The sequence below is a fragment of the Bombyx mori genome, chromosome 5 (assembly GCF_030269925.1).
Source record: "Bombyx mori chromosome 5, ASM3026992v2".
NCBI classification, from domain to species: Eukaryota; Metazoa; Arthropoda; class Insecta; order Lepidoptera; family Bombycidae; genus Bombyx; species Bombyx mori.
Window position 1 is genome coordinate 17,235,308 of NC_085111.1, and position 287,679 is coordinate 17,522,986.

At 38.3% G+C, this 287,679-nt stretch overlaps 3 protein-coding genes and 2 long non-coding RNA genes across 5 annotated transcripts; 2 read left to right on the forward strand and 3 right to left on the reverse strand.

Moving 5' to 3' along the window:
* Positions 1–36,106: 36,106 nt before the first annotated feature.
* Positions 36,107–166,706, forward strand: LOC101745948 (metabotropic glycine receptor). Its single transcript, XM_012688423.4, has 12 exons — positions 36,107–36,327; positions 92,810–93,583; positions 98,597–98,780; positions 123,795–123,918; positions 138,294–138,437; positions 139,528–139,728; positions 141,785–141,963; positions 144,341–144,555; positions 152,681–152,819; positions 158,378–158,483; positions 162,662–162,805; positions 163,257–166,706. Exons 1-12 carry the CDS (start codon positions 36,162–36,164, stop codon positions 163,872–163,874), a joined length of 2,994 nt encoding a protein of 997 aa, XP_012543877.2. The 5' UTR covers positions 36,107–36,161; the 3' UTR covers positions 163,875–166,706.
* Positions 96,504–98,171, reverse strand: LOC134198852 (uncharacterized). Its single transcript, XR_009973101.1, has 2 exons — positions 97,664–98,171; positions 96,504–97,571 (listed from the first exon to the last, which is right to left on the reverse strand). It is a non-coding gene; the product is annotated as an uncharacterized LOC134198852 (long non-coding RNA).
* A 28,455-nt stretch (positions 166,707–195,161) lies between the features above and the next one.
* LOC134198991 (uncharacterized) lies at positions 195,162–198,916 on the reverse strand. The gene is made up of 3 exons (XR_009973301.1): positions 198,801–198,916; positions 196,379–196,627; positions 195,162–195,627 (listed from the first exon to the last, which is right to left on the reverse strand). It is a non-coding gene; the product is annotated as an uncharacterized LOC134198991 (long non-coding RNA).
* A 15,453-nt stretch (positions 198,917–214,369) lies between these two features.
* On the reverse strand, positions 214,370–218,822 carry LOC101742245 (uncharacterized). The gene is made up of 5 exons (XM_004923842.4): positions 218,671–218,822; positions 216,975–217,099; positions 215,640–215,732; positions 215,075–215,185; positions 214,370–214,564 (listed from the first exon to the last, which is right to left on the reverse strand). The coding sequence occupies exons 1-5, from the start codon at positions 218,687–218,689 to the stop codon at positions 214,457–214,459; spliced, it is 456 nt and encodes a 151-aa protein (XP_004923899.1). The 5' UTR covers positions 218,690–218,822; the 3' UTR covers positions 214,370–214,456.
* Positions 218,823–285,256: 66,434 nt separating this feature from the next.
* On the forward strand, positions 285,257–286,331 carry LOC101744296 (uncharacterized). The gene has a single exon (XM_004933785.5). The coding sequence runs from the start codon at positions 285,378–285,380 to the stop codon at positions 286,113–286,115; it is 738 nt and encodes a 245-aa protein (XP_004933842.1). The 5' UTR covers positions 285,257–285,377; the 3' UTR covers positions 286,116–286,331.
* Positions 286,332–287,679: the final 1,348 nt, after the last annotated feature.

Sequence of the window (287,679 nt, forward strand, 5' to 3'; positions counted from 1 at the left end):
GATTCAAGTTGGCTGACTTGCATTTTTGTATTTTTACTAATATTTTAACTTATAAAATGGATAAGTCACGTTTTGATACATTTCTATAGAGCCTTCGTGAATGCCATTAAGATATTCATAGTTTGTTTGATAATTTTTTTGGCAAATTCAAGTAAATTGTGATATCTAAGACAGTAATTGGTGTCGAGGAGAGAATAAAATGATGATTTTAAGCAATCAGATGCTAGCTGATAGCTTCTTGTATGGTAAAAGATTGTAGATCGATGAGAATAAATATGAGACTCTCGTTTGATCTAAAACCTTTGGCATGAGACGTTCACGTGTGAGTGAACTTTACCTGATATAATGATTCTTTCTTAAACGTTATCTGCAGCTACTATTGTAGAGAGTACTGAGAAAGTACTGAGTTTAATATGTTATTTTTTTAATGTCCTTGACATTTTTTATTACCATTCTAGGCAGACGAGCATACGGCCCACGTCATCACCATCATCAGCCTTTATCTGCCCACTGCTGGACATAGGCCTTCCCCAGTGTCTCCCACAGAATGCGGTCCTCCGCTTTCCGAATCCAACGACTTCCCGCCGTGCGCACTAAGTCGTCGGTCCACCTGGCTGGAGGATGCCCCACGCTCCTGGTACCCATCCGTGGCCTCCATTCGAGGACTTGAATTTCGGCCCACGTGATGGTATGTAATGACCGTCCCTCATGAAGGTTAGCAATGTCAGGGGCCCAGCCAAGTCCTACTGTTGGGGATTCTCCGAAAATCTCGTTTGAAGGAGGGCATATTATAACGCTCAGGAAATACCGAGGCCGGTTCATACTAGAGCCGGATGGTACGTGGCAAAAAAGACCTTTGGAAACGCAGTATAAAAAAGTGTTAATTATAAAAAAAATGTGCACAGAATAATTCTTAAACGTAATATTTTTCTTGTATTAAGGATTGCTTTAGGTTAGAAAACTGATTTTTAAGTCTAAGTATTAAAAACAAATCATCAAACAAATTCATTCGATTTTGATCTTCAAAGAAATGAACAGAAAAATATATTACACATACAGAACTTATTATTTAGTATAAATTTTTACAATTTTACAATAGCATAAATCAAAGTTGAACTTGACACATTTGAACGAAAAAATAATAATAAACACATTTAATAAAAACTTTACTTGTACCTACCTACAAGATAGATTATTTTATAACGTAGGCTTCAAAATACGTACCTAAGGGACTCTTTTTGTGTCCTATTATTGTGTGAATCCGAAAGATTTCCCTCAGGGCCGCACTCCAATTACAACACCCTCTTTTCACTCACTAATTGAGTGAGTCAGATACCGACCTGTACCTAATTAACTCGTTCGTTGACGCAGATATTTTGATTTTTCAATAATTGAATCGTAACTCAATTGATTTACTTATTGTAAATTGTTTAAGATATTCATTTTTGGAACGAAGTTCCTGATGGGACGATGCGGAGCGGAACCGTAACCGGGAAAAAACTTCCGTAACGTAAGATTTTTATTAGCAATGTACACAGTGTACGACTTAACTTTGTAATAACGTACAAATTAGTAATGCACACAGTGTGCGACTTAACTTTGTAATAACGTACAAATTAGTAATGCACACAGTGTGCGACTTAACTTTGTAATAACGTACAAATTAGTAATGCACACAGTGTATGACTTAACTTTGTAATAACGTACAAATTAGTAATACACACACACAGTGTACAACTTAACTTTGTAATAACGTACAAATTAGTAATGCACACAAACAGTGTACAACTTAACTTTGTAATAACGTACAAATTAGTAATGCACACAGTGTGCGACTTAACTTTGTAATAACGTACAAATTAGTAATGCACACACACAGTGTACAACTTAACTTTGTAATAACGTACAAATTAGTAATGCACACACACAGTGTACAACTTAACTTTGTAATAACGTACAAATTAGTAATGCACACAGTGTACGACTTAACTTTGTAATAACGTACAAATTAGTACTGCATACAGTGTACGACTTAACTTTGTAATAACGTACAAATTAGTAATACACACAGTGTACAACCTAACTTTGTAATAACGTACAAAAATAACATATTTTTTTATCATTCACGATCACGATCTCAGAGCGTTCATTTGCGCAATACACTAACTCTTATGCAAACGACCGTGAAGGAAGTGTACCACAATAAGTTCGCACGTTACCGAATGACCGTGAGTTGTTGCGAAACCTCCAGTTTTATTTTCTTTATACCTCGAATAGAATATAAAATTAATATTTTTATAATACGGAACTTCGTTCCTATCCGGTGTCCCACGACACCACACATCTTTTTATTTATTTATTATTAACTCGTGTTTAGATACGAAGATGGTTTGATAGACAGTGTGATAGTCAGTTTAGAATTCTGCAGTCACCTTTAGATCTACGGTCGAGAATCAGCTACATTGGATTAACGGCTGGCTAAATAATTGTTAGAGCGCATTAAAAGACCCTACAGATATATTATATTATATACTTATATATCTTACTTGTTTCTGTCACAAAGTCTCCATGCATACTATTTGAGAATCAAATAGCTGTTGAGGTCCAATTGAGATATCGACCTCAAATCTCAAAGTGAAGCACGGTATTCAAGTTGTGTTATTTATGAGCGACTGTAGCCGCTTAACACAAGGTTAGCCGTGAGCACGTTTATCCATCTAGAGTAATATAGAATAATAATAAATGATCATAATATCTGTATAAGATCAGTACTTAATAGTAGGTAGCGGCTTGGCTCTGCCCCTGGTATTGCTGAAGTCCATGGGCGACGAAACCACTCACCATTAGGTGGGCCGTATCATCGTCTGCCTAGAAGGGCATTAAAAATAAATAAAATAACGGTAACCCAAATCAAACGATGCAAGACTTGTGAAGTCCAATTACATAGTACCAACACTCCAAGAACACTGGAGAGTTTGTGAAAATTCATGTTCTCGACCAAGTCACGCCGCCGTGCTCGCTGTGAGCAGTCAAATTGGCACTCCACAGCGTTCCGGCATCGTTTCAAAAGCCCGAGAACACCTGAGTATTTTGACCCCCTTCTGTTTTGCAGCCTCTTAGTTAGGAAGAGCTCTGCAAATGGCTTTAGCGTGTGTTATAGTCAACTTGGTTTTTGTTGTAGATTTGCAGAGCATTACGGCCAAATGGACGTTGGATCTTGGTTAATAAATAATTCGACCAGTGATATAAAGGAAATAAACCATCCACCAAGAATTGGATTGGAAAGATTTTCTCACCTCTTTTAAGTATATAGTATGGGTCTATGTGAGCATTCCGTACCCGCCGAATGACGCATTCAAGACAAGTCAAATTCAAATTCAAAATCATTTATTTCAACTTGGATGTCATCAAAAACACACTTGTTGAATGTCAAAATGTAAAAGAAAATGTTAACTCTACCACCGGTTCCAAAAAAGCCACAGTCCTGAGAAGAACCGGCGAAACAAACTCAGCGGGCATTTTTTTTTTTTGTATTTTCTCAACTATTTTCTTTTTTTTTTTAAACAGTATACAAAAAAACAACTCAAAAAAATACAATTCAAATAAATAATAATAATAATGAAAAATGAAAAGGCCAGGAGCGAACGCCTCATTCCCACGTAGTGCCATCTAGTAAAAAATCCTTAACTTTATAATATGCCTTGTTGCACAAACGTTCCTTGACAGTTTTCTTAAATCTATGAACAGGTAGTAGTTGAACGTTTTGTGGGATCTTGTTGAAAAGTTGTACACCCAGCCCCCTGAAAGAGTTGCTTATTTTCTTAATTCGAGCCGCCGGCAACGCAAGCCTATGTTTGTTCCTAGTGTTCACATTATGCAAATCACAGACTCTGGGGAATTCTACAATGTTTTTACGCACGTACAATAAATTTTCAAAAATGTATTGGGACGCTAAAGTTAGAATTTTGATTTCCTTAAACTTGTCCCTCAAGGATTCCCTCGGGTGCATATTATAAATAGCACGAATAGCCCTCTTCTGCAGGATGAAAATCGTTTCGACATCGGCAGCGTTGCCCCATAGCAAAATGCCATAGGACATAACACTATGAAAATAACTGAAATAAACTAGACGTGCCGTATCTTCATCAGTATACGTTCGTATTTTTTTTACCGCAAACGCTGCAAAACTAAGTCTATTCGCTAACTTGCATATGTGAGGACCCCACTGCAGCCTGGAATCAACTGTTATACCAAGAAAAACTGTCGAATCAACAAGCTCCAGTGTCTCTCCACTTACAATGATATTAGTGTCTACTTGTCTAACATTAGGTGTGGTAAATTTTATACATTTTGTTTTTTTGTTATTTAATAACAGATTATTAACACTAAACCAATGTACCACGCGCGAGATAGCATCATTCACAAGAACAAGTTTACTTCGAATACCAAACTTTTTCAACAAAGCAATATGCCTTCGATCGGGACTGGAGCATGTCTTAGTATTACTGTAACATAGGTAGGTCACTAAATATTATTATGTACATAGTTTCAATATTTCTACGTCTTAAGCCGGACCGTATGAATGTTTTTCAGTGAACATATTACGTGGCAATTTATTTTATTTTCTTAAATTAATAACAGTTTTTGGTAATTGTTTTAAATCCCACAAAACGTATTTCGGTTTAACTGCGGACCAGTTCAGTTTCGTTTTGATCGCTTTTTTAATTTTCTGTAACTAATATAAAAGTTCATAATAATGAAGTGATTTTTAAAGCAATCTTTAGTATTTCCTTAGTTTTCGTTTAAACATTTTGTGTATCATCCTCTTGTCTAATTTCTATTGGTAGACCGTTTTGTAAATATGGTAGCCTTAATTTAAGCTTCTGTTATCGTTTAATCTAACGTTCTTTACTATCAATATATGATTTGCGATGTTTCTATTTTTTCACCGTTTTCGTAGTCACAGGCTATGAATGCTAGGTAGCCTATTTTCTCACTATACCCTTATACCTTGCTCTTCAATATGTCTTCTTCAACTTTGTCACCAGCAATTACCTTTTTAATATTTGCAAGTTATTCTTTTTATTAAATAACTAGGTGACCCGGCAGACTTTGTTGTGCCTCAATCGATAAATAAAAGACCTAAACTTTTGTATAAAATAAACTTAAAATAAACAAAAGTAATCCGACGGGGGGACATCAAAGGAAAAACAAAATTTGTTATTTTTATTAAATTCCGAGCATTTTCATATTTCTCTACCTTTTAAACCTTCTCTGGACTTCCACAAATAATTCAAGACCAAAATTAGCCAAATCGGTTCAGCCGTTCTCGAGTTTTAGCGAGACTAACGAACAGCAATTCATTTATATATATAGATTATAGATATTATGCCTTCATGTTACAGCAGCAACGATTTCGTTATTGGCTTTGAAACAAAATATTCATTTGAAAAAAGGCCTGCAGAAATTCGTGGATGGGCAATCGAGAACAAAGCGCGCTCTGTATGGTTAGTTGTATTTGGAAAGTTCCTAGTACTGTGCCGATATTTATTTGTTCGTTGTTTCGTTTTTCAGCTAGTGAGTTCGACGTTTCGCGGATGTGTATTTAATTCTTTCATTTACCGAGCAACGGGTTTTGATTTAATTATTTAAAACCCACTTTGTTATATTATGCGGAATTTTTGTATGCATTGGTAGAGTAGGGAAACTAAGGAGTATCTGGTGTTAGGCAATTAGCTAATACAATTATTTTGCGGCAATAATAAGCAGAATGGTGGTATCACAAATAATACTGCTACACCGGTAATAAGTAACGCCATCTATCGCCGAATAGTCGAACGAATATCGAAGGACCTAGTACCTAGAACGCTCGAGAAGTACAACGCCATCTATTGTCAGATAGCGGAAAAACAATACTAGAAATTTTTTTTATTGCTTAGATGGGTGGACAAGCTCACAGCCCACCTGATGTTAAGTGGTTACTGGAACCCATAGACATCTACAACGTAAATGCGCCACACACCTTGAGATAGAAGTTGTAAGGTCTCAGTATAGTTACAACGGCTGCCCCACCCTTCAAACCGAAACGCATTACTGCTTCACGGCAGAAATAGGCAGGACGGTGGTACCTACCCGCGCGGACTCACAACAGGTTCTACCACCAGTAATTACGCAAATTATAATTTTGCGGGTTTCACTTTTATTACACGATGTTATTCCTTCACCGTGGAAGTCAATCGTGAACATTAAAATTTGTTGAGTACGTATTTCATTAGAAAATTTGGTACCCGCCTGCGGGATTCGAACACCGTTGCATCGCTTCAACACAAATGCACTGGACGTCTTATCTTTTAGGCCACGACGACTTCAAATATTCTCGATAATTCTAGGGATGTGGTATCAGCTATAAAAGCGTTGAAGAGATGACACGCATTTGTAGTCTGGCGTCAACTCAACGTTCTGTACAAAACAACCACAATCTCTGATGTTGAGATAGTGGTTTCATAAATTTTAAGGTCATACGATTTTACCAAGGACCTACTTATCATGTCAATTATTCTTAGAAACTTTGTATTGAAACGTACTCTTGACGAATGCTGAATTGCTCTTGACTGAAGTCGTCGTGGCCTAATAAGATGCCTGATGTATTCGTGTCGAAGGATGCGAATGTGCCGGTGTTCAAATCCAACAATTCAAACCAATTTTTTCTAATGAATTTCTTACTTAACACATATTCATGATTGATTTTCACAATGAAGAAGTAGAACATCTATATATATAAAAATGAATTGCTGTTCGTTAGTCTCGCTAAAACTCGAGAACGGCTGGACCGATTTGGCTAATTTTGGTCTTCAATTATTTGTGGAAGTCCAGAGAAGGTTTAAAAGGTAGATAAATATGAAAATACTCGGAATTAAATAAAAATAACAATATTGATTTTCCTTTGATGTGTCCCCCGTCGAACGGATTCTTTTTGTTTGTTTTAAGTTTATTTTATACAAAAGTTTACATACATTGGCGCGTTGCTCTGGATTTGACGAGCAACGCGCCGCCCTCGTCGCCGTCATAGGAGAGGACCTCTCGCTGCCGCGCGTCGTGGCTACGATGCTCGGCAGCGACGCGTCCTGGAAGGCGATGCTCGACTTCTGCGAGGCCACCATCTCGCAGAAGGAGGCGGCGGAGCGAGAGAGGGAGAGCTCTTCCCTTTCCGCACCGATCCGTCGTCGTCGAGCTGGGGGCCGGAGGCGGGAATACGCCCGTACGTCCCGGCCCCTGTAGGTAGCGGCCTCCCCCCGGTGAAGGTCAAGGGGCGACCTGAGGGGGTGAGGCCGCGCGGCGCGCTACCAGCACTCTAGCGCGCTGCCGTGGAGTGAATAGAGCGACCGGTCGACGGTGTATCGCGTCCCGACCCGGCAGGCTGATTCTGGTCCAGCGGGGTATTCCGGGACACCAGCGGCACCGTCTGGGCGGCCCGACGGGCTGCCGTACCGAGACGGCCGACGTTTCAGAGCCTTCGATTCGCCTCGAAGGCTCCGTCGGCTGGGCGTCCTTGGGGTGAGCCGCGCCGTCTGGTTGTAGTGTTGACCGCGGTAGCCCCCCTACCTCATCCGGGTTCTGACCTCGGAGGGGATCGGACGTCGGGTGTAAGAGTGCAGGGGAGTCGTTTAGTGGGTGGGTCCTAAAATCCTTGGGCCCGCGGTCTGCTCACAACACCATGCAGATCGTTGAGTCTCACATACCCCGCGCGCCCCTTTTGCGCGGGGACCTCGTAGGAGGTTCGGCCCTCTACCCGAAAAAAAAAAAAAAAGGTTTTTTTATTTATCGATTATGGCACTGCAAAGTCTGCCGAGTCAGCTGGCTGTGTAATAAAAATCAAACCCGTAAAGATTGTTACAACTAAACGATTAAGAATAAACAAAAAATAAACCCCTAGTATCAAGCTGAGTGGCATGCCCGATGTCATTTCTATGAGTTTGGGTAACCACTTAACACTGGTCGAGAGGGGAGATCGTTCACCTGTTTACACAAAAAAGGACAAAATATATTGCCAAAGCGGAACAAAAGTGGTGCACTTTATAAATTGGCCTAACATTTTTTCTATCGAAATATGAAATACCTACTTTTATCAAGACGAAAATACAATTTCTTTGAAATTCAATGAGAAAACACTAAGAATTATAAACGGTATGTTCGTGTTCTGATTAGTTATAAGTCCGGTGTTATCGTTTAGTCAATGCGGTTCGATTATGGGACAGATACTGTAGATTAATCTAACTAATGACTTTTTGGGTGAGAAGATACTTCGGGAGCAATATCTAAATCGAACCTGATCTAATACGCCAATATCTCTCATGGCTTACTTTTACAGCATCCAATACCAAACAATAAAAATAATACAAAACGTATGTAACGAAGAACCAGCTGCAAAATGCAAATCGAACTACGGAAAATCTCATCCCTATGCAAATCAGCGCGTACCAGATATTTCGCTGAAAGTATTGCACTTTTTGTGGAAATGAGCAAGTAAGTAAAGTAGGAGATTGAATAATATTGAAATAGAAAAGAAAGATAGTTAGAAAGATAGAAAAGATAGTCATTTCCTAAGTTTATTACACGCATTTTGACCCAGAGGGGCATTCCCTGGGAAAACCTATTCTAACCGGCGCCATCTAGGTGAATTTCGGATAGCTTGCTGACCGGGAGGGCTGGTGGTCGTGACGTTGACGACTGCCGGTCCGGCGTCCCAAAGGGGAGGGTGACGGGAGAGATGTACTCCGCACTATACGCTTCACTTTCCCCCTTTGCCTTTTCACGAGTTCTGTCTCATGTGAGGTTCGGTCGTGGTTGTTGAGCGACCGGAGGTTTTTAGTTGATTCAACTCCGACATGCCCCGCCCGCCATCCCCAGTGGAGGGCGGAAGGCAGGCGATATCCTCTTGACCAAAAAAATAAATTATGATTTTTTTATTTACTAACGATACGCTATTAAATTTGTTGTGTGACTTTTTAGACTGACATTTACCGGCGACCCCGTATTCGTGTGCATTTTTACCCTGTCATTTCTATATGATTGCGTTCGCGATCCGACATAAATCTATACTAATATCATAAAGCTGAATAGTTTGTTTGTTTGATTGAACGTACTAATCTCAGGAACTACCGGCCCACTTTGAAAAATTCTTTCTTAGGTAGCCCATTTATTGAGGAAGACTATTGACTATATATAACATCACGCTAAGACCAATATGAGCGGAGCACCAATAAAGAATGTTTCAAAATGTTTTTTTTTTCTTTTATGAGCTTCCGCTGCGTGCGCGGAAACGGTTAAAGTTTTGCTAAAATAATGTATGACAAAATTGGTCCCCTTTAAAAGTATAAAAAAAAGTCCGCGATAGCAATATGTCTATATTTTAAGGGGTCACTATAACCTTTTTTGTGCCAACCAAATATTTTGTTCTAAAATAATACATTATTTGTGAAGAGGTTTTTATAAAAATGATATTAATCCTTATCTAAATAAATAGGTTATTCATTACCAGTATTTAATTTAAAATAAATTTGCCCTTTACATCATTTGATTTCAATGAGCATCTTAGTATCGAAGTTTTAAAATGACATCGCAGCAACATAATGATCATGTGCGTAATAATGATGACAAGGCACCTGCCAACCGGTGCGCGGCGGCATACAATAAGAAGAATAACAAGAAACACCCAAATCACTTCAAGGTAGGTTTTAAATATTGTAGATGTTTCTCGATTTCTCCAGGATCCCATTATCAGTTCCCGATGAGTACAGGACCGTTCGGGAAGACTACCCTTTCGAACAAAAAAATATAAAGAATTATCAGCATTGAAGCATTCTCGAGAAATCGGTGAACATACATATATCAAAAAATTGTGGTCGAATTGATAACCTCCTTTTTTGAAGTCAGTTAGAAAGCGTGATTTTTGGTCCTTAAAATAGCTCCTTAACATTCTATTATAATATTCAAAAATATTTTCACATTCTACGTAAATGAAGTCGTGGGTAAAATTTAACGTTATCCCAAAGTAACTATTTCACTCGAACGAATTCGCAGGCCAGAGCTAGTAGTTTATAATTTATAATTATAATTTACGTAATATTATTAATTTGAAGCTCAGGCGACGACAAAATCGTCCTGGTTTTTAATAGTCACGTTAGCAGGTTTGTAAACCGCAGCTACGCCCTTGTCGCACCACACTAGCTTGCGTGTTAGATTCGTGCTCAGTAGGAGGAAAAAAGTAGCCTTTATTGTTTTTTTAGGTTTCAGACTATTTCCACACCTTCCGGACCTTACGCCGACAGATCTTTACTCTTTCCAAAGCTTGGACAGCTTCTCGTTAGGAAAATTTCAATACCCGACAGGTAGTACAAAATGTCATTAAAGTGTTTTGGCTCCCGTACACCTGACTTCTACAGAAAGGGTGTTGAAAAAATATCACTGTGCTGGCCGAGAAGCATGGATAGCATGTGTGAATATTTTATTATAAAAATAGAAAATTATAGAATTAAAAAAACGTTTATTTTATTTACTAAATGGCAATTTTTTAGAAGTTTTTTTTTTCATTTAGTTATTCGCAGTATTTGATGAAGATCTTTCGATATTAGTAATGGCTTTCATCGGATTGAATTTTTACGATTTTCACGGTGCATGAAAATCGGTTTCACCGGATTGCCCAGCTCATCTGCCTATTGAATTGTGCACGAACAATTTTTATTGCTTGTTCGCTAATAAAAACGATTCGATTTCAGTAAGCGGCGTTCTAAACACAAAGTGTATTCAACAAAGATGATTGACATCGGAATATTAATAATAAAATTTCAGTGAACTTTACACAAACTGTACACACAAAGTAATTATGATTAAAATGTCAATTTGCAGACGTTTGCACTGGGTTCAATGTATTTTGCATCAACGAATAGTTCGATGAAATTTAATTTTCAACTTCATTCTCATAGGAAAACTGTAATTAAAGTGTCAATAGGGTTGGAGGTAAAAGTCGTGACTTTTTGCTATATATTTTGGTATAATTGTATCCATAATAATGAACTCGAGTTTTTTTTACCACGGTGTTAAAGGTCACATGCGTAATTGTATTGTATGGCGGATGTTACGCTCTTCAACGCGAAACCTTGACAGCTTCGCACAGAAATATGCAGAATGATACCTCCCAAGTGGGTTCGCTCTAAGTCCTGTATCCAATATTATATTCTATAATGTCTACCTAGTGTATCAAATACGGCTAATTTATTCCAATAAACGTAGCTATTAACTAGCCTAGTTGCCACAATGGCGACCAGAGAATGATAACTATCCATCAGAAATGTAACAAAATTTTAGTAAAATTACTGAACAAACAGAGCGTTATCGTGCAGATGTCGTTATTGTTTTGCCTCGGTTCTAACTGTTGTACAGTGCGTGTATATAGTGAACCTTATGTGTGGAGCTATGAAATGGGCGACTGGGCACCGTGATATTTGAATTTCATGCGAGTGTATGTAGTTATGTTGGAGCATCATTGGAAATAGCTTTGATTTATTAGATTAGAAACCTCGGGTTGATTCTGGGTGGAATCGGAGATGGCGCTGCGATCGCATTTTTTTATAACTTAGATGTGCTTAGATGTGTGGCTCGTCGACACATTTAAGAAATAAAAAAAAGCTGCAATAAACTGGAGCAATAAAAAGATTGTCTAACCATCCCACTGTCATAGATTAACTTGTCAAATGTCACAGATTAACTGACACTTACCATACGTCAATGTCTAATGAAGGAGTCAATAACAAGTCTACCAATAATCAATTGCAATCTACCAATTATTTCTGTCGTGAAGCAGTAATGTGTTTCGGTTTGAGGGGTGGGGCAGCCGTTGTAACTATACTGAGACCTTAGAGCTCATATCTCAAGTAGGTTGCCGGCATTTTCGTTGTAGATGTCTATGGGCCCCAGTAGCCACTTAACACCAGGTGAACTGTGAGCTCGTCTAACCATCTTAGCAATCCGTTAAATACTCTCCACAAGCCTCGTTTGAAGAAGGACATGTCATAACACTCGGGAAACACCGTAGAGGGGAGCTCATTCCATAGCCGGATGGTACGTGGCAAAAAAGACCTCTGGAAACGCACTGTGGATGACCGCAGTGGCTCCAGGTAGTATGGATGAACTCTACGGTGGCGGGCGGTGCGATGGTAAAAACGAGATGCTGGTATCATCTCGAACAATTCCTCAGAGCACTCTCCATGGAACATACGGTACAAAATGCAGAGGGAACCGAAGTCCCTCCGCAGACCCAGAGGCTCCAAATAAATGTTTACTCGTGGCTTATGTCTGAATGGTAGAATATTACAACTGTCGCAACTCTTCAAAACAACATTACCTTCTACGTTCTAAGCCAAATTGAATATAGTTTGCAATAAAATATGTATTGAAATTGGCTCAGAAATTTCAATTCAACAAAAATAATAATATTTTCTGTATGTATGCTGTAAATGCACACTATTTATTTCAATTACTGATCTGTTTTAGAGACTGTACTGAAAGACTAATTAATTCACCTTGACAGTATTAAGATGAATTAATTAGTTTTTTATTAATCCTCAAGTTTAATGGCTAAACGGCTATAATTAAAATGTGCATTGTACGACTATTAATGTGTGACAAAGCGACCACACACATCCTGCTGTCAACTGTTACTAAAATTTATTGGATTGTTCTTATTTTAGGTCTAGACCAAACATTTTGATGCAACCAACAGCCAAAATCTTTAAAATATACAGATTCGATAATTCTGGATTTTCTGGAATTCTGAATTTGGAACCTCTGGGTCTGCGGAGGGACTTCGGTTCCCTCTGTTTTCTGTACCGTATGTTCCATGGGGAGTGCTCTGAGGAATTGTTCGAGATGATACCGGCATCTCGTTTTTACCATCGCACCGCCCGCCACCGGAGTAGAGTTCATCCATACTACCTGGAGCCACTGCGGTCATCCACAGTGCGTTTCCAGAGGTCTTTTTTGCCACGTACCATCCGGCTATGGAATGAGCTCCCCTCCACGGTGTTTCCCGAGCGCTATGACATGTCCTTCTTCAAACGAGGCTTGTGGAGAGTATTAAGTGGTAGGCAGCGGCTTGGCTCTGCCCCTGGCATTGCTGAAGTCCATGGGCGACGGTAACCACTCACCATCAGGTGGGCCGTATGCTCGTCTGCCTACAAGGGCAATAAAGTCAAACATTTTTGATTCGAGATGGGTACAAGTATATTGTGAGCCCTCGCGGGTAGGCATTATCTTCCTCCGATTGCTGCCGTGAAGCAGGTACCTTTTAGGTTTGTATAGTGGAAGAATTTTATAATACAGTAGCCATGTTCCAATATTTGCGACATTTTTATTTATTTATTGCTTAGATGCGTGGACGAGCTGACAGCTCACCTGGTGCTAAGGGGTTACTGGAGCCCATAGACATTTACAACGTAAATGCGCCACCCACCTTGAGATATAAGTTATAGTATAGTTACAACGGCGGCCCCACCCTTCAAACCGAAACGCATTACTGCTTCAGGGCAGAAATAAGCAGGGTGGAGGTACCTACCCGCGCGGACTACCAGAGGTCCTACCACCAGTAAAAAACATCTGTTGGTTAACCAATAAACTGAAACTATATTATGTGCTGAACAATCCACAAGCTATTCATGAGGAATGATCTTGAGATGTCGAGACGCGAGGAGCCTCGGATCGGAGCGGACCGCAAACTTTATCGATAGCTTCTTGAGCACGATCGTCGACATGAAAACCCCTTCAGTGTCGCTTACTTTGGAATATTTTAATTCTTGTTTACGTCTTTATTATAGATCGTTCCGTTATGAATTTTATACGATAATACGGCAGTGAGTATACTTTACGTAATATATAGGGAATAACCTAAAGTTTATGCTGACGTAGAAAAAAAACATATTTTTTTTAAATTGACCCTTTTATTACGTCGTCCCAAACTTTTTCGTCTGTGTGTTGCATGTCGCGTGACGGTCGGCCGCGGAGTAGGGATAAAGTGAAAGGCGCTCGTCAGAGCAGCCAAGGCCAATATGGCGGCGTCTATAGTTCGTAGCAGCTGACCGTGTAGTGTATAGACTATTACTCATTTGTGCCAGTGCTTCACGCAATTTTGTTTGTTTTTGTCAGTGTTTAATGTAAATGTTGTTTGTCAGAGTTAAATGTCTATAATGTGAAAAAAAGTTTCACTTTTGAAGTGGTTTCATAAAACCATACAATCCTTTTTTTATTGTGACGTAGAACAAAATATAATTTTATTTATTTATTGCTTAGATGGGTAGACGAGCTCACAGCCCACCTGGTGTTAAGTGTTTACTGGAGTCCATAAACATTTACAACGTAAATGCGCCACCCACCTTGAGATATAAGTTCTAAGGTATCAGTATAGTTACAGTATAGTTATATTACCAAATATATCAATCACATTGAGCGACCAAATACTCAAGAAAATGTAAAAACAAACAGAAATTAGTTATTATAATATAATTGAAAATATTTTTACGATTTAAGCTCAGTTTTCGCGGTCGTAGCCGCCCGTCTCGGGAAAATTTGAGAAAACACAATGTAAATATAGTTTAATAATTTTAAACAAGTCTTGAACAATAAGCTGAATAAATAAAGTCTTTGTTTTTATGCCCGTGGCTCTGGTCAAAACATTAATATAAAAATAATCAAGTTATCGTATTTTCAGCAGCTCACGAAACCTATGCAAATATCAAATTGAACGGACGTCTGCGTGTTCATGAAAATAAAGTTGAATTAATGTTGTGTAAATAGATACGGGTTAGGTAATAAGAGGGTATTAATAGGAAAACGTCTTATCTGTTTTTATTGTCTGATTCTGCGCAAACATTTTCATATATACATACCATTTTTCTTTTTTTATATTACTTAGATGATTGCCGGAGGCCATAGACATCTACGCCGCCATCCATCTTGAGAGAAAATTCTAATGTCTCATTTAAAAGCAGCACGACGTCTGCTCCACTCTTCAAACCGAAACGAATTACTGTTTCACGGCAGAAATAGGCAGGGTGGTAGTACCTACTCGTACAGACTCAAGACGTCCTACTACCGTTAAAATACGTCATACCACAACTAAGACTTGCACTGCAATTATGGCAAAGTCAACGAAAACATAATAGTCTGGTAAAATATATATCCCGTATGCTAAAGACTTGAAGAATCGTCCCACCGTTAGAGTGATCCCGCGGGAGCTCTCAGCACCGGATTAGATGGGACTCAAACAAATGCTCTTAACTTAGTCGGCGCTCGAGTGAGGTGAAAAACAAAAGGGGGTTCCGCTTTTAATGCAAATACACTTTTATTTCGTTCGTCGTAGCGAAGAGTCGAAAGTAATGTTTAGAGTTGAAGTCGTGTAATCCTTTAGTGATTTTGAATAGTCGTTACTGGTAGCTATAAGGCTTATTATGAGCCCACACAGGCCGATATAAATGATATTTTGTCGCGCGGTATATTCTGTGCATCCATGTTATATTATATAATTTAAATTACTTTTTTTTTTAATACGGCAATGCTTAAGGTTTAAAAACGCTATAACTACTTTTTTTTATTGCCCTTCTAGACAGACGAGCATACGGCCCACCTGATGGTGAGTGGTTACCATCGCCCATGGACTACAGCAATGCCAGGGGCAGAGCCAAGCCGCTGCCGCAAAATAATAATATAAAGCAAATCATAGTATTTTATGAGCGCTAAGATAAGTAAATTTTCAAATGCCATGGTTGCTGCACTATTGACACCCATGGGTGTATGCCTGAATGGTAACCACTAATCATATAGGCTATATAGTCATCTTGGAAGGGAACACCGGTTCTTCGCAGTTGTTTGCACTCTTGGCAGAATTATCGTGGTCATCAGTTCGGGTGGTGGTGCGCTTCAGTAGACTTCGCCATTCCTCGCGTACCACGCCCATTTTGTTCACTCGCTGATGGGATCGTTTAGAGCTGCCATTATTTGGTCGGTCCATAGGAATATAACCGACACGCCAATTTAAAATTTCAATTGCATTGTTCTATCCATAATTTGAACTGTCATTCTTGCTTATGAAGTATATTACAATATTCATTCATATAATATAACTCATCTCTGGGGGCGTCTTATTATGTGGCCCACGACGACGTGAACGCCGAAACACGCGATACAATTCCGTATAAATAAATGGTCCCTTGCGTGTAGTAATTCAGTTTCTCTGGACTCTTAAAATATTGCATAAGCTTCTATTAAATTTCCAAGCTTCCTCCTATTGCTACACTTTTGTTAATCAAAATACAACTAATTTATTATACTAAGCAATAATATGAAATATTATTAAGAATTTTATTGATGCGAATACAGAATAATAATAATAAAGCTTTCTTTATTCCATACAAAAATAATTAACACATAATTGCAAACAATTTGAACTTACAATAATGGATTAAAAAGATAGTTTCATATATTAATTTATTATTTACATTATTTCTGTACGGACCCCCTTCGGGTAAAAGTTTCCTCTAAGGTACACAACTTCTTCTTATCCTTGGTGGTGTTAAGCCAATCTTTACCAGCCACTGTTACAATTTCGTCTACCCACCTGACATACGGGCGGCCTTTAGTTTTCTTTTCTCGTGGACCTGTCCATACGACCGCTCTTTTTGTCAATCTGTTGTCGTTGTATCTAGCCAGATGGAATGCCTATCTGTTATTTTCGTTTTCTGGCGGATATTCGAACGATAGGTAAGAACATATATATCTACATTACTACAACTACTGGTCTAGATTCCGCCGATCCAAAACAAAATGTAAGTTCATAGAAAAATAGTTAAATTTCCTGATTTAGGAAACGAAACGCAAATCGCGAATGCGCAGCGTCTCCACAATGACTCATTTGGAGATTTATAAACTTTAAAATCGCATGGAATCGCTCGAACACGGCGTGAATTAATTCGTTATGAAGACAGAACTCTGCGGTGTTATCTCGCACAGACACGCCGACGCAGATAATCGGGGTTGGCAATTGCGCAAATTTGCCGCGACTCTCATAATCTGCCAATGTACATTACGTACTACGGTCGGATGTTACTCGGTTAGCTGGCATATCTGGTACAGTTTAGATGGCTGAAGCAACATCTGTCTGAAGAGAGAGAGAGAATACTCTGGAAACTGTTTCGGCATGACCAGTTTTTTTGTTGCCCACTGCTGAACAATCTAGCGATGAAGGCAATTTGCCTTAGATGCTAATGCTTTACATTATCTGATAATCAAAAATATACGAGCATTGGTATATTTATAATATATGTAAGTAACATTATTTAAAAAGTTTCAAAACGATTTTTAGTTTAACAATATCGAAATTTCGGAAGCGCACTAAAATTAAAGGTCATAGTGATAGCCCGTTAAATTAATAATAATAAATAATATTTATAATGTAAATAACCAGGACGATTTAAAATAATTACCTTTAAGTACTACTATTACCATAGATAGATGGACGCTAAATTGATAAGTGAACGATAACGTTAAGTTGGCACAGCTTTAAAGTGTATTTTTGAAGTTATTTATGTATCTGAGTAGCCATAAATTCAGTTCAAAGCTCGTCAAAAAATCTCAATGGATGACAAAAATTATTAGAAATACAATACAAATATGAGGATATTTAAAACTGTTTCATTACATGAAGTGGAAGATGCCATATCATGTTAAGTTTAAGTTGTTAGGATAATGCAGTAAAAAAAGAGAAAGCAAGAAGCTTATCCTTTATAAATCGAAAGATATAGGGATTCGGAATGAATCATTAAAGATCTCATTTGTTATTAGGTACCTGGTGCTAAGTGGTTGTTGAAGCTCATAAGCATTTCACCTGGATTCATGAGGCTTAAATGGTCTAGAACAACTGCTACCCCACTCTTCGAACTAGGCACGTAACTGCTACGTGCCAGAAATAGCAGGATGAATGTTTTGGTCTACCGGCAAATATTGTTACGCCGGTAAGAGTAACGCCATCTATCTTCGGATAGCAGAAACGAATATCAAAAGAACTAGTAATATCGAGAACGTTCGAGAAGTGTAACGCCATCTATTATCAAATAGCGGAAACACGTATCGAAACGACTCGTCCTGTCGAGAATGTTCTCGATAGTTGTAGAGTTGTCGTGACGACTATAAAAGCGTTGCAGAGACAACAATATTAGTTTGTTCGATTTTAATTTGATAATATGATGAGGTTTTGAGTATTATCGGTGACGTAATTTATTAAAATGTTTTAATTATGTAGGTACAATTCATGACAAAAATTGGTATCCATACGCGGGCTTTCACAGTCGCTCGACATGAGTACAATGAGCGATTTATCCTTTAGGCCACGACGACTTTCTAACATCGACTTTGAGCTGTTACTGTGGCGGTATCTATCACAGAATACAAGATATTTGACAAATACCTGAATGTCGCTTACGACATTTTCAAGATAAGTTTGCATATATACAAAGTTCCGAACAACAACATTCGAACCGTCGGTCTGCCGAGTAAATATCACCAGCTCGGTGGAAGATCTTCTCTGCGTCGTATACCTATATTACTAATCTTAGTTGGTCCTGATAACGCAATAATGGATTATAGAAGTACCTCTTCCTGTCTGTATGTATAAACTACATAGGATCATCAATTAAGATCAAAAATTTAAAAAGCCTTCATGTAAACTACTTATATTACAATCAATTTACAACAACTTAGTCGTAAAAATAAAATATAAACAACACTAGAATAATTGAAATGTTCAGTAACATGAAACTTTCGAATCAAAAACACATGAAAATCTCATTAAGTATTGGTTCTTTGATCTCCGTTTGAAATTAAAGTTTCTGAATAGCAGTCACTCTGTGTGGTCTCTTCGAGTTCAATGTACGAGATGCGAAGTTTGAATAATAATGAAGACAAAGCTTATTTTCGACGTCCTAATAGGAAAGATGCAATTCTTTATTGTATGGATAATAATAATAACAAATAACTGGGAAAAAAATCACGCACAGTCATCCGATCCCAATAAAACATACTTACCGTCTGCTGGTAGGATCTCTTGTGAGTCCGCACTGGTAGGTACCACCGCCCTGCCTATTTATGCCGTGAAGCAGTAATGCGTTTCGGTTTGAAGGGTGGGACAGCCGTTGTAACTATACTAAGACCTTAGAACTTATATCTCAAGGTGGGTGGCGCATTTACGTTGTAGATGTCTATGAGCTCTAGTAACCACTTAACACCAGGTGAGCTGTGACCTCGTCCACCCATCTAAGCAATAAAAAATAAATATACTTATTTATATATATAGACTAGCTGACCCGGCAAACGTTGTGTTGCCTTAAATAAGATTTCTAGAGAAATTCTACTGTAGAAAAAAAAACCTCATTTAACCACATAATAAATACCTCATTATAAACAAAAAAAATATTACAAAAAATAAAAATAAAAAATGTTTGGGGTGGAGAACCCTTTTCACTTAGGGGTATGAAAAATAGATAGTAGCCAATACTCAGACCTACTGAACATACTATTGATACACAAATAAAACCAAAAAAACTTGGCGGAAAAATGTATAGTATTGTATAGCTCTCAAATATAATAAGTGTATATAATCTATGATGTATAGTGAGTGAGTAAGACAGGAGACCGGCTTCGTCCTCATCCCTACTACGTGATGTTTGCTGGATGAGTGGTGACACCTGGCGGGGATAGCTGATCGATTGATAGTTGATCAGTAGTCGACCGGTGAGGGCGGGAGATCTAATTCAATTTAAAAAAAATCATAATTAAAGGAACTTGAAATTATAAACTTTAAATAAGAATTTATCGTACTACAATTATAATATTTGATTGCCATCTTGCAACCTTATTGCGGATCTGTGCATAGAATAAAAAATATATTAATTGGGATAGAAAATAGGGGTTGATCGTATAAGAGTGAAAATTGAGAGTAATATGATTTTTTTAATTTTAAGTCATGACAAAACAAAATAAAAAACTTGCCAAAAAAATTTAAGTTTATGATCAACAAATAAAAAATAGGGGTTGATCATAGAGGGATGAAAAATTGAGAGTAACGTCAGATTTTTTATTTTAATTCATGACAAAATAAAAATAAAAATCAAAATCTTGCCAAAAAAATTAAAGTTTATAATTAACAAATAAAAAATAGGGGTTGATCGTAGAGGGGTGAAAATTTCAGAGTAATATGAAATTTTTTAATTCTACGTCATGACAAAATAAAAACAAAATTCTCGCAAAAAAATTTAAAGTTTTAATTAGCAAATAAAAAATAAGGGTTGATCGTAGAAGGGTGAAAATTGAGGATTGTATGTATTTTTGTATGTTGTATCATAAAAAAATAGAAATTAAAAATTTTGTCTAAAAAATAAAAAATAAAATTTAGGGGTGGACTACCCCTAACATTTAGGGGGATGAAAAATAGATGTTGGCCGATTCTCATAGATACCGGATAAGCACAAAAAATTTCATCAAAATCGGTCAAGCCGTTTCGGAGGAGTGTGGCAACGAAAACTGTGACACGAGAATTTTATATATTAGATTAGATAATAAGCTAATAAGCACCCCGATAAATAGCAAACAAACTCGCGGGAGCAAACAAATCGGGCAAAACTGTTCGTCACACATTGCTTGCCCGATCTGGGAATCAAATCCGTATTGTGAGATCGTCTGAGTTCATACCGCCCAACCCGCTTATATCAGAAAAAGCAGAAATACTATACCAATTTAATTGAGAATTCAATCTTCAACCATTCTATCGAGTTTCCTTAACAATGCACGAAAAAAATAAAAAAATATAGTAAGGACTCCATTACTTTTGTGTTCAAAATTTAGTACGCTAACAGATGGTGTGTAGAAATACGAAACTACAATTAAGCTATGTGTGTATATCAAGTCGAATTTCCATTCATGAGCTTTTATCCGCAGAAAGCATAGCATCTCCGCTATTGGAAAGACAATCATCGCAAATGGTCTTATCCACGCCAAAATCGCACATACGTCTAAGGGTTTAAAGTTGATATTCGAGTATGCGCATTCCAATTCGATTCAATATTTTACAATAGGAAATGCATTGTGAATTCCCATCGCTGAATATCGGAGCTCTGAAGTTTAGTGCAAATTGCATTTTGGTATTTGATATGGATCATTCTCGAACAATATGTACAAACATTTCAATTTGTATCGTGAAATAGGCAATCCGACACCAAGAATAAGTTGTAGGTGACGTCTCAATAGCGCTATGAGATATTCTTCTTGCAACTAGATACAACAAGAGTCTTAAGTGGTGCGCAGCGGCCCGGCTGTGCCTCTGGTATTGCTGTTCATGGACATCATTCATCAATTTTTTTTTTAAGGTGAACCTATTTTAATTAAATTATTAACTGAATCACATTTTGGTGAAACGTTAAAGATTTCGATCACTAATTAAAATGGAATTTATTTCTCAATATTGCTTTTGCAAAATCGGAATAAGCTCATTACCTATAAGGTGATAAGTGGTAACCAGAGCCCAACGAAATCATCGTCACCATGTCGCCATATTAAGGAATGACGCCTACTTCTTAATTGTATTGTATTAAGGGCTGTCTTCCTTTCAACTACTCAAATTGATGAGTTAAAACACACGCTTCGCGATAGAAATGAGCAGAACAGTGCTATCTACCCGCGCGGGCTCAGAAAGCACCCGACCATCAGCGTAGCATTTTTAATTCTTTAGTTTTAGTTAAGTTAAGCACCTCGAAAAATACTTGTGTATTTTTATATACTAGTAGTCCCCCAGTAGTCAAAATTCGACTATAATTAATTGAAATTATAAGTTTGAACATTAGTATGGTTCTATTGTCAATGACTATAATTATACTTCTATAATCACAGATTTCGCCAAGACTATTACACTATAGACAAATAATATTAAAGACAAACAATATTAATCTATTCTCTATTAAAAGTTTGACAATAAACAAAGAATACGAGCATATATTATTTTAATATACTGTATGTATATATTTTTCCCTACCTATGCTGATAGCCTTGAGAGGCTATTTCAGCTTTGCCCTAACATGTAGGTGAGCTCACGGGGCTCAAACCGGAGTGTTGCTAACACTGGCCCTAGCAAGAGCAGTGCTTCGCAGAATCTACCACCGGATCGGAAACGCTCTTTCTTTATATTCTCTATAAGTGTGGGAAATTTTATACTCCTCCGTCCGCGCAATTTTCATAAAAAGGGGTACCAAGTTTTTGCTTCACTTATTAATATATAGATGAGTGATGCTTAGCTGATCCTTAGTTTTGGCCCTATTTGAGTCACAACCCTTTATGTAGTGTAGACGAAGACAGTCGAGGGAGCTAAGTTATTAATAGCGAAACATTGAATATGCTTCATATCATGTAAATATCACAGAAAGTCCAACAACACAGGACTTATTTAGTCTCAGTATACGATATCATAATACATAATTATGTATATATCAGGATTTTTTATTTTTGCATATATGGGTGGACGAGCTCACAGCCCACCTGATGTTAAGTGGTTAGCGGGGCCCATAGACGTCTATAACGCAAATGCCGCCACCCACCTTGAGATATGGGTTCTGAGGTCTCAGTATAGTTACAACGGCTGCACCACCGCTCAAACACATTACTGCTTCACGGCTGAAATAGGCAGGGTGGTGGTACCTATATGTGCGGACTTACAAGAGGTCCCACCACCGGCACAATAATTTTTTCATAGGTCCCTAAGGGCGAAGCAGTTTATTTTACTACAAATATCTCATCCAACACGTGCTCCGCTTGCGCCTTTAATATCACAGGCCATACTTAATAAGCACGTCCTAAATATTAATTTCGGTATTCAAGTTTCCGAGAAAACAGTCTTTGGTAACGCTTACTGTGAAGCGCTCTCATGAATTTTCCGGGTGAAATTGTGATAAAATATTTTTCTTATTACGGGTCAAATTAATAATAGGTATTTTCAGATGGCATAATAGAATTCTTAATTTTTTTTGTTAGTTGTCATTTGATCACTAAAGTTGCTTAGCAACACCGAACAATCTGCGTAGTTGGGAGCTGTGCTTTTAATATGCTTTTATTAGCTTCAGACGTATGTATGTATGTTTTTAACGGAATCTTTGAACAATATGATTTTGACCCTCTTCAAAACGTTGGATTAACTCAAAATTTGGTATACTTATTAAGGACCGATGACAATTCAATATTTAAAAAAAAATGAAAAAAATGAAATTCAACCAAAAAATGAAAAATAAAAAATTGTTTAAAAAAACTACCCCCCCCCCCCCACGCTTTTTTATAATAAAATTATTTGGTCTTACACTATTTTTAATTCAAATTTATTAAAATTTATTTTCTATTTTTTAGTTGGATTTTCTATAAAAGCGTATTATGTTAGTTTTTTTAAACTATTATTTTAATATTATCGAACGGAGACTGTTGTACGCTCTTACCAATAGTACGTAAGGGGTGATTATAGCAGTCACTACCTAACTTATAGCTATTAAGAAGTCGGATTCTTTTTTAGAAATTTACGTGAAGCCCTTAACACGTTTATCCTTAGCGGTTTGTATAGACTAACTTAAGGGTATTGTGAGCACACCTGGGTAAGTAGTCCGGTCCTATTTATCTCTGTCGCAATGTAATAAGCTGTGCAATGCAATACGCCTTGCTTTTCGGTTTGAATAGTAAGGCAGACAATATACAACAGAATGAAGATTCTGATCTCAGGGTGGGTAGCGGCATTTTTTATTTATTGCTAAGATACACCTATCGAGCTCACAGTAAGCCGGTAGGGTTAAGTGATCACTGGCACCCATAGACACATATAGACAGTAACAAGATAAATGCTGCCACCCATCTTGAGACATGAGTTCTAAATCTCAGTTTTTCACGGCTTACGTGTTGTGGTTTTCATGAACTCTGCAGACGCGAAATAAGCGATAACTACTAAATATTGCGAAATTTTCGAAATTTGGTCGTTGCAAATGAAAGACACAGACTGCGGACAAAACGATAAGAAGCGGCAGTTCTGTGATAAAGGAAGGATCCACAATACCTTACGTAGTCCTTACTGCAGGCATGTACTGCTACGCTATGAAAAACATCAACAATTTCACCTATTTACGAATACTAGAGGTCCCGCAGTAGTCGAAATTCTACTATAATAATTGGAATTGTATGTTTGTACACTATTATGATTGTATTTTATACTTCTATAATCACAAATTTCGCCAACGCTATACTATAAAAAAATATTAATAAAGACAAACAATATTTAATCTATTCTCAATTTGACAACAGATGTCAAGAACAAAAGTTTGACAATAAATAGTATGCATGCGTGTGTGCGTCAAATACGTGTGGTATGTAGTGTGTGTAATGTTTTCTTTATTGATTTAAAGTATCTTTTATGCATTATTTAAAAAAAATATTAGCATTGTGCACTTCCTCTCTATATTCTCTATAAGTGTGGAAAATTTCATACTCCTCCGTCCGCGCAATTTTCGTAAAAAGGGATACAAAGTTTTTGCTTCAAGTATTAATATATAGATATTACAACAGAGACACGAAACGCGCGCGCGGTAGTTCAGCCATTACATTTCTTCTCGAGTCGATGTCGTCACACGATCTCGCTCGCACGCGTCTTTAGGTAAAGTGCGGGACAGGGATGGGACAGGATTTGCAAAACCCAATGAAATGTTGCTATTTTTCGAAACTAAAAACTAACAGTTTTAAACCAGCGCAACCAGACTCTGATGATCATTTAATATTACCTAGAGCATGAGCTCCTCTTATTACTGCAGCAATAAAAAAACCAGAGCCTATAAAATCCTTATCAAATTCATGGCTCATTCAAATGGCTAAGCCATCTAGATTTATATCAAAGTATTTTCTGCGTTTCAAATGATTTTCTTAATGTCCGATTCTATTGCCAGAGTTTTCCAAGTAATTATGAAGTAACGGCTTAATAGCCAGCTTAAAATATTGGTTCGCGTGACTCCCGTAAGCCACGGGTACCGATTTACTAACATCGCGATAGAGATTGTTTGTAATTAGCTTTGTTCTTGCGTTTGTAAAATGAATTTTATGATTTGTAGGTTTTAAGGAAATCACGGCGGGTTACAAAAACCATTGGTTATGCTAGTAAAGTAAATGGAAAAAGGCCTCGTCACCGATCGCTTGGCTGATGGTATGACCAATTAATAACACAAGGATTTTGTTTGGATCGTATACATATAATATGCACATGACAACTTGAAATTCCCGTTAGCTTGACGGAAGTTTCTAAGAATTTAAGATACCATTGCTGTCATGTTTTTAATGTGAAAGTTTGTGGAGATGGATCGATGTTTGGTAATTTTTCACACAAAAACTACTGGATGTATTTTGACGAAAGTTCACGATAGAATAGCATCTACAATATAGTGTGATCCAATCAGTGTAGTACGTATGTAAGTGAAAATTTTAAGATTTAAATGATCTTTTCGATACGCTGCAGTGTAACCAACTTTCAATAGCTTTGAAATAACGAATTTGTGTTTTGAATTTACATGTATAGAAGTCAGATCAGATCACATTAGTAATGTGTTCGGTAGAATTATTCAATAACTTATAAACAGCTTATAAAATCGTTTATTTTTTATTACCCGTGTAGGCAGACGAGCATACGGCCCACCTGGTGGTGAGTGGTCACCACCGCTCATGGACGTCAGCAATGCCAGGGGTATAGCCAAGTCGTTGCTTACCGCTGAGTCTTGTGGAGACAAAAGAGTCGTTTAATGAAGGACAGTTTTCAAAAGCATTCTAAAATATTATTAATAGGTATGTCTGATAAACTTTACAAGTTAATGTTAAAATAGATGAAGCAAGAACCAATTAAGGTGTTTGTTTGGTGGTAGGACCTCTTGGGAGTCCGCACGGGTAGGTACCACCACCCCGCCTATTTCCGCCGTGAAGCAATAATGCGTTTCGGTTCGAAGGGTGGGGTAGCCGTTGTAACTATACTGAGACCTTAGAACTTATATCTCGAGGTGGGTGGCGCATTTACGTTGTAGATGTCTATGGGCTCCGGTAACCACTTAACACCAGGTAGGCTCTAAGCTCGTCCATCCATCTAAGCAATAAAAAAAATGATAAACTTTTAACATTTTGATAACAATTAAGCCTATGACTTTATAACGTAAGTTTCAAACACTAAAGACGTTTTAAGCCGGTTCATTATTGTGAACGTTGTAAGTATGAAATTGGTGGTATATTCGCGATTTTCAATAAATTGTTTTCATTCGAATTCTAAGGTTCCAGCAAGCAATGGAAAGGTATTCGGACATGGTAGTCTGTGGATAAAACTGGTGTTAGGACCTCTTGTGAGTCCGCACGGGTAGGTACCACCGCCCCGCCTATTTCTGCCGTGAAGCAGTAACGCGTGTGCGGCGCATTTACGTTATAGATGTCTATGGGTTCCAGTAACCACTTAACATCAGGTGGGCTGTGAGCTAGTCCACACATCTAAGCAAAAAAAAAAAAAAAATTAGGCTGATCGTGTGATAACCGGACTCATTGTCATCTGTCGTATACAACACCATTAAACCAATATCAATAGAAACAAATTCAGTTTTTTTTTTTTTAAATAAAAACAATCTTAATTTTATACATTGATAAATGTAATCTTGGCACTGGGTTCGTACAAAATTAAAATATCAAATATACACGGAACCCTTTCAGGTAGCGGCCTCCGGTCCCTTATAACCGTTTCGGTCCCCAGTCGTTCCCTGCTTAGGATAAGAATTATATAAACATTTGTTTATCATATTATATACCTAGTCTTGCCATAAATACTGAGACAAAGGAAAAAAAAATCTATTGCAAATAACATTTATTACTTTTAAAGTGTGCTAGTTTAATACATAAATATAAAACAATTTAAAGTATAAAAAGCTTATTCGAAGTGGTCTCCATTGGCTGCAATACAGTCCTTTAAACGTTGAAGCCAGTTATCAATAGAAGCACGCACTCTTTCCATGGGAAAAATTTTCACTCCCAATCGTACGGATTGTTTTAGGGACTCCAAATTATCATGGCGTTTAGAGCAAGCCGTACTCTCTAAAACTGACCATAAATCATAATCCAGCGGATTAAGATCGGGACTAGACGACGGCCAGTCTTCAGCTCTGATAAAGTCCGAAACCTTCGTTTTCAACCAAGACTGCGTAGACCGAGCTTTATGACCTGGCGCCGAGTCTTGCTGGAAGGACCATTCTTGATTATTGAACATGGTGTTGTTAAGGGGCTTCACTACCTTCTCAAGAATGGTATCTTGATACACTTGTGCCGATGTTTTGACACCTTTTTCACAAAAGTATGGCTCAGTCACTCCTTCATGGCTAATACCCCACCAAACCATCACTGAAGTCGGATAGTGCCCACGTTGCACTCTGTCGACTAATTGGGAAGCTTCCTTAGAGCTTTGAGCATAAATACGGTCATTTTGTTTGTTAAAATGTTGCTCAATTGTAAAAAAATTCTCATCCGTAAACAAAATTTTTCTATGACCTCCCTTTGCGTACCGCTTCAGTAGTTGTTTCGATTTTACCACCCTATTCTCTTTTAAATTATCAGTTAAGAAATGACCAGTACGTCTCTTATAGGTTGCAATTCCTAAGTCATCTTTTAAAATACGCGACATGGTTCTAGGTGCTATCTTCATCTCCCGAGATAAAATCTTTTGCTTTCGGACAGGATTTCTTCGAATTCTTTCCCTTACTGCTTTGACCACCTTTTTCGTACGAGCACTAGGTGGACAGTCAGATCTTTTTCTGTCACAAACAGAGAAGGTCTCATTGCACCTATTAATAGCCCGGTACACAAGCATTTTACTAATACCAAGCGCATGGCGAGTTTTAAAAATTGCATTTGGCTCCATACCTACTTTGTGTAATGCAATCACAGCGATTCGGTCCTCTTTATCACCCCACTCCATTTTACTATCACAAAATATTGTACAATGTATTGGCGCCAAAATGAGAAAACTCAATGAGCAATCATATAAAAATGACCGCTTCCAAATTCAAATGTAATATTTTATTTATTTTTAATTGTAACAGTATTTATGGCCAGACTAAGTATATTAATAGTGAAGTAAAATTTAATATTAGGCAGCGCTCTCGGTTCGTAAGCATCCAAAACCATTTAACATCAACTCTACCTGAATTAATAATAGTAAAAAAGGTGTCTATTCAAAATTTTCGTCTGACCATCTAGCTTTACACTTTTTGCTAAAACTAATTTAAAATATGTTATATACGAATGTGCTAAGACTGTAACACTCGATTACAATTCTTATACCAAAGGGCACAGAGCCTAGAATGCTAAAAATGTAGATGTTGTTCGTTTCGGTGTAGAGTGACCAACATTTTTGGAATTGTTCGACAAATTTTGATTTTTACTACGTCTTGTCTTTTTAAGGGTTCATTCGTTACTGGAAACTGGCAGTCAGGTTCTAAAGCTCTGTAGCTGTTCAAGACAAATTGCTTGACTACGTTGATAAGTAGTAATTTTCCTAGCAAAAGTCTTCTCACTCATCCTATTTTTGTATTGAACAATGTGTGTGTTTGGGTTTACATTTTAATTAATGATGATTACATTGCAATTACGGAAGCGTTCTTATATTACGTCGTGATAAACATGCTGATATTGGCAGTGATGAAGTCACACTATTACATATAATTTAAATGTTTTGATTTTCGAAATATCGTTGAATGACGTGAAGCAAATCATTCATTTTATTCTACGTCATGCTATTTAAAAAATAATAATTATCACACAAACTCCGCTGACAGCATTATTTAAATTCGAATCACTGCTATAGAAAATAGTTCATTTTCAAATATTCATTACTTTGGCCCTTTTTATATGGATATGTAAAAGGCGACATCATACTGGGATCTACACCTAATAACTATAGATATTCCAATCTCGCTCATTTTCGCTGCAAAGCAGTCATTCATTCACCTCCAAAATAGTGCACGTCAATCTTTTCTAACAAAAATATGTTTTATCCTGATTGTTTTAAGAGTCATGGTCATCGCAGTGACGCCGTAACGTGCCATGTAGTCGCCGAGCCATGAAACACCTTTGATATGTAACGTTTGACATCCTATTCAAAGTCAGAATGCTGTTTTATTTTTATTTATTTTTCCTCTTCAAATACCGCTTTTTTTATTGTTAAAGTACTACTGACGGACGAGTATATGATCAAAGTAATGATTAGTGGTTACCATCGGTATAGGGAAGACACTGTTTATTGCTGTTACAATGTTGTAACAAAATATGATTAAGTGTAATATAATATATAATTGGAACGAAGTTCCTTACGGCAGACTTGGAGGGGACAGGGATTTTGCTGCGCGACCGAACTAAAAAAAATGTGATAGTAAAACCGTAAGAAAAAATCCGTGGAAAAAAGTGCGTGGAATAAAACCGTTAAATGAGACGTGCGCAGGCGCGACAGTCGCATACACAAGCAAGTAGTGTATAATACCTTTCTCTTTCTCCCTCTTTCTTTTCGTTCTCTCATCCATTCTCTTTCTATTACCACTCCACCCCGCCAATGCATAGTATATACTCATGAATTCATGGACAAGCACGTGGCGAATACTCGCATTATAGATACATTTTACTCGTGATAGCCAGGTTTTTTTTTTTTTTTTTTTTTTATATGGAACTTCGTTCCTATACGGTGTCCCACGACACCACATATATTTTTTAATATATTTAACGGCCGTCTGGTGTAGTGGTAAGTGACATGGTCACTACATACGGGGGTCGCGGGTTCGAATCCCGCCAAGGGAAGATATTTGTATGATAAATATAAATGTCTTTTCCAGGGTTATGGATGTATATTAAATATATGTATGTGTATAATAAAAATCTTACATTTATTTCCGTTATCTGGTACTTGTAACACAAGTTCTTTACGAACTTAGCACGGGACCAGTTAATGTGGCGTGATTGTTGGTAAATATTTATTTATTTATTTATTTATATAGCATTGGTCTATTCGTTTGTAAGTCTATGAAGACAAACACAGGTCCATCTATAACGTTAATTAATCAGAAGAATGTTGATCATCTCTTTAGGGATGTTGTAAGTCTGGGTCTTGATGGATGGCTAGATTCTAAGCTAACAGTTCAATCTTATGATTTTATCAACATAAGAATATTGAATGTCAGATTGCAATCTTTTGGGCCGTTCTTGGTCTACTGACATGTCTTAAAAATGTTCTTATCTTAAAATAAATGTACAAACGTATTCACAAAATTTTTCCCTGGATAATCACGATGAAGCAGGTACTGTTGGTCGTCGACAGTTGCCTCAACGACCCATCGATAGGGCATTTTTGGGGTGTAGCCACGAGTCTGGTTGTAGTGTTGTCTTCAGGAACCTCCCTACTCTGCCCGGATCTGACCCCGGGTGGTGATCGGACGTCGGGTGATAGAGTGCAAAAGGAGTCGCTTGGTGAATACGGCCCTAATACATCCATGGGCCTGCAGTCCGCTCCAAGCATCTGCGAACTGTCAAGAGCCACACACCGCGCGAGCCCTGTCGCTTGGACGCTCTGCCTGAAAAAAAGAGTTGAGTTCCGGGCCATCAAACATTCTAGGTTTTTTTAAATATATTTACTTCTTTGTCTTAATGCTTTCTCTTTATGAGACATCTATGTGACCAACTAATTTTTTTTAAATTCATTTTTCATGCAGCTAATCGAGATTTTTTGCGTCTTCAAACTAGACCATTGAGATTTATATTTTAAGTCCCCAGCGATGGAAATAAGGCAATTTTGTCCAAGTTTGTTTACCGCCCTTTAAAACAAGCCTTTCATAACTTTGTACCATAATTATTTGCTGGTGCAATGGAGCTTTGGGAACTGTAAAGCTCCACAGTTTTGGAACTTTTAATTTATATTCTGGCGCTATGCCATTTAACCGGCTCACATAAATCTCTTTTTATATTATTCACGTATTTTTTATTTGCTAACACGATTGCATATTGTTTATGGCTTGTATCAATTTAATGTGAACTTTTATATATATGGGATATTATTGAATGATTTTTGAAGGTTAAACTGTAAGTTTTTACATCTGATAGACAAATTTTTGGTCATTAAATATGGAAACGGACTTTGGTTTCTTTGTTGAATATCCCGACAGGCCAGTATCATTTTAAAATGTGACCTTAAATGAGCTTCGATATCACTCACCAGGTGAGATGTCAAATGGAAAACAACTGTTGAAATGGTGATTGAAAACTGAACTGCTCGAGAATGAGGACGTACTTGCAAACCGGATTTGCCTAATTTGTATGTTGTATATAAATGAACTGAATATTAAGTGGAGGTAACTGGAATCAGCTATCTCTTGTGGGCTTGGAAGCCTTGGGCAGGCTTAGAGGAGGATTAGGAAGTTTATAGGATACACTCATGGTTCCTCATATACCCAGTGTTTCGTAAAATACTACCTAGTATATCCCACAGGCAAGTATCATTTGTTCCTAATAAAGACTCATAAACTATTTTAGCTAACAGATGTCCATAAACACGACCTACGATGAGAGATAGAATCGTGTTATAAAAAAATTTACATTAAATGCTTTTCCTCAAACGTTTGGCTGATGTTCATAAGTATCGGCACATTTCAGCCTATTTAAAATGCAATACAATTTAGATGACAACTTCTTTTCTCAAGGAGGGAGTTCGAAACTATTCTATGACGTCTAAAGTACACCATTTTGACTGGTGGTAGAACCTCTTGAGAGTCTGCGCGGGTAGGTACCACTACCCTGCCTATTTCTACCGTGAAGTAGCAATGCGTTTCGGTTTGAAGGGTGGGGCAGCCACTGTAACTATACTTGAGACCTTAGAACTTATATCTCAAGGTGGGTGGTGCATTTACGTTCTAGATGTCTATGGACTCGAGTAACCACTTAACACCAGGTGGGCTGTAAGCTCGTCCACCCACCTAAGCTATAAAAAAAAGAAAAATATATATATGTTTACTTCTATATTTACATAGTTTTACAGCCTTCAATTTTACAGGAGGTTCGTAGTAATAAGCTTCCTCCAGTTAATTGAATCCAAAATCTCTTGGTTACAAGGCGTAGCGTCCAATTATCGCGTAGCTTCGTAGACGCGCTACGCCGTAACGTCACCTACGGAAGCGATAACGATATTTGGAAAGCGGCTTGAGAAGTTAAGATCGAATTTTAAGTTGCTGAAATATGTCTCGTTGATGATGATTTTTTATTGTTATTGAGAAGAAGTGCACAATGCTAAAAATTTTTTAAAATAATGCATAAAAGATACATAAAATCAATAAAGAAAACATTACACATACTACCATGTATTTGATACACACACGTATGCATACTATTTATTTATTGTCAATCTTTTGTTCTTGACGTGTGTGGTCAAACTGAGAATAGATTAAATATTGTTTGTCTTTATTAATATTTTTCTATAGTGTCGTCTTAGCGTTGAAAATACAATCATAATAGTGTACAAACTTACAATTCCTATTAATTATAGTCCAATTTCGACTTCTGCGGGACCTCTAGTAACATTTATTTCACAATCTGGCAAGTTTTACGCGTATGGATGTCGCTAACGAAATGAGCTGTTATTTCTATTAAAGATGCTATGAATGAACAAAAATGCTGACCGTGTGTGTATATGATTAGGATCGATGGGTGCCATTAGGTATGAGGCTAGGCTAACAATATCTATGCAGATTTGTGAATTAAATGATTTATGAATTAAATGTTTAAATGTTTTAATAATTTTGCTGATTTTCATTTCAATTTTAATTTTACTAACTTAAAACTATGTATTACTCTACTAACAACATATGGACTTATAATGGTCTGAATTAAATGATTTTTATTTTATTTATTTATTTTTATATGTCAATGATCTATTTACTGGATTAACTAAATTGTTTAAATCGGTATAATTGGCGCGCGACTGTTTGTAAGCATTTAGGAACATAGTCGTGTATTTACATAGAAACGTAGCTGAGATAAAAATTAAGTAGACGATGACCGTGATTTACTCGTTTTTTTTGATAACGCCATCTTGTTGTGCCTTTAAAGCGGTTAGTTGCAAAAATAGTATTGTTAGCCAATAGATATCGATAAAGTTGATTATTGAAAACACGAATAAAACAACATTTTCTGAAAATAAACCGTAGCTAGATCGATTTATCGCCCCCGAAATCCCCTGTATACTAAATTTTATGAAAATCGCTGGAGCCGTTTCCGAGATTCAGATTATATACATATATATTAATATACAAGAATTGCTCGTTTAAAGGTATAAGATTAGTTGCGATCTGAATATTTTCAGAACAAATACAAACGTCTCTATGACGAATTTTCTATTACTAATAGTAATTGAAAATAGTACAATACAAATAGTATATTGTTTATTTATCTGTACTATTTGGAACTCCTGTATGATTCAATCGTATTAGGCTTTTTAATATAACTATACAAGTCTTTAGTATTTGTTATGTAAAGGTATAATTTATTTCTGAGAATGCTAGCTTTTTCTTTTTCCGTTTCACCATATTGTGTCTTTCCTCGGTGATGTTGTCAGATACTTGTCTTTTCCCGTTCGATTTTAGCGAACGATTTTAGGGACATTTCAAGATATTTTGTGTAGTTTCTTTCTGTGTCCCTGGCGTTAACTGATGCCTATTTCGGCCGATAAAAATACGCAAGGGCAATCGAAATTCTTTGATATAAGATGTATGAAGTCGGACCACTGCATTTGATTACTGGATTTCATAGACCCTGCCTATTTCTGCCGTGAAGCAGTAATGCGTTTCGGTTTGAAGGGCGAGGCAGCCGTCGTAACTATACTGAGACCTTAGAACTTATATCTCAAGGTAGGTGGCGGCATTTACGTTGTAGATGTCTTTGGGCTCCGGTAACCGCTTAACGCCAGGTGGGCCATGAGCTCGTCCACCAAGCTAACCAAGAAAAAAATAAAAAATAAAAACGTCTCAACACGTCGAGATCTTAATTGTATATTGCATAACAGCTATCTCATTCTACAAACTATGTAGAACGCACACCTGATTTATCGTAGAATGACGGTAAGCACTGGCTGAGCTTGTCATAAGCCCTACCACCAGTTAAGGTGAATGACGTCACACTAAATGATTTGAGGATTTCTTTAAAACAATCCCGTCATCATCATTGTACCATTCGGCAACCGGTCAGAATTCATCTGCACTTATTCATAGTGCGTTTTAAGATATATTTGTGTCGGTCACTATCCCCTCTGGAATGAAGTCTCTTCCATGATGTACTCGAAGTATTTTTTTTATTGCTTAGATGGTTGGACGAGCTCACAGCCCACCTGGTTTTAAGTGGTTACTGGAGCCCATAGACATCCACAACGTAATTGCGCCACCCACCTTGAGATATAAGTTCTAAGGTCTCCATATATTTACAACGGCTGCCCCACCCTTTAAACCGAAACGCATTACTGCTTCACGGCAGAAATAGGCAGGGTAGTGGTACCCACCCGCGCGAACTCACAAGAGATCCTACCACCAGTAAGATGTCCTTCTCAAACGAAACTGAAAAGAAGGACTCTATGTTTTATTCGATAATAATCACAGTGGAGCGTCGACCGGTCTTTACTAGAACAGTAATAAAAATCTTATCGAAAAACAATCTTTCTGAAAATTTCCATAAAATTTCACAAATTAATTAAAGCAATTCAAGTTTAAGAAGCGTTAAATCAAATTTCATTTTTACGTATAAAGCAGACATCAAATTTGCAATTCAATATTAATTTTTACATTCAAGAGTTACTCTAATGAAATTTGATTTTTAAAGTTGATATTAAAAGCTTGGGCCACTTTTAACGTCAAATTTTGTATTCCGGCACGGATGAGTTCAATCAATCTGATTATTTTTGCCGTGATTTATTCATGCTTTTGTATGACGGGAAAATCTTTATACATTACACAAATTGGGCCGTGTTCTCGTTCACTAAATATGTATTACAATAAAATAAAAATGATACTCAAACGCAGGCGTAATGAGTGTGAATGAGATGCTCAGTATTTTAGTGTCGAGAACCACATTTTAGTATTTAGTATTTTTACTATGCTAACTATTGGTTGCACTAAACGCTAATAGCTTAAGCAGTTTACAGGTTGTTAGCTAGTAGCAGCTTAATAGCAAAAACAGCTTGTAAGTACCCTCCCGCGTCACGCGACATAGCTGTTTTTATTATGTTTTTAACTTTCGAGGCTATGTTCATTATCAAAGCTATCATTTAACGATTCTCACTAAGATTTTTGCATTATATAAATTCTCGATATTTCGGCGCTGTTATAAGCGCCGTGATCACCGGTAGATTTTTAGACATTAATTTTACCCAGAATGAACTAACAGTAACATTTTGAAGTCGACAGTTTGTCGGTAAACTGTTCAAAACATCAGAAATAATATAATGATAATAATAAACGCGAAATTAATTCGTAAAAATGGTTACAATTAAGATTTATTTATTGAAGAACTAAAGCTCGTCCACCCATATAAGCAATAAAAAAATACTGGGTTCGACTGAACGCGATTGGTCTGCACTTTTCAATTGAAAACCTATTCCCATAGAATCAAACAGAAACATTTTTTTAATATTTTTAATGGCTTAGACCGGTTACATTGAAAATTCGAATAACAAAAAAAAAACCAAACAAATTCCATTAACAAATTCCTTGAATTTCTATTAAGCTTCAAAGCAGTATTGAAATCAGCCACGGCTTACAAAAGCGGAGCTCATTATTTTCTTTTCTTTGGTTTAAAAATGGAAAAATACAAAAGAAAAAACAAACAAAAAAAAATGCATTCCGATTTCAAAAGTTTCGAACCTATTGAAATTCAGGAACCCAAGATCCTGCCGAGAGGTCGGGTCAGTACGCGAGTCGCGCTCGGCGGGTCCGCACGCGCCAACATGCCGTGAACAGAGCGTTAAGATGCGGACGATAGTGCTGGTGTACATCGCGTTGCAGTGTATGTGCGAGTGCGATGTGAGGAAACATGGGCACGCTCTGATAAGACACGGGCGGTCCCGCGTGCATTTCACGCGCCTACACTCGCGACCAAAGGACCTCATCGCTAACTCAGACAGAAATGATTTCGGTATGTGCTTTTTTTTTAGATCACTCAAAGTAGCAGAGCTGCTGTTGTAATATTAAAGTTTTTTAAAAGTTTAATAACAGAAATCTACGACATCTGGTATATAGGAGAGAAACATATTAATTAGTTCGGAAAACTTTGAGCTCGTTTTGAGCAAAAACATAAAATTGATCGTCTTAATAGAAAATTAATAGAATGAATAGATAATAGATCTTAATAGAAAAAACCCACTAAGCGGATTTTTTTTCTTTTTACGAATTATAATCACTAAAAAAGACAAGAATCTATAGCAATTGTTAGGATTGAATCGTACTGTATTCCGTTTTGTTAGAACGCTGTGTGGTGACATTAATTATAAAAACTTTGATTTTTATATTATCATTATTATTTTGAAATTCCGAGAAAAAAAATGTACGAACGGTACAAATAAAAGTAATGGTTCTAAACCCTAAATAAATAAAGAATATATATTTTAAATTGCTCGTAATATTTTACATTTAAGTTTCTAAGAAAAAACTTAATGTGTTTAATTGGAACTAATAAGGTTTTAATAAAACACCCTTGAATTCTAATACCTTTCGACACTACGAGGCAGAAAATTGTTTTGCAAATAATTCGAAAGATGTAAATTTGGTTTCGGCGAATCGAGATCTGAAGTTTGTAAAGATTAATTTAAATTTTAATTTTAATTTCGACTCTTGTTTTTGAAATGCAATATTTTATTGAAAGTTAAATTAATAAGTCTTTTAGTGCTCTTTGTATTGTTTGTTGATATAAGTCGTCATCTAAAGTAGAGAAATCCACAGAAAAAAAATATTGCTAAGATGCGTGGACTAGCTTACAACTCATCTGGTCTCTCAAAATAGGCAGGGTGGTGGTACCAAATCAAATCAAATCAAATCAAATATCCAATCATGCGGTCTCATAAGACGCATAATTTGCAGGCGGCGGCTGGGCTCTGCCCCTGGCATAGCTGAAGTCCATAGGCGACGGTAACAACTCATCATCAGCTGGGCCATACGGCCTTATAAAAATTTTAAAATATAAAATTTAAAATAATAAATAAAACGCCCTACCAGTCATTTTATGTTATTTTATTCTCATAGGTAGAGAAATTCAGATCTAATATATGATTTAATATATTATATTTACTTTACGTTACGACTTTATTTTGTACATACTGAGCTGATAAATCTGCATATAAAATTTAGATAATGACAACAAATAGCTGGGTAAAATTTTCTCATCTGTTCTTGAGTCGATTTTGTTTGTTTGTTTGTAGGTATGTATAAGCCCTAGTTCTAGTCTTTAAAATATAAAAAAAATTGTTAGTTTTACAAACAAAAAAATCAAACGGAAAGAAAAATTGTAATACAGAAAATAAATCGAAAACTCGAGGTGTCCCGTGAGTGTGGAATGGAGAAGTGCAGTCAGTATACGAGACAAGCTTGTGAACATGCGTTAGGTACGTGTTTGATTAGAAAAATGCCTGACTGCGGAATTTGAATACTGGCATAGACGCATCTCACATTACGAGTGCACCGGGCGCCCTATCTTTTAGGCCACAGCCACATCACAAGCATTAGTAATCACGCATTTTTGTTTTATTTTGACGGGTTTTGAATGGTCGGTTCGCTCTTTGTCGTCTATTTAGTTTCTTTAAAAAGACCATTGAAAAATGACCACTGTCATCCTTCTTTTATTTTTTCTATGTTCTTTCTTTCATGTTCGTGTCATCCTCTTTTCCTTCTTTCTATGTTCCTCTTTCATGTTTTTGTCATCCTTCTTTTCTTCTTGCTGTTCCTTTTTTCATGTTCTTGTCATCCTTCTTTTCTTCTTTCTATGTTCCTTCTTTCATGTTCGTGTCATCCTCTTTTCCTTCTTTCTATGTTCCTCTTTCATGTTTTTGTCATCCTTCTTTTCTTCTTGCTATTTTCCTTTTTTCATGTTCTTGTCATCCTTCTTTTCTTCTTTCTGTGTTCCTTCTTTCATTTTCTTGTCATCCTTATTTTCTTCTTTCTATGTTCCTTTTTTAATGTTCTTGTCATCCTTCTTTTCTTCTTTCTATTTTCCTTTTTTCATGTTCTTGTCATCCTTCTTTTCTTCTTTCTATTTTCCTTTTTTCATGTTCTTGTCATCCTTCTTTTCTTCTTTCTATGTTCCTTCTTTCATTTTCTTGTCATCCTTCTTTTTTTCTTTCTATGTTCCTTTTTTAATGTTCTTGTCATCCTTCTTTTCTTCTTTCTATTTTCCTTTTTTCATGTTCTTGTCATCCTTCTTTTCTTCTTTCTATGTTCCTTTTTTCATTTTCTTGTCATCCTTCTTTTCTTCTTTCTATGTTCCTTTTTTAATGTTCTTGTCATCCTTCTTTTCTTCTTTCTATTTTCCTTTTTTCATGTTCTTGTCATCCTCCTTTCCTTCTTTCTATGTTCCTTCTTTCATTTTCTTGTCATCCTTCTTTTCTTCTTTCTATTTTCCTTTTTTCATGTTCTTGTCATCCTTTTTTTCTTCTTTCTATTTTCCTTTTTTCATGTTCTTGTCATCCTTCTTTTCTTCTTTCTATGTTCCTTCTTTCATTTTCTTGTCATCCTTCTTTTTTTCTTTCTATGTTCCTTTTTTAATGTTCTTGTCATCCTTCTTTTCTTCTTTCTATTTTCCTTTTTTCGTGTTCTTGTCATCCTTCTTTTCTTCTTTCTATGTTCCTTTTTTCATTTTCTTGTCATCCTTCTTTTCTTCTTTCTATGTTCCTTTTTTAATGTTCTTGTCATCCTTCTTTTCTTCTTTCTATTTTCCTTTTTTCATGTTCTTGTCATCCTTCTTTCCTTCTTTCTATGTTCCTTCTTTCATTTTCTTGTCATCCTTCTTTTCTTCTTTCTATGTTCCTTTTTTCATGTTCTTGTCATCCTTCTTTTCATCTTTCTGCGTTCCTTTTGTTTTTTTCCAATCTCTTCTCGAATCACACATGTCAAATCCCTCTCTTAGTCTATGTCCGGTCATTGTAGGTTGTATGTCCTGTCAAAGGAGTTACACGCTACGACAGATTTTGTTTCGTGAATATGATACTATTTCGTAATGAATACCTTGAACGCTAGGCATAAACGGCACATTAGTTTAAACTTACCTAGTTTATTTTGTCAAAATTTAACAAGGCCTCCTGGGACGCGCGTAGATTGCCTAAAGTCGAGACTCACCAAATATTACTTCTCGACGCGTTCGTATTTGTTTTCAAGTTGTATGGTTCTTGTTCGTGCTAGTTGCTTGTAATTTTCAGTCATTACGCTGAGACAGTGTTGTTCCACCAGCACTTAAGATAAAGATTATTACAATTTTGAGAGTCAGACATTAAATTAGAGTAGAATACTAATAACAAATACACAAGATAATAGTTTAGAAATTTTCGTCATTAATATTAGGACGTCATTAAGGTTCTCTGACCAAATACTTAAAGCATCTTAAAATTTGATGCTATTCAAGAGCTATTAACATAATCAAACCGGCCCATTAATATAATATGTCTTCCCACTTACGTTTCAGCTTTGAAGTGCTAGAGTGTCTTTTAGCTATCGATGTCTCAATTCTGAGTATACAATTTTCGGTGAACACAACAATTTTCGGTGAAGCCTACCCAAACAATCGAATGTCGATATTAAATTTGTTGGATGCTTGGGTTCCTTGAATAAAACTTCCAAATCGTACCTGAGCTTGTATTTTCTTTATACAGGTTTTTCTTAATTTATATGTTGCGAGCAAGTTCAGGGCTCTAAAACTGCGATACTTTAAGACAAATATTTTGTTTGTATGGAAACTAGCGACATCTTGTAGCGGATGCCCCTCAACTGATATGCTGTTAAAGTTAAGGCGTTCAATTATTGTATAACTAAACACAGAAAATAAAAAAAAATCATACAAGTCTGATATTAAAAATTTACAAAATCCTTCATTAAAAATAAAATAGATAGGTAATATGTTACTGCCATCTACAGGAGCAATGAGAAACTAATCGAAGCGAAGCCATCTAGTGACCGAAGCCCGTAAACATTTTTGTTGAGTGCTTGAGTTGCTTATCTATAACTAATTTATGTGTATTATCTATGAGCAAGTTAGCTTGGCACGGCGATTAATTGAAGTGTAATTAAACATAAATAATACTTTCAAAATTGCTTCTTAAAATGTAGTAGTCGTTAACAATATCATTAATTTAAAAAAATTGTTGTTTAAAGATGTGGAATAAGTCACCTTCCGGAATTTTATTCTCCGTCTGACCTACTATTAAAACAAGAAAACGTCCATCGCGGTTAAAAAGGACCGAATATTACAGTTCTGTAAGAGGTGCCATAAATATATACTAAAGGCAGAGAGCGTGCTAGCTCTGGGGAGTCGTTTAGTTAGCAGGGTCCTAAATTCCATCCCTTAGGCCCGCGGTCTGCTCCCAACATCTGCAGACCGTTCTGTCCCACATAACCCGCGCATCCCCTAGGTGCGGAGACCTTGTAGGAGGTTAGCCACGGAGCGAAAAAAAAGGATTGTCACACAAAAATTGCGATAATCTTTATGTTAAAGTACAATTCTAATATCGTGTTTTAAGGTGAGTCCACATCCTATTTGCAGTGTCTATGTGTTAACCCTTTGACTTTCATGTAGGTCACCGGTGCCCTACGCGGCGCACTGAAGTGATTACGCCAATGTCAGTTATGAAACTCCTGGATTACGTAGAATATGCTTTAATCTTTTAAGTCTCTTAGAAATAGATTCATTCTCAATATTTTCGGATTCGACTTTCCCAGTCTATTAGATTTTTTTTTATTCCTTATATGGGTGAACGATCTCACAGCCCACCTGGTGTTAAGTGGTTACTGGAGCCCATAGACATCCACAACATAAATGCACCACTCACCTTGACATATATAATAAGTTCTAAGGTCTCGAGTATAGTTACAACGGCTGCCCCACCCTTCAAACCGAAACGCATTACTGCTTCACGGCAGAAATAGGCATGGTGGTGGTACCCACCCGTGCGGATTCACAAGAGGTCCTACCACCAGTAATTATGCAAATTAAAATTTTGCGGGTTTCATTTTTATTAGACGACGATATGTCGGTGCTTTGGCAACAAAAAACGACATAGTTACTTCAGTGCGCCACGTAGGGTCACCAGTGACATTCATGACAGTCAAAGGGTTAATAAACAAATAACAGCAGGATCACTCTTTTGTGTTACTAAAAAACGACTCCAACATTTGGCCTAAATTAGCACATCTCTTCCCACAGTCGCATAAGGGATTTATCGAAGAATAGGCAAAAACGTTATTTGAAACCTAAGTATCATAACCGTGCGATACGATTGCTAGTCTGTAGATAGCACAGTCTTGACTATATTTCCACAAAGCAATCATGCGATCCTACAATTAAAACTTAGACTTTATATCTCCAATTGCGTAACAGTAAACAGTTAAACGGCCGTCTGGTGTAGTGGTAAGTGACATGGTCACTACACAAGGGGGTCGCGGCTTCAAATCCCGCCAAGGGAAGATATTTGTATGATAAATATAAATGTATTTTCCAAGGTTATGGATGTAAATTAAATATATGTATGTGTATAATAAAAATCTTACATTTACTTCCGTTATCTGGTACCTGTAACACAAGTTCTTTACCAACTTATCACGAGACCAGTTAACGTGGCGTGATTGTTAGTAAATATTTATTTATTTATTTATAGTATTCATGCTATAATATCTGTGAGCTCTCGTCATTAATATCCGTTGGGTTGTGAGCTCATTTACACTTTTTAAGCAAATAAAAAAAGAAAATTCACTGTTAAACTTATCTGCTTAGTGCTGTTTGTTTGAATCATCAGTTATTATTTCCATACTGTTGATTTATTATGTGTATGTAAGTATATTAGTATGTATTGTATGTAAGTATGTATATTGGTATATAAATCAGTTAGTTATATATTTCATATTATATGTAAACGGTATATATTTTGTTTATGGTATGTATATATTTTCTATAATAATTTATTATCTATAGTACATCGCAACATACCTGCTATATTTTTATATTTTCCAGATTTTTTTAAATTAACCGGTTTTCTGGAAGAGACCGCTTTTAGCGATAAGACCGCCTATTGTACAAAATTTTATCTGCTTTTTTGATTGTTTTTTGAATGTAAATTGTGTTTTGGTGTGCAATAAAGTGTATTCTCTCTTTCTCTCTCTGTCTCTCTCTCTGTTAAAACCCGACCCCAAAACTCACTCATTTAATAAGGAGAAACCGTTTTTCGGATGAAACCGTGTCATCAGCTATCTACTACACCTGTGCGCATTCCTTTTACGATTTCATTCGACCTTTTACGTTCCATACAGTTAGATAAGAGTCGTTGCTGAGTGAAACGCGGATTGGTTCGCTGGGCGAATCGTTAGGTTATCTGATGTGTCGCGCCCAAATTCAACTCGAATTTAACAGGAAAATAAGAACTTTTAGTAAGGCCTAAAGAGTCAATACGCGTATTTTTTAAGCAACTGTATTTAATGCAGTCTTTTTTATTTTTATTTCAGTCAAAGCAAAAGTTATATGTTTCATTTTATTGATGATCAAAATTTTGTGTTCTGTGATTAAATTAGTAGTAATGTTATGTATTTTTTATTTATATTTAAATTTTATGTTTTTGATTAAATTAGTAGTACAGTATACAGCATGTATTTTTTTTTATTGCTAGATGAGTGGACGAGCTCACAGCCCACCTGGTGTTAAGTGGTTACTGGACCCCATAGACATCCACAACGTAAATGCGCCACCCACCTTGAGATATAAGTTCTAAGGTCTCAAGTATAGTTACAACGGCTGCCCCACCCTTCAAACTGAAACGCATTACTGCTTCACGGCAGAAATAGGCAGGGTGGTGGTACCCACCCGCGCGGACTCTCAAGAGGTCCTACCACCTGTAAATGAATCCGAATCCGCGAATATCGAATGCCGATCAACTTGAAAACTAACACCGTAGTCTTGATTGTATGGTTTATATACATTAATATTTTCACACCTTACTTCTACTTTTTATTACTATTTTTAGTCGAATTAATTATTTTTACCTTTGTACATAGTTTTTTTAATAATAATAATAATTGAGAACAAATCACGCACGTTCATTGGGCCTACATTTAGTATTCCTTGTGTTATGTGTACTAGAGACTAATAAACATACTTATATATATTTAAATATAACATATAAATCTACAGTGGTTTTTACGGATGTTCCGTTATAACTACTGAATCATGCATCCGATTGACTTGAAACTTGGTATCCATGTTGAAAATACATGTAGGTACTTAATGGATAGGCTAATATTTATATGACTGTTGGGCTTCATAATAATAATGACAATAAATAATAATGTTAATTTTAAAGGTCCAGCGAAGCGAGCGAGTACGGCTAGCATTTAAATATATACATACATATATAGACAATATATGTATGTATGTATGTATGTATATACAGACAATAAACACTCATACGACTAGTAAAAAAAACCTGAGGTGGGCCTAAAAGCCTCTACGCTGGTGCTATTTGATATAGAAGTCTCATAATAATCAATAGCTCTGTAAAAGCGTAGTATCGAAGCTGAACTTTTAACTACCAACTGACTAGGTAATAAAAGTTTGAGACGCCACTTATTAGTGTAGCCTTCGTTTCAAGCACAGACTGACAAGTGTTTGAAAGCTGTGGTTTTGTTTTTGAAAGTTAACGTTTGGAACTTTTGTTATTACCAAAGTTATGTAGGTGCACGTTATTAATGTTGTTAGAGCTTTGTTCAATCTAACTCGGATTGGTAACTTCACTCAATCTATTTCCTCCAGCTGTGGAAATACTTTATGGGCATTTCTTTTTTTTGTGAAGGAAGGATTACTAGTGACCTGGAAGCCTTTCCAATGTCACCAGGACAGGTGGACTACTATCGGATCGGCGAAAAAACTGGGTACATAAAAAATCTCGATTATGGACACTTTACAAGCTCACTGAAAGATACCTAATGAACCGTGTACTCAATTGTGATTCTTTATTAAGACGCAATGAAACCGAACCATTTTTGAAGAAGCTGATAACTCGTGATGAAAAGTGGATCACGTACGACAAGAACGTGCGAAAAAGGTCGTGGTCAAAGGCCGGTCAGGCTTCACAGACTGTGAAACCCGGGTGAACTCGCAACAAAGTGATGCTGTGTGTGTGTGAATCGCGACCCGCTGTGAAGATCCGGCGAGAAACTCAGAGGGCTGATGTTTAGGTCGGGTTGCACGTTGAAATCTCTGCCGAGTTCGACGAGCAATTTGTCATTTCTTTCACTCGAGGAATGAAAGTAATGAAAACAGTTACCAATTATTTTAGGTTTATCAAATGAATAATTGTATCTTTATTAACATAGATAAGTTGAGTCAGATCCTATAGACATCACGGCGTGAGTGCTACAACCCACCTCGCGACATGAGGTCGAAGCCTCAAGTATTTTTTAACAAATTTCCTACGTTTTACACGTTATTTACCCCAGAAATAGGTAGGAAGGAGGTAGCTAGCTACCCATAGCCATATTACGTCTTATCACTAGTAATTACGCAAATTTATAAATTCTGTGGGAAAATGATATCTACAAATCATTTATTTAGTGAAAATTAATCATTATTTGAAGAATGTTTTAAAGCGTTTTCAGCAAAGATTAAACATTATCTTCATCTTTACCATGAAATAACTTAGCTTTCAATAAGCTCTATCAATATTGAAGTAGACTATCAATTCTATTCATAATATTAACATTTAATATCTAGAATATTTACATTAGATTAGCTTCCTTATTCAGAAATAAATTTTAGTGAGTCGAAAGTTCCAAAACTCAGTGAAATGTAAATAAAGTACGTAGTTAATCAAATTTTAATTAGTCCTCGGAATATATTTATTTTAACGGCTCATACTTTTCATTGGCTGCTGGCATAATTGTGTGAATCGAAAATTACATAAACCATTCATGAAAAATAATAAGTTGAGAAAACAAAATGAGTTATTTTGGTCTCTATATTATTTAAGGTAAATAATATACATAATATGTACAAAGATGAGTTGCTTTTGGTAAAACAATGCAACAAAACAATTTGGTTCTACACTATAAAAACCGCCGCAGCGGCTTAAATGAATGTAACTTGATTCGAAGAACTTTCAGGTAATAATCATTATAACAATTTACCTGCAATCGTATTAGATATACAGATTTTTAATAGATTAAATTATTTATTAGATTAAATTCTGATGAGGTTATTGATTCAATCTCAATAACCTCATTTATTCATTAAATGAGGTTAGGAGATTGAGGTAGGTGAACTCACGGGCTCGACCTGCAAGAATTTGCTAACACTAGCCCCAGCAACAGCAGTGCTTCGCAGAATCTATTGCCGGATCGGAATCGCGACCCACTAAATGTTTTCAAGGTTAATAAATAAATTATTATTATTATATTTATTATTACCCACTGAGAAGATCCGACGAGAAGCCCAGTGGGCGTGATACCTTACATTTCTAATTTACGTATCAATCATTGATTGCAAAAAATGGAGTATAATAACATAAGATTTAGCTATAGCAATTACCTGAACTTCCGTAATAAATGTATCCTTGCCTGCGAATTTTCAAGGTCGGAAATAGACAGGGAATACGAAGGCCTTGCTCTTGGGACCTTTGCAGTGATTTACTGAGACAAGCTTCCCGAAGGCTGTCCATAGGGATCGGTTAATATCCAAAAAGCTTGTGGGTCTAAGCAATTGGCCACTTAGAACTGCGTATCGTGAGTACCAATTTTTCTAATGAAATACGTATTTTACAAATGCTCACGATTAACTACCACGGTGAAGGAATAATACCGTGCTCTAAAAATGAAACCGTAATTACTTGTAGTAGAAGTCTTGTGAATCGACATGGGTAGGTATCACCACCCTGCCTATTTCTACCGTGAAGCAGTAATGCGTTTCGAATCTCAGAGTAGGGCAGCCGCTGAATTGTTAAAACTGAGACTTTAGAACTCATGTTTCAAGGTGGTTGGTGACTCCGGTAGTCACTTAACACTAGTTGGGACGTAATCACCACCTGGTGTTAAATGATTACTACTCATCTAAGCAATAAAAGAAAAAAAAAAACAAATTCAGGTAAATTGCTGTTTCATGGCCAAAGAAAAATCGTGCTTTCTGATTAGATAGATGGAACAGCCGACCCCAGTAAATCTCGTAACCGCTGATACGAAATCGCCAAACAAATGATCACGGATCAATCGGCAGATCGTCTGCGGCGGTAGCTAACATAGAACACGAGATATTTGACATATCCTCGAATCACGTTAACGAGAATTTCAAGATAAGTTTGTATAAATACAAGTTCCGAACAGTAAAATTCGAGTCGTCGTTCTACCAGTGAATTTCAAAAGCTCGGTGAAACATTCTCATTTCCCCCAAAGTTCTAATTTTTTTTTTTTTGTTGCCCTTGTTTTTTTTGTGATACGACCATACGGCCCACCTTATGGTGAGTGGTTACCGTCGCCCATGGACTTCAGCAATGCCAGGGGCAGAGCCAAGCCGCTGCCGTCCGCTTAATGCTCTCCACAAGCCTCGTTTGAAGAAGGACATGTCATAGCGCTCGGGAAACACTGTGGAGGGGAGCTCATTCCATAGCCGGATGGTACATGGCAAAAAAGACCTCTGGAAACGCACTGTGGATGACCGCAGTAGCTCCAGGTAGTATGTAGTAAAAACGAGATGCCGGTATCATCTCGAACAATTCCTCAGAGCACTCCCCGTGGAACATACGCTACAAAATACAGAGGGAACCGAAGTCCCTCCGCAGACCCAGAGGTTCCAAACGATCCGTGAGATAATACGGCTTTTGCTCTGAATACACAATGCTATTAAATAAATCAGAAACATTTTTCCGTCACTTGATAAGTTCAAACATGCCTATCAAATACTGGAAACACGTACACTGTAAGCCTCTTGACAAATATGGCAAATTGCCTGAAAAATATTTACTGGCATGCATCGTATTTCACAGACACCGTACCTAACTTTATGAACACTAAATCATTTCACGAATAAAACCGTCCTTAGGATTACTTCAATCACATTTGACAAGATTCGTTTTACGATCAACTACTCGTGATAGGAAAGATGACCGACCAAAGTCGAAGGCTGTAAAATGTTTTCCTGGTTTGGATATCCGGGAAGAGTGCATATATATACCTAGTCAGGTCATAAATTCTGTCACAAGTTTAATGTAAAATAATTGAAACAAGTTTATTCATTATGTAACCATTCATATACCAAAATGAACTTAACAAAACATAGATTCTTATGACACTAAAGTTTATTCAAAATGACCTCCGTGATTTTGAATACAGGCCTTCAATCTGCGCGGCCAGTCGTCTATCGCAGCACGAACGAGGTCTATGTCAATATCGGCGGCTGCCTTAATCAAGGATGTCTTGAGTGACTCCAAATTGGGATGAGGCTTTGAGCACGCCTTTTCCTCCAAGTGTTACCATATCTTGTAATCTAACGGATTCAAATCTGGACTGGAGGAGGGCCAGTCTTCGTGCCGGATGAAGTCGATTTCACGCGCCGCCAGCCAGTCTTGTGTGCTCTTCGCTCTATGAGCTGGCGCCGAATCTTTTTGGAATACCCAGTGCCTGTTATTGAACATGGTATGAGAAACAGGTTTCACAAGGTTCGTCAGGACTGTATTTTGATACACAACTGCATTCGTTTTTACACCTTTCTCACAAAAATGTACCTCTGTTAAGCCCCAATAAGAAACTCCCAACCATATCATGAGCGAGGATGGAAAATGACCTCGTTGGACACGCGGAATACGGTTGCTCGCTTTTTCACTACTGTGTGCGTACACCTTATCATTTTGTTTGTTGTAGCTCTCTTCTACGGTAAAAATTTTTTCATCCGAAAAAAGAATTTCCCGATATTTTTTTCCCGCGTACCGCTTCAACAAAGCGCGGCTTCTCTTCAGTCTCAGGTCCATTAGACGAGCATTCAAACGATGTCCTGTTTTTCTTCGATATGCCCGAAGCCCTAAGTCTTCATTTAACACCCTTTTCACCGTGGTTCTGCTTAACCCCATCTGAAGGGCCAACAGTTTCTGCTTACGTTTGGGATTTCTTTGAATTCGCGCCTTTACAGCTTTTATCACTGCTGGAGTCCTAACAGACCGAGGGCGACCACTTCTTGACCTGTCATCTACACTAGAGTCTTCATTGTATCGTTTGATGGTACGATAAACGAATCTTTTGGTTATATTCAAATTTTTCAGTATATTAAAAATTTGAATTGGCGCGTAACCGCAACGATGCAACGCAATAACTGCAACACGGTCTTCTTTAAGCGTCCACTCCATATTTAAAAATGAGTAAAATTCTAAAAGTATACATTTTTATTTTCATGAACAATTCGAAATACGAATTCAATAAACTTTTTTGTGGCCAGCATTCTAAAAGAAAAGTTTTTACTGTGTGACAATACTTATGACCTGACTAGTTATATATGCGGGCTATCGAGATTATATAAAGTTTATTTAATTGCCAAGCGATCCTACGATTCACGTTAATGCCAAGTTGTTAGATGTTAATGCTCAATATATGCTGTGCAGAATAGTTTACCAAAGCACATTTCGATGCTTGTGCCACCATATCGAAAAGTGGAGTGGAATACCTTAATAACTCTGCAATATTGCTTCAAGTTAGAACATTCGGTTGCTACGCGGTCGAAATAGGCAGCTTGGTGCTATTTTCATATAAGGATTCATACGTACTACCTACCACCAGCATTCAACATTAGGTAGGTCCATTTAGTACATACAGTAAAACTGAACTCTTCTGTAATGTAATTTTAATACTTTTATTTTTAACAAGCGGGCCGCTCCGGCTCCGCTCGGGTCTTTAACAAAAATTTCAACGATATATGACGTTGTTTTATTTTTTTAAATAAAAGAACACTTATTGCGGCGTAACTATAATAGTTACACATATTATGCTGTTGCGACACTTTTGCTACATAATATAGTGTTTTACAAAGTCTTAGTACATTATATGGCACGCGATGTTAACAATATTTTAGGTAATTTTCTTACACCTTGGTTTATATTATTGGACTTTTAGTAAGGATCCCCAATTTTTTTTTAAAAAGATTATAGCCCATGTCACTCGGGAGTAGTGTAGCTTCCAAACAGTGAAAGAATTTTTCAAATCGGTTCAGTAGATTCGGAGCCTATTCAATACAAACAAACAAACAAATCTTTCCTCTTTATAATATTAGTATAGAAGTATAGATTACTTTGCATTCTCACTTCCACTGCACACATGAAGTGCTTTTGCCTTTTAAGTTTTCAGGTACACTGAAATGTCTTGAGCGAGAAATATTTCCTCGTTTTCCACAACACGTTTTCAGCTTAAGACATTTTCTAGTAATGGAATTCGCAAAGTGCTTTGAATGCGAACAGAAGTAAGCGTGTATTTTTAATTTTATTAGGGATGCTCATTATTAATTGCTTAAAAAACAATTCGTTGTAGTCAAAGTTGTACAAAGTTTTATATTCACCGCGGAACTTTGGCTGGGTCAGCGGGCGGGGTCTGAGCGTCAGGCGAGAATACAAGGAAGTCGTTTAATGGGTGGGCTATTAACATCTTCGGTGGCCTGGTCTTTCACATGGACGGTACCAGGACCAATAAAAAATGATGTGTGGTATCGTAGGACACCGGATAGGAACGAAGTTCCTTATTATAAAAATATTAATTTTAAGTTCTATTCGAGGTATAAAGAAAATAAAACTGGAGGTTTCGCAACAATCCACGGTCATTCGGTAACGTGCGAACTTATTGTGGTATACTTCATTCACGGTTGTTTCCATAAGAGTTAGTGTATTGCGCAAACGAACGCTCTGAGATCGTGGCCAATGAATAATAAAAAAATATGTTACTTTTTGTACGCTATTACTAAGTTAAGTCGTACACTGTGTGCATTACTAATTTGTACGTTATTATAAAGTTAAGTCGCACACTGTGTGCATTACTAATAAAAATCTTACGTTACGGACGTTTTTTCCCGGTTAGGGTACCCCTCCGCGTCGTTAAATAAGGATGTGATATGTACTTAACAAATATTTACATATGATTCGATTTACACAATCAAGAAAAAAAAATCTATATTAAAAATCCAACTCGCGTATAATTTGCGTAATTAATGATAGGAAGGCGTCTTGAGAGTCCGCATATGCCTTGCCTTGCCTTCTTCTGCCGCCGAGGAGTAGTGCATTGGAATCGTTCACTTCTCTATGTAATAGAAAAATAAAAATAAAAACAACATTTTGCGTTCACGAAACATCAAATAATTGTTTTACTGCTTAAATGACAATTGGCCATTGGCATTAGTGTTAGGGACAAATGATACTCAAGACGGCCAGTGACACACTAACATTTATTTTAAATATAAAATTTCCTCCCTTATAAGTTCAAGGCACATTAACTATTAAGACACATTAACACTATTAAGACAAACAAAATTACAAGCTACACATTTAATAAAACTAATATTAACCCTAGGACGGTTACGTTTAGGAAACCTGGGCTCCCTAATATTTTGGGGCTCCAAGCTCGCCTCCTCTGCCTCGAAGAACAGATCCGCTTCTTCAGAGTCTTCAGACTGCGCGGGTCGACGCACTCCTCGCGTGACAGTTACGTGGCTCAGTTTCGGTGACTCCCGATTCGGCTGGTTATCACATGCACTAGAGATTCCTGTGCGGCCGCTCTCCTCTTCCCTCTCCTCAGTCGCACTCTCTTCGTCACGTGTGTGAGGTCCGATGCCGCTACTATCATCACAAGGCGACGACATCATCCCCGTTGCCGGACTAGCAACGGTTGGAGCAATAGAACCGCTAAAGTCATCCGCCCAGGTTTGACTGGCACCACATTTGGTTTTGCACGAAAACAGCTGTTCAGAGTGCATCTTGAGTTGTATTGTAGATTTAAAGTCTTTTACAATGTATACGTTTTTACCAATTCTCTTTAATATCACACCTTTACACCACGTATATTTATTATTAACAAGATATTTTTTGTACATAATTACTTGGCCTTGCTCAAAATTTCTGACTTTCCCTCCTTTTGTTTTATTTTGCGTACACTGTTTAGATGCAACATAATCAGTCAACGAAGCAGATGAAGGCGACGCCGGCGAACGCGGGCTCATTAAATCTAAACGTGATCGTAATTTGCGACCAAACACTAACTGTGCCGGAGACATTCCTGTTGTCGAGTGAATTGAGTTTCTATAATCGAAAACGTATTTGTATAGTCGCAGTTTGTTTTCCCTAGCATTTGTACTACTCAACAAACAAGTTTTGATACCCCATTTTACTATTTTCACATAAGCTTCGGCTTGTCCGTTGCTTGCCGGATGGTATGCCGGCGAAGTCATATGAGATATACCGTTTAGTGTACAAAACCTAAGAAACTCCTGAGAACAAAAATTAGTATCGTTATCCGTAGCTACCGTATGAGGCAATCCGTATCTGGACATGTACTCATACATTCTTTCAATGACCGCACTAGTAGTTGTGGAAGCCATCTCGTACACCTCAAGCCACTTGGAGTACGCGTTTACTAGGACGAGGTACATCCGACCATTCAGCGGACCTAGAAAGTCTAAGTGTACACGGTAAAAGGGTTGTCAACTTTGCTTTGTAAGGATTCAACTTACCGTTGCCAACTCTCCTCAAGTCTCGTTGGAATAAAGACATGTCAAAGCGCAAAAATGTCGTGAAGGGAAGTCCATTCTGGCGCCAAATGACGTCACACCAAAAGATCTATAGAAACGCATTAGGGAAGAACGCTGTGACCCAGGCAATGAACTCGGCTAAAAAGTCCCTTCATAGATTCAGGAGATCTAAATAAAATGTTCAGTCAACTACTTCAGAGTGAATGATCTTAATAACGGTATCAGTAGCTAGGTATATAGGTAGTAGAATATATTGAACAAAAACCTAAGCTGCGCCAACGAAATATTCATCTCCGATATTTTGACTCAATGTGTGCTATTGTATTCAAGTTATAGCGCCTAAGGGGTTCAATTAACGTCAGATCGTAAGCTCATCCATGTTAGCCAATAGAATATTCTAGAATAATTGAAACAAGATATGTCTGAAAGCACCGAATAAATCCAAATATCGTCTGTATAAGCGTGACAAGATCAAAGCCACCTCCCTCCTAAATGAGAGAGTCACAATAATAGATATCATTATTTCTAAAGCAAGATCTACGTGGGAAAACCAGGAAAATACGTGCGAGAAATCTACTCCACTATAAAGTTAACAATATTGGACAGCTGCGAAGAAAGCTTTGGACGACCTTGTAGGTCACATTTCATTCATAAAAGCTATGACAAGAATGGTGTACTCCGGATCGCAAATCGCGAAATGGTTTGGGACATATGACGTCATCTGGCAACACTGAACCATAAAAAACTTTAGCACGATGCCGGGATCCTTATGTCGCTTATTCTAACATAAACTTTACGAGCGAGCTTTTTTATAAGAAATCGATTTGTTAAGCGGCCATGTACGTCCTAGAGCTTTTAGATTCTGTCCGTTGTTAGCTTTGAGTAATGTTAATTTTTATGAGCTACGCTGAGCACGAAAAGCTGTAGGATAGTTTTTAACTGAATTAAGTTGCTAGGTTATTTTAATTTTAGTTGAATTGCCTTTTTTCAGTCACATTTAAGACCTGAGAGCATCTTATTTATTGAACTGGCATAATCTTAATAACATTAAAACTGAAAGATCCTTATTCGGTTTCGTTTGTAAAACGGGAAAATATGAACTATTGTGCTAAGGGTGTTTCTAGCAATAAAATCTCAATATTTCCACATTATTACTATGTGTTTGAGCAAAATAGTCGATTCACCACCACCTTGCCTATTTCTACCATGAAACACTAATGAGTTTCGGTTCGAAGCCCTTGTACAGTTAAAACTGAGACCTTTTAGAACTCTTGTCTCAAGGTAGGTTGCAAAACTTATGTTGTAGATGTCTATGGGCTCCGGTAGCCATTTAACATCAGGTGGGCCGTGAGCTCGTCCACCTATCTAAGCAATATGAGAAAACAGAGAGTAAGGTTTTTTTTAATTCTAATGCCTATCACGAAACAAATAGACAAACAACACCTGATTTTATCAATAGCTTGGAAAAATCCAGACATTATCATAGCAATTACTAGGTATAGAGCAAATACATCACATAATCCAATCTATACCTCATGTAGAAAGAGAATACATACAGACAGATTCCTTTTCCATTAATATAGATACATAATCTTCAAGAGACAGACCATTAGGACGACACAGATCCGGAGAGAAACATTTATTAAAATATTATTCTTGTATTCATAACCGTGACCTGCTCTGAGCGCTTTCAGATATTGAGCTTAATAATAAGCTCTATTTGTTTTACTTCGAAACCGATCTTACTTCTATTAATCAGAGACTTATATATACTAATTGTTTGATTGTAGAAAGGCATTTATTTAAGATCTAACAATGACTTAGCGCTTTTGACAGCCACTTTTACGAAAAAGTACTCAACTTATATTGGATATCTTCGATCAATAATACTACTAGATTCGCGATTAGCGCTTCAAAAACGGCCCGAAAAATAAGACCACAAATAAATCTGTGGTCTTATTTCAAATTAGTATGGTCCAATCATAGCCAACGCTAAGACGTCAAAACGCTGCAATGCGCGTTCAAAAACTGAGTAAAAAACCACCGTAACACCAAGGTTTTGGAAGGAATATCTTTTTTTGGTAAATTTATATTATTAAGTGTTTTTCATAAAATAATAAACACAATTATATTGTAAATAAAACACAATTTACGAATATTGTAATTGTTTGGCCAATGTTTGCAACAAGGCACCAACTATTGTAACAAACATCACCTATTCTTGGACAGGGAATGCATAGAGTAGTTTTGTTATTTTATAATGTTACACTTAAACACTTAAGTTATTTTATTGAATTCGCGCCAAAAGTTAACAAAGCGTTTCTGGTCGAATCTTTAACTTTGTTCAGTCGATTCCCGCTTAAATATGGCCTCAGGTGTTGAAAGAACATCTTGTAATACTTCAGGCTTCCAAGAATTTACACAACGATTGTTTCTGACGTAACTCAAATTTGTATTTCCACGACTAATTTTGGACCACCTCACTCCGCACTCAACATTATTTGTTATGTAAACCAATTTTCTCGGAACATTTAACTTATGTACTGTTTGTTATCCTTATTTTGTTCATATTATATTTCCGCTCGATACTTAAAAAAATCCATAATTATCTTTAAAAATTATAACCTATAATATAATAGTGTTTTCCCTAGTTTTTTGCGTATATTTTTCCTACGTAGCTTGTCTAGTTCCGACGGAACTTATCTTTCAAATATATAGTAACTTTCAAGTCTACGTGTCTCAAATATATTAGATTTAAAAACAATTGAAAATCAAATTAGAGGATGATATCTCGAATCAAACACGCTGCTTTAGTTGAAATTTCAATAAGCCAAGTGAAAATGGAAGCTTCCAAAGAGTCGTATATCATCATGACTGTTGTGTCCGATATTTTAATGCATTAATATATCAAGCTTCAATATTCTAGAGGCAAAATAAATCGGGATATCGTAAAGGTTACATGGCAACCCTTCCGTATCAGAGTTATCATGATGGCCAAAATTCCAGACGGTCTCCACTCCGGATAAACTTCCCGACAACACCAAAACTTTGGTAATTTCGAGGGAAAACCCGAACAGACTTCAGTATTGAGATCTAGACCAGCTTTTTGTCTACTACCTACTACATATTTTTCTTCTGTCTTAGTTTTGTTAAGGCGGAGTTGTTTAATTACTTCTACTTTTTCTTTCTCTGGATAATTTAGATTTCAAGTTTTGTCGTGCTAATTGCAGTTCTGTGTTTAATTTATTCAAGTTTTGTTTTATATAAATATTAGGAGTGGGTGATATAAATCGTATATAGATTCAATATCTATATATCGCAGCAATATCGTTGAATCCGATATCGCCCCGCACGAAATCTATATATCGATATCAGCCGATACACGATATTGCTCGATGTGATGCGCATCGCCATATCGGACCGATTCGTGAATCGAAATCTATATTTCGATATCGGCCGATACACGATATTGCTCGATGTGATGCGCATCGGCATATCGGACCGATTCGTGAATCGAAATCTATATTTCGATATCGGGCGATACACGATATTGCTCGATGTGATGCGCATCGGCATATCGTACCGATTCGTTAATATCAGCAATATTCGTTTGGTTCGTATCGAATCGGCCAGAATGAGTGAGCGCACGATAGGGATATCATGTGATGAATGAAACAGAAACAGGCATTATCCATACAATTGTAAACCTTATATTTAAGTCCATATTATGTCTGTAGATTATTCTTAGCGTATCAGCAGGATACAATTAAGGAAAGAAGTTTCAACTTTCGACCCTAACTTGAATGCAGTATAGCCTATTTGCATCGTTGAATTTAATTTCACGCGCTTTGACCTTGAACTAGAATTTTTGGACAAGTGTTTATAAATACTTAAAAGTTTTTTGTGTTTGATTTTTAAAGTACACATTTTTCTATTTTTAGTTGAATCCAAATAATTGAGTTTATTTCTTGTGTTTGTATTAAACTTTTGAAATCTACACTCTTTTGGTATATTTTGTAATTTTAAATTAAGACACAAAATACTAAAAACTGAAAATAATGTAGCCAGTCCTAAGCCTGGTAAAAGCATGAAGGAAAGTTTTTTTGATATTTTTATTTTCATGTTCTTTTTATTACTTTAAGATCATATTATAAATTGATATCAGAAAACCAACCGTATAACGTTGACGTAAATCTATATCTACTACGATATTATATCAGCGTATCGTTTCAAATCTCAAATATCATGAATCGAGAAAATCTACTAGCATCCATCAATATATAGATTCAGAAAATATATAGATTCAATATCCGATATTGATCCTCGATATATAGATACGATTCGATACGCGGCAAAACCGATATTACCCACTCCTAATAAATATATGTTTAGTTAGCGCGACTAAAAATTGTATCAAATCAACTCATAATAACTTCATTATCTATACATATAAATAAAATTAGAGTGTCTGTTTGTAATATTGAAATAACAGCTTTTTACTACATGCATATGAATATATATACACCAAAATAACATTTTTTACAATTTTTGTCTGTCTGTCTGTCTGTTTGTTCCGGCTAATCTCTGGAACGGCTGGACCGATTTTGAGACTTTCACTGATAGGTAGCTACTTTTTTTAGACTAGCTTCACCCCGCGGCGTCACTCGCGGTACAACAATATACATATAACAATCACAGGTAACATCGCGGGACTCAGCTATCAATAATAAAATTTGTGTTTGAAAATGTTTCCAAAAAATATAAATAAATACAGAACGAAATTTAATAAAACGTCTTTGTTTTCTATTACAAAATGCAGTTTTCAATTTATTTGTAATACAACATGCGATTCTGATCTTTATTGTCAAACAGAAAATTGCTTATTAAGTCGCACGCGAACTGTCTCCTGCGTTCTAAATGAAATACTTCATTCTCGTATTATTCTATTTTTTACTGTGAAACAGTTGTTTCTTTTAGTAAAAACTCAGAAAATAATTTTCTATATTTTATATTAATATTATACGGAACGTAATATTGAATTTTACTTTTCGAGTTTTTTTTTAGGGTTCCATAGTCAAATTAACAAAAAATGAAAAACAATTAGTTCAGTTTCATTTTAGATTCATAGGCATTACGTTCTGAAACTATTCGAAAAGAATGAACCGTTCTTTTGGTTGGTCTGGTTAATAAAGTGCCTCATGAGCTTGATTGTTATATAGAGACCCTGATTACCATTGGTTTCTGGATTATTCCTTGGACGTTGTAATCTTTTTGTGAACATATTCCTTGTTCTTGTAATTCTGCTGGGAGAGTACTGAACTAAAAGCGCCAATTAAATAAATAACTAGAAACAAATGACGCACGGTCATCTGGCCTCAAATTAGGATTCCCTGTGTCATGGGTACCAGAGACTGACATACATACTTATATGCGTTTAAATATGTAGATATATATATAGATAATAAACAGCTAGACAAAGAGCAAATAAACCTGTTCATCAGACAATGTTTGACTGATGCGGCAACCGAACCCTACGACCCTGTGCGTAACAATCAGAGGCGCTAACTACTTCACAACCGCGTCAGTCAATTGTGTCAATAATTTCTTTCAACATCCGTTCTACTCTTCAAAGAAAGAAAAAATATTTTAGCCGTAAGGGTGAACCGATACTTATCGTTATTATTTATAAAATTCACTCAAACGTTTTCTCATTTCTCGGAAAGTAAAACACACAACAACAATGGCGCTTGCACGGTTTTCCGCCGATAATTTAGAATCAAAGAGATACAATATTAAATCCTTAAAGTCTTGTGCTTTTGATTGACTCGGAGGTGTAGTGGTTAACATCTCTGACTGCTGCGCCGAAGGTCATTGGTTTGATTTTCACATCGGACAAACATTGTCTGATGAACTGGTTTATTTGCTCTTTGTCTAGGTGTATGTATGTATTTTTTTTGATTGTCCACTTGATGGTGAGTATTTACCGACGCCCATGGACTTCAGCAATGCCAGGGGCACAGCCAAGCCGTTGCCTACCGTATATGACGAAGAGGCTGGTTCCATAGTGTTTTTAAAATGATGACGTCAGCGTTTCTGATGCCATTCTCTTAATCATTTTCATTGCCTTTCATAGTGACAGTAACTACAGTAACAGCAAGACTAACTTTTCCAATGAATTCCATTTATTATATTTCAAGTACACAGCGATAACAACAGAAAGCTCCACTCCGTTCGACTGCTCGAGTCGAAATGCTGTGTGCACAATAGTTACTCGTATTTGTAGAAGAAAGTGGGGATTGCTTAGTGATTAATTCTCTTGAATACCGTCTTAAATAGTTGTTGACATGCGTAACATTAAGGAAACAGTTAACTTCAACTGTTTTTTTAATGCTTACCCATCTACGAGCTCACAGCCCACCTGGTGTTAAGTGGTTACTGGAGCCCATAGACAACATAAATGCAACACCCACCGTGAGATATAATTTCTAAGGTCTCAAGTATGGTTACAACGGCTGCCCCACCCTTCAAACCGAAACGCATTACTGCTTCACAGCAGAAATAGGCAGGGTGGTGGTACCTACCCGCACGGACTCTCAAGAGGTCCTACCACCAGTATATTTCAATTGCACAGCGATAACAACAGAAAGCTCCACTCCGTTCGACTGCTCGAGCCGGAATGCTTTGTGCACAATAGTTACTCGTATTAATAGTAGAAAGTGGGTGTACCTTAGTGATTAATTCTCTTGAATACCGTCTTAAATAGTTGTTGACATGCGTAACATTAAGGAAACAGTTAACTTCAACTGTTTTTTTAATGCTTACCCATCTATGAGCTCACAGCCCACCTGGTGTTAAGTGGTTACTGGAGCCCATAGACAACGTAAATGCAACACCCACCGTGAGATATAATTTCTAAGGTCTCAAGTATAGTTACAACGGCTGCCCCACCCTTCAAACCGAAACGCATTACTGCTTCACAGCAGAAATAGGCAGGGTGGTGGTACCTACCCGCACGGACTCTCAAGAGGTCCTACCACCAGTATATTTCAATTGCACAGCGATAACAACAGAAAGCTCCACTCCGTTCGACTGCTCGAGCCGGAATGCTTTGTGCACAATAGTTACTCGTATTTGTAGTAGAAAGTGGGGGCTGCTTAGTGATTAATTCTCTTGAATACCGTCACAGTTGTTGACATGCCTAACATTAAGGAAACAGCTAACTTCAACTGTTTTTAGTAGTGACGTTGCTCCGACTTGTATAGTTGTATTATATTTATTTAATAATATATAAGTATTTTTGTCAGTCACTGACTGGTATACTGGTATCCATAACACAGGGAATCCTAAATTTGAGTTGGACTGTGCATTATTTGTTCCCAATTATTATTAAGCTGAAGTTAATATTTGTGACAAAATTCAATGTCAAAGGAGGGTAATAATTAATGATCGTCGATCAAAGTCAATTCTGTGAGTGATTTCCATTTTCAAGTTTCATTATGAGAATGATGTTCGATTGAAGAGCCATGGAGATTGACAACTGTAATTACCTCAATTTCGGGTAAAGCTTCGCTATTTTGTGTCCCAAGAATATTACGTAGGGCCATGAATTAGTGGTTAAACACGTCATTTCTAATCCTCCCGATCCATTAACGGTGCTTTTAGGTACCTCAAGCACCGGTCATCGTTCTCGTCGAACCCGTCGCTTGCGACGAAGGGCTCGACGAGTAAACTAACCCTCAGACACAGCCCGCTGAGTTTCTCGCCGGATCTTCTTAGTGGGTCGCGTTTCCGATCCGGTGGTACCTAGATTCTGCGAAGCACGGACTTGCTAGGGTTCGTGTTAGCAACGTCGTCAGGTTTGAGCCCCGTGACCTCACCTACTAGTTAAGGTTACGCTGATATAGCCTCTCAAGGCTTTCAGATTAGGTAGGAAAAAAAAGTGGTTAAAAATATCATTGTACGTTCGAGTTTGGTATTACATGGTATAAGGGCGTGGATGTGTCAGTGGGCAGTGACTTGTTTATGTCCATGAGCGACTCTGACTGCTTAGCATCAGATGGGCCGTACGCTCGTCTGTCTACAAGGGCTATAAAAAAAAATTATACGACTCTTACAAGATGTTTTTTTTCAAGAAAGTTCATACTAATGCTAGTATATAATATTATAGTACATACAAATATAGTAAACTCATTATTGTTAGGCCGGTAAGAGTAACGCCATCTATCGCCGAATAGTCGAACAAATATCGAAGAATGTAGTAGTATCTAGAACGCTTGACAATCACAACGCCATCTATTGTCAGATAGCGGAAACACACAATACTAGTCTTTTGTGGAATATTCTCGACGTTTCTGGAGATTTCGTCTCGACTATAAAAGCGTTGCAGAGATGGCACGCAGTCAGTCATCAATCGGAACTACTCGAAGCGAAACAGCGAACGGATCACTTGAAACGAAGCGGAAGAAGTGAATTGAGATTGAGAAGTGAAGAGATTAATGTGTTTGTGAAGTGTTTTAAGTGTTCTAAGTACAAATAGAGTTTAAGGTTGTACTTTGGTGGAACATTTATTTATCCCGAATCCCAGCGCGTAACATTATGTAAGACAGCTCGCTACCGGCCCTCATCTTCTCGAAACAGCTGATACTCAGTGGGCTGACTCCGCCCGTCAATTGATATCTGATCATACTTCATTGCGTAGAGCGTCAAAACAAATCACCAAATTAAATAAATAAAAAACATGTTTTTTCCACCCGTCTTTGTTTTCGTAAACAATAATAATTAAAATGCATTTATAATATTAACCTGACTTTTTTTTTATTGCTTAATGAGTGGATGAACTTGCGGCCTTAAGTTGAGTGGTTACTGGAGCCCATAGACATCTACAACGTAAATGTCTCCACCTATCTTGTAACCTGAGTTGTAAGATCTCACTTTTAACGGTACAACGGCTGCCCTACCCTTCAAACCATACTGCTTCACGGCAGAAATAGACAGGGTGGTGGTACCTATCGGTGCGCACTCACAAGACGTTCTACCACCAGTAAAACGTTTTCAACTGATTTGCATTCAAAAAATTTGCATTTAATTCACTACTGGCCTTTTGGGAGTTTACCGATAAAGAGAAGATCTTCCATCAACCGAATGATATTACTTGGTAGACCGACAATCCAAATGTTGTTGTTCGAAACTTGTTTATACGCAAGCTTATAGAGAATATAGAGAAGAAGTGCACAATGCTAATATTTTTTTAAAGAATGCATAAAAGATACATTAAATCAATAAAGAAAACATTACACACACTACATACCATGTATTTGACGCACACACGCATGCATACTATTTATTGTCAAACTTTTGTTCTTGGCGTCTGTTGTCAAATTGAGAATAGATTAAATATTGTTTGTATTTGTTGATATTTTTTATAGTTTAGTGTGTCTTGGCGAAATTTGTGATTATAGAAGTATAAAATACAATCATAATAGTGTACAAACTTACAATTGCAATTAATTATAGTCGAATTTCGACTACTGCGGGACCTCTAGTACATACAATATTCTCGAAGTAAAATGATTATGTCAAACAGATGGATAGTATGAAATTGTATTTGCCATTGGCGCGATCTGATACTCCATTTTGTATACACTGACCATTCAAACATACTTCAAATAAACTGAACCGCTCTGGAAACATAATGTTTACATCCATTTTCGTCAAAGCTGCAACAAAACTACGTGAACTATATTGGTATTTTTTTTTTTTTTTTTGATCAGGAGGAAATCGCCGGACTTCCGCCCTTTTCTGGGGATACTGGGCGGGGTATGTCAGAGTCGAACTGACTAAAACCTCCTGTCGCTCAACAACCAACGTCCAAACCTCGCATGAGACAGAACTCATGACAAGGCAAAGGGGGGAAAGTGAAGCGTTTAGTGCGGAGCACATCTCTCCCATCACCCTCCCCCTCGGGACGCCGGACTGGCGGTCGTCGGCGCCACGACCACCAGCCCTCTCGGTCGGCAGACTGTCCGAAGCCCGCCTAGATGGTGCCGGTTAGAGTGGGTTACCCTACGGAATACCCCGCTGGGCCAGAACCAGCGTGGGTCGAGGATAGCCGGCCTTCCATCACCCGGATGCTCTTGCGTAAAACGCGTGCAGAGCAGCTTGCACGTCGTCTTCTTAGGCCCCCCTCGCCGGTCCCCAGACCGACATGTGAGGGGGACCCGAAACACTTAGAGGGCCAGGGCTTGGGCGAGATCCGCCTCCCTGGCCCCCGCTCGACGGCGGCGGGATTGTGCGTCTCTCACGCGCCCCGCCGCCTCCTTCTGCGAGATGGTGCACTCGCAGAAGTCGAGCATCGCCTTCCACGACTCGTCGTCGCCGAGCATCGATGCCACAACACTCGGCAACGACAAGTCGGTTCCTATTTTTGCGACGAGGACACGGCGCCACCCCTCCCATGCGGGGCAGGCGACGAGCGTATGCTCTGCCGTGTCCAAGTCGCAACCACAATGGTGGCACTCTGCCGTCGGCTCGGCTGTGATCCGGTGCAGGAACTCACCGAAACAACCATGCCCAGTGAGCACCTGCGTAAGCCGGAAAGTGAGGCGTCCTCTGTCACGATTCACCCAATCCACAAAGACCGGGCGAATCGCCTCGACGGTCCTACGACCAGCCGAAGGATCAGCCAGCCGTCTGGACCAACTATATTGGTATAGCTTAAACCAGAAAATTACAAATACCTAGCTCAAACGTAAACTAACATTACAACTTGAAAACAAACTATATTGATATTGTATTGAAAACAACTTTATTACTGGTGGTAGGACCTCTTGTGAGTCCGCACGGGTAGATACCACCGCCCTGCCTGTTGCTGCCGTGAAGCAGTAATGCGTTGCGGTTTGAAGGGTGGGGCAGCCGTTGTAACTATACTGAGATTTTAGAACATATATCTCAAGGTGGGTGGCGCATTTACGTTGTAGATGTCTATGGGCTCCAGTAACCACTTAATACCAGGCGGGCTGTGAGCTCGTCCACCCATGTAAGCAATAAAAAAAAGAAAAAAAGAAATCCATTTTCGTCAAAGCTGCATCAAAACCAATACCTAAACTATATTGGTATAGCTTACTGAAAATTACAAATAGCTATCTCAAACGTAAACTAACATTACAACTTGAAAACAAACATGAATACGCTGAGAAGTCATATTTGGTGAGTTTTGACTCTACGTAACACGCATTTACAGTTGCGAGTTCGGAGAAAATTGACTAGGTAATTTTAACTTTTAATTTTAAATTTTAATAATAATAATAATAATAATAATAATTAAATAATAAGAATAAAATAATAATAATAAAATTTTAATAATAATAATAATTTAATAATAATAATAATTTTAACTTTATGTGGGTTTTTTTTGCGGCTATAGTTGCGCGAACCCACGAGCCCGTTGTTCGGCTTTGAGAGGACGGTATGTGGTATTAATTAGTTTATCAAAATTGAGAGATAAAGGAGGTCACGCACTAAATTGGCGTTTTATTCGTATAAGTAAGCTTTAGTTTCTGTGGACGGTCACCCTTCACCATTTATTTACAAGCGACGGAACTGATCGCGAATAGTGTGGATTGATTATATAAATCGTTTGATTTATGGATTAATAACTTTAGGCAGCGCTTAATGCGGTTACATTTTTAATCAATTCTTTTTTATTTTATTCCTTAGATGGGTATAGAGCTCACAGCTTACCTTAAGTGGTTACTGCCATAAACATCTACAACGGCTGCCCTACCCTTCAAACCTAGCGGCAAGCGTTTGTGGCGGGTAGCCATCATACAACGCAAGATATTTGACAGATGCCTGAATCCCACTTTGACACCACCAGTTGTAGGAAGATTTAGGCGACGAAAAGAAGATCTTCCTCCGAGCGGATGATATTTGCTCGGTAGACCGACGGTCCGAATGTTGTTGTTCGGAACTTGTATATATGCAAGCTTATCTTGAAAATATCGTAAGCGAGATTCAGGCATCTGTCAAATACCTATCTTGCGTTGTATGATGGCTACCCGCCACACGTTCTAACTCCATACAAATTTGAGTTAACTTTTACGCTATCGAGAACGTTCAAAAACTCACACTAAGCACAATGTAGTGAGATAGCGTCCTCGGATCTCACGGCGGTAGTAGCGATTCGTTCCGACGTAACAACGTAACTGGAAACAAATTTACCGGAGTCCGGTGCCCGAAGGCATAAACAATTTCCGTCATAGTAATTAGTTTATTATCTACAGCAGGATCTACTGTTTACTGACAAAACTCTCAGCGATCTACCGATTCTTGAAATTTAATGAAACAATATAGTTCGGTATACAAAGAAGCAGGATATTTTATTAAAAAATATATTTCATTGTAAAAAAAGCGTGGGGTGCATGGTGTTATTAGTTATAAATATTTTTCTGACAGATATGAGTAGAAGAATTATCATTTCAATAATATCTTAAAAAGCACCCCACCATTTTTTTAAAAATACAATATATATTTTTTACACTATTTTCTATTTAAATTTATTAAAATTTATTTTCTATGTTTTAGTTGAATTTTCTATAAAAGCGTATTTTTAAAAGTATTAAGTACTTTAACATCAATTCCTGCCTTATCGACTATAGATAAAAATTATATAAATTGGCAAAAATCTTATTTTGCAAATTGAATAATGGAATAATCTTATCAGATTACTGTATCCTCGTCCTCGATAAATCTACAAAGTTTGAATGAAATCTGGGCGTTTAAAGTGGGTCAAAATCGCGTCTAAAAGAGTCAGTTACAAACATACAAACATACAAGTGAAGCTAATATAAAGCGTGTAAAAATAGTGGTGCACGTGCAACTTGGGACACGTGAAAGAAGTGAAACTTCTTTTGCGGTGTTTAATAGAGTTGTGGTTTCCTTCATTTCCCATCCTTAAACCAAATTCTCTTGTAAAAGGGAGTGCTGTAATGATCTACAGCAATAAAAAATTGATTATTGATTCTGTCACAATCGGATAACGTGTCGGTAATACAGGACGTAAGTCGCGAGTCCTTTGCCTCTAGTTGCACCAAGGAATACTTGTCACGTTCGAGGATAAGACAAAAACCCACATCTCAATACATTACCGGAGTTTTTGTGATCGTAAAAACGTTTTATGAGTGATACTTTATGTGTCACACATGACCGAGTTAATGTTTTATTGTAATTTTTTTTTTCGTCTTATTAAAGCTTAAAGGAAGTTCTCTTGAGCCAATAAAATAGTGAATATATTTTTGCTATAGAGGTAAACTTATGAATCTTTGCAGTACAATGTTTTTACTGATATTTTCTTTAAAAACATTATTGGTTTTGCTGGTAAACGAGCTCACTGTCCACCTAATGTTAAAGAGCTACCGGAAACTATAGAGATCATTACGGGAATGCCTCCCGTGTGGGCTTACAATACGTACAACATATGATTTTTTTTTTTATATCTTAGATGGGTGGACGAGCTCACAGCCCACCTGGCGTTAAGTGGATACTGGAGCCCATAGACATCCACAACGTAAATGCGCCACCCACCTTGAGATATCAGTTCTAAGTTCTCAGTATAGTTACAACGGCTGCTCCACCGTTGAAACCGAAACTCATTACTGCTTCACGGCAGAAATAGACAGAGTGGTGGTACCTAACCGCGCGGACTCATAAGAGGTCCTACCACCAATAATACCAATACCACCATAGTATTAGTATTTGTCCGAAACGTGACAAGTGATTTAAGCCACGCCTCACTTCCCAGAGCTCATTTCAGAAATTATAATTCCCACGACCATGCTGTAAAATTACTAAAAGTTTACGAGTATTTAAATACTCGAACAAATAAACAAAAACCTTTAGGGCTCTTTCACGAAAAGTACAAATTTTCCACCTTAATAAATTAGAAACGAAAAAAAAAATATATATATATTACAAAAATATTAATTTGAATACATAATTAACTCAATGCCTAAATTGTTTGCGAATGGCGCCCGAAATCTAATTAAAACGCCGTCAAAACGTAAAGGTCGCTCGTCCAGATTGTGAATCAAACTAATTAAACACCTATAAACAGTGGAATAAAGGTGCTTTTCAAATTTTTGTACTAGTCCATATCGGACCGTTTGGTTGAAAGGAGAAAAACGTACAAAACTGAAAGAGAGATTTTCATGTCTGTTCTACAGAATGTGAGCTTGTGGGGTGTGTATTAATAAAGTTTGAGACCTTTATAATTAAATTACACCTGAGCGTCCTTTTAATTTAATTAGTAAGCATTGAATTTTTTTAAATAATACATGTAAAAATAGAAAGAAAATATAAATGTATGATAAATTTCGTCAATGGCTATATGGATTTATGATTTGCCATTAAAATGAAGTTGTAATTCAAAATTAATTACGAACAAAAAGCTATTTATCACTTTTTGGACAGTACTACTAATGCAAATCATATATACATAATACATTGTTATTGATTACAAAATGTGGTGGGAGGAATCTCAGTCAAAATTCCCCCATATTTGGATTATCACAATCTTTGCCTAAGCCCAAATCCAGCGCAAACTGGAATACTTTGCTTGTACATATTTTCTGCGTCTTAAAGCAGAGCATTATTTTCAGATTAGAGCACCTTGCATTGTACATGCTTAATATATCCAAATTATTGACCAAAAATAGTGGAAGTCCTGAAACCATTACCAATTCCCCGGAAGTACAACTTAGATTTTTACTATCCCAATTCGATTAGTTCCTTTTTGATCTTTTGGAGTCTCTGGTTCTGAGGATTTGATGGTATTTATGTTCTAGGTCATGAGTTCCATAGGAAATATTTGGATGAGATGTTTGAAACGAGCCTTTGACTCTCTTTTTACCATCGTACCTCTCACCACCCAGGCTAATACATACTACCATACTACATACTGCATTCATCAGATTTTTTTTATCCTAGCTAAGCTTAGAGCCTTAATAGGCTGTATCAGCGTAACCTTAATTAATAGGTGAGCTCACGCGGCTTAAATCTGATGACGTTACTAACACGAACCCTAGCAAGAGCCGCGCTTCGCAGAATCTACCACCGGATCGGCAACACGATCCACTGAGAAGAACCGGTGAGAAACTTAGTGGGCTGTGTTTGAGGGTAAATAATCCGAAGAAACCTTTTGGTACCTATGGACTGTCTCTGGAGTGAACTTCCCTCCACTTTTTTGCAACATGTCTTTCTTGCTTGGAACTTGTGCTCTTCTACCTTGAAAGGAAATCGATAATAAACTATGTACCAAAAGACATGAACACAAAGAGCGGACGACGATGGCCAGGCAATGTTTCGAAGTATTAAATTCAATAGAATAATTTGTTAGTTCCGCTTATGTAATTGAATGGACTGGACATTGAGATAACGAATTAAGGCCATTGTAATGTACGAGTCTGAGATTTAAGCTCGCGTTTTTATTTTAACACCGATCGAATTTATTTGTTTGGTTTGGGATTGAGATTGGTCTGCTTCACGCATATCGGTCATCAATTCTGCCAAGGGTCTTTCAATTTTTAGATAATGACTTCACGCTCTCAAATGCTTTTTACCTTAGATCTAAACGATAAATTTTAATACATCCAGATTGGCTGGAATATTCCTACTGCCATTGGTCATGTTTGATTTTCATTTCCAATTAATCTTTTGAGCGGAAGCCATGGGGCTCGTTGCAACGAGACCAGATTCTTATTGCATTTCTCTTCTTTCTGTCAGTATTTTTTATGATTATGAAGAAATATGGACTTTGTGTACCTATGTGCGAATCAAAACTTCAATGAATTCCAGCTTCACTATATTTCACGTAAGTAATCATAAAAGCAAAAAAAGGCTCACGCCTCCAGAGCGTCTTAGTTCTTACACATCGTCAAGTTAACCCAAATTGATTTACAATCTTGGTAAATTTTTTTTATTGCTTAGGTTGGTGGATGAGCTTACAGCCCACCTGGTGTTAAGTAGTTACTGGAGCCCATAGACATCTACAACGTAAATGCACCACGTAAGTCCTAAGGTCTCAATATAGTTACAACGGCTGGCCCACCCTTCAAGCCGAAACGTATTACTGCTTCACGGCAGAAATAGGCGCGGTGGTGGTAACTACCCCTGCGGACTCACATGAGGTGACTCATACCAGTAAATACACAATAAATAAATACAAACTCCTCGCTGATAGTTTCATCGCACACATTAAGCAATGTATTTCGAAATTCACTTAAATTAACGTTACCAGCCGTTTCAAGTACATAATATAGTGCCGTAATAACTTGTTTGCGGTTATTCTGTAGGGTGAAGCTCAAGGGTAATGTCTTTAAGTATAATGACTTTTGTCCGTATTCGAGTTGAAAATGCGAATTTACGAACAATCTACGAATGTACCATTAGGGGCTGTATAATGTGTTCTGTACTGCGAGTTTTATTACATAAGTGTAGGTGTTATTCTTAATATACATAATTATATATGTATAGAAAACTCTCTTTAGTTTTAAAAAGTTTTAAGCTATTGCATAGCTTTTATCGCGAGCTTTGAGCGCGGTGACCGAATCAAGAAATTCTGTAACGAAAATAAAACCTAACACCCCCACTCCACCTATTATGTCGCTCGCGTTCAACACTTTCACACGTTTTCCTTGTGTAGTGTTTGTGAATAAGCGCGCGGCGTGGCGTTGCACTGCATGCGCATCATGAAAAGTCTGCCCATCTCTCTCGTGCGGTTTAGCTTATGAGTGTGAAAGGGACAGTTGATGTTTGACTTTTGTTAATGTTTATAAATATAGCGTGGTCTTATTTTATCATTGTTTTAATATTAATTTATTATTGTCTAATTATCTATACTAATATTATAAAGAGGAAAGATTTGTTTGTTTGTTTGTATTGAATAGGCTCCGAAACTACTGAACCGATTTGAAAAATTCTTTCACTGTTTGGAAGCTACACTATTCACAAGTGACATAGGCTATAATATTTTTGAAAAAAATTAGGGATCCTTACTAAAACTCCAATAATGTAACCCAAGGTGTGAAAAAATTACCTAAAATATTCCCTCACCTGTCTTTCAATGAACGTAATAATTCAATCTTAGATAATAGAAAAATATTGTTTAAAACTTAAATTTATATAGAGCCATTAAGGGCTTTAAATGTTGTTTTCGTATCTACTTATATATATAAAAATGAATTGCTGTTCGTTAGTCTCGCTAAAACTCGAGAACGGCTGGACCGATTTGGCTAATTTTGGTCTTGAATTATTTGTGGAAGTCCAGAGAATGTTTAAAAGGTAAATAAATATCAAAATGCTCGAAATTAAATAATAATAACAATTATTTTTTTCCTTTCATGTGTCTTTTATTTATCGATTGAGGCACTACGAAATCTGCTGGGTCAGCTAGTTTAAAACAAATACAACATAATTTTTGTCTTATAAGGAACATAGCACACAGCATAGTCGACATCGATAACCAACAAAACATAACTAAGCCACCTACTACCGCTATAGACTAATTAAAAACTTCTGTTACCCTCCTCATAATCTAATTAACAATATGTATATTTATTCATTGAATAATTTGCCTGTATATACCAAAAGGGTAGTTCGTAAAATTAAGACAGTGTCTATTCGTTCTGTGCCATCCCTTTCATTATTCCAATTTAATAATCAATTAACATGAAACTCTTGGAATTAATTACAGTTCGCCGGGAACTCGAGATCGAAACTTGTTATTATTAATCTATGGGCTTGTTTATAAACATCTGAAGTAGAGTTACGTTTTCATGTTTATACGAGGGCTTGGGTGAGTTCTTAAAGTTTGTTAATAAGCGAAGAAATGTTATTGATAACCGCAAGCTTAAGAGGGCGCCCTCCAGCTATTTTGGTACTAATCGAGGTCGGTTATATGAACGTAACTTTTAAGCTATTGCATAGCTTTTATCGCGGGCCTGGAGCGCGGCGACCGAATCATGAAATTCCGTAACGAAAAAAACCTTACACCCCTCAATCCGCCTACCCTGTAGCTCGCGTTTAACACATTCTCACTGCATGCGCATCATGAAAAGTCTGCCCATCTCTCTCTCGTGCGGTCTAGCTTATGAGTGTGAAGGGTATAGTTAAGGTTTTGCTTTTGTTAATGTTTAATATAACGTGGTCTTGTTTTATTATTGTTTTAATATTAAATTATCATTGTCTAATTATATTTGCTTAAGTTGATAAAAAATGCTATGCAATAGCTTTACCGCGGCAGTTCCCGAGTGCCACACGTTTGTTTTTTAATGGAGTTCGATTAGAGAGTGGGCCACGAGCCACCTCATGTTTAGCGATTACTAAATCCTATAGACATCAGAACGTGTATTTACCGAACCTTAACCACTTAATACTGCTACGTCGGTAAGATTAACGCCATATGTCATCAAATAGCAGAAAAGAAAATCAAAAGAACTAGTAATATCGAGAACGCTCGAGAAGTGTAAAGCCATCTATTGTCAAATAGCGGAAACACATATCGAAACGATTCGTCCTATCAGAAATCTTCTCACTTGTTGTGTCAACTATAAAAGCGTTGCAGAGATGAAGGCTGTTAGTAAAAGGTTCTACTCGAAGCGAAGCAGCGAACGGATCACCTGAAGCGAAGCGGAAGAAGTGACTTGAGAATTGTAAAATGTTACTTATGTGTTCTAAGTGTTAAATAGAGTTTTAATTTGTATTTCGATGAAAGTTCTATTTATCCTGAGCCACAGCCGCGCGTAACAATATTAAAGAAAACATTGTCTTGTGACAAAAAAAGAGTCAGTCAGTTAATCATTGTATACTAAGTGCTTGTGCTTGGCATCTTTACAGCCCACTGAGTTTCTCGCCGGATCTTCTCAGTGGGTCGCGTTTCCGATCCGGTGGTAAATTCTGCGAAGCACGGCTCTTGCTAGGGTTCGTGTTAGCAACGTCATCAGGTTTGAGCCCCGTGAGCTCACCTACAAAAGTTAGGGTTACGCTGAAATAGCCTCTCAAGGCTCTCAGCTTAGGTAGGAAAAAAAAAAAAGGCATCCTCTTAATAACGTATTCCCACTTGCAGTATCACGAAAAAGGTTGTCTTTGTCGTATAAGACCGTAAGCTAATAAAAACATCCCCAGACATACATTCGCTTCGATAAATTATGAAAATATTACGCGTTTAACAAGAAACCAGCATTTGCTTGTACGAAAAGCCTTTTAGTGGCAATCTCCAACACTTCTGTTCTATGTGCGCACGCAGTGTTAATAGCACGCACTGTCTCAGATTTAACTACCCCACATAAATCGTACCGAACTTTAGGTTCGTTTACATTGACATCCATTTAACTGTTTAGTAGTAAGTTACCATACAGAGCCTATTTGAGCCGAATTTTTGCGTCGTAGATAAGAGGAGATGATGTTTCCGTTCTTTTGTCACCCTCGAACTTGAATTGTATCTTGTGTAAAATCTACGTGCTACGTGGTACGCGCAAATTAAATACACCTAGACAGTGTCTAGAAATTGTACATCTTGAAAACAATTATTTGAAGTCGTCGTGGCCTAAAGGATAAGACGTCCGGTGCATTGATATCTAGCGGTGCACCGATGTTCGAATCCCGCAGACGGGTATCAATTTTTCTAATGAAATACGTACTTAACAAATGTTCACGATTGACTTCCACGGTGAAGGAATAACAGCGTGTAATAAAAATCAAAGCCGCAAAATTATTATTTTGCGTAATTACTGGTGGTAGGACCTCTTGTGAGTACGGACGGGTAGGTACCACCGCCTTGCCTATTTCTGTCGTGAAGCAGTAATGCGTTTCGGTTTGAAGGGTGGGGCAGCCGTTGTACTGTAGAAGTGAGATCTTCGAATTCATGTCTCAAGGTGAGTGGCGGCATTTACGTTGTAGATGTCTATGGGCTCCGGTAACCACTCAACACCAGGTGGGCCGTGAGCTCGTCCACCGATCTAAGCAATAAAAAATAAATAAATAAATTAGCCATATCACACTAAATAAGCTGTAAGAAATATAATTATTATAGATTGCTGATGTTTTTTTTTTTTTACTTGAAATTTTTTTCAAGTTTCAGGACATTATGTTGCAGTAACAGTGAGCAGAGAAATTAATACCGGAGTCGAATGATTCGTTCAATAATTTCCGAAAACGAATGTGAGGTAACAACTGTCGGCCGTCTGGTGTAGTGGTAAGTGACATGGTCACTACACAAGGGGGTCGCGGGTTCGAATCCCGCCAAAGGAAAATATTTGTATGATAAATATAAATGTATTTTCCATGGTTATGGATGTATATTAAATATATGTATGTGTATAATAAAAATCTTACATTTATTTCCGTTATCTGGTACCCGTAACACAAGTTCTTTGCGAACTTACCACGGGACCAGTTAACGTGGCGTGATTGTTAGTAAATATATAAAAATATATTTATATATATATATAAATATATATACCTGTGCTGCGATCGTCAACTTACGTCAACTAGAACGAGGAAGTCCGAAATGTAAACGAGGCATAACAGTACAGCTCGGTCGCCGACATGAATTTGTGTAATTGCCACGACGAAAGCCAAACATTAATGATTTCGTACACACCTTGAACTGCGACTTTTTGGCGTTAGGTCGTAGAGTTGAGTAAGCTTCATTGCACAGAAGTAATATTACATTACTAAAAGCTATACGTTCAAAGCTTTTTTTCCTGGAAACGAAAATAAATGGTAGAACTAATGATTTCTAAGCCCTAAGAATTGATAAACTGACCTTTAAAACATAACGGAAAATTTAGTAATCAGGCGAAAACACTTCATGCTCTGGACTAATGTCTGCAACGAGCCTCCTATATTTTATTTTTATTGCGTAACTGAGTGAACGAACTCACAGCTAACCTAATGTTAAATGATTATCGAAGAACACTGGCATGTCAATGTGAACGCTTTTACCGCGTTCAAAGCGTTACGCATGATTGCTTCGGCACAGAAACAGGTAATGGTGAAACCTACCTGCATGGGTTTACAACACCTACCACCAGCAAACGCACGTTTGTGACCGCAGTATGCTGATATAATAATCAGAGAATCTTCTTCGACCTTTAACGAAGACCACGGTATAAGACTTGGTGGGACAATTTTAGGAGAATACCACAAAACCGCTCTGCCAAAATTCTGTTGCTTCAATTTTAGTATGCCTAAAAATATATGTATATATAAAATATAATAATATATAAGTAACTCCTTTATGTTGACACGGATACAAACAAATGAATTTCACGGTGCAATAGTCCGGCTGTACTTGTCATTGGCGTAGTTTTTCGCATATTTATCTGATAGCTACCGTAGGCCGGACCGATTGAATGAAATTTCCAGTAGGGTTGCTGCTACACAAGAAAAAAATATATTCTTTTTCTATTGGAAAATACGAGACAACAAAATTTTTTTTAGAAAATTAGAGATGTTTCTCTGTGTTAGATTTCAAAATAATTGTGGTAGCATGGTATTTAGATAAATTATTTTTAAGCAATCAAGGTATATCTTGATTGTGAGTGATTACTCCCTTAGACGAACTTCAATAGCAAAGCTGCTGAACCCTACCCTCAGATATAAACACAACACGTCCCTAAGATTGCTCGATCAGTCTGGAAAGGAGAGCGCCATTACAGTCTTCATTATGTGTCGTTTATTAACTATTACCATTTGATTCCGCCAATAAAATTTTTCAATATTCTTCTATTACAAAAGTTTTTAGGAATTACGTGGAAACCCAGTTACATTTCACAGCATTAATTATTTGTCACTAAATGTCAATAAAAAAGCCAAAGTCTGGTGTTTGATGACATCTAGAAAAAAAAATAACAGATAAACTTTTTATAGTATGGGTAACTAAAACATTACCACCTGTAACATTACCCAGTGTCTTTTCATGGCGTCTCATGTCTATTTTTTTTCTTGGATGGGTGGACGAGCTCACGGCCCACCTGGTGTTAAGTGGTTACTGCAGCCCATAGACATCTACAACGTAAATGCGCAACCCACCTTGAGACATGAGTTGTAAGATCTCACTTTTAACAGTATAACGGCTGCCCCACCCTTCAAACCGAAACGCATTACTGCTTCACGGCAGAAATAGGCAGGGTGGTGGTACCTACCCGTGCGGACTCACAAGACGTCCTACCACCAGAATAACGTTATTATTCATGCGCTGCTTAGTTCCCAGACGACAGGCAAGATTAAACAAACAAATTAATAGCATTGCGCCTTTAATACACCAAAAATAAATTTTGGTAACCCTAAATTTTACATTGTTGTTACGGGACAGCCCTGTTCCCTTCATCCATTTATAGAATTAAGGGTACCTCGTTGTCGAGAGTCGACATGAGAGTTCTGTTCCATCGAGTGTTTTCGTTCAATATTTACATTTGATACGTTTGTTTTGTAAGATTACGCCTTCGGAGGGAAATCGGCTTTTACATTTGCGGGTCTGCTAACGGCCGCCTGTTTACAAACTTCTGTTCGAATTTATTGAATTCAACCGTAAATTATTGGTATCGATTGTGATTATAATGATGCATTAAGTCTTCTTCTTCCCACGCTTTTTTACAATAAAATAATTTGTCTTACACTATTTTTAATTCAAATTTATTAAAATTTATTTTCTTTTTTTTTAATTGGATTTTCTATAAAAGCGTATTTTGTTAGTTTTTTAACCTATATTAATTTTTTTTACAGAAATCTCCAAACGCTTGTAGGAGGTTACACGTGATGCTAAGGCTGGTTGGAACTTTGCACAGAATGAGTCTGGCTGTCCAACGAGGCTACGTAGCCAGTATTTTGGGAACTGTGCCTCCTTCAAGCGCATTGGAAGATCTGTTCTACTATATGAGTTGATTTATGTTAAATTATATTGATTTGACTTTTTGTTAATAATAAAAAAAATATTTAGACAATTATTATTTATTTTTAATTTTTTAAGTTGAATTTAAATTTTCTCATATTTTTTTTCTACATTTTTTTTTCTTCCAAACTTCGAGTTAATCCGACGTTTTGAAGCGGGTCAAAATCATGTTCAAAGATTCCGTTACAAACATACATACGTCTGAAGCTAATAAAAGCGTATTAAAAAAAAAGAGGTATTGTTACCCGTTAAAGCGACAACATTCAAAATTACGCCAGAAAAATCGCAAAATATACCTATTGGTTTAATGCGAATGAAATTAAAATAGTATGAAACTAATATTGTTTTGATCGCCTTATTATAATTACTAGTGGTCCCGTAGTAGTCGAAATTCGACTATAATTAATTGGAATTGTAAGTTTGTACACTATTATGATTGTATTTTATACTTCTATAATCAGAAATTTCGCCAAGGCTACACTATAAAAAATATTTACAAAGACGAACAATATTTAATCTATTCTCAATTTGACAACAGACGTCAAGAACAAAAGTTTGACAATAAATAGTATGCATGCGTGTGTGCGTCAAATACATGGTATGTAGTGTGTGTAATGTTTTCTTTATTGATTTAATGTATCTTTTATGCATTATTTTAAAAAAATATTAGCATTGTGCACTTCTTCTCTATATTCTCTATAAGTGTGGAAAATTTCATACTCCTCCATCCGCGCAATTTTCGTAAAAAGGGATACAAAGTTTTTGCTTCACGTATTAATATATAGATTGCCACCACCGAGGTCTTACCACGAGCTAGGATTAATAATAGGATTAAAACCGATGAGCTCCCGTGTTTCAAGGACTACAACTACATTCAATTCGCGACTATCATTATGTCCCGGTAAGCATTTAATACCAAACATCACGTGACGTCACTTCAACAATTGCTCTTCTTTCATTTCATGTATTTTTCTAAGGTCAGAGTGAGACGCAGCTTAGACTAATAAGGTAGTAATAAAATAATTGAAAATGTAGGTATAAATACTAATTACTGGTGATAGGACGTCTTGTGAGTTCACACGGGTAGGTATCACCACCCTGCCTATTTCTGCCGTGAAGCAGTAATGCGTTTCGGTTTGAACGGTGGAGTAGCCGTTGTAACTATACTTTTTTTATTTTTTTATTGCCCTTGTAGGCAGACGAGCATACGGCCCACCTGATGGTGAGTGGTTACCGTCGCCCATGGACTTCAGCAATGCCAGGGGCAGACCCAAGCCGCTGCCTACCGCTTAATACTCTCCACAAGCCTCGTTTGAAGAAGGACATGTCATAGCGCTCGGGAAACACCGTGGAGGGGAGCTCATTGCATAGCCAGATGGTACGTGGCAAAAAAGACCTCTGGAAACGCACTGTGGATGACCGCAGTGACTCCAGGTAGTATGGATGAAAAACTTGAGACCTTAGAACTTATAACTCAAGGTGAGTGGCGCATTTACGTTGTAGATATTTTTGGGCTCCAGTAACCACTTAACACCAGGTGAGCTGTGAGCTCGTCCACCCATTCTAAGCAATAAGAAAAATAAAAAATTAAGTTTGCTTTTTTATAGCATGGCACATGTAGAATGTAGAAATAAACGACCTTAAATTACATGTTTCTTTGCATTAAATTATATAAGAAAGCAGTTAAAATAAAAAAAAACTTCAGAACAAGCCTAAATCTGCTCCAACAAATTCTGAACCCTATCGTCTCGAAAATAAAACGTAAATTACTCATTACGATTTGCCGTAGTAAATTAGTTAGGCACGATGTATCTCGAAAATACATCATAATTTCGCAGCGAAGCCTCCCCGAACTTTATCTGAACGCAAACAAACATCCGTTTATGTAAATTAAACCAATTTTCTGAACTAGTGACGTGACGAACACGAGCGCCGAATCCAATTTTGAAGATATTGCCGTAGTCAATTTGAAGAGGTGGTAGGTACTTCCCGAATTATGCACAGAGAGAAGTTCTTCGTCAACGAAATTTTGTTTTGAACGTTTCCCGCTGAAATGAGTTTTGTTGTGAGTTTCCCTTTTCGGATATTCTTTCGTGTTTTGAATATTGGCTGATCGATGACTCGGCCGTAGGATAGCGTCGGCTCTGGATTTCGATTCAAAGCTTATAACTTACAATCTTATCTGTAAATTTAGTGAGTGTTTTTAAATTTTGAGCTGATTTGAAGAGACCTTTGTTTTAAACATAGATCGATTAGTTGAGTTTTGAACGTGAGCTTGTTATTGTTACTATTGTTGTTAAGACAATTCTATTTGTTACAATGCTTTAACTATTACGATCGTTACAACACAATAGTTGCGTAGTTGTAAGTTCATTAAATTTAATTACGAACAAGGTGCTATTCGCCAGAATACTACACACACTTGTACAATAACTATTACTAGAGATCCCGCAGTAGTCGAAATTCGACTATAATTAATTGGAATTGTAAGTTTGTACACTATAACGATTGTATTTTATACTTCTATAATCACAAATTTCACCAAGGCTTAGTTAATATAAAAAAATATTAACTAAGACAAACAATATTTAATCTTAATGTGACAACAGACGTCAAGAACAAAAGTTTGACAATAAATAGTATGCATGCGTGTGTGCGTCAAATACATGGTATGTAGTGTGTGTAATGTTTTCTTTATTGATTTAATGTATCTTTTATGCACTACTTTAAAAAAATATTAGCATTGTGCACTTCTTCTCTATATTCTCTATAAGTGTGGAAAATTTCATATTCTTCCGTCCGCGCAATTTTCGTAAAAAGGGATACAAAGTTTTTGCTTCACGTATTAATATATAGATAAATTCAATAGATAATTCTAGAATAATTCACTATGAGTGTTTTCTTTCGTGGAGCTCATAATTTGCCAACCTTAAAATCTATAGTAAAATGAGAATATCTACATGTCTGAACTAGAACGGAGTAAGTAATTTAAGTGCCTTTTTTGAGAAAGAAGTATCATTAAAATAGCACATTAGTAAAATGATAGCTAAGCTTTTTTTTATCCTAACTAAACTGATGGTCATGAGAGACCTTTCAGCGTAATCTTATTAAGTAAGTGAGCTCACGGGGCTTAAACCTGAAGTTGTTGCTAACACTAACCCTAGCAAGAGCAGTGCTTCGTAAAATCTACCCCCAGGTCAAAAACGCGACCCACTGAGAAGATCCGGCGAGAAACTCAGTGGGCTGTGTCTGTGGGTTAATTTACTCGCCGAGCCCTTCGTCGCAAGCGACGGTTTCGACGAGAACGATGACCGGTGCTTGAGGTACCTAAAAGCACCATCTAAAGTATTCTAAAGTATCGGGAGGATCTGAAATGACGTGTGTAGCTAAGCATTATGTAGCTGTAACTAGCTATATGCTGGTAAATTTAATGTATATAGTGTTAGGTATTTATAAGTACACAGTACAAGTTCCGAAGATATCACATAAATATCACATAAATTATAATAAAGTCTGCTGTCGTGTAGGCTTAGTTGCTACGCATATCCGATGATGTTGATTGTATTCTATTAAATCTCGATAAATATGTTTAAAACTAATCTAATTACTTCTGGAAATAGATAATATCTCAGATATAATTAACTGAATTTATTTTAACTTAATAATAATTTTAAATAATTATTCAATTGACTCGGTTGACTTCACTCGTCTAGTGACGTCGATCGCACCACCATTCCGTTGTGGTGGGGCGATCAGACAATATATATTCGAGCACACCGAGGTAGCATTCATTCTCGACAGAGAGTTGAAAGTGTAAGCACGATCACTGTAAAATTACTCTTTAAGTGAAAAGTGGAAATAAATACAAGCTGTTAGTATAAAGTGACGCATTATTGAATTCCTGCTGACCTAAGCCCTTTAATAGCGTCATTCAACACGACGTACACCCAAACTATACGCCATGAAACTTGCAAAGGGAACCACATTTGGCCCAGAAATCTAATAAGATGTTGTCAATACCGTCCAAGTAGATCTAACTCGATAAAATGTCCTCAAATATCAAAGGACTCTCGGGAACCTATTTTCCTTATAAACAAGCTTGGGCCCGTAATCCTGTGGAGGGTTTCTTAGGCAATTTCGTCAAAAAGCACTTGATACATCAGTTAAATTAATGAAGTATACTGCATTTTAGGCTATGCCTTAGGTTGTGACGATCGAATATCAGTTTTTTTTATCAAAATAGATTTACATAGTGGGTTTTCTGAGACCATAATTGGTCAGATTCGTGTTTATATGTCAGTTAACATTTAATTATTAGTTTTCCAATATATAGCAATAATTTTTAAATTTGAATGTCACTATTTGCATACCCTTTTTTTATTGCCCTTGTAGGCAGACGATCATACCTGATGTTGAGTGGTTACCGTCGCCCATGGACTTCAGCAATGCCAGGGACAGAGCCAAGCCGCTGCCTTACCTAAAACTAGAATTGAGCATTGATCAATACTCGACCAAGAGTGCGTGACCCTACAAAACTTATCGGGAAAGACATTTACATCGTCAATAATGTTGATGTCGCATTAATTCAAAATGACCCAGGCACCCACAGTCTGAAATAAATGGTTTTTCTTCATTATCTTTTTCGTATTAAGTATGTTCTAGAAATAAATAAGAACATAGCATTTCTTGAGCTGTTTCAAATATTTTATTCTTTAATAAAACTAATTAATTACGGTACAATGAAATCAACCTCGTTTCAATTCATCAAGCTTAGTTTTATTTAGTACAAAGCATAGCTGGCGCCGCTTTCAAAGCTAACCTCTTATTTAAGATATTTGAACTTTGGCAATCTCAAAAGCTTCGAGACTAATGAACTTTTTTCACAAGCAACAAAGCAAGGGACCGAACAAAAGTTAGTGCATTAATTACAACAATAGGCTTTCGAAGCCAAGAGAAATAGCCGAGCAAGTTTTCTGAAAGTCGCGAATTAAGTCCCTCCCCAGCGGTTAGCCAAGGTTAAGGCTTCTAAAGAAATACGTTTCGATTCAATTGGTATTATGATTTATTTACGACTTTGTATATATTTTAATGCCTAATAGAACTTTTCAGATCGCAGCCGTTTATGTAAATAAATAGTTTTTTTATTGCTTCGATTGGTGGACGAGCTCACAGCCCACCTAGTGTTAAGTGGTTACTGGAGCCCATAGACATCTACAACGTGAATGCGCCACCCACCTTGAGATATAAGTTCTAAGGTCTCAGTATAGCTACGCATTGTATGCATACGCATTGTATGTAGTTACAATAAATTACTATTTAAGTTTACTTGAAGATGAAATGTACTTCATATGTGAAAATCGGGTGCCTTATCCAATGAGCTATGAAAGCTTCAATTGACTATATTAATAGAAATTGGGAAAGTAATTTAGTTCGAAATATATTTAATCATTAAGCGATGTGGTAACGTGGTGCGGAGCAGGATCATTCGCTTACTGAATTACACAAACAAGTATTTCAAGAGAACTGAAAAGACTGTATCGATATCCAGTAGCAAAACTCAATCTGCAGTCCATAACTTCCTAAGAGACATATATGGTACTATCGCCATGTGGTTTTTTGGTTCATTTCAAAACCGCAGAGTCATATTTATTTATTTCATTGGTTTTCACTAACATAGCGATCACCAATTCAAAACATCAGTAAATTGATATTACTTGGGTACTTGAAAAACGCTACATATTATTACATTAGTAGTACAATTACAACAGAAATAATTAACAACTAATCAAATATAATTGGAAAATAATATGTTTCGGTTAGAAAGGCGATACAGCCGTTGTACTATAAAACTGAGATTTAGAACTCATGTTTCAAGGTGGGTAGAGCCGCATTTACGATGCTAATATCTATGGATTCCAGTAGTGAAAATCCAGCGATCATCACACACATGCACGTCAATATTGACACCCACTCACTCACCCACTGAGGCTTTGTTATATAAAGCGATCCCATTTTTAAACTGGACTACTTAATCTCTCTGTTGCAAAAATAAACTTACTCATGTGATGTGAACTCACAAATACATAAGCCCCGCCACGAGTCATTTTGCAGAATATTCTAGATGAATCGTGAATGATCGTGAATACATTTTAAGTACATATTTACTTAAAAATTATAAATTTCTGCGGGGTTTAAACCTATTTATGGTAGTGCCGTGCGCTTAAGCTACCGTGACCTAAAAATATTTAAATTTATTGGGATTGTAGCTGAGAATTTTCATAAATTACCGAATCTCCTTTAGATTTTCCGTAGTCGGGTAAAAAGAAATACAAAATGTTCAATTGTAATTTTCTTGAAGCATTTCAAACCCATATCCAGTATTTTATGTCGAATGTTAATCCGGACATAAATCAGAAAATATATTTACACAGTGTTTGGCAATTTACAAATAAATTTTAGGATTTATCTGTTTAGTACTGTTTCGCTAGGGCTTAAGAAATGTCAAAACTCTATTGATAATCGTTGAACAACGATACAATAAGCATTTTGTAGAGATGTTAAGGTGCTAAGAATTAACTTAATATATTTAATTGACTTCGTATAAAAATCGACTAATGAATTGACAAAAATATTGAGATAGAGAAGAAAATAATTAAAAATATGAACCAAATAGAATTTTGAAAAATATCCTCTTTTCTAACAAAATTAAATATTAGAACACAAATTTTCCGCAAAGTATTTTTACAAATAAAAATTACACACTAGCATTTTGATATTTGTAGAACTATTTTTTCAATTATTGACTTAATTAAAATTATTAAAATAGCAAGGTTCACAATTAATACCACCTCAGACATACTATGAAATTATCAAGTTTGTGTGTTGAACATAGACGCCAAACAAATACAAAAAAAAAATTGCGAATAACTTATCAGTTAAACTTAAAACTGTAAATCCACAAATAATATCCGCACATAGCGAGCAGGTAACCAGAGATATAATCCTTGCTTTCATTGATCGTTGCCCTGTGAAATATTCAAGGGGATTATTCAGTCGCCCTTAAAGCTTTCCATTCCTTGCCGGTTCGACTTACGGAAAGCTCAATACAATGAGTACGACTTTCAGCTCGATAAGCTGTTTATTTAAATATTTAGTATTTATCGTAATTAACAGTAATATTGCATTTAAACAAGCTCGTGTAAACCATTTTGTTTGGAAAAATGGCTGGCTTACAAGTCAGCTTATTTTGTATTTATTTAACATGAAGCCTTTATCAGCAATTATGCACGTTTATAAATACAAATTTGAATTTTTTGATCCAATGTTATTTCTTTCCAAATATGTATGTCTAAAGGATTTCAGTCCCGGTGTAAATAAGTGGGTAGTAGCATTCTAGCTGAGGATGTTAAAGAAATTCAAAAACTTAATTGTCTATTAAAAATCATAGTTTTGTATGTTAAAAACACGACATCTTATTATTCTTTAAAATTAAATAATAAAGAATAGAAAAATCTCTACATACAAACATATGGTCCACCTGGTATTGTGTTTGTCATCGTTCGTGAACACTGATAATACCATAGGTTCTTTATCGAGCGCTCAAAAGACGCCGTGAACTCGTTCTGGAACTGGATGGTTTGTGGCAAAAATTATTCTTGGAAACGCATTAAAGGTAGTAAGAGGGTAGTAATTTTGAACCTACTGTCTGTCGTGTCCTTCGAGACGCACCTACTAACTTAATAACAGTCATGTTTTAGGGTATACCCAAGTCCGTAAATTGAGGATTTTCACTGAATAATAAACTACAAAATACCCTTTAGACCCGAAGCTGAGAGATAAATAAATTTACAAGCTGCGTCACTATGAAGACCCTTTTTGTTTGTTCCACCTATTACTTTTAGAAGTCCCATATTCTTTATGAGTGAATCTTTTTTTTAATAAATAATATTATGTATTGAATAATCGCGATTAAAGAATTTGGGAAATATTGAACTATACTTGTGTTGCGAATATAATATGCAATCGTTTATTAATTTCTAAGACTGACTCTATAGCTAGTAGCTCTGACTCTTTAGCTGAAAGTATTGGGTTCAATTCTCACATCGGGTAAGCATTCGTGTTTTTCGTATTTTTGCTATTTTTCTGGGTGTTTAGTTTCTATATTATATGTGTTTATTTAAAGCCTACGTTTTACGACTGATATACATACCTACGTATGTATGTCAGTCTGGTTTCCACAGTACAGAGAATTCTAATTTGGGGCCAGGTAACCGTGTATGACTTGTCCCCAGTTATTTGTTATTATTCTTCTTGAAAACAAAATTCGAGTCTCGAAGTAGTTGTAAGAAATTTTGCGAATAAATGAATATAGTTTCTCCTTCATCTTAAGGCTTAACTAGCTTTACTAGAAGTTGGCCGTCGATAATGTATATTTTTTAGTCCCTATCTGTCACCAAGCAAAGCAGCTGCTCTACACCAATGACCATCCTCCGTTTAGCCGTGTCTCGAAATCAATGGTGGAATTTACATTGTTAATAGATTCCAAGCCTGATATTCCGCAACAACATTCTGCATCTATGGTCAGATTTTGAATAAATTGTCCTTTGCCAACCAAAACCTCAGCTGTATGAACCTCTTATCAATGATAATTCAGTGGGTAAGATGTTATGTGAGGACAAAATTGAGGCTTTGTGTGCCCCCAAGCTAACTTGAATAATTCCGTTTCGTATTTTCAGTGACAGGATTAACGATAACGAAACTTCATTAATTTCCTCCTCCCTGAGTCGCATTCCTCATTTCTGACGGTCGTGACTATTTCCTCCCATTAACTTTCTCTGGATGATGTTCCGCCATCTTCCTCTGTTCTCGGCGGTGTATATGGCGTCGTAGACTGTAGTATCCAGAGTGGTGCGGATTAATTATTATCATTAATTAAAACCATCTCAAAAGTCGTCGTTTTGTAGTCGTCGTGGCCTAAAGGATAAGACGTCCGTTGCATTCGTGTGTAGCGATGCATCAGTGTTCGAATCCCGCAGGTTGGTACCAATTTTTGTAATTAAATACGTACTCAACAAATGTTTACGATTGATTTCCACGGTGAAGGAATAACATCGTGTAATAAAAATCAAACCCGCAAAATTATAATTTGCGTAATCACTGGTGGTAGGCCCTATTGGAAGCCCGCACGGGTAGGTACCACCACTCCGCCTATTTCCGCCGTGAAGCAGTAATGCGTTTCGGTTCGAAGGGTGGGGTAACCGTTGTAACTATACTGAGACCTTAGAACTTATATCTCGAGGTGGGTGGCGCGTTTAAGTTGTAGATGTCTATGGGCTCCATTAACCACTTAACACCAGGTGGGCTGTGAGCTCGTCCACCCATCTAACCAATAAAAAAAAAATGATATAAGATCGTCACTATGTCTAATCGCTCTTGTCTTGGTTCTGTCTAGGGCGGTGACTGGGCGTTTGGTAACAACGCAGCCGAGTCACTATTCCATCAACCGTTTAACACATTCGCGTTAAATCCATGCCTAGTCCTTAGACATACGATAAATATGACGTCAGTGCACTTATTGGTGTACAGGTATATGCCGGCCGGCAATCGGAATATGAATATCCTGGTGTCTGGTATGAATATCTTAAAAAAATGCTGCTGTCCATTCTCCAACGACCCACTGAGTCCTCTTTTACAAGATCCACGGAAAGGACAAGTTGATGTAATTCTAAACTGTCCTAACCCTTCAATCCAGTGTTTGCTTAATTAATACAACGAAGCAAACATCTATTTCAATATTAAGATGTTCTAATTGTGAATTCAATTTATTCTCGAGAGAAACAGCAACATTCAGGCGTGTGTGGCCTCCAGAGACCGCTTAACAACAAACAGATTGTCAGTTCATCTGCCCAGCTTCGTTATTAATAATTTTAATCTTCTATCTATATATAGGTATATAAAAATTAATTGCTGTTCGTTAGTATCGCTAAAACTCGAGAACGGCTGGACCGATTTGGCTAATTTTGGTCTTGAATTATTTGTGGAAGTCCAGAGAAGGTTTAAAAGATAAATAAATATGAAAATGCTCGGAATTGAATAAAAATAACAATTTTGTTTTTACTTTAATGTGTCCCCCGTCTGACGGTTCCTTTTGTTTGTTTTAAGTTTATTTTATATAATAATTTAGGTCTTTTATTTATCGACTGAGGCACTACGAAGTCTGCCGGGTTAGCTAGTTATTAATATTAATATTATCCTGCAATATTTGTAAAGCCTGCTGTCGGAGTGTATACAAACGCGAGATTCAAATTCTATTTTAAATCATCAAACGGAACGTTCTTGTTTGAATTCTAAAGTAAATGTACAGAGTGTTGCAGACAAATCTAGGTTTAAGATGGCTAGACGGTTTGCACAGCTGTGCCTGAAGCTTTGTGACCACGTTTCATCTAAGTTGGACTTTCCTTTAGTTTTCAAGCTATGTTTTGTGTGTTTTAGAGGTAGTGTTTATTGTCAACTGAATAAATAAAAATAATAATAAAAAACGTAACCTAATCTATGGTTGTCGTCGAAAACTGATAAGTAAGCTATTTATGGTTACCGAAAATCTAAGTCATTTTATAACAGCTATAATTAATTGAAATTATAAGTTTGTGGACTATTATGATTCTATAATCACAGATTTAGCTAAGACTACCTACGCATTAGACAAATATTGAATTTATTCTCAACTTAACCACAGACTTTAACAATAAACAAAATCGTATATAGGCGTGTGTGTGTCAAATACATGTTAGTGTGTGTAATGTTTTCTTTATTGGTTTACTGTATTTCTTACGCATTATTTAAAAAAAAATTACCATTGTGCACTGCTTCTCTATATTCTCTATAAGTGTGGAAAATTTCATACTCCTCCGTCCGCGCAATTTTCGTAAAAAGGGGTACAAAGTTTTTGCTTCACGTATTAATATATAGATAAACCTAATTCCAAAATGATACATAGTTTTGTACGTACAGGTCACATTGAATTCACTTTGCGGATAATCCAATCTGAAGCTGAATATTTTTTGAACGAGAGCCAACAAGGTTTATGTCCTGGTCATGCGAGATTCGAAATATATTCACGTTTTCGTGCTGAGCTTTGCAAAACGCTTCAGTTAAAAAATTGTAATAGTTTTATGAAAATTGTTTAATTGTATCTAAAAAATATTAGATCGGATACGTTTTTGAATCTTATTGACGAATGGCGGTAGAAACAAATAAAATAATCAAAATTATACTTAGGTTCTTTTTTTGTATTAAATTTTGAAACTCTCTTGTTGAACTCCAAGCATTGTTTTGATAATGATTTATTTTTGTGCTTCCCGAATCCTTAAGGGGTTTGGATTCGTAGCCCTCCAAGCACTTTATTTATTTTAGAGTTGTTTATTTTTGAATATGCTATCAAAAGCTGGGAGAAGGGCAGGAGAGTGATGAATGATTTCGATGGGCCTTGAAGTTGCGATGGATAACAAAAAGTTCAACATCCAATATTATTATAATTGTTAGTATTATGTCACTCAACAGTAAGCACCCACGCGTTTTTATGTTATGAACCGCAAAACATTCCTTTTCAACCTGTCTCGAAGTCTACACAAAGAAAACTATAAATAAACTATAAAAGTAGTGTCTATTACGTAACGCTTAATGTCCATTTAATCTTTCCTAGATTTATTCTACAGACGTAAAAAGGATATATTTATGACAGCTCATTCTTCGGTCTAAATCCAGATTTATCGACTTTCCGCTCTAACAATTTATCTGCGCTGTTGACGGCTTCAGACATACTCTAAGCTCCCGCCGAAGAATATTTCGGATTTTCTTTCATAGAAACGTTTAGTGCATGATATTCGATAGTATATATTTTTTGTAGATTATTTAACACCCTAAACGCGTTATTGTTTAATACAATAACGCGTTTAGGGTGTTGGTGGTGCTGCCCCGCTTTTGTAGCGCATCAGGGATGTTTGCAGACGCGCACATAGATTGTTTTTACGCTACCATGCGTAAGAGGTGTGCATCTCTGGTAAGCAGAGTGAGGGCCAGCTCCAACAGTATCCTGAGCATGATCGCAAGCAGGCTGGACTGTGTATACATGGGTCGCTGTGGTTCCATCTCCCATGGGATGTTACCACAGTAATTCATTGTGATGTAAATATAACTACTAACATAGGTCTAAGTCTTATTAACAATTTATATGAGTCGTGGTTACTTGCAATAAAAACATTATTATTATTATTATTATTATAGTGTATTAAACACTGCCACGCCTGGGAAGACGGCAGGACACACTCCGGCGAGGTGGGCAACAATCGGCCGGAGCGTTGGGGACTATTGGGAGAGAAACCGGCGAACTATACGGGCATTATCGAGCAAGACTGCCTTTTGCATTTGGGCCACCACCGACTTTTTGTTGAGACCAAGCCTCTCGAGATGTTTTGAGAGGCTTTTAGGGACCAAACCATTCACCGACATAACTACCGGGATTATTTCTGTAGATACCACCCTCCACATGTCGGTCACCTCGTGCGCCAGGTCCAAATATTTGGTCTTTTTATCTGCCTCTTATTATTATTATTATCTGCCTCTTATTATTATTATTATTAACAAATTTCCGGACCCCCTTTCGATATATTAAGTGAAAATTTTAGCTGCATATGAATAATACTTTGGAGTCGGAAATCACCGTTGCTTTGCGGTATAAAACAAATATATTAAGTAAGCTAATGTTAGTTTCTAACTTCTGAATTGTGTGTCTCTCTCGTCTTATCTCTCTGACGATGTAGGTAGCAACGCTATTGGATAAGAAAATGATGGAGTACGCTAAGATAACATACTAGCGAAAGTCCATATCAATTTACATTTTTTTTTTATTGCTTGGATGGGTGGACGAGCTCACAGCCCACCTGATGTTAAGTGGTTACTGGAGCCCATGGACATCTACAACGTAATTGCGCCACACACCTTGAGATATAAGTTCTAAGGTCTCAGTATAGTTACAACGGCTGCCCCACCCTTCAAACCGAAACGCATTACTGCTTCACGGCAGAAATAGGCGGGGCGGTGGTACCTACCCGCGCGGACTCACAAGAGATCCTACCACCAGTAAAAGTCCAGTAAAAAAATACTAGCGAAAGTCCATATCTATTTACATTATCTTATTTTCCTAAAAAACTCTCTTTTCATTTCAAGAATGTTCATTTATGTTTATGTATCCGTAAAAATTCAATAACGATATTCAATGATTCCTCCGAAACATCTTCAATCTGACAGATTCAATAAAATAATTCTTAGAATACATTAAACAAAATCCTTTGAAACGCGGCAATTTCATCAAAATAACTACACCATTCAGTCACTACCTGGCCTCGAAATGTTTCAAACGAAATTCGGCTTTATTAAAATCTGTTTCCTTTCGCTTTATGGACAGCAAATGGGCTGCGTGTAAAGGCCGTTTTCGCTTGAACTGGATCGAACACTGTAAGTCTACAATATCCCCCTATAAAGTTGGATTGCGTTTATGAGCAAAACAAATCGCAACTTTCATTACAAGACGGAGGCGCAAATTGATAGTCCCATAATTTATTGAAAGCAATCTCTTTTATACTCTGAAAGAACATAGTTTCTTGTTTAGTTTCTGGACAGTTTTTTTTTTATTGCTTAGATGGGTGGATGAGCTCATAGCCCACTTGGTATTAAGTGGTTACTGGAGCCATTTACAACCTGACCATTTTTACTGTAAGCCATTCTGATTTAAGGGCCAAACTTTCAATGCGAGGTTAGAAACTAATAGCTAGGTTAAAACAGACCCTTTCTAAATTGACCATCATGATATTTTTTTATGAATTTCATCCAAATGAATGTAAAGAAAATAATGTCGATGTTGTAATTTAATTTACTGAATGACCACAATTCCAAAAAAAAAAACAGAAGCACTGAGCTATGATGCGGGATAGAGAAAAAGGCTTTTTAAAAAGAAAAGACAGTGCTACCTTGTTGAGCTTATATACTGTATTACAGATATGGAGTATTTATCTTATACTATAATATTTCGTGGTATAGAATACAGTGAACAATGTTCATCATTGAACATTATTGTTATCTAATCCTAATTACCAAAATTAATCAGTGATAATATTATGAATGTTATCTAGTTACAAAGCGCTATTGTGTAATAGGCTGATTATCGCTACATAACTACTGCTTATATTGTTTCACGCATATACAAGTATGAACGCTTCAGAGTGTTCAAATTAGTGTAGATTTGCCTAACACATTAGAATACTGAAATCAAGTATGTATAGTTTTAAAGAACTTTTTTTTTTGTTTTATTTATTTATTTATTTATTTATACTTTATGCACAAAACAAAACTTGTACACAGGCGGACTTAATGCCATGGGCATTCTCTTCCAGTCGACCATAGGGTGGTGCAGAGATAATGCATGGTAGGTGCATTGACAAAAGAATAACAAACAACAACAACAAAACAAAAAAAAAACAAAAAGAACAAACTCAAAACAAAAATCTTCCTTAAAATAATATCTCAGTATTATAGAATACACATACTACAATTCAATATACCTATGTATAAAATAGTAAAATACATACATACACATAATTACACACAATAATATACACATGAAAATACACAATTTAGTATTATAGTTAAGAATGGCTAAAAGTAAATATATATATATATATATATATAATATAATAATAATATTATGGACTGTACAAAGAAGAATTTTATTGCCCTTTTTTATTGCTTAGATGGGTGGACGAGCTCACAACCCACCTGTACTGGAGCCCATAGATATCTACGCTATAAATGCGTCACCCATCAAAGATACAAAAAAAAAAAAATTGCTGGTCGTTAGTCTCGCTAAAACTCGAGAACGGCTAGACCGATTTGGCTAATTTTGGTCTTGAATTATTTGTGGAAGTCCAGAGAAGGTTTAAAATGTAGATAAATATGAAAATGCTCGGAATTAAATAAAAATAACAATTTTGTTTTCCCTTTGATGTGTCCCGTCCCGTCGGACGGACGGATTCCTTTTGTTTGTTTTAAGGTTATTTTACACTACGAAGTCTGCCGGGTCAGCTAGTTAAGAATAAATAACGATTTTCTCAATTAAGAACAAATTAATAAATAGTACCTATAAATTAATATCATTCTAAACCTTACATTTCCATGTACATTCATGATATATATTTTTCGATTAGTCGAGTCATAGATTTTACATTACTAGAGGTCCCGCAGTAGTCGAATTTCGACTATAATTAATTGTAATTGTAAGTTGGTATACTATTATAATTGTATTTTATAATTCTATATTCACAAATTTCGCCAAGACTACACTATAAAAAATATTAACAAAGACAAACAATATTTAATCTATTCTCAATTTGACAACAGACGTCAAAAACAAAAGTTTGACAATAAATAGTATGCATGCGTGTGTGCGTCAAATACATGGTATGTAGTGTGTATAATGTTTTCTTTATTGATTTAATGTATATTTTATGCATTATTTTAAAAAAATATTAGCACTGTGCACTGCTTCTCACTCTTATATTCTCTATAAGTGTGGAAAATTTCATACTCCTCCGTCCGCGCAATTTTCGTAAAAAGGGGTACAAAGTTTTTGCTTCACGTATTAATATATAGATAATTGAGCTTTTGATCTCATATCAAGTGTCTACGGCGTAGACTTCTTTCCGTAGACGATCTTGTTTGAACGCTAATCGTAATCGCGAGTAACCGCCTACGCCACTAAAAAATTGTATACGTACCGTGCGGAATGTATTTTTTTTTTTCTTAACCTTATTACGAAATATTATTTTCTGTTTTCTATGAGTGTCAGATAGAAAAGACGATGAAAATAATGGATTGTAGATCAGATGAAATAACTAATTAAAGTGCAATATTAACATCAATTTATTTAATTAACTTCAATTTATTATTTATGTTACTTAAACCACACATATTACATGATACATATGCTGTACTAAACTAACTGTACTTTAGGAAAAATATGCACTGAACATATAAATTGTAACCGGCTTAAAGTTACAAGAAATTACAAGAATCTTAGTTTTAAATTATTTTTTCTGAGATGAATGTGTAAGTTCGTCACTGCGTAGGTATAAGTTTTGACAAAAATGATTGCTGTTTGTTGTGATAGAGACCGTAAGTAACTGAGGGAGTTGGGCAATTTACGAATACCTATTTTAAGTAGACCTTCAGTTTTTTAAGAAAATAAACCAAAACATGTATCAACAATATGGTTGTCCTTGGAAAAGGCCATAGTGTAATTTCCAAGACCCGTATGCAGTGTAGCCTGTTACGAATGTAATAATTTTACGATTGGCATAAAAATATCGTATACCCATCCACGGAAGTCTACTGTAAATTGACCCTGTATATAGAAAAGGAATTGTAAATCGATTGCTTTTGTTATATTTAACGATCAAAACACAAAACTGAAAGAGCGAAACCATAATTAAAGGAAAACAGGACCTATGATCCGCTAGTCAGTTCTGTAGCGTTACGATTACTGTGGGTCCACATCCGCGAGGGTTTATCTGCAAGCCGTTCAGTATTAAATACAAAAACCTATATGCATAGGCGGCTTCGTAACGATTATGTGTTTCGGGGCTTTGAGCCTAACCCAAATCCATTTACATTAAATTTCTACTGCAAACCAGTTACGTTTCTCGAGTTTTAATTTTTAATGATCTGGCTAGTTGTTTTTTCTGTGGGTTTTTTTTATGGCTGGATCATTATCTTGGGAAGTAGTATTTAGAATAGAGCGTTGAACACGAACGATCACATCGCTTTCCTGTTGGAGTACCCAAGACAGAGTTCAAAAGGAGCAAGAAGGCGAGTAGTGGTTACGTTTTCATGCAAATCACCCCTATTGTGCAATATAGCACATTGTAGCAGACATCCGTCTATTATTCTGAATTGGATACAATCTTGGCCTCTTATAGCATGAAATACGTATTTACAGCACGAAAATGATAGTCTTTATACTAATAACTTTGAGGCTGACCTTCAAGTACAAAATAAAAACCTCAACTTTAGAGTTTGATAACTATTCTGTTCTTTTATTCATGCCGCTGTTGATAACAATAGTATTTAAGCAAACAATAATGATTGCTCTCACTCTGCGAAACATCGTGCCACATGGCGTCGCATCGCGAGAGCATCGGTATCGCAGGTCCAACTGATACCAGACCACGACCACTCTGTCAAGAGTGTACGAATAGGAAGAAGAATTATTCAAAGTAAATTAACAAAAGGACGGATTTAAATTTTCATAGTAGCTTCAAGGATAAGGTGCCTGGTGTACCCATTATCAAGCGACGCTGAAATATCGATACCAAATGACAGGATGCAATAGACAGGAATATTTTTTCTAATGGAATACGTATTGAAGTCGTTTTCATAATTGACTTAGACGATGTATAAGAACGTTGGACAATAACAATATAACTCGCAAAATAATATACATTTTGCGCAATTAAAATATAATTCAAGTTCAACAAGTATAACTCAAGTTTGAAGGTGGGTGACAGTACCCAAATTGTAATAATGTCTATGCCCTTCGGTAACCACCAGACACCAGATGGCCAGTACGCCCACTCATTATGCCATTAAAAAAAATAAAAATGAAATTGTTTTTATTTGTTCCAGATAACATTGAAATCTCCGAGCCAATCGTATCAGCGCTAAGACCTCACGAAATCCCAGAAATAGACCGGGCTTCCAAAACAAACTTCGACTCATTTCAAAAATATTTCGGAAACTTTTCATCGGCGCACGAACAAAAACCCGAAAGGACAACTGAAGTGTCTTTAGCCGATCATTTCATGAATGTAGAGCATAGTTACGATAATAACGAAACCCAGAGAATAACAATGGATGAAAATTTAGAAGTTCTTGATAAAGAAAATAGCACAGATAAGTTTGAAAATGCTACAGTTGTTAGGAACGTTCACGAAGATGTTGTAACGAAATTCCTTCGGCTTATAGAATCACAGCACTTACTAGGTGAGAATTGTACAGCTGGTACACATTTGAATCTGGGAGAAGGAGTGGTAGATAGATATGCTCAAGAAAGATTTAGAGTAGAAGCAGATGTTGCTGTCAATAGAGCTAATATGTTAACTAGACTATGGAAATATGCTGGATCATCGGTTATGTACAATGAATATCTCCTTCACGCTAGTGTCTTTTCGATGGTGGAGTTTGACGACGATATTTTTGCAGCTGGTAATTGTTACGACCAATACCAGTATAAGGATTACCAATTATTTTGCCCGTTTGCGTATCGTCTACCAGAGGGACCAATATTGGCCAAAGATTTAGCTGTCGAATACAAATATTTGAGTAATACATCAGAATGGTTTTACATAGCTAGGAAGAATGCTGAACGTGTTATAAGAAATCATAATCAGTTTCGCCGAGGTGAGTACAGTTGTCTTTACATAATTTTTTGAAACCCTTAATTTATGCTCTGTGCGGCCGTATTTACTCGTTTAATGTGTTGCCTATGATCGAGAACGGGTTTTTAAATTGTAGGTTATATCATTTTAACGTTGCTATTACAAGAAATAATTATCTAAAGGTGATCAAGCAATATCTTAAGGAATAATTCGATGCAATCATCATTATAAATAGCGATTTATCGTAGTTAAGTAGGCATTGACCTGGTTCTGCCCCTGGCATTGCTGGAATCTATAGTGACGGTAACCACACACCATCAGATAGGCCGTATGCTCGTCTGCCTACACGGGAAATAAAAAAAGGTTGCACTGAAATATAATTTAAATTAGTTTCCATCAAAAAATCTAGGTGAGGTTAATTGCTAAAGTATTTAAGTTAGTAAGCTAAGTAAATGAGTAAATGGCTTATTATATTTTACGAGAGACTCGGAAGTAATTTTATAATTTGGCTATTTTTATTTAAACTTATAACAATAATAAAATTTGCGATTTAAGAAACTTTTACTGCCTAACTAGAAACAAAAGAACTGATACACACAGTTTTAGGTGTATACGGTGATTATTTAACTAGGTTTAATGACCTGGTTTCCTTTGTAGACTGAAGTAGTGTTAGAATAAAAGTTCACACATATCAATACCAATTTCATAAGGAAGGACAATTAGAGAAACACTCTATTCACAAACCTCAACATTTCGGTGCCATCTCAACGATTTTGTTTCAATAAAGTTACAGCAATGTTGTTTATAAAGTTGTCACAACAATGCGAACTTGTGACAATTAACTCCGCTATTCTTTATGTTCACAAAAGCGCCTAGGTTCGCTTATTTATAGGCCTTTTGTATTGTCTGCTAAGCTTCGTTCGCTCTGTAAGTCGTTTACCCAAGGTTTGTATACGGAATTACGGTGGTGCAGCCATTAATTGTTTGTAATCAATTAATTAGTGGGCTATTGTTAGATTCGTCTCGTTGATCGAGTGATAAGTGACTCGGACTGTTATACTGGAAATTGGATTACTATTAAGATTATTCGGTGCTTGGATCTATTTGTTATTGTCTCGCATGTGTTTCCATTAGCCAGAAGAAATTCCTAGGTTAGGGTCAATGAACGCAAAATGTTTATGTAGTTGTTAAGTAGAATTTCAGGGTTATACAATAATTGGAAAAAGAACTAAACTAGTAGTCAATGAAGTGGTTGTGATAATGTCATTGATTTGATGATTGAACTTGTATATTTTAAATTGTAAATGTCCTTAACTTGACTCAGGCTTTTTCCAGAATTCTTTTTTTCTATGATAGCTTCGCTTAGATTAAAATGTGAAATTGAAAGAAAAAATAAACTTGCAAATATCGAAATCCTTGGGTGGAGCCATAAAGTACAGTGCGATCCTATTTATACGTGTCCCAAATCAATAAAACCGACCGCTTAAACTAGGATCTCATGACTGTTGAACAAACTTTGTATCCGAGTTATAGTCTGCCAAATTGATTTATGAAACTGGCTGGGTTTTTTTTGTTCCCGTTATTGTTACAGAAGGCCCTTCAAACTAACTCATGATCGAACTTCAAACTCCAGAAGCTAATATTTAGTTTTCGAAATGAGAACATTATTTTTGTGGTACTACCAGACATGACAAATTTCGGTATTAATCTCGAAATATAAAACCGAATTTGCTGTAGCGCAAAGGGTGCTTGCGAAGCTATGCCCAGTTTTGACGCGAAGGATTCGTGTATTTTTGCCATCTACCTGCAAATTCTTTAATCTCACCGACCACAAATGTCCGAACGTAAATTACGACGTCAAGTAGTCATAAATTAAAGTCTTATTCCACGGTAATTTTCATCAAATTACCGCAGGAGCTACTTCCGTAATGGCTCATTTTTCTCGTTTCTCCTACTTTTTATTATTCGTCTCTCAGTTCTAGTTTTTACGACGTTTTTTCTAGTTACTTCGACATGTTCTGTTCTTGCAAGTAAATTGAAACAGTTTTTCGTTAGAATTTCTCTTTTGCGTCTGCTTCTTGGTTTAGATTGGAATGCCTTTTTATTGGGACTCCAAAATTCAATGCTGGGATTCTGATCAAGTGCGTTCACCACTGGGTTTGATTTTTGTTTAGATTCGATTTTCAAGATGCATAATTTTAGTGGTCTGGTCGTAATTATTTTTGTGTTATCTTTGTATTTTCAGTCTCCACGACACAGGAACAATTCTAGTTAGACGTTTAATGTGAAAAATGTAATTTAACCAATTATTTAAATTATATATTGAAACCCTTCGTTAGGCTGAAGCTATCAGAAACAATTAGTCAAAATACTAATATTAATTAATAAAGTTTTACTAACTGACGTAACTGCGTAAGTTTTAGACAGAGGCGGCCCTGGCATTGATTTCCAAATACCGTAATTCGATACAAAGCTGTCGTCTGTAGGTGTCATATTTCTTGGTATAGATTTCCATTTTTACGTTTCCTTTATAACATACAAGCCGAAAATTCTCATACAGTTTATAACTAAATTACGAGGTATTTATAATTATTATCATTAATTAGTAAATGAAAAATGGTATGATAAGCCTTATTGCTGGTGGTAGGTCATCTTGTGAGCCCGCAATGCTTATGCTTATTTTTTTTCTTTTCCATTATTTCTAGGGTCAGCAGACTAAAGCACATAAGTCAAAAAACGCTACTTTACAGGAATTAAAAAAAACTATTTAGAACCTTATACATTAACAAACTTAATAATGTTTATTTGAATTATATAAGTCTATAACACTAACTTATTATTAAAATTAAATATTTTAAAGTAAATGTGATTATTTAATAATTAGATGACTTAAGTTATAAGGAACGCAATAATAGTATGAGTTAAGTGAAAAAGATCAACAATTAAGATATATATTATAATAATATAAGTCATAAATATAAATAACAACTTAATGTTTAATTAAAATTCTTCTTCTTCATCGAGTTCTAAAATATCTGGATCAGTATTTCGTAAAGTTTCCAACGTGGGAAGACTTATTTAAAATTCATGGAAAATATCTAGTATTAAAGGGAGCAGCGAAATTAAATCTTTTTTTTTTCTCGATGGATATGGGTAATGGCTGTATAGATATTATATCATCAGTTTGAGAACCCCCTATGGATGATCTCCTTTTCATAGCAACTGTCTTTATAAAATTGTCACTTTCATCTAACGGTTTCATTAAACATACTCGGCAGACAGGTTCACGTTTACCATGCACAGTAAAAAAGTATTTTTATGTCTTCATTCTAAGCTTTTGCTTTTCAGGTTCAATAGCTCGTATTCTTTTCTTAGATTTATCTTGAATTTCCATTAAAGACGCCAAGTATACAGATCTTTTTGCATATGACCCCATTTGCCAATATTCTGTAAATATGGCATGCCTATCAGTTAAGGTATACGTTCTTTACATTTCATTCTGCAAACTCTTTCAAATTCAAAATCATTTATTTCAACTTAGATGTCAGTATAACACACTTGTTGAATGTCAAAATATAAATAACAATGTTAACTCTACCACCGGTTCCAAAAAAAACCACAGTCCTGAGAAGAACTGGCGAAACAAACTCAGCGGCCTTTTTTTTGTTTTTCCTAAAATTTTTTTTGCATAGTGCGATCTGATATACATTTCCCTTTAAAGTTTTGTATGCCTGTCCTAAGTTACGTATTTTTTTTCTCTCTTTTTATAGTACGTATACTCTTTTTTGGAGACACATTAGGATTCATTGAAATTTCATCACAAGTACTTGAACTCGATGTGATTGGAAGTCTCGGTAATTCATAACATGGATCTCGTACAGAATCATAACTAGAGAAGTCAAGTACAGAATAGTATGTTAAACTACTGACTTGACCTGATGATGTTGACGGTATAGGATCGTCTACTACTAGGTTCTCTGTGTTCAAAACCGACTGCTGATTTACATTTTCTAAAAAAGGACAAGACCTATTTATAATGATATAATATTGATATAATTACGTAATTTGCAAATCATAATTTTGAAGATATGTGAAAATATACCTTCATTGCTTTCCAGATGAGTGGATAACACCATTTCAACGAATTTCTTGCCTCTTTGAATATTCATCTTAAATAATTAAAATACTTAAGCACTCACACACAACTAACCAACAAACTGTGCACAATCGACAACATTAGTAAATTAAAACCACTTACCGAAGTATTGTTTACGTTATAAATATTTTTAAGTAACCACTTTCTCTAAAGAAATGTTACATTTTGATGTTCTTTATAACATAAGTCAGACTTCTTACGTTAATAACTTTGTACTTATGGTGTTCCTTAGAACATAAGTCCAGTTATGTTTTTTAGTTCGTTTGACTATATTAGGATTTGATAAGGTTGATACAGAACGCCGCTTGAATACGCCATGAAATACTTGAGTTTTACTTATGTGCTTTAGTCAGATTGTGTGTTGAGCAAAATGTAAACCGATGATGTAATAAAAAATAAATTGAAAATTTTGACTTATGTGCTTTAGTCTGCCGACCCTAGATTTATTTTTCATATTTCTGCCGTGCTTATTTCTGCCGTGAAGCAGTATTTCGTTTCTACTTGAAGGGTGGGGTAGCTGTTGTACTGAAAAACGGGGACTTAGAACTCATGTCTCAAGATGGCATTTACGTTGTTCATGCCTATGGGCTCCGGTGATCTTTTTTACTTATTGCCCTTCTAGGCAGACGGGCATAGGGCCCATTTGATGGTGAGTGGTTACCGTCGCTCATGGACATCTGTAATGACAGGGGCAGAGCCAAGCCATTTGGTAACGCAACATTTTCTATGTGGTTTCTAGGTGTGTGGCGCATTTACGTTGTAGATGTTTATGGGCTCCAGTAACCACTTAACACCAGAAGGGCTGTGAGCTCGTCCATCCATCTAAGCAATAAAAAAAAATAAAAAAATTTAGTAACAGTAAACCATTTCTTTTTATAGGTTACAACACATATACTTTCAACGACACGGCTCATACAGATAGAGAGCCAGACGAGATCCTCTCGGTGACGTATGAAGACGGAAAATGGTCGAAACCCTACTACGACTGCGGCGGTGGTAACATCTGGATGCTGACGTACACTGTGCCTTTCTTTGGATACAATAATGGAAGTTATTTCTTCAAGTAAGTACTGTTCTATTTTTCAAATTTATTAACGACTAGCCGTACTCGCCCGCTTCGCTGGGCATTTAAAATTAACATTATTATTTATTATCATTATTATTAGGGAGTCCAACACTCATATAAGTCCATACTTAATTACACGTAGTTTCTACATGGATACCAAATTTCAAGTCAATCGGATGCATGGTTCAGCAGTTATAACGGAACATCCGTAAAAACCACTGTAGATTTATATATTAGTATAGATCAAAGACCAAGTTATAGCTTTACGTACATAATATGACAAATTCACCACGATATTACCGCAATCCTGATCAAGCTGGAGAAATTTAGTGTCTTCAAAACATAGGTGAATACCATGAACATTCATGAGTTTTGACTTCAATTTTTGGGGCGGCTCATACTATCTTGAGAGATACACCTTACGTATCCAAGCGGCATTTACGTTGTGGTATCTATAGGTTCCGGTAACCCGTGAATAAGATTTGTATCGTGAGATAATTTACCTATATTCTAAACAGTAAAGAAATGCAAATTATCGTGTTCGATTGGTAGCAAAGAAAAATTTTCAGGAAAGAAGGTAGACAGATATGTCCGCTCCCAACAATCTACCTGCAGTCTTGGGACTGCTCGTGATTCTACATTGCAAAATCGCGGGGCTTACGAGAGCCCCGCAATGTCGCAAAGTTAATAATATTGAAAATCGTTGTAAGGATAGTTTTTTTTTTCAATCAAAAGGTTTTTTTTAATGTACGTTAAGTGATTACCGGCGCGAATAGACAAACCAACAAAAATGCCATCTCCCACGTTTTGACGTGCGGTCGAACTGTCAATTAGATTTTTTTTATAGCTTAGATGGGTGGACGAGCTCACAGCCCATCTGATGTTAAGTGGTTACTGGAGCCCATGGACATCTACAATGTAAATGCGCCACCCACCTTGAGATATAAGTTCTATGATCTCAGTATAGTTACAACGGCTGCCCCACCCTTCAAACCGAAACGCATTACTGCTTCACGGCAGAAATAAGCAGGGCGGTGGTACCTACCCGCGCGGACTCACAAGTGGTCCTACCACCAGTAATGTACCAGTACCAATATGTCGGCGCAACGTCACTATTTAGTTAACTACAAATAAATTAAAGTTAACTGTTTCCTTAATGTTACGTATGTCAACAACTGTTTAAGATGGTATTCAAAAGAATTCATGACTAAGTTACGTCTACTTTCTACGATAATACGAGTGACTAGCACAAAACATTCCGACTCGAGCAACCGACTGATGCGGAGCTCTCTGTTTTCATTGTTGTCCACTCGAAATACAATAAGCGGAATTCATTGGAAAAGTGAGTCTTAATTACTGTCACTATGGAATGATAAAGATGAAGGAAATGACATCAACGACGCTAACATCATCATTCTCCGTCATAATAATATAGTTTAACGAGTATCCCACCTCTAAAACTGGAACACAAAACTGCTTCGCCGCAGAAATAGGCGAGATGTAAGCGCACCTACGCTTACAGACTGAATACCCCTACTATCAGCGGTGATGGTTGACGATCGTAGTATGCTGGTATAATTTAACTCAGAGAACAATGCTGCCTATCCTCTAGTGTATGTATCCGTTAAACACCTTTCAGGACACCCATTACAGATTCTGATAGTGTGGTGCTTTTTTGGTCAACACGCCAAAGTCGAAGGCCTGGTGTAAATATATTTCCAAAGTTTATAGCCATAATATCCTTAATACCGTCTACACATACTATATCACATAATCTCCAAATATGAACTACATTTTTTTCATTGCCATTGGAATGAAATTTGGTAAAAAAATTATGAAAATTGAAACAGGATACGGCCAGATGATAAAATACTGATAACAGTGACTTGTGTCTCGATGTCGCAGATCCTTGTCTTCAGAACAGATTGTTATCAACGAGATCATTTGACCCACGTTAAAATAGATATTCTTTATGTTAGGCTGTTCTCGTCTAAACTCACCTAACTCACGCAAAGTGATAGTCGAAAACCGGCCCCACGAAGACAGTAAAAATAATTCCAGCTCGTTGTGGATGTTTCAGTAATAACCGAGATTGGGTCACACAGATATGCCGATGCGTGGTGTGTGTAATGGTGTACGGCTTTAAAAATATTTTTACGATTTAGTAGCTTATATTAGACGAATAAAAGTAGAAAAGATTCCTGGTCTATATCCCACTCCAAAATATAGCTTTTGGTAGCCCCACTCGTTTTGTCGTGATGTTAAATAAGTAAACAGTCATTTTGTTATTAATAAATTTGTTAAAGAAGCAAAGGATTATCATAGAGTCAAACATAATAGACTATAAAATGAGAATCTGAAATATCATAAACAAAATACAATATAAAATTTTCATGTGGAGTAATTATTTCCAACGATATTATCAGAAAACCGAAGGCATATTTCAACGACGGATATTTTACCATTACAAATTTCCCAAAATCGTTAAGTTCAATTAAACAATAATATTCCGTTGCCGTGTGCAGTAACGCAGCAGTGCGTTATATCGAATACACAATGTTTTTTGATGATTCGAGGCAAAAATATTAAATACCCATTACCCTAATATCAGTGCTTTCAAATATTACTTCCATAGGTCTTAATGCGGTGAATTTACAGCCCATAGTTATTATGTGGTTTTCAAAGATCAAATACATCACAAAGTTATTGGTACCACCTACCTTGAGACATGAGGTCGATCTCTGACTTGTCATGCACCGGTTGCGGTGCCCTTCGAATCGGAGTGTACGATTTTTCACGGACGAAATAAGCAGCAAACTACCCACCCATCTACCCTAGCAACTATTGGTGCTATATATTACAATACTGTTACGCACTTAGACTCAGGATAAATAAAACATCCACAGAAGCACAAATTAAAACTCCATTTAATACTTAGAAAACTTACAAAGCACTTTCCAATTCTCAATCGCTTCTTCCGTTTCGCTTCGGGTGATACGTTCGATGTTTCGCTTCGAATAGATCCGATTACTAACTGCCTTCGTGTCATCTCTATATGACACTGTGACATGACACTATAAAAATAGTCGATACGGATTTCTTCAATTATCAAGAACGTTCCTAACAGGTCGAGTAGTTTCGATGTGTGTTTCCGCTATTTGATAATAGATGGCGTTACACTTCTTGAGTGTTCTCGATATTACTAGTTCTTTCGCTATTCGTTTCTGCTATTGGACGACAGATGACGTTACTCTTACTGGCATAACAACACCAATAGTTACACTAATGATATTGATTTTTTTTAATTATTAGATATTTAATTTTTTACTTGTGGTAGGTCCTCTTGTGAGTTCGGACGGGTAGGTACCACTGCCTTGCCTATTTCTGCCGTGAAGCAGTAATGCGTTTCGGTTTGAAGGGTGGGACAGCCGTTGTAACTATTCTTAGACCTTAGAACTTATATCTCAAGGTGGGTGGCGCATTTACGTTGTAGATGTCTATGGGCTCCAGTAACCACTTAACATCAGGTGGGCTGTGAGCTCGTCCACACATCTAAGCAACAAAAAAAAAAAAACTATTTTGACTAAAAGGCTTCGTAAGTCGCGACAGTAGCGATTTGAATAAAATGCATAATTTGTGTTATTTCAATCAATATAAAAAAATCCTGCGAAGATATTTTTCATGTCATTATTCGTGATGCGAGTAGAATTGTCCATTAGCTCTGGTAAATAGTTACTGAGTGGGCAATAACAAAAGGTATACGATGGACAAACAAACTTCTTCAAACTTCTTCAATAACTTTTTTTTTTTTCTTGCTTAAATGGGTGGACGAGCTCACAGCCCACCTGGTGTTAAGTGGTTACTGGAGCCCAAAGACATCTACAATGTAAATGCGCCACCCACCTTGAGATATAAGTTCTAAGATCTCAGTATAGTTACAAAGGCTGCCCCACCCTTCAAACCGAAACGCATTAATGCTTCACGGCAGAAATAGGCAGGGCGGTGGTACCTACCCGCGCGGACTCACAAGAGGTCCTACCACCAGTAAGTCATCCTGATTTGTTTTAGGTACAAATCTGAGAATCACCATCATTGGCATGTCTTCGTTTTAATAACGATTATTTCATATTAAACAAAATACTATTTCAAATTTCTATCGCAATAATTGACATCAAACAATGGCGTTTTCATAATAAAACAAAACACCACACAGAAGTGAAGTATTCGTACTATTTCTGAAAGAAAATAAAAGAAGTAATGTTCCCCGAAGGTCGGACGTCGATATAATCAATCATTTTTATGGGCATAGAACAAAAAAAATTCACTACGAGAAATAGCTCAATATTTGAGGCTAAGCGCACTGAAATAATATTGTTACGAAACCGTAATGGGTAATGGTGTAGTTTTTCGCTCTCAAATTTATTTACAGAACACGAATGTTAAATTTATCGATATTTTTATGGTATATTTATGGCAGAGTTATAGTAGTAAATGTTTTGGCTTATTTAAGATAAAAAATACAAATATATCGCTAGGCTCTAAATAATTTCGGGTCCCCCCTCACATGTCGATCTGGGGACCGGCGAGGGGGGCCTAAGAAGACGACGTGCAAGCTGCTCTGCACGCGTTTTACGCAAGAGCATCCGGGTGATGGAAGGCCGGCTATCCTCGACCCACGCTGGTTCTGGTACAGCGGGGTATACCATAGGATAGCTCACTCTAACCGGCGCCATCTAGGCGGGCTTCGGATAGCCTGCCGACCGAGAGGGCTGGTGGTCGTGGCGCCGACGACCGCCGGTCCGGCGTCCCGAGGGGGAGGGTGATGGGAGAGATGTGCTCCGCACTAAACGCTTCACTTTCCCCCCTTTGCCTCTTCATGAGTTCTGTCTCATGCGAGGTTTGGACGTTGGTTGTTGAGCGACAGGAGGTTTTAGTCAGTTCGACTCTGACATGCTCCGCCCTCTATCCCCAGTGGAGGGCGGAAGTCCGGCGATTTCCTCCTGAACAAAAAAAAAAAAAAAAAGGCTCTAAATAATAATAGTCTATCTAGAGGGTCAGTTACAAAACTTTCGCTGCCTCTAACGACCTCAAATATATTCCATTAAAACAAAGCATTGTATCAGCATATTTTTCTAAATTACCGTCTTCATCACAAGCTTATCTTATTAATTTCCCCCGATTTTACAGAAAGCAGGTGTGAGCTTAAGGTAGATATATTAACGTTCTGTTTAATCGTGCTGCGAAATTTTGGGAAACAATATCTTCTCAATTTTCCACTCTCTCTTTTTTGATATTTACGGGCTCTATTAATTATTTACCATCGTAGACAACAATCAGCCATGCCGCTGGCATTACTGATCCATAGACATCAATAATGCCAGTGGCATAGCTAAACTGCGACGGTAACTATTTACCATCCGATGGGCTGTATGATGGTCCCTATAAAATGACGATAAAAAAACAATGACTTATCTTCGGCAAAGTAGTTCTAGGTTCGGTAGGCAGCGGCTTGGCTCTGCCCCTGGGCTTGCTGAAGTCCGTGGGCAACGGTAACCACTCACCATCAGGTGGGCCGTATGCTCGTCTGCCTACAAGGGCAATAAAAAAAAAAAAAAAAATACCGATTATAAGTCTGGAATATTAATTAATAACCGGCAAATGGCCAAGCGGCTTAGGAAACAAATTCGAAGCACGTAGTCATAGTTGATGTATAATTGACGATCCCAGAGCTATATATTAATATATATAAAAATGAATTGCTGTTCTTTAGTCTCGCTAAAACTCGAGAACGGCTGGACTGATTTGGCTAATTTTGGTCTTGAATTATTCGTGGAAGTTCAAAAAAGGTTTAAGAGGTGCATAAATATGAAAATGCTCTGAATTATATAAAAACAAACAATTTTGTTTTTTCTTTGATGTGTCCCCCATCGGACGGATTCCTTTTGTTTGTTTTAAGTTTATTTTATACAAAAGTTTAAGTCTTTTATTTATCGATTGATGCACTACAAAGTCTGCCGGGTCAGCTAATAACAAATAGAAATTGACAGGAATCATTTCTAAAATTTTGAATAAATCAGTCATGAATGGATGAAATTTGAGCGCTCACAACAGTACACTATGTCCAACTAAAATAAGATACGACGATGTAATATGATTAACCAGTGATATATTAACGATCGCAATATTGTTGATTGAAAAACTTTCAAAGAATTATTTAATTAGAGCATAGTGAATTTTTTAACATTGTGAGTGTCATCTAAGATTAAATAAATAAATAAATAAAAAATATAATAACATCATTATCATTTTACTGTCCTTCTCCCAGATCTGGGGTCAGTGCAACATGTTTTCTCCTTCCATACTCCTCTATCATATACCATTTCTTCTTCTTCAATATAATATGATATCGAATTGTTTTAATACTTTGCTGCTAGTGTTCATTATAGACCAATTTTTTTTACGGGTTTTAATCACGACTTTCGCATTTAATGAGTTTCAGATATTTCAGCATGTTGCAAACGCCGTGATGACGGGGAGCCTAAAGACTACGGGTATGATGTTTAGAGCAGACAAATCTGTTCACCCTCTTTATAACCCGTTTTTGTTACCACTAGAACATTGGCCCCATACATACCTTGAGTAACGATATCAAGAATTCATTAAATATAAAAATCGTGGTATGATCTATTTAAATAATAGTGTCTTAATGGTTATAAGATAAATACATCTAGTCCGCACCCTTGTTTTCTCCATTGCTCTATATAGTGCAGAGACGTGGACACTCAAAGCCGCAGATAGGCAGAGAATCGACGCTTTTGAGATGTGGTGCTGGCGACGTATGCTACGAATACCATGGACGGCCCGCCGCACCAACATATCTATTCTCAGGCAGTTAAAAATAGAAAAGATTCAACGTCTATCCACAATCTGCCTACAAAGAATATTGCGGTATTTTGGTCATGTTGCACGTAGGGATATCAGCAATTTGGAACGCCTTGTGGTGACCGGTAAAATAGAGGGAAAAAGGCCTAGGGGTAGAGGTCCCAAACGATGGTCGGACCAAATAGCGGAGGAACTGGGGATACCTATCAGCGACGCACTCCACCGGGCTGCAGGGCGGGATCGATGGAGACAGTTGGTTGACGAAATCGGATGGAGTCACGATCCTTAGCAGTGAGGAACCGATCGAAGAGAGAGAGAGAATGGTTATAAGAAATAAATTTCCAAAAGTTATGAACATCAATGGCTTATGGATATTAATTATAGCTAAACTGTTTTATGGTAACAATGCCGTGGAAAGGAAGAAATAGATGGTTTCACTTGACGCTGGATGAAAATGTGATTGATGTTATATAAATTATGAGGTTAATTTCCATTTGTATTTGTACTATACCTTTAAGAGAGAAATAAATATATTATTATTATTATTATATTATGTACGTGTTACCGTGGTTGCGGCAGCTAAACTTCTCATTAACGTTTTCCCATAGCAGCCCAGTATCATTATCAATCTTTGACATTAATCGCGAGCTCTTTGATGGGTACCTTTTGGAATCGGATGACAATCATGATCGGATACAATGAGATTTCCTAGAAACAAACTTAAAGCAGTTTTGATCTTTTGGAATAACCTTTCAAGCATCAAATTCAAAGGAATCGGGAAATTAATTATGTACGTTTCCAGAGACTTTGACAATTATCTTCCTCTGTTCCTGACCGTTAATTCTTATCTCGAGAAATGAGCAGTTGTGTGCTACACGATTAGTACTGTCAACAGCCTCCTCCCGGGAAGCCGTCACGTATTCCGGTTCAAATAATATGGATTCTGTTAAATTATATGTTAGGATATGACATTCACTGCGGGCCTTAGATGTGATATCTGATAGCATTTTACCCCAGAGCTATAAGTATAGAGCTGGCTCAGTCAGGTCCCAAAATCCTATTACTAGACTAGGAGATACGGCCTAAAAAGAGTTGAATGGACTGTATGAAAGAGTATACGCAAGAGAAGAGTGTGAGTAATGAGATGAAGTCTGAATGGAAAAAGATTTTTTTTTATATTGCTTAGATGAGTGGACGAGCTCACAGCCCACCTGGTGTTAAGTGGTTACTGGAGCCCATAGACATCTACAACGTAAATGCGGCACCCATCTTGAGATATAAGTTCTAAGGTCTCGGTATAGTTACAACGGCTACCTCACCCTTCAAACCGAAACGTATTACTGCTTCACGGCAGAAATAGGCAAGGCGGTGGTACCTACCCGCGCGGACTCACAAGAGGTCCTACCACCAGTAAGACAGAAGAATAGCCAAGTGATATAATTAGAAAAACAATGGATGAAAGTGTGTGGTATTAATACCATTAAATCAACAGTCAGATATAGTTGAATTTAAACAACTTAGGCCCGGTACATACCGACAGTATTATATCGGCAAAACAGTGGGTTCATAATCATAAGACTTGTAGTTTCATCTCGGTTTGCGTAGACCGCATTAGTCGTTATGCTATCTTCGTTAATGATCAGTTCTAAATAGCTTCGCACTGATTCACTACCACTGACACTGCTCAGAAATCATAGGCGTTTCAATGTATGAGTTATTATTAGCTCGATGATGTTGTTGACTGATTAATCAAAACGTGATTTACCTACATAGCTTTATAATACATTTTCTGTCGAACAACTACGGAATCGATACACAAATGTATTCCCATACATTCAACCCAATAGTATTTTTTTTATGAATATTTAACACATATGCTTGGTTTGGTTTAAAAAAAAAAAGATGTAATGTATATCGCACTTCTAGAATTAAAGTGGCTTAACTAATCTTTTTAAGAAAGTGACTTTTAAACTTCGAACGACTTATAAAAATGTATTCTATCAGTTTATAAAATTAAATAGTCACTTTTAGTCTAGAAAAAGTCTTTTAGTTAAGATAAAGACAAAGAAAATAAGATAAAGACATGTCCTTCTTTAAAAGAGGCTTGTGGAGAGTATTAAGCGGTAGACAGCGGCTTGGCTCTGCCCCTGGCATTGCTGAAGTCCATGGGCGACGGTAACCACTCACCATCAGGTGGGCCGTAAGCTCGTCTGCCTACAAAGACAATAAAAAAAAAATTAAAAAAAATAAAGAATGGGTATATCAGAGGAAGTGTGAAAATAGCTGCGGTAATCAACAAATTAAATAGCGGACGGTTAGCCTGGTATGGACATGTGATGTGGAGAGAAGATGCATGTGACTAGAAGATGTATGGAAATGGTAGTGAAAGAAAGGGGGGAAGGGTCGCCGAAGAAGACATTGATGGAGTGTGTGAATGACGATATGAGAGAGAGAAAGAGAGGAGTGAGTGTTGAGATGATGGCTGATAGAAGAGAATGCAAGAGAAAAATTAGCTGTGCCGACCGCACCTAATGGGATAAGGTGGAGAAAAAGAAGAAGAGTCTAGAAAAAGACAAAGTACTCTTTCCGTCTCTTTTAAATAATGCGCGTACCACAAAGTATTGAAATCGAAAAACTAAAACAATAACATACCTTTGATTATATTTTTGGCGTTTCCCAAAAACAATTCTAAAGGCGCCATATGAAAAAGTACCTATTACTAGCAGTATTTAATTTTTATTTCCATTCACTACCACGAAAAAAATCACTACACATGCAATTCGCCCTTGCACTTTGCTGTTTGCGTAATAAAGAGTCTTCTATCTACATACACACATATGCATGTGCTTGCTTCTATCGGATTCAGTATTTAATTTAGTCACGGCAATATTTTTTTTGTATTTTTTTTTTTTTTTGAAAAGCGCACGCGATACCTATTTTACAATTCAGAGACATAACGAATGCAACGGAATTGAAAAACAGGAACCCGACTAAAAGAAAATGCTGTTTACGTTTATCGTATTGCCGGCAAAAAAAGTGCTTTGGTGTAAATGGGAAATGTATAATGGTACGTAATAGTTTTTTTTCTTGTTGTGCCATGTTTTTCGATTTTGTGAGTGTTCTTCAACTGGTTTTAAATCAAGGAGGATTTTAATTTAGGACTTATGGTTCTTAATTTAATTAGCAATTCAACTTTATGCCTCAATTCAGATAGCTGGTGTCTGGTGCACTGCCTACCAGCTTATCTTAACCTACTAAAATTTAATTTTCTATTTATCGCTTATTAATAACATAATTAAGTGAAACATAAGTCACAGACATATATACCAAATACATGTTAATGAATCATCGCAAACTCTGTTTCATATGAAAGTGAAAATGGTGAAAATTGGAATTAAATGAGTTAATGAAATGTTTGCAATAAAGTTAAAGACTTTTTTTCACTATAATTTTTTTTTTATTGCTTAGATGGGTGGACGAGCTCACAGCCCACCTGGTGTTAAGTGGTTACTGGAGCCCATAGACATCTACAACGTAAATGCGCCACCCACCTTGAGATATAAGTTGTAAGGTCTCAGTATAGTTACAACGGCTGCCCCACCCTTCAAACCGAAACGCATTACTGCTTCACGGCAGAAATAGGCAGGGTGGTGGTACCTACCCGCGCGGACTCACAAGAGGTCCTACCACCAGTAAGACAGAAGAATAGCCAAGTGGTATAATTAGAAAAACAATGGATGAAAGTGTGTGGTATTAATACCATTAAATCAACAGTCAGATATAGTTGAATTTAAACAACTTAGGCCCGGTACATACCGACAGTATTATATCGGCAAAACAGTGGGTTCATAATCATAAGACTTGTAGTTTCATCTCGGTTTGCGTAGACCGCATTAGTCGTTATGCTATCTTCGTTAATGATCAGTTCTAAATAGCTTCGCACTGATTCACTACCACTGACACTGCTCAGAAATCATAGGCGTTTCAATGTATGAGTTATTATTAGCTCGATGATGTTGTTGACTGATTAATCAAAACGTGATTTACCTACATAGCTTTATAATACATTTTCTGTCGAACAACTACGGAATCGATACACAAATGTATTCCCATACATTCAACCCAATAGTATTTTTTTTATGAATATTTAACACATATGCTTGGTTTGGTTTTTAACAAAAAAAATTATTTAATCACCCCGGTAGTAGTAGTAGCACCCCGCCCGAAAGTAGCCCCGGTAATAAACAAATTAAAGAGCGGACGGTTAGCCTGGTATAAACATGTGATGCGGAGAGGAAAGATGCATGTGACTAAGAGATGTATAGAAATGGTAGTGCAAGGTAGAGGGGAAGAGGTCGACCGAAGAAGACATGGAGTGTGTGAATGACGATATGAGAGAGAGAGGAGTGAGTGTTGAAATGACGGCGGATAGAAGAGAATGGAAGAGAAAAATTAGCTGTGCCGACCGCACCTAGTGGGATAAGGTGGAGAAAAACAAGAAGAGTCTAGAAAAAGACAAAGTACTCTTTCCGTCTCTTTTAAATAATGCGCATACCACAAAGTATTGAAATCGAAAAACTAAAACAATAACATACCTTTGATTATATTTTTGGCGTTTCCCAAAAAAACCAGAATTTGATGGATTATGCCACTTCAATTCTAAAGGTGTCATATGAAAAAGTACCTATTACTAGCAGTATTTAATTTTTATTTCCATTCACTACCACGAAAAAAATCACTAGACGTGCAATCCGTCCTTGCACTTTGCTGTTTGCGTAATAAAGAGTCTTCTATCTACATACATACATATGCATGTGCTTGCTTCTATCGGATTCAGTATTTAATTTAGTCACGGCAATATTTTTTTTTATGTTTTTTTTTGTTTCAAAAAGCGCACGCGATACCTATTTTACAATTCAGAGACATAACGAATGCAACGGAATTGAAAAACAGGAACCCGACTAAAAGAAAATGCTGTTTACGTTTATCGTATTGCCGGCAAAAAAAGTGCTTTGGTGTAAATGGGAAATGTATAATGGTACGTAATAGTTTTTTTTCTTGTTGTGCCATGTTTTTCGATTTTGTGAGTGTTCTTCAACTGGTTTTAAATCAAGGAGGATTTTAATTTAGGACTTATGGTTCTTAATTTAATTAGCAATTCAACTTTATGCCTCAATTCAGATAGCTGGTGTCTGGTGCACTGCCTACCAGCTTATCTTAACCTACTAAAATTTAATTTTCTATTTATCGCTTATTAATAACATAATTAAGTGAAACATAAGTCACAGACATATATACCAAATACATGTTAATGAATCATCGCAAACTCTGTTTCATATGAAAGTGAAAATGGTGAAAATTGGAATTAAATGAGTTAATGAAATGTTTGCAATAAAGTTAAAGACTTTTTTTCACTATAATTTTTTTTTTATTGCTTAGATGGGTGGACGAGCTCACAGCCCACCTGGTGTTAAGTGGTTACTGGAGCCCATAGACATCTACAACGTAAATGCGCCACCCACCTTGAGATATAAGTTGTAAGGTCTCAGTATAGTTACAACGGCTGCCCCACCCTTCAAACCGAAACGCATTACTGCTTCACGGCAGAAATAGGCAGGGTGGTGGTACCTACCCGCGCGGACTCACAAGAGGTCCTACCACCAGTAAGACAGAAGAATAGCCAAGTGGTATAATTAGAAAAACAATGGATGAAAGTGTGTGGTATTAATACCATTAAATCAACAGTCAGATATAGTTGAATTTAAACAACTTAGGCCCGGTACATACCGACAGTATTATATCGGCAAAACAGTGGGTTCATAATCATAAGACTTGTAGTTTCATCTCGGTTTGCGTAGACCGCATTAGTCGTTATGCTATCTTCGTTAATGATCAGTTCTAAATAGCTTCGCACTGATTCACTACCACTGACACTGCTCAGAAATCATAGGCGTTTCAATGTATGAGTTATTATTAGCTCGATGATGTTGTTGACTGATTAATCAAAACGTGATTTACCTACATAGCTTTATAATACATTTTCTGTCGAACAACTACGGAATCGATACACAAATGTATTCCCATACATTCAACCCAATAGTATTTTTTTTATGAATATTTAACACATATGCTTGGTTTGGTTTAAAAAAAAAAAGATGTAATGTATATCGCACTTCTAGAATTAAAGTGGCTTAACTAATCTTTTTAAGAAAGTGACTTTTAAACTTCGAACGACTTATAAAAATGTATTCTATCAGTTTATAAAATTAAATAGTCACTTTTAGTCTAGAAAAAGTCTTTTAGTTAAGATAAAGACAAAGAAAATAAGATAAAGACATGTCCTTCTTTAAAAGAGGCTTGTGGAGAGTATTAAGCGGTAGACAGCGGCTTGGCTCTGCCCCTGGCATTGCTGAAGTCCATGGGCGACGGTAACCACTCACCATCAGGTGGGCCGTAAGCTCGTCTGCCTACAAAGACAATAAAAAAAAAATTAAAAAAAATAAAGAATGGGTATATCAGAGGAAGTGTGAAAATAGCTGCGGTAATCAACAAATTAAATAGCGGACGGTTAGCCTGGTATGGACATGTGATGTGGAGAGAAGATGCATGTGACTAGAAGATGTATGGAAATGGTAGTGAAAGAAAGGGGGGAAGGGTCGCCGAAGAAGACATTGATGGAGTGTGTGAATGACGATATGAGAGAGAGAAAGAGAGGAGTGAGTGTTGAGATGATGGCTGATAGAAGAGAATGCAAGAGAAAAATTAGCTGTGCCGACCGCACCTAATGGGATAAGGTGGAGAAAAAGAAGAAGAGTCTAGAAAAAGACAAAGTACTCTTTCCGTCTCTTTTAAATAATGCGCGTACCACAAAGTATTGAAATCGAAAAACTAAAACAATAACATACCTTTGATTATATTTTTGGCGTTTCCCAAAAACAATTCTAAAGGCGCCATATGAAAAAGTACCTATTACTAGCAGTATTTAATTTTTATTTCCATTCACTACCACGAAAAAAATCACTACACATGCAATTCGCCCTTGCACTTTGCTGTTTGCGTAATAAAGAGTCTTCTATCTACATACACACATATGCATGTGCTTGCTTCTATCGGATTCAGTATTTAATTTAGTCACGGCAATATTTTTTTTGTATTTTTTTTTTTTTTTGAAAAGCGCACGCGATACCTATTTTACAATTCAGAGACATAACGAATGCAACGGAATTGAAAAACAGGAACCCGACTAAAAGAAAATGCTGTTTACGTTTATCGTATTGCCGGCAAAAAAAGTGCTTTGGTGTAAATGGGAAATGTATAATGGTACGTAATAGTTTTTTTTCTTGTTGTGCCATGTTTTTCGATTTTGTGAGTGTTCTTCAACTGGTTTTAAATCAAGGAGGATTTTAATTTAGGACTTATGGTTCTTAATTTAATTAGCAATTCAACTTTATGCCTCAATTCAGATAGCTGGTGTCTGGTGCACTGCCTACCAGCTTATCTTAACCTACTAAAATTTAATTTTCTATTTATCGCTTATTAATAACATAATTAAGTGAAACATAAGTCACAGACATATATACCAAATACATGTTAATGAATCATCGCAAACTCTGTTTCATATGAAAGTGAAAATGGTGAAAATTGGAATTAAATGAGTTAATGAAATGTTTGCAATAAAGTTAAAGACTTTTTTTCACTATAATTTTTTTTTTATTGCTTAGATGGGTGGACGAGCTCACAGCCCACCTGGTGTTAAGTGGTTACTGGAGCCCATAGACATCTACAACGTAAATGCGCCACCCACCTTGAGATATAAGTTGTAAGGTCTCAGTATAGTTACAACGGCTGCCCCACCCTTCAAACCGAAACGCATTACTGCTTCACGGCAGAAATAGGCAGGGTGGTGGTACCTACCCGCGCGGACTCACAAGAGGTCCTACCACCAGTAAGACAGAAGAATAGCCAAGTGGTATAATTAGAAAAACAATGGATGAAAGTGTGTGGTATTAATACCATTAAATCAACAGTCAGATATAGTTGAATTTAAACAACTTAGGCCCGGTACATACCGACAGTATTATATCGGCAAAACAGTGGGTTCATAATCATAAGACTTGTAGTTTCATCTCGGTTTGCGTAGACCGCATTAGTCGTTATGCTATCTTCGTTAATGATCAGTTCTAAATAGCTTCGCACTGATTCACTACCACTGACACTGCTCAGAAATCATAGGCGTTTCAATGTATGAGTTATTATTAGCTCGATGATGTTGTTGACTGATTAATCAAAACGTGATTTACCTACATAGCTTTATAATACATTTTCTGTCGAACAACTACGGAATCGATACACAAATGTATTCCCATACATTCAACCCAATAGTATTTTTTTTATGAATATTTAACACATATGCTTGGTTTGGTTTTTAACAAAAAAAATTATTTAATCACCCCGGTAGTAGTAGTAGCACCCCGCCCGAAAGTAGCCCCGGTAATAAACAAATTAAAGAGCGGACGGTTAGCCTGGTATAAACATGTGATGCGGAGAGGAAAGATGCATGTGACTAAGAGATGTATAGAAATGGTAGTGCAAGGTAGAGGGGAAGAGGTCGACCGAAGAAGACATGGAGTGTGTGAATGACGATATGAGAGAGAGAGGAGTGAGTGTTGAAATGACGGCGGATAGAAGAGAATGGAAGAGAAAAATTAGCTGTGCCGACCGCACCTAGTGGGATAAGGTGGAGAAAAACAAGAAGAGTCTAGAAAAAGACAAAGTACTCTTTCCGTCTCTTTTAAATAATGCGCATACCACAAAGTATTGAAATCGAAAAACTAAAACAATAACATACCTTTGATTATATTTTTGGCGTTTCCCAAAAAAACCAGAATTTGATGGATTATGCCACTTCAATTCTAAAGGTGTCATATGAAAAAGTACCTATTACTAGCAGTATTTAATTTTTATTTCCATTCACTACCACGAAAAAAATCACTAGACGTGCAATCCGTCCTTGCACTTTGCTGTTTGCGTAATAAAGAGTCTTCTATCTACATACATACATATGCATGTGCTTGCTTCTATCGGATTCAGTATTTAATTTAGTCACGGCAATATTTTTTTTTATGTTTTTTTTTGTTTCAAAAAGCGCACGCGATACCTATTTTACAATTCAGAGACATAACGAATGCAACGGAATTGAAAAACAGGAACCCGACTAAAAGAAAATGCTGTTTACGTTTATCGTATTGCCGGCAAAAAAAGTGCTTTGGTGTAAATGGGAAATGTATAATGGTACGTAATAGTTTTTTTTCTTGTTGTGCCATGTTTTTCGATTTTGTGAGTGTTCTTCAACTGGTTTTAAATCAAGGAGGATTTTAATTTAGGACTTATGGTTCTTAATTTAATTAGCAATTCAACTTTATGCCTCAATTCAGATAGCTGGTGTCTGGTGCACTGCCTACCAGCTTATCTTAACCTACTAAAATTTAATTTTCTATTTATCGCTTATTAATAACATAATTAAGTGAAACATAAGTCACAGACATATATACCAAATACATGTTAATGAATCATCGCAAACTCTGTTTCATATGAAAGTGAAAATGGTGAAAATTGGAATTAAATGAGTTAATGAAATGTTTGCAATAAAGTTAAAGACTTTTTTTCACTATAATTTTTTTTTTATTGCTTAGATGGGTGGACGAGCTCACAGCCCACCTGGTGTTAAGTGGTTACTGGAGCCCATAGACATCTACAACGTAAATGCGCCACCCACCTTGAGATATAAGTTGTAAGGTCTCAGTATAGTTACAACGGCTGCCCCACCCTTCAAACCGAAACGCATTACTGCTTCACGGCAGAAATAGGCAGGGTGGTGGTACCTACCCGCGCGGACTCACAAGAGGTCCTACCACCAGTAAGACAGAAGAATAGCCAAGTGGTATAATTAGAAAAACAATGGATGAAAGTGTGTGGTATTAATACCATTAAATCAACAGTCAGATATAGTTGAATTTAAACAACTTAGGCCCGGTACATACCGACAGTATTATATCGGCAAAACAGTGGGTTCATAATCATAAGACTTGTAGTTTCATCTCGGTTTGCGTAGACCGCATTAGTCGTTATGCTATCTTCGTTAATGATCAGTTCTAAATAGCTTCGCACTGATTCACTACCACTGACACTGCTCAGAAATCATAGGCGTTTCAATGTATGAGTTATTATTAGCTCGATGATGTTGTTGACTGATTAATCAAAACGTGATTTACCTACATAGCTTTATAATACATTTTCTGTCGAACAACTACGGAATCGATACACAAATGTATTCCCATACATTCAACCCAATAGTATTTTTTTTATGAATATTTAACACATATGCTTGGTTTGGTTTAAAAAAAAAAAGATGTAATGTATATCGCACTTCTAGAATTAAAGTGGCTTAACTAATCTTTTTAAGAAAGTGACTTTTAAACTTCGAACGACTTATAAAAATGTATTCTATCAGTTTATAAAATTAAATAGTCACTTTTAGTCTAGAAAAAGTCTTTTAGTTAAGATAAAGACAAAGAAAATAAGATAAAGACATGTCCTTCTTTAAAAGAGGCTTGTGGAGAGTATTAAGCGGTAGACAGCGGCTTGGCTCTGCCCCTGGCATTGCTGAAGTCCATGGGCGACGGTAACCACTCACCATCAGGTGGGCCGTAAGCTCGTCTGCCTACAAAGACAATAAAAAAAAAATTAAAAAAAATAAAGAATGGGTATATCAGAGGAAGTGTGAAAATAGCTGCGGTAATCAACAAATTAAATAGCGGACGGTTAGCCTGGTATGGACATGTGATGTGGAGAGAAGATGCATGTGACTAGAAGATGTATGGAAATGGTAGTGAAAGAAAGGGGGGAAGGGTCGCCGAAGAAGACATTGATGGAGTGTGTGAATGACGATATGAGAGAGAGAAAGAGAGGAGTGAGTGTTGAGATGATGGCTGATAGAAGAGAATGCAAGAGAAAAATTAGCTGTGCCGACCGCACCTAATGGGATAAGGTGGAGAAAAAGAAGAAGAGTCTAGAAAAAGACAAAGTACTCTTTCCGTCTCTTTTAAATAATGCGCGTACCACAAAGTATTGAAATCGAAAAACTAAAACAATAACATACCTTTGATTATATTTTTGGCGTTTCCCAAAAACAATTCTAAAGGCGCCATATGAAAAAGTACCTATTACTAGCAGTATTTAATTTTTATTTCCATTCACTACCACGAAAAAAATCACTACACATGCAATTCGCCCTTGCACTTTGCTGTTTGCGTAATAAAGAGTCTTCTATCTACATACACACATATGCATGTGCTTGCTTCTATCGGATTCAGTATTTAATTTAGTCACGGCAATATTTTTTTTGTATTTTTTTTTTTTTTTGAAAAGCGCACGCGATACCTATTTTACAATTCAGAGACATAACGAATGCAACGGAATTGAAAAACAGGAACCCGACTAAAAGAAAATGCTGTTTACGTTTATCGTATTGCCGGCAAAAAAAGTGCTTTGGTGTAAATGGGAAATGTATAATGGTACGTAATAGTTTTTTTTCTTGTTGTGCCATGTTTTTCGATTTTGTGAGTGTTCTTCAACTGGTTTTAAATCAAGGAGGATTTTAATTTAGGACTTATGGTTCTTAATTTAATTAGCAATTCAACTTTATGCCTCAATTCAGATAGCTGGTGTCTGGTGCACTGCCTACCAGCTTATCTTAACCTACTAAAATTTAATTTTCTATTTATCGCTTATTAATAACATAATTAAGTGAAACATAAGTCACAGACATATATACCAAATACATGTTAATGAATCATCGCAAACTCTGTTTCATATGAAAGTGAAAATGGTGAAAATTGGAATTAAATGAGTTAATGAAATGTTTGCAATAAAGTTAAAGACTTTTTTTCACTATAATTTTTTTTTTATTGCTTAGATGGGTGGACGAGCTCACAGCCCACCTGGTGTTAAGTGGTTACTGGAGCCCATAGACATCTACAACGTAAATGCGCCACCCACCTTGAGATATAAGTTGTAAGGTCTCAGTATAGTTACAACGGCTGCCCCACCCTTCAAACCGAAACGCATTACTGCTTCACGGCAGAAATAGGCAGGGTGGTGGTACCTACCCGCGCGGACTCACAAGAGGTCCTACCACCAGTAAGACAGAAGAATAGCCAAGTGGTATAATTAGAAAAACAATGGATGAAAGTGTGTGGTATTAATACCATTAAATCAACAGTCAGATATAGTTGAATTTAAACAACTTAGGCCCGGTACATACCGACAGTATTATATCGGCAAAACAGTGGGTTCATAATCATAAGACTTGTAGTTTCATCTCGGTTTGCGTAGACCGCATTAGTCGTTATGCTATCTTCGTTAATGATCAGTTCTAAATAGCTTCGCACTGATTCACTACCACTGACACTGCTCAGAAATCATAGGCGTTTCAATGTATGAGTTATTATTAGCTCGATGATGTTGTTGACTGATTAATCAAAACGTGATTTACCTACATAGCTTTATAATACATTTTCTGTCGAACAACTACGGAATCGATACACAAATGTATTCCCATACATTCAACCCAATAGTATTTTTTTTATGAATATTTAACACATATGCTTGGTTTGGTTTAAAAAAAAAAAGATGTAATGTATATCGCACTTCTAGAATTAAAGTGGCTTAACTAATCTTTTTAAGAAAGTGACTTTTAAACTTCGAACGACTTATAAAAATGTATTCTATCAGTTTATAAAATTAAATAGTCACTTTTAGTCTAGAAAAAGTCTTTTAGTTAAGATAAAGACAAAGAAAATAAGATAAAGACATGTCCTTCTTTAAAAGAGGCTTGTGGAGAGTATTAAGCGGTAGACAGCGGCTTGGCTCTGCCCCTGGCATTGCTGAAGTCCATGGGCGACGGTAACCACTCACCATCAGGTGGGCCGTAAGCTCGTCTGCCTACAAAGACAATAAAAAAAAAATTAAAAAAAATAAAGAATGGGTATATCAGAGGAAGTGTGAAAATAGCTGCGGTAATCAACAAATTAAATAGCGGACGGTTAGCCTGGTATGGACATGTGATGTGGAGAGAAGATGCATGTGACTAGAAGATGTATGGAAATGGTAGTGAAAGAAAGGGGGGAAGGGTCGCCGAAGAAGACATTGATGGAGTGTGTGAATGACGATATGAGAGAGAGAAAGAGAGGAGTGAGTGTTGAGATGATGGCTGATAGAAGAGAATGCAAGAGAAAAATTAGCTGTGCCGACCGCACCTAATGGGATAAGGTGGAGAAAAAGAAGAAGAGTCTAGAAAAAGACAAAGTACTCTTTCCGTCTCTTTTAAATAATGCGCGTACCACAAAGTATTGAAATCGAAAAACTAAAACAATAACATACCTTTGATTATATTTTTGGCGTTTCCCAAAAACAATTCTAAAGGCGCCATATGAAAAAGTACCTATTACTAGCAGTATTTAATTTTTATTTCCATTCACTACCACGAAAAAAATCACTACACATGCAATTCGCCCTTGCACTTTGCTGTTTGCGTAATAAAGAGTCTTCTATCTACATACACACATATGCATGTGCTTGCTTCTATCGGATTCAGTATTTAATTTAGTCACGGCAATATTTTTTTTGTATTTTTTTTTTTTTTTGAAAAGCGCACGCGATACCTATTTTACAATTCAGAGACATAACGAATGCAACGGAATTGAAAAACAGGAACCCGACTAAAAGAAAATGCTGTTTACGTTTATCGTATTGCCGGCAAAAAAAGTGCTTTGGTGTAAATGGGAAATGTATAATGGTACGTAATAGTTTTTTTTCTTGTTGTGCCATGTTTTTCGATTTTGTGAGTGTTCTTCAACTGGTTTTAAATCAAGGAGGATTTTAATTTAGGACTTATGGTTCTTAATTTAATTAGCAATTCAACTTTATGCCTCAATTCAGATAGCTGGTGTCTGGTGCACTGCCTACCAGCTTATCTTAACCTACTAAAATTTAATTTTCTATTTATCGCTTATTAATAACATAATTAAGTGAAACATAAGTCACAGACATATATACCAAATACATGTTAATGAATCATCGCAAACTCTGTTTCATATGAAAGTGAAAATGGTGAAAATTGGAATTAAATGAGTTAATGAAATGTTTGCAATAAAGTTAAAGACTTTTTTTCACTATAATTTTTTTTTTATTGCTTAGATGGGTGGACGAGCTCACAGCCCACCTGGTGTTAAGTGGTTACTGGAGCCCATAGACATCTACAACGTAAATGCGCCACCCACCTTGAGATATAAGTTGTAAGGTCTCAGTATAGTTACAACGGCTGCCCCACCCTTCAAACCGAAACGCATTACTGCTTCACGGCAGAAATAGGCAGGGTGGTGGTACCTACCCGCGCGGACTCACAAGAGGTCCTACCACCAGTAAGACAGAAGAATAGCCAAGTGGTATAATTAGAAAAACAATGGATGAAAGTGTGTGGTATTAATACCATTAAATCAACAGTCAGATATAGTTGAATTTAAACAACTTAGGCCCGGTACATACCGACAGTATTATATCGGCAAAACAGTGGGTTCATAATCATAAGACTTGTAGTTTCATCTCGGTTTGCGTAGACCGCATTAGTCGTTATGCTATCTTCGTTAATGATCAGTTCTAAATAGCTTCGCACTGATTCACTACCACTGACACTGCTCAGAAATCATAGGCGTTTCAATGTATGAGTTATTATTAGCTCGATGATGTTGTTGACTGATTAATCAAAACGTGATTTACCTACATAGCTTTATAATACATTTTCTGTCGAACAACTACGGAATCGATACACAAATGTATTCCCATACATTCAACCCAATAGTATTTTTTTTATGAATATTTAACACATATGCTTGGTTTGGTTTTTAACAAAAAAAATTATTTAATCACCCCGGTAGTAGTAGTAGCACCCCGCCCGAAAGTAGCCCCGGTAATAAACAAATTAAAGAGCGGACGGTTAGCCTGGTATAAACATGTGATGCGGAGAGGAAAGATGCATGTGACTAAGAGATGTATAGAAATGGTAGTGCAAGGTAGAGGGGAAGAGGTCGACCGAAGAAGACATGGAGTGTGTGAATGACGATATGAGAGAGAGAGGAGTGAGTGTTGAAATGACGGCGGATAGAAGAGAATGGAAGAGAAAAATTAGCTGTGCCGACCGCACCTAGTGGGATAAGGTGGAGAAAAACAAGAAGAGTCTAGAAAAAGACAAAGTACTCTTTCCGTCTCTTTTAAATAATGCGCATACCACAAAGTATTGAAATCGAAAAACTAAAACAATAACATACCTTTGATTATATTTTTGGCGTTTCCCAAAAAAACCAGAATTTGATGGATTATGCCACTTCAATTCTAAAGGTGTCATATGAAAAAGTACCTATTACTAGCAGTATTTAATTTTTATTTCCATTCACTACCACGAAAAAAATCACTAGACGTGCAATCCGTCCTTGCACTTTGCTGTTTGCGTAATAAAGAGTCTTCTATCTACATACATACATATGCATGTGCTTGCTTCTATCGGATTCAGTATTTAATTTAGTCACGGCAATATTTTTTTTTATATTTTTTTTTGTTTCAAAAAGCGCACGCGATACCTATTTTACAATTCAGAGACATAACGAATGCAACGGAATTGAAAAACAGAAACCCGACTAAAAGAAAATGCTGTTTTCGTTTATCGTATTGCCGGCAAAAAAAGTGCTTTGGTGTAAATGGGAAATGTATAATGGTACGTAATAGTTTTTTTTCTTGTTGTGCCATGTTTTTCGATTTTGTGAGTGTTCTTCAACTGGTTTTAAATCAAGGAGGATTTTAATTTGGGACTTTCGGTTTTTAATTTAATTAGCAATTCAACTTTCTGCCTCAATTCAGATAGCTGGTGTCTGGTGCACTGCCTACCAGCTTATCTTAACCTACTAAAATTTAATTTTCTATTTATCGCTTATTAATAACATAATTAAGTGAAATATAAGTCACAGACATACATGTCAAATATATTTTGATAAATCATCGCAAACTCTGTTTCATATCAAAGTGAAAATGGTAAAAATTGGAATTAAATGAGCTAATGAAAGGTTTGCAAAAAAATTAAAGACTTTCTTTCACTACAAATGCTAATGATATTATGCTCTTCCGTGTCTGTGTGGTCGTGATGGTGTGTGTGTGTGTGTGTGTTTTTTTTTATCACTGTGAGTTGTTTTCTATACAATAGGCCATTTAAAACAGAAACAGTTTGAATTTAAAAATAGTTTTTTTGTTACTTGCTTGTTTGGTTAAAATTCGCCTCATCAGGTTCAGCCTAGAGTTTCAAATTAATGGTTTGCATTGTGATTTCGTTCGTAATGTACTACTACTGTGTATTATATAATACATTTTAAATAATAAATGAAACCACACGATAATTGAATTCGGTACCCCCGTGTTTACTCGGGGGGTGGGGGTTTCATCAAATTCGTTTTTATCATATTCATTTAAATCGCAATGTTCAGCATCACCAAACATCGAACGCTTATAGTGTGATTGTATTAAAAAGAAACCGGGAACAAATCACCCACGGTCTTCTGTCCACAAACTACGACTTCATGTAGTATGGGTACCGAAAACTGATAAACATACTTCTTTTGTCTTTATTTCATGTGGCAGAATTTTCTCTTCATTCTGCATGAGGATCTGACATGAGTTTTACGACAAGCCTCCTCCCTGATAATTTGCTATCAAATATTGTCCCTTGGTTCGCGTCAGTCCCATATCCCATATTGGACGTCTATTAACTTTTTTTTTCCTACCTTAGCTGATAGCCTTGAGAGGCCATTTCGGCGAACCTTAACACGTAGGTGAGCTCAAGGGGCTCAAACTTGACGACGTTGTTGACACTAACCGTAGCAAGAGCCGTGCTTCGCAGAATCTATCACCGGATCGGAAACGCGACCCACTGAGAAGATCCGGCGAGAATGGAAATTTTATTGGTCATGTTTTTGTTAAGGTCCACGTTTAGCTTCCATATTATTATTACCATTGTTAAAAGTACTTTCAATTAACAGAGCATATTTAAATAGTTGAAAATTAGCTAAATGCAAGACCAGACGTTTTGGACTAATGCTGTAATTAGAGGAAGCTCAGAATTAATTCGGGGTCCAGTCCGACAAGTCTAACTATCCGTTGCGGGGGATGTTATTTGCATAATCTGCCCGACGAACGGTCTGGTCGGAGCTCGGTGCAGGCTTACACGGAAATCCCGTGAACAATCGCTTTGACAATTCGGTGATTAGTGACAAGATTAATTCGCCACTTATGGAACTCGGCGCTGACTTTTAATGTCGGTCGGTTCAGCGTGAAACGGTTTTTGGACAGATTTCGAGGTTATACTCTGATATTGGTGACACGATACTAACACGTGCAGAGTTTCTTAAAATTTTTACATTGCCTTTTCTTCAGCGAGTAAAATACACAAGATCTTAATGAGATTTTATACGCTTACCTAAATAATACCATATGAACTCTGTTTTTTAAATAAATAAAGATATGCTAAGATAATTTATTCCCTTTCGCGCAAAATACACTTAAAGCTCTTCAGAAATTGCAAAAGCCGGTAGCTCAGCTGATGCTGTTTGAAATGGTTGCAACGAAAAGCTCTGATTTTCAGTCCCCCCGTTCCCCTTTAGTGCTGTGTAAGGCTTAAAGCTCCGTAAGCATAGATTTACATTGAGATAAGTTGAGAAAAAGGAACATAAACCCAAATACAAATCACGCACATAGGTACTTCAAGTGAAGAAGGGTTTGTAAAAATATATAAACAATGAACAAAATCATTACTAACGATTAAAAAACGCTAGAATCTGTGAGCAGTAGACAATGTAGCAATAAAGAATAGAAAGCACAATTATATCATAAATTTAAAACTAGCTTTAGACCTGTGAATGATGAAGAAGGTATTAACATTGTCATTGACAGGGAATCGTTTCCGTAAACCGCATGTTTGCTTGCCTGTTGGAACAAAACAATAACTTGAATTTCTTTTTGTTATCTTCACAGGGGAACAAGCGGTATTGACATCGACCTCCGGAGAGTAGATATAGACCAGTGCCCGATCAGGTCTGGCTCCACACAGCTGAACATCTTCGCTGGGACCGACAAATGCAAGAAGAAAACTACGGAAGTAAGTCGATAATAGGATTAGACCTTCGAAGGTTAGAGGATCTTTGTAGTTTGTTTTGTGGTAGTACTAAGGATTTTTTACTAGTATGGGATCCCAGCTTCTTCAAATTACTGCTAACGCATTTCAAGAGATCATTTTTGCAACTTCCCATCCTGCAGCGGAATGAAACTGGTTTTAGTGTTCCTCGAGCGACATCGCATATCTTCTACGAAAAGTAAGAGTTTAAAAGAGTTTAAAAGAGAGCCATGCAGCGATTTGACAGCATTTTTGGTATTACCGATTTCCATGAGCGACGGTGAGCACTCACTAGCAGGCTGTATACTTACCATAGTGTCTTCTTCTTCTATATCGTTCCTACACTACTGAGGATCGCGACCACATGCGACGTACTTCCACTGTGCTCGATCATGGGTGGCAAGGACTGCATGGTACAGACTACCATCAAGTGCTTCTCTTGCTAGATCTGACCATCTGGCTGGTGTACATACATAGTGTACACCTTCCGAAATAAGGTCGCATTATCAATTAAACAAATGTCACACTGTTCTAACTAAAAGACCAGAATGTTCTGCAGTGCTCACATTATATCGGTCTAGGTTTAAAGATATTTTATTTTTAAATCGTGCATTTGTTTTCAAATTACTTGTACGATTCATCGAAGCCTTCGAAAACAGTATTGCATTTCAAGATTCTGCCTATCTGTTCCTAAGTCGCGGGAATCTGTCAAACACTCAAAAGCTCGTACCGAAACTTAGTTTAAGCTCGATGGGTTGTAGACTTTAACGCAGGAATTCATGCGTAAAGTGCTCCCTGCGGCAGGAATAGATAAGAGGTGTCTCATGAACGTGCTCTCAGACATAGATAAGGTTTTTTGGCCATTAAATAAGCTCTTTTTGATAAAAATTGGAAGTGCTTGATATCACTGGCTTCGACTGGACACTTTTATGCCATCAATATGCCACAAATTACTGGTAACTTACTGGTGGTAGGACCTCTTGTGAGTCCGCACGGGTAGGTACCACCATCCTGCCTATTTCTGCCGTGAAGCAATAATTCATTTTGGTTTGAAGGGTGGAACAGCCGTTGTAACTATACTGAGATCTTAGAACTTATATCTCAAGGTGGGTGGCGCATTTGCGTTGTAGATGTCTATGGGCTCCAGTAACCACTTAACACCAGGTGGGCTGTGAGCTCGTCCATCCATCTAAGCAATAAAAAAATTAAAAAAATACCCGCTTATACTGATGGTCGAAAGCAAGATCTACTTCTATGCTTTGGAATGCATTACTAACCCGGAAACAAACGGGCTATTTATATGTACATACTCGAGCGAGTACACAATACCGAGAATTACTGCAATAGCTAATTTTGAAAATATAAAAAAGGTATATATTATATATTTTATATACATATAAATAAACCCCAATATAAAAGAGGTCTATATTGGGGTCATTGTTATATTGTTAGTTTTGTGTCGACATCAGTAGTTAATAGGTTATGGGTACTTTTTCATCCGCATGTGCAAAAAACGATAATATCTCTGACTAATAAGACGGTGATTGAAAAAGTCTAGAACGCCAGCAATACTATCCTTTGAAATACCTAAAATATGTCTTTACATCATTATTCTAAAATAAAACAAAAGTCTAAGTTATAATGAAAATAATCTAAATTGAATACGTCAGAACTATACCTTAAAAAACCAAAGAAGTGTGACGCGGACGTAATGGACTTAATAATACTTTATCACGTTGTCGCTCTTTTCATGGCCACAACACAAATATCGCTGGCAGCTTGCGTGAATCCGCAAACGGCAGGGTCTTTGATGTCAACGATCCTCGAAAGGAATTTCACACCACCTGCATATACAAATAAGGGTCAATTTCCCGTGAACTTGAAACGCTTTTCGCAAATGAACTTGAAGAATTTTTCTTCTGTTTTCTAGCCTTTGATTTGAGTTGTTTGTTAGTCTTTTATTTAAGACATTTGAAAAGATATTGTAGGTTTTCGAGATAGAGTTCATTTTTCTTTGTGTTTCTGAAGAACACCATTTCTTATCGAAAATTATTCAAAGAAATCAAATTATGGAAAGTTGTTGGTTGAAGACCAACAACAGATGTTTGATTTTCCTGAGATAGAAACGCGGAGGAAATTTTTAGAACCAGTATTAGGATACCTTAATTTGAGTTATATTTTAATTAAAAGGGTTTCAATTTTATGTACACAAGTAAACAGATTTCTTGATAAGCAGTAATGAAGAGCTAGTAATATTGAGCGAGCTATTTCCTATTACAGAATATAACTTTATTTGATACTAGATGACCCGGCAAACTTCTTAGTACCTCAATCGATAAATAAAAGACCTAAACTATTTTATAAAATAAACTTAAAACAAACAAAAGGAATCCGTTCGACGGGGGGGACACCAAAGGAAAAACAAAATTGTTATTTTTATTTAATTCCAAGCATGTTCATATTTATCTACCTTTTAAACCTTCCCTGGACTTCGACAAATAATTCAAGACCAAAATTAGCCAAATCGATCCAACCGTTCTCTAGTTTTAGCGAGACTAACGAACAGCAATCCATTTTTATATATATAGATGAGAACATTAAAACTGTACCAATCTAATAGCTAACATAATTCAATTCATCCGGAAGCCATATACATTTGCTAATCTGAGAAACCAATCTATATAAGGTAATGGCTTTAGGTATTAGTGAGCAGAATACAGTATTAGGTTTCGTTCTCAAAGTGTCTTGAAAAATCGTCCTAAGTGACTCACGTAATGTCACACCGGACAACCTCGAATATCCGGTGGTAACAGCAAAAACGGTCCAGGAAGATTTATTTATTTATTTATTTATTTATTTATTTATGTACACACAGAAAACAAGACACAGTACAGAGTAATAGGAAAATTATGTACAAAGGCAGAAAGGAAGATCTGTGTCTGTTCCTAAAATTCCACCCACTATCTTCAGTCTACATATTACGATCATGGCGTTTGCATTAAAAAGAAAATATCAGAGACGCGTTGAAGTCAAAAATCGTAGTAAAAACCCGTTAATTATATTAGAGTTTTTAATATTGAGAAGGGGAAATCTTAAACATGCTATTTTCCATTATGAAGATTCTAGAAAATACATCATGCAACGTTATAGCCCGAACTATACTAACAAATATAGAGGCTTGCATAATTAATTGAAGACATGAGTGGATGAAGGGAATAAGTACCATTATTAAGATTTTTAAGTTTTTACATCGAATGAAGGTTTTATGTGCTTATAAACAATATTAGACATTAAAACTCAGGGCTTAAAGGCTATCTTTAGAAATTATTTGTGATGAAGGAGTTAAAATAAAAAATATTAACACGTTGAATGAAAGTGACATGGGCACATAGCGTGTTGCTTAATTTTAAATGATTCCAAACGGTAATATCCTCCATATTGGTATAGAAATGAAATTACTATAATTTCACGTTTAAAATAATAAAAATAACAGCCACAAACGCATAGTATCTCAAAAATAAGTAACAAAAGTTTGTTGTCCGTTTCCTCAAAATTAACAAATTGTATCATATCCCCTTCATCCACTCATGTCTTCAATTACCATATTACCACAAATCAGTAAAATTCATCACTATATTATTATCAACCAAAATACATCGATATAACAGGACATTTCACTAAGCCACTGTCAAATAGAGTTTTCCGTTAGTTTACGATAATGCCCGATCCAAATCGTTTGTTACATTATTTTTATACAAGCTATTCAATTTGCAGAGTAAATACAGCGGTAGCTACATAGTTTTTTTTTATGTCGCAGGTAGACACAAAAAAATTTAATACGAATTGTCCCATTCATTATTTTATTTAATTGTATTTTATTTAAGAGTCAGTAACGCTTCAAGGCGACTTCGAACAAAATACATTTATTAATTTTCGCGTGACTCATGAATGAATACCGACCGAATTATACCTTACAGATTATTATTTTTTTGCAATTTCCATTTCAATAGAAAAGCACAGATAACATTAGTTTAATAACGAAAAATCAACTGTCTAATATAACTATATTATAATACTGCTGAGAGTAAAAATATTTATTAAAAAATCTCACACGCCAGCCTAATAAACATGTAAACAGCCAAACATTCATGATATTTCGTTATATTTCGTTTAGTCTTCTAAACTGTGGCACTGCTATCCAGTTTTACCAAGGTTAAAGTTATTGGCCCTGATATATCGTGTGTAGCGGCAACCGGCCTTATTTGACTATTTATGAAAAGCCCGCTCTCTGGAACCTCGAACAAATATTTACGACAAGGCTGAAACTTTTCTGTGGCCTCTCCAAAGAAAAGTTTTACCCTTGCGATCGTCAAACAGCTTATGTGTCAAACGAATCGGAAATGCCTCTTTTTTTACTAGGATAAAATTTTATGCTTTTTTGGTTTTGAACTAAGTTATTATTACGCGCTGAGGTTCGGGATAAATAAAATTCTATCGAAGAACTAATTAAAACTGTATCAACGCTTATAACACTTCACAAACACTTTAAAATTCTCAATTCGATTAAAGTAATCCGTTCTCTGTTTCGGTTCGAGGAGTTCCGATTACTAATTGACTGCGTGCCATGTCTGCAACGCTTTTATAGTCGACACGGAATTCCTAGAATTATCGAGAATATTCAACACAAGTCGAGTATTGTGTGTTTTCGCTGTCTGACAATAGATGGCGTTGTACTTCTCGAGCGTTCTAGATGCTACTAGATCCTTCGATATTCGTTTGGCTATTTGGCGATAGATGGCGGTACTGTTACTGGCGTAACGTTATTGCTCAATTTAAATTACGGCTTAGTCTCGGGTGATGATTCAATTGCGACCACGAAAACTGTGCAGTATTGGAAGCGTCGGAAATACTGTAATGACAATAAATAACGAGTGTATACGACTCTATGTAGCAAGGACTATAGTGAGTAAAGGCCTCCCATATTGTGGACCTATTGAAGCTCGCCGGAAACCGCTGGATGTGGGCAGTGCAGGACCGATCGTTTTGGTGAGGCTTGGTGGAGGCCTATTCCCAGCAGTGGACATATGTGAGCTGAAAAATAGAAGATAGTATGCGACTCACAAAAACCGGAGAAAATATGCGCTGCAATCTCACAACTAGGTACCGTCGTACTATATATGTCTGCCGCAAACAAATTATATGACCAATTGAATAATCTAAGAAGTGTGGCAACCCTTGAACCGAATGATTGATTTTCGTGTTATGCCTATTAAATACCGATATTTCACTCAAGGGAATCTTTGAGTCTCCTGCTTTGGTTCTCTTTGGGTTTCATCGCAATACCTCAGAGGGCTGTCTATGAAATAATTTAAGATGATCCTAAGATCTTCCATCGCACTATGGGCCATAGAGCAGTGTCCGATCTTTACTTTCTACGGTGTCGCATGAGAGTTATTTTTGAGACATTTTTCAAACGAGGTTTGACAGAGACGGACAATATTTGACTTTCTTACCGATATTACCCCTGATCACGAATAACTTTGACCATAATCAGGTGGACCATTTGCTGATCCATCTTCAGAAAAATCAATTTAATTAGCAAATTCTGTCATTCTTCTTCGACTTTCCTGGTCTGGTTCGTCTACCATTAATCTATTTTTGGTTTGTCCTTTTAATTTCATCGAATGCTTGTTTTTATATGTATAATTATCAATAGATAGAGTAAATCGAAATCGATTTTTACCGATTTCATTTAAATCGATTCTCAAAGTCGATGTTTGCTAATACCAATCATAGCGAGCAACGTTTCTTTATATTCCATACAGCTGGTTGTATCCAACAAATAGCCGGTGGAGAATCTGGCATTTGTTTTATATCTTCAAGAAACTTTTCGACTTCGCACGGAAACAGATATCGAGCCAATCTATTTTCGAAGGGAAAAAAGGGGAAATAAGGGAAAAGTTGATGCGTGCGGATCGGAGAGGCGGGAATTCTTGTTGCTGTTAATGGTCTTGTACGTGATCGTGTTTGATTGGTTTTATTAGTTCACTTCCTTATTGAATCCTTATTTAGCAAGTGAGTCATAAATCGTAATAAAATCACTGATCTATAATGAAACTGAATATTTGATGAAAATAGATGTCCAATATTAAATAATAAAAATACTAAATAACTGAGAACAGATTGGGTACGGTCATCCGGTCCCAATTTAGAATTCCCTGTGTTATATGCACCTGAGACGGACATAGATGTTACTTATGTAGACCTATATGTTACACGGGTAGTTATGTACGTTTTTTTAAATAAATAGAAACATATATAGGTAATAAATACCTAGACAAAGAGCAAACAAACCTGCTCATTACACGAAAATTTGCCCGATTTGGGAATCGAACCCACGACCTTAGGCGCAACAGTCAGGGCCTCTAACTATTGCACCACCGAGTCAGTCTTTAAAAAAAACACTTTTTACTTTTGGAATTTTACATTTAAATTTTGAAATGTATTCTTAATTGATTTTTTTATTGCTTAGTTGGGTGAACGAGCTCACAGCCCATCTGGTTGTTAAGCGGTTACTGGAGCCCATAGACATCTACTACCTAAATGCGCCACCCACCTTGAGATATAAGTTCTACGGTCTCAGTATAGTTACAACGGCTGCCCCACCCTTCAAACTGAAACGCATTACTGCTTCACGGCAGAAATAGGCGGGGTGGTGGTATCTACCCGTGCGGACTCACAAGAAGTCCTACCACCAGTAATTATATTTTTTTGGTTTTAACTATTTTCTTTTTTCTTTATCACCTATTTCGGTAGGTATACCCGTAGTAAGCATTGTAACCGTTATTCATGATTCCTTGAGTGCTGTCTGCAAGTTCCGTTTTAAGGAAGTCCTCAGCGGTAATCCATGATTGATCTATGCCCAAGAGCAACGGTTATTATTTACCATCATTACACCCTGTAGAATGTTGAATATTTTAAACGAATAATGCGAATTGGTTTGCGTGATAACATTATGAAAAGCGTTAAAATCGTCGCGTTAAAACCCGCATGTGATAAACTAGCCCGGAAATGGTATCGTAAAATCCTCCTCGGTTTGTGTACTCCGATGCCGGGTCGTGACAAACTGAATGTTAAAGGACATTTCCGTAAATTTATTTAAGACAAAGAAACGTTAAGGTGCCGTTCCGATATTGCGATGCGTGTTTTTGTTTAGGAAAATATTGAAATGGCCTTTGATTGATGATGATTTTTGGCTAAGCGGATGGACGAACTCGCAGACATTACATCGCTAATGCCGTCATTTACCTCGGTGCGTGAAATCACAATTGTAGTGTGTAAATGTAAACTTTTTTTTGTTATTGCTTAGATGTGTAGACGAGCTCACAGTCCACCTGGTGTTAAGTGGTTACTGGAGCCCATAGACATTTACAACGTAAATGCGCCACCCACCTTGAGATATAAATTCTAAGGTCTCAAGTATAGTTACAACGGCTGCCCCGCCCTTCAAACCTAAATGCATTACTGCTTCACGGCAGAAATAGGCAGGGAGGTGGTACCTACCCGTGCGGACTCACAAGAGGTCCTACCACCAGTAATTATATATTTTTTGTTTTAACTATTTTCTTTTTTTCTTTATCACCTATTTCAGTAGACGATAAAACGGTATACCCGTAGATAGCATTGTAACTGTCATTCATGAATGTTATCAGTGCCATTACAAAAGCAAAACAAGCGGCCGCATACAAAATGTTTTTACGAGAATCTTCTAGAATAAGTTTAAATTTATATTTAAATATATTTATCGATGACTAGCTGACCCGGCTGACTTTGTAGTGCCCCAATCGATAAATAAAAGAACTAAACTTTTGTATAAAATAAACTTAAAATAAACAAAAAGAATCCGTCCGACGGGGAACACATCAAAGGGAAAAGAAAATTATTATATTTATTTAATTCCGAGTATTTTCATATTTATCTACCTTTTAAACCTTCTCTGGACTCCCACAAATAATTCAAGACCAAAATTAGCCAAATCCGTCCAGCGGTTCTCGAGTTTTAGCGAGACTAACGAACAGCAATCCATTTTTATACATATATAGATTACTTAATTTTTATTTGTTTTTTTTTATCTAAAGTGCATATAGAATATTATAAAAAACCTCATTTTTGTAAATGTGTCTTTAATGAAATAGTTAACGAGTCCTTAATTAACTACCAAACGGCCTGCACAGTCAAAGTATTGGTACTCTTTACCATCAAAGATTTTCTTTAAATATATTTCGAGAGGCAACCCAGCGCTTTCATAAAAAGCTCCTTAAGGCGCGGCTTAATATGCAAATAATAAACTATTAACGGCTCTCTCTAGAATAGGAATCGTTAAGCCGAGCGTCGTATCAACGAAACGTTTGCTATTCAGGACATTCACAGTAAAGCTCGTGTTCGAAAGCTTTCAACGCCTGTAAGATCTTTTTTGCATGTCAATATGAATGTCCTTGTCTTCTAAAATTGCGACTCCTCGGTGAAGATACGTATGTAATGATTACTTTTACAAATTCCTAGCTCGAGAAGGATTTGATTTAATTTTCTTACAATCACATGCAAGCGGTGTGCTTAGTGCGAGCTTTTTAACGTTCTCGATAGCGTAAAAGTTAACTCAGTATAGAGTTGGAACGTTTGCCTACGTTTGCCGCTAGGGGCGCTGTTCCAACTACATACAAATTTGAGTTAACTTTACTAAGCACATTGAACTCTTGAAGTTTCGAAGTGATTTCGATACGACGCAAAATTGGTCGCTCGATACATAAAATCAAATCTTATACCTTTAAACGAGCAATTCTTGTATATATATAATCTGCATCTCGGAAACGGCTCCAACGATTTTCATAAAATTTAGTATACAAGGGATTTCGGGGGCGATAAATCGATCTAGCTACGATTTATTGTCAAAAAATATTGTTTTATTCGTGTTTTCAATAATCAACTTTATCGATAATCAAGTTTATGACTCTTCCCGACATCTATTAGCGAATAATAATACTATTTTTGTTGCTTTAAAGACACAACAAGATGGCGTTATAAAAAAAAAACAAAGCCAAGCAAAACTCGGTCATCGTCTAGTTATAATAATTTGAGAAAAAGAAGCCTCATTCCATTTTCCATTTCAATTTGCAATCAGACAGAAATTTATGTTTTATTTACACAACAAATATACGGAGAAACCGTATAATACTAATAACGCCAATACAAAATACATTAATGTTTCTTAAAGTTATTCATGAAAACGAAATGAGAGATTCGATTGAACGTGACGTCACGTAGTGTTTTCATTATAAACATTATTAGTCAGTCGCGATGCTTGTTTCGTGTAACGCTTTTATTTCATTTATAAGAACTGTATTTATTCGATTGATTTTTCTTCGGTACGAACTCAAGGAAAGCAGGTCTTAATTTAATTACTGAAGCCCATAGACATCTACAACGCAAATGCGCCACCCACCTTGAGATATAAGTTCGAAGGTCTCAAGTATAGTTACAACGGCTGCCCCACCCTTCAAACCGAAACGCATTACTGCTTCACGGCAGAAATAAGCAGGGTGGTGGTACCTACCCGCGCGGACTCTCAAGAGGTCCTACCACCAGTAAATTTATTCAAGCCTCTTAAATTATTAAATTTATTATTATAAAAAAATAATATTCAAACCTCTTAAAATACAAACACGTACAAGAATTCTTAACACTAGTATAATAATACATGGCTTTTTTATGAGGTATACAATAACAATATTCCCTGACTTTTATGCTAGGAAAAACTGTGCTACAAAAGTCAGTGGTTCAGTGCTAGGTCACCAGGTAAAGTAAGTTAACCACAAATGGACGAGCTCACGGCCAAAGTACGACGAACCCATACCCAGCAACAACGTAAATGCCGCCACTCATCCCGGAAGATGAGTTCTAATACTCTGTTCTTACAGTGCAATGACTGCCCCACCCCTTTTTTTTCTTAAATGGTTATGCGAGCTCACAGCCCACCTAGTGTTAAATGGTTACTGAACCCCATAGACATCTACAACGTAAATGCGCCACCCACCTTGAGATATAAGTTCTGAGGTCTCAAGTACAGTTACAACGGCTGCCCCACCCTTCAAACCGTAACGTATTACTGCTTCACGGCAGAAATAAGGAGAACGTTCCTACCCGTGTGGGCTCACAAGATGCCGTACTTCCAGACAAGAGTTTCTGGTAATGAGGGGTCTTGTAAGCTCGCAAGGGTAAGTATCTACCACCTTACTGCCTATTTCGGCCATCAAGCAGTCAAGCGTTCTCGTTCTAAAGGTGGACATTACAATACAATTGCGACTATGACCTCGTGCTACGACACCCACGGAAAGAGGTGGAGTGGTTCCCCTATAGGTCAACAGCACACAGCCAATGTTTAATAAGATTGCAGCGTAAAAACCAGATAAAAAAGATGTGTTGTGTCGTGGGACACCGGATAGAAACGAAGTTCCATATTATAAAAATATTAATTTAAAGTTCTATTCGAGGTATAAAGAAAATAAAACTGGAGGTTTCGCAACGGCCCACGGTCATTCGGTAATGTGCGAACTTATTGTGGTACACTTCATTCACGGTTTTTTGCATAAGAATTAGTGTATTGCGCAAACGAACGCTCTGAGATCGTGGTCAATGAATGATAAAAAATATGTTATTTTTTGTACGTTATTACAAAGTTAAGTCGTACACTGTGAGCATTACTAATAAAAATCTTACGTTACGGACGTTTTTTCCCGGTTAGGGTACCCCTCCGCATTGTCTCATTAGGAACTTTGTTCCAAATAAAACTATATTCACAACAACAAAAATAGTAGGATAGGTCCCTTGTTGAATTGAAAGATGAATTTGTTTGACTCAAAGTCAAATACCACTGTCGATTTGCCAGACTCGCTAAAATCAACTTGTGTATGTTTATTTGCCACAACAAATAAGCGTATATACACATTGGAAACAATGGCAAGTCTGTATGTAGCAATAATACAGAATTGTATGGGATATCAGGGAGCTAACGTCCGTAAACTCAGCAGGTTTATGTTTACGACGCGTCAGGTACGGAATAGTTATGATGCCATCGTCTGACGCTGAAATGGCTCGACAACTGAACTTCTGATTGAGCTGAAATTATCAAATTAAATAATATGTTGCCAATAATAAAATCTGCCAGGAAGCTAATGGGTTTAGGGAATGAAATTGAATATGTAGGGTTCATTGGCAACGTTTACAGATTACCATCTCACAGGCCGTTAATTTGTCTATCTCGATGCGACTTTTGGCTCGGAGGCAAGAAAATACTGAATACACGTTCGTATCTTAGCTGTGGTAGGTTTTTATTACAAACGTAAACACGCCTTTGATCTCTGACATATTCATGTTGTGCCAGAACGGAATTCCTGAAAGTCTTTCACCAAACTCCTGAATAAATAAAATAAGATAAACAAATAATCGCGGACAAATAACACACGATCATATGTCCCTAAACTAGGATTATCTCTACTAAGGGGAACAGAATCGGATATCCATCTATATATTAATACGTGAAGCAAAAATTTTGTACCTCTTTTTACAAAAATTGCGCGGACGGAGGAGTATGAAATTTACCATACTTATGGAGAATATTATAGAGAAGGAGTGCAAATTTTAATAATTTTTTTTATTATGCCGTATGTTCGACTGCCTACAAAGGCAGTAAAAATAAAAAAGTAACAATATTTTGCAGTATATAGTAAGTCCCTTTTTAATCTTCTCAGATCCAGATCTAGAAATGTAACAAAAAAAGGAATGTAACGCATTACTCACGATTATCATAAATGACCTACCTTTAGAAACCAAAAATTCGCACTGAAGTTCAAAGAACAGACAATCTTACGGAGAACGCTATAAGGCTCTTAATTCTGCAGCAGTGATGGATTTTTTTCGTTAGAAAACATCACATCCATCCTACGCGGCCATGAATTATGACATGAACATTTTTTGAATAGGTCTTTTAAATTCAAATCTTTTGTACAGGGCACGAAGATTCTAAATCCGTTACCACATTAAGGTTGGTAGATTTATATTAAAAATCCATCTCAAGATTACAAGGTATTAGTATAATTTGAATGTTTTACGGGGAAACTTTCGGATTTCTGTACTTTATTCTACTGATTGTCAGTGGTCAGTAGCACTTCTTAATAAATTCCCATTTTTATTAGTAGTATTTTTTTATTTTTTTATTGCTTACTTGGGTGTACGAGCTCACAGCCCACCTGGTGTTAAGTGGTTACTGGAGCCCATAGACATCCACAACGTAAATGCGCCACCCACCTTGAGATATAAGTTCTAAGGTCTCAAGTATAGTTACGACGGCTGCCCCACCCTTCAAACCGAAACGCATTACTGCTTCACGGCAGAAATAGGCAGGGTGGTGGTACCTATCCGCGCGGACTCACCAGCGGTTCTACCACCAGTAAAAACAAGAGGTTCTACCACAAGTAAAAAAGTTTGTAATTAATGACACAGTACATTACTGTATACACACATGTATTACGACTACGTATATAAATAGAAACTGACGTGTACGCCGAGGCAGATCTGATAAAATTATTTTATAAAACACGCCGGACTTGAGAGGATTTAAAAAAAAAAAAAATTGGAGCGCGGACTCACAAGAGGTCCTACCACCAGTAAAAGCATATAATGTTCCGAAATGAATAGGAATTGGTTATCTATATATTAATACGTGAAGCAAAAACTTTGTATCCCTTTTTACGAAAATTGCGCGGACGGAGGAGTATGACATTTTCCACACTTATAGAGAATATAGAGACGAAGTGCACAATGCTAATATTTTTTTTAAATAATGTATAAAAGATACATTAAATCAATAAAGAAAATATTACACACACTACCATGTATTTGACACACACATTTACTCTTTGTTTATTGTCAAACTTTTGTTATTGCTTAGTCTATAGTCAAATTTAGAATAGGTTAGTATTGTTTATCTGTAATATTACAAGTATTTATCTATAGTGTAATCTTGGCGAAATCTGTAACAATAGGACCATAATAATGTTGAAACTTATAATTTCAATTAATTACCTATAGTCGAATTTCGACTACTGCGGGACCACTAGTATAATGTAAACACGTGTTGAGTATCAGCTTGTCTTTTCATCCACCGTTGCTAAGCAGTTTCCTAAGATAATATTACTTGAATTAATTACAGGATATTTATTATTCGCTAAAGAAATTACTGAAAACAAACCGTACAATATATGCATTTGTACGGAGTCATTACACGTCACTACTTACTTCTTTTTTTTAAATTACCATCTCATTATTGCGATTTTTATAGGCTTGACTTTCCACTTAATACCAGGTTGGTTGATAAAAACACTTAAGCCATTTTCTAAACTTTATAACCTTGTATTAGACGATAAGCATACAGTTTCAAGCTAGCCTCCGTCCATTCCATTCACAATTTAGAAATGAGCACAGTTTTTAATTAAAAGTTATTCGCAAGCCGACAGACAGCCTGGATATGTCTATATTTAACTTCAACAGAAAAGCGCACAGCAGACACCAATTTTTTTTTTTTTTAAATCCTCTCAAGTCCGGTGTATTTTTATAAAATAATTTTATCAGATCTGCCTCGGCGTACATGTCAATTTCTATTTATATACGTAGTCTAATACAGGTGTGTATAGAGCAAGGTACTATGTCAATAAATAAATAACCAATGTATAACTCAACTACGCATTGTAACGGCAGTTCTCTCCTACAGTTCTTACTGATGGTAGGACCTCTTGTGAGTCCGCGCGGACAGGTACCACCACCCTGCCTATTTCTGGAGTGAAGCAGTAAAGCGTTTCGATTTGAAGGGTGGGGCAGCTGTTGTAACTATACTGAGACCTTAGAACTTATATCTCAAGGGGGGTGGCGCATTTACATTGTAGATGTCTATGGGCTTCGGTAACCACTTAACACCAGGTGCGCTGTGAGATCGTCACAAAAGCAATAAATTTTTTTTTTATTAAATACATAGCCAAAATATATAACTCAGCTACGCATTGTAACGGCAGTCCTCTCCTAAAAACGGAACACATTACTGCTTCGCGGCAGAAGTAGGGCAGTTGTACCTACTCGTGTGGACTCTCAAAACGATCTAAGACTCGTAATCACGCAGACTACAATTTTCCATGATTTATTGCTATCGCGTCTCCGTATCGGAAAATCAAAATGTATTTCATACACTGGTGTAGTATCTATTCATAAGCATGACACATTGGCAATGGATTTAAATTTAATTATTTTTGTTACAGTGCGTTCCGATTCCCGGACTGGGGTTTCGTCGTGGTTCTTATCGGTGCGTTTGCAAGCGCGGCTTCTATTTTCCCAACACTACCGCCGGGAATAGGTACTATAACGGCAGCGACATTGAAGAGGAATATGAGAAACATTTATTGGTGAGAGGAGCAGGACTCTTGTACTTTGAACCTTTTTTTATTGCTTAGATGGATGGACGAGCTCACAGCCCACCTGGTATTAAGTGGTTACTGGAGCCCATAGACATATACAACGTAAATACCCACCTTGAGATATAAGTTCTAAGATCTCAGTATAGTTACAACGGCTGCCCCACCCTTCAGACCGAAACGCATTACTGCTTCACGGCAGAAATAGGCAGAGTGATGATACCTACTCGCACGGATTCACAAGAGGTCCTACCACCAGAAAACTAGAGATCCGCTTATCTATTTAATCCATAATGTAACTCGTGTACCAATCAAAAGATACCAGTAGCGTAAGACACGAAAAGGACTCGTAAAAGGACTAGTGAGGCGACGTGGTTATTATTCGGATAATGAAACGGGAACCTTCTTTAAGGGAATAACTCAAACGTTTTTACCGGCTATCATCAACGTATAACAAAAATCTAGCAGTAAATTTTGAATGATGTTGTGAACTGCCACACAGTGCTGTGTATAACTGCTCATAATCAGAACTTGTACAACGATTTCCAACTAAAAAAGCTGATTCTACTCAAATACGGCCGTGAAGTGTTATTAGCAAGCAATAAATAATAGTTTAAAAAAACTAACAAAATACGCTTTTATATAAAATCCAACTAAAAAATAGAAAATAAATTTTAATAAATTTGAATTAAAAATACTATAAGAAAAAAATATTTTAGTGTAAAAAAGCGCCGGGTGCTTTTCAGCATATTATCAAAATAACCCTACTACTCATACCTGTTTATAAAATATTTATAACTACTGATACCATGCACCTCACGCTTTTTTTACAATGAAATTATTTTTTCTTACACCATTTTTAATTCAAATTTATTTTCTATTTTTTAGTTGGATTTTCTATAAAAACGTATTTTGTTGGTCTTTTTATACCAACGACGTTTTGAAGGGGGTCAAAATCATGTTAAAAGATTCCGTTACAAGCCCCCATACGTCTGAAGCTAATAAAAGCGTACCTATTAAAAAATATATAATGTGCATTTTTTTAAAACGACGTCACAAATCAATGAACTATTTCTCCCAGCACCAACGCAGTCTCTACTCGAAGACAGAAGCCTACGAATGCTTACCTTGCGCTGAAGGCTGCGAGGCCTGCACCGATGGCTCTCCGTGTGTGGCCGCTCTCAACTGGGTCGTCAGAACCACGATCTTCGCGCTGGCCTGCTTGGTCATCTCTTGTCTGCCTTTCATTGTCTATTTTACTATTAAATATGGCCATGTCAGGGTGAGTAAGGTTTTTATGTTTAATTGCGTAAATGAGACGGACGCTAGGCTCTTGAACCATAGATATTCTAGGTTAGACAAAAAATATGTGTGGTGTCGTGGGACACCGGATAGGAACGAAGTTCCTTATTATAAAAATATTAATTTTAAGTTCTATTTGAGGTATAGAGAAAATAAAACTGGAGGCTTCGCAACAACCCACGGTCATTCGGTGACGTGCGAACTTATTGTGGTACACTTCATTCACGGTTGTTAGCATAAGAGTTAGCGTATTGCGCAAACGAACGCTCTGAGATCGTGGTCAATGAATGATAAAAAAATATGTTATTTTTTGTACGTAATTCAAAGTTAAGTCATACACTGTGTGCATTACTAATTTGTACGTTATTACAAAGTTAATTCGTACACTGTGTGCATTACTAATAAAAATCTTACGTTACGGACGTTTTTTCCCGGTTAGTGTACCCCTCCGCATCGTCCCATAAGGAACTTCGTTCCAGAAATAATTGAGAGATTGCCGCGAAAAATGGCCCTCGGTTTGATCAGCACAGCATTTTTGGATTGAAGTGTATTTAAATAGGCTCCGGATAATACGTCAAAAGAAAAAGCTGGAGGTCATATCACCGTTCACTGACAGGCCTGGGCTAAATGGGGCAAAGATGACAGAAAAGTTACTTAATAGTTTTGACTCTTACATACTCCCCAACAGAGCACTGGTATTAATGAATCGCCGCCCCTATTGGCGGCCCATTACAAAAGATTATTAGTGCATATGTAAATGGTACTTTGGCACAAACAAGCAATAGCACTTTATATGCGGAACGATATGTACAATACAAACTGCCAAGGCTCCATTGTGAGCGAGTACGATTAGATTTCATGATTGCGGTTGACGTTGACAGGAAATTAATAATTTGCCGTGGGACTTTAAATGTTTTGACACATTTAATGGCTACAACACATCCACGTATGTTTTACAGGAACAAAATCAAACCATATTGAATGTTTCTTCAATACTTTAATATTGTCGACATATTATCGATCGACCCAGAAATGGATTCTATATAAACTAACAATAAAGATGCAATCGTAATAAAACAAATCTAGATACTTCAAGATATCAAATACCGAGATCCGAACATTTCAAATGTTCAAAATGCATCCTCTATTTAAAACGCATCCTCTATTTAAAACGCATCCTCTATTTTGTGGTAGGCAGCAACTTGGCTCTGCCCCTGGCATTGCTGAAGTCCATGGGCGACGGTAACCATTCACCATCAGGTGGGCCGTGTGCTCGTCTGCCTACAAGGGCAATAAAAAAAAATGTTTTGAATAATAATTAAACCCGCAAACATTTGCAAATAACGTAATAATTTGGGGTAAGACGTCTTGTGAATCCCCACCGTTACCACCACCACCCTCTCTATTTATACCGTGAAACAGCAATGTGCAGGAACCAGGAGGATGAAAAGTGACTTGAAACTTAGACCTGGCTCTAACTTAGACTTAGCTTAAGCTTAGACTCAAGGAGTCTGATAGTATTCAGGTAGTAATACCTATCACACTAGCACGGCAGAGCAATAAACAAAAGTAAATTCAAAGTGCTCCCTGCACACGGTTTGTTTTCAAATGTTTCTTTCGCGGTGATGCAATTTGGTTATATACCAGCCACTCATTTGGGTACAACTTTGTTGAGTAGTAAATAGACTTAGTGGAATGATATCAAAGTATTTATCATAATATTATCTTATAGTTTGGCTCTTTACCCGACAATGATTATGTGCTGTAAATAAAGTGTTGTATCAGTTGGAAGAAAAATCCTATTAACTATAGTCATTTTTTGTAGTAGGAATAAAATTCTCCTCTACTCAAGGTACTTGTTTGTACAAATACCATATGTCTCAGTCTATACACAATTTTGTAGTGAAATAAACATATCGGTAAATACGACAAAAAGGTGCAAGTGAAAGATGAAATAGTTTCCGTATTTAAGTGGCAGCTTCCAAAGTCAAGATGTCAAAGATAACCAGCACTCCTATAAATAAAACTTCTTCTAGGTGGTCCGGGCTGCTAGTCCTGCTCTCCTCAGGGTCATAGTTTTGGGTGCTCTTCTCATTTACTGCACAACACTCGTGATGTACGGACGACCGACTGTCTTGACCTGCACCGCCAGGGTGTGGCTGCGCGAAGTAGGCTTCTGCTTAACGTATGGAGCCCTAATGCTAAAGACTTGGAGGTAAGAACTTTTTTTTTCTACCTATGCTGATAGCCTTGGGAGGCTATTTCAGCTTCACCCTAACGTGTAGGTGAGCTCACAGAGCTCAAACCGGAGTGTTGCTAGCACTGGCCCTAGCAAGAGCAGTGCTTCGCAGAATCTACCACGGGATTGGAAACGCGACCCACTGAGAAGATCCGGTGAGAAACTCTGTGGGCTGTGTCTGTGGGTTAATTCGCTCGTCGAGCCCTTTGTCGCAAGCGACGGGTTCGACAAGGACGGTGACCGGTGCTTGTGGTGCCTAAAAGCACCGTTAATGGACCAGGAGGATCCGTAATTACGTGTTTTGGGCGACGTCAACGGTAAGAACAATAATAGTCAAAATATTCGAAATATTTATTAAATAGTCAAAATAATAATTTTGAAGTTTCGTGGCCTAAGGGATAAGACGCCCGGTGGATTCGTATCGAGCGATGCATCGGTGTTGGAATCCCAGGCGGGTACAAATTTTTGTAATGAAATACGCACTTAACGAATATTCACGATTGTCTTCCACGGTGAAGGAATAACATCGTGTAATAAAAAACAAACCCGCAAAATTATAAATTGCGTAATTACAGGTGGTAGGACCTATTATAAATCCGCACGGGTATATACCACCACCCCGCCTATTTCTGCCGTGAAGCAGTAATGCGTTTCGGCTTGAACGGTTGGGCAGCCATTGTACTGCTACAAGTGAGACCTTAGAACTCACGTCTCAAGGTAGGTGGCGGCATTTACGTTGTAGATGTCTATGGGCTCCAGTAACCACTCACCATGTGGGCCGTGAGATCGTCTACCTATTTAAGCAATAAAAAAAAATGAAACTCTCAATATTATAATTTTCATAATTAGGTTACCACCACAATCACTTAACACCAGGTCCACCCATCTAATAAATAAATAAAATTAAAAAGTGCTCAATTAACTCGTTGAGCTGACTTATCCAATTTTCGCGCACTTTAAAACGCCATTGACGTGCGACCCCACCAAGTAACTGCAGTGCCGGAAACTTGCCCAATTCCCGGGCGAAACTTTACTTAACTCATTTAATATACGTCATTGGGTTGGATTTTGTTAAATTCTCCGTTCGCCGCGAGAACTAACGCCTCTGCCAAAATCATTATTTGAATATCAGGCGGTTTTAATGTACGCAGTTCTTCTCTAAAATTGTGTCGGAATGTCTATACGGTTGAGACATTTAGTTTTAATACTAGCTACAGGTGACCACCTATAACTGTTGCTTAACCATTAATCATTCAGTACAGAATAGTGTTACCGAAAACTCTCCTGTGAATCTTTTATATATATAAAAATGAATTGCTGTTCGTTAGTCTCGCTAAAACTCGAGAACGGCTGGACCGATTTGGCTAATTTTGGTCTTGAATTATTTGTGGAAGTCCAGAGAAGGTTTAAAAGGTAGATAAATATGAAAATGCTCGGAATTAAATAGAAATAACAATTTTGTTTTCCCTTTGATGTGTCCCCCGTCGGGCGGATTCCTTTTGTTTAAGTTTATTTTATACAAAGGTTGGTTCTTTATTTGTCGATTGAGGCACTACGAAGTCTGCCGGGTCAGCTAGTATGAAATAAAAAGATATGAAAAAATAACATCAAATTATTCGCTGCTTTGAATTTTAGACAAACTCCCAACTTAATAAGGCTATATTTAATGTAGCTAAACTAACTAAGGGGAATAAAGCTACAGTGGAAGACAATTAGTGCCTTCCCCTATAAACTCGGTTGGGTATTTTGTTAGAAAAATGTTCCCTCGAAATTTTATAATCTTGACGTAGACACTGCCGTAGCTAATTGGTCTCAAAATTTATTTTCGCACTGATCCGTTAAAATTAGTATGAAATATAGGAAACATTTAACATTTAAGGTCGCAGTATAGTTACAACGGCTGCCCCACCTTTGAAACCGAAATGCATTACTGCTTCACGGCAGAAATAGGCAGGGTGGAGGTACCTACCCGTGCGGACTCACAAGACGTCCTACCCTCAGTAATTACGCAAAGTATAATTTTGCGGTTTTGATTTTTACTACACGATGCTATTCCTTCACCGTGGAAGTCAATCGTGAACATTTGTTAAGTACGTATTTCATTAGAAAAATTGGTAGTTGCCATCGATTCGAACACCTGTGCTTCGCTAGGTACGAATGCATTGGACGTCTTATCATTTTAGGCCATGACGACTGTGAAGTGGTATAGCGTATTTCTCACGAACAGATACAATCACTTACTGTGTGATATCTCTGGACTCTTGTATTTACAGAAGCACGCTCTACTACTGCACACAAATCTCTAGCACATCTCCCTAAAGAATGTAATTTTTGTTTTATGATATTCCAACAGGATCTCTGTAATCTTCCAAATCCGTTCAGCGAAGGCCGTGAAGATATCAGATATGTATCTGCTGAGGAGGATCGGTATCATAGTAGGAGTGGCGTGCGTTCTACTCGCCATCCGGACCCTCGTGGCACCCCCCACTGTGATTGTGGGACGAACTAAGGACGACTTGAAGGCGTATCTCTGTAACACGGATTGGTGGGATCATTCCTTCACTACGCGTATGTATTTATGTCAGATACAGCAACCTTAAATAAGAATTATTCAATACTAGCAGAACCGGCCACACGTTGCTGTGGCTAAGGTTTTTGTTTCTCATTCCGATAGAGGCACCCGTCACGTGCGGACGTGCTCATCGTCCACTCGATCGCCCGGTCTTTGTTCGCCCGGCTTTTGTTAGCCCGGCCATTGTTCGCGCGGCCTGTGTTTGTGGTACATCTGCCGACTAAGTGCTCTTTCTGGAAGTTTTTATTTGTTTTGTTTCCTTTTGTTGTTTCTGTGTTCGTGGTACATCTGCCGACAAAGTGGTTTCCTGCAAGTATTTATTTGTTTTGTTTCTTTTCGTAATTTCTGTTTTGTTGTGCTTTTTCTTTGTCCTGTAGTAATCGCGCCGCATTGCCACCTGTGTTCAATAGAACCGCTCAGGTCCGAGAAGTTGGGGCCTCGCCGCAAGGCGAGTGTTTTCAAGACCCGGGGCCGCCCCACCTGGGTACTCAGCGATCATGGACGCTGTATTCGCGGAATTCCTCCGACTTCGCCACCCACAGCTCGCCTCGGAGTTTTTGGCCTTCAAGGCCAATCACACTGCGAGCCCTCTCGAGGACTCCGCCGCGCTCGCTGCTCCTGCGTCGCCTGTACCTGCGTGCAGAGCTTCTGCATTGAGCACCGCAGCCTCTGTCGTGCCTGCCGCTCCCGTGTCGCCTATACTGGCGAGAAAAGCTGCTGCGTCGTCCGCCGTGACCATCGTTTCAGCTGAGCGATCATCCGCGGCCTCCGTCGCGCCCTCTAAAACACCTACACTTGCTCGTAGGTCGCCTGCACCCGCCTCCTCGTGCTCCGACTCTGACTCGGACATGGAGGTCGACCTCGCCCCCGCCTCATCGACGGATGGATTCACCCTGGTACAGAAGGGTAAGAAGCGTGCCGCGGAGTCTCGAGCTCCCGCGGCCGCTAAAATTAGCAAAGCCGTGAACGCGTCGCGCCCCCGCCCTCAGACTCCCGTTGCGCCCCCAGCCCGTGCCACTCCGTCGCCGCGTCCGGTGGCACAAAATAAAACCCAGACCCCTCCCCCGGTTATCCTTCAGGAGAAGGCAGCTTGGGATCGAGTTTGCCTGGCCCTTAAGGCCAAAAATATAAATTTCACGAATGCCCGTAACCTCGCGAACGGCATTCAAATTAAGGTTCAAACACCCGACGACCATAGGGCCCTCTCTTCTTACCTCCGTAAGGAGCGAATAAGTTTCCATACGTATACGCTCCAGGAGGAGCGCGAACTCCGCGTTGTAATACGCGGAATCCCTAAAGAGTTAGATGTAGAGCTCGTAAAAGCCGACCTGTTAGAACAAGGCCTACCAGTGAATTCTGTGCACCGTATGCACACCGGTCGCGGTAGGGAGCCATATAATATGGTTCTAGTCGCTCTCCAGCCTACCCCCGAGGGTAAGAAAATCTTTAACACACAGACCGTCTGTAGGCTCTCTGGTATCGCTGTCGAAGCCCCCCATAAAAAAGGCACTCCTAGCCAGTGCCATAACTGTCAATTGTACGGGCACTCTTCCCGTAACTGTCACGCGCGGCCCCGATGTGTTAAGTGTTTGGGCGATCACGCCACGGCCCTCTGCGCTCGCGACCAAAAAACCGCGACGGAACCGCCTAGCTGCGTCCTGTGTCGAACACAGGGTCACCCCGCGAATTACCGTGGTTGCCCCCGAGCCCCTAAAATAAATCGCCGCGTCGCCCGCCAAAACCGCCTCCGAGCTTCCGGCCCAGACATCAAAGCCTCGGCACCCTCTGCGTCGCAGGCTAAGCCAGCGTTCGTTCCGGCGGCGGTGCCCAGTGTCTCGGCCTGGGCAAAACCGCTGCCGTACACGAACACGGCTACAACTCCCTCCTCCGCGATTCGTCCCGCCCCCGCGACTCGTCCCTCTCCCGCGACTTGCCCTCCGACCGCGTCTGACAATCTCGCTTTAGCGATCGACTTCTTTCAGTCGATCAACTTTGAGCGCGTTAACGCTTTGGGCGACGCCATTCGCGCTGCCTCCACTGCACAACACTTTATCGCCGTTGTGCAGGAATACGCCGACGTATACGCGTCATTAAATACGTACGTCCTCCCCTCACTCCGCCGGTAATCAATGGCGTATATAAGTAGAATAAAGCCCCTATCCGTAACGATAGGATTTTTTAACGCTTACGGTCTCGCAAATCAACGTGATCAGGTTTCTGACTTTTTGCGTGACCACCAAATTGATATCTTTTTAGTGCAGGAGACCCTACTTAAGCCCGCGCGCCGTGACCCTAAAATCGCGAACTATAACATGGTCAGGAACGACAGGCTCTCTGCCCGTGGTGGTGGTACCGTCATTTACTATAGAAGAGCCCTGCATTGCGTCCCGCTCGATCCTCCCGCGCTCGCTAATATCGAAGCATCAGTGTGCCGAATCTCACTGACGGGACACGCGCCGATCGTTATCGCGTCCGTTTATCTTCCACCGGATAAGATCGTTCTAAGCAGTGATATCGAGGCGCTGCTCGGTATGGGGAGCTCTGTCATTCTGGCGGGCGACCTAAATTGTAAACACATCAGGTGGAACTCACACACCACAACCCCGAATGGCAGGCGGCTTGACGCGTTAGTCGATGATCTCGCCTTCGATATCGTCGCTCCGCTAACCCCGACTCACTACCCGCTAAATATCGCGCATCGCCCGGATATACTCGACATAGCGTTATTAAAAAACGTAACTCTGCGCTTACACTCGATCGAAGTAGTTTCAGAGTTAGATTCAGACCACCGTCCCGTCGTTATGAAGCTCGGTCGCGCTCCCGATTCCGTTCCCGTCACGAGGACTGTGGTGGATTGGCACACGCTGGGCATCAGCCTGGCTGAATCTGATCCACCATCGCTCCCGTTTAACCCGGACTCTATCCCGTCTCCTCAGGATACCGCTGAAGCCATAGACATCTTAACGTCACACATCACCTCGACATTAGATAGGTCATCGAAACAAGTTGTAGCGGAGGACTTCCTTCACCGCTTCAAATTGTCCGACGATATTAGGGAACTCCTTAGAGCTAAGAACGCCTCGATACGCGCCTACGACAGGTATCCTACCGCGGAAAATCGTATTCGAATGCGTGCCCTACAACGCGACGTAAAGTCTCGCATCGCCGAAGTCCGAGATGCCAGATGGTCTGATTTCTTAGAAGGACTCGCGCCCTCCCAAAGGTCTTACTACCGCTTAGCTCGTACTCTCAAATCGGATACGGTAGTAACTATGCCCCCCCTCGTAGGCCCCTCAGGCCGACTCGCGGCGTTCGATGATGACGAAAAAGCAGAGCTGCTGGCCGATACATTGCAAACCCAGTGCACGCCCAGCACTCAATCCGTGGACCCTGTTCATGTAGAATTAGTAGACAGTGAGGTAGAACGCAGAGCCTCCTTGCCACCCTCTGATGCGTTACCACCCGTCACCCCGATGGAAGTTAAAGACTTGATCAAAGACCTACGTCCTCGCAAGGCTCCCGGTTCCGACGGTATATCCAACCGCGTTATTAAACTTCTACCCGTCCAACTCATCGTGATGTTGGCATCTATTTTCAATGCCGCTATGGCGAACTGTATCTTTCCCGCGGTGTGGAAAGAAGCGGACGTTATCGGCATACATAAACCCGGTAAACCAAAAAATCATCCGACGAGCTACCGCCCGATTAGCCTCCTCATGTCTCTAGGCAAACTGTATGAGCGTCTGCTCTACAAACGCCTCAGAGACTTCGTCTCATCCAAGGGCATTCTTATCGATGAACAATTCGGATTCCGTACAAATCACTCATGCGTTCAACAGGTGCACCGCCTCACGGAGCACATTCTTGTGGGGCTTAATCGACCAAAACCGTTATACACGGGAGCTCTCTTCTTCGACGTCGCAAAAGCGTTCGACAAAGTCTGGCACAATGGTTTGATTTTCAAACTATTCAACATGGGCGTGCCGGATAGTCTCGTGCTCATCATACGGGACTTCTTGTCGAACCGCTCTTTTCGATATCGAGTCGAGGGAACCCGCTCCTCCCCACGACCTCTCACAGCTGGAGTCCCGCAAGGCTCTGTCCTCTCACCCCTCCTATTTAGCTTATTCGTCAACGATATTCCCCGGTCGCCGCCGACCCATTTAGCTTTATTCGCCGACGACACGACTGTTTACTATTCTAGTAGAAATAAGTCCCTAATCGCGAAGAAGCTTCAGAGCGCAGCCCTAGCCCTAGGACAGTGGTTCCGAAAATGGCGCATAGACATCAACCCAGCGAAAAGTACTGCGGTGCTATTTCAGAGGGGAAGCTCCACACGGATTTCCTCCCGGATTAGGAGGAGGAATCTCACACCCCCGATTACTCTCTTTAGACAACCCATACCCTGGGCCAGGAAGGTCAAGTACCTGGGCGTTACCCTGGATGCATCGATGACATTCCGCCCGCATATAAAATCAGTCCGTGACCGTGCCGCGTTTATTCTCGGTAGACTCTACCCCATGATCTGTAAGCGGAGTAAAATGTCCCTTCGGAACAAGGTGACACTTTACAAAACTTGCATAAGGCCCGTCATGACTTACGCGAGTGTGGTGTTCGCTCACGCGGCCCGCACACACATAGACACCCTCCAATCCCTACAATCCCGCTTTTGCAGGTTAGCTGTCGGGGCTCCGTGGTTCGTGAGGAACGTTGACCTACACGACGACCTGGGCCTCGAATCAATTCGGAAATACATGAAGTCAGCGTCGGAACGATACTTCGATAAGGCTATGCGTCATGATAATCGCCTTATCGTTGCCGCCGCTGACTACTCCCCGAATCCTGATCATGCAGGAGCCAGTCACCGTCGACGCCCTAGACACGTCCTTACGGATCCATCAGATCCAATAACCTTTGCATTAGATGCCTTCAGCTCTAATACTAGGGGCAGGCTTAGGGACCCCGGTAACCGTACTCGTCGAACTCGACAAAGAGGTCGACGTGCAACCTAACCCATGCATCAGCCCGCTGAGTTTCTCGCCGGATCTTCTCAGCGGGTCGCGATTCCGATCCGGTAGTAGATTCATTCGCGAAACAATTGCTCTTGAGTTGTTAGGTCTCCTTCGGAGGCGCTCGGGCAGTTGTTAGCAAATCCCACCCCTCTCGGCTGAGCCTTTGCTCGCCCACCTGTCCTGGTGAAACTGGAAAGGCCTTCGGGCCACCAGTAAACTTTCAATCATAAAAAAAAAAAAAAAAAAAAAAAGTTTTTGTTTCTAAATAACACGTGGCCGGCTATGCTAATACCAAAAATTAACAAAGTAAAAACAATTGAATTTCACTGTATTGCGTTTACTACGAAATAAATTTCACTTATACTTTAGTTTCAGCAACACGTGGTGTTTATGCCATCAAATTGTAGCTTATGTGAAACGTTTGTATTTTTAACACAGCGCCATCTATGAGATATTAATGTCAGACAGTATTACAATTGTCTGTAAAAACTGATTTAAGGCGCCATCTGTTTTAGAACTTACAATTAATAACAATAATCAACATAAGAAATCATTTTATTGTTAATTAATAAATATTGTGATCATTAATCGAAATAAAAACCATCCTATGGCCTAAGTTTAAAAAAAAAAGAAGGCAAAATCGTTTCAGTAATTTAGGTGTCCATCACGGACAAACAACGTGACACGTAATTTATATATAGATATACTTTTGTTCTTAATTTATTGAACAAAAAATCAGTATACCTACGGCCATTCGAAGTATTTTGATCACGAAGCAATCATGTGTGTTATTATATACTATTCAATGTATATCTATAATCTATGTATATGAAAGAGAATATATCTGTGTGTGTGGGTGTGTATATATGTACACCTAAAATGATCTTACGCAGCTAGCTTTTTCTTTTTTTTTTATTATTGCTTATATGGGTGGACGAGCTCACAGCCCACCTGGTGTTAAGTGGTTACTGGAGCCCATAGACATCCACAACGTAAATGCGCCACCCACCTTGAGATACAAGTTGTAAGGTCTCAAGTATAGTTACAACGGCTGCCCCACCCTTCAAACCGAAGTGCATTACTGCTTCACGGCAGAAATAGGCAGGCTTTCTGAATTGTTTTATGGCTTCATTTTGTTGCGGACAAACCCGTGGGTGCAGCAATGTACTATCTACTTTAGTATATTATACTACATTATATTATAAATAGGCAAAGACAAAACAGCTAAGTACCATTTGCTTTGGTTGATTTGGCTCTTTGTCAACTTATCCGCTTTTATTTCTGTAGTAGATTTAGATTAAGTGATATCAGTACATTGTTTTGGAACGAATCAGTATATTTTTTCCTTTAGAAATATCAACATCACAATAAAAGTATAGTAAATAGTATGCATATAAATCTATATATTAATACGTGAAGCAAAAACTTTGTATCCTTTTTACGAAAATTGCGCGGACGGAGGAGTATGAAATTTTCCAAACTTACAGAGAATATAGAGAAGAAGTGCACAATGCTAATATTTTTTTTAAATAATGCATAATAGATACATTAAATCAATAAAGAAAACATTACACACACTACATACCGTGTATTTGACGCACACACGTATCCATACTATTTATTGTCAAACTTTTGTTCTTGACGTCTGTTGTCAAATTGAGAATAGATTAAATATTGTTTGTCTTTGTAAATACTTTTTATAGTGTAGTCTTGGCGAAATTTGTGATTATAGAAGTATAAAATACAATCATAATAGTGTAAAAACTTACAATTCCAATTAATTATAGTCGAATTTCGACTACTGCGGGACTTCTAGTGCATATAATTGTTTCGCAAGCACTATACAAAAAAAAATCCTTACTACTTACCTATACTAACTACTACTAATACTACTTAAGTACATATATGCCGTAACTTCCTTAATGCGATTTGTTTAGGTTCATAATCGGGATTCTCCGTTGGGAATACAATCAATAAAGCTTAAGTAGTTAACAAGTATGTTTATTATGTATTAATAGGACTTAGGATGTTTGTGGTACAAGCGTATTTTGATCGTAAACGCGTTGGCAACTCAACTAAAAATATTATTTGAATCACACGCAATAATTGAAATAAAATCAATACGAAAATAAAATAAAATAAAATCAATAAGAGATTTTTGTAAAAACAAGTATATCTCGTAACGTTACCATTACTGGTGGTGGGACCTCTTGTGAGTCCGCGCGGGTAGGTACCACCATCCTGCCTATTTCTGCCGTGAAGCAGTAATGCGTTTCGGTTTGAAGGGTGGGGCAGCCGTTGTAACTTTACTTAAACTTATATCACAAGGTGGGTGGCGCATTTACGTTGTAGATGTCTATGGGCTCCAGTAACCACTTAACACCAGGTGGGCTGTGAGCTCGTCCACCCATCTAAGTAATAAAAAAAAAAAAAAAACGTTGCCAAATAAAAATCTGTCAACCAATTGAAACATAGTAATTGTAAATAATGTGTTACGTATTATTATATTTGTGCCTTCTTATTTTGAAGAATGGGATAACCCTTTTACAATATAATTGACTATAACCTAATTATTACCACCCTGCCTATTTCTGCCGTGAAGCAGTAATGCGTTTCGGTTTGAAAGATGGACCAACCGCTGTACTGCAAAACAGAGACTTAGAACTCATGTCTCAAGGTCAGTATTGGAATGCACATTTTATTATCTCTGAACTTCGATAACCCGTTAAAGTCACATAGGCCGTGAGATCGTTAACTTAAAACAACAAATAAACAACAAAAAAATCACACCTTTTTCAATCCGATAGTAAGTTCTCGGGTTTATAGTAATACAGAATTATTTTATTAATATCACACATACGAAGCACGAGCGAGGTCTTTGTATGAAAATGACATGAACATGGACACTAAAACAAAGGGACCAACATTTCTGCTCCACTAATTAGTGACATCGCGAATTCGGCTACATAAGCTCTCTAATAGAAGATATGAACAGTAAAGTTGGATATATGTGGGTTCGTGTGCTGTCTAGAACATAAGAGTCCGTGAAGTCAATGACCCTAAAGGTGCTTTACAAAATATGCAATTTAGAAGTTGTTCTTGTCCACAGTCGAAGTAATCTTTCTGATGTGGGGCATAAGGCTCTGTATCATGGTGAGAAAGGCACCTTCGGAATTTAACGAGAGCAGATTCATATCTATGGCGATATACAACGAGTTTCTCCTATCCGTTTTCCTCAATATTTCGATGTGAGTATTTTTCATTCTGTATTTCAGTCTGGTTTATTTTAATTATTTTATTTGCTGTAAGAATACTGGTTGATAAGATATGATTGAATAAGGCTTGATAATTTTTTTTTTTTTGTTTTGTTGTTGTCACGCATGACAGTTTCTTGATAGAAATAATGGTGACATTATGATGGAAAAATCATCAATGTTATTTAAAGTAAAAACAAGCAGGTCAAAGGGGTCAAAAAAATTCAACGATCGATATGTATTTTTATTCCATCGTTTTGTGTTATCTCTTAAAGTTAACATTCAGGGAGTCGCAAGGCTTAACTTATAGGTATCCCATCCCATTGTATAAACAGGTGAACAGATTAGAAACAACATCAGGATAACAGAAAAAAAAGCTACATTAACAATACTTTTTTTTAGACATTTTCTCTAAAAAAGTCTCGTTAATGTAGCTTTAAAACAAAATATGGATTTTATTACACGAAATAGGTACCTACTACGCTTCTTATAAACAAATATTAATGAATTAATTTAAATTCTTTCCCTGTTCAATCATGCCCAACAATTTCGTTTATTAAGTGGAAATGCGCAATCATGAATCCTTCGAATCGGGCAGCTGAAATATTTTTAATTCGGACACTTAAATTATGTCCCCAAAATGGGACAGGTAAAAATTTGTTAATTTCCTTTCTCTTGTTGATCGCGGGAGCGACACTGAAATTTTCGGGCACTGGACCGATTTCAATTTGCCTAATAGGATAAATAAGGATTACTTCTCTTCCATGGATGAATTATAAATTAGACTGTTTATATCCGGTAGGTACCTAAGTCTTAGATTGTTTATCATCTACAAAAATTAAAAACAGTTTTCCTTTAAAAGGAGAGATATCTTATTGCATTGCCTATTTTTAGACCGCAATTGAACAAGGGCTCTTCATAGCGCTCAGGATTCTACTTTGAGAGGTTTTAACTCCAGAGCCGGGTGGTGTGTGGCAAAACCTCTGCAAATGCAATGTAAACAAGCACTGCCCATCGATCTTTCGTGGCCTTAAGTAATCCACTTTATTCCAAAAGTCTAACTCTGAATTTGTTTTTTTTCTCCATCCAAGATTCCTGCTCTGTCCCCCGTTTTCCTTCAAAATGGGCTGATACTAAACTGTACAGGGAGGCCCGCCCAAATAAGAATCACTATTGTGCCTAATTCGGCCACAAAACAACCTATTCTCTGGCTTGAAGAGAGGGATAGTCGTGAGTGGCAGCATTCAAATTCTGTTATCTGTGGGCTCCAATAACGATTTAATACCAAATGGCTCGTAAGTTAGTTCACTCAACTGGTAAAACTCACGTCACATACCCGAGGCTTTCATAGATACACATCTGGAGGTTCGGTATCTTGAATATCATCGTGTATCCATAGTGTTCAGACTCTAGGATGGTAGGTGGTAGTCGAACCCTGATCGAAAAGACCACATTTCCACCCAAATACCCGGTCCCCATGCCGATGCAAACATTTGAAACTGTATGTCTGTGTGTAACGTAAATAAACAACTCCGTTTGAACCACCGGAGATTAATTCTCTACGAAAACGGTAAGCTTTCGATTTGCAAATATTTACTCAATCGCTTCGTTGGTACAATGCGTAGTGACACTACTGCATAACGGAGTAGAAGTATTACTTCTTGGTCGGAAACAGCATTTTTGTATGGCAGTGCAAGGTAGAGGAGAAGAGATCGACCGAAGAAGACATGGATGGAGTGTGTGAATGACGATATGAGAGAGAGAAGAGTGAGCGTTGAGATGACGGCTGATAGAAGAGAATGAAATAAAAAAAAATCGCTGTACCGACCCCACCTAGAGAAATAAGGTGGAGACAAAGAAGAAAAAAAAACCATATTTTTGTAACAGTATGTTTTTTTGGTATTCGGTATGTTTGTTTGGTATCGGTCAAACAGGTATATCTGACATCCACAACTAAAAATATGTAATGTTTGCGTACGAAAGGTTCCAATTTTGCTAATTAAATACTTAATTACTGTTGGTGGGGCGACTTGAGAGTACGCACAAGTAGGTACCACCGCCCTGCCATTCTCTGCCGTGAAGCAGTAATGCGTTTCGGTCTGAAGGGTGGGACAGCCGTAGTACTGTTAAAACTGAGACCTTAGAACTCATATCTTAAGCCAGCTAATACCTCAGACATTTGATGACACTCATTTTAATTACGCGTATTTCGTCAATTTAAAACAATTTCAAAACGTTCAACATTAATCAATGATGGAAACATTCGTTTTTTCTGGATTCTTAAACAGCACATCCAATAAACGTATCAAAACGAAATACAGGATGATCATTCAAACGTGGATAGTAAAAAAGAGAACCAAAGCGATAGTGCAACTATAATTCAGCAAGTAGTATGTGAGACCAGGGCTGTATTTAGGATTTCAATTGGGAGTCAATGGACCCTTTTTCAAATATTTTACCATAAATGAAATGATTGTTTATTTCGCAATCGTTAAACTCTAACAACAACGCAAATAAAAAATATTTGCTTAAGAAACGTTAATTAAATATGCTTTTTCCTACCTCAAGCATTCACCAATAATTGACGGCATCTAAAAATAAATAATATAGGCAGAAAATTCGACTTACATTTTTAATTTTCAAAAGATTAATAATACTGTTACGCCGGTAAGTGTAACGCCATCTATCGCCGAACAGTCGAATTAATATCGAAGGTTCTAGTAGCATCTAGAACGCTCGAGAAGTACAATGCCATCTATAGTCAAATAGCGGAGACACAATACTAGACTTTTCTAGAATATTCCCGACGATTCTAGGGATTTCGTCTCGACTATAAAAGCGTTGCAGAGATGACACGCAGACATTACTAAAGTGTTTGTAGAGTGTTTTAAGTGTTCTAAGTGCAAATACAGTGTTAACTTGTAATTTAGTAGAATTTTTTATTTATCCCGAACCCCAGCGCGTAACAACAATACGTTTTAAGAAAATTAATTTCGCGTTTTCGTTGCAATAATAATTTGACCCACCTTTATCGAATCCTAATACGATCCTGGACATAGTTTAACGAAAGCGGGCATAAATCTAAGAACGCTGAAGTTCAAGCGAGTTCGTGATTTACTGAAACAGTTACATTCCCGAACAATGCCTTCCGCTACAGAGATTTGTACTCGCCGGTTCAACTTAGCAAACTATCGGGAACTTAATTGAAACTTATTGAATGCTGAATTCCAAACGTATTCATCGCTTTTTTTTTATGTGATCGTTTATTTAGACACATGTATCTATGTATATACAAGTGGTTCACGGTTATTGAAGTCGTTGTGGCCTAACGGATAAGACGTCCGGTGCATTCGTGTTGAAGCGATGCACCGGTGTTCGAATCCCGCAGGCGGGTACCAATTTTTCTAATGAAATACGTACTCAACAAATGTTCACGATTGACTTCCACGGTGAAGGAATAACATCGTGTAATAAAATGAAACCCGCAAAATTATAATTTGCGTAATTACTGATGGTAGGACCTCTTGTGAGTCCGCACGGATAGGTACCACCGCCCCGCCTATTTCTGCCGTGAAGCAGTAATGCGTTTCGGTTTGAAGGGTGGGGCAGCCGTTGTGACTATACTGAGACCTTAGAACTATATCTCAAGGTGTGTGGCGCATTTACGTTGTAGATGTCTATGGGCTCCAGTAACCACTTAACATCAGGTGGGCTGTGAGCTCGTCCACACAGCTAAGCAATAAAAAAAAAAAATAAAAAAAAATATTACCGTAATTCTACCTGCCTATTGGCCGATGGTACAAAATGACTATGAACCTAGATCGCTCCAAGAAATCTTGCTTGAACACGAATTCTTCCAACATGTTGATCGTATATCTACCGATTAATAGCCGATTGGTGGAAAACCTTACCCTGAAAGATTATTTTATTGCTTATAGTATTGTTTGAGGTGATACCATCATCTCCTTTTTACTGTTGCAACTCCCATGGTCAGAGCAAAGTTCACCCATTTTACACGGAACCACCAGACAGCATCCCGTACAATTTATTTCCCTACACAGTATTTCATGTTCTTCGTCAAACGAGATTTTAAGAGCATCCTCATTGGTCAACAGCGGCTGGGCCCTGTATCCCTCACATGTTCAAGGTCAAAGGTGACTATTCATTATCTGATAGAGCCTTTCTTCTTCTCCATCGTTCCCTCATTACTGTGACGTTTTCCTTCTACTTTTCCAGTGACCATCAGACGTTCCAAGTTATCTGCACCTCTGGCAACGTGGCCAAAGTAGCGCATTATGCGTTGCAGACAGGTGGTAGACAGGCGTTGAGCGTTCTCCATTTTAAGCTGTTGTAGGACTGAGATGTTCGTATGGTGGGCTTCCATAGAATCCATAACAAGCGGCGACCTATGCCCTATGTTAACCGATTTGATAACCCAACAATATATTAATAAAAAATAACGTCCATCACTAACGTGGGACGAGCGACGTATCTGATGTTTTCGGAGTTTGGTTTGTTGGCATTACAAAATTGAATGTCTCCACCTGGTGAAATGAGGGCGAAGTTGTGTTGTGCAAGGCACGTATGCTCTTTCAGTAGTGTTATTTTAGCAAGTTTGTGTTTTGAGAGCCCGCATTGTATAGCGAATTTCGAGACCAAAATTGCTGCGCTACAGCTAAGTGAAAAAGTCATTGAGTTAAATTGCGGGTAGCACGCGCAATGTAACGAAAAAAAAAACATTACAATGCGTTTTGTATTGAAGTTGAGTATGTGTATAAATCGAGCACCATAATATGTCTGATACATTTTCAATTCACCCCTTTTTATTAATTCAAATAATAACAGTATTTTGTACAACTATTGAATGCTAAATGCGATCCTTTTGTCTGTGCAAACTCTCTTTTCGTACGCCAATTAATTATTCGATTTTAGCTTCTTGTGGATTAAGTCAGAGTTGTTCAGGGCTGTGCCTATGTGTGTCGATTAAAATTGTTTTATTTACATAATGTTACAGCATATCGAAGTATTAGATAGAGCCCTGAAACTACGATCCTATAAGACAACAAAACTTTTTGTGTGGAAACTAGCGACATCTTGTAGTGGATGCACTAAACTTATATGTTGTTAAAGTTAAGGCATATAATTATTACAACTAAATACAGAAAAAAAAAAAAAAAGTCTTTATTTGTTATAGACAAATTGATTAAATTTTATCAGTTTGTGGTTTCTGAAAATTTACAAAATCCATCATTAAAAATAAAACATAGGATAGATAATATGTTACTGCCATTTACAGGAGCAATGAGAAAGCAATCGAAGCGAAGCCATCTAGTGGCCGAAGCCCGTGAAACATTTTTGTTTAGCGCTTGAGTTGCTTATCTATAACTTATGTGTATAATTTATGTGTATTATCTATGGTATTGGAGACCTGTTTGAAATGGGTGTTTTTTTATCATTTTGTAAATTAATAGAAATTAAGTTTAAATTTGTATTTTTAATTAAATTATTGAGAAAAAAATCACATTGTAAAAGTATATTAACTTATTTGACAGGTTGTTCCTACAATCGCCGGCCAACCCTGACCTGTTGTACATAATATTCTTCTGTCACACACAACTGACCGTCACCCTACTCCTGTGTTTCATATTTGGAAGCAAGGTGAGTATAACATTAAGAAGAAGAGCGGTAATTACTTTTTACATTTGATCGTATCTAATTAAGTTTTCCGGTTATTAATATCCGGCTTTTAATCGATTTAAGTGACTGATATAACTTGACCTTTGGACTTGCGTTACATTTCTTGACAGAATAATATATCTTCACATAATATATTAATAGGTAACAATTTAGACAACACTAAATAGAGGTTATGAAAATTTTATATTTAGTTGACTGTTAAGATTGTATTTAATTCTAATGGTAGCCACCAAACTGTCATACGCTAGGACGGCTGATGTAGAAAAAACTCTTACCGTCTGAAAGTAGATGGTGGCATTCACATTGCAAGGATCAGGAACCATTTAATACCATGTCGACGGTAAACTGTCTCTCTATCTAAAACAGAGATTCCCAAAGGGGTCAATATTGCACACAAGGCTAACTTATCGATATTTTGTATTATTAGGAAAAAAAACTAGTGACTTTTGAAGTAATTGGGCTATATAGACCTGAGGTATCGGTTCATTTCGGAAAAGAGTTCTCTTGCCCAAAAAAATCTTGAGAATGCCTGATCTAGAGCATTAAATAGGGAATATACTATATTTGCAAATTCAATAACATACAATAATAAAGGTGCGACAGATATTATACAATCCTCACATACTCGTAGCTACACGCCACCGATGTTTGAAGAGAAGGGAATGTGTCTGCAACGTTGAAGTTTCGTCGCTTTAGTGTTTAATCTACTGTTACTGTATTCACGGTACCGACGTAAAAGCCCGTAACAGCCCCTGCTTCCTATTAAATATCTAAGAATGTATTTCTTTTCAATTCCTCCCAATAATTATGAATCTTAAGCACTGACGATAGGATAGAATTGTGATGCCTCTAAGAGTATAGCTTACAATTCTCGGAGCAACTAATCATTGTTTTCACCTTATGAAATAACACGTCTTGAGGCTGTTTTCAGACTACGCTATACTATAATGCAATATAGTATAGCATAGTAAGTAAGCCGTAGACTAAGCCAATAACATATAGTACAGTGCAGTGTGAACGTGTCCATAACAATGTATGGTGCGCGATATTGTTTCGCTATGAGCTATACACTATATTATATTATAGTGTAGTCTGAAAGCCACTATAAACTGTCAAACACTCGTATATTTTATTAGAAGTCTTTTCACGTTCACTGAAGGTACAACTTCACTTGGAATCGATTAATTAATTCCTACCCGCCTTTGTAGGCTCGTCTGTTGAACTTCTGCGCGAAAGTAGTACAGGAAGGAGTTAAACATTGTTTAATCGGCTCCACTTTAAATTTTCAATTGACCTTCGAGAATTTCAAAGTTAATTAATAAAGGAACGAGATTTTGTCCGTCATTTATTAAATAATTATGGCAGACGTACCATTTTGTACATTTGACGAGATTCAGGATCTACATAATGTATAGCGGTTATACCTTAAAGACTATAAAGTAAATGCCACTACTCATCTTGATATATAAATGTTTAACGTTTAAGTCGTCGTGGCCTAAAGAATAAAACGTCCGGTGCATTCGTATCTGGCGATGCACCGGTTTTCGAATCCTGCAGGCGGGTACCAATTTTTCTAATGAAATACGTACTCAACAATTGTTCACGATTGACTTCCACGATGAAGGAATAACATCGTGTAATAAAAATCAAACCCGAAAAATTATAATTCGCGTAATTACTGGTGGTAGGACCTCTTGAAAGTCCGCGCGGGTAGGTATCACCACCCCGCCTATTTCTGCCGTGAAGCAATAATGCGTTTCGGTTTAAAGGGTGGGGTAGCCGTTGTAACTATACCGAGACCTTAGAACTTATATCTCAAGGTGGGTGGCGCATTTACATTGTAGATGTCTATGGGCTCCAGTATCCACTTAACGCCAGGTGGGCCATGAGCTCGTCCACCCATCCAAGAAAAAAAAAAAAAAAAAAAACGTGGAAACTACGGAGGTCTCTCTTCTATTTATTATAAACAATTTCTGTGTGAAATGAAACATAGAAATCCAAAAATATATTTTATTTTCAAATAGACGGTAGGTAGTTAGCACAATATTGAAAAGTCAGCAAAAAAAGCGCGCGTGCAACTTGGTGCACGTGAATGAAGAGAATCTTCTTTTTCGATGTGTAGCATTGTGGTTTTCTTCATTTTTCATCCTTAAATCAGATTGCTCTTGTAGGTAATGCTGTGTATAAGCGATGCGACAACTTCAACTTATATATTATATATATTTTAAATTATAGATAGAAAAATAAATTTATATATATATTTTTTTAAAGACTTCGTTAAAATATTGGACGCTACTCGTTGCTAACGCTCGCGCTGGTCTGTAATACTACGCGCGTGCGTTCGAGTGTCACGCATTCACTCTCGCTCTGTCTCTTTCTATTCCACGGTAGCGTTAAACGTTTAACGCAACCTTGTTGGAAGTCGCATTAGAAGATTTTCTTCAATAAAACCTTAGTCGTCCGTGGTGATCACAGAAACGGATATATTAGAAACGTCGGAAATAATATAATGACAACAAAAGACGCGAGATTAAACAGTAAAAATAGTTTTAATTAAGCTTACGACAAATCATTTTTAGCCCGTACCATCCGACACTGAAATGAAAAGATATGTATGACATTTCTTTCTTCAAACCAAACTTGCGGGTAGATATCAGCGGTCGCTTGGATCGTTTTAAAATTGCTGATGTATTGAAATGACGGCAATTGGCGGTAGGCAGCGGCTTGGCTCTGCCCCTGGTATTGCTAAGGTCCATGGGCGACGGTAACCACTCCTTATCAGGTGGGCCGTAAGCTCGTCTGTCACAAGGGCAATAAAAAAATCACTCATCATCAGATAATATGTTCGTATATTCGTCAGTTGATTAAGGCAAAAAATATGAGTTATAATCCCAACCCCATCAATGTCTTATATTGCTTAGTTATATTGGATTGCACGGGCCAAGATAATCAGGCTACCTACATCTGATGCTTAATACCAGCTGCTATTGCCGTATATTGTAACCCACACATGTGAATAACGCCGTCTTAACATATTCAAAATTGAAAAGTTTAATTAGCTGAACAATATCTTCTATCCAAAGTACCAATTCACATTATCATTAAAACTTTCAAGAATCTTTCGTTCCCTGGTCGTTTTGTTATAATTAAAATTCAAGATTTAATAATTATTTTAGTAGAAATAAACTTGGTAAATGTTCTTGGCAATAATTAAATTACCTATTAGTTAGTTTTCAATTCGATGAAATATTTTAGAGCCATCTTAAAATTGTCAGATAAAAGTTGTTTTTTTAAAACTTCACGCCGACAAATTTAAGCAAAAAAATCATGCAGTATAATTCATATCTCATTCTCTTAACGACTACTATGCCATAGCTATAATACGTATTTGTTTACCTGTTATTAGTGCAGTTTCATTGAATTTCAAATCACGACGACGCTAAAGAAGCTTTCTATACTATTTAAGAAGTTTAACTGCAAGACTGTAGACTTCAAATCTGCACTTTTTCATCATGCTCTCATGCTTTGGCACCAACCATTTTATAAGATTTGAACACCACGTATTGTGAGTGAGGCTATTGAAATAAATAAATAAATCCTAACTCCAATAGAGAAGGAATGAGGAGATGGTTGGCGCATATCTAACACTTGAGATTCTTTTGTCGTAACTACGAAAACCTATGTTAAACTGCCACAATTTAAGATACTGTTCTGTGTACAAAGGAATGTTAATATCACAATAATCATTTTTATGTAAAAATATACGGTAGTTAAGAGAACATATAAATATAGATGAATCACCCCTTAGGTTTCCGTCAGGAACCCTCTTAAAGTATTTAAAACTTCAAATTTAAACCGTAAAATAAACTTTCAATTATCGAGATTAACTATGATTAATTGATAATAAATTGGTACTAATGTGTCAATCAGTCTTTAGTCTTTTTATATTTAGGTGAAGCTAACGGCCGATTAAGCGTATCCACTGTAACCAGCTGCTTATGACATTAGCATTGCATTGCCAAATGTTTTTTTTTTTTTTTCAATAAACGCCAATTGTTTCCATACACTCGATTCAGAATAGAAAATCCTTCCTTAACCTTTCTCTACAAGAGATATATATCACTGATACTTACGTACAGGCATACATGGTCTATAAAGGCCACGGAAAGGATGACAGGGAGAAGACTGGAAAGTTCCGTTCCAGGGCTGCAGAATCCACGTACACGATGACCACGAACAGAACTGCCAGATTTTGTGATAACATGACCGAGAGAGAGCTTGAGGTAAGATTGTCCTCACTTTACGTAGCTAACCTAATTTTTAACATTTTTCAAATTATTGTAGTAAATGATGCGATAGGAAAAAAACAAGCAGCGTAACGACAAGCTCTTTTTTTATTTGTGCGAGAAAGCAGAAAGCGAGTGGAAATGGCTGGCAAGGCCTGTTTTATTAACACTATCCCCCCTTCGTTGGCTTTGGCTAGTGGCAGTGACGGTAGGAGGCGTTTTAATATGTGGCTTGGCGGCATATCTGGCGGCAGGGCATGGCAAATGATGTCACGCCCGTTACATTATCAAACATTATTTTGCCTCTTCGTAGCAAACTGGTCAATTTCAAAGTCATTCCCCTCATGAAAGCTCCAAACATACTGTATATAAAGATGCAACATTTATATCATCAACTTCGTATTTAGGTTATCCATTTAATTGTCTTAACCGTTTTCTTATTCAAAAGGAGGAGTTCCGAAAGATATGCAACCAACTCGACAAGTTAAGGGAAAGGTGTGGAGGCAGCGCTCATATCGCGAGGAAAATCATAGCCATGCAAGATTCTGTTGTGATTCACGAACGGAAACCCGCCACATCTGAATCAGCTCCGCTTAAACTACACACAGTGTTCAGTGCCGTAGCTGACAGGCTTATGTGCACCGTCACCCCTGCTGAAGAATCTAGCAGCAGCGGCAGGGACATGCCATTCGAAGCTCCCCCAGCTTATAAACAGAAAACTTTTAGCCCAAACAAAAGCGTCGAAACAAGCAACGCGGAGCAAAGTCATACAGACGTCACGGTTACTGCAGAGTCTCCTAAGAAAAAGGCTGATCTGAACGAGGCCAAAGATGAGAAGCAGAATGGAGTATTTAAAATTAGTGGAGAAGCAAATTGTGGGGATATAAGACCTCCGGAAGTAGCTAGTAGAAACGGACTTAACGGTAAAAGTGAGAAGAGTGATTCAAAATCGAATCCCGGTAGTGTTGAGACTATTCGAGGAGTGAGATCAGGTCACGCCAGGACACATGCTATCGTCATCAACTTGGATGACAAGAGTCGATTCACTGAAGAGGTCACTGTTTAAAGACTGTACTTACGTTCCAATGACTATGTGTGTTTAATGTTTTATATGGGAAGCATGTGATTTATTATTTTGATAGCTGCTAGGTGAAGGAAATAAAGAAGGTTCTGTTGATAGCTTTAAATATTTTTCTCATTTTCTTGGTATTACTGATGTTATTAATGGCTGATACATTTTTAATAGCAATACGTTTAGTTATTGATACATTAGACGCTGAGAAAAACTGATAAGATTAATGCCAAAGAAGTTGTTTTCAGGAATGGATGTGTGTCAATGGTGTATTTTTTAAATTTCTTAAGGCTAAGGTTTATGCTGTGAAGGTTTTTTAAAATGACCACGTGATGTTGTTGTAGTTTTAAGATAAATGATGTATAGTGATGATATTATGCTTTTTTTCGCAAATTTAAGTAAGGTGGTCCAGTCATCTAAGGCCTGCTTCATTTTACATAATAATATTCCAACGTTAACTCGAAGATGTTTTACTGAGTGTCGGACTTATTCTAGGTAAAACTATCTTCCCTCAAAAAAATATTTTTACAGCGATTATCAGTAAGACCCGACTATTAACAGCCGGATCGGTACCCAACGGGGAGACTTAAGAAGCATAAGGTCTATGGGGCCAGATTTAAACAAAAGTATGTCCATAAATGCACGTGGTCGGCAGCCTCACTGCTATTAATTGACACTGTCAACAGAATAAGCTTGTTCTATCCCAGCTGCAATCGTAAAAAATAGTTCAAACTCTGATATCATCGCTAAACTTTAAAATTCTAGTCTATACTGTGATTCTTAGGTATTATTTCGAGAGTAGTTTCAAACAAAGCATATCATTGTGTTAATATATTCTGTAGAAACTCTAACTTTAGAAATTGTATAAAAATCTATATTATAATTACAATGTATTTTTTGTGTGACAAACTCTTACATTTAATTCATTTGCATATTGTGGAAAGAGAAGGGTAAAGTAATAATTCCAAAGATGTGTAGACACGACGTTTCAATTTTATTTGTGGCTTTAAATTGTTTAATGTACCTATTTATTGTGTAGAAATTAAATATTTAAAAAGTTGTAACTGTGTTCCCCGTCACACAGATAAAGTAAGATTAGATTATTAATGACCACTATGGCCATCGTAATCTATATTTATAATTTAAAATCAATATAAAAATCTTGTTGTGATTCTATTAACACGCATTCTATTTCGAAGTTGTACCAATCATAGTAGACGTAATTATCCTTCCTAAAATGATTATAGTCGCATATTTCACAGGCAATTCTCTGTTTTATTCAGGCTAATTATCGATTATCGACAGTTTGACTTCGTAATAATGACTGTAATTGCATATAAAAATTTTAATATAAGCATAAAAATAAATGTAAATAATATGCGAATGAAAGACAATTTAGTGAATCAAATTCTTATAAATATAGGATTAGTTTTGTCTATAAAATATTTGGATTATTTAGGAAACTATTAAGATCATTGTAAATATATTTTATTGGAATATAAATCTAATGATATAATTATAGATAAGAGATAGGTGTGAATTAATGATTAATTATTTAATATTCTATCATTTCAATGAGATCCAAATATATAAAAAAAATCCTAATTAATAAGATGCTTATCTCATATGCTACTTGTTTTCATAAACATTATCCATTAAACTCAAACAATAAAATTCTAAAAGCAACTCCTCGAACCCAATACATACATACCTACATATTTTAAGACTCTCTATAAACTCCTCTATTGAATTACAGATTTATTATTAGAATTCAAATCTTTGAAAATATCCAAAACATTCCTAAATATAAATTGATAAATTAAATATTTTACAGAAATTGAGTCAACATTTATTATAATAGAATTGAATTTTATCTCAAATATTCAAGCATAATAGTATTAGTAATACAGAAAACAGCTTTGATGTAGTTAAAATAAGAACTCTTGCTGATTATTGTGATCCTAGTACTTTCTATCAAATTGTGTATGCATACATACACTAGAATATAAATACAAAACTTAATGTAATGCGTTAGCTTATTTCTCTCAACGATATCAACTAAATATTCGCTTGAAAAAAAAAATGGAACACACATAGTACACATATACACACCAAAAAAATTAAGTGCACCAAATGCTAAAGTGTTGTAAATAGATTTACCGATCATGCCTTCAGTCCAAACTGGAGAGTCGACATTCGACCCTATTCGTATCACCGATTCGCGTAAGGTTTAAGATGGTGCCATTTGTAGTGATATAATTTTGAATTATTGAATAATTAATAAAACAATATTGAAATTAATTAATAAAAAAAATACTCTACTATAAAAAAAGGCTTGCCTAAATCAGATTATTATGTCCGAATTTTGTCACTATCATTTGAACGTGTGAAATGCATTACAGTTGGATACAATGCAAATTTATCGTCAGCTGACTGCAGAGTTCTTTGAGAAAAATCAGATAGATACATTTTATAGAGAAAATATACTGAAATACACTTTAAAATTCATATATTCTCCTTAAAACTCTTTCTTATCAGCACTTTATATTCTGAACAATACGCAAGTAACAGATGCGCTGGCTATTTAAATCATTCCAATATTCTATCATAAAATACACTATTTATAATAATACTGTCCGATATTTCGATATTTAAATCAACATAATATAAGACTAAAATTTATTAAATATACACTGCAAGCTTTAGAATAATTTTGAATTTTATTGTAAATATTAACTAATTAAAATGCTTGTATGTATGCAATGTGATTGCGTGTTAAAACTACGAAGACGCTGATGTTGGACTCAATAAACATTGAGAATATTATTTTAGTATTTTCATTTTAACCATAAAAATTCTTCGTTGGAACTATAAACTATTTCCAGCAGTTTTTACAGGTATAGAGCCTATATTCTGAAGCCCGCACGTGTAGGTATAACTACCTAGCTTATTTCTGCAACGAAGTCATTCGTGACTATAAATTAAGTATGTCATCATCATCATCATCATCATCAACAGCCCACAGTCGTCCACTGCTGGACATAGGCCTCTCCCAATCTACACCACTGAGCCCGGTCTGTAATTAAGTATGTATTTAATTATAATAATATATGTAAATTCATATGTATTTTAAATACTTATAGAACACGCTATGTCAGTAGGAAACTGAAGTAACAATTATCTTCTATCCTATTTTTATCATGTTGAAACTGGTCAGTATATATGAGCGGACTTATAAAATTATTGTATTGTCATCCGACTTGCATGTACAGATTAATTGAAAGTTTTGAAGTCAATGAAATGATTAAGTTCAAAGATTCCGTTATATGTATATACATTACATGAAAGTAACTTTGGTAATCGACAAATTAAAGAGCGGACGGTTAGCATGGTATGGACATGTGATGCGTAGAGAGGAGATGCATGTGACTAGGAGATGTATGGAAATGGTAGTGCAAGGTAGAGGGGAAGAGGTCGACCGAAGAAGACATGGATGGAGTGTGTGAATGACGATATGAGAGAGAGAAGAATAAGTATTGAGATGACGGCTGATAGAAGAGAACAGAAGAGAAAAACTAGCTGTGCCGACCCCACCTAGTGGCATAAGGTGGAGAAAAAGATATACATACATTACATACATACTAAGTTAATATAAGCGTGTCAAAAATTGTTTTTTTTTTTTACCCAAAGGCCTTTCCAGTTTTACCATCACAGATAGGCGAGCTCAGGCTCGCCCAGGAGGGACGGTATTTGCTAACAAATTCCCAAGCACCACCGAAGGAAACTATCGACTCGAGAGTAGCTATTTCGCGAATATATCTACTACAGAATCGAAATCGTGACCCGTGTGAAACTCAGTGGGCTGATGTTATGGGTTAGATTCCATGTGAACCCTTTGACGAGTTCGAAAAGTAGGATTACTAGGGTCCATATGCCTGCTCCTAGTGGTAGAACTGCAGACGTCTAATAGCTGTCTTATTTGTTCGAATGGATCCGTTACGACATATTGCGTCCTGCTTGAGCCGAGGTCGGAAAGTAATCGGCGGCTGCCGCGATGAAGTGATTTTCAAGCCGCACCTCCTTATCGAAGTATCGTTCCGACGCTTACTTCAGGCGTTTTCGGATGGGCTCGAGACCTAGGTCGTCGCGAAGATTCGTACTCATCACAAGCCAGGACGCTACGACGGCTATCCTTAAAAAACGGGATGAAGAGACCAAAGGGTGTCGTCTATGCGGGTTTTTTTTTTTTTTATTGCTTAGATGTGCGGACGAGCTCACAGCTCGTGTTAAGTGGTTACTGGAGCCCATAGACATCTACAATGTAAATGCGCCACCCACCTTGAGATATAAGTTGTAAGGTCTCAGTATAATTACAACGGCTGCCCCACCCTTCAAACCGAAACGCATTACTGCTTCACGGCAGAAATAGGCAGGGCGGTGGTACCTACCCGCGCGGACTCACAACAGGTCCTACCATCAGTAATTACGCAAATTATAATTTTGCGGGTTTCACTTTTATTACACGAGGTTATTCCTTCACCGTGGAAGTCAATCGTGAACATTTGTTGAGTACGTATTTCATTAGAAAAATTGGTACCCGCCTGCTGGATTCGAACACCGGTGCATCGCTTCAACACGAATGCACCGGACGTCTTATCTTTTCGGCCACGACGACTTCAACGACGACCGGGGCGCCTTAGCGAACTCCACATTCGCATAGGTGATTACGGACCGTACGCAAAGTGTTACTTAGAGACATTATTTAGAGACAGATTTACTCCGCTTACAAATCATGGGATCAAGACTTAGTAACTGTTCGTGGGATTTGCAAAAGGACGCAGTAGCGTCGCTCGATACGAGTACATCAGGTGCCTCATCTTTTACCCCACATTAACTCTCTAGATAGCAACAGTGTCTAGTCTATTACTAGCTCTACGTTAAATTATTAGCTGAAGTTTAAATGTTCGTTAAAAATATTTTGCAATTTTATGCGATTAATCTATATTGTATATAAAAATGAATTGCCGTTCGTCAGTCTGTATCTTTTAGTCTTGACTTATTTGTGGAAGTCCAGAGAGAGTAAATAAATATGTAAATTCTCGGAATTAAATAAAAATAACAATTTCGTTTTGACAATATGAACAATATCACACTACAATATTACAATAGAACAAACAATACAGCAATATCACAATACAATTGTAACAATATCAAATTGAAACCTTATAAATAGTTAGTATTTCAAGAAAACTCTGTTTTGTAAGTAAGCAAGATCATGTGTAAACAATCGCGAATAATATGAAAACTTCAATCATACCGAGCATTTTTTTTATTGATTACTGATTCCTTTTGCTTAAGTAAAGTTTTTTTTTTTTATTGCCCTTGTAGGCAGACGAGCATACGGCCCACCTGATGGTGAGTGGTTACCGTCGCACATGGACTTCAGCAATGCCAGGGGCAGAGCCAAGCCGCTGCCTAGATAATTTTATACAAAAGCTTAGGTCTTTTATTTATTGATTGAGGCAGTACGAAGTCTGCTGGATAAGCTTATAAATGTGCATTCTTAGTACCCGTAATACAAAAATCTTTAGTGAATCTAATTAAAGTGTGTAATACAGAAAGAGATAGTGAATTTCTTAAAAAAATACCGGTATCCTGGGAGTAAGATGTTTCGGTGCAACCCGGGCGGCAAACGATGATGAAAATATCGCACGAACATTGTGTAAAAGAAAACTCCGAGACTTTAAATTAATATCATACAAGACGAAAGCACAATTTTTATGCTTGTAATGCTCCCAGAATTTCATTAGATCATGTTAAAATAAAAAAACATTATATTATTATAGTAGTAGCTTAATATGAATAAAAACTCCTTTAAACATTCAACGTAGCTTTTTCATTAGCGCGCTTAAAAAAGCATTAACAATAACTGCCTTAAGTTATTGGCCATTTTGAACTGTTTATCCCAAAACTGTTTTTGATTAATTAAAATAAGATACATTGGGAGAATATAATGTTATGTTATTGTAAATCTTTTCTGTATGTACATTTTAGAAATCAGTAATTACGTGATCACGAACGACTTCCACGATCATGAAATAAGAATTAAATCAACAAAATTTAATTATTTACCTAATTACTGGTCTATTTTTCTCACGAAACAGTTTTGTTTTTTTATTGCTTAGTTGGGTGGACGAGCTCACAGCCCACCTGGTGTTAAGTGGTTGCTGGAGCCGATAGACATCTACAACGTAAATGCGTCACCCACCTTGAGATATAAGTACTAAGGTCTCAGTATAGTTACAACGGCTGCCCCGCCCTTCAAACCGAAACGCATTACTGCTTCGCGGCAGAAATAGGCGAATAGTTAAGAATGATTGTTCAAAATTACAGGATTGAGATTTTACGACTCCGGCCTCCTATCTCAACATGGGTGATGCCATTAAATTTGTAGCTCCAACTTATCACCAGGTGGACTGTGAAAGCGTCCAACAGACTAACCGAATAATTTTGACTGACTCGGCGGTGGAGTAGTTAGCAGCCTTGACTCTTGGACTAGTTGTTGGACTAGTTGTAGTCACACATTCGTGTGATAAACAGGTTTGTTTGCTCTTCGTCAGGGTGTTCGTTATCTATATAGTAGTCGTCGTGGCCTAAAGGATAAGACGTCCGGTGCATTCGTATCTTGCGATGCACCGGTGTTCGAATCCCGCAGGCGGGTATCAATTTTTCTAATGAAATACGTACTTAACAATTGTTCACGATTGACTTCCGCGGTGAAGGAATAATATCGTGTAATAAGAATCAAAACCCGCAAAATTATAATTTGCGTAATTACTGGTGGTAGGACCTCTTGAGTCCGCACGGGTAAGTACCACCACCCCGCCTATTTCTGCCGTGAAGCAGCTATTTATTATTATTATATCATTTTATTATTACAAAGGCTTGATTCGAACAAATTGAAGAACGCAAAAAAATATATTTTCATTACAGCTAAATATCATCATATCAAAATCTGTCCCCGCTTTCTTTCTTTGTCGGTAGTATTCCTCTGTAGTATAAGAAAATAGCTATTAAAATATAACGAAATAGCAATTCGTTATCAGCCATTTGTCTGTGAACATTAATCTCTGAAACGGCTTAGCTAATGAATAAGATTTCCAGAGATATTTGAATAATTTTAACAATTGCTTTAATTAAATCTAATGGCATATCGAAAATAGACTGACATTTTTGGTAGGCTTGTTATTGTATCTCCTATTATGTAAGTATTTAAAATAATAGTTAGGATTTCACTTTGTACTGATTTACTAAATTTTATTTGTATTTCTTTATATAAACAAAAGAAAAATAGAATTTTACATGACATAAATAAAACAACATTATGTTCCATTAAAATATAAACTCGGCGAAAGCTTCGGAAAACTCGTATGAACAGATTTCGGGAGGTAAAGAAAAGTATAAGTAATACAAAACCTTCTTACAAAGTCAGTCGATACATCTCTCAAAAGATTAGCATATAGATCAGTCTCAGGTGGGTTTCTAGAGAATTCGATATGTTACGTAAATATCACATGTCTACATACACATACAAAAAGAGGCGAGGTATCTTAGGTTATTTTCGGAACGAAGTTCCTTACGGCAGGCTTGGAGGGGATAGGGATTTTGCTGCACAACCGAACTGAAAAACATGTGATAGTAAAACCGTAAGAAAAAATCCGTGGAAAAAATCCGTGGAAAAAAGTGCGTGGAATAAAACCGTTACATGAGACGTGCGCAGGCGCGACAGTCGCATACACAAGCGAGTAGTGTATAACACCTTTCTCTTTCTCCTTCTTTCTTTTCGTTCTCTCATCCATTCTCTTTCTATTTTACGTAATTTATTATTTACTAAAATACTGAATTTCCTAAATACTTTCCTATACTTAAATAAAAACTAATCAGCAAAATTTAAGAGAAAAATCAAGAAAACCTACATAAAATTGAGCACGATTTTTTTTGCAAATTGTGTCGATTCTACATTAGCCGAAGTAACTTTGTTCCTACCTGGTGTCCCACGACACCACATCTTTTATATTAAGTAGAGTGACCGGCGTCACCGTTTTTATCATACTATCGTCTTTATTATAGCGTACACGGGACCACTTTTAGGAACAGAATTATTGATATATTATTACGGAAAGTTTAGCTGTAAGCCGTGTATCGGCTGAAAACTGAAGTCATTACGAAACTTTTGGCTGTCAGGAGGTAAACAACCTGCCTCCTGACAGCCAAAAGTTTCATTGCAAGCGGCGAGCAATTGTAGTCATCGTGGCCTAAAGGATAAGACGTCCGGTGCATTCGTGTATAGCGATGCACCTGTGTTCGAATCCCGCAGGCGGGTACCAATTTTTCTAATGAAATACGTACTCAACAAATGTTCACGATTGACTTCCACGGTGAAGGAATAACATCGTGTAATAAAAATCAAACCCGCAAAATTATAATTTGCGTAATCACTGGTGGTAGGACCTCTTGGAAGTCCGCACGGGGAGGCACCACCACCCCGCCTATTTCCGCCGTGAAGCAGTAATGCGTTTCAGTTCGAAGGGTGGGGTAGCCGTTGTAACTATACTGAGACCTTAGAACTTATATCTCGAGGTGGGTGGCGCATTTACGTTGTAGATGTCTATGGGCTCCAGTAACCACTTAACACCAGGTGGGCTGTGAGCTCGTTCACCCATATATGCCATAAAAAAATATTATATTATATAAAGAGCTGTTAAATATACTTTTCAAACTTAGATTACGTCAAAAATTTTTCATAAATAGGCAGGCTGGTGGTACCTACCCGCGCGGACTTACAAGAGGTCCTACCACCAGTAGTAGTAAGTTTGTCATTCCCGACCCTGCGGACAGAATGGAAAGCAGTCGACGTCGCCCAAAACACGTCATCTCGGATCCTCCCGATCCACTAACGGTGCTTTTAGATACTTCAAGCACCGGTCACCGTTCTCGTCGAACCCGTCGCTTGCGACGAAGGGCTCGACGAGTAAATTAACACTCAGACACAGCCCACTGAGTTTCTCGCCGGATCTTCTCAGTGGGTCGCGTTTCCGATCCGGTGGTAGATTCTGCGAAGCACGGCTCTTGCTAGGGTTCGTGTTAGCAACGTCATCAGGTATCAGGTTTGAGCCCCGTGAGCTCACCTACAAAAGTTAGGGTTACGCTGACATAGCCTCTCAAGGCTCTCAGCTTAGGTAGGAAAAAAAAAAAAAAAGTAAGTCTGTACATTAAATGCCCGTTAGTTAAAACTCTCGCGCTGCCTGTCGAACTGTTGATGATAAAATCCTCCTTTGAAGTCTCAACAATAAGTACAAAATTTAAAGTCAATCAGATGAAAGACATATGAACGGATCGCTTAATAACCAACGAAGATAGGTACTCATTTACGACTAGTTTACAGCAAAGTTTTAACATTGCTATTGACATGGACGATAATGAAATCTTGTCTTGAAATAATACTGGTTTACTGGTGGTAGGACCTCTTGGGAGTCCGCACGGGTAGGTACCACCACCCCGCCTATTTCCGCCGTGAAGCAGTAATGCGTTTCGGTTCGAAGGGTGGGGTAGCCGTTGTAACTATACTGAGACCTTAGAACTCATATCTCAAGGTGGGTGGCGCATTTACGTTGTAGATGTCTATGGGCTCCAGTAACCACTTAACACCAGGTGGGCTGTGAGCTCGTCCATCCATCTAAGCAATAAAAAAATTCAAAAAAAAACAAAAAAAAATATATTATACGAACACAAATTTTAATATTATAAATATTTTACTATATATATATTTTTTTATATTTAAAACAATGACATGATTAAATGGGACTTAAAACTTTCCTTAAAGATAAATATTTCTTATCGGGCGAATTAATTTACTGCCTTTAATTTCCGCCTTTTAATATCTCTGAAATTTATCTTCACGCAAATATTGAAATTAAGACTTTAAAGACAAACAGATAAGGTTGAATGTTATTTGGTTCGTCGAATTTAGTATAATTTACTTTGACGAAAGACATTTTGTGTCGACGTAGATCTTAATTAAGGATAACTTCAAACATTGTATTATTTACATATTAGTGAAGTCTGAGACGCTTCGCTGTGACCACCGCTAATTATTTGAAAAACATCGACATCACATGTACTGATGATATGGAGATTAACTACGTCACGAATACATACATATAGTGCCTAGTGGGATAAGAGGAAAAATCTAAGGTTCAAAGATTATTCTCTTTTCTGATGTAAAACATCTATTGGCCCACTCTAGCAGTAAACTTGAACCGTATGCCATGATACGGCATTATTTTTCCCCTCCCTATTAATCAGTAGCCTAACGAGCTGTTCCAGCTTTTCGCAGACGGGTAGGTACGCTCACGGGCTCAACCTGAGCAAATATGCCAACACTGGCTAACTCTAGCAAGAGCAGTGCTTCACAGACTCTACCACAGGATCGGAGTCGCGGCCCACTGAGAAGATCCGGCGAGAAACTCCATCGGTCTGTGAGTTAATTCGTTCGTCGAACTCTTCGTCGTGATCGTCAAGTTCGACGAGGACGGTGACCGCAACCCAAAGGCACCCAGAGTGGATCCGGGGGATCCGACCAGACATGTTTCCAGCGACGGTGACTTTACGTTGCACCGTCCCCTGGGTCGGATACATACGGCATGCCAACATGCTCCCTCTGCGCCTACGCTCTTGCTTCCTCTGTACATGTAAGCACAGGCTTAGTCATACTATTGCTTTCTGTGAGTGTTATATTGCATAACATTCTTTGGTCGTTTACTTGACGACTTCACAAGCATGCTGTGAAGGGAGCGAATATAATTTTTAAACTTTAAAATAATATTTATCTTGAGTATAATTAGCTCTACCGCTGCAGGCATCAAGCTATATTTTTTTAGTTTTTATAGCTTTTTGTTATTCTATTAAGCCATCCTGACTTGTTCTTTCAGTGTTACCGTCTCTTCTTCAGTAACTAGCTGATACTGTCCATTATTTCCTTTAAAAAATCCTCATGAAGCCAATCCGCGTATTCGCACGCAACAACGATTGGCCTTCAAAAATAATTTGTCATTTAGATTGAGAGTTGAACAAGGTCAGAGTTGAAAATGGTTTCAGTATAGCCACCCCCTCGTTTAGATAAAATGGTCACTTCAATTGTTTTAATTAAGATTTTCGGCTCATTTCTGCCCAGAAACAATTATACGTTGCGGTTTTTCGACAGAATTGCGTTTTAACTGTTACGTCTCAAAGCTTGGCAGTGTCGTTGAGACTATGCCATGATTTCTTGTAGCCATCTGACACGGTCGTGGCTGTGACCTCACACTAATAGTATCTAATAAAAATCTGTACAGACTGCAAAACAATTTACTACCAAAAATCTTTAAAATGTTCATACTGCTTCAATTCTATTATCCTATATACATACATGGAAAAATGAATTTTTGTCAGAACAGAATGCTCTTCTAATATGCTAACATCACTGTCATTGTCTGCATCAACATTAGTATGCTAGACGACGAAACGTACGTACGTACCATCACCCTGCCTATTTTTGCCACAAGTATAATCCATTCCGGTTTGAAACTGTTCAAACTTATTTGGTTTCTTTTTTTACTTATTAAAAACTTATACTTATTATACAAATTGACACTTACAAGGGATGTCTCAAAGCGGCTCATGGCATTTACTTTATCATGGATACGGTTTTTCATATTTAAAAAAAGAAAAAAACAATCTTCGACTTTCTGTAAAACAAAATGGCTACCAAAACAATTTTACCAATAAAACATTTGCCGAGAAAATCGTAACTAACAACTAAAATATATTATAAAGCAACATTTTAGTAGAACGGGACCCTAATTCCAAGTTCCCTAGACAAAATATTTTCATTTAAGGCTCAGCACATTTCCACTACGAGATGACGGCAATTAAAATAAGATTACTGGTGCGGTACGAGCCCAATTCCGCGGTTCTTGATACCGACAAAATTAATTCTGCCCCTTAATTATTTCGTTGAAATGAAAACGAATTATTATTTTTCCGCTACGGCTTTTCCGAGTCGTGTTTATGTTGAGAAAATAATAATTGCGTTCCGTTTTTTTTTTTGTTTTTTTTTTTGTCGTGAATTCATTCGTTTTTATTTTTAATGACTCCTGATGGCAAGTCGGTTTACTGCCAAAAAGACGCCTTTTTATTCTAAGGTTGTTGTACAAATCGTTGTGAAAGCGACGTTTCTTATCATGCACGGATGATGATGTTAATTGTTCGAGATGATCCCTCAAACTCCTTTTTACCATCCCATCTCCTGCCACCGGTGCTAAATTCACCGACGGTGCGTTTCTGGGGATCTTTTCTGCTACGTACCATTTGGCTTTGGCACGAACTCCCCACTACGGTTTTTCCCGATCGCTATGAGATTGCCTTCTTCAAACGAGGCTTGCGGAGGTGTCCAATGGAAGGCAACAATTGACTGTGCTCCTGGCATTGCTGGCATTCCTGTATCCTCGCAAACACCCCTACTAAATTCTCCAATAAGTACAAAACCGGTTGTAGTGACCATGTAACACGAGTGAGTTGATCTTTTTTTTATTGCTTAGGTGGGTGTACGAGTTTACGAGCCACCCGGCGTTAAGTAGTTATCAGAGCCCACTGACATCTAAAACGTAAATGCAGCAACATACCTTGAGATATAGTTCTAAGGTCTCATTTTTTACAGTACAACGGCCGCCCCACCCTTCAAACCGAAACGCATTACTGTTTCACGGCAGATATAGGCAGGGTGAGGGTACCTACCCAAGTGAATTTACAAGACATCATACCACCAGTAAAAAACCGGTCTCACTTTGATTAATTACTAAAACTCTTTCTACTAACTATATCTCATCGATGTTGTCCAAGCTGTCGGCTTGGGGGTGAAACTGACGTTTCCATCGCGGTTGCTACGATGGGTTCCCTTGCGACTCATTATAAAGAGCTTACTGGATTTTGTGTGTGGTATATCTGAGGAATGGAACCGATATAAACCGGTTCCATTTCTCAGATTTGGATTTCTATCGTTTTCTATACGTCTTATAAATGTTTCGATTGATTTCATTTTGCACTGCATTCTTGAACAATTTCATTGATCAACAATCAACACCAGAATACTGTAGATTTTATAAACATAAAAAAACCTTTCGCACTCTTTCAAAACTTTGTTTATAGACTTTTCTACCTAGAGCCACTGCATTCATACACAGTGCGTTTCCAGAGATATTTTTTGCCACGTACTATCTGGATTTGGAATGAATTCCACTCCACGGTGTTTCCCGAGCGCTAGGTACTCCTTCCAACCAGGCTTGTGGAGAGTGCTTGACGGTACGCAACAGCTGCTTGGTTCTGCCCCTGGCATTCCTGAAGTCCATGGGCTATGGTAATTACTCACCATCAGATGGGCTGTATGCTCGGCTGCCTACAAGGGCAAAAAAAAAATTAGCACTCCATTTGATGTCAACTTTTTTTTAAACAGCCCACCGACCCACATTGCTGGATATTGACCTCCTCTAAGGTAATTTGCCTCCCCTGTGGTAATAACCGATCCTGCGCAGCTTGCATCCAGCGGATTCCCACGACCTTTAGCAGATACTACCTACGTTGCGCTCTCTCGTGCGCGGTCGTCACTCCAACACTTTTTTATCCCCAGCGGCCATCTGTTCTAAGAGAAACGTGCCCTGCCCACGGAAACTTTAGCCTTGCAATCATTTGGGATATATCAATTACTTTGGTTCTTCTGCGAATCTCCTCATTCCTGACTCGTTTTCGCAGAGAAACTCCGAGTATGGCCATCTACATTGCTCATTTAGTGACTTTGAGCCCTTTCTCTATAGCCCCATCGTCAGCGACCAGGTGTCACTGCTGTATATCATCAATGGCAACACACGTTGGGCAAAGACTTTCGTCTTAAAACACTGCGCTTTTCGGTCTGAAAAGGTTTTGCGCAGTTTCCCGAACGGTGCTCATCATAGTTAGATTACATTAGTAATCTATTTTCCGTAATCCATTAGGTAGGACCTCTTCCTGGGGGACCGACTCTTGAGGCTTTACAACTCCTGCCTCGAGTCGGGACGGTTTCCTTCATCGTGGAGGACGGGCAGACTCGTGCTGTTGAGATAGGAGGGGCGCCCGGCGGATACTGCCGCTGGGTACCGTCCCATCGTGTTGCTGGATGAGGTGGGCAAGCTGCTGGAACGCATTCTGGCAGCCCGCATCATCCAGCATCTAGTCATGGTGGGACCCGATCTGTCGGCGGAGCAGTATGGCTTCCGAGAGGGCCGCTCAACGGTAGACGCGATCCTTCGCGTGCGGTCCCTCTCGGATGAGGCCGTCTCCGGGGGTGGGGTGGCTTTGGCGGTGTCACTCGATATCGCCAATGCGTTCAACACCCTGCCCTGGTCCGTGATAGGGGGGGCGCTGGAACGACACGGAGTGCCCCCCTACCTTCGCCGGCTGGTGGGTTCCTACTTGGAAGACAGATCGGTCACGTGTACCGGACACGGTGGGATCGTGCACCGGTTCCCGGTCGTGCGCGGTGTTTCACAGGGGTCGGTGCTCGGCCCTCTTTTGTGGAATATCGGGTATGACTGGGTGCTGAGGGGTGCCCTCCTCCCGGGCCTGAGTGTAATCTGTTACGCAGACGACACGTTGGTCGTGGCCCGGGGGGGGAGTTTTGCTGAGTCTGCCCGTCTTGCTACGGCTGGGGTGGCGCATGTCGTCGGCAAAATCAGGAGATTGGGCCTCGACGTGGCGCTCAGTAAATCCGAGGCCATGTGGTTCCACAGGCCCCGGAGAGTGCCACCTGTCGATGCCCATATCGTGGTTGGAGGCGTCCGTATCGGGGTCGGGGTGCAGTTGAAGTACCTCGGCCTCATTCTGGACAGTCGTTGGACCTTCCGTGCTCACTTTCAGAATCTGGTCCCTCGTTTGTTGGGGGTGGCCGGCGCGTTAAGCCGGCTCCTTCCCAATGTCGGGGGGCCTGACGAGGTGACGCGCCGTCTCTATACAGGGGTGGTGCGATCAATGGCCCTATACGGGGCGCCCGTGTGGGGCCAGTCCCTGGCCGTGGGGGTAGCGAAGCTGCTGCAACGGCCGCAACGCACCATCGCGGTCAGGGTCATCCGTGGTTATCGCACCATCTCTTTCGAGGCGGCGTGTGTACTGGCTGGGACGCCGCCTTGGGTCCTGGAGGCGGAGGCGCTCGCTGCTGACTATCAGTGGCGGGCTGACCTTCGTATCCGGGGCGTGGCACGTCCCAGCCCCAGTGTGGTCAGAGCGCGGAGGGCCCAATCTCGGCGGTCCGTGCTGGAGGCATGGTCCAGACGGCTGGCCGATCCTTCGGCTGGTCGTAGGACCGTCGAGGCGATTCGCCCGGTTCTTGTGAATTGGGTGAATCGTGACAGAGGACGCCTCACTTTCCGGCTCACGCAGGTGCTCACTGGGCATGGTTGCTTCGGTGAGTTCCTGCACCGGATCGGAGCCGAGCCGACGGCAGAGTGCCACCATTGTGGTTGCGGCTTGGACACGGCGGAGCACACGCTCGTCGCCTGCCCCGCATGGGAGGAGTGGCGCCGTGTCCTCGTCGCAAAAATAGGAAACGACTTGTCGTTGCCGAGTGTTGTGGCATCGATGCTCGGCGACGACGAGTCGTGGAAGGCGATGCTCGACTTCTGCGAGTGCACCATCTCGCAGAAGGAGGCGGCGGGGCGCGTGAGAGACACGCAAGCCCGCCGCCGTCGAGCGGGGGCCAGGGAGGCGGATCTCGCCCAAGCCCTGGCCCTCTAAGTGTTTCGGGTCCCCTTCATATGTCGGTCTGGGGACAGGCGAAGGGGGCCTAAGAAGACGACGTGCAAGCTGCTCTGCACGCGTTTTACGCAAGAGCATCCGGGTGATGGAAGGCCGGCTATCCTCGACCCACGCTGGTTCTGACCCAGCGGGGTATTCTGTAGGATAGACCATTCTAACCGGCGCCATCTAGGCGGGCTCCGGATAGCCTGCCGACCGAGAGGGCTGGTGGTCGTGGCGCCGACGACCGCCGGTCCGGCGTCCCGAGGGGGAGGGTGATGGGAGAGATGTGCTCCGCACTAAACGCTTCACTTTCCCCCCTTTGCCTTTGCATGGGTTCTGTCCCATGCGAGGTTCGGACGCGGGTTGTTGAGCGACAGGAGGTTTTAGTCAGTTCGACTCCGACATGCCCCGCCTTCCATCCCCAGGGGAGTGCGGAAGTCCGGCGATTTCCTCCTGACCAAAAAAAAAAAAAAAGGTAGGACCTCTTGTGAGTCCGCATGGGTAGGTACCACCGCCCTGTCTATTTCTACCGCGAAGCAGTAATACGTTTCGGTTTGAAGGGTGGGGTAGCCGTTGTGACTATACTGAGACCTTAGAACTTATATCTCAAGGTGTGTGACGCACTTACGTTGTAGATGTCTATGGGCTCCAGTAACCACTTAACACCAGGTGGGCTGTGAGCTCGTCTACACATCTAAGCAATAAAAAAATAAAAAAAACCTATACTTGAGATATTAGAACTTATATCTCAAGGTAGGTGGCGCATTTACCTCGTAGATGTCTATGGGCTCCAGTAACCACTTAACACCAGGTGGGCTGTGAGCTCGTCCACCCAACTAAGCAATAAAAAAACAAAAAATAAAAAAAATCGGCGATTGACCTCTTTCTCGAAGTTGGACTAACCTAGTTGGACAATTTGTCCCAGGTAGACAAATAGGTATGTAGATGTCGAAGTTACACACTTAACTGGGTTAATAAAATTATCAGTCTCAGTAAGATAATAAAAAATGTACCTTCCAAAAAACAATAGCTTATAAATTGGAGCAAAACACGGACGGCATTCGATAAGATGGAGACCCTTATCGATATCTTCTAAATGTCTGTATTTCGTATCCCGTAAATCTTCTAAAATAAGCCTTATGTAGAGGTCATTGTCCTGTTCCCACAGCGTTTTGTCTAATATGTTTTTTTTTTTTTATTCAAATAAATTGAAAAGCTTGAATAAAATGAAAAAATAAGTTGAAGTAAACACGGGGTTCGTTCCATTAGAAGCTTTTTAATTTTAAAGTGTAATCAAAGAAATTGAACACTTTCAAAATATTGTTTATTTAACTTTGTGCATAAAAGTACAGTGGCGGACTTAACGTTTAAGGCAGCATGACCAATCAACCAAGGGTAGTATAGAGAGCCCTGTGGTAGGTTCGTCCCTTTTTGAGAGGAAGAGATAATAATAATAATAAAATATTATAATATATATGTATACAAACACGTCATACAAAGTAAACATACATACACATAACATACAACGCCGTACATCTTGTTACGCCGGTAAGAGTAATGCCATCTATCGCCGAATAGTCGAACGAATATCGAAGAATCTAGTAGCATCTAGAACGCTCGAGAAGTACAACGCCATCTATTGTCAGATAGTGGAAACACACAATAATCGACTTTTGTGGAATATTCTCGACGATTCTAAGCAAAACACAACCATATCTCAGGCTGTTTAAAAATTTTAATGTAATAATTTTACAGTATTTAGTAGTAAGAAAATAGTGAGTTTGGATACGTTAGTATTTATTTGAAGAAATCTGGTATAATTCATTGCTAACTACTTGGACACACTTGTTGTTCAATCAAAATATGAACAATAGAATTTTGTTGTAAAATGGTAATGGTAACACATAAGTTCTAAGTTTTTTTTATTACCTTAGCAGTCAGACGAGCATACGGCCCGCCTAATGGTTAGTGGTCACGGTGGAATAAACGCGAATGCTCATTTTACAAGCCTGTATTTTATTTACACACTTGCCATTGTAGGATTGATCCATAGACCCTTGACTACTGCAGGAAATATTCAGCGTTTCATGAAACTACAAATTGAATTCCTTGTTCGTTTAATTTGACGTTTATGCTACTATAGAGAAAAAAATGTTCTACACTCCAACATTATCCGGTCCACGGCCTGTATTTTCTACGCCGGTTAATAACATCAACCCTATTAAGTTGTATTAACCTACCGGATAATCGTAGGGATATGTCCAGGTAGACGCCACGAACATTATCCGGCGGGGGCCGGCCTTTATTTTTCAGACAGATTGTTGGAACTTTGCGTTGTTTTGTTACACGTAAATGTTTTGTTCGCTTACTGAAATATTCATCTATTATATATTTACAACAACAGATGTATATCGTACAAATCTTATTTAGCAACCAGCGAACAATTATATCATGTTTTTTATTTTATTTTTTAATGCTTAGATGGGTGAACTATTTTTTTTTTTTTTTTTTTTTTTATTGCCCTTGTAGGCAGACGAGCATACGGCCCACCTGATGGTGAGTGGTTACCGTTGCCCATGGACTTCAGCAATGCCAGGGGCAGAGCCAAGCCGCTGCCTACCGCTTAATACTCTCCACAAGCCTCGTTTGAAGAAGGACATGTCATAGCGCTCGGGAAACACCGTGGAGGGGAGCTCATTCCATAGCCGGATGGTACGTGGCAAAAAAGATCTCTGGAAACGCACTGTGGATGACCGCAGTGGCTCCAGGTAGTACGGATGAACTCTACTCCGATGGCGGGCGGTGCGATGGTAAAAACGAGATGCCGGTATCATCTCGAACAATTCCTCAGAGCACTCCCCATGGAACATACGGTATAAAATACAGAGAGAACCGAAGTCCCTCCGCAGACCCAGAGGTTCCAAACTAGCTCACAGCTCTCCTGGTTGTTAAGTGGTTACTGGAGCCCATAGGCATCTACAACGTAAATGCGCCACCCACCTTGAGATATAAGTTCTAAGATCTCAATTTTTACAGTACAACCTCTGCCTCGCCTTTCAAACCGAAATGCGTGACTGCTTCACGGCAAAAATAGGCAGGGCGGTAGTACCTACCCGTGCGGACTCACAAGAGGTCCTACCACCAGTAATTACGCTTTAAATTATATTGTGTTCGTGCTTTCCAATTGCCTATTTACTATAAGTAATAAAATCTTTAATAATATAGCAAATTCAACAAAAAAAAAACTCCTAAGATTTACAAAAACGGAAACCGACTCGATTAAACTTTGCAAGAACTTGTCTCATAAGTATAAGATTCCGAGAGACGCCCGGGTGTAATGCTAAGACAAACGTTTGTAACACTAAACAAACGAAATAAAACAATTAGACGAGGTATTGTAAAGGCTCTCATACTCGGCAAGTAAACGCGGCCATCATAAAATTATGCAACACTCATAAAACAAGAAGGAAGAGAGACTCATATACACATATGCTGGTAACGCAAATTAGAGACTATAGCGGAATCATATCTTAACTTTTCTTGGTATTGTTACGCGCTGAGGTTCGGGAGAAATAAAACATCCACCGAAATACAAATTACAACTCTATTTAACACTTACAGAACATTTTACACTTCGTAATTCGGTTCATAATTTATTACTGGTGGTAGGACCTCTTGTGAGTCCGCGCGGGTGGGTACCACTACCCTGCCTATTTTAGCCGTGAAGCAGTAATGCGTTTCGGTTTGAAGGGTGGTGTAGCCATTGTAACTGTACTTGAGACCTTAGAGCTTATATCTCAAGGTGGGTGGCGCAGTTACGTCGTAAATGTCTATGGGCTCCAGTAACCACTTAACACCAGGTGGGCTGAATGCTCGTCCACTCATCTAGCAATAAAAAAATCACTTCTTCCGCTTCGCTTCAGGTGATCCGTTCGCTGTTTCGCTTTGAGTATATCCAATTGCTAGCAGCCTTCATGTCATCTCTTCAAGGCTTTTATAGTCGATACGACATCTCTACAGTTATCGAGAACATTCTCGGCAAGACCAGTCGTTTCGATATGTGTTTCCGCTCTTTGATAATAGATGGCGTTACTCTTACCGGCGTAACAATATTACAAATGTGCTGATGAATATTGTGTAGATCGATAGAAACCTGTACCGTCAATAGACGTCTCTTCAAAATGTTTATTGTTTAGAGCGTAAAAATGAATACTAAATAGAACAACTTAAACATAAACAACCACATTTACATTTTATTAAATAGGGATATCTTTCAGGTGCTTATTTATTTTTAATTTAGTAATGATGATGATGAGTGAATGAGCTCACAGGCCACTTAGTGTTACGTGATTACCGAAGGCTATAGACATCCACAACGTAAATGTAGCCACCCATCTTGAGGTATAAGTTTTACAGTACAGGACAGGACAGTTACAGGACTATTCTATCCTTAAAACCGAAACGCATTTTTTTAATGCTTAGATGGGTGGACGAGCTCACAGTCCACCTGGTATTAAGTGGCTACTGGAGCCCATAGACATCTACAACGTAGACGCGCCACCCACCTTTAGATACAAGTTCTAAGGTCTCAGTATAGTTACAACGGCTGCCCCACCCTTCAAACCGAAACGCATTACTGCTTCACGGCAGAAATAGGCAGGGCGGTGGTACCTATCCGCGCGGACTCACAAGTGGAACTACCACCAGTAATTACGCAAATTATAATTTTGCGGGTTTGATTTTTATTACACCGTTCGTGTTATCCTTTAGTCCACGACCACTCTAACAGTACCTATAAAATGTATTAGAAATACCACTAAAGACAGATGAGTGTCAACAGTGTGACATTGTCATCATCATCATCATCGTTAACAGCCCACAGTCGTCCACTGCTGGACATAGGCCTCTCCCAATCCACACCACTGAGCCCGGTCTGCAGCTCTCCTCATCCACTTCTTGCCGGCCACCGTGCGGAGGTCATCGCACCATCTAGCCACGGGGCGTCCCACGTTGCGTCTTCCGCTGCGCGATCTCCACTCGAGAACCACTCGTGACATTGTAGTACGTGGTAATAATAATTCTGTGAAATAATAATGCTTTTCAACAAAAACATATGGCCAGCAACAATCACCGCATAATGAGCGACATTGTATATCAAACTATGGCTTCATATTTCATGACGATTTTGAATCCTTTTTTATTTATTTATTTAATGTCGCTTTTTAACATCTAGGGTCATTCACGACCACAGCTTACAGTATCATTTTAAGTTACATTGACTTCAACATCATACTAAATTATACAAATCAATGATCTTTAAAAAAATAAGGGTCTGCGTATACCCATCCTGAGTCAGGCAGTCTGTTAAATTATCAGGCTGTTTACAAAATTGTCTTTCTATGTCATATGCTTTACATTCAACTACTTTACTTTACTTTTTTTTTATTGCCCTTGTAGGCAGACGAGCATACGGGCCACCTGATGGTGAGTGGTTACCGTCGCCCATGGACTTCAGCAATGCCAGGGGCAGAGCCAAGCCGCTGCCTAAAAAGTGTACCACAGTTTGATCCAAACCACACTTACATTTGTTTTTATCTGTTTCATTCTCAACTTGCAATATTAATTTTAATCCAAAAAATATAATTAAGTAACCAATGAAGAAAGTTCCAGAAAAAAAGGCCAAACGAACAAAATTAATCAGACATCCAATTCCACAAAACGCTATCTTGTACCAAACAACGAATGAGTTGCGAGTTGACTGTTATACGCGAGTTACAGCCCCCGCTATTGGGTTTTTCTGTTTGCATTGTGGCGGCAGAGAGATTTATGACCTTTGTTGTGTTATAGTATTTTATTGTACAACGTGTGTAGACGTCCCAACATGACGATAAACGTTCGAGGTCAGTCGTGTCGTTGCGGGTCATAGAGTCATTTAGGGTCATGTTTGCCATGTCTGAATCACGATGCTTGTTGTTCTGAGAGGTATTCATTTCTTGGCAACCCTAGTTGGCCAATACTTACAATTTATTATCTTATACCTTTAAACGAGCAATTCTTGTATATATGTATATATATAATCTGAATCTCGGAAACGGCTCCAACGATTTTCATAAAATTTAGTATACAGGAGATTTCGGGGGCGATACATCGATCTAGCTACGATTTATTTTCAGAAAATGTTGTTTTATTGGTGTTTTCAATAATCAACTCTTCCCGACATCTATTGGCGAATAATAATACTATTTTTCTTAATTGAGGGCAAATAACCGCTTTAAAGACATAACAAGATCACGTTATAAAAAAAAAAACGGGGGAAACCCGGTCATCATCTAGTAGTTTATAATACTACCAGACAAGAGGTTTTTATTATTACTATTAGCTGGTTATCATTGCTTGCTCGGCCTTGAAGAAGCCAATCTTAGTTACATTTCACACACATACACACACACACATGTACGTACTATATTCTTACAGATCGTTCTTCCTGGTTAACTTTCTTTACCTGGTGACCTAGCACTGAACCACTGACTTTTGTAACACAGGTTTTCCTAGCATAAAAGTCAGGGAATATTGTTAATGTATACCTCATAAAAAAGCCATGTATATTATTATACTAGTGTTAAGTATTTTTGTACGTTGTTGTATTTTAAGAGGCTTGAATAAATATTATTATTATTATTATAATAATCTGCAATTATCTCAACAACGTGAGTGGAGTTTTCAACGAGACTAAAGAGTCTGAGAACAGGCGATTTTTGCATTTTCCCATACCGGTGCACTTTTAAGACTACTTAACAGCTTCAGCAACCATTACTGTTGGTTAAAACTTGAATAAGTACTAAAAAGATCATAATAATGACAAGGAAGATGATAATGACATGTATAATAAATACCAAAGTACACATTGTCCAATAATAAGGCACTTACATACTACGTATTATTATTATATTTCGAAGTCGTCGTGGCCTAAAGGATAAGACATCCGGTGCATTCGTATCGAGCGATGCACTGGTGTTCGAATCTCGCTGGCGGGTACCAATTTTTCTAATGAAATACGTACTCAACAAATGTTCACGATTGACTTCCACGGTGAAGGAATAACATCGTGTAATAAAAATCAAACCCGCAAAATTATAATTTCATAATTACTGGTGGTAGGACCTCTTGTGAGTCCGCACGGGTAGGTACCACCGCCCCGTCTATTTCTGCCGTGAAGCAGTAATGCGTTTCGGTTTGAAGGGTGGGGCAGCCGTGGTGATTATACTGAGACCTTAGAAATATATCTCAAGATGTGTGGCGCATTTACGTTGTAGACGTCTATGGGCTCCGGTAACCACTTAGCACCAGGTGGGCTGTGAGCTCGTCCACACATCTAAGCAATAAAAAAAAAAGATTAATTGTGGTTCCAGATTATTATACTACAATCATCACAACTCCTATACAAAATAAATTCATATTCTCTAATACAAGGTAGGTACATCGAAATTTAACTCATTAGTTTATGCAAACGGAACTATTTAACCAATTGTAAACCGTAGGTGTGTGGTCTCGGTTGTTTCGCGCAGTATTGCGGCTAGCAAGTTGACACAATACTCGGTAGAGCAGGATTGCGGTGTAGCGATACATGTAGAGTTGGTAGAGCTTGAATTATTTGCATAGGTTTAAATATTAATAACCTAAGGTAGCTGATACGTGCTACATATCCAAAAGCATTGACGATATGAATAGAAATACTAATTTTGGAAATTAAATTTTTAATGAGATTCTAATGTTTCGGGCCAGATGCGTGTGATTTATCTAGTCATTATTATTATATTGTAAGTTATAATACCCAACCTTAGAGAATTATAACTTTCTAATCGTCTACAGTACTGAATCCTAAAATATCCATTTTTCTCCAGCACCATTTTCAAATTGTCTTAAAGGCTTCAAGAAATCAAAAAGAAAAGATGGAAGAGATTGAACGAAGAATATTTAGGAATAAATATAAAGAATTATTACTATATTATGTATATTGGAAAACGTGTTCTTTTACCCTTAAAATGCTCCAAAGCCAAAGTAAAATCCTTTGAATATCCGTTTCATTTTAATGCCCCAGTAAAGATTGATACCTTATCTCGAAATTTGGGAGCATCATAACTCAAAACGCCGTAAAACGCGAAGCCCAATCATTAAGAGAGATTCGGGAGCTTCCGTTTTCCTAACAACAATTTATCAAAACTTTTTTAATCGCCCGCTTACAAAGTAAAATTCATTTGACGTTTCTGCGAATAATATTTATTTACCCGGGTCCGTTTGTCATTAAATTAAAACCGTCTATTTAGACTGTGGCTTTGCCCCGTGACGATACGTATACAACAATTTTCGCAAATTTGGTTCAAGCGACATTGCTAAAAGACAACGTCGAATTGGACTAAATACTTCTTTACTGGTGGTAGGACTTCTTGTGAGTCCGCACGGGTAGGTACCACCACCCTGCCTTTTTCTACCGTGAAGCAGTAATGCGTTTCGGTTTGAAGGATGGGGCAGCCGTTGTAACTATACTGAAATCTTAGAACTTATATCTCAAGGTGGGTGGCGCATTTACGTTGTAGATGTCTATAGCCTCCAGAAACCACTTAACACCAGGTGGGCTGTGAGCTCGTCCGCCCATGTAAGTAATAAAAAAAACTTCATTATTGTAATCAGCAAATTTCACCAAAAAAGCATGTGTGCCATTCACACATGATAGAATTGAAACCTTTCAAAATTTTAGCTTCAAAATAATGAGACGAATGTAAAATTTCGTGAAGACGATAATTATAGGTTTTAGTAATGATCATAGCGATACAAAGTTTGATAATTATTTTACCTTTTATTACATAGATTTATTCAGAATGTAAGTACTAATATTAGGTACGAAGAGAAACACGAATATAAGTCACACTGTATAACGCTTCCTATCTCATTTTCTCCCACGTTAAATCTAATGATTTTATATGTCTGTCTCTTTTTACTGTCGCTTTTTCGTTTCATCGACTTTCGAATCACAACGATGCTAAAGAAGTCTTCACATCAAAAACAATATACGTGTGAAACATGAAAGAAGAAAGAAGCCTTGACGTTCAGTATATTGATGTAACCAATTAACTTTATCTAGACCAAAATAGATTTTATAAGCCAACACGATAGTCTTCTTGGCGTAAAGCCGCCTACACTTCGTGTAACATCAAAGCGACCCGAGAGCCTGTATTATCTTTTTAGATATCAAAGGGACACCGCTAGCACACGTCACTCGCACTTATGTTGAGGAAAACCGGCTAAAATGATTGCTATTTTGTCGTAAGACTCTGTTTACAGATTCGTAATAAGATTAGGAAAGTAGTTGTAGGTTATTATGCTAAACTGAAGCGTCAGTGCTTTAATAAGCAAGGTAAGGTCGTATGAATTGAGAGATAAATTGAATTGCAGTACCGATTTTTCTTAGTAAATTATAGGCACGCAGACCGTGGTCATGAACGACTTTCACGACAAAAGAATAATGTTGCGTGAAAATTCACAATGAATTACTAGTTGTAGTAAATACACTCGCGAGCAAAAGTTTGGAATCACTTACTTGAAATTGATTCCGCACGATCTTGTGTACTAAATATTTTTTTGATAATCATAAAAATGAGATCATTTTAAAGGTTGAACTCTTAACTTTAAACTGATACCAAATTCATTCAAATCGAGCCAGTAGTTAAGGAGCTATTCCGGATTAAGTGAAGGAGGTAGGAAACAAAGGAAATATGGAAAAATAATGAATGCATAAAACAACAAAAATTAATAAATAAAAATTTTATTTAGCCTTAAAATTAAATGTCAGTACTTTGTGTTCCCTTCCCTTGCCCTAATAACTCCTCGAAGACGATTCTTCATAGACCTGATCAGCTTTTGAATTGATTCTTGTGGGATACCTTCCCACTTCTCAATCAACGCCGATTTCAGCTCATTCAGGCATGAAGGAGCAGAAGTTCTGGAACGAACCCTATTCTTCAGTTCATCCCACACGTGCTGAATAGTATTCAAGTCAGGGCTGAGCGCAGGCCAGTCCAATGTGGCGATATAGACTTCTTCGAAGTATTCAGTTGTTCCACGGGCAGTGTGACAACGAGCGTTATCGTGCTTAAGGAGGAAGCTATCACCGGCATATCCCGCATAGGGAACGACATGTTCCAGCAGAATATTGGAAATGTACCCGTCCGAAGTTGACCGCCTCCTCGTCCCCCGCCAGGCACGAAAACAAGCTCGGTTTTACCGTCGAAGGAAATGCCGGCCCACATCATACAAGAGCCGACCCCATAAGCCACTGTTTCAGCGAAACAGCACTGCGCAAATCGCTCCCCAGGCCGCCTGTAGACCCAACCTCTTCGGTCGCTACCATGCAAACACATCCTGCTCTCGTCGGAGAACAGGATTTGCCTCCATTGCTCAACCTCTCAATTAAGATTGGTACGAGCAAATTGAAGGCGTGCTTGTCGATGAGCTACCGTGAGTTTCGGGCCTGTGACAGGCCTTTTTGGAGTCAGATTCGCTTGCTTGAGTCGTCGACGAACTGTCTACTTGCTAGCTGCTACCCTACGAACATCTCGGAGCTCCTGTTGGACGTCGACACCAGGTTAATGCCGATTTCGGAGAGAGGTTAACACGATAAAACGGTCATTCCTCTCCGATGTGCCCCGGCGCCGTCCAGATCTTGGTCTCGGGATAAAGCTACCAGTCTCTTGAAAGCGCTTGCAAACTTTTCAAACACAGGAATGGCTTATTTGGAGCCGACGAGCGACAATCCGCTGGCTGAGCTCTTCTTGCAATAGGGCTACGATTTGTGCTACTTCTGTAGGTGTTGTCCCAATTGTCGTACAAGGTAAAGGGTCAAAAGTAGCCGAGATATGTACCAGTCAACGTGTGAAAATCGACTGATAAAGAAAATCCGATAACAGGTGCTTTTATAGGGGTCAGTAGGCCGCAACTCGCGACGTATCAAGCAATTGAAACACGTCTTTTTCGTTATTCCTTCACTTAATCCAAGATAACTTCTTAAATATTGGCTTGATTTTAATGAATTTGGTATCAGTTTAAAGTTAGGAATTCAACCTTTAAAATGATCTCATTTTTATGATTATCAAAAAAATATTTAGTACACAACATCGCGCGGAATCAATTTCAAGTAAGTGATTCCAAACTTTTGCTCGCGAGTGTAGTTTATAAACACTATTTGGAGGGATTATGAGCAGGCACAAGCGAACAGGACCCTGATGCCAACTTCGGTTCGCTCACAATAACACTAATAAGCGTCTCATATTTTTGGAACGAAGTTCCTTATGGGACAATGCGGAGGGGTACCCTAACCGGGAAAAAACGTCCGTAACGTAAGCTTTTTATTAGTAATGCACACAGTGTACGACTTAACTTTGTAGTAACGTACAAATTAATAATGCACACAGTGTACAACTTAACTTTGTAATAACGTACAAAAAAAAAACTTCAGAGGTGTCAAGGGACACCCGGATGGAACGAAGTTCCTTTCGATTAATTAGTGAAGGAATTGTAATTTTTTTTTTAAGATATAATAATAAATTACGTCATTATGAAGAAGAAAAAGACAATACTATGAACTAAATTACTATTGTTGAAACGCTATCTCGAGAAACTGTACTCATTACGCGGACCAATCGGATACGAGCAATGTCACGCGATAAGCGCCTACACGTTGATTGGTCAGAATGACGGATCTAAAAAGTGTCGTGACAACTTTTCGTAAGAATTTTTTCCGTCTAGCCCCCTTTCACAACGCGCGATAAGGAACTTCGTTCCAATTACATATTTTTTTTATCATTCATTGACCACGATCTCAAAGCGTTCGTTTGCGCAATACACTAAATCTTATGCAAACAACCGTGAATGAAGTGTACCACAATAAGTTCGCACGTTACTGAATGACCGTGGGTTGTTGCGAAACCTCCAGTATTATTTTCTTTATACCTCGAATAGAACTTTAAATTAATGTTTTTATAATAAGGAACTTCGTTCTTATCCGGTGTCCCACGGCACCACACATATTTTATTTTTATTGTTTAAACTCAATCTATCAATAAAACTCAGAGGTTGTAGTACAGTAACAAGAATTACCACTACATCAACGAAGCCTTCCATTAGAGAGAGAGTATTCTTTATTGTACACCAAAAAACAGATAAACAGTGCGATACATTAAACACAAAAAGTACAATTGGCGGTCTTATCGCTAAGAGCGATCTCTTCCAGACAACCATCAGGTGGACAAGAATAATTTGGAAACGAACTACGCGCGGTGTACCAATCCAGTGAAATACATATGCATATATATACACATACATACATACATATATCCGTAAATATACATACAATTAATACACAATGTATTATAATATAATAATTATTATTAACTTTAACTTTAAAAAAAATGGCAATGGGCTGGACATGTTGAACGCCTTCAGGACCAGAGATGGAAAAAAAGGTAATAACATGGACGGGTCCACTAGGAAAAAGAAAGAGGGGAAGACCATATACTAGACGGGAAGATGATATAAAGAAATTAGCAACTACAAATTGGATTAAAATTGCGCAATCCAGAGACGATTGGCTATCCTTGGAGGAGGCCTTTACCCGAGGAGGGGTTCTTGCAAGTGGGAAATAATACCTAATATTATACAACAGATACAGTATTTCATTTTATTAGTTAGGAATTGCATTGATTTTTTGTTTTTGTCACTTTTTATGTCACTTGTACGAAATAAAAGGCTTTTTATTTTATTATTATTTATTTATTTATAATAATTATAAAAAAAAGGGAAAAAATAATTTTTTTTAAATATGTGGCTTCTTTACACATAAATAAGAATAAGCAATTTACTTATAAAATATACTTAAAATACGAATGAAACATATAACTAGTCAGGTCATAAGTATTGTCACACAGTAAAAACTTTTCTTTTAGAATGCTGGCCACAAAAAAGTTTATTGAATTCGAATTTCGAATTGTACATAAAAATAAAAAATGTATACTTTTAGAATTTTACTCATTTTTAAATATGGAGTGGACGCTTAAAGAAGACCGTGTTGCAGTTATTGCGTTGCATCGTTGCGGTTACGCGCCAATTCAAATTTTTAACATACTGAAAAATTTGAATATAACCAAAAGATTCGTTTATCGTACCATCAAACGATACAATGAAGACTCTAGTGTAGATGACAGGTCAAGAAGTGGTCGCCCTCGGTCTGTTAGGACTCCAACAATGATAAAAGCTGTGAAGGCGCGAATTCAAAGAAATCCCAAACGTAAGCAGAAACTGTTGGCCCTTCAGATGGGGTTAAGCAGAACCACGGTGAAAAGGGTGTTAAATGAAGACTTAGGGCTTCGGGCATATCGAAGAAAAACAGGACATCGTTTGAATGCTCGTCTAATGGACCTGAGACTGAAAAGATGCCGCGCTTTGTTGAAGCGGTACGTGGGAAAAAAATATCGGGAAATTCTTTTTTCGGATGAAAATTTTTTTACCGTAGAAGAGAGTTACAACAAACAAAATGATAAGGTGTACGCACACAGTAGTGAAGAAGCGAGTAACCGTATTCCGCGTGTCCAACGAGGTCATTTTCCATCCTCGCTCATGGTATGGTTGGGAGTTTCTTATTGGGGCTTAACAGAGGTACATTTTTGTGAGAAAGGTGTAAAAACGAATGCAGTTGTGTATCAAAATACAGTCCTGACGAACCTTGTGGAACCTGTTTCTCATACCATGTTCAATAACAGGCACTGGATATTCCAACAAGATTCAGCGCCAGCTCATAGAGCGAAGAGCATACAAGACTGGCTGGCGGCGCGTGAAATCGACTTCATCCGGCACGAAGACTGGCCCTCCTCCAGTCCAGATTTGAATCCGTTAGATTACAAGATATGGCAACACTTGGAGGAAAAGGCGTGCTCAAAGCCTCATCCCAATTTGGAGTCACTCAAGACATCCTTGATTAAGGCAGCCGCCGATATTGACATGGACCTCGTTCGTGCTGCGATAGACGACTGGCCGCGCAGATTGAAGGCCTGTATTCAAAATCACGGAGGTCATTTTGAATAAACTTTAGTGTCATAAGAATCTATGTTTTGTTAAGTTCATTTTGGTATATGAATAGTTACATAATGAATAAACTTGTTTCAATTATTTTACATTAAACATGTGACAGAATTTATGACCTGACTAGGTACAATTGAAGTAGATACCAATTTCGGAAATCTACCTTATCACATATTAAACTGGTTGACTAATATTTAAAAAATTACTTGTAGCAAAGGCAAAAATAATTCCGAAGCGTGATCAAACTCGAATGAGCAATAAAAATCTAGTAAGAACTGTGATTAAGCTTTACATTAAAACTTTGTTTATGACGCCTCAAATATTCAATCAGCATAGACATCGATGAAGACGTATTATGGCCACCAAACCTGAGTTTCAGGTTTGCGAGTTCGTCATTCAATCTCCTAAGGTTTTTTTATGTTGTTTTCAATGTGTTTTGTGTATTTAAATTATCAAACTATTGTGACTTAAAAAAATCTTATGTAAAATCTTATTTATAGGTATTTATTACAGATTAGCCCTTGTTATATTTCTTGATTTAAGTAACATAGTGATAGAGACAGAAAACAATTGTAGAGCATTTTTTTGCCACTTTTTGAACTCATTTGCAGTAGGAGAGCGCAATATAATCCAGCACTTTAATTATCCGCCCTGTTTCTGCTGGGAATCCGTCATGCGACTATGAATGACTCATCTATATACACAATAAAACAAAATAAATAATAAGCTGACGTGGTACTTCTTTTTACTTATTACCAAGATGGGTGGACGAGCTCACGGGTCACCTGATGTTAAGTAGTACTGTGCTAACGTATAGACATCACCAACGTAAATGCGGACATTAGGATAAGAGTTCTGTGTTTCGATCTTATCTTATCTACTCTTCGAACCGAAACGCATTACTGCTTGCTGCTAGCTACGAAAAAAAAACACTTCAAAATTAGAAAATCTTTATCTATATATTAATACGTGAAGCAAAAACTTTGTATACCTTTTTACGAAAATTGCCGGACGGAGGAGTATGAAATTTTTCACACTTATAGAGAATATAGAGAAGAAGTGCACAATGCTAATATTTTTTTTTATATAATGCATAAAAGATACATTAAATCATATAGAAAGAAAACATTACACACACTACATACCATGTATTTGATGCAGCGGTAGGCAGCGGCTTGGCTCTACCCCTGGCATTGCTGAAGTCCATGGGCGACGGTAACCACTCACCATCAGGTGGGCCGTATGCCCGTCTGCATACAAAGGCAATAAAAAAAGAAAAAAAAAAAAAAAAAACACGCATGCATACTATTTATTGTCAAACTTTTGTTCTTGACGTCTGTTGTCAAATTGAGAATAGATTAAATATTGTTTGCCTTTGTTAATATTTTTTATAGTGTAGTCTTGGCGAAATTTGTATAAAATACAATCATAATAGTGTACAAACTTACAATTCCAATTAATTATAGTCGAATTTCGACTACTGCGGGACCTCTAGTTTTTTTAAATGTCGCTTCCCAAATATGAAAAAATCTAGACACCACACAAACACATATCACTTCATGAAAGAATATCCTGTTCTATATGTTGATAAAAAACGATTAGATGGCACCAACTTTTGGTCTTTGTAAGTTTTTTTTTCTGACCCTCGTTCGCGGAAGTTGAACTTTTAGCTTCCGGCAAACTTTACGATAGTACAATTCAGTAAATCTCAGTAGTTTATTATGATTGGCAAAGGCTTTGTGAAAAAAATGTCCCGCGTCTGAAAAGGTTCATTGGTTTACTTATAAATGTAATGATGATGATGAGCTTAAATATTTTAACAGTGAACCTAACCTAATCTTTGGTATTCGTTTCTTCTGATGGCTTCTAGCGTGCTGCGATGTTCACATGGTGGTCAATGAGTACCGGTGACCACGTTCCGCCAATCACGAATATCACGACCAAAATCAAAAACGGGCCTTTGGCCTACGGTGATCACTTTCACCAACCACTAACTAACAAGTAAATTGAACATCAATAATGATCCCATATCTACGAAACTCAATGTTCGTATCGTGTAAAAAAATTTAATAAAAAACTGACTACGAGATTCTTGCAAAGTTTTTTTTTTAACAAGATTGTAAAACCCAACTTATCTCAAAAAGGAAACCCAATTATTTTCTTTGACTAAGCTCGATTTCGCTATAAAAAATCCAATCATGGATCCCATGAGCAGTCCACCGGCAGATAATGACGCAACTGCATGGGACCCTTGACAATCGTTCCAAGGACCCGAGTAACTAGTTTTCTTTATTTCACAAAGGGAAATGGAGAGATCTCCACAGAAAATTAAATGTTTAAAATGATTGGGATCTCTTTGTTCTTGTCTGCGTAAAAACATCCTTTTGTAGTGCCTTTTGTGGCATAAAGAAGCAGCATGCAACCTTTTTATTAGCTTGAATCTAGACTTATATCAGAATTAGGCTTTAAATTTCGACTACCTTCGAGATGTTTTAGGTACGGCAACTTACCTCAGAATCAGTATCGCAATCAGTGCCTCAGTTCCTCTCCAGTGATCGGTGCTAAGGTCTACGAGCTTTTCTAACATGCTTTTTTTTATTGCCCGTGTAGGCAGACGAGCAAACAGCCCACCTGATGGTGAGTGGTTACCGTCATGGACGTCAGTAGTGCCAGGGGCAGAGCCAAGCCCCTCACTACCTTTAAATACTCCCTACAAGCCTCGTTTGGACATGGATGGACATGGTTTCCATGGATGTGTCCTAGGGAAGATATATAGTGAGTGTTAGTCTCGCATTTGAAGGTCCATTGCATACTCAAATAATGGTTCTTCTCTTCCCCCTCCAATGGTGGAAGGAAACCATCACAATAGATTAGTCATGTGAGACCAAAAAAGGTATGTTGAATATACTTGATTTTTTTTCTTCCCCACTCGTTAATGAGATCTACAACGTGGCTCACATTTCGTAGCGAATATATACATAAATTTTTGCCCAAGTTCCGGGTACATTTTTAGACTGAGTTCATGTATAGATTTCTAATACTTCTTTCTGCTGTATATTTGCATAATAAAAAGGAAGTGTGATGTGAATCTTAAGTACGATTCTTTTACGTAAAAGGAATATTTTAATGATTTTTTATTTCGTATTTTTGTGTAGGCATTATCTTGTTGATGTTAGTCTTTTTCGTGGATAATATTCGTTATTTTTTATATACTTACTTATCGGTATATCTGTCGCGTTATGGTAATTACTTGTGGACTGTATTTTTTGTATGAAATGTTTATTGAACCTTTATATTACAAATTAACGACTTAATTTAAGAAAACTACAAAATTGATGTGTTGCTCTTGTCGGCTGGATTTGAAAGAGGTAGTAGTAGTAGTAGTAGTAGTTTTATTTTTCCAATTGGAAAAGTAAAGGTATCATACCATACAGTCTAATTTCTTATATAAATTTTTTTTTATGAAAAATGATATTATGAAATGAAATCCTATGAGATGAAATGAAATGAGATGATATGGGATGAAATATAATCTCAGTAAAATGGTGGTGTTTTAATGAGACTTTTCAGTGCACTTTTTGGAGGATCACGAGAAGTTACGTTCGGCGGCTTTGTTTAATTTTCCCACATTTGTGCACTTTGAAAGAGGGTTTTGGTGTCATGGCGGACATAGCTTGCTGTCATTTTTACGTTCAGAAACTGTACAATATCAATTAATTATTTAAGAGCCCCAGACTCAATGCTCAACTTGATAAAAATACAATGCAAATAATTTGTTATAGACAAATTGTCTAAAAGCTATTTTGTTTGTTAGTTTCCTATTAATTTCTAAACGTGTATAATTTTTTATGGAACGCGATACAGTTACTGTAGGCACTTCGGTAAAGGTTCTTGTTAAAGATTAAATCAAAGACGACACTCATTTAGTTTTCGCAAATATCGGACAGATTACATTTTATTTATACGTGATGATCATAGCGGAGCTCGGCTCTCATTAGTATTTTATATTTATACCAAAACAAATGATACAACTTGGGAATAAATATGGCTTTAAGCGATTAAATATAGTGCTCATTAGTAAGACATGATTGTCACAGAAAGTGTATAATCTATGGTCACAGATCTGGTGACAATCAATGTGACATTTCGTCGTTGTCAAACCAAAATCTGCTATGTGCACTTTTTGAGATTTTTACTTTCATTAACCATAATAATATTAAGCTGTAGTTTGTCTGTCTGTTATCGAACTAACCCCTGTATATATATGTTGTATGTTTTTTTTTTTTTTTTTATTGCCCTTGTAGGCAGACGAGCATACGGCCCACCTGATGGTGAGTGGTTACCGTCGCCCATGGACTTCAGCAATGCCAGGGGCAGAGCCAAGCCGCTGCCTACCGCTTAATACTCTCCACAAGCCTCGTTTGAAGAAGGACATGTCATAGCGCTCGGGAAACACCGTGGAGGGGAGCTCATTCCATAGCCGGATGGTACGTGGCAAAAAAGACCTCTGGAAACGCACTGTGGATGACCGCAGTGGCTCCAGGTAGTATGGATGAACTCTACTCCGGTGGCGGGCGGTGCGATGGTAAAAACGAGATGCCGGTATCATCTCGAACAATTCCTCAGAGCACTCTATGTATATTGTATGTATATTGTTTTAGGTAAATCAACAGAGATCCTGTCATCAAACATTCTTAGCTACTCACTTAATTCTTAGTGAATATCTGTGACCTTGCTCGTTCACGAAGCCCGCTATAGAAAGCAGAGTATTAAATACACTTGACATTGGCGAAATCTAAAAGGAAACGCCATAAACCTAAGAGATAGATAGATAGAGATTTTTACTTTTTGACCTGTTCGTATAGTTGACAGCTCTATCTACCCGTATAAAAAAAACTGTTAGGTGTCTATAGCTTTAATATTTATCTATACCTTTCATTTGATATAGTCCTTAAAAATTCACTTTCATATAAAATTTTAAACGTTAATGTTTTTAATCGTTAATTCAAAATAGAGTACATAGCAGATTTTGGTTTGACAGCGACGAGTTATCATTGTCACATGCCACAAACAACTTCTATTGCACGTACCGTATTTTATGAAGAAGTATTTACTGGTGGTAGGGCCTCTTGTGAGTCCGCACGGGTAGGTACCACCACCCCGCCTATTTCTGCCGTGAAGCAGTAATGCGTTTCGGTTTGAAGGGTGGGGCAGCCGTTGTGACTATACTGAGACCTTAGAACTATATCTCAAGGTGTGTGGCGCATTTACGTTGTAGATGTCTATGGGCTCCAGTAACCACTTAACACCAGGTGGGCTGTGAGCTCGTCCACACATCTAAGCAATAAAAAAATATATATATATTGTGTTTTAAATACCATTGTAACTTATTGTGTCAGAAAAGAAAAGATTTTTGAACATTATCAGCTTTCTGAAAACTTTCTCGCAAGCTTGCCGAAACGGACTTCTTTAAACAAACCCAACGCCCGAGCCTCAAGAACGTAATTGCATTTCACTGATGTGGGTCAAACCTTAGCTAAATCTATTTATCGCTAAGTTTTTCGTGCGAGGCGACAATAACCTAAATGTTGATGGAAATATATTTTTAACGCTGTTTCTTTAACTACGATCACGGTACGCCTGGTGTTAATCGTAACAGAGCCCATGGTCATCAATTACAAGCAAGGTCTCCTCGAGACGTGAGGTGGACGCATTAACAACTTAACTCCTACTAGTGGTCCCCAAGTAGTCGAAATTCAAATATAATTAATTGACATTATAAGTTTGAACATTATCATGGTACGATTGTCAAAGACGATTTCGCCAAGACTACACTATAGACAAATAATATTAAAGACAAACAATATTAATCTATTCTCAATTTGACCATAGACTTTAGACAATAACAAAAGTTTGACAATAAACGAAAGTATATAAGCGTGCCTGTATGTGTGTGTGTGTCAAATACATGGTAGTGTGTGTCATGTTTCTTTTATTGATTTAAAGTACTTTTTGGCATAATTAAAAAAAAATAGCTCTATACACTCCTTCTCTATATTCTCTATATAAATGTGGGTTATTTTATACTTCTCCATCCGCGCAGATTTCGTAAAAAGGGATACAAAGTTTTTGCTTCACGTATTAATATATAGATACTAAAGATACCCAAATCTAAAGATAGGCATAAAAAAACATCCTGCGATTTTCTCGACAAGAAACAAAGATTATCCAGAAGATATTCCACGTCCAGTAATCAATCTCAGGGTTTAGTTTCCTAGAATATTACTATCGTATCTGGGATATGTCAGATTGAAGCGATAAAGGTAGTCGTAAAAACTTTAATATTAAAATAGACATTAAACCGATGAGATTCCTTGTTTAGCTGCGAGTATAGCGTCTGAAAGGTAAATGGAATTCATATTTAATATTTCGTTATTCTAGAGCGACGGTGGATAGAAAAATCGAAAACTATATTGCGATGGTCAGGCCCGTCAAACTGCGATACTTTAAGACAAATATTCTGTTTATATGGAAACTGTCGACATCTTGTAGCGAATCCCCCTCAACTTATATGTTGTTAAAGTTAAGGCATTTAATTATTGTATAACTAAACACAAAAAATAAATAAAAAATATTTGCTTAAATGGGTGGACGAGCTCACAGCCCACCTGGTGTTAAGTGGTTACTGGAGCCCATAAACATCTACAACGTAAATGCGCCACCCACCTTGAGATATAAGTTCTAAGGTCTCAAGTATAGTTACAATATATAGTTTTTTACTGGTGGTAGAACCTCTTGTGAGTCCGCGCGGGTAGGTACCACAACCCTGTCTATTTCTGCCGTGAAGCAGTAATGCGTTTCGGTTGAAGGGTGGGGCAGCCGTTGTAACTATACTTGAGACCTTAGAACTTATATCTCAAGGTGGGTGGCGAATTTACGTCGCAGATGTCTATGGGCTCCAGTAACCACTTAACACCAGGTGGGCTGCGAGATCGTCGAACCATCCAAGCGTTAAAAAAAACAAATGTTCGTGCATAGGTGTTTTGTGAAAGAAGTGAAACTTCTTTTGCGATGTGTATTATTGTGGTTTTCTTTATTTTTCATCATTAAATCAAATCTATCTTGTAATAGGGAATGCTATGTATAAGAATCTAGCTCGCTTTATCCTTTCCCTCTCTCCACGGTCGAATGGTTCGCGAGACGCTCTGTCTATTTTCTCATTCTCACTCTTCCTAAATTGTATCTTTTCTCTCTACCCGTAACGAATCTGAAGCCAGTTATATTTTACTCTCAACGCGCCGTTATACCGTGTAGCCAATATGCGTACCTTACCATAGAATGTACCAAAATATATTTGTCTACTTTCTAAGTCAAAGGACACCGCCCTCCCTTTCCACAATCGAAACAGCTATAACATTTTATCGTACGCATAAAAGAAATTGAATGTAAACAAGCCTAATCTGTACTACTTTAGAAGCAATACAAACGGACAATAGAACAATAAAATAACTTTAGACTTTTATTTGGAACGAATTAAGATTTTATTGGGGGAGTTAATGTGATTGATGCTTTGTATTAATCAAAGTTCCAAATACATTGTCTTGATCTTATTGTTATTATGGCCTAATAAATAAAGCCTAGCAGTGTACTGTGTAATGATGCAACATAGCTCTAATGCTGCAAAACTGATAGTTATGCCAGAGCATCTTGTGAGTTCACGCGGGTAGATACCACCACAATATCTATTTCTGTCGTAAAATAGTAATTTGTTCCGGATTGATATGTTGGGGAGCCTTTGTATTGTAAAACTGCGAATTGTCTCATGAGTCGCATGTCTCAAGGCGAGCCGTGAACTTGTTCATCCATCTAAGCAAAAAAAAAACAATTCAATACGCACCTTAAACGCATTCACGAAGGCCCCTTGCACTTCGAGTATGTAAGAACAACATCGTCTTATCTATAAAAAACTCAGCGAACAGAAATGTAGTAACTATATAGCATCACCATCTTGTTGCGAGTGTCAGATTAAAACAAACACAAAATGGCGGTGTGCCATTGAATGTTCCGAGCTTGAAAAAAGTATATTTGAATGTTTTTGTTGTATTCGTCTTTGTTCAAAACATAATAGATATATGCGATCGATATAATTACTTATTTGGTCACAACACTACAACTATCAAATTAGAACTGTCATCGAGAAAATAAAGAAATAGTTTAATGAAATATTTCCGAATTAAATGACAAAATAAAATGAAGTTTGATGCACTAATGATTATGATCGAATTTCCATCATTACCACTATTTAGAATGACATTTTTCTACATGATCAAAATAGTGATACTTTTGTATATTCAGCATTCGTGTCAGCGGTTATTGCAAACAGAAACAAGTAAGATGGTGGTACAAACTTGAACGGGCTCATTGCTCGGACGCTTCAAAATTTTGTGACGCTCTTTTGAAAACCGGACCAAACTTTCTCCCGGGAAACTTTGTGATTATTTTAAATTTTCACTTTCGCTTCTCGCCCGTCGTCAATGAGTTTTCGACGTGACCGAGATTATAATTGGGTACCCGGATGGAACTTTCAAAATAAAACTTCAGATCGAGTGAAAACATTAAGTTTTAAATGTTATTTTTAAGCTATTGCATAATTTCTATCGCGGGCCTTGAGCGCGGCGACCGAATCATGAAATTCCGTAACGAAAAAAACCTTACACCCCTCACTCCGCCTACCATGTAGCTCGCGTTCAACACATTCACACGATGCGCTTGTGTAGTGTTTGTGAATAAGCGCGTGGCGTGACGTCACACTGCATGCGCATCATGAAAAGTCTCTCTCTCGCGCGGTCTAGCTTATTAGTGTGAAGGGGACAGTTATGGTTTTGCTTTTATTAATGTTTAATATAGCGTGGTCTTGTTTTATTTTATTGTTTTAATATTAAATTATCATTGTCTAATTATAATTGCATAAGTTGATAAAAAATGCAATACAATAGCTTTACCGCGGCAGTTCCCGAGTGCCACACGTTTGTTTTTTTGTTTTATATGAAATGATTTGCACCAAACATGATAAAACTTGCAAGATAACTTCGTCCAGGTTTTGTTCGAAAGAATTTGGGCCAGCTCCAGCTTATCTTTAATCCTGTAGCTGACAACAAACGCTAACTTTCTGCTAACACTTATTATAAGAGCTCTGTAATAAGTATGCCAGCCTTTCGAATTGCGAGCAAGAATTCTCGGCATCCGTCCGCTGGGCTACACGTAATATGGTTCGCGAAAATATTGTGAACGATTTCATGCAATACAGAGTTAAAAAGAAAAACTAACCAACCGTACCTGACTATGTGAAAGAATCTTTGATTAAAGGATATACCTTAGGCTAGGGACAAATAAAATAATGTTGTTTGAAACGGCACAAGGAATACCATCCAACCCAAGATTTTTCCCTGTAGAATGACAGTTTGCATGTTATTGTTCTAAATTGTTAAATTTCCAATGAATTGCTATGTTTCGATAATATTATACTATAGTTACAACTAAAAAGTAAGGAACAAATAATGTGCTGAGACATTAATTTAAGCATCACAGACGAAATATCGATTGTAATCATTTCTTTATCAAATAAATATATTGTTTTTAATATATTAATGACAACTCATGAATAAACAATAGTGACTAAAATTGTTAATGTTAATCAGTATATAACTAAAGATGGAATGTGAACAACGACCATTTTCATTTTTTTGTAAATTAAAGTAAGGAGTAGAATTTTGTGCACCATTTTATGGTAACACTTTTTTCTTTTTTTTTATTGGCCTTGTAGGCAGACGAGCATACGGCCCCGGTGAGTAGTTACCGTCGCCCATGGGCTTCAGCGATACCAGGGGCACAGCCAAGCCGCTGCCTACTAACGTGCTAAGACTTAAAAAAACATATTTGTAATACAGATGTATTCATCCAAGTTAATATATTTTTTGTATATAGGCTTTAGCTTTATTAATGGATAGTCTATTGGCTAAACATTAGAGTCGTATATATTGCCAAATAACGTTCACTGCACCTGTTCACCTAAAAATTTTTTTTCATGTAGCGCTATTGCATCGTGCCGTCCATATGAAATTCCGTTGACTAAGCAGAAGTATTAGGGACACACCCGTAAATATTTATTGTACGCCGTGAACAGCTCAACAAGATGGAATTAATCCTGTGCTAAGCTTGAGACGCGACTTTGCCATCTTCCAACGAGGAAGAATCGAACCTAAGTACATTTACACAAATATTAAAAAGGTAAAGTAAAGATTTTGCCAGTTAAACTTTATTTTCAAGAGTATTAAAATAGTTTATGAATTAGATAGTTTATGAAGTAATTCCTTAGATAATTGGTTTATCGAGTGAAAATACTTATTTGGGTGTAGCAATAAAGAAAATTTCCATTTATTTCGCATACCCCGTTGGTATACTACTTAGGAGACACCCTGACTTTGCTTTACAACCATACACATACACGTCAAACTCGGTAAAGAGTTCGACGTGCAACCTAACCTAAGCATCATACCGCTGAGTTTCTCCCCGGGTCTTCTCAACGGGTCGCGATTCCAATCAGGTAGTAGATACATTCGCGAAGCAGCTGCTCTTTAGAGGTAGCTGTTAGCAAACCCCACCCTTTCTGGCTGAGCCCTTGCTCACCCACTTGTCCTGGTGAAACTGGAAGGGCCTTCGGGCCACTAGTGGTCTCTCAAACATAAAAAAAAAACCCTGACTTTGTGTAGTATTATGAACCCGCAAGGATATGTAGCAACACACCACCTATTTTCATCATGAAGCGATCATGTATTCCAGTTTAAAGTTTAGAACAGATTTAACACTAATTTTATTACATTTTTCGACCTTGTGTCTCGAAGCTGGTAGCGACATGCACATTTTAATTTAGTAAGCACTTTATACCAGGTATTCCTTGTGATGGGCACAAGTGGATCCCCTAGAGTGCAGCAATAAAAAAGTCACTACATCAAAACGGAAGTCATCAACCACAGAACAGCAAGCTGACGACATAAATTCCCAAAACGATTGCAAGACGTAATCAATGTAACTTTGTTGCATCTCAAAATATGAGGAGCTGACAATGTTAGAGCTTACAATGTATTAAATTAATTCATTGCCTTTATTACAGGGGCACTCAAAATTATTTTGTCTACTGCCCACTTTGAGAATAAATTATTTTTTAGCGCCCCCATTTTTTCACCTATTAAACAACCTCTAAAGCGAGAGTTCACTCGGTGTCCTCCTAGATGAAATTACAAATCGCCTTCCAAGCCTCTACACAACACCCCTTTTTTTTCTGGGTCTCTTACCGCCCCCCTTTAAGCCTGCAGCGCCCACAAGGGGGCGTCATTGCCCACTTTGGGAAAGGCTGCTTTATTAAATGTCATTTTATTTAAAAAGTTCAAGGAAGGACAAAGAGAAAAAGAGTGCGATGGTAAACCACACACATCTATATCACAATCTAGCTAATTGTTTTTCGCAACCCCGTAGCTCGAATCACACGCTCTCACACACAACTCATTTATAGATGGACGTCTAATTAAGCCGTATAGATTAAAATTAATCCGACGGACAATATTTTAGCTTAGATGTGCTAATGATTAAATTTGGCCAACAATATATAATCATGTCTGTTTCTGTCATCTGTTTGAAGTTGGATATTATTGCGGAGCCTACATATTTATACCTTTATGTTTATGAATGAAATTATTACACCTAGATTGACAATATCATTATACAACTGTTTGAATGATGCTGTCGTCTTTTACAGACTTGTGGAGTGGTTCCACATATTTATTTATTTTAAAAAGTAGTACCACATCACAAGCATTTAACATTGAAAATAACTTAAACTATTTAATTTATGGCCTGATGCATGTGACAATAATAGCGTACGTCAACACATTGGTAATTCATAGGTTCGAAGATGGAATACAATTAAAAAAAAAGAATACCTAATGAAAACATATATTTTAGCTGTACAACACTACGACAAGATACTGTAGTACATCACTATGATCAGGTAGTCTAGCAGGACCTCTGGACCTATGAGATAACTTTTCGCGGGACAGACCCCCATCCCCACCAAGCCTCGCCACAAGGATCGGTCCTGCGCTGCTTGCATCCAGCGGATCCCCGCGAGCCTCAATAGGTCATCGGTCCTTCTGGTGGGAGGCATACCCACGCTGCGTCTTCCGATACGCGGTCGCCACTCAAGAACATTTCGGTCCCAGTGGCCATTAAAAAATCCGAAATCATTTATCAACAACTAATTACCAAAAAGGATTACTAAAGGATGACTTTTCAGGATATTATAAAAATAATCCTTCTACTCATATCTGTTCATAAAATATTTTTAACTACTAATACCAGGCACCCCACGCTTTTTTTACAATAAAATCATTTTTTCTTACACTATTTTTAATTCAAATTTAGTAAAATTTATTTTCAATTTTTTAGTTGGATTTTCTATAAAAGCGTATTTTATTACTTTTTTTAAACTGTTATTTATTTTTCATTTTTTAGTTGAATTTCAATTTTTTCAATTTTTTTTTAAATATTTAATTTTCATCGGTCCTAAATAAGTATACCAAATTTCGAGTTAATCCGATGTTTTGAAGGGGGTCAAAATTATATTTAAAGATTCCGTTACATACTAACATACATACGTCTGAAGCTAATAAAAGCGTATTAAAAAAAACCTACTCGTACAACAAACCGAAATAAAATAAATAATCTCAGTATAAACAAATCGACAAATAACATGAGTGTGGTAATAAATAATCGCTCTTATGACACTATTTGAAAAATTATAAACATTTCCAGCTCTTGAATTATATATATTCGGGTTACCGCCCAACGTAGAGCAATGCCATGCATAACTAAACAGCGGAAGTAACACGGGACATGTCGCATTTTCAATCGACTTCCGATCGAAATTGTACCGTTTTTCAGATACGTGAATTTATTCTCCTATTCGTTACTACACAAAACGCATGCGGCTGTAACGTGCATGTTGATTACAGAAAAATCAAGAAAGCTAAATCGAGAGGAAAAAAAACAATTCGTATCTAAAGTGAAATAGATGTTTTTTCTAACTGTCTCACAACTCGAAAAATCTGTCGCGTATCATTTCACAATTAAATATAAATGAATCTTAAGTAATCAGTCAAATGTAGTCAAATATTAATTATATATATTTTTTATTTTTGTTGTTAATGCACTGTCGATGCACCTATAATTGAGGTGACATCTGTACTTTTGTCAGTTTGTCAATGTTTTGTATTGATGATCGCTTTGTTGGTGCAACTTAATAAATAAATAAAAATAAACTCTTCATGCTTTTGACTGGTGTCCATTCTTATTGAGGTAAATAAACTAAACACCTTATTATCCTGCTTGTATTGTGAAGATTTTGGAGCCAAGAACAATTAATTATCATTCCAAGTCTTCAGATTTCTTTTAATATACACTACACTGACCGTAACATAGTACATGGTTGGGTCGCGAAAAATACGCAGAACCAATGCAAACCCACTTCACGACCTTATATTCGTATAGGGGACTGACAAAGAACTAAAAAAAGACTATCTTAATAGTAGTCTACTTTTAATAGTAATTTAATAGTCTAATAGACAACTATTAATATATTATCATTCAGAAGTAAGCAGTGGTCGTACGCTATCGGAATTCACTTAAATATACAACTAGACGATGACCGGTTTTTTTTGATAACGCCATCTTGGTTAGTTGCCCTTAATTAAGAAAAATTGTATTATTATTCGCCAATAAATGTAGGGAAGAGTTGATTATTGAAAACACGAATAAAACAACATTTTTTGAAAATAAATCGTAGTTAGATCGATTTATCGCCCCCGAAATCCCCTGTATGGTATAATAATAAAGGTATAAAAGATGCCAGGTTCTATTTCTTGCTTTAACCGCATACCACGAATCATGGAAAATTCCCAAGCATTTATTTTGAAAAGGCGTCTTTAGGGAAAAAATTTAAAAAAAAATATATAAACTGCAAAAGAAATTATAGCATCAGCAATATGAACAGAACCGCTAAAGCAAAATGAAATGATGCAGCAAAAACGAAAGAAACAATTTGGCTGCTTACTGTAATAAAACACTAAAACATTATTTAAGCTTTGTTCCATAGTAACGAAGAGTAAATTTTATTTGTACGTTCAAAAGATATTTCGATATTTTTATTTTTTAACAATGGTAGCAATCATGTTCGAATTGAAAAAAAAATGTGTCCAATACATTTAGGCTGAGTTGCTATCAAGGATTGCTTACTCGTGCGACTAAGCCGATCTGTAAAAGATGTAGGTAGTTCGGCCGTTTCTCTGGCATTGCTGATCAGTGACGGTGATTACTGAACATCTGAAGGCTCACCGGTCTACTAAAGCTACTAAAATTAGAATAGGACGATACTGGTGGTAGGATCTCTAGTGAGTCCGCGCAGATAGGTACCACCACCCTGCCTATTTCTGCCGTGAAGCAGTAATGCTTTTCGGTTTGAAGGACAGGGCAGCCGTTGTAACTATACTTAAGACCTTAGAACTTATATCTCAAGGTGGGTAGCGCATTTACGTTGTAGATGTTTATGGGCTCCAGTAACCACTTAACACCGGGTGGGCTGTGAGCTCGTCCACCCATCTAAGCAATAAAAAAAGTGTGTGTGTCCGCTCCGACGCACGACTGGAGTTTACTGGATATAAATATAAATTTGTGTCAGTTGAATACAGTAAAATATGGAAGTTACGTATTCTAGTGAGAATGATCCGGGAGTTGCGGAACACGTGGATGCGGTAATTAAGTAAGTCTATATAATTCACTTTTACAATTAATATATAAGTTGTCCATTCACTGATAGAAGGAATTGTTTATATTTAATAAGCTTTATTAATAAATGATTTGTAGCGGGTTATATTCGGGTATCAACCCACTAACAGTTGATACGTTCAGGAATCGAACCCGAACGGCGTCCGGCCACAAGCAAAACGATGTCGGTAAATTAAACGAAACAATACGAGAAATAGTTCTATATTACGACAACACGATACACTACAGATTATTAACAAATTAACGAGACACAAAACAAACGACTAACAAATATATGAAAATACAATAATGAGAGAAACGCGCGATCAGTACGAGGCTTTGTGGCGGACTGCCGGCGCAGCAGCCCGGCGTCACCTGCGATAACGCGGCCGCGCGTTGGCTCCTGATTGGCGCGCGCACGCATCACCATGGCCAATCAGGCGCATAATGCATTTCGTGTGACATGCTATACTCTCTAGTACGATTTTGGTCCCCATAATTTTCATACCCCGGGCCTATATATGTAAATCGATTCTTAAGGAGTAAACTCCAATAAATAAAATATATATATACACAACACTAAAGGGTAATGAGGGAGTGACTGAAAATCAGCGCTGATCAACGCGGCTACTCCGGACAGCGACAGCTGAACTATTTCTAGAGAATTTTTATTTACTTTTAAATAATTAATTTACTTTAATCTTAATCTAAATCTTAAATCTAATTTTTTTCGAATGAAAGGAAAGAAATGATTATATTTTCTAAATTTCTTTTCAAATTATTTCATTCTACTAAGGCGAATGGTTTTTTTTTTCAGATCCACGCTTTAAAGTCAACTAAATGCCAAGTAGATACCTTGTGAATCGCTAAATAATGTTTTCGTGTATCAGTTTGAGCTACGGATACAGATTTAAAAAAAAATTTTTTTAAGGGATTTTATGACCTGGTAACCTGAGACCTTTAAGTCATGTCTTATTTTAATGTTTAATCATATTTTTATGAAAAATTATATTATGGAGTGAAATGAAATGAAGATGATTAATTTGAGACATTAATCAACTGGCATGAAATTAAATGAGATGATATGAGATGAAATATAATCTCAGTAAAATGGTGGTCATTTACTAAGATTTTTTCAGTGGACTTTTTGGAGGATCCCGAGAAGTTACGTCCAGCGGCTTTGTTTCATTTTCCCACACTTGTGCACTTTCACAGATATTAAACAGTTAATAAACCACCATTATTACACATTTAAACCCGAAGAAACGCTAAATAGACAAAATAAAACAAATCACACAACTTCACTCATCGCGTTCCCGCCAAAACGTCCCAAAATAATTTAATAAAATGAATAAGCGACAGACTAATGAGCAGATGTGTACAGCAACAGATTATTTTATTTATCAACCGTCAATCAAATTATAAGGTAATTCATCAATTCCATAAAAAAAAGTTTTTTAATAAACCTTCGTCCACTTATAACAATAATACCTGAAAATAATTTTATAATTTACTAGTTTTACTAATTTATACCATATTCTAAGTATGTACACACGTAATTAGCCTTCATTCCCGCAAAGAACCAAAGGGAAATGGGGGTGACTGAAAATCAGCGCTGTTCGATTTATCAACCTCGAACAGCAATAGCTGAGAGCCACCTCCTTTTGCCTTTTTCTCTATTTTTTCTTTTCTATTATTTGTATTTCATTTTATTTTCTGTGATGTGAAAGGCAATAAATGATTTTTATTATTATTATTATAAAATAACAAGACTAACCAATCATATATGTAATCTCCGTTTTGTAACTAATATCATAAATGAGCGATACACTGTTAGGAGGAGGCTGCCCTTGCAATATGTTGCCCAAGTTATGGCGTAAATGATAACTATGTGTATTATTTCTGTTGACCATACGAGCTAGTAGGAAAAATAAATTGTACGAAATATTTTGTATCTTTTGTGTATAATTGATATCGTGTTCGAAATTACTCCTTTCTACTATATCTCAATGCCTTTAAAATCGACACGTAATTTTGAGCAACAGTTAGCGTCCTATGGAAGCCAGCTGTTAGCAACATCCTTATTGGCGCTACGTATTGGGGCATCCCACGTCCTGCTTTTTTTTTTATTGCTTAGATTGGTGGACGATCTCACAGCCCACCTGGTGTTAAGTGGTTACCGGAGCCCATAGACATCTACAATGTAAATGCGCCACCCACCTTGAGTTATAAGTTCTAAAGTCTCAGTATAGTTACAACGGCTGCCCCACCCTTCAGACCGAAACGCATTACTGCTTCACGACAGAAATAGGCAGGCTGGTGGTACCTACCCGCGCGGACTCACTAGAGGTCCTACCACCAGTAAGATCTGCTTCTTTGCCACCACTTATGAGGACCACCACTTTGTCCATAAAGGCAATCGTGCAATCCAAGATAATTTGTGTTTCGATCTCATACTTAAAAATTTATCCTAGACAGCTCACCGTAGCACTCACTTTATGAAGAATGTGGATGAAGAATTTAAAACGTGAATTCTGCAGTCATAATCCATAACTTATCGGAAAATTTGAATCTTGGAGATACGCTCGACTATCTCCCGATTAGACCGTTAAAAAACACCAATCTAAAGGTAAAATTGTGGCGACAATAATAAGTTGTTTGTCTTTAAAAAATGTTCCTTCAACATTCAAATTGCGTACTTGAGTCAGTTTTTTTACTTTTATTTAATCTCACGTTTATGTATTGTCACTAAATTAATTCCGTCAATTCGAATACTTCACAGCTTCCGTGCTCACACGGGCGACTAAGGTGTTAGTCGGTATTTCAATATTTTTCTAACTATCGTACCTATCTATATTTCTTTGAGAATATTTCTGGACATTTACAAAACAACAGCAATAATGACAATAGAATCGTAGGAATAAACTATCAAAAAGTCATATTTATGTCTACGTCTCGCGAAAACTGAAGGAAATACCATATTCAAATTATAACTTAATAAATTATTGATATAGCACCAACATCTAAAGGTAGTTTTCGAATAACCACTATACTAATTAAGCCGAAACGTTTATCTGTTTCAGGACGGTACTAGCACGTGCGTGCTTACAGCGTGCCCCGTGCAAAACTAAGTAACAAATCTACACACGTTCCATTTTAGCAAATAAACAATTGAAATCATTCGTAATTCCATAAGCCTGGTCGAGCGGCGCGATACGTGACGTAGACATCCGTGAGGAGACTAGCGCGGAGCTACTTCACTTGAGACGTAATGTGTTACGACGCGTCCACAGTGTCGGTACTTGTGTGTAGGAAAGAAGAAGGGTCGTCGGGTCCCCTTGCAGGGGCACGGAACGGGCCTCGGGGAAACCCGTCTGCCCGGGCTGAATCTCCCTGTCTATTGAGACAGGGGTGATGCGCTGCTGGATGATGTATCAGGCAGGCTTGGGTGATGGATGGGATCGACATCTTTCTTCACTCTTCTCTTCACTTCACTTCTATTTTCTTTCTTCCTTCGTCTTTTTCTCTCTATTTTTGTTTTACCGCATAAATAGGGGCGTCGAAAGAAGAGGCAGTCGTCGAACCCGTCGCTCGAAGGGCTCGAAGAGTAAATTATCCTATAGACACAACCCACTGAGTTTCTCGCCGGATTTTCTCAGTGGGTCGCGTTTCCAATCCGGCGGTAGATTCTGCGAAGCACTGCTCTTGCTAAGTCCAGTGTTAGCAACACTGCCAGTTTGAGCCCCGTGAGCTCATCTACACGTCAAGGCGAAGCTGAAATAGCCTCTCAAGGCTAACAGCATAAGTAGGAAGAAAAAAGAGGCAGTCGCGTATGCTTATCGATTTGTGAACTCGTCAATACATGCATCCACGGTCATTGAACTACAGGAAACATTGAAATATATAGACTGTAATCTTGACTTTTCATTATATTAATTACTCGTATATAGATGTCTAAACTACTAAAACAACTAGGGATTGCATTAATAATGATTTAGAGTCAATGCGTTGCGAATGATCACCGCGTGTCACCGCTGTCAATAAGAGAATAGAATGACTTGACGTTCGCACGCCATGACAAACGCCAAACGACAAACTCAGCTTAGGGCTACCTGCTCTTAATTAAAATTACCATTCAGTCGAATACAAGACGATTAATCGTAATTCAAATAATATAATAAATTAGATAGATCCCTTTAAATTGACTGATATTCATTATGTAAAAATATCGCGCGCCGTTATACATAATATGTATATTCTAGTTACATAAGTGGACGAACTCACAGCCCCCTGGTGTTCTGTTTACCAGACCCGTGGATATTAGTAACGAAACTACCACCATGTACCTTGAGACATGAGTTCAAATTCTCAAGTTTATCGCCCAACAATAGTCCCACTCTTCAAACTGACACGCGATATTGTTCCACTGTAGAAATATGTAGAGCGTTGGTATTCATTGGCAATTCGTTTCATACATTTCAGCCGAGTCAAGCTGCTTCATATCGTAAACAAAACTATTAAGTACTTTAGCAAGAAAGTTTCTAAAAGAATTTTTATGAAATGTTCTTGTTCCTGGAAGTAGTTCACCGACGTTCATATGAACATGCCCTAAAGGATTCCCGAGAGTGCTCTCAGCGAAACAATGGCGAAAGAAAAGCAATAATTCCAGCAACTGACGTCCCCCCGAGAACAATATCTGAGAAATTTGACAGACGGCCCGATTATGAGCAGACACGTGTACTAGGCACAGTTTTAATCCAACTGGGTATTTGCTCGGAGCAAACAAGAAACAGAGCTGCAAGAATCATAATCATTAATGACAAAATCGTGTGTATTTTCCTTATATTGTTAAATGGGTGGACGAGCTCACGACCCTACCCGGTGTTATGTGGATGCCGGAGCCCATAGACATCTACAGCGTAAATGTCGCCACTCACCTTGACATATAAGCTCTAAGGTCTCAAATATAGTTAAAACGGCTGCCCCATCCTTCAAACCGAAAAGCATTACTGCTTCACGGCAGAAATAGGCAGGGCGGTGGTACCTATCTGTGCGGGCTCAGAAGACGTCCTACCACCAGTAATTACGCAATTTATAATTTTTCGGGTTTGATTTTTGTTACACGATGTTATTTCTTCACCGTGGAAGTCAATCGTGAAAATTTGTTAAGTATGTATTTCATTAGAAAAATTGGTACCCGCCTGGGATTCGAACACCGGTGCATCGCTCGACACGAATACACCGCTCGTATTATCATTTAGGCCACGACGACTTCATGTAAGTTAGGATTAAATTAAAAACATAGTCAAAACTTTTTACTGCCTATTTCTGCCGTGAAACAGTAACGCATTTCGGTTTGAATAGTTGGGCAGTCGTGGTACTACCAAACTGAGGCTTAAGACTCATGACTCAAGATGAGTGGAGGCTTTTACGTTGTGTATGTCTATGGGCTTATGTACCCATCTAACACCAGGGGGGCCATGAGCTCTTCTACCCATCTAAATAGACAATAACAAGTACCCAGTATCGAATCTAATATCTCTCGCAAGTGGCAAGTTTTTTTACTTTACATACAGGCTACAAACTTTCAATCACAATTAAGTCTATTCTCGCAAACAAATTCAAACTTCAGTAAACCCAAATTCAACTTCATTATTTCAAACAACATTTCCAACTATTCCTTAACCAAATGAAAAGTTTTTCCAACAAATAAATCACGTTTTGATATTTTCCGCCATTTTCATCAATATACTTCGCAATAGATTCGCCAGAGCCGGATAGTTTTGTCCCAATAGCGGCGCACGGAGCTGAGGTACGCAGACCTAAAATTGCAAACACAACTTTATGTTTATACCAATAGAGTTTTGATTCGTAAAAACGTGAAACTAGTAAAAAAATCAATCTGTAAATTACTTTTATATTAGTTTGAAGTATGTATGAAATTAAGAGGTTTATTTTTCAAAATAAAACACCGGTTCGGCAGTCATCGTGCCTCAAATATCTCAGACGATGGACTAACAATACCATGTCGATCCAACTGATTCGATTGTGACAACTGCACCCCACGGTATACCTAACTGCATCAATCGGAAACGGTTAAGGGGTAAAAGGTTAAGTTCAGTAACAGAGAAAATTGAACCTTATATTTTCAGGGAAGAGGTGATAGGTGTGATCGAATAAAGTTCCTATCTAGCTGATGCGGAGAGTGAAAAGCACTCGCCCTTATGCTTTGCCATATGCTCCAGCAAGGTCGTGCGTAAAATTGACATCTTATCTAAGCATTAGTTAGTACTCCAACTGAAGTATGAACGAAATAAACGTAATTCACTCACAACAGCCAAAACCACGACGAGCACTGGTATAATCAAATTAACCAACAACGTCAGGACAGCACGGAGCAGCCACCACAGACCAATCACCACCAGGAAACTGGCCAACATCACCTGTATAAAGGAGCAATTTACTTATCTTCTTCAATTGAACTATTGCTACTCTCACCACCCTTCATATCTCATTCACGAAGCAGCTATTCTTCATTTGTTAGATTTCCTTTGGAGGCGCTCGAGCAGCTGTTAGTCAATCCCATTCCTCCTTTTTTTTTCGGGCCGAGGTACGAACCTCCTATGAGGTCCGCGTGCCTGTGGGACTGGTCCGCGACTGCGAACCGCGGGCCCAAGGATGTTTTAGGGCCCTACCGCACTAAACGACCCCCCTGCACTGTTACACCCGACGTCCGATCTCCATCCGGGGTCACAACCCAGTCAGAGTAAAATCCTATTCCTCCTGGCCTAGGCTTTGCTCGCTCACCTGCCCTGGTGAAACTATAAAGGCCAGGCCTACGCGCCACCAGTAATCCTTCATTTAAAAAACCCCTTCATACCATTAATGTACACGCACCTGCGCCTCCTCGTGTTCAATTAGCCACGCCTTAAAGAAATTAACCGTGCCACAGTCATTCCGTTCTGACGAAGACAACGGAGGCATGCTGAACTGAAAAACAGAACTGAATTTATTTGTAGCACACAATAACCACGACACATTAAGCTACCAGATTTTGAAAAAATATAGTCCATCCGGCATTGTGATGGATAGAGAAACGCTCAATGTACTCTCATCAAGTGTAAAGCAACTACATATATCAGACTTCGAATAAAATTTTCTAACAAAATACGCAACTTATGTGTGTACAGAAACTTTTTTCAAAGTGATGGATTTGTTTGAGATGGTAATCAATCGTATAACAAAATGAAACCAGCAAGATCTATCAATTAGCAAATTACTTATGATAGAATACAGAGTTTTTTTGGTCTTCGAGACACGTACATAATTCAAACTACTTTTATGGTTTAATTGTATGTGACCACGAAAATCATTCACGTCATTGAACACGTCGTAAATGATAAAGGCGAGATTAAAATAAAGGGTAGTTTTACGCGTAGGATTTACTAGCTCGCCTACTTCTGCCACGAAACACTTTTACGTGCCGGTTCGAAGTTTTTTTATTATTTTTTACTACCTAATCTGAGAGCCTTGAGAGGCTATTTCAGCGTAACCTTAACTAGTCGGTGAGCTCACGGTGAGCTCAAAGCTGACGCCGTTGCTAACACGAACCCTAGCAAGAGCCGTGCTTCGCAGAATCTACCACCGGATCGGAAACGCGACCCACTGAGAAGATCCGGCGAGAAACTCAGCGGGCTGTGTCCGAGGATTGAGGTTCGAAGAATGGAACAGCCAAAACTCAATTAAGGCGTCCCTCTCTAGACGCCACTGAACAGCACGTTGACTCCAAGCTCGTTCACAAATCAGTTATTAGCTACAAACGCAAAACTTTAAATAAATAAAAAACTTCACATCTGAAGTCTCCGATATTGACATTCTCTTGTCGTTAGTAGCATCACGTAGCTGTGATCTTATCTTTTTTTTTATTTGTTTGGGATGGTATGGACATGTGATGAGACGAAATGAAAATGAGGTTGGTAAGAAAATGTTAACTATTAATGTGGAAGGATATAGAGGAAGAGGTAGACCTAAGAAGAAATGGATGAATTGCGTGATAGACGATATAAGTAAGAGGGGAGTGAGCGAAGAAATGGTATATGATAGAAGAGTATGGAAGGAGAAAACATGTTGCGCCGACCCCAGGTAACTGGGGGAAGGGCAGGATAATGATGATGATGATGATGACTTCAATCTGCTCGTGCATTCTAATAAAGAGAAGGCCAATCAACTAACGCTATGTCCCAGCAGACTCCTGGACCACCGGCAACGGTCAGTCTGCATATCCGAAGCTATTTCATCGATCGCCCTGGTAGCGTAATATAGCGAAGTATATAATGATCTACGTCGCAGCTGTCTTTCTGTATAATCAGTTTTAATGTTGTTAGAACAAAAATACTTTTCACGTTCAAGGTTAAGATTGTCTCCTGTATTACGGGTATCAGAAACACATACGTTACAAGAGCCCAAACTATGCTAGGAATGAAATACTGAAGATACCATCTTTAAATGTACTGTTAAGAGGTGGATGGCGTCAGTATTTTTAAAAAACACAAATCCTTTACTACAACTTTTTTTTTGGTGTTAAGTGGCTACTGGAGCCCATTAACATATACGCCGTAAATGCGCCACCCACCATGAGATATAAGTTCTAAGGTCTCAGTATAGTTACAACGGCTACCCCACCCTTCGAACCGAAATGCATTACTGCTTCACGGCGGAATAACCTACCCGTGCGGACTCACAAGAGGTTCTACCACCAGTAATTACGCAAATTATAATTTTGCGGGTTTAATTTTTATTACACTATGCTATTCCTTCACCGTGGAAGTCAATCGTGAACATTTAGTGAGTACGTATTTCATTAGAAAAATTGGTATCCGCCTGGGATTCGAAAACCGGTGCATCGCTCAACACGAATGCACCGGACGTCTTATCCCTTAGGCCACGACGAGAAATATATAATACTAGCGACCAGCCCTCGCTTCGTTTCGGAAACATTAAATTTTATTATTGATAGCTGAGTCCTGCGATGCTACCCGCGGTTATTGTCCTACCGCGGGTGAAGCCGCGGGGCAAAGCTAGTCTAAAAAAGTCTAAGTAGCCTAAGTTACTCCTTATATCATCAGCTACCTATCAGTGAAAGTCCCGTCAAAATCGGTCCAGCCGTTCCAGAGATTAGCCGAAACAAACAGACAGACAGACAAAAATTTTAAATAATGTTATAATGGTGTATGTACCGCAATGATTTTTTATACAACAGATATGTTATCTTCATAATAACTGACTCTTCAAATCTGATCGCGCCATATATATCTATATATGGCGCGATCAGATCTACATACCTACCGATATAGTGCACATACATGTTGACAAGTAGCATTAATGAAAAGTACAAAAGATGGGATGAGCGCGTGAATAAAAAAGATCGACGATTGCACTTGTTATATTATTATTATTGTATTTGTTTAGACGCGACTAAAGACGAAACGTCCCAATTGGCCGGTTTTCGAGTCTTCACTTTACGTGCGCTTGAAACATATCTGCTTCTTTTTACATAATATAAAATATCATTGATGTACCGTATATAGATTCATATGCATGAGTAAAAAGAGGCTATTTCAATATTACAAACAAACTCCAATTTTATTTATATGTATAGATATAAGTTAATCAATAAAGTGGAAAAACATCTTAAGATTGAAGCTCATGGGTGATGGTGGTCACGATCCTCAGACATGAGGAACACGATTCGAGGAGGAGGATAGATATAAGTTAATATATGTAGTTATTTCGATATAAAAATTGCACAAAATCTCCGCTCCTCTTTAGTGGACAGGGAGTTGCGAACTATGTAGTTTAAAAGTATTGTAATAACTAGTTTACAAACATTAATAATATTGTCATATTTGATTATGCTACAACAACTTACGAGTTAACGGTGAAGGCATTTCCGAGTTATATGGTCCATTTTTTTTTCACTAAAATTTTATTAAGTTTTTAACAACACTAGTATTTAAATTGACATTGACTGACACGTTATGTCAAAACTCATTTTTTTTTTTTGAGGATAGTTTGAACGGTGATCTCTTTACTAAACTTTATGTTTCGTGCACATCAGATGTGAGGAAAAAAAACGGAAATACCCAGTCTCCTAAACAAAGCCCGCAATATACAAATTAAATATACGACAGGCCCAAGGCACTTTAAAATTTTGATACTTACATTGAATATGGAACACAATATAAATGTAAGCAAAGTAATAAGAGATTCTCCCTGAATTTCATGCAAAATCTCATCACGACGAATCGCAGCTACAGCAGTGTAATGTGACCATGATAACTTTCGTTTACAATATTTTCCATTCCAAAATAAAGTCCGTAGTCAAAATTTTCAGATTCCTTTGTAAATAAATATTAATGTAATGACATTCCTAATAATTCTGAAATAGCAACAAAAGTTATCAATAATTAACTTGTACTATTGTATTTTTGTTTACTGATTCACTGATTGCTTGAACTATCTATAAGACTGAACGAAAGAACCAAACCTTCATTTCATATTTGTTTTGTTGCAATCAATTCAAGATCAATTAACAGTCCACAAGTGGAGACAGCTTGTAAGGGCCCTAGGACAACAACAAACTTAACAACAACGACATAAGGATACGCGTGCTTTTTTCAGTAACATACGTTAGGCACTTTACAAGTCAAACGTTTTCAAAACACACGCCGATTCCAACGATCACGCTTCGTCTAAAAAAGCATTTAATTAATTTCAAAGTTATTTCTATGTCATCGACTTTTTAACTAAATTGCGACAGATAAAACTTCTCTTCAAAATGAAACTGAAAATTTTCCTTTTGATCCTATTGAGTCTTTCTTTATCGAAAGCTTACGAGTACGGTGACCAAACAAAAAAATACAATTTAATAAATACACAGCGTATTAATTTAAAGAATTAGTTGACATTAATACGATTAATTAATAAATGGAGAAAAATGTTATTATTAAATTATGTTTTTTTATTATTTTTAATTATAATTTAATTATGGTTATTGGTGTGAAATAACCAAGCAAGCCACGATCACCTCACTATGCTCAATATGCTCTTCATGTCAACAGGACTCATTGTTAATTCTTAAGGAATTTCTATTATTCACTTTAAGTTTCATTTAAACAAGCTTCTTTTGATTCACTTGAAACTTCATTTCCGATAGAATATCTCATTTGTTTAAATTATGACTGTCGCCCTACACTTCCCGGTGATAAATTAAACCTTAGCGTGGTCATGACATCTGGTGCGTCCGTTCCATTTTTTTCAGGGGTCGTTTTGAAAGCCTTCCTTATTCCGAGAAGAATTTTATGTATCAACTCCTTCACGAATTTAGTTTTAATTTAATTTAAAAGTAGAAAATACTGTAATTATTTAGGTTTGGTTGGATTACAGAAAAAATAAGGCCATTTACATAATTGTTCGGAATTGTTATTATTAACGGATCAACTACTGGTGGTAGGACCTCTTGTGAGTCCGCGCGGGTAGATACCACCGCCCTGCCTATTTCTGCCGTGAAGCAGTAATGCGTTTCGGTTTGAAGGGTGGGGCAGCCGTTGTAATTATACTGAGACCTTAGAACTTATATCTCAAGGTGGGTAGCGCATTTACTTTGTAGATGTCTATGGGCTCCAGTAACCACTTAACACCATGTGGGCTGTGAGCTCGTCCACCCACCTAAGGCATCAAAAAAAAAAAACGTCGCGTCATACATTGAAGGATGTGATTGGCCAGCGATGACGTGATTCCGCACGGACCAATGAGAAATTAGCGAACGCAACAGTAACAGTGGCACCAATTGTCAAATTTTTATACACGAAGAAAAAAGATGGACGCGCATGTCAATCTACTTAAATTTGTACAATAATTAAAAACAAAATAATTAGTATTTGAAGAAGTAAACGCATTTATTCATGTTCCTGGCCACCTCAAGATACGTATAAGAACTAGACGCAACAAAATATATAACAGATACATTAATTTAAGGGCACTATTTCAGAAGCAGTCTATCTATCTATCTCTTAGGTTTATGGCGTTTCCTTTTAGATTTCGCCAATGTCAAGTGTATTTAATACTCTGCTTTCCATAGCGGGCTTCGTGAACGAGCAAGGTCACAGATTCAGAAGCAGTCAATAGCTCTAAATCACGGGTCGACCAAATAAATCAACACAGTGTGTCACTAGCGACCAATATGGCGACCCCAGGCGTCACTATTAATCAACTTTTACAATATTAAATTCATGATTATAAATTCTCTAACTGAACTCTTCGAAATTGGTTCTCAAGTGTATTACAGAATATTTAACAGTTTTTAAACTAAGTAAGTTTTGTTTTATTTAAGAATTAATAACATAGAGTAGGGTGGGTTCCAAAAAAAAGGAAAAATTACAGAAGATATAAAACGGTGTTTTGAAACAATTTGAGCCGATGTTAGTCCCTGATTATTACCATTATTCTAATATAACTACAACGCATGTTGAATTCATTATTAAAATAAAAGGCGCGGAGTGGAACTTTGAATGATACCCTAAATAGGCAGGAATCCTATTCAAGAATCCGTCTATTTCTGTCGTGAAGCAGTAATGCGTTTCGGTTTGAAGGGTAAGGCAGCCGTTGTACTGCAGAACTAAGACTTAGAACTCATGTCTCAAGTTTGACGGCGGTATTTGCATTGTTGATGTCTACGCACTCCGGTAACCACTTAACATCAAACGGGCAACGAGCTCGTCCACCCATGGAAGCAATAGAAGTAATCGTAACACAGAAATATCTATAGCAAACTAATTCATTTTTAGTTTATAAAATCCACTTTTTAGTTAGTTTAATATTTAGTTAACAGCGCGGTGATGATTGTCATATAATCAGGGGGACAACTCAGTTTACCCAAATGTCACAATGAAGAGCTTTTAAAAAGATAACTTTCACGAAAGCGCAAAGAAAATGGACGTTTATTCATAAGCATTACGAAGTGTATTTTTTCTCTGCGAATGTCACGCTCGCTTATCTCTTGCCCAGTAAATTTATTCGCTTTTTAGACGATCTCTCTGTACACAATAGTGTTGAACTTGATACTAGCTGATTTTATGCGTATATCCGCAAGATTATATTTTAACGTGCAAGTTCTTTTCAATCAGCATGGCCTATAATAGCACCAGCTTAACGCTTACTTTTGCCGGAAATTATTTACCCGATCCTGTGGACCGAATGGTAAACAGTCGATTTCGCCCTAAACACGTCACTACGGAACCTGCCGATCCATTAACGGTGCTTTTAGGCAGGTACCTCAAGCACCATCACCGTCACCACCGAACCCGTTGCTTGCGACGAAGTGTTCGGCTAGTAAATTAACCCATAGACACAGCCCACTGAGGTTCTCGCCAGATCTTCTCAGTGGATCGCGTTTCCAATCCGGTAGTAGTTTCTGCGAAGCACTGCTTTTGCTAGGGCCAGTGTTAGCAACGTCTCCGGTTTGAGTCCAGAGAGCTGACTTACACGCTAAGAAGAAGCTGAAATAGCCTCTCAAGGCTATCAGCATAGGTAGGAAAAAAAAGCTTTCTTTTGTATGGTAGAAGAGGCTCTACGAAAAATGGGTTTCTGCAATATTTAATCGTCTCGTTAGTCTATATACATCATTAACTACTGTGAATAGAACTGTTAATTGATCTATCTTCGAAGGCAACTTAAAAAACTAACCGATCCTATCACTTACTAGAACACGAGTGAATCAAACTCGATATATCTCCGTAGTTCTAGTGTTCAATAAACTAAAAAGGATTCCACTGCCGTACAGCTATAACCACTCCAATAAAATAACAAATCGCCATCCTCAAACTGAGTGTTACAAGTCTTTGCACTTACAAAAATGCGGACATCCGATGTAATTTTTCAGATACAGTAACGCGGTAACGTCCCTATTACGAGATTAATATTTTCAGAGTCGCCACGAGTCGCTTGTTGCGATTAAAGAGAACATTTCTGCGGTATTTTACTTTCAAGTAACAGTGGGGAAAAAAAAGAAGTTAAACCAAAAAAAAACAAATTCTTAAATTTTGTTGTACGATTTACACAGTCTTACGTTCTCGTATAAAATATCAAATAACCGTTATTCTGATACCATTAAGAGTCATATCTTCACTTTCAGAATCTGGTCCCTCGTTTGTTGGGGGTGGCCGGCGCGTTAAGCCGGCTCCTTCCCAATGTCGGGGGGCCTGACCAGGTGACGCACCGTCTCTATACAGGGGTGGTGCGGTCAATGGCCCTATACGGGGCGCCCGTGTGGGGCCAGTCCCTGGCCGTTCCTTCGGCTGGTCGTAGGACCGTCGAGGCGATTCGCCCGGTTCTTGTGAATTGGGTGAATCGTGACAGAGGACGCCTCACTTTCCGGCTTACGCAGGTGCTCACTGGGCATGGTTGCTTCGGTGAGTTCCTGCACCGGATCGGAGCCGAGCCGACGGCAGAGTGCCACCATTGTGGTTGCGACTTGGACACGGCGGAGCAGACGCTCGTTGCCTGGCCCGCATGGGAGGGGTGGCGCCGCGTCCTCGTCGCAAAAATAGGAAATGACTTGTCGTTGCCGAATGTTGTGGCATCGATGCTCGGTGACAACGAGTTGTGGAAGGCGATGCTCGACTTCTGCGAGTGCACCATCTCGCAGAAAGAGGCAGCGGGGCGCGTGAGAGACGCACAGGGCCGCCGCCGTCGAGCGGGGGCCAGGGAGGCAGATTTCGCCCAAGCCCTGGCCCTCTAAGTGTTTCGGGTCTCCCTCACATGTCGGCCAGGGGACCGGCGAAGGGGCCTAAGAAGACGACGTGCAAGCTGCTCTGCACGCGTTTTATGCAAGAGCATCCGGGTGATGGAAGGCCGACCATCCTCGACCCACGCTGGTTCTGACCCAGCGGGGTATTCCGTAGAATAGACCATTCGCCATCTGGGCGGGCTTCGGATAGCGTGCCGACCGAGAGCAGTAGTCGTGGCGCCGATGACCGCCAGTCCGGCGTCCCGAGGAGGAGGGTGATGGGAGAGATGTGCTCCGCACTAAACGCTTCACCTTCCCCCCTTTGCCTTTTCATGAGTTCTGTCTCATGCGAGGTTTGGATGCTGGTTTGAGCGACAGGAGGCTTTAGTCGGTTCAACTCCGACATGCCCCGCCCTCCATCCCCAGTGGAGGGCGGAAGTCCGGCGATTTCCTCCTGAGAAAAAAAAAAGAGTCATATCTTGAGGTTAGCGTCATCATTCACGACGTTTTGGACTTTAAGCGCCTTGATTAGAAAAATGCTTTCTCGTGTGGTCATTCTTTCCCCGATATTTGGCATCCTTTTGTATATATTGCATTTAATGTATGAAGCGACTCAAGGTATTGCCTTGAATGCAAAGATAATCTACAAATGTAATATAATATATGTCTTGAAGCAAACCACATCCCAGCGTGCTCCTTATCCTGCATGTAATCTACATATCCCTAAGGATAACTATTTGCTTCTGGTCGTAGAGTGACCATGATTCTTGATGGTTAAAAAAACAAAAAAAAAACACGTGTGGCACTCGGGGACTGTCGCTGTAATATTGTATAGCATTTTTATCAACTTTTGCTATTACAATCAGAAAATAATAATATTAAAACAATAATAAAATAAGACCACGCTACATTTATAAACATTAGCAAAAGCAAAAAACTAACTGTCCCCTTCACACTCATAAGCTAGACCGCGCGAGAGAGAGATGGCCAGAGTTTTCATGATGCGCATGCAATGCAACGTCACGCCGCGCGCTTATTCACAAACACTACACAAGCGCAACGTGCGAATGTGTTGAACGCGAGCTACATGGTAGGCGGAGTGGGGGGTGTTAGGTTTTATATTCGTTACGGAATTTCTTGATTCGGTCGCCGCGCTCAAAGCCTGCGATAAAAGCTATGCATCAGCTTAATAAACCTATTATAGCTCACTAAACATTGTCATAGTCTATCAAATAAATTCTAGTAACCCCCTATCATTAGTTAATGGATTCAAAACATTCCCGAGCCTTCCAAAAAGTCGAAAAACAACTAGGTATAGCATAATGTTTCAACTCAATCAATCACGAACAAACAAACACAAAAACAAGAATTCAGCGAAATTGGATTGAAAATATCTTGTTATCTCTTTGGTTCTCTCACGCGATCCGATACCTAGCGGTTTGTTTATTTCTGCTGCAAAAGTATGCTCATATAAATAAATTTAAAAATATAATATATGACTTAGTATCTATATCAGTTGCTAGTTTAATCCAAGTGAATCCTAGTTTTTTTTTTTTTTTTTGCGTCTTAGAGTGGACGATCTCACAGCCCACCTGGTGTTAAGTAATTATCGGAACCCATAAATATCTGCAATGTAAAGTCGCTACCCACCTTGAGATGTGAGTTCTAAGGTCTCAGTATAGTTAGAAAGACAGAAATAGGCAGGGTGGTGGTACCTACCCGTGCGGACTCACAAGAGGCCCTACCACCAGTAATAACCCAAATTATAATTTTTCGGGTTTGATTTTTGTTACACGATGTTATTCCTTCACCGTGGAAGTCAATCGTGAACATTTGTTAAGTACGTATTTCATTACAAAAATTGGTACCCGCCTACGGAATTCCAACTCCGTTGCATCGCTCGACACGAATGCACCGGACGTCTTATCCTTTAGGCCACGACGACTTCAAGCGTTTGGGAACAGATGACCGTGTGTGATTTGAATCCTGAATTTGAATTATTTTGTTTGTGTATTCATTCCAATGCAATCAAGACATCTACTATTAGTTCGATCTAAACTTTTGTTTGGGAAATTAATAGGCTAACATTTTCATTACTTATATTTTGAAAGTGTAATTTATATATGCGTGATGCAAAAACTGTGTACCCCTTTTACGAAAATTGCGCGGACGGAGGAGTATGAAATTTCCCACACTTATAGATAATATAGAGAAGAAGTGCAGAATGCTAATATTTTTTTTAAATTATGGATTAAAAATACATTAAATCAATAAAGAAAACATTACACATACTACTATGTATTTGACACACACACGCATGCATACTATTTGAGTATTGTCAAACTTTTGTTATCGCTTATAGTCTGTGGTCAAATAAAATTGGGAATAGATTAAATAATGTTTGTCTTTATTATGTAATATTTGTTTAAGTGTATTAATCTGTGATTATAGAAGTACGACTATGATAAATAGTCTTTGACTGTTTGGCAATATAATTATAATAGTGTACAAACTTAAGTATAATTTCAATTAATTAAAGTCTAATTTCGACTACTGTGGGATCACTAGTTCGTTCTAAATACGTGGTTACACTATATTAGGTCAGTGAATTTATTACGTTTAGCAAGCATTGTGGACAGGGTCAGTCCCCAGAGAGTGGTCCAATTGCTACTTCCGAGCAGTCGGCCAGTTAACGCGGCTTCAACGACAGGAAATGTACATTCGTTTAACAGAAATAAAATGTATGCAATCGTGTTCCCTATAGATAACAAGTAACAAGATAAGATTAGATTGGATAGAAGATAAGATTTTATACGTAATGTCGAGTTTTGCGATCTTAATTGACATATAATGGTAATAGGAGGTGAACCTATTTCTGCCGTGGATCAATCATTACTGGTGGTAGGACCTCTTGTGAGTCCGCACGGGTGGGTATCACCACCCTGCCTATTTCTGCCGTGAAGCAGTTATGCGTTTCGGTTTGAAGGGCGGGGCAGCCGTTGTAACTATACATGAGACCTTAGAATTTATATCTCAAGGTGTGTGGCGCATTTACGTTGCAGATGTCTATGGGCTCCAGTAACCACTTCACACCAGGTAAGCTGTGAGCTCATCCACCCATCTAAGCAATAAAACAAAAAAGGTTTCGATCTGAATGGTGAGCAAACGATATTTTTATGTTCAAAATATTTCAAATTTTCTGTTTGTGCGGGCTTATAATACGCCTTACCTTATCTTTAAATGGCGGTTGTCGACCTTAGTATGCTGGTATAATACTCAGAGAACTCCGCTGCCCATTTTCCCATAAATCTCTTAGGTACTTTTCACGCTTTTTAAAATGTTTACCCTAAGTTAAATTCAAGGTAGGCAGTGACTTGGCTTTGTCCCTGCCATTGCTGATGTCCATAAGCGACGGTAACCAGTTACCATCAGATGGGCCTAGCGTCTGCCTACGAAGGCAATAAAAAAGGAGGGCTTGAACGTTTGTATAAGAATTGTATTTCTCGTAAGTTTGGACCTTATGCGTCCTATTCATCCGGTTGTTACGAAACTTGGTACAGTCATAGATGGAGCTCTGGGCAAGGTTTCTGTCATCAACGTATGAAGAGTAGCGCGCGAGTACCTTCTAGAAATTTCTAGCTTTCATCCAATCAGAGCGGAATAGTATTTAATGAAATTGTAATCGCAGGGTTATTCATTAATTAACTAAGATTAATGTCCGAACGAAGATAAGGTACGGAGCGCAGAGCCTGCATAACTAATGAATACGTGCGAGATTCAAGAGTCGCAAGCTCGTTGTTTACTCTAGTGTCGGAAACAGACGTAAATAACACGAGTAATCAATAATGTAAGCAATCCTGACACCCAAATAATTAGTAGATGTAGTAATTACAGCTGATAGGACCTCTTGTGAGTCAGCACGGGTAGGTACCATCACCCTGCCCTATTTCTACCGTGAAACAGTAATGCATTTCGGCTTAAATGGTGGGGCAGCCGTTGTAACAATACTGAGAACTTATTTTACTCGCGAGTTCACAAGGTCATGGCCCACCTGGTGTAAATTGGTTACCGGAGCTCATAGACATCTACAACATAAATGCGCCACCAGTATAGTTACAACGGCTGCCCCACCCTTCAAGCCGAAACGCATTACTGCTTCAAGGCAGAATTAGGAAGGGTGGTGGTACCTACTCGTGCGGACTCATAAGAGGTCCTGTCTATATCTGCCACGAAGAAATCATGCGTTGCGTTTTGGAGCCTGGGAAAGTCGGTATACCATACATATGAGATGGAAACGTTTATGTCTTCACATTACGCGCTATATATGGCCTCTCAAATCATTTTTCATCAGGCAAACCGTGAACACCGTTAGGTATTTCCAAATACAAAACAAAATAGACCACGCTGTCAAACTTCAAAAACTAAAGGACATTTTACTTGATTAATTTAAATACGCACATGGCGACAGTAAAATCAGCGAGCCATACGAATCCGAAAAACAATTTTGCATGTAAAAAGGAAACGCTGCAATAAACAGATTGCGAAACGCCCAACGTCTAGATGATGAACAGGAGATAAAAACTCGAAATTACAACGAATATTCCGTGATTAACTTAAAAGGGGAGCGAAACTCGGTCGAGAAGGAGCTATTACCCAAATGGACGCATTATGGTTGACGTTGTCACGCTGTATTAAGAATATATAGGTATAAGAGACAACGGGAATAATAGAAACGCGATGTTATAACACCACATTAAAACTGTTCGCATTATATGGGGAAGTATTTCATTAATAACATGAGACTTTATTAATTGAATGTACCTAACAGCAACTATATTGAGATCTTAGAACTTATATCTCAAGATGGGTGGCGCATTTACGTTGTAGTTGTCTATGGTCTCGAGTAACCGCTTAACACCAGGAGGGCTGCGAGCTCGTACACCCATCTAAGAAAAAATAAAATAAAATTGCCCATAGACATCTACAACGTAAATGCGCCACCCACTTGAGATATAAGAGTTCTAAGGTCTCAAATATAGTTACAGATGAGATAGAGACAGATAGAGATGATGGAATTATCTCAAATAATTCCTCAGAGCCCTCCCCATGGAACATACGGTACAACATGCAAAGAGAAGCGAAGTGTCCCTGCAGACCCAGAGGCTCCAAGCGATCCGTGAGAACGGGATTACCGACAATCCAAACGGCCCTCTTCTGTATGGAGTCAAATGGAAGTAGCTGATATTTTGGAGCCCCAGCCCAGAGGTGGGAACAGTACTCCACGCGAGGCCGGACTTGTGCTTTATAAAGCAAAAGTCTTTGTCCAGGCGTGAAGTCCCGCTTCGCTCTGTTGAGGACTCCCAGCATTTTGGACGCCAACTTGGCTTTGCCCTCCAAATGTCTCCGAAACATCGCTCGAAAAGTCGACCCCAAATATTCCGATACCAGTAGAAGGTTTCAGGGATTTCATTGAAATTGTGGCACCATGACAAAGGGGTCCTTCTTCGCAGTGAACTACCTCCTAACTGTCTGCCTCCCTGAGTTGCATTCCTCGTGTCTGAGGGTCGTGACCATCTCCTCCCATTATCCTTCTTTGGATGATATTTCGCCATCTTTCTCTGTTCTCGGCGGTGTGTATGGAATCAGAGTGGTGCGGATTTGGTCGGACCACCGCATTGGATTGCGACCACGAGATCTTTTGCCTGTAATCTATCTGCCTAGAAATTTATAGTTGCAAGCAGTTTTCATTTACTCAAAGAAAAAATTAGGTGATTCAACATTAAAATTTTCCGCTTTTCGTTTTTAGATTTTCATAGCTACTTACAGCATAAATTATTGTTTAATAAATTATTACCGCTATTTCCACATTCAACGACTTCCCGGTATTATCTTGGGTAATAAAGAGATGTTAATTTTTTTTAATGGAATGCAAAAAGTATACATAACTGCCGTATCGCTTCACTTCTTAGGTCTATAGCATCATTTTATATGACACTAAGTTCGTTTATTTTTCTCGTTCACTTTGCGTGTTTACGGAAATTCGTGTTGTGGTCGCTTGGATTGGGCATCTGAAGGAAATTACGTTCTTCAATTCTGCTAACACTACAATATATGACAGTAATATAACATATATAGCACAGAATATACAGCACGATATACCGTTTTTTTTTTATACTAGCTGACCCGGCAGACTTTGTAGTGCCTCAATCGATAAACAAAAAACTAAACTTTTGTATAAAATAAACTTAAAACAAACAAAAGGAATCCGTCAGAAGGAGAACACATCAAAGGAAAAACAAAATTGTTATTTTTATTTAATTCCGAGCATTTTCATATTTATCTACCTTTTAAACCTTCTCTGGACTTCCACAAATAATTCAAGACCAAAATTAGCCAAATCGGTCTAGCCGTTCTCGAGTTTTAGCGAGACTAACGAACAGCAATTCATTTTTATATATAAGTATATAGATTAAATCACCGGTCTTATTGTTGAGTTTGTGGTTTTAATTTTGAATTCTCTTACGATCTCATACATTACGATTTCCGATGTAGCCCATAATTATGGTATAGTTAAAAACAAAGTTTCTTTCGTCTATTAGCAACAACTTGACAACGTTCTCTAGTTATTTGACCAAACTATACTGGAAATAAACCCCTGGTCGTTCCGCACGGAGTACTGTTACCAAACTTCGACACAACTTCACTCGTATGTTCACGCAAATCCTTTGACCCTCCCTGTTCCGACCAGGGATGGCAACGGAAAATAACTATACAAATAAACGTTAAAGCGGGCATAACGCTCTCACGATTTAACACGTCTTCATAACAAGTTTGAAACTTAAATAAAATTTAACGAGCGCCCCTGGCTGAAGCTCACACACGGGCGACTAGAACCGCGAGCGACAACGCTAGAGATTGTTCTTCGTTATCATCGTTGAGTTTTATTAGTTTTTTTTTATTGGAACGAAGTTTTGGAACTAATTTCCGTATGGGAGGATGCGGAGGGGTACCCTAACCGGGAAAAAACGTCCGTAACGTAGGATTTTTATTAGTAATGCAGACAGTGTACGGCTTAACTTTGTAATAACGTACAAATTAGTAATGCACACAGCGTACAACTTAACATTGTAATAACGTACAAAAAAAATGTGTGTGTGTCCGCTCCGACGCACGACTGGAGTTTACTGGATATAAATATAAATTTGTGTCAGTTGAATACAGTAAAATATGGAAGTTACGTATTCTAGTGAGAATGATCCGGGAGTTGCGGAACACGTGGATGCGGTAATTAAGTAAGTCTATATAATTCACTTTTACAATTAATATATAAGTTGTCCATTCACTGATAGAAGGAATTGTTTATATTTAATAAGCTTTATTAATAAATGATTTGTAGCGGGTTATATTCGGGTATCAACCCACTAACAGTTGATACGTTCAGGAATCGAACCCGAACGGCGTCCGGCCACAAGCAAAACGATGTCGGTAAATTAAACGAAACAATACGAGAAATAGTTCTATATTACGACAACACGATACACTACAGATTATTAACAAATTAACGAGACACAAAACAAACGACTAACAAATATATGAAAATACAATAATGAGAGAAACGCGCGATCAGTACGAGGCTTTGTGGCGGACTGCCGGCGCAGCAGCCCGGCGTCACCTGCGATAACGCGGCCGCGCGTTGGCTCCTGATTGGCGCGCGCACGCATCACGCAATCAGGAGCCAATCAGGCGCATAACGCATTTCGTGTGACATGCTATACTCTCTAGTACGATTTTGGTCCCCATAATTTTCATACCCCGGGCCTATATATGTAAATCGATTCTTAAGGAGTAAACTCCAAAAATAACATATTTTTTTATCATTCATTCACCACGATCTCAGAGCGTTCGTTTGCGCAATACACTAACCACCACAATAAGTTCGCACGTTACCGAATGACCGTGGGTTGTTGCGAAACCTCCAGTTTTATTTTCTTTATACCTCCAATAGAATATAATATTCTTATAATATTATTATAATTAATTAAATTTTTTATATTTATTATATAGCATTTTTATAGAAAATAATATTTTTATAATAAGGAACTTCGTTCCTACCCTACCCTTCGACTCACAAGAGGTCCTGTCAGAGGTAGTGTCACACACATATGTATGTAGGTAGGTTACACAGTATTTACAAACTGTCATTTCTTTTTCTCTGCATAGAAAGGAGAGATCAAATCTCTATCCAAACTTCAAACTGGAAGACAAAAAATATTGGCCGCAAAAAAAAGACGAGCGTTCTTATTTATTTCTGCGCCAATGATGTTCTTTTCATATCACAGAGCCCAGTCAGCTCTTAATACTTGCTAATTATTATTCTTAACATAGAATATTAATTACACAATACTCGCTGGTAGCTCTGTAACTGGTTGGCTGCCTATTCCAGCTCCTCGCGAATGGTACGATAGTAATATATGTAATAATGATAATAAATGATACGTATAATAAACCAAATGCATATATTTTTAAGGTATTCTATCCCTAACAGCAGTGTGTCCGGACGAAATTTTATCGTAATCACGTTATTACCCCACAATATTGTTTTAGCCTGTAGCGTCCTAAGTTCGGCACTTTTACCGTATGATTATTGGTCGGGACCTGCACAAACTGTGCTCAACCCGAAAACGGAACGTCGCGACCTTTTAGCCATTAATCGACTTATTTATGTTCACTGTTATAGTTACGGCTCCTTAGGCTTGAGTGCATTTGCCAAATGGAATTGGGAAGCTACTAAATTCCGGGTCATTTTCCGATGTGTATGAATCGTACGATTTAGCTCTGTTGTTCGTTGGCGGGTTATAGTTTCACGATCGCTTATGAATTGTCATCATTATGTTCATAATCCAACAACCAGTTCATGATCCAATTATACGGTCTCCCGTAAACATTATAAATCGAATTCCCCCGCGCTCTGTGACCAGCTGTAGACTTCTGTAGTCTTAATACATAATGCTATAACATAGAATATATAATTGTTAATGTTTAATGAGAAAAATGAAAAATATGATGATACTCATACTTGCGAACTCAGAATACAACCTAACAGTTTTTTTATTTATTGCATTTGTAAGCAGATGAGCATACGGCCCACCTGATGATGATGAGTGGTTACCGTCGCCGAATTTGGAATTATCTTTTTTAAAATTCAAACTTTTAATAATACCAAAACCAGCCCGATACAAATGGAATAACCAAAGAGATTTTATTAAAAATTCATAAATACTATAATGCGAAAAGACTTTTTCTCCAACCTATTAAATAACATTTATATAAAAACAATTAAATTCCCAATCATTTTTCGAGTTGAGCAGCTGTAATATATACTGGCACTTTTGGTTTTCAGAGGCTTTTTTTTTATTTCTACCTATGCTGATAGCCTTGAGTGGCTATATCAGCGCTACCCTAGCATGTTGATGAGCTCACGGGGCTCAAGCCTGACGACATTGCTAACCCTAGCAAGAGCAGTGCTTCGCAGAATCTACCACCGGATCGGAAACGCGACCCACTGAGAAGATCCGGCGTGAAATTCAGTGGGCTGTGTCTGTGGGTTAATTTACTCGCCGAGCCCGTCGCTTGCGAGGAACGCGAACTCATTGAACCCCTCTTACATTAAAAATGTAATCTTAGAACTTTTTAGAAATTCACACCTCGCCTTAAGGTACGCAATAGGCTATAATTTTAACCAAATAGCACTTTTCGGTCAGGGCACATCACATAAACGCAAGGAGTTGTTCGAGAGCGGTCGCGTTATGGAGCACATTGTAAGCGAAAAACACCTCTTATATCACTTAAACGAGAACGTAGTACATAACAACAGACAATACTCGTAATTCAGTACTGTTTTTTTTGTTGTTATCTCGGTGGATTTTGATCGCCCATTCGATAAAAATGATGGGAGGAGAGTGCTTAGAGAGGTATTTTTTTTTCTTTATGTTTAGATGGTTGGACGAGCTCACAGCCCACCTGACGTTAAGTGGTTTTTGGAGCCCATAGCCAAATAACATCATGTAATAAAAATGAAACCCGCAAAATATAATTTGCGTAATTACTGGTGGTAGGACCTCTTGTGAGTCCACGCGGTTGGGTACCACCACTCTGTCTATTTCTACCGTGAAGCAGTAATTACTGGTGGTAGGACCTCTTGTGAGTCCACGCGGTTGAGTACCACCACTCTGTCTATTTCTGCCGTGAAGCAGTAATGCGTTTCGGTTTGAAGGCTGGGGCAGCCGTTGTAACTATACTGAGACCTTAGAACTTATATCTCAAGGTAGGTGGCGCATTTACGTCGTAGATGTCTATGGGCTCCAGTAACCATTTAACACCAGGTGGGCTGTGAGCGCGTCTACCAATCTAAGCAATAAAAAAAATAAAAAAGTAAGGAAATCGAAGTGGTTGATCACTTACATTAGTTTACTTTTTTTTATAATAATAAGTTACCTTAATTTATTAAATTTGCTACCTTAATTTATTAACGTAATTATTATTATAAAAATTTACAATTATGTAAATGCTACTAATTTCCAAAATATAAAAATAAATTCATAAATAATATCGACTAATAATATAGCTTACGATAAATTTATTTTACACCTTTCTTCTGTGGGGTTGTGTTCCAGAACTTACGTTATTATATCGATATAACCCATCGAAAATTATCATCATCCCACAGGCATCCAATGCTGGACATAGGCCTCTCCTAATTCACTGAGACCGGGCTTCAGCTCTCCTCATTCACCTCCTGCCGGCCGCTGTTCGGAGGACATCCCACCACCTGACTAGAGAGCGTCCCACGTTTTGTTTTGCACGGTCCCCACTCGAGAACCATCGAAAATAGAATGTAAGAATTACTGACATTGTCATAGTTAAGTACGTTGACGTAGACATGCTCTACGTCGATTGCTACGATACAATTAGTAATGTAGAACCTCTACGGTCTACAACAGAAAAACACCAGATTTAATGTTTTTTTGTTGTTTAGACATAGTGACCGAACACATAAATCACACATACCACGTGTTTTTGAATGAGCAAAAACTTCAAGCTAAACTCCAAATTTCGTCCGAAAGTCAGACATAATTTTCTATACTGAGACCAAAGAATTCATATCTCAAGGTGGGTGGCGGCATTTACGCTGTAGATGTTTATGGGCTCCGGTGACCACTTAACACCAGGTTGGCTGTGAGCTCGCCCACACATCTATATAATATAAAAAAGCCACTTTTCGTGGCGAAAAATCCAAATTTATTAGATAAATATAAATAATAAATAAATAAATATTTACTAACAATCACGCCACGTTAACTGGTCCCGTGATAAGTTCGTAAAGAACTTGTGTTACAGGTACCAGATAACGGAAATAAATGTAAGATTTTTATTATACACATACATATATTTAATATACATCTATAACCCTGGAAAAGACATTTATATTTATCATACAAATATCCTCCCTTGGCGGGATTCGAGCCCGCGACCCCCTTTGTGTAGTGTCACTTACCACTACACCAGACGGCCAATATGTCAAGATGGTGTTTTGTTGTCGCTACAAATAAACTAATACAGCTAAGCCAGTTTGTATTTCGGAAAACCTCAAATGCATTCCTGTTAGAAGAATCGCTGGAACAATTGATTTAAAGAAAAACAGATAGAGAAAGCTGGAAACCTTTTTAAAACAGACAGAGAAAGTTTGAAACATTTTTCCTCACTCCGATTTTTCACAATTTCTTTTAATCCTACAACCACGTCCACTTTATGCAGGATACGCATGACGCCGACGGGCTTAATCAATTAAGCCTTTTACTGAATATTACAGAGTTCAATTAGAATTTTCCAATTGCCTTAAAAATATACAAATGTTCGCTCAACAATCAAAATACAACCATAATACCTCATGACTTAGATTCGTTTTATTCTATTTTATTTTATTGTTAAAAACTTGTAAATAAAACATTATTTTTACGGATCGTTACGTCGTTATTCTCACGGATCGTTTGGAACCTCTGGGTCTGCGGAGGGACTTCGGTTCCCTCTGTATTTTGTACCGTATGTTCCACGGGGAGTGCTCTGAGGAATTGTTCGAGATGATACCGTCATCTCGTTTTTACTATCGCACCGCCCGCCACCGGAGTAGAGTTCATCCATACTACCTGGAGCCACTGCGGTCATCCACAGTGCGTTTTGCCACGTACCATCCGGCTATGGAATGAGCTCCCCTCCACGGTGTTTCCCGAGCGCTATGACATGTCCTTCTTCAAACGAGGCTTGCGGAGAGTATTAAGCGGTAGGCAGCGGCTTGGCTCTGCCCCTGGCATTGCTGAAGTCCATGGGCGACGGTAACCACTTACCATCAGGTGGGCCGTGCGCTCGTCTGCCTACAAGGGCAATAAAAAAAAAACAAAAATAATAATAAGAAACACTAAGGGTCGTCAGTAGATACTTAAAAATCAAATAAAAGGTACTTTAAATATTTCTTTTGCAAATATAGAGAATACGATTTCGATATTCATTTTATTGCTCATTTTGCACAAAGTCTGTTTAGATGTCATACGCAATATATGGGTTCCAGTGTAATAAGATTTAGAAGGTGGTAGCATTAGGCCGCGTGTTTTCAGAAGCACTCAATATGGAACTCAGGGGCCAAGATGATTGGGAAACCTAGTTGACTTCAGTAGGGTACTTTTATTGGCGTCTGCTTTCCATGATAGAAGCCGTTATTACTTTGACTGCTATGTAAGTATATAATGTATGTACGTGCCGCACTGAAGTAATTATGATGATTTCTGTTAATAACCGGGATTGCATGGCTTTAAGTTATTTTGTTTGTTAATGTTTTAGTCTTTTAGCTCTCAAAGAAATAGATTCATTATCAGTATTCGGATGCGTCTTTCCCAGAGTCTACTCGATATTTCGGCGCCTTAGTAAGAAGATCAAAGAAAGAAATCGACATAATTACTTCAGTGCGCCGCGTAGGGCACCGGTGACCTACGCAGTCAACGTATTATACAAAATAATTAAATATTACACCTAATAGTTCACTCTTCTTTCGATATGTCGGGATTTATGTAGGAACGGAACGGAGCGATATGGATGAATGACAGATATGGAGCATGACTGTGTGAGAGAGATAGAAGATGTCGTGTTAGGAAGTAAGAAAGACAGTGAATGAATGCGGAACACCTAATTTTTTTTAGTAAGCAACAGGAGAGTATTTGCCGGACGCGATGGCGCCCAGACGCAGTGTAACTCGGAACGCGAAAACGTTTATATTTGAGTTACTTATAATAAGACGAAATAAACCATCATGTTTTTGTGAAGTGATCAACCGTTTCACTGGACCACCTTGAATATAAAACCCCACATTATGATTTTGCTTTCAAATCTTCAATCATTTATTCGGTCGCAAAAAAAAAATACCACCAATAAATAAACTCGACTAACGAAAGGCCTTTTTATAAACTTCGCAAAATGTTTAAATCATGAAGCTAGACGCAGACACAATCAGATTACACGTAAGGGCTCTCACGCACGTCCCAAAATCATCATTTGCCTACAAACGAATGCGGGAGGGGTCTGAAGGAGTTCTAAATTTTCATTTGTGATTTATCGCTTAAGTTATGTGTAGTTGGGTGGTAAACTCTTATCGATTTTTATTAGCTTTGACGAACAATGCTAACTTTGGCTATTTTATTGAATACTAGCTGATCGGGCAGAATTCGTAGTGCCTAAATCGATACATAAAAGACCTAAACTTTTGTATAAAATTAACTTAAACCAAACAAAAGGAATCCGTCCGACGGAGGACACATCAAAGGGAAAATAAAATTGTTATTTTTATTTAATTTCGAGCATTTACATATTTACCTACGTTTTAAACCTTCTCTGGACTTCTTCAAATAATTTAAGACCAAAATTAGCCAAATCGGTCAAGCCGTTCTCGAGTTTTAGCGAGACGAACGAACAGCAATTCATTTATATATATATATAGATCTAGAATGCGGAACGCGGCGGTTTGGCTATGCATAGCTGATGCACGCAGGTAACGCTGACAACTTACCATCAATTCGGATTTGTCGTCTGTATAGTTTTGCAGGCGAATAACAATAAAAACTTCTTTGGTTTGCGCGAATCGTAATTAAAACCACTTTAATGGCTAAATCTCGCATTTAAAGTTTTATCTAGCACCAAAAAGTCGTGAACCATGCTGTTGAAGTCTTAAGTGTAAGCTTTACGGCTTAATCAGGAAAGAGTGAGTGTTTTGTAGATTGAATAGTCTTGATGGTGTAGCCGTGTGGGCTTATGAGAAGATATAGAGAAGGAGTGCAGAACGTTAATATCTTTTTTAATTATGCATTATTAATACATTAAATAAATATATAAACATTACACACACTACCATATATTTGACGCACACACAGATATACTCTGTGTGTGCGTCTAGCTTTTGTATTGCTTATGTATGTGTAACAACATATTGACGTTACGAACATAACTATGAATAAATTTATAAAAACCTACTACTATATGGATTCGTGTTTTGATTGTTATTGAATTCTCAACTATAACCATAGTAAAAATTAGATCAAATTTGTAAATAGCAGTTATTCAAAATTAGTGGATACTACACACAAAATATTTCAGTGCCTTTACTTCTTTGTTCGTCGGTCGATTTTTCATTGTCTTGATTAGAAACTACATTTACCTTTCTATCTATAAATAGAAATAAATATGTCAACATTTTAAAATAAATGAAGAATAATATTTTCGTACTTAAAATGAATTTGGTCATATCCGGCAAACGCTAGTTCTAATTTGAAATAATCAAATCGGTATTTTGATTCATGGATACCCTATTTTACGGCTCAAATACCGGAAAAGATAATACTGTTTCCAATGTTAGGAATAAAAATAAAATAAAGCTTCCTAGAAACCTCCTGAAAAAACTTTACTTGAAAAGGTATTCTAAATTTACCGACATAGAGACGAAAATGAGTAATGCCGTAAGATTAGCAGCTCAGCGGCGGCTTCGTTCGCTTCTAACCTGTTTAATCCGCTTAAATCCGGTTCGGTACGGCTCGAACCCGCCACACGCACGGGAAGCCTTATTTTGGCGTTCGTTTACTGGTTAAGTTCCGTGTGAATTAGCTACCACTTGACATGTCTAAGTATATTGAGCAGTCGTATTCCTTTTATTGCTTTGTTCGCTCGTACAAACGAGAAAACTGTAGGTATTCATAGCAAACTACATGTAGGTACGCAACAAATTTATGCCTTTTTTTTTTTTTTCGGGCCTGGGCTGAACCTCCTACGAGGTCCCCGCGCATAAGGGGCGCACGGGGTATGTGAGATTCAACGATCTGCATGGTGTTGTGAGCAGACCGCGGGCCCAAGGATTTTAGGGCCCACCCACTAAACAACTCCCCTGCACTCTTACACCCAACGTCCGATCCCCTCCGAGGTCAGAACCCAGATCAGGTAGGGGGGCTACCGCGGTCAACACTACAACCAGACGGCGCGGCTCACCCCAAGGACACTCAGCCGACGGAACCTTCGAGGCGAATCGAAGGCTCTGAAACGTCGGCCGTCTCGGTATGGCAGCCCGTAAGCCGCCCAGACGGTGCCGCTGGTGTCCCGGAATACCCCGCTGGACCAGAACCAGCCTGCCGGCTCGGGACGCGATACACCACCAACCGGTCGCTCTTTCGTAACTCCTTGGCAGCGCGCTAGAGTGCTGGTAGCGCGCCGCGCGGCCTCTATCCCCTCAGGTCGCCCCTTGACCTTCACCGGGGGGAAGCCACCACCTATAGAGGCCGGGACGTACGGGCGTATTCCCTCCTCCGGCCCCCGGCTCGACGGCGAAGAAACGGTGCGAAAAGAGAAGAGCTCTCCCTCTCTCGCTCCACCGCCTCCTGCTGCAAGATGGTGAACTCGCAGAAGTCGAGCATCGCCTTCCAGGACGCATCGCTGCCGAGCATCGTAGCCACGACGCGCGGCAGCGAGAGGTCCTCTCCTATGACCACGACGAGGGCGGCGCGTTGCTCGTCGAAACCAGAGCAACGCGCCAATGCGTGTTCCGCTGTGTCTTCCTCGTCGCGGTCTGCGCAATGGTGACATTGCGCCGTCGGTTTCCTTCCGGCAATCTTGAAAAGGTACCGGCCGAAACACCCATGGCCGGTCAACATCTGCGTCAGCCGGAAGGTGAGGCATCCGCGGTCGCGGCCCACCCAGTCCGCGAGAGCAGGGCGGACTGCCTCGACGGTACGGAGGCCGGCCGATGGGTCCGCCAAGCGGCGAGACCACGCCTCCAGCACGGACCCCCGAGATTGGAGCCTCTGCGCTCGAACTACACCTTCGGCAGGGCGCCCTTCCTCCCTAGAGTGGAGGTCGCTACGCCACCTGTAATCGGCAGCGAGCGCCTCCGCCTCCAGGTCCCAGGGTGGCGCCCCGGCGAGCAAGCACGCCACCTCGAAGGAGACGGTGCGGTATCCTCGGATCGCCCTGACCGCGATCACGCGCTGCGGACGTCGCAACGCGGCGACGTTCTCACGGGTCAGGGCGTGGCACCATACGGGAGCGCCGTATAGCACCATCGACCGCACCACCCCATGTACAGGCGGCGCACTACCTCATCGGGACCCCCGATGTTTGGAAGAAGCCGACTCAAAGAGCCGGCCGACGCCATCAGCCGAGGGCCCAATTTTTTTAAGTGAGCTCCACCGACCATCCTGTCGCTTTTTTTTTTATTGCCTTGATATGTGGACGAGCTCACAGCCCACCTGCTGTTAAGTGGTTACTGAAACCCATAGACATCTATAACGTAAATGCGCCACACACCAATATCTCAAGGTGGGTGGCGCATTTACCGTGAGTTCGTCCACCCATCTAAGAAATAAAAAAATAAAATCTAAATTTTATTTTTTATTGATGATTGAACATTGAGTCACTGATATGAGATGCTTTATCGCTAGGCGCTGGAAACAGACAATAGTTTTTCTTTGCTGTTTGTTAAATCACTGTGCCTACGAGAGGTAAGCCTATAAAAACATATTGATCGTATTCGTTAACTAATGATACAAAAAGTGCATTGGTATTATCATTCATAAGTGGTTACGAAACTCATTGAGATCACAACACAAAGGATGATTAAAAAATAACAAATTAAAACAAAATTATCTGAAGAAATATTTTTGTTTTTGTGTACATCAGATAAGCTAGACTAACATTGTTAAAAATTTAAAGTTGTTTTACAGTTTCCTAAAGAAGTTAATGTAAATTCACAATGTCTCGTAAACTTACGTTACCGCATCTTTACGACTGGCTTACTAAACACAATTTTAGCTTACAGTGTTGTAATTTGAATTGCAGCTGCACTATGTACAGACTGCAAAATATTTAGTATGAGAAAAGTTTGAAACACGATTTTTTCAGGAACTAAAAATGTATTTTAAGTCAGGACAAAGATATTAAATAAGATTTTAATAATAATAAATGGACGATTCTTTTTAAGTCGCTCCTAAAAAAGGATGTGTCATTACGCTGGAAAAATTATTACAGAGAAAAAAGTTAATTACAAAAATGACCCACACTGACTGCTTACAAATCATGGTATACCATGAACAGGGAATCGGGGAGCTTACAATTTGTGAGCTTGTGAGGCCACCTGGTGTTATGTGGTCACCGGGGCCCATAGACATCTACAACGTAAATGCCGCCAACCGCTTCGAGATATGGTTTATAAGATCTCAGTATAGTTACAGCGGCTGCCCCAGGCTTCAAACCGAAACGCATTACTGCTTCACGGCAGAAATAGGCAGGATGGTGGTACATACCCGTGCGGACTCACAAGAGGTCCTACCACCAGTAATTACTCAAATTATAATTACGCAGGTTTGATTTTTACTACACGATGTTATTCCTTCACCGTGGAAGTCAATCGTGAACATTTGTTAAGTACGTATTTCATTAGAAAAATTGGTACCCACCGGCGGGATTCGAACACCGTTGCATCGCTTCAACACGAATGCACCGGACGTCTAATCCTTTAGGCCACGACGACTTCCAAAAGCTTGTTCCTGTTTTCTATGTAAACTAAGTATGGACATTGTATACAAACCGACCGAGCATCGGGTAATTTTAGATTAGCGTGAGTACTCAAAGGAAAGTTCTTTCTGTCTGTACTAAATCTTTTACGGGCACCTAGACGTTCCTCCTTATTAAGATTAGTGTCATTACATTGCCATTGTATTGCAACAAAGGCTGTGTTCAGTTTCGTATTGAAGAAATCTGTAATCAACGGTCATCTTATTCAGTTCCAGAGGATTTCGTAAGACGAGAAGGAGCTTGATGAAAAGGTAATTTAAAAAGTAGAACAGTATTTTTTTTTGAGGCATCTGATCAGAAACTTAATCTATGAAATACAATTATTATCCTGTCATCGATCCTTGATGCGTGGGCGAATTTTATTAAATCAATCGCACGTCTTGAAATTGATGAAAATTATGTAAAAAAATCGTTACATTAATAAAGTTTGAGCTAATCTATATTTATAAAAAGGAGGCGATGTCCGGCAGTGGACGACTGTGGGCTGTTGATGATGATGATGATGATGATATATATAAAAATGAATTGCTGTTCGTTAGTCTCGCTAAAATTCGAGAATGGCTGGACCGATTTGGCTAATTTTTGTCTTGAATTATTTGTGCAAGTCCAGGAAAGGTATAAAAGGTAGATAAATATGAAAATGGTCAGAATTAAATAAAAATAACAATATTGTTTTTCCTTTTATGTGTCCCCCGTCGGACGGATTCCTTTTGTTTGTTTTAAGTTTATTTTATACAAAAGTTTAGGTATTTTATTTATCGATTGAGACATAACGAAGTCTGCCTGGTCAGCTAGTAATTAATAAAATTTTATCCGTAAACAATCAAAAGTAACAGTTTGGATTGCAAAAAAATCCAAAGCTATTTTTTTAAGTTATACAATTTAGTTCCGACCACTTTTTAGAATTCAGCGTAAAATCCCTGAAATTTCATAAAAGCAAAAAGCTCTGCCCTCGGAGCACTCAAATCAAAATAGTCGAGCCTAGTCAATTTACATTCCAGTAAGTTCAAGTACTTTTAAAAATCTTAAACGCTTTTTCCCTAATACAAAAACAGAAAATCTGCCCAACCCACAACCACGTTGTGACAAAAATACAAACTGTAGAATACTTACCTAAGCGTTAGTTGAGATAAAGATTTGGTGGACTAGATATAGACTGGAACTAAATATATGTCATACTTCAAATTATTTTTACCCTTACACCCTATTTTTTCCTACCTATACAGATAGGCCTTGAGAGGCTATTTCAGCGTAACCTTAACTAGTAGGTGAGCTCACGTGGCTCAAACCTGACGACGTTGCTAACACGAACCCTAGCAAGAGCCGTGCTTCATGAATCTACCACCGGATCGGAAATGCGACCCACTGAGAAGATCCGGCGAAAAACTCATTGGGCTGTGTCTGTGGGTTAATTTACTCGTCGAGCCCTTCGTCGCAAGTGACGGGTTCGACGTTAGTGGATCGTGAGGATAGGTAGCGGCTTGTCTCACCCCTAGCATTGCTGACGTCTAGGAGCGACAGTAACCACTCACCATTAACTGGGCCGTATACTGGTATATAGCTATACACTAGGTCAATAAAAATAACTAAGGATAACACGAAAGAAACGGGGCTCCCCTCTACCACGCCGCAGGACGCGCGCGCGCCGCCATATTCATTCCGCCACCGACCTTTTCATAGATAATACATTTAATATTTAGGCATTGCGATCGCAGTGGCCGCAAGACACAATTTATTAGCGCGTTCATTTTCAAGAAAAGAACACACGCAGCCATCACACACAATCTGTTGACGCGTGTAATTTTAAGACGCCTCATTAACATAAGGGTTGATATTAGCACCACAAATCAGTATAGCATAGTATTACAATTCAAAGTACTTCTCATCTACGATTATAACACTATTTTTACTGATGGTAGGACCTCTTGTGAGTCTGCACGGGTAGGTACCACCACGCTGCCTATTTCTACCGTGAAGCAGTAATGCGTTTCGGTTTGAAGGTTGGGGCAGCCGTTGTAACTATACTTGAGACCTTAGAACTTATATCTCAGGGTGGGTGGCGCATTTGCGTTGTATATGTATATGGGCTCCAGTAACCACTTAACACCAGGTGGTCTGTGAGCTCGTCCATCAATCTAAGCAAATAAATAAAAAATACAAAACAAAAAAACAAGTTTGATTTCTGTAGCGACATCTGAACTAAGCCGAGACTAAATGGCGGAACGCTCGTAAAATGCACTCTGCCACAAATACGGGATTCGATTTTTGAATTTCAACTTCGGTACGATAAAATTGTATGCTACCCGCGCGAAAAGAATGGCCGCACACCAATTAGAGCGGTCCGCCTTGTTTTGCTCTATGGGCGGTTTTGATGTAAAGCTGGACAGGATTGGGTGATAACGGAGACGGGGCTGGGAGATGAGCCCACTATATGAGATTAATTTTTTTATTGCTTAGATGGGTGGACGAGCTCACAGCCCACCTGGTGTTAAGTGGTTACCGGAGCCCATAGACATCTAGAACGTAAATACCACCACTCACCTCGAGACATGAGTTCTAAGATCTCAATTTTTTCAGTACAACGCCAGCCCCTCCATTCAAACCGAAACGCATTACTGCTTCACGGCAGAAATAGGGTGGTGGTGCCTACCCGCGCGGGCTCACAAGAGGTCCTACCACCAGTAATCACGAGTATCGACTATATTAATCTTTAAGCCCATTGTAATAGCAAATAAAAATTAGCTTTCATTACTATTAATTTACATTGACGTAATATCGATCAATAAATCGAATATTTTGTCGTTAACACAATGAGTTTCGCTAACACACGCTTATGAGCCCATATAGTAAAACTAAATTTTGTTTTATCCTAAAGTATCCGTTTTGTCTAAACGATGTGTTGCCACGACGCCGATATAATTAGATCGATTTCACTTAGCGCACGATCGTTTACGTTAAATAATATAATCATTAATATTAATGATAATTATACTACTTTTAATGATTCATCGTTGTTAAACCAATATCTTCCGTATGCACTTTCTGGAGATTTTGTAATTTTGAATATTATGACTAGTTTACTAACCATTTTTTTTCTATAAAGGAATTTACAAAAGTTATATTTAAGCCTGCGTAAAGATTGCTGGCATTGCTAACGTCCATAAGCGTCGATCGCCACTCACCGTCAGATCGTCGGAATGCTCATCTACCAATAAATAAATAAACATTGCGAGCCCTAACTTTTTCAATTTTCAGTTGTCTATTCTATAATATTTTACAAAACAAAAAAAAAAAAACAAAATGTGTGCAATTCACACGTGGTAGAAGTGAAACCTTCCAAAATTAAAATACAATTATCCTAAACGTCTTAAGTATATGTAAAATTTTGTCATTAGTAAATAATTGTAAGGTAGCGCCCTCTGTGAATTGATATTTTAATTTCACGTATAATCCTAAATTAAAATTCACTACAAGAGCTTTCATACACACGTTAGTATTAAAAAATCTTACAGATGGCGCTGTATTAAATAGTATGTATATTTCTGTCTCATTCTTTGTATTTGTGTCTCTTACCTGTCGTTTTTTCCGTTGCATCCGGTTTGAAATCACAACGATTCTAAAGAAGTTTTCACTTCAATATTTTTCTATATTTTAATTTACTATGAATTATAAATAGGAATTGTAAGTTGAAACAAATATGGCGTTGCTCTGAAAACAAAGTTTTATTATTTTAATAACGTACAATTACAACTTAATAACATACACAACAGTAGAATAACAAACAGTACATTCACATTATAGATATCTCACCTGAAAACAAACAAACGACATTTTAAGTCCACCACTCTCAATTCCTTATAATAATTATCTAATTTAATCTCTATATATTAATACGTAAAGCAAAAACTTTGTATCCCTTTTTACGAAAATTGCGCGGACGGAGGAGTATGAAATTTTCCACACTTTTAGAGAATATAGAGAAGAAGTGCACAGTGCTAATATTTTTTTAAGATAATGCATAAAAGATACATTAAATCAATAAAGAAAACATTACACACACTACCATGTATTTGACGCACACACGCATTCATACTATTTATTTATTGTCAAACTTTTGTTCTTGACGTCTGTTGTCAAATTGAGAATAGATTAAATATTGTTTGTCTTTATTAATATTTTTCTATAGTGTAGTCTTGGCGAAATTTGTGATTATAGAAGTATATAAGTCTTTGAAAATAGAATCTTAATAATGTACAAACTTATAATTTCAATTAATTATAGTCGAATTTCGACTACTGCGGCACCACTAGTCAAATTTAATTCATAACAATATGCCACCAATATGCCCGAACATGGCAGATGTCAACCCTTCATTAACATCGCATGTCACCATTGTCGACAGCGCCATCTATATAATTACACAGGAGCTATAGAGCTCTGTACAAATGTACTATAAGGAAACATAGTTTCTTTACATACATATACACAAAGTACAGACATAAAAAAAAACAACAAAAAAGTGTAATATTTTTATCGATCTGAAGTCGTTCTTCTTCTCTAGAGTATTGACTGGTGGTAGGACCTTTTGCGAGTCCGCACGGGTAGGTTTGAGAAAGGTGGGGCAGCCGTTGCAACTATACTGAGACTTTAGAACTTATATCTCAAGGTGGGTGGCGCATTTGGGTTGTAGATGTCTATGGGCTCCAGGAACCACTTTACACCAGGTGGGCTGTGAGCTCGTCCACCAATCTAAGAAATAAAAAAAGTCGACATGTAAAGGCATCGGTTTGGTCATACGACAGCAAAAAAAATATACACTAAAAATCCTACAAACCAACCAATCAATTTTAAAGCTCTCATAAAAAAATCATCAAACCGAACAGCCTCTGTAAAATTTTCACAGTGGACCAGAATATTAACCGAATAGGCATTTTGCCAAATAACCACGGGCCCCGACACCGAAGTCAACATGAGCAAATTACAAACGTTTTGTATCGTCAAGTTTGATCAGACATTCAATAAAATTGGAGAACCATCATCGACGGTCGCTACAGAATTGTTATTCGGAGCGCGTGGACAATATTTTGCGTCAGTGAAAAATTTCAAGTGAATTTCACTATTGTTCGATTCACAAAATTGTATACAGAACGAAGCAAATACAAAATGGCTTTGCTGATTACACAATATACCGAACTTGATAATTTTATTCGTTGGCCAGCGGATCTGACTTCGGAATATGTTATGGCTTTTAATGTTCCCCTGTGTTGTGAATAACGGATCTCATCTATGGGGCCAGTTAGTTAGCCTTGATACCAAATATCTTCAGAAAATGATGGCAGGTCTCTCAGAAAATCGAAACCAGAAATTTGAAGTCTTCCGTGGCTTAAAAGATAAGACACCCGGTGTTGAAATCCCCCAAGCAGGTACCAATTTTTCTGAAGAAAAACGTACTTCAGATATATTCCCAAATGTCTTCCGCGATAAAGAATTAAAATATCATAGAGTAAAAAACCCGCATTAATCAAAATTTGCGTAATTACTGATAATAGAGCGTCATGTGAGTTCACACGGGTAGGTACCACCACCCTGCCTATTTCGGCCGTGAATCAATCAGCCTGTATCTCTCCACTGTTGCATGTAGGCCTCTCGCCTGTCGCATCCAATCTTCTCCAGCATATCGCAAGTCATCGGTCCACCGGGCAGGGAGGGGGACGCCCAACGCTGCACTTACCGGTACGTGGTTTCCAGTCCAGAACACGTCTGTTCAATCGGCCCTCGGTTCTGCGACACGTATGTCCAGGCCATTGCCACTTCAGCTTGCTAGCTAATCTTTAGGGCTACGTCGGTTACTTTGGTTCTTCGACGGATTTCCTCATTTCCGACTAGATCCATCAAAGAAACTCCAACATGGTCCATAGCAAGCTGAGCGACTTTGAACTTACGGACTAGACCTACGTTACACTAAAAATGATTTATTATTTTTATTATTATTACGTTGTTATTACGTAGGGTCAACAACTTCCGGCCCATCTGTTGTAGAATGATTAATGGAGCCAATCACAACGCAAATGCCACCAGACTCCTTAAACCAACTTTGGGTACTTCGCTGCAAAAATGGGCCGGATGATCGTACCAATCCGTGCGGCATTACAATACCCTACTCCCAGTGTAAAGGTGATGTTGCAATAACCTTTAGTAAATCGCAAAAATAAGATATATCACGTACATAATATTACTTACGATCCGAGCTTAGAACAAACAGAAGAATCGTTGGCACGTGTAATGTGCCGCACGCACTCGAGCTCGCCACACCGAGAAATGGCTTTTTGATGTATTACGTTTGAGCACGAAGCTTCTCTCGCTATACCTAAAATACTATTTTTTGCTGTGTGAAATAAGATTACGTATTCATCAGGCAAGATTACGCTGCCTTTTCTTTAATATCCTACGTGAGCAGACGATTCAGTGTCTACCAAAGCCCACAGATTTTAGAATGTGAACGTGAAACACATTCTAAGGTTTCACATTCATTCTTCACGGCTTCGCGGCGCAATATCTGCCGTTTTAGTGGTAGAATGGAGAAGAGATCTAATTGACACTAAAAGTTTTTCCTTGCCCCACTCCTGTATTGACTCAGTCTCATTCGGGGCTCTGAAGCAAGTTGTCTGTTGCAGTTGTTGTTATTTGTTGTTATTGATTGTTTTTGTTGTTGTTTGCTATTGTTGCTACATGTTTCAATATGTTACCAGTGTCTCATCCTTGAATTTGTAATACAAGACTGTTACATGTCGGTATAAGGCAAGCATGCATTAACCAGCCGTGTGGGATCACTATAAACCATATGACCTGTCAAAATTAAATTAAAAACGAAATGTTGCCAATCTGGTTTTGGCTAATTTTTTATTACTGTTGCCTTTGCCAACATCTGCCTTAGCAAGGACAGCGCTTTGCTCAATCTGGAGACCCCTGAGAAAATCTGGCGAGTAACTTTGTCGGGTAGTTGCTAACAATCAGTGTATGTCTCATACATTCTCTTTTAACTCATATTAGATTTCAAAAAGCCATTTTCTATATTAACGAACAAGACTATAAAACAATATTTAGCGCGACATCATGAAGACGTGTAATAGCCGGGACACGCTCAGCTCACTGCACCGAGTAATAGCTTTTTGATATATTACACCTAAAGAGACAGCGAAGAGAAATGCATTCATGTAATCGATAAAATAATATGTTATCTTCTACTCTGTTCTTAAGATGTAGACAAAATTAAAGTAAAAATAAGAGAAATCTATACTAATATAAAATCTACAGTGGTTTTTACGGATGTTCCGTTATTTGACTTAAAACTTGGTATCCATCTAGAAAATACATGTACTTAATGGATAGGCTAATATTTATATGAGTGTTGGACTCCCTAATAATAATGACAATAAATAATAATATTAATTCTAAATTCCCAGTGAAGCGGGCCAGTACGGCTAGTATTCTTCAAAATTGTATGACTCCACAACTGGAGTCTGTATCCAACTGGAGTATCCAACGATAGAGAACCATAATTGGTCTGGTGTTGCCACCCCTTTTGGAACAGGAAGTGAAAGACTCCGCTGTATTCACTCAATTTAAAGTCTCAATCCTCAAAATTTCTAATGATAGGAAAAACCTCATGGTTCACTTGATGTTAAGCTGTTATTGAAATCTAAAGACACTCTATATGCTGCCAGACATCTTAAGACATAAAGTCGAGGTTTAGATATCTGCATATTATATTAAAATTGGAATGCATGAATGTTACGGTGCAGAATTATGGTATTATTATCCAAAATGGAAATCCTAATAAAAATAAAACATGTTTTTAATAATAATAATAATTTTCATTAGAAGTACATTAATAATTTATAATCTCATTTCTTATTTTTCATTTGAATATTTCCGTTATTCCGAATTCTCGACAGTTCACGGAAGAATTAAGGTGTCCTTCGCTAAATTGGAAGAGACGAAAAAGGATGTACCATCGTTGCTTCCACCAATTTTCTCTCTGGCTCGTAGGCTTTTTGTTGAGCAACTGGAGGCTTAAATAATCAAGTCCCACAAACCCTGCTCACCGGAAAGAGGGTGAAGACGAAGAGTGGGCATGCGAGGTATATGGGACCCTCGACAAGACTTCCGATCACCGCCCGGTGCAGGACACGGAAAATGTAGTAGAGGCGACTGCAGCCAACAATACAGCCATGTACCCGACCCACCCCAAGAACTCCTGAATGGAGGAGTTGTCGCCAAAGGTCAGTCTCCCGATGCCCAGGTAGGGTCGTTAGTATTCCAGGATACCCCGCTAGACCAGAACCAGAAACGCTATGAGAGTGCCTCAACTTTATACCACAATCGCCCATAGAATTTTTACACATAAGCTTAAATTTATTTTGCAGTATTCCTTATGACAAAATATAGTAAATAAAATACTGTATTGGCGTCTCATCGGAGGAAATTATGGCATTTCCCCAGCTTTTTCCTCTCTGTACACGATTTCACGTCTATTTCCGCTTCCGCCTACATTGAAGGACCAATCTGATTATACTCATGAACGACTTTCAACATTTATGGTCATTTTAGAACGAAGCATTATTTTGTATATAAATTTTCTAGGCCTAATACACGCTTGGGATAATCTTGCAACAATTCTGAGGATCTAATCAAGTTGTTTGTGAACGAAGTTCCATCATGAAGGAATGACTTTATATGACAAAACTTAAACGCATTATTAAATTAATTTACATAACTATTCTTCGGCGTGTCATGAACCTGCTGGGGTGGGTAGCTACCATCATCCTGAAAATTTGGAACGTAAACCAATCATGCGCTTCTTGAAGAAGTGCGTTCCTTGAAGAAGCTTTAGTACAATAATTTAGACCTGTATATTGTTACGCCGGTAAGAGTAACGCCATCTATCGCTGAATAGTCGAACAAATGTCAAAAGGATCTAGTAGCTTCTAGAACGCTCGAGAAACACAACGCCATCTATTGTCAGATAGCGGAAACGCACAATGCTAGATTTTTGTGGAATATTCTCAACGATTCTAGGGATTTTGTCTCGACTATAAAAGCGTTGCAGAGATGGCACGCAGTCAGTCAGTAATCGGAACTACTCAAAGCGAAACAGCGAACGGATCACCTGAAGCGAAGCGGAAGAAGCAAATTGAGAATTTTAAAGTGTTTGTGAATTGTTTTAAGTGTTCTAAGTTTTGAATACAGTGTATACTTGTAATTCGGTAGAATTTATTTATCCCGAACCCCAGCGCGTAACAATATCAAATTGACATTAGCTTATAATATTTATAGTTACAGCAATTATTTTAAATCAAGCGATAGTACGAGTTATTTGAGTAGAACAAGAAAAATACCAGTATTCCGTGGAATAAATATTTTCCTGTTTCAGTGCTACTACATATTTCAACTTCAAAAATTAATTATATCCATAATACGAATCAATTGAACGTTATGAACAATATGAACTGTAAAATGCGAATACGAAATATGTCCATTGGAATTTTCAAGAGAACTCTTGATAAAACATAAATCAACTTTGATAACTCACAAATCAGCTCTCGATTTTTTTCCGAAAACGATGTACGCTTAAAACTCGCGTACGCGAAAGGGCTTGTTAGGTTTTTTTTTTATTATTTGCTCATTTTTCGCCGGTGAATTGTAATCGTTAAAACTCAAATATTACAACAAACATTTAACTTTTTTTGTTTCTCATCTCGACGCTCCGACATTTAGTTCGTTAAGGTAAACACGAAAGTTGGTACGGATGAACACTTCTAACCGGTGTTGGTTCCGTAGCTTAGTTTTTTTTTTTGTGATTGAACGATTACTGGTGTCCCGGAGGCCTTTCCAGTTTTACTAGGACAGGCGGGCGAGCAAACGCTCAGCCAAGAAGGGTGGGATTTGCTAACAGCTGCCTGAGCGCCTCCGCAGGAGACCTAACAACTCAAGAGCAGCTGCTTCGCGAATGACCCGTAGCTTAGTTGGATTTCCATTGGAACAACCTTTCAAGCCCGACGCTAAATAACAGACGCATTCAAAACCCGTATCGGAACTTCATTAATTTGAACAATAGGAGTTTCGACAGCACTCTTTTGAATCGGCACAAGCGCTTTTGTGCTCTACAAAACGCAGCTTAGTTACGCGTCACGTTATTCGGTTCTAAAGCTATAATCAATTATAACCGGAGAGGTGGACGCTGATTAAGGATCACCGCTTACGAATGCATCCTTTTGTAACATGCTGGAGAAGTCTGCTCGCTGGAAGAGTAAATTTCAAGATTCCAGTCTGTTCGAAACCATTCTGTGGGTGTTTGAGTTTTTGCCGCGGCAGCACGTGTCCCGATTTGGCGGTGCCTTCGCGGCTTGACATCTGTCACTTTTGCTTGCTTCTCGAACGGGACGGTATCCTCAGGTGTGACGGTCTACGCTACGGTTTGCATTATCACTAATCCTTATCCATTCCTGCCCTAAAGCCTTATTTCTCCCTAAGTGATACGTCGTGCGTCGACGAGGTCATCGGTTCCGGTGAGTGATTAGACAATATTTTGTTAAAATAGTACACGGCGCCGCAGATTGCGGCACATGTTCGACGGACACCTCGTGCTGGTTTCCGGAGCCCTAGGCACGAGGGCGCTGGGTTCGGATCGAACACAGTCTTCGTGGCTATTCGCACTGCTAATAAGACAATACAGCAATAAAGAAAGGGGCTTGCTGGCCCATCGTCAATCATCTTTCATGAAAATTACGACTGTCAGCATTGAGATGAACAATTCCAACAAAAGAAGGATAACTGCCTTTTATAAAGCTATGTTAATGTTCGTTTGCCATCTCCGTAATATTAATCTGGTAGAAGACACTTCAACGCCCTAATACTTATCTGACACGAATCGACCAGTAGTCCGGTATCGGTAATGTCATGAGAACAGCTAAACCAGTTCTAGCCGTAATTATTTCTAAACTAGCTGACCCAGCAGACTTCGTAGTGCCTCGTAGTGAATCGATAAATAAAAGACCTAAGCTTTTGTATAAAATAAACTTAAAACAAACAAAAGGAATCCTTCCGACGGGGGACACATCAAAGGAAAAACAAAATTGTCATTTTTATTTAATTCCGAGCATTTTCATTTTTATGTACCTTTTAAACCTTCTCTAGACTTCCACAAATAATTCAAGACCAAAATTAGCCAAATCGGTCCAGCCGTTCTCGAATTTTAGCGAGACTAACGAACAGCAATTCATTTTTATAAATAGAGATAGAAGATAGATTACCAATAGGAATACTTTATTTATATTTAAACTTCTCAAATTTTAATTTTTGGACTAACGAAAGAACCCTAAAACACTTGTATAATTCAACATTTGTCTGCAAGAATCTCGAGGCCTTCATCAAAATTATTGAATATAAGAGCTCAAATAAAAATGGAAAAAGTTATAGAATTAAGTAGCAAATGTTATTCTGTGTATTTTTAAATGTTTCAGTACAAAGTTACACTTTAGTTCTCTTTGAGATGTTTCTCATTTTATGTACATACTTAGTATTTTTCCGCTTCAAATCCGAACAGTCGTAAGTCGAATTTAGTTTACGCTGATTTAGACTTTATCCCCGCGATAGTAGACTTAAATTTCAAAAGTTGTTGTTTTGATAAACCAGATGCTTTTAATGTCGTGTTTGAGATTTTAGGTTAAACAAAAAGAAATATTATAAAAAAGGATTTGTTTTGTGTTCTAAATGTTTTAGGTTAAAATTCAAAGTTTTTTGTTCATTCCATGACCCTTTTTGACGTGTCTTTATTGACAGACAACCATGCGATCCCCCCGACGGAGTATACTCACCATCGTTTATAAACGTAACCAACGCTTGGGCACAGTAAACCCACAGTCTACGTAATCACTGCACTGACGGCACTTGCAGAACTCCTGGACAATAAAAATGCTGTGGCTTTTTTTATTTCTTTAAGTGGATGGACGAGCTCACAGCCCTCCTGGTTATAAGTGTCTGGTTGTAGTATTGACCGCGGGAACCCCACTACTCTGACCGGGTTTTGACCCCGGACGGAGACCGGACGTCGGGTGTAAGAGTGCAGGGGAGTCGTTTAGTGGATAGGCCCCTAAAATTCCTTGGGCCCGCGGTCTGCTCCTCACACCTTGCAGATCGTCAAGTTCCACATACCCCGCGCGCCCCCTAGGCGCGGGGACCTCACAGAAGGATCGGCACTCAGACCGAAAAAAAAAATACCTATGTATGCATACATACATATATGCAACGAATATGCATAATAATAACATTGGAACCTTTCAATTCAATTCTCATTTAGTTGTAACAGTTGTATCTTCACGAAACTTGGTGATCATGTGTAGTCCTGATAACAATATTTTTTTTTTTTTTTTTTTTTTTTTTTTTTTTTTTTTTTCTACTTTAACACCTGCGATCAGTCGCCAAGACTATAATCAGGTGAGTTGTGATTTAACAATTGGTTTGGAGGGACAGAGCCAATGCTCCGTCTCTCCTTAGTAGGGTAGCACGTCGGCTCTCTTGAGTCTTCTAATCGGATTTGGCTGCAATAGTAAGCTGGACAACGGGTTTGGGTGAGCTTTCAAGCGGTTCTTATAGTTGGCTGAGTATCGTTTAACTTCATCCAAGACGGTTGGGATTTCCAGGTACTCGTGGATTTCAGAATTTCGAGTATACCAAGGCGCCGATGAGAGTACTCTCAGGATACTGTTTTGAGCTCTCTGGAGGCACATAATGTTGGATTTGCTGGCTGTCGACCACAGTTGGATTCCATACGTCCAGATCGGTTTTATTATTGAGCAATACACCCGTAGCTTGTTGGATAGGGATAAGGCAGCCTGTCTACCGAGAAGCCAGAGTAGGTTTTTAAATCTAATGTTAATTTCATTACGTTTCGTTTTTATGTGGTCTTTCCATGTCATCCTTCGGTCCAAGTGGAATCCAAGATACTTAACACAGGTTGATTGCGGCAATGTATCGTGGCCGAGTTTGACTGGAGGACAAGTATCACGTCTTAGGGTAAATGTGATGTGGTGAGACTTGGGGGCGCTAGCTTTAATGCGCCACTTGGTCAGCCAAGTGTTAGTGACATCGAGCTGGGTTTGCAACAGTCTAGTCGCTTCATTAGGATCACTGCTACAACTGAGGAAGGCTGCATCATCGGCAAAGGTTGCTACAGCTATTTCTGGTGACTGGGGTAAATCGCTAGTAAAAATGTTGTAGAGGACCGGACCAAGTACGGAGCCTTGGGGCACTCCGGCTCTGCAGGCAAAGAGAGAAGATCTGGCATCACGGAGCTTGACTTGAAACCTTCTGTCACTGAGATAAGACTCTAACAGCAGAAAGTAGGAATGTGGAAGGTACTTTTTAATTTTACAGAGCAGTCCCCTATGCCAAACTCGATCAAAAGCTTGTTGTACGTCGAGAAAAGCAGCAGAACAGTACTCTTTCCTCTCCAGACAATGTCTTATTGTACAATACACTCTGTGTACCTGTTCTATGGTTGAGTGGTGCTTCCGGAAGCCAAATTGGTGGTCAGGTATTACATGGCATGCATCCAGGCAAGGGGATAATCGTGCCAAGACGATCCTTTCCCATAACTTTGACAAAACCGGCGTCAGGCTAATAGGGCGATAAGAAGACACCTCGTTAGGCGGTTTACCAGGTTTTTGGATCATCACAATTTGGGATGTTTTCCAGAGTGCAGGGAAATGCGATATTCTCAATGTGGCATTGACAAGAATGGTCAAAAAGAGAATGCACCTCTTAGGGAGCTCTTTCAATAGTCTGGGGGTAACCAAGTCAAATCCAGGCGCTTTATTATGGTCCATTTTGGCTATTTCTCTAGCTATCTCTTTTGGTGTTGTAGGACTCAAGGGTAGGCATAATTGCAAGTCTTGCTTTAATACTCGGTTTATTTCGGGATCCTCTGGACTATCCGTACTGTTGGGTTTAAATACTTCAGCCAGGTATATAGCGAAGGCCTGAGATTTTTCCTGGTCAGTTCGCGCCCATTTATTACCGGATCTTAAAGGCGGAGAGCACTGCTGCGGCTGTGGGAGGTACTTTGTTGCCTTCCAGAGGTTGTGAGAGCCATTTGCATTTGGAGACATTTTTTCCAATCTCTGCGTGAGTGATTCGTTTGAAGCGTAATCCAGAAGATCTTTGAGTTCTTTAATAGCTCGATTTAGTCTGGTTTTATCCGCACATCGGTGGGTTGTCTGCCAAATTTTGCGAAGGCGACGTTTGGCGGCGATTTTTTCCTTGATAGCAAGAGGGATTGGAGCCCCTCTCGAAGGACCCTTCAGTTCAGGTGTACTAGACCAAGCCGCCACTTGAATAAGGTTAGTAATATAGAGGCATGCGTTGTCAACGTCATCTTTGGTTTTGAGTGGGATACATAGGTTTATGTTTGATTCGAGGAATTCCCGAAAACATTGCCAATCAGTTCTATAATTGTGGAGATAGACGGTATGGGTATCGCTGGGCATAGCCATTGAGCTAAGCGTAAGCAAGACAGGTGAATGGTCAGAGCTGCCGTCGAGACTTGCCTTTATCAGAGTATTTTGTGCGCTGATACCCTTAGTAATAAAGAAATCCAGGAGGTCAGGTATTTTGTTACTGTCCGTAGGCCAATATGTCGGCTCTCCAGTTGTCATAGCTAACAAGTGATTAGTTTCAATGCTCTTTTTCAATTCCCGACCTCTAGTTACTGTTAATCTTGAGCCCCAGTATGTATGCTTGGCATTCCAATCGCCACCAGCAATGAATCGGTTGCCTAAAGACATAAAAAACTCAGTAAACATTTTTTCCTTTATTGTGTGGCGCGGTGGACAATATATCGCAGAAAGGATTAGGGGTCCGGAACGATCCTCCACCCTTACAGTTGTGGCTTGGAGATAGGGAGCCGCAGTAGATTCCAGGAGATAATGCTTTATACCGTTCTTGATAATTATCGCGGTGCCAGCGTGGGCCCCTCCATCAGGATGACAGGTGACGTACACGGAAAAGCCTGGAACACATATTCTGCTTCTTGGTGTGGTGTGCGATTCAGAGACAAGACAAACATCAAGCTTGTTAGATTTGATGAACGTCTCTAGTTCGTTTTTATTAGGGGCAAGGCCGTTGATGTTCCAAGTGGCAATATGCAGCGAAGTCATTTTAGAAGCTTGGAGACGAGAGAAGTAATAAGACTCACTAAGGAGCCTATTTGTTGTAATAGGAGGTCCATTTTCTCACTTTGTTTAAGTAGGATGTTTTCCAGTTTGTTGTAGGATTGTTGATTAGATTGGGAATTCCTTCCATCAGCGACTTCAGCATAAGTTCGTTGGTGAGTTGGTCTTTCGATACCTTCAGTTTTTGTCGATATGGAGCTGATTGGATTAATGGGCAAGGCTGTGATAGCTAGAGCGGGTTGTCTTTCTCTTGGAGTAAAGTTTTTGTTTCTTCGGGCAAGGATTTCCTTGTAAATTTCGCAGCCTTTGTAGTTAGCCGGGTGATCACACAAGCAGAGAGCGCATTTAGCTGGTGTGGTTCTATCTTTCTTTTGGCACTCCGAGGTTTTGTGACCCTCACCGCATTTAACGCACCTATATGGTCTCATACAGTTATTTTTCGAGTGACCGTAGCGCTGACAACGTTGACATTGAACAATACTTTTTGATTTGCGAGGATCCTCTATCTTGACCTTTTGGTTAAATATATGAGTTATATTCTTGGCTGCAGGGTTATTTACACTAGGCTCAATGTTTACAAAGAAAGTAGATGTAGGTTTCTTGTCGGGTCCGTAACGTGCATTGATGATTTCGCCTTTAATTTTATTGTTAGTTGCCTCAATGGCTTCTGTTATCGCTTCATGGGGTGTGCTGTGGTGGAGGTCTTTTATGACAATGCGATAGCATTTGATGTCTTTAGGGGTGAATGTGTGTCCTATGAGTCCATTTGCTCTTATTACCGCTATGATTTTCTTATACTCCTCAGCATTGTTAACCAGAATATGGAGTAGGTTTTTATTAATTAGTTTAAATTTGAAATCATCTTTGCTGCTGACGGTTTGAAGGAGCTTCGATAGCTCTGTAACATCTTCTATACCATTGAGGACTATAGGTGGAGGTTTGCTGGGTTTAGGGCGGTCGGTAGTACATGGTTCATCCGTTGCGTCTAAAGGTAAGGTGCTGAAGCGGTTTTTCACGGTGGTACTTGGGGCCTCTGGTGAGGAACTGGAGTACTTTCTTTTCTTACTGCTTCTGCTATTGGGTGATTGTACCCTTTGCCATGGTGGAGGAGCAGGGGGTTGAGGAATGTCTTCCAGCAAGGTTGCTACTGGTGCGATACTGGCTACATTTGGTTGCTCTACATTGGTCGTGTCTTGTGGTGACCTTCCCAGGTCAGAAAGAGATGACGAACGTTGTCTGTCAAACAAGCCTGGAAGGAGTGCTTGTTGAGTAAGCTGTTTGTGTTGTGGTTGAGGGTTTTTTAAGGGGTTTAACTTCATTTTTGTTCCCACGAGAAGGGTCGAATTATTGGTAGCTCACAGGGTGACGCCCATTCCTGTGAGAAGGCACTATACAACGATGTGGCCAGGTCCATCGAGGTTGGCGCTAGAGACTGAATTCCCTCAGCCATTCATCCTATCGGCGCGGTTCCCACCTTAGGATTGGGGTTATTTTTTATGGAGGTTGTCTTCCTCTTAACCCAGGCAATTAAGCCAAGGCCACCGTTCTCACGAGACATGACCGCGAGTTTACGGCTTGAAGAAGTCATTTCCTACTTCTACAGGAACTAGCTGCTAAGCCCGCTAGTAGGTTAGTTGACCGCCGCCTACGACTCGGCGTTTGTTGTTCTTTAGCACCACCCAGGGGACACGTATAGGGTTGTGGTTAGGTAGCTCCTACGGACGCGAACAACTTTGTCCCCCTGATAACAATATCAACATCAAAAATCGCGCGCAATAAAACACAAATAGCATAGTAGAAACTGTCCATTACCCTTATTACGCAATAAATCTGGAAGTACCAAATATTACATCATAACGCTATTCAGCTACCCCACGGAATTCAGAGTAGGGTAAGCCCGCGATAAGATCATTTGTCAGCGTCAGTCAGATCACATCCTGTATATTATTCATTTATCACATTTCGTCCTATCCTTTTGTTCTTATCTTACTTAAATTTCTAGAAACTGTTGAGTATGAGTTTTTAGAATGTCTGCAAACAAGTAACACTTCTGATAAATTTTTACAGGCGATAACGAGTGGCCAGCCGTTAGGGATTGAAGTGAGTTGATAAAAATCGCAGCGTAAATACGGACACCTAGAAATATAAGGTTGATATTTCGATTGTATTATATGATAGCTGTCGCGCCCTTCAAACGGTAAAACAAAACAGAAATAGGAATCTCCATTTAAACTTTTTTTTTTAGCTTAGATGAGTAGACGAGCTCACAGCCCACCTGGTGTTAAGTGGTTACTAGAGCCCAAAGACATCTACAACGTAAATGCGCCACCCACCTTGAGATATAAGTTCTAAGGTCTCAGTATAGTTACAACGGCTGCCCCACCCTTCAAACCGAAACGCATTACTGCTTCACGGCAGAAATAGGCGAGGTGGTGGTACCTAACCGCGCGGACTCACAAGAGGTCCTACCACCAGTGAACTGATACCACCTGTAACCGATTTAACGACGAAGTAATTGAACTATATAGAATACGGACATTATTTGAATGATTCTTCAACAAGGAGCCTCAAGGTGAGTGACGAAATAAACATCGAACTAATTGTAGACTCTGGTAGAAGTAGTAAGAGAGTAGCCACGAAATAATTCACACATATTAACCGTTGCAAGAAAAATATAGGTGATTGTATTAAGATTAAAATTTATAATCCTATATTCACAACCCTATTATTCTAGACCGGTGATCACGCGACGCGTGGAATGGCTTAACTACCTTATTTTGCTTAAAAGAACTTTCACCTGAAGCACGGAAATATCCTTCATATGAAATTCTTCACTTTCAAAACATCATAAAGCTTTTATAAAATGACTTTAGCGAAAGCGCCTCCCTGTCTTTTGTGTAGAGAGCTTTATGACAACAATAAGGCTCTCGCAGCATTATTTAGTGTTACGTGTATGATGAAAATGAGAAATGAATTTTGCTTAGTAATAAAACGATGGGCGAAGATGATTTTCTTCAACAGAGGGAAGTATGAGATCTTGATTAAATTACTATCTTACTAGCATGAGTTTAAATTAAAAATCTAAAAACTACTATTTAATACTTGATTGCATTGTGGTGAGTAGCCATCATGCAACAAAAGAAATATATTTTTTTTTATTGCTTAGATGGATGGACGAGCTCACAGCCCACCTGATGTTAAGTGGTTACTGGAGCCCATAGACATCTACAACGTAAATGCGCCACCCACCCTGAGATATAAGTTCTAAGGTCTCAGTATAGTTACGACGGCTACCCCACCCTTCGAACCGAAACGCATTACTGCTTCACGGCGGAAATAGGCGGGGTGGTGGTACCTACCCGTGCGGACTCACAAGACGTCCTACCACCAGAAAATAAGTAATGGATTCGCGCAACTGGTCGCATTAATACCACATACGCTACTCTTTAAAAATTAAGTTTAAAAATGTGAACACACGTGAGGCTACTTCAGAAAACATGTTTTAAATCCAAGTCGTAGGTGTACTTTGAATTATGTTTTCAATTCTACCGATTCCGTGGGCGATTATCCCTTTGCGTGGATCAAAATGAAAGTGGGAGTATTATGTTGTGCTAGATATTGTTCATTCCTATTTGTTGTATACATAAATTCTGGGCGGGATTTAAACGAACAAAATTTTTTTTTATAATTTAGCAATGACAAAAACTAGATACTGTGAAGAGAAGGAAGAAAATTCTTTGCACCCTGGCATTGCTGATGACCATGAGTGATGGTGACGGCTTAACCATTAAATGCACCCTGTGTTGTTTTTTTATATATAACTAGCTGTGCCCGTCCGCTTCGCTGGGCATTTAAAATTAACATTATTATTTCTCACCCCCACAAATATTCTCATCATTAACGCCCCCGCTACTGGCGTAGGGAGTCCATTCAGTAGTTATAACGGAACATCCTGTAGATTTATATATTAGTATAGATGGTAATTATATAAACATTACTGCATGACTGCTACCACTCCGGGACAAGAACACGGCAGAGCGTATCATTGCATCGTCATCCAGCTGTCCAGCACCGCCTGGGGGAGGTAGGATCGTATTTACAGGTAGTTCCAAAATACCCATGTAGGTTCCAGAGATTGACAGTCTAAATTTCCCCTTGTCTATACTTCTATACTAATATTACAAAGAGGAAAATTTTGTTTGTTTGTTTGTTTTGACGTCATGTCTACGTGATGACAGTTATTATTATTATTATTCATATAAATATAGCTGGTTTTTTTGTATCATTGTAAATAAAATAAAGTTGATAACTTTGTAAAGTAGTTTTTTTTATCAATAAAAAATCATAATAAAAATGTATACCCGAATAATTATTTTCTTTATACCTCGAATAGAACTTTAAATTAATATTTTTACAATAAGGAACTTCGTTCCTATCCGGTGTACCCACGACACCACACATCTTTTTCCTCGTAGAACTTAGACTTTATTTTCTATGCGCGGCCATTCCTTTTAACCACTTGTCAATTCTCGAAGCTGAAGGCTATCGCGAAGCACAATACTCTTGGCGATTATTTAGCACGCTTTTAAAAATGCGAAACTACTTATTTGCGTGCTACTTAATTAATTTCATACAGCAGATTTTTACAGGGTTATAATTTTTCAAGTCTTCTTTTCGGGTGTATTTTAATATTGTCACAAATTATAAAATATATTGTTATGCAGCGGTCTTAAATAGGAATGTTTTGAGGTATATAATATTTTTGCAATAATGTTACTAGATGGCGTAACCGGCGACTACGAGAGAGTACAGCATCTTAATGAACACACAGTATAGTTTCCTATGAACTAAAGTGTCACTTAAGTTTTAGATTTAAATATAAAATTTCTATATATAAAAATGAATTGCTGTCCGTTAGTCTCACTAAAACTTGAGAACGGCTGGACCGAAATAATTCGTGGAAGTCCAGGGAAGGTTTAAAAGGTGAGAATATATAAAAAGCTCGAAATTATATAAAAACAAACAATTTTGTTTTTTCTTTAATGTGTCCCCTTGATGTGTCTTTTATTTATCGATTGAGGCACTACGAAGTCTCCCGGGTCAGCTAGTATTCAATAAAATAGGCAAAGTTAGCATTGTTTGTCAAAGCTAATAAAAACCGATAAGAGTTTACCACTAAACTACACATAACTTGAGCGATAAATCACAAATGAAAATTTAGGCTCCTTCAGACCCCTCTCGCATTCGTTCGTATGCACTACGAAGTCTGCCGGGTCAGCTAGTAAACAATAAAATAATGTAAATCTCATGTATTACTGGTGGTAGGACCTCTTATGAGTCCGCGCGGGTGGGTACCACCACCCTGCCTATTTCTGCCGTGAAGCAGTAATGCGTTTCGGTTTGAAGGGTGGGGCAGCCGTTGTAACTATACTGAGACCTTAGAACTGATATCTCAAGGTGGGTGGCGCATTTACGTTGTGGATGTCTATGGGCTCCAGTAACCACCTAACACCAGGTGGGCTGTGAGCTCGTCCACCCATCTAAGCAATAAAAAAAAATAAAAAAAATGTGTATGTGGAAATGCGATTCAAGCAACGAGATAAATAACGTAACTCATATAAATAATGTATAATAAGATTCCCTTTGTGCAGGACCACAAATTGAGCGAGATTACTTCGCGTTGTTTCCTGAAACGTACGGTTTTTCTCGGAAAATTTCATTTTTCCGTTCGTTTTCTTCGTTCGGTTCGTGTCCTTTATGCAGCATGACCCAGGTTCAGGAGATAAATTATTTTTATTCAATAATTTTGTCGTATCATTTTGAAACTGACAAAAATATTTATATTTTTTGTGGAGATAGGACCTCTTCTGAGTCCGCGCGGGTAGGTACCACCGCCTTGCCTATTTCTGCCGTGAAGCAGTAATGCGTTTCGGTCTGAAGGGTGGGGCAGCCGTTGTAACTCGACTGAGATCTTAGAACTTTTATCTCAAGGTGGGTGGCGCATTTACGTTGTAGATGTATATGGGCTCCAGTAACCATTTAACACCAGGTGGGCTGTAAGCGCGTCCACCCATCTAAGCAATAAATAAAAATAAAATAAAAATTCCTTATCAAAACCACTTGGATAAATCATCAACACATAATAAAGAACTCAGATAATTCCGGCCTGTAAGATTGATAACGTATTGACAAACTGTAGCCTCGCGGAGACCATTTACTGCACAGTCAAGTCGCAAGCCTCATGTCTCAAAGTGGATGTGGAGTGTCATGTTGTGCGGTCTATGGGTTCTGGTAGCTACTGTATAGTTTGTTGTAAGCCAACTAATACAAAATTTATCATGTTCAAATTAAAACAATTTTTGAATTGCCAAATGGCAACACTGTTAGTGGGAGCAATTTGGTAGTTGTAGGGATGTGACCTTATTAAAAAAGCGGTAGTTTGAAAAAATGGGAAGAAATGACGGTGTATTCTATAGTGAGCACATACCAAAAATGTTTACAAGTGGAGTTACAAATAAAGCAATACAGTGAACTATTGCAATCTATTCATTTACTTCCTGGCTGTTTACCAATTGATGTAAAATAAGCAGATTTTGTCTCTCTAAAGGTCTCACTGCTCTGGGCCGCGACCGAGGACCTCACCTGCCAGCTGACGCAGCAGCTTTGTGGCTACGGTTGTTTCAGCCGGTACCATGCACCCTGTAGCCCGGAGGGTCGACCCCCGGCCCAAAAAAAAAAAAGAGTTTAACCAATAAGTGTATTTTTGTCACTAGTCGCACATTGTAAATGAAAGGATACCAAACTATGCCACGGCTATTGTAATCTGACCTCTTGCACCAAGATTTTTCCTTTATAGGCAGACGAGAATACGTCCCACCTGATGGTAAGTGGTTACCGTCGCTCATGGACGTCAGTGATCTCAGAGGCACTGTCAAGTCGCTATCTACTATTGATTAGTCTTAATTGACGGCTCTCATGCAAGAAGATATCATGGGTTTCAGGTAAAGCACGTAATTATTGTAAATTCTCCCGAAAGTCAAGTAATGCGAAAAGTGTTCGCCCGTGCTCACAATTAACAGTTCGTGTTTCTTAGCAATATAAAACTTCTGTTGATAAGCGCTGTGGTTCCACTTTATACATTTGTCGTCTGCCAAATGAAGATGAAAATACCAAACGAACATAGTTAAAACTTATTTATCAAAAACGAAAATTGAATTTGAATTGAATTTAACTCCGTGTCCGTGGCCTGGAAAATTCTGAAATACTCGATATGTCGAGAGAAAAAAAGCGGCATTAACGATTACTACAATCGTAAAAGTTATATTAAATTCGGCTAAAAGTCTGCAAAATTTAAGACGACCCCCTAAATTCTCTACGAACGTGACTGTATTTAATTTTATAACAAACAAAAACTGGACATCTAAATGGCGATGAGTCGCACGAGTAAAATTATTAACGAATACATTAATTACCCAAAGATTTGAAACATTAATTTAATTTAAAAAAAAAAGGTTTTTATTCTAGAACATTATAGAATTGCTTACCTGGAACATAGACGGAGCTACTAGACAACAATATTTACATTCAAAGGATTTAAATCTGCTTTCAATCTATATCACTGCGTTAGGAAAACATTTTTTTCGACACACGATTATAGCTTTGATAAGCGTCTTCCTTTTCGATGTAACTAAAACAATTGTGACGTGACTAATTATTTTAGACCATTTTCAAATACATCCAAGTGTCCTCGCTCTCCTGTACACGCGATACATTGCTCGTGAAGCCTTCCCACAATACTAATTAAATACATTAATAATTTCGTACTACAGAATGCATTTCTGTATACGGGTCAGGAAGTTTAAAGCGATTTCGTGATATTACACGCAGAGCCGGTGGTAGAACGTGCTGAATGCGGGCGCCATTGTTTCATTTAATTCTGCGAAACAACAATATATTTTGAATAATTCTGAACGTATTGTTTGAAGCCCTCAGAAACAAAGCTACTATAATACCTACGATCGATTACACTCACACAGCGGTTTCGACGTGTCATAAAGATTGGACACCGCTCTATGTAGCCCGGAGTCTGGGTATATAATTGTGTGACGTCACAGCTCAACTCTGATCCTCACTCCCGAACTTCCATTAGACTGATTCATGGTCAACCGATGACATCCTATTTTCCCGAACACCCCGCCAAAAGTGAGCACGTAGCTTAGTTTTGAAGTATGTAAGGGTTTTTTAATACGCTTTTATTAGCTTCAGACGTATGTATGTAACGGAATCTTTGAACATGATTTTGACCCCCTTCAAAACGTCGGATTTACTCGAAATTTGGTATACTTATTAAGGACCGATGACAAAAAGTACAAAAAGCATGGGGTGCATGTTATCAGTAGTTATAAATATTGTATGAACAGATATGAGTAGAAGGGTAATTTTGATAATATCCTGAAAAGCACCCCACGCTTTTTTACAATAAAATATTTTTTTCTTATACTATTTTTAATTCAAATTTATTAAGATTTATTTTCTTTTTTTGGTTGGATTATATAGATAGATAGTTATTGACCTCCAACATGTATGGCTTACATCGCTGGTTCATTAAATTTATAAAAGGATATTAAAGGATAAGGTATTACCAATTTTACGGATCGTGAATAAGCATTTCTCATTTATTGTCATTATTAAATAATTAAACAGCTTTAAAAGAAAACATCAATCAAAACCTTGTATATAGACAAAATTACTAGCCTGCTTTGATTCTCATCTAAATTTAGTCCACTTTATTCCAACAAAACTTGATAGATGTAGACAAACTCGATAGCACTGGAGTACGTGAGTGCAAACAACGCCTACTAATAGTTCTCATAATTAAATCTAGCCACGTCATTAATTCGGCTTTGTTCGGTTATAACAAGACACTGCCGGATATAACCGGTTATTATACAGGCTTTGTTTTCTGCGGGCACCTACATTACGCAATTTACACTAACAAACGTTGTATAATCAAGGACGGAATACTTGATTGTCAATATTAATCTTGGTGCCTATTAGGTTTTTTATTGCACGAAGCCGGTAGCCGATTTGGAAGCCATCTTAGTGTTAAAAGGACAAATCGATGCCTCCAATGAACACTACTCTAACTCAAAATTTTGAAATTTTCGTTTTTCACGCATATCACTTCACTATGTTAAAAGTATTACAATTAATAATTATTGTGGGGTTCGAAGCAAGATTAAATCAGCTAGTTACACAAAAAAACCATAAATATATCTGCAATAATAAAGATTTTATCAACTTTTTTCGTTTAAACGCTCCTCCTGTAAATCTACGAATTTGGAGTTAGCGTAGTGTTCATTGTAGGCATCGAAATAGTTCGAAGTTGCTGTGGCCTAAAGGATAAGGTGTCCGGTGCATTCGTATCTAGCGATGCAAGGGTACTCGAATCCCAGGCGGGTACCAATTTTTCTAATGAAATACGTACTTAAAAAATGTTCACGATTGACTTCCACGGTGAAGGAAACATCGTGTATAAAAATTAAACCCGTAAAATTACAATTTGCGTAATTACTGGTGGGAGGACCTCTTGTGAGTCTGCAAGGGTGTGTACCACCACCCTGCCTATTTCTGCCGTAAAGCAGTAATGCGTTTCGGTTTGAAGGGTGGGGCAGCCGTTGTAACTATACTGAGACCTTAGAACTTATATCTCAAGGTGGGTGGCGCATTTACATCATAGATGTCTATGGGCTCCAGTAACTACTTAACACCAGGTGGGCTGAGAGCTCGTCTACCTAACTAAGCAATAAATAAATAAATTGTGATGTTAAATGGATATCACAAACGCCGCCACTCACCTTGAGATGTGAAAGTCAAGTCTCTATTGTACTGCATGAGAACTCTTTAACTTATCCTTTAAGATTCTTTCACCCGGAGATAGATTCCACTATCTCTGACGCACAAACACAATTGTGCTATTTAATTACACATTAACGTCATTCGTATCGCTATTGGATAAGTATTAGGTATTATCTGACAAAACTCAAGTACTAAAAATAAAATAAGGAATATCTGAGGAAAAACATATGTATACGCGTATTTATCTTTTAGTATATTTGAACAGTCAATGGACAGTATACTAAGGCAACGCAAGTATTAAGCCATATCCGGAGCGCTCAACTGCGTCGCAATAACGAAACTTAGTTCTAAATTCACAGTTGAGAGAGCTTATAGAAATACAATCTCACATTTTAGGTAGGCAGCGGCTTGGCTCTGTCCCTGGCATTGCTGAAGTCCATGGGCGACGGTAACCACTCAATATCAGTTGGGCCGTATGGTCGACTGCCTACAAGGGCAATAAAAAAAAATTAGTGAAAAATGCTTTAAGTGTCACGGTACTTAGCCAATAACATCAGCCTGCTGAGTTTCTCGCCGGATCTTCTCAGTCGCGCTTCCAATCCAGTGCATTGGACTGCCCTTGAACCGTTAGGCTTCCTTCGGAGGTGCTTGGGCAGCTGTTAGCAAATCCCGCCCCTCCTGACTGGACGCGTACGCGCCCTACCGTCCTGGTGAAGTTACTAGGCAGGAAGAAATGCCTCCACAACAACAAAAACACTATATTTACAGCTTTGTTATTCTAACAATTCAAATTTAAATCCGTAGATATAAGGTAAGGTAATATATGTATGATACGTAGTTTTTCGATGTTGAAATATTTTTCTAGATATAGGGTAAGGTATATGTATGATACGTAGTTTAGCGATGTTGAAATGTGTTTTAAATAATTAAAAAAATTTAAAAAAGCACTTTGATTAGATCATTTAGGGCCTATTTAAAGTTTACAAGGTTCTATTTTATTGCCCTTATAATTGGTGCCAATTTGTAAAATTTAATTATAAATGTCAGTTATATGGTTGTTTAAATTGATGCTATCTGCTTGTCTGTTCCATTAAAGTATTCAGATTCATATAGATGTTTTCTACTATATTTACTAGTGGTCCCGCAGTAGTCGAAATTACACTATAATTAATTGAAATTATAAGTTTGAACATTATTTTGGTTCTATTGTCAAAGACTATCATATTTCTATAGTGACAGATTTTGCCAAGAAAGATAAACAATATTAACTTATTCTCAATTTGGCTACAGAAATCTTTAAGCAATAACATAAGTTTGACAATAAACAAAGAGTATTTGTGTGTGTGTCAAATACATGGTAGTGTGTGTAATGTTTTCTTTATTGATTTAATGTATTTTTATGCATTATTTAAAAACATTCTGCACTCTTCTATATTCTCTATAAGTGTGGGAAATTTCATACTCCTCCGTCCGCGCAATTTTCGTAAAAAGGTGTACAAAGTTTTTGCTTCACGTATTAATATATAGATATGTATGGTAACGTAGGAAGCCTCTGAAATATAGCAATATATGTTGAGTTACCGCGATAACATCGTAACTACACAAATAAGAAATGAAGAAAACAAGTACTAAGCATCGAAGGCTCCTCGCAACAAATGACCCGGAACCCATTCTCGCGACACACTGACATATTGAAATACCAGTTCTTCGCGTCGAGCGAGCGCCAACTGGAAAACCCGACTGAATTGAAACCGAGCCGTTTCGATTACATTTCCTTTTAATGTTTATTTATTTAAATCACCAATGTGGTAGTTTATATATTTTACTAACAATCACGCCACGTTAACTGGTCCCGTGATAAGTTCGTAAAGAACTTGTGTTACAGGTACCAGATAACGGAAATAAATGTAAGATTTTTTATTATACACATACATATATTTAATATACATCCATAACCCTGGAAAAGATATTTATATTTACCATACAAATATCTTCCCTTGGCGGGATTCGAACCCGCGACCCCCTTGTGTAGTGACCATGTCACTTACCACTACACCAGACAGCCGTAGTTATTCACAAAGTCAGTAGTTATTCACAAAGTTTTTTTTAATTTCCTTATGATTGCATAGATTAGTGAATAAGCTTACGATTCACTTTGTGTGAAGTAGTACAGGAGCTCGTGGAAATCGCAACGTGAATGTTGTCACTCATCTTGTAGCCCGTGTAGGCTCACAGTACGCCCTTTTTTTGGGCAGGGGTCGAACATTCTACGAGGTTCTCGCACCTAGAGGTGCGCAAGACATAATAATATGTGGAACTTGACAGTTGACAGACAAGAGAGCAAACCACGAACCCAAAGTGTTTTAGGGCCCTACTCACTAAACGAATCCTTTTGCATTCTCTCACTGACGGCCGATCTGCATCCACGGTCAGAACCTGGGCTAAGTAGAAAGGTTGCCACGGCCAACACCGAAACCAGACCCGCAGTGCCATCCGTAAGACACTAGACCCACGAGTCATCAAGGCTATATTCAACGACTCTACGTCGGCTGTCTCCGTATGGCAGCCCGTCAGGACGTCCTAGGCGGTGTTGCTGATGTTTCGAAATACCCCACTGAACCAGAACCAGCCTGCCGGGACGAAATGCGATAAACCCCCCTCAGGTCACCCCGTGACCTTTGCCGAGACTAAGTTCGCCTTCAGGGGCCATATCGCTGCGGAGAGATATAAGCTCTCCCTTTTTCTTTCTCCAGGATAACAAGACGTTCTACCTTCCTCCTTCTCAGATCTGCTATGAAAAGTTCCCAGTTTTAATTGTGCTTACCCACTATTTTAATACAATTATCTTCGTGCCATTATAGCCTAAAGGTCTCTGACAAATTTATACCAAGCGATGGCACTATACCTGTATTCACATCCCATAGGCAAGTACCAATTTTTCTAAACAAATACATACTTCAACACGTGCTCACGTAAAATTTTCACGATGAAGATATCAATCACATCGTGTAGTCAAAATCAAAGATTTGGTAAATTTTATTGTAAGCTACCACTGCTGGATACCAGAATCTTATTCATTTTATTGTGAATTAGTTATTATACAATTCAATTGAAATATTCCTCATATTTCAAAGATATCTGTAGAATATGGTAACAGAAGTGTTTACTTAAAAGCTTTTGTAGTAAAAAATAAGTCACCCCGCATAATAGGCAGAGATTGGCTAAACGCCTTAGGTTTGTGGCCACCGAAAATAGGAAAAGAATTTGAAATTTATAATAATAATATTTTAAATGTTTCAGATGCACAAAATAGTATAGAAAAAAAATTCGCAGCAGTATTCAGCCCAGGCTGGGGAAATTTCAAAGGCGATGTCATAAATTTAGTTTTGAAAAAGGAGGTAGAACCCAAGTGTTTACCAGTGAGACGCGTACCATATGCTCTTAAGGACAAAGTAAATAATGAAATAAAAAGATTATTGGACAATGGTAGGATCACAGTAGTAAAACACAGTAAATGGGGCACCCCTGTAGTACCAATTTTAAAATCGGATGGTTCAGTAAGATTGTGTGGAGATTACAAGTTAACAGTAAACAAGTGTTTGGAAGTAGATCATTTCCCTTTACCGCATGTTGAAGACATTATAAACACCCTACAAGGGGGCGAATATTACTGCGAATTGGACTTAAAAGAAGCATATTTGCAAGCGCCTTTAAGTTTAGAAAGCCAGGATTGCACAACCATTGTAACCGAGATAGGAACATACAAATATAATTATTTACCATATGGGGTCAGTTCAGGACCTGGTGCATTTCAGCGTCTAATGACTAAAAAGTTGGAAGGTATACCAAACATAATTGTTTTCATCGATAATATCTATATTAAGGGAGATAGTTTGCAAGATACTTATGAAACATTGTGTAAAGTTTTGGGCAGACTACAAGAAAGTGAATTTAAGTTAAAAAAAGAAAAATGTAAATTATTTACAAAATGTTTAGAAGTATTTGGTTTTAGAGTAGACAAAAATAAAATTAGTATTATTAAAACTAATATAGAACCTATTCTAAACACACCAAGGCCTACTAACCTATCATTATTAAAATCTTTTCTAGGAAAAGTTAATTATTATTCAAAATTTCTCAAAAATCTAGCAACTTTGATAACACCATTGTATGAATGTACTAAGAAAAATAAATTCCTTTGGACTGATAAGTGTGAAAAAGCATTCCTAATAGTCAAGCAGAAATTAGCTAATGTTTCTAGTCTTCAGCATTATAATATTAATTGGCCTTTGATATTAACTTGTGATGCCTCAGAAACAGGATTGGGGGCAGTCCTATCAAATAGGAATGAACAAGGTATAGTTCAGCCTATAGCTTTTGCTAGTAAAAAATTAAATGATACAGAAAAAAAATATGCTACTATAGATAAGGAGGTAATGGCTATAATATTTGGTATAACTAAATTCTATAACTATATATATGGCAGACACTTTGAGTTGGAAACAGACAATGCTGCATTAGTACGAATATTTGGCCCAACAAAAAGTATACCTAAAATGGCAGCAAAAAGGTTACAACATTATGCTATCTTTTTGTCCGCTTTTAATTACAGGGTGCGTCATATTAAAACATGTATGAATCCGGCAGATTATTTATCAAGAACTGTAAAAAAATTTGAAAATAATTGTATAAATGACCATTCCTTAATTGTAAGTGCTAATTCAAGTAGTATTTATCATGTAAACAATGCTGAAATAGAAACGTTAGATTGGAAGAAAATTCAAAGTGAAACAAAAAAAGATGTAATATTGACTAAAGTAGTTCGCTATATGATGGATGGTTGGCCGCATAAAAAACAAATAACTAAAGAAATGAGGCCATTTTATATTAGAAAAAATGAACTAAGTATTGACAGAGAATGTTTGTTTTGGGGGTTTCGTATTATTGTACCAGTATCTTGTAAAGATCAGATACTATCTGAAATACACAAAAGTCATTTTGGTATTGTGCGTATGAAAGAAATTGCTAGGTCATACTTCTGGTGGCCTAAATTAGATAGGGACATAGAATTAGTAACACAGACTTGTATGATTTGCTTACAAAATAGTAAGACCCCACCAAAAACTCAAAAACCATGGCCGATACCGCCTGGTCCATGGCATAGACTTCATGCAGATTTCTTAGGACCGTTTTACAATAAAATGTATTTAGTAGTAGTAGACAGTTATTCTAAATGGCCGGAAGTATTTGAAATGAGTAATATCACTTCAAACAAAACAATAGAAGCTTTTAAGAATATATTCTCAAGATTTGGGTTACCAAACCACTTAGTAACAGACAATGGTAGAAGTTTCACTAGCTCTGAATTTAGGGATTTTTGTAAATGCAATCAAATAAAACACACATTCTCAGCTCCTTACCACCCAGCCACAAATGGGGCAGCTGAGAGGTTTGTAGGAACTTTCAAAACAGCTGTTACAAAAATTAAAGAAAACGGTCACACCTTATCAACAGCAATTAATATATTTTTAAATGACTATAGAAGTACACCACAGAAAAGTACAGGGGTAGCACCATCAAAACTTATGTTGGGGAGGGAAATAAGGAATAGATTTAGTTTGTTACGTCCACCACCTATAGAGGAAAACATGAAGAATGTAGTCAGCAAAAGGAAGATAGGAAATAGAAAAACTAATTTGGTAGTGGGGGAAAAGGTTATGGTTAGAGACTATAGGAAGGAAGCTAAGCCATGGGTCCAAGGTGTAGTACTAGCTGAGTCAGTGCCAGGTCTTACATATATGATAGATGTGGAAGGTCAAACATGGAAACGGCACGTCGACCAAATAGTTTCATGTTCACAGTATGATGATTAAAAGCAATATGCATTTGTGTAGTTAAGAGGTATTGTAATCTATGGCTGACGGCATTTATGTTTATTATAAGTTGGGGAGAGTGTGAGATATCAAACCAATTCCTAAACGCATTCGATACCTGTAATTCTAAAATGTAGCTATCTCGCTCTTAACTCAACTTCCGTTTTGTCTTTTCCTAACAGTGTTCGGTTAAGTGTGCGCTCCTATATTAAAATATAATACTTATTAGTTAATTAAGTGTTTTAATCCATATATGAAACATTTTATTGTGAATTAGTTATTATACAATTCAATTGAAATATTCCTCATATTTCAAAGATAACGGCCATGTTCATGGGCTCCAGTTACCGCTTAATACAGATGGCCACAGGTGGCCCGAACAAATAAGTTAAAAGCTAAGTTACAGTATAATCTTATTAACTTTTTAAATATATAACTTTCAAGTTTTTAAGCCACATGATTGGCGAGGAGCGCCGTAAATAGTATAGATGGTGTTTTGATCAACCAATCTCAAAGGCAAGACGGGAATATCGCACTAGGCTGAAATAAATCGAAAGTAACATTCGTGTACTAAACTAAATCTAAACATTCTTTGTTTTGGTAAATTTCGAAAACCGCGCCGCAGTGTACTGTAAAATACTACTCGTAATATGGCGGGTAAGATGTTGATACACTACCTCTCAACACGGTACGCTATTATGTACTACTTATTCGTTTTAATATTAAAGATTTTATTACAGATATTCCTAGTTTTTTTTTTTTTTTTCTTCATTTTTGTGGCTCCTAAATATAGGAAAAACCGGTTTTCCACCATATATTTTCTCAATATGTCTATAGCACGCGGCTTTCTCGTTATATTGTCATATTTATGTAGCTTTTCTAGAGCAGTCAACTGCGAACGAATAGAATTGAAACTACGACCAAGGATCGCGAGCGGTTAAGTTTCTGAGCCATTAAACTTAAGCACGTAAATGAAGCTTAAAGTTTCTTTTGTTAGTGAACTTTTTGTAAGGTTACGAGAGCTGTAAGTTGACGTGACACGTTTCAATAGTGGACGCTGATGCACGAATGATCAAAAAAGTTTTCACGTAAATGTATGATTGGAATCACAGCAGAGCATATGGACAGCTTCCACCTAGAAACATAAAGCTTAAATACAGATAGCGTTATCGTTTTTTTTTTATTGCCCTTGTAGGCAGACGGCCATATTATGGTCCACCGGTGGTGAGTGATTACCGTCGCCTATGGATTTCAGCAATGCCAGGGGCAGAGCTAAATCGCTGCCTATCTATTTATCAAACTCTTCAAAACAAAAATTTTCTTCACTTCTTTAGCGGTCAGGAAGAAATAGCCCCTAGGGCGGTCTAAGTGGAAGTCGTACCGTCATGTCCGACGTAGAGTCGTCAACTATTGCCTCAACACCTCAGTCGACCAAGCGTCCTTGGGAAGAGCTGGGCGCTTGATTTTAGTGGTTATGTCTTAGACGGTGATCGGATATCGGGCACGGGAGTCGTTTAGTAAGTGGGCCTTTAAAATCTTCGGCTACCGAGTCTCACATATCCCGCGCGTCCCTTAGACGCTGAAGCTTCGGAGAAAGTTAGGCCCCGACCAAAAATAAAAAAGGGAACGCTGAACTTCCCCTTACGCTTTGGGGGCCTTAGGCGGACCATGCCATAGTTGAACTCACCAAAATCAAAAATATCACACACACTGAATGAACAATACACAATGAACCACTAGTCACCGGCACCTCATCCACCAAGCCTTTCTGTCGACGGGCTAAGTATTTTATCTTTGAACCACGAGTATTTTATTTATTAACTCTTTCTATGATGTTGAAAGTATTAACTGATGACCTTAAGAGACATCGTTGCTATTCCTAATCACAATACTTACATAATTTCAAGCTCAAATGGAAGATGAGCTTACGAATATGACGGAAAACTGCAAATTTATCCAGGACATTGACAATTCCATGCAGCGCAAAACTCCCTGTTTTAACCTCCTAACCTTTGGATGAAATGTTTCCCTAACTTTCTGACCATCAATCGTATTTTCGCATGAGTTCTAGATATGGAGAAGCATTCTAAACAAACAATAATTATGAAAAGAAAGTTTGTACGCGCGTTTTTTATCGGATCATATTGAAATTTTACTTTAAATTCTAATAATTACTTTTAGTCATTATTAAGTAATTCTAATAAATACTTTTTTATTTATTTATTATTAATTAATATTATTAATTATTTATTTATATTTATTTAAAATCTTATTAATTACATAATATTTTTTAAAAATATATTAAAAATACATTTTTTTTAAAACATTATATAAAAATAGATTGCCGCTGATGGCGGTGTCTACGACACAAGCCACCAGTGGTTAGGCCTCCAGAGTGTGAAATCTCCTCACAATGCGTGCAGTATCGAGGATATTAATATTATATAATATTAATTATTAATTAATTATTATCAATTATTAGAATTACTAAAAGTAATTATTAGAATTTCTTTACTTTTAGTAATTATTAGAGCTTCAAGGAAGATTCTATCATGAAGCCGCTAACGAATGCATATACGATTTTTCTAAAGTCACAGCGTAACGAATTTCACTAGTAATCCAATTAAAAATCTGTGGAATATTAAAGTCACAATTCACTGCATAGCACGCTCGTCACGAATAAAAATCTTAAGCCAAGAATAATAAAATTTCCCGGGGGATTCTCCCTCAGCGTTAGCTAAATCTTGTTTATTTATTCAACAAGTGTTAGCTGTCAAGGTTGGATCTCAGAATTCTCGGTACGGTGGAAAACAAACTGACAGTTTACCTAAGTTCAACTCTTACCTCAAAATTTGCGGAAACACAATTTTTTTTTGCCTTCCATTTTTGTTTGCATTGGAGAAATAAGTCACCGCTTCCCTAATGTTGGTAATTGCCGACGTCCTCTTATATAATTACGTATCGCTACTTGTGGCATCTGTGGACTCTCATAAATGGGGCTTTCACAGAGCTTTTGGAAGCTTAATGTCAACAGAAAGTCTTTGATTCTCTTTTTGTATTTTGTATGGGGTATTCAATGGGAGGTACAATGAGATATTATTTAAGACTAGTGGTCGCACAGTAGTCGAAACTCGACCATAATTCATTTAAATTATAAGTATGAACATTAATAATAATAAGGTTCTATTATCATAATTCTATAATCATTGTTCTTTAATCACAGATTTGCCAAGACTACACTATAGACAATTAATATTAAAGACACACAATGTTAATCTATTCTCAATTAGACTACAGTCTAACAATAAACAAAAGGGCATAATGCGTGTGTGTGTGTCAAATACATAGTAGTGTGTGTAATCTTTTTTTATCATTAATTTAATGCATTTTTTATGCTTAATTTAAAAAATATATCAGTATTCTGCACTCCTTCTCTTTATTCTCTACTAGCGACCCGCCCTCGCTTCGCTTCGGAAACATTAAAACGCACATGAAACCAAAAAAAAAAAATAAAAAAAAAAAAATAAAAGTAGCCTATGTTCATCAGGGACAATGTCGGCTTCTAATGGAAAAAGAATTTTTCAAATCGGTCCAGTAGTTTCGGAGCCTATTCGAAACAAACAAACAAACAAATCTTTCCTCTTTATAATATTAGTATAGATATAGATAAATGTGGGAAATTTCATACTCCTCCGTTCGCACAATTTTCGTAAAAAGGATGCAAAGTTTTTGCTTCCCGTAAAGATAACACCGGCATCTCCTTTGCACTATTTCAGGGCTTAAGCCTGCTCTCAGAATCCGCTGCACGTACAACGTTTTTGAGTAGATCATGTCCGGTTACCATGTTGATATTGCTGTTACCTGAAAACTTCAAGCTTCAGATCTCATCACCAGCACTGCGAAAGCCACCGCGGTAGTATGTGCTCGCGATGCCAACAGCCGCCACCAATGAAGGAACATCGCTCGAGGTGAGGCTGCCTTGGAAGCGAGTGGCAACGACGTGTCGTAACCCTGGCCATTGACCCCCACGACTGCTCTGCCAAGAGAGACTAAGACCTGAATACTTTGTACTGCAGTTATATAGTGAAATCTTTTTCTCCCCTCATATACGTATATTTTTTATTAGTGGTAGGACCTCTTGTGTGTGAAGCAGTAATGCGTTCGGTTCGAAGGGTGGGGCAGCCGTTGTAACTATACTGAGACCTTAGAACTTATATCTCAAGGTGGGTGGCGCGTTTACGTTGTAGATGTCTATTGGCTCCAGTAACCACTTAACACCAGGTGGGCTGTGAGCTCGTCCACCAATCTACGCATCTAATAAAATAAAATAAATTAGAAAGATTTTTCTTTTTTTGCCCTTGTAGGCAGACGATCATACGGCCCACCTGATGGTGAGTGGCTACCGTCGCACATGGACATCAGCAATGCCAGGGGCAGAGCCAAGCCGCTGCCTACCGCTTAATACTCTTCATCTCATCTCATCATTTGACTCATCATCATCACATTCAGTCTATAGAAGACCACTACTGGACATAGGCCTCTCCAAATTGTACGCCACGAAGCACCATCCTCGGCTTCTCTCATCCAGCTCATGCGAACCACCCTGCATAAACCGTCACTTCGCCGAGCCGAGGGGGTTCTGCACTACATTTCCCAATTATTTGATTATAAAAGGTATTTTAAGTGAATCGACACGTATCAGTAAATTGAATAACACACCGTGGATTCTATTGCATCATGGTGCTGGTGACGTGACGGAACCCGCGTCACGTCCGTACACCGTCACGCGTAGAAGTTCCCCATTGAATAGAATTATAAGGGGCGATCAAATGAAGTACATAATTTTCCTATTACTCTGTACTGTGTCTTGTTTTCTGTGTGTACATAAATAAATAAATAAATAAAATAAAATAAAAGTACTTAGTTTTATTAGAATTAATTGATATATGTTGTCATAAAAGCCTATATATTATAATATTATCAATTTAAAAGTTAAAAATACTTTTTTTTTGTTGGTTACATAGGTGGACGAGCTCACAGCCCACCTGATGTTAAGTGGTTAGTGGAGCCCATAGACATCTACGACGCAAATGCGCCACCCACCTTGAGATATCAGTTCTAAGGTCTCAAGTATAGTTACAACGGCTGCCCCGCTCTTCAAACCGAAACGCATTACTGCTTCACGGCAGAAATAGGCAGGGTGGTGGTAACTGCCCGCGCGGACTCACAAATACATGACTTCGACTTCTCGAACCAAACATTTAATTTTCAAATCTAAGCTTCGGTTGCGATGTTTCGTAGAAGTCGAGAACTTTCGATAGCTCATGATTGTTATTCAAAACAAATAAAACTGAGAACTAACGTTTTTTCCATTTTGTAATCTGCTATCACAAGAAGGTCATTTCGTCGCATCGCAGAGTCGACATGTGTGAGGATAAAGACTTGTAAGAAAAATAATGTACACGTGATCACAGAATATATGGATTTATTCATTATCTAATAACATGTTTTATAGTAGGTTTCCTTAAAAACTACAATTCATTCTAAATAATTTATTTCAACTTGGATGCTATGCATAGCCTTAATAAAAAAAACGGTGCGTGTACTCAAGTACGCGCGTAAGAAGCTATACTTTATTTTTATTAAATTTATTTCTTTTTTTTTCATTTAAATATTAGCCAATTTGAAAAAAAATCGATTAAACAACATCCTCAAACACGCATATTGGACATCCCTTTGCTTGACATCGTATAAATTAGGTAATTCTCGGTACGGTTCGGAAAGTTCACCTGCGGCTATATTCAGACTCGGTCGTATTGTAATGAGCGATTTAGTAGGCAACTTCATTCTGTTAATTTTGTGTCACGGTGCGCGCGCGTCGTAAAATTTCACTCTCATCAATTTTTCATAACGCGCCCAAAGAAGTATAACTTCAAAAAAAACACAGCTCTAAAGAACCCGCAAAACAAACTCGACAACCTAATATTTCCGCAACTTACTTACTTATTTTTAAGCTGAAAATTGTATCTAATTTTTCAACAAACACGAGAAATGTGTAGTGTAATACCGAAGTGAGATTATAATATCGAGGGCACAATGTTAGGTACTAAAACCACCAATCGCCTCCGGTGTCACGTTCTAGGCAGACCGAATTCTTTTCACGGATGAGTCGTTACGGCGCGGGTCCTTGATTACAAATCCGTTACAGCCCCTCGATCTATTCCGTATTCAGACATGAAATTTTAGCTTACATTCTGGTGGCGCTCGATATAACGTGCATACCAGGGGCTCCCAAACTTATTCTGTCTACTGCCCACTTTAAGAATAAATTATTTTTTAGCGCCCCCATTTTTTCACCTATTAAAAAACCACTTTTTTTTATTATCTTTGTAGGCAGACGAGCATACGGCCCACCTGATGGTAAGTGGTCACCGTCGCTCATAGGCGTCAGCAATGCCAGGAGCAGAGCCAAGCCTATTTTTTTTCTGTGTCTCTTTCCGCCCCCCTTTAGGCCTGCAGCGCCCACAGGGGGGCGTTATCGCCCACTTTGGGAAAGGCTGGTGTATACAAATGTGTAATGTGTATATGTAACGCGTCTAGCAATAATACGAAGTATTTCAACATCTAAATCTGTGCGTCGGTTTTTTTGTCATAAATGTCATAGGTGCACGAGATATCATTTCTGTGCGTGTTTGAAATCACGAGATTTATAATTCCGAGAAATTGTCGAAAGGCCGAGAATACGACACCAATGTAATCATCTGCCGAAATCTAAAATTGTTTGTACGATCCAAAAGGCGAACTCATTTGCCTAACGTTCGTTTTTCACGAGATATGAATTTATTTATTTGTCTATTTCCACAAGCACAATGCGTACTCACTCTTTTTGAAACGGTAAATAATTTTTTGATATAGCAATTTAAATAGTCTGCTTTTATTTAACTTTATCGTACAAGCTGAGTAGCTGAAATGCGTTGCAATCTTCATTTGACTACGGGTTGAAATTGGGATGTCTATGGTTTTTATATTTACGCAGCTGGTTCTGAGGAAATTCTTCCGCAACTAAGGTATAACATCGTCCTCGCGTCGATAATCCTCATGCTGAGGGTCGTGGCCTCATGAGGCTTTCTTGGGAAAATACACATGGTGGGGTTCCGCGTCCTTCCACGGAAGTGCTTTTGGAAGAAATTTTGTTCTTCGGGGCTGCTGAAGTCTTTTTTGGGTATACAAAGAGATATATATATAATTAAATAGAATAGATATAGAATGGAATTATTCTTCTGTACATGTGTATGTGACTGAGCTCTTCTCCGCGGCTTCTAAACAGCTGAACTGATTTTGAGGAGTTTTTCGTATGTATTCAAGTTGATTCCAGAATGGTTTAGATTCACAATTCGGTCCACCACATAATGTATTATTTAATGATAAAAAAAAACATAGGAATAGTTTGAAGTTCTCGATTTTAAGACTTGTGTATGTTGGATCCGCTGGTCTAAATGTAAGAAAGCAAAGAGAAAACAGTTAAGTACCGTTGTATCTTCATCTACGGCTTTTGAAAGTCGTAATTTGAGCTACTTTTACGATTTCATATCACGTTTTTTTATTTTATTTTTATTACCTATATTATTATTTCCTACATTTCGAATACTTTTACTGTTTTCATAGACATTTGAATAAAGTGCTAACTAATGATATCACAAGCTTACTACAATAATGTTCTTTTTTTATGTGTTTATGTGCTTTTTTTTTATGTGATTGTCGAAGCCCATAGACAGCTACAACGTTAATACCGCCTCTCACCTCGAGACATGTGCTCTAAAATCTCATTTTTCAGTAGGTACGCAGGCAGCGGCTTGGCTCTGCCCCTGGCATTGCTGAGGTCCATGGGCGACGGTAACCACTCACCATCAGGTGGTGGGCCGTATACTCGTAACAAGGGAAATAAAAAAAAACGCCTGCCCCTCCATTCAAGCAGAAACGCATTACTGCTTCACGGCAGAAATACATAAGGGGTGGTATCTACCCGTGCGGACTCTGAAGACGTCCTACCAGCAGTACAATTGTTTTATTAGTTTTAATTAAAAAATAAAATAAAAATTGTTAATAATCAGACAAACGAGATGGAAAATGAATCTAATACGAAGTAAATATAATGAATTTAAGTCTTAAAGTATCAGTAAACAGAGTCGAATTTCGAAAACTGACAGAACCCTTGTATTTATTTATACGCTATTTTATTTTCAAGCAACTTAAAACCGTTTTTACAAACAATTAATCAGACCTAACCACCGTTACAAGCAACTGCAATCATACCTCAAAAACGAACCTTTCCGATCTTGAAAAGACGGTCCAGAAAATTCGATTTAATCCCCAGTACAGGAAAAATTGGAACATGTTTTCCTGTTTGAGCTCGGAACAAAAGTTATTTCATAGATGTTTGCCCTCCAAAAGCCTTCCAGACTATGTCATTACCTTTGAAGTAACGCTCGTAAAATTCAAGGGCGAACTGTATACACCTTTTTTTTTTTTTTTTTTTTTTTTGGTATCGATGGGGAATCCTAGTCTTTACGGATACCCTGCCGACGGGGGTCGGACCGGGTTATGTCGGACTCCGCGCCTCCGGTGGAAGAAAGAGGAAGAAGTCGCGAACCGAGGTCCGCGCCCTCAACCAATTGGTCCACGGAGACTACGCCTTTAGAAAGGCGCGCTGGGCTAAGTTCAGCTCTCGCCAAACCCGCCCAGCTTAACGACTACCGACTAAACCCCAACGAGCTCCTCCACTCCGGCTGGGCGGGGACCCAGGTACCGCCATGTGCGCGCCATAGGCCCGCCTTCGCCGGCTCCCACCCCAATGTTACGTTGGGCGGGATCTGCCACCGGGGACTTCTTCCCCCTCTCATCTCCACGACTCGTGAGGGGCGCACCGGAGCCACAGCGCACCACCACCCCACAGGACCTTAGTGCCGAGCACCGGGCGCCCCCGCACCCAGCAATCGACGGCCCCTGCAGGAGCCGGGTGGGGGCTTTCTGCCCGCACCACCCGCTCCGCCTTCACTGCCTACGAACCGAGGTCCACGACCTCCTCCTCACGACTTCCTCCTCGGTTCATCGGCATGCCCGGTTCTTCATAAAGCCCCGGTCTTCCTTGTGCCCGACGGAGGCTGGACGTCCATCGGAGTCGTCGTCTCGCCGAGTTGACTTCGGTCTGCAGCAACGGGTGCGGCCGCGGGTGCAGCGACGTCCTCTCTCCTCGGTTTTCTCGGGGGCCTTGCACAGGCCTTGCCCCCCGAAGTGTGGTCCGCTGGTTTCCCGGCGGAGGCGCAGACGGCGCATCGCGGTGCCAGTGTGCATCCGGATGCCACGTGGCCGGTCTGTCCGCACCGGTAGCAGTCGTGACTGCGGTCGACCGACGACGGGCACCGCGCACCCACATGGCCCAACGCGTGGCAGCGGAAGCATTGTAGCCTCCGGGCCTCCAGCAGGTGGACGCGAACAACGCTCCACCCGATGCGCAGCTTCGTCACTGTAACAATTTTCTTCGCCGCTGCTATCGGGCAACGAACGAGAACCTGGCCCATTCCTCCGGATCCGGGCTTGATAGAGCCAGCCTTGACTGCATCGACGGAGCATTCGCCGATGCGCGCAAGCTCGGTGCATATCTCCTCCTCCGTCAGCGAATCGTCAAGTCCGCTTATGCGGATTGCAGCGGTCACTATCGGTCTTGTCACCGTTACTCTCTTGGAAGAGAGAACCTCCTTGAGCTTCTCGGCCAGCAAGTCGGCCTTCGCGATCTGGTCCTCGCCGCTCACTATGAGTATTTTGGCTCCGGTTATTGCTGACCGGACCTTCTCGATGGGGATCCCTAAGGCTCCGGCGTCGATGCTGGCCCTCGCCTCGGCGAGCACCTCCCGGTAGGAGAGCCCCTTTTCGATAGCCTCCGGGTGCAGCCTCAGAATAACGGCCTGCGAGCGCGGAGCTCGAAGTCTCTTCTTTCTACCTTTCTTCTTAGGCTTGAGCGGGGCAGGGTTTCTGTCTCGTTGGCCTTCCGCGTTGGTCGTCGGTGCTGGCTCCTTTTCCCTTCTCGGCCGTGCTCCTCTACGCGCAACGGTCGCCCAACTGACCGTAAGGGCAGCGGGGGCCGGAGGGAATGCGCGCGGCTCGGGTGGAGCTGCCGGCTCGGGTGGAGCTGACGGCGTCGTCTTCTTGTTATTGCCCTTCTGTTTCTTGGGCTTCACTTTCTTGTTGGTCTCAAGCTGGGGCAGAGCCGCATAAGGCGGCGTTGCCTCCGACACAAGACCTGCAGTGTCTGGATCGATTTCGCTCTCTCTGCACCTCCTTCTTGCGTCAGCGGCCAAAGGTGGTCGCAAGCGAGGCTCTGGGAGTAGACGGGCCTCCAAACCCGCGAGTCGGGCGTCCAGCATGGACCCGACTGCTCGCATGATTATCTGCAGGCGTCGCTCGTCGTCTTCGTTTGGCAGTGTTGGGGCGGGAGTGGGCTGCGCTGTCGTCTGAGCGAGGCGCACCATTTCCGCTCTTACGTCCTCTACTTCCTTCCTGAGCTGCAGGATCTCCGCCTCCTGTCTCTCGCTGAGTGCCTGCAGCCTCAGGGTTTCCTCGTTGGCCGATCTGGAAGCTAGATCTTCCGTGGCCTCCTTTATTGTTGTGGCCATCTCCTTAAGGGCTTTGATGTACGTCCCCTTCGGGTTGCGCGCTTTCGCCGCGATGGTAAGGGCCATCTGGGCGGTCTCCTGGAGCCTAGTCGCGGGATCTGCTGTTATGTTCCCGGATATTAAATGTACTGCGCGCCTCTTCTCACGCAGGTTGTGCACGCTTTCCACTACCTCCTGTTCAGCGCGAAGCTCCAGCTCTTCACGTTGAGCTTTTAAGTATGCCTGCTTCGCCGCCGCCAATCCCACGTATTGGCCGGTCGTTGGAGGACGACCTCGGCCTCTCTTCGATGGTCTGGTCCTGGACACCAACGATCCTGACCTAGACGCCTCCGATTCGGTACTGCTGTCGGAGCTTGCGTTCTTCGAGCCCTTTGCCCTTTTGCGCGTCGTTCTCTTTGGTGATGAACAGCAGGAGCTGACCACCATGCTGTCCTCCGAGCAAACGCTGCTTTCTCTCCTGCGGTCTTCGTTTTGCACCGTTTCTCTTTTGTCCCTTGTGGACCTCTTCCTTTTCTCCCCGTCCTTCTCGGACTCTTTCCCGGAACAGCTTGTGCCCCCCCCAGAATACGAGGGGCAGCGTGCGGCCGATTTCTCGACCGCACGGAGGGATTCTCCTCCCGCAGAGCAAGAGGTACCCTCCTGGGGTAATAACTTTTTCAGGCTGGACATGCTCATGCTTTTTTATTTTTATTTACCTAGGGTGCGGTCCCCTAGGACGCCCTCGAGACTGGTCTCCCACCAGCCATTCGTCCCGTTGCCGGGCGTCAAAACTTGGGATTGGGTGAGAATAAAGAAAGAAAGAAGTGGAAAATATAACAAAATCTAACATAAAAATGTAACCAACAGTACAAGAGTGAAGATAGTAAACAAACAAAACACAAAGAACAAAATAATAACGAAGATAAGGACAGACAAACTCAACATAAATTAAATCAAAAATATAAAGAAAACAAAAAGACAGTAAAAACAAACTCAAAATAATAAGGAAGAAGTCGGGGGCCCGGGCATCCCCGGAAGAAACACCCTTCAACTAGGTGAAGGGCGCAGAGAGCCCAGAACCCCCCCTGCTGGTTTTGGTCCACGTCGCTCAATCTCTCCCGCCATAACACAACGAGAGAGAAGGAGCGATACCCCTGGGAGTATGACTGCTCCCAGAGGCCCGTTATCCGCCACCTACGGACGCGCCCGGTGGAAGTCCAGCAAAACTCCCCCACAGACGAAACCCACGGCACGCAGAGTGCGCATCGGGGGCCCGCCCAGGTCCCGGGAACTGTATACACCTAGGAGTTTATATTAATGATTCGATACTAAAAACCTATATTTTATTATGTTCCGTTATCATGTTTTCGATTCGGATAGAGAATTATTCAGTCCTAGTTAAACTGAAAACAGTATTCTAGTTTTTCTTTCTATGCCACGTCCATTAGTCTTTCTAAATATAACCCTGAGAAACAGACTTATGTGAGTTCCTACGGGTTGAAGCTATAGTCCAGTCGCGAAACAACACTGGTGGTAGGACTTTTTGTGAGGACGCACGGGTAGGTACCACCACCCCCCCTATTTCTGCTGTGAAGCAGTAATGCGTTTCGGTTTGAAGGGTGGGGCAGCCGCTGTAACTATACTTGAGACCTTAGAACTTATATCTCGAGGTGGGTGGCGCATTTACGTTGTAGATGTCTATGGGCTCCAGTAACCACTTAACACTGGTGGGCTGTGAGCTCGTCCACCCATCTAAGCAATAAAAAAAAGCAATCCAATTCCGTGTGAAAGGTAGACCAGGGGTTAATTATAACATAGCTGAGATTTTAATTTCCCTTGAGGCTGGCCGCGACATTATTGTATCTATGGGAACAGTCAGTCAGCGTCAACAATCAGTCGTAGGCTAAAGATAACAAACAAAACATAATTAGAAAAAAAAAATCGTTGAACGGAAAACTTCTCAGTAACCGTTGATAAGCACACATTGATAACAATAACGTTGGGAGCCTTGACATTAGAACCTTGTTTATCTGGCGTCAAGATTCATGTTTAATTAGTTCGAACGGAACATTCGGAGCGATCGCACAATGTTCAAACTTTTACTATTTCTGACTCTTTTAACTATCGTAGCGTGTTGCCACCACGGGCGTTCCCATAAATGTCGTCACGAGAGGCCCAGCAAGTGCCGTCATGGTGGTAAACTCGGCTGCAAATGGGGCAGGTGGTCAGAACGCCCCGGATTCAAGAAATACGGAAAGGATATAAACGAACAACTAATCGAAGACCTGAGCAGGGACCTGAAGCGAATCGACGATCGTCTTCGGAGGCTGTGCAACGATTATGAAAACGCGGGCACTCGTGAACTGTTCGGGACCTACAGTTACGCGCTGTTCATACCACTCCCAGGAGTTACCGCTGATGATATCATCGTCAAAAGCAAATACAGATATGTGTACATAACCGCGCGCCGACCACCGCCAGCGAAGCCCTACACGGAGATCAAGAGGCTGCCTAAACTGGTCGACGCGAGTCAAGGCTACTGGGAATACGAGGACAACGAACTAACAGTCCGTTTTAAATATGTAAACTCTGATACGAATGACGGCGATCTCTACAAATGCGGTTTTGATTACAAAGACTCTTGGATCACGGTGCCAGAGAGCGATGATAAGTATGAACCGGACATTGATGTAAGGTTTGCACTACAGAATGCTGAAGTGAACAACAAAATCAATGATTATTTCAAAAATACCACTACACCACAACCTGACCTCGACACAAACCATCTGGACACTAAGGATCAAGTGAAAACAGAAGACTCATAAAATACCTATATAACATAAGTCATTGTGTTTATATGATCCAGCTTTAGGCACTGTGTATTGTTCATGTTTTCATGTCATTCAAAAAACGTTTCGATTTTTCCTATGCAAATAAATAAAATAGAAATGTTGGTTTGTAATATTAAAATAACAACTTTCGACTAAGCAAATATGAAGTATATACAATATATATAATAAATGCAACTTTTCTTTGTTTTATTTTGTCGGTTTGATTGTTCCGGATAAACTCCAAAACGTCTGGACCAATTTTGACGGGATTTTCACTGACTGCTAATATACTACAAGGAGTAATTCAGTTGCCTTGCACGTGTCGTACGAAAGAGAAACCGGGTCACGGATGACCACACTCTTCGATTCACGCCGGTTCACCCATCCAGCGGGGTATCATAAGAGTACAAGTTGTAGGCGCCGTCTTGGTGGGCTTCGGATAGCCCGCCGATTTTGGGCACCCGCATCCAGTGGGGGCAGGGTGGTGGGGAGACAGAAACGCGTCACCTTGCCTCAAGTCTGCATCGAATAATTTCTGCCAGTCCTGATAGGTTCAAATCCGACGTGTCCCATCTACATTACTGACCCCAACACGTAGGTGAAAATCCGGCGATTTCCTCTCAACCCGAAAAAGTTTTTATGTCAAGAATACCCCGCCAATTCAAATAAGGCGTTCTTATATCACACTAGCGGCCCGCTCCGGCTCCGCTCGGGTCTTTAACAAAAATTTCAACGATATTTGACGTTGTTTTATTTTTTAAATAAAAGAACACTTATTGCGGTATAACTACAATAGTTAGACATATGCTGTCGCGACACTTTTTGTATTTAATAATGTGCTCTACAAAGTCGTAGTACATTATTTTATTCTATCATCGATAGTTTTGGCAGGGCAGGCGATGTAAAGAATATTTTAGGTAATTTTTTTATACCTTGGGTTACATTATTGGAGTTTTAGTAAAGATCCCTAATTTTTTTCAAAAAATATTACAGCCTATGTCACTCGGGAATAGTGTAGCTTTCAAACAGTGAAAGATTTTTTCAAATCGGTTCAGTAGTTTCGGAGCCTATCAATACAAACAAACAAACAAATCTTTACTCTTTATAATATTAGTATAGAAGTATAGATTAGGGACATTGAACGAAATAGGAATATAAATATATTGCACCTCCTGGTTGGCGCTCTCCAGTTGTTGGAACAATCAAGAGCCATGAGTTAAGTTACGGTAATTTAATTAAGGGACTTAATCTGAATTAACGGGGTAGTCTTGACGTGAAGACTTTAAGGGAACCGGTGAATCGAACTAATAATTATTTAATTCTGTACTTGGGCCGAATCATTTGCGCCATACCTGCAGAATCTATACAAGGCTATTGTTTTTTCGAACTTTGTATCATTATCCGAATTTTACTTTTACATTATGAAAAGCATTCGCGAATGCATGAGACTGTCCTAAATTTTACGGTAATGTCTCAAAGATATTTTTTTTATAGTTTCCTCATAAACCTTAGAAGTATTGGAGTGATTTTTTATTTTGCAGTTACTGGTCTAATTCAA

Bases quoted from the DNA above. Each gene is read 5' to 3' on its own strand.
- LOC101745948 (XM_012688423.4), top strand. From the start codon at position 36,162: ATGCGGACGATAGTGCTGGTGTACATCGCGTTGCAGTGTATGTGCGAG. The intron at 144,556-152,680 runs GTATGTATTTAT...TCTTGTCCACAG, and splicing joins GGATCATTCCTTCACTACGC to TCGAAGTAATCTTTCTGATG. The intron at 152,820-158,377 runs GTGAGTATTTTT...CTTATTTGACAG, and splicing joins GTTTTCCTCAATATTTCGAT to GTTGTTCCTACAATCGCCGG.
- LOC101742245 (XM_004923842.4), bottom strand. The intron at 215,733-216,974 runs GTTAGTTGATTG...TCTGTTTTTCAG, and splicing joins GGAGTCTGCTGGGACATAGC to TTCAGCATGCCTCCGTTGTC. The intron at 215,186-215,639 runs GTGCGTGTACAT...TCCTTTATACAG, and splicing joins TTGAACACGAGGAGGCGCAG to GTGATGTTGGCCAGTTTCCT.
- LOC101744296 (XM_004933785.5), top strand. From the start codon at position 285,378: ATGTTCAAACTTTTACTATTTCTGACTCTTTTAACTATCGTAGCGTGT.